Source organism: Rhopalosiphum padi, chromosome 2 (assembly GCF_020882245.1).
Source record: "Rhopalosiphum padi isolate XX-2018 chromosome 2, ASM2088224v1, whole genome shotgun sequence".
NCBI lineage: Eukaryota > Metazoa > Arthropoda > Insecta > Hemiptera > Aphididae > Rhopalosiphum > Rhopalosiphum padi.
Window position 1 is genome coordinate 4,483,342 of NC_083598.1, and position 241,924 is coordinate 4,725,265.

The window sequence follows — 241,924 nt, forward strand, 5'->3', positions numbered from 1 at the left end:
TACAAATATTGAAACACGAATTTTTTTTTTTATCATAGTCGATAATAACTTATCATATTTTTCGAGACCGTTAAGAAAACCGCATCGGAGGTTATCATCACTTCAGCGGAGAATTACTTTGGTATAACTATTAATTATGGTTTAAACGTATGGCGGCCTCAGTCATGCACTGCACACATTATTATTATTATTGGACTGCACTAGGTCAACGCAAAGTGGACCGTTATTATTATTGTTTTGTGTGTTTTTCGTGTCTGAAAAATGCTTGCAGATGTAATTTGCGATCTAGTCAGTGCCCTGAACCGAACACGTCGTCGTTATTATCGTCACCTTGATAAAATCAAGGTCGAAAAACGCAAAATATGTTTTATGGATATCTCATGAGACGGCTCGAACTTTAAAATGTCTTGAATATTATTTAGTGATCAAAAAAAAAGAAGAACATTTTCGTTTCTTCTTTTTTTTTTTCTAAGGTTTAAATATAAATATTTTTATAATTGAAGTATAATTTTAAATTTAATTTTAAAAACAGATAAATTTTAAATTTTAGAAGAATAAATCAATATAGTAAGTATATATTGATGTTTCTTTACTTAGCATATATTATATACAAAACAATAACAATAGATACCATTGTTTCAGATATAATATATTGGTCAGCCATTGACTTCTGAGACGGTGACACATAAAACTACTATTCCTTTAGCAAAAACTGATGTGTAGCGCTCCAAACGGTAATATCATGATGAACCATAAACCAACGATTATAATTTGCATTTATGTATTTGTATATAAACTATAAAGTCAATTATAAATGCCGACAACGTTAGAACGCAAGTAGTTATTTTTCACAGCCGTCTTATAAAGTCATTTTGTCGATCAATTTGAAAGCATTTTATCATATTTCAGAACGACGAACTACTAAGCGTATCTTAAGAATCGTAAAAGATACCTTACAAACGCGGCATTGTAAAATAAATCATGCTTTGACGCAAAAAATGTAGGTATGGCTATTTGAATGATACAATTAAAAAGCATTTTAAGTTTTAACATTAATTAGTTAACATTTTAGGAGACTCCGCATTTATAATGTTGTATAGAATCGCTGCAGATAAATCCTTTCGATCAGTTTTTTCTGCATTGTCGTACACAATATTAAATATGATGTACATATAATACTGAGTTTATGGTGTCGTATATATATGTATGTGTGTGTGTGTGTGTGTGTGTATGAAGATCAAATACTGAGCGAAAGCGTTACATTTTTTCTACTCTCCTTATCTAATATACTGTATTTGACTAAGTCACCTTAAATTCCAAAACTTATCTGACCATTATTTTTTTCTATCTTTTTTTTTTTTGTACGAGCTGCGTCAGGAGAAGTGCGTTTTGTTGGTCGGTATCTGTTTAGTCTATAATACAAAATATGTGTGTGTGAAGCAATCTCTTATTTGTTCATCGTGTGTGTACGAGTTTTTGTCCTTAGGAAATATATGTATTATTTGTATAATATGTATATAATATATATTATATATACATATATTATACTCGTACTCGAACGCCACAATCTCACACAAAGGTTTATTTGCTACAATATAATATAACTTACGAAATCCTTTAAGACCGCGAGTTATCAAGAATATAATAAACATATTATAATATATTATAACATATTATTTCATAAAGATTTCACTAATTTATAATTAATTTATATTTGTTGTGAACTTAAGAAGTAATGTTACTTACGTATGTAAATACATTATACCAGTCGTTCATTAATAAAATTTCGTTTCTGTTTATTATTAATTTTTATACGCTGTGAGAGTCTTATATTATATATATTACTTTATATAGACATTTCAAATTTAATTCAGCCCAGTAAAAGTGAACGAATTTATAATATATTGGTTTTCTATCAGTTTTATATTATTAAACAATTGTAATAGTACTCGTAATTTTTTGTTAGTATAATAAATAATAACAATATGATCTTGTGGAGGCTCAACGGCGTATCCTTAATATCAGTTGTGATAGGATTTTCTAATGTATACATACTATATAATATCTATGTAGGTACAGTGTACACATAATATTCTTATGCATCGCTATTTACTACAGTGGAATACCCCGTTTTATCTTAAACCATTTTGAATTTTCATAACTCGTTAACCGAGTACGCAAACATGTTAAGAATTCCTTTAGGTGCCTAGTTAGACAATAGTTTAGGGTAAATAAGTTTCTTTATGGTTTACACACGCCACAGCCATCCACCACCACCTACCACCAAACATTTAAATAGTTCATAATATTATGGTCCGCGGACATTCTATACCTATACAATATCTGTAGACTGTAGAGCATATAATTTAATAATGCAAGGTAAATTCATAACATTTTAAATTTAATTCAAATGTATTAATCGAAATAAAAAGTGAAATATTTAACATGTTTAATTAAATTAATTAATTAATATTTATTTATTTATATAGTATACCTATTACATACATAAAAATCGTGACTTCAATAAAAGTTTAACTTATCATTTAACATTATCGTGTGTACACAAAATGTATCTGAATCGGAATGTCTTTAACAATTTAAATAAAGTCTGCAATGTTGCATATTTGCAATTAGATGCAGTAGTAATTTCAAATATGTGTTTTCAAACAAACATGAATTCAGAAACAGTACTACATAAACAGTAAGTCAACAATTTGTGTTTAAACATCATAATATTTAATTAAATTAATTATAATAATAATAATAATATATTATTATATATTTTAATACTTAATATTGTGTTTAAAATATGTTTATAAAATGAATGTAGTTATAATAAACCTATTTAATAACGAGACGTGTTAATTTTATCAGATAATTATAGATATCATTTTATTTTAAAGAATCCTTCCAAAATATTGCAGTATTCTACGAGCTAAACGGCGGGCTTAACTCTGATGGTTATCGCGGTTTTCCTTACCGACACAACGCAGACGTAAAATATTTTATTTAACTCTTTGCTCATGAAATAAAACGCGTTCGTGTTATTAGTTGTCTGATTAGGTATTATGTATATTATATTAGGTACATTGTTTTAAACAGTATAGTACTTAAGACAGTTAACAACATTGAATTACATCTTTATAATATATTTTATGTGTCCTACGTACGCGAGTAACGATCAAAGATCTTTGGACAGTAAACCACAACTAATTGAACGGTCCAGCAACCATCGTGCTACAACTCTTTAATTTATATTATTTTATTATAAACTCACCATCTATAACACATACGCTTTTTATCGGCGAAACATCTCGCTGGACGGGCGTACGGTAGTGGCTAGAAAATAAGTAAATTATTATAATTATTATTATTATTATTTTATTACGTAATAAAAGGTACTATAGGTACTGCCTAAACTGCAAGGGGGAGTAAATAAATTATTCGAATAGTCAGTCAGTAGTCTGTGAGCTACGGTTTGATCTATGAATCCACGTCAAACGGTATAATAAAATTATATCTACACGATTAACGACCGCAGATTTGGAATGTACCCGTTTAGACAGTGGAATTTTGGATTTTCAAATCATTTAACGTGTACAGTTCAATATTTAAAGGGAGACCTCGAGGCTAGTATTGCATAGTTTTTACTGTTTTTGTGCAGTTTATACGTCATATATGTTGTTGTCCTAAAATTTTAAGATAGGTAACAAAAAAAACAGATTAAATACTTGAATTTGTGGGTCACTCTTCTTCTCAACAAATCAATGTCTATAATATGTCGTCAAAATAATAAAAATTTAAATTTTTCAAATGTTTTTTTTTTTTTTTTAGAAAATCAATCTTAATTTATGGCGCAATATGCTTTAATTTTAACAAAATGTTAACTAAAAATTAGTAAATCATACTATGAAATTGTAATATATTTACAATATTGTCTGAAGGTTATATTAATACTACCTAGTTACCACCACATGCATAGTATCAACTACATACCTGGTATTAATTACATATCTTGTTAGAATTGCATACCTGGTCACAACCACAAACCGATAACAACCACATACCTATAGTTACTACTTACAACCAGGTTGATTCTTCAAAACAATAAAAACATCATAAAATAATATTTGTGTAAAAAATTTAAAATGTGTACACTCTATTGTCCTAACAAGTGCTTCAAAAAAACTGATTATTATTATAAAATTTCAAAGTAGAGTGTACGAATTTTTTTTTATAAAATCACATAATATAATAATTGCATGTTTTAAAGACAACAATTTTAATTATTTACCTTTTTTCCCCTCTTGACTATACCTACTTTATTTTTCAAGTTCAGAAATTAACTCGCAAATCCTTGTATTTATTAACTTGCTTAATATTGGTGAAGATAATGAGTCGCTACGCCAAAGTGGGTGGGTCAGCTTCACGTACTTTCTGTTTGTCATATTATTAAAAATATCATCTTGTAGACGTACAAATAAATCATTTTATTTTTAGTTTTTAATGTTATTATTGTGTCATATTTATAACTTTAATAAATTAATTTTCATTGTTTTATTTTTTAATTTATTCCATAATTAGTAAAAAAAAAAAACAAGGTCAATAAAATGTAACCAATTTAAATCATATTTATTTATCGTTTTAAACACAGTAAGTTTACTAATGTCCCTCGTAATTTGTAGCAGCAAACCCTCGTATAATAATATATCCAATCGAGAGAAAAAAATATAATGTGTATTATTATATAGCTAGTATAAGAACTGTTAAACTTTATATTGCATAGGCCACGGATGAGAGACAGAGAGAGTACTGTTCGCGATGGCCTCGCCGCGATGTGACGTAACAACCCTCTCAACAATACGTTGCGGCAACATAGACAAAACGACAACATTTTCTTTCATTTCGAAGTCTCTTATGTATTTTATCGTTTTAAATTCGTTGCTCTGGTCGCCCATCTGTCTACACTCATGAAACGAGTATTATAAATATTTTTATATATACTATATTTGTATGTTATAAGTTATAACATTATTGTATTCACGATAGGCACGCAGACCCTCCGGGTATGCGAATGCTTTGCAATTATATATTAGATAAATGGAAGATTAGAGAGCCATCCTAATCGGTTTTCCGGTTGTAGAATTATTGTTTAAAATATTTTATAGCTTAAACCTATTAAAATGGTAAAATTATTGTTGCCTAACACAAATAAAATATTATATTTGGTATTTGATTCAGTTAACGTTCAAAATTGTATTTTAATACAAATACAAATACTTTCATTCAGTAATTATTTAAAATGCATTTAAAATACCTTTAACGAAATGTGTTTAAGAACAAATACGAGTAATTTGAATGTATTTCAATACTTTTAAGATGGCTGTTATGTACAATTTTAATTTTACCTACCTATTAAAAAGTACACGTTATAAATGTATAAGATTGTAGGTGAATAAATTTATTTTGGAATTATTACTAATTACTAATTTAAAACTATAATATCACATTTAAACATGGTTATAGTTTAGAACACTGATCTACCTAATAAAAATAAATAAAAAAATTGGCAAATAATTCTTTAGAATTTTGAAAAATATTTATGTATAAGTATTTGATTTTCAAATACAAACAATATGTCCAGGACAATATTTAAAATGTTTTATGAATATTTAATATAAAAAGTACTGTTCAAACTATAAAAGTATCAATTTAAATAATTTTACACAAATACTTTACATGGCTAAGTATTAGGTACCTAACCTTACCTAATCTATACATATACAATCACATACTTATATTATTATACTTTAAACTATTAAAAAATATGTACTGTTAAATTTGTTTTTCATTAATTGTGAGTATATACTATATATACTTCATGTTTATTTTGGATGTATTACGTGCCGGGTCATGGTAACATGTTTTAATTGTTAAAAAAACATAATATGAACCTTATCCTAAAATTTATCCGAATTGTATACTTATTTAGGTATATATATATTATGTTTTGTATACAGCAGCAAAATTACAAAAATTTCGTATGTACAAGACGTAATTCCGTCGTCAGTGCCCAGAAAGAAGAACGAACGGGTAAACATCCGTTTTTTAGTTATACAGGTCAGACGATCACGTCCGTGGTTTACACATGTATATAATACAGTACACATATGTATAATATACGACGGGACACACTTCTATAAACGGCCTCGACGAACAATGTAATTCATACTCGAAATACACGAAATATTACACGTAGGCCTCGTTGTTGATGACACGTACAGATACACGAGTTTGGCTAAATTTCTTACACGAGTTATAAAACATTATATTATTATGTATAAATAAGGATAAGTAGTACACTAAAAAGTAATAAATAATATATAATAATAATAATAATATTATATCAAATATAAATCATAATACTTTATACTCTTAAAATTACCATCATATGTATTATCCGCGAGTATTGTCAATAATCCTTAGTACATTAAGGTCATAGAGCTTATTAACATGGTCATTTTAGTTCATATCTTATATGTTAATAATTTAAAAAATATATAGATAGTTCTCATTTGCATAACAAAAGTTTGTGTCGCCTCGGGACAATAAAATGATATTCAAAATCTAAGTCATTAAAAAATACACATAATAAGTCTTCGTGTATAGTCAAAAAATCTAAAAACTAGAAATTAAATTAAATTAATTAATATTATTAAAGGAAAAATATCGATAATAAAATCCGTGGATGGTTGATATGATAACAATTTAATAATTTTTAAATAGTATATCAAAATGATATTCATTTAAATTCTAAATTATACATACATTTTTATTGCAATTATTGTTATCGACTAGACGCGTTCGACGTATTGTTCGTACTTTGATCGTATAATAATAATAATAATATCATTAACGGTGACGTACATCCACCTACATATTTATTAAAATCAATTGATGATTTACATAATATAATATTTGATGAAAGTCTTTCGAACAGGGGAGTCGATAGGTGTAAACTGTTTGTAACATTGAAACGACGAAATATGTCGTGGACCTGCGTTTTTGATTTCCGGCCCCACTGAGTTCAACCCTCCCCCCCAACACCCGTTTGTAGTGTCTAGACCGTCACAACAATACTGTATAATTACTACGTATTACAAATCACGATATTTTAATATATACCGACCAAACGGTGTCCGGTCGAGGTCGGTGGCGGCGGCGGTGACGACACACATTTCGCGAGTTCCGCCTTGAACTCGCAACGACGGCGACGGCTGAACAGCGGCCGGTGACCTTGAACGTTATTTTTTTTCATATTTTATTATACACTAGAAAAATATTTTATACCAAATAATGCAGATGATGATAGTAATAATAATAATATATCACATCGCAGTGTCGCATAATTGTATCATATCATATGCAACATATTAAGCAGTATTTAATAATATTTAATAATAAAATACGCTTCGTCCTAAAAAAGGGTCAATTTAAAAAAAAAATATTTCAGCCGATTTGAGGTAGCCAGTTCCTACGTCAGAAATACACGATCACAATAATATTCACATAGCTATTATAGCTGTACAAGCCGGCCGTATCACCATCATACAAAGAAAGATTAAATATAAACTGATGCGCATTAGGTGTATTTCGGTTTTGGCGTAGTTTGCCTAAGTTTGCGGTAAAATCGGCATCGATACACCTCGCTTTTTGAACTAATTCGACCGAGAGAAGAAATTCGTCTATCTCTAAAAAATAATATCTGAAATATTCGTAAAAGTCGGTAATATAATATAGTTTTTGATTATATAAAATTCAAACACATTTTCATTTAAATACGTATATTATATTATATAGATTAAAAAGTCCCTTTTTATTGTTACCAATATATAAATCAAATGTTATACAAACAAAAGTATTCAATTATCGTGAATAAAAACTAAATTTTTGAGTGAGTCGTAGTCCTATAGTAATTTATATAAAATATAATAATACATATGATTCGAAAAACAAATCTATAAACACTCCTCGAATTTCAAGGAATATTTGAGCAAAGTGTAGTGCCAATTGGTTTAATAGTATCTGAGATTACCGCACAATAATCATATTTTAGGTTTCTCACATAAGTTTAGCACACCATACAACCCATTGTGCCGTCCGTCCGTCCGTCTTTCCGTTAGTTACCTACCGGCACGTACGATATTCGTATTTGCGATTGTTTGTATTAAGATTTATAATGGTTCTATTCAAAGTAATTTCATATTTCATACTAACCTGCAGTATTAAAACAAGAGGGTACCGCTTTGCTGTACAATGGTGCGGGTTTCGTGTGGGTTACTGCAGTAGTCTTAATGGATGTGTTAAATTTGAATTCAATGATAGTAAATGATTTATATTACATTATATTAAAAGCAATATTCTGAGTAGAGACTGTAGGCTGAGGCTGACAGATTGTTTCCGTTATAAGCACATTTCATGATATTATGTGTTTTGGCAATATTATTGAAGTATATAATTTGCTTTACTATTAGTATATTGTGGTAGGTTGATTTAATTGCTGCCTAAAATATTACATTATGTATTATAATAATATTAATATTGAATTATTATAATAGTATAACATATATATATATATATATATACGTTGTACTATATTATAATATTGGTTTATTATTAACTTATGATTTAATACCGCGCTTTAATGTATAATATGAATAGGTTCATGGTTTAAATAGGTAATAGAAATTCATAAGTTTAAGTACAAATAATGTTTTTGAATTATAACAAAATAACAAACATCGTTATTCTTCGTTAAAATATACTAAATTTGAACTGAAAATGTCTAAAAAAAAATATCTTACCTTATTGTTTAATATGGAGTTATAAATAAAATATATAATATTGGATTTATTGTTTATTATACTTATTTGACCATTATAAAAATTATAATATTAATAACTAACATTTTAAACTCACCAAAACCTCTTTATCTTCCAAATTATTCTGGACTAATTATCCTTAATATACACACTACGAATAATTAAATAAATCAATAACTATTTGTTCGAATTTTTATTTTGATACTTCAAAAGTTTTAGAAAATTACTAGCTAAACGGTTTACTGTAGAAAAAAAAGGAGGTTTCTCATTTGAAAAATAGAAGTTTGAATCTCCATATGTTACTCTTTATAGACGAATTATCGTGAATTTTAAAATACGGCCTTTAAGTATATTTAAAAATTCCAGTTAGCAGATTTCGAATAACTGTATTATTAATGAAACAAGAGGGCAGTATGCTTTGTGAATCATTCTGTATATAAAGGTATAACATATTAACCATATTATACCCATACAATATCGTGCGACGCCATGACCGCTGACGATTTAAATAAACGAATGGTAGGTCGCGACGCCGACTGCGAAATTTTGGCGGGAACGTTCTCGCTCCCTCCCTCCTTCCTGCAGGTCGTTTGCACTCGCCGACGCTCACGTGGTAATATTTTCCCGCGCAATAGTTCATAATAATAAAATTATACGCAATACTCCGCCGGTTTTTTTGTCATTTACTAGCACAATATAATACATATACATACTGTTTTCATAATATTGTGCATTTATTACGGTTATTCGCTTGAGCGACGGTCAGTCAGGTTAATTTTTTTTTTACGTGTCTAGACAAAATTAGACGATATAAATAAAATAATAATCAACTTTTGGATGAACAGTTTTACTGAAACACACAGTTATCGTTCGATCGTTCGCGTAGGTAGATGTTGATGAGTGTTGACACCACAATTATTATACATAATATCATATCTGTCCATTGTGATTTATTATTTTATAATATCACGTTGTCACGGTATATACCTATTAGTATATTGCTTACGAACAAAATATTAAGCATTTCTTGTTGGCAGAAACTGCTTTTTCGTGCGAATAACCTCATTCCGGTGCAGTATTAATATTAGTATTCGATTTAAAATTTTTTGCACTGTATTAAAATACTACCTACTATTATTGTAGAACATTTGTTACTGCGTTTTGATAGATAGTGATCATTTCGTTTAAAACGCCGAGCGCAGACATTAGATTAGATTTAAGTGTTGAACCCGCTCCTGCATGTATACAAGAGGAAGTTCTGCAGCGTATATGGTTTGGAGATTTCTGCTGTAAGTTTTCTGCTATAGAGTGATATTATACGTTGGCATAGTTATAGAAGTCTGTACTTTAACGGAAGTATCGAAATAGGATTCAAATGTATTTTGAATTTAAAATAATTAACAAATAGGCTGGAGTATCGAACCGATGACTGTACAATGTAAACGTTTATCGGTATTAACATTTTTTTATTTTATTTTTCACATACATTTAGAGGCCATCGTGAAATAGATATTCCAAACTAATATTCAACAATTAACGATAATTATGATCGTTTAGAATACATGACTACAGTAGTATTCTTAAAAAATGTTTAACGATTGTACGTATATATATGCAAAGTATTTAAGTATATTCTTTGGTTTCCGCGAGAACTGTGGTGTTGTTTGAATGGAATTTGTTTGTATGTGCGCGGTGGCAGTGTGAACAATTAGTAATTATATTATTATTCCTGAGTATAATCGATTGGTATAGTATTCTTCTGAATATTTTAACTAGAAACGATTTGTTTATACTCTAAAACCAATCATGTGTTATGTATAATATGTACAATTAAAGCGATAAAACAAATTTTTTCGTTTTTTTTTTTTTTTCAAAGAAAACCGTAAGAATTCCGTTGCCTGCAGTGAGTTGAATATTATTGTTTAGCAAACCGAATAACAATGAAAAACTCTGTACATAATATTATTATTATTATTATAATGTTATAGATGCATCAATATCTTCGTGAAAGCTACGGTCCTCAGTGTTCAATAACCGTTTTATACCGTATTGTTTACATTTGTTCGTCATATTATTCCCGCTCAAAAACTCTTGCCGTTAAATTATTAATTACATTTAATATTGTATTCTACTCAAACATTTTTGTCGAATTTTTGATTGAAATTCACATAATTTTCGGACGATGCAGCCGTATAATTAATAAAGCATTACAATTATGTTTTGATGTTTTTGAAAATTACACGCACGTAGTATTATGTACTACTATATTTGATTAATAGGGTGGATACTCCGCAATCGATCAATAAATTAAAATTCAAAACGATAATAAAAAAGGATAAAAATTATATATTTCATGTTCTTACAATAATTTAAAAAACATATTTTGAAATCCTATCCGATTTTGATGCGAATTCATTCGGGTTTACCAAATTATCATCGTTTATTTTAAATCAACGAAGTAGGTATAATACAAACATTACAAACCAACGATAAAACACTTCATCCCATCGTGGCACTGTGCTAAGTTTTCGGTAAATTTGAAAATATTATATAAATATTGTAATTCAATGCTAAAAAATAAAATGTATTAATACAAAAAATCACCACCGCAGAGCGTATTAAACTAATGTTAAAATGTCATATGCAACGAAACGACTGAGAATTAAAATATTTTTATATATTATAATGTTATGCTTATCGTCTATCGATATCGGTATATTATTCTAAATTGTCTGAAACGTATTAATGTTTTTTTATAAAATATTATATAATAAATATATATATATTATAGCCTTTGATTCTACACGTATAAAATACCATATAATTTTCGGGTTGACAGCAATACAGATAGACAGACAATATATTTTAAATACTTATTCGCGACTACTACTTCTTACTCTTTCTCTACTACTTATTCTTAGTTATATAGACGTCGCATATCTACATTAATACGAGAACACGTTTGACAAATCAAAAAATCAATTTATAGCCCGATATAGGTATTGATATTAAATTTAAACAAATATAAAATCGGAAAACCGTGTACTTATAAAACAATCCGATGTAGATAATCCTCGATGTAAAATGCAGTAAAAATCGATTTCTGAAAATGTTAGCTATATATAGGCTATTTTATAAACCATATATTATAATAATATTATAAACACAAATACGTCTTCACAAAAGAGTTCCGCGCTCACTCTATATAGCTACTATAATATTATATAGGTATAGTCTCCCCGAACACACTACATATCTTAAAGAGTTGTTATCCGTGTAAGACATACCCAAGTGCGACGGACGCGTGCGGTCGAGTGTCTTCAAACACGGTATTCCAGCGGTAGAATAAACTGCGATATCATTATAATATTATAATAAACTCATCGGCTCGCACTTGGAATATTCGACTTATACCGACGTGCAATAACGTATAGGGTACAACGCGCGATGTCGGATTTTGAAGTATGCTGTATATGCACAAAAACCCAATAATAATAATAATAACGTTATGATACCCATGCCGATGTGCGGGTACAGCTCAAGAGAGGAATCAACTACTATCACTGCAAGGTTATAATGATAAAATTCGCACGGCCGTCGGTATTTCAATAATTTTACAATATATAGCAGAACGGTAGGTATATCGACGTTTAATTTATCAAATAATTAATTATATAAACGTAAACTCTGTTTGAACGCACAATCAGTACACATTGATGGCTGCGGCTAAAGTGTGTGCATGTCTGTAGGCTGTGCGAGTAATAATAATACGATATTGTACTATAAATATTTGGTTATTATACAGTGACTATTATACGAGCGATACACAACGCTATTATACTATTATAGCTACCCATTTTTCTGTTAGGCCTCTCTTTAAGGTCATCCGCCGAATAGAAGTGCTCTATTGTGCGTTCTATCTTGAATCGATACATTCGACTATTCGAGTATTACACGTGAACAGATTGAAATAAACTTTTCGTGAATAGACGTGATGGACAAAAAATAACAAAACGCCTTGTCGTTGTAGTATTATAATTGTTCCGGCATAACGTCCAGCGCGCTGTGATATAAATAAAATAAAAATATAGTCGATATATTATTATTATTATTATATGTAGTTATTATAACACCGCAGTTATACTGACATTCAAACAGTTTTCTTTCAACAAAAAGATCACTTATCCTTTCATTTAAACCTATTTTCACTACCAGAGGATTCACAATTTCTTTCCAATATTATAGTAGGTACTTATAATACATTGATTAATGGTTTTTATAAATAACAATTTGAGCCTCAAATTCTTATTCTTATTCGTGATTATTATTATTCGAAAAATTTACTTTGTATCAATCATCTTATATTTGTAAAAAAATCATTAAAGTAAAATAGTGTTATTAAAAAATGTGCATTCTATTATATTTTATTTACGTGTTCTCTACACATATTGTATTTAATGTAAAACAATGACATTTTAAGAGCACATGCAGTTAATAAAAATATTATACCAGTCAAAAATTGTGATCTTAAAAGTGATCTTGTTCCCGTCATAAAGCAATTATGCTCATAAAATAGTTTTTTATTAAATATTAATATATTTTATAACAGCATAGATCTTAGTGTTTTAGTGGTTAAAATATATATGATTTAATATATCAGTAAACCGTTTTAGTGCACTCGCTACTTTAATAATTATTATACCTAGTTCATAAAAGCTTATTATACCTCTGTGATACCGGTAATTTAAACCCACCCTTTTCGAGAGTACATATTAATATAGTTGCAGTATATAATATAGTACGAAACTTGGTGACCCGTCTGAATGTCATTGATAATACTATGTGACTTGTGTATTGCGTGTACGATAATATTATAATACTAGAATTAAAACATTATGTGCGTGTGGTTGCATCGAACGCTTTAAATTTTATTTTAATAATGACGTTTAAGTAGGATACGTAATTAAAACAAAAATATTTAATGGATAGGTTGTGTTTTTTAACTCATCGTATAGTAGCGATGATCGTGCACACCACTAGGTATTATTTATTATAATATCTATAGCGTACCTATATAACACCAGTCGTATAACAGTCCGTCGATATGGTTTTGTACGAGAACAATATATACCTATGAGATAATATAATTTTTAAATTTCCGATATATTATTATATTATAATAATCCGCGTAGAGCCATCGTTGCCGGTTCGGCGGCAATAAGTGACTTCCTATAGTTGTTCGGATGCGGGGTGTGAGGTGTACATATTATAAGTATTGTGACCGTAAAAAACTCGCGGACGAAACTTTTCTCCGTCGTTACAGTGATATGGGTATAATATTATATCATTGGACTTAAATTAGAAACGTATAATATACAATAATGAATATTATATCATACAACCTTGGACCCGGAGACCGACCCGCCCCGCGTCGCCGTTATACTATTTCATTTATACTATTATAATACACTGATAGGAATTCGCTTTTTGTGCATCGTAAATCTTCGCAGTAGATTATTCTGAAACATTAGCGTTTTAAATTATTATACATACACACACACACACACACACACACACACACATAACGCGCCATATTTATTACGTGGGTAAAAAACACACAGTGATGTTATAGTGGCAATAATCATAAGGTTTTCAATTATTTAACGAACACGCACTCGTAATAAACATACCTACATATTAAGCACTTTGAGGTACTCTATAATCCCAGTGGGTTTTTTTTTTCGGTAATATTGTAATATTAAATTAAAAAGAACCGAAACAAATTATTTAAACGCGTTGTTTTAAAATAATTAAAGCTTTGTAGTCCGCGATAAAACCACACAGTTTGTTTATGATAAAACTCTATATTATACGCGCAGTGTTATAGTATTATTATTATTATTATATAGTGCGGGAAAATAATGAAATTCACTTGCGCTCACAGACGGGGAACAATCCGCGCGCGTATTAACCATACATATTATTATTATTATTATTATTATACTTAGGTATACATGATGATATTTAAGACGCGTAGAAAGGTATCCGATTTCTCGCGGCCCAAACCATTATAATAATATATTATACGATTAATCGAATTAACGCGGCGTATCGCTTTGAAGTGTTTTTTCTTCGTTAACCGTATTATATTGTCTCTGTAATAATATACCGATCGAAGAATCGTATAAACGCGACGGCGCAGTGTCGTCGGACTGGACGATATAGTCTATAGAGTCGGTAGACACCAATATATAATATAATAATAATATATGATACAATATACTTACATGTGATATGCATATTATTATATGTGAGTCACGGACTAAGATATAATAATATACATATATATATATATATATTATTGTTAATCCGTGATGTGATGTGAAATCGTGTCATACAGATAATATATATATACACGGATAGGACACATCTCTATATCCAATATACTTGAAATACTGTGATCGAAGAGTTCCCTATAATAGTCGTCTTACCCAACCATAATGGTTATAATATGCGGTCATGGATACGGTTTGTGATTAACGCGGACTAAGATAAAGACAACGATTTCAATATAATTAAATAAATTTCAATATCATTATTTTTTTTTTTTAATATATATAGTTATTGTAATACTAATATTATCAGTGTCGAGGATACCATATATAACCTTAATTGCATGTAACCATTTTGGTAACTTTAGTATGTCTTTTGATCTTAATTGAATACAATGAATATCTTATCCACACATTGTATAGTATATTTTTATATAGAGAATATACTAGTTAATGATAATTTATGATATTTAAAACAATGTATTTTTCAAAAATATAATAAATAATAGATCCATGTCCGTACGTTGGTTTAAACATTATTTAATAACATTTACCCAGGTTTGTATGTTTAAGTAAATGTCGAATGTATTTCACATCTAAAAGAAAAAATCGGTGTATCGTCTTAAGATTTTTTTTTTCAAGTATCTTGCCCATCCCTGGCCGTTCTGACTGTGCTCATGTATATAATATACACTATACATATATACTATATATATGTAAATTGCTTTTGATTTTTGCGGAACTTCTGTTGCAGCAGTGGTCCATTGAAATAATGTCTACCTACGTCGGCTTGCAGATAATACATAATAATGATCCGAGGCGTTCCTTAATAATATGGTAATTATTAATTATAATATTATAATATATTAAATAGTCATAATATAGGTAATTTTTGCATTTATGTCTGTTGTATTTGTCCTCACAACGTCAGCCGTTAACAGTTATGCGTGACTCCAAAATGATTTTTTAATACTTATAATTATTATTATTTGTATCGATATCTGAAAATATTGTATCCTAGAATTAATCGTCAGCGCTTTGTACTCGTATGTCCTGCAGCAGTGCGCCAGTGCCGCATTAACAAATATTATGCTCGTCGCACCTTTACCACCTACTTATCGTAAATTAAATTTAAAAAATATTAAGCGATATTACAATCGAGCAGCACTTTTAAGAATTTATTTGCTTTATAGCCCATAAAATATAATTATTGTAGTTTAAAACTTTTTATTAGAAATCCTGTTTTCTTATAGTTTTGTAAGACGAATTATGCTATTATATTGCCTTGAAAACATTTTGGCAACGCCAAAAATGTTGGCCTGGGGCAACCACTACCCTGCCCCCTCCCATCAATCTTAACACAGCACCGATACCTAATATCTATATATATATATATGTGCACACCGAGGGATAGAATAAAACGTTTAAAACGCTATAGTACAATTATTATTACTCTTGAAATATGCTATAATATGGCCGCAATAATACGATACGACGTTTTAATAGTATTATAGGTATAATATAAGCAAATTATAATTCGTATGTATAGGTACTTAAAAAGGTTTTTTTTTTATAATTATGACTCCTAAACACCTCAACGGTTACGGTGGCCTTGACTGATATTATTATATTTTATGAATCTCAACTACATGCACACACACATACACACACACACAATAACCTACTAGTATGTGTGGTGTGAATTCACTACTAGTCCTATCGTAATTTCAATGGCGGTGGATCGTCATTGTTGTACCGATAATATTTCGGGCTTAACAATAATTTTATACAGTGTGATTTTTTTTTACCATCAGTTTTTCTTTACCAATAACTGCAGTTTCTTTTTTGTAATTTTCTCGATAAATGTATGTGTTTTGAAAATAATTTTTATTTTTTTTTTTTGAAACCATTACTAAACAATATTAAATGACAAAGAATTAAAATTTTAAAGTTGAATTTTAGTCGAGCGGCGAGTGGAATAGACCGCAAATTGCTGGTGAATTGTTTCACCAGTTGTCTAAATATACTATAATGTTCATTACTAAATAACTACTGTTCCAAAATTCATATCGAAATACTCAGAAAAATATTATCTTTTGGAAAATAAAATCGAATGACGATGTTTTCGTTTGCAAAATAAAAGTAATAAACTAACAATATAAAATAAATATTACGGGTTTTCTTTTGAAAAATTTTGTTTATTTTTATTTAAAATAAAAACAAATATTTTAAAATCAAATACACCATACACCGATAAAATGGTCGTTTAATGACAAAACAATCACCTTATAAATAACAATAAATATTGTACGATGTGCAGCAACTATATTATTATATCGTATGCACATTCGAGCGAGGGACGTCGTTCGTCATTATAAACGGCCGGGTGAATAACAATGCGCGCGGATAGTTTCTTAATAATATAATATGTAACCCGAGTGTTGTTGTTATTATTACTATTTTGTTTTTATACGCATGCATTGCTCCGCGAGTATATGTATACCCACTGCGGCTAATTACGACGACGACGAGATCCTGTGCGGTGGGGCCGGAAGTTTATGTTGTAATTGGTGCCGATAACATTGGTTCGGACCGCAAAATGAAATATATATATAGGCACGTACAGCGCAGGTACTACACACAATAATATTACGTGACTATAACATACGCGTGCAGGACGATAATAATCATATCACATAAGCTCTGGTCACCGATACGCGGACTTGCAGTGACGACGAGTTGAATTTTCACTAAAACAGCAGATATTCGTTAAAATTGGCTCGACAAAAATAGGGTGTCCTCTTGTAAAAATAGCTCAAGATTAAGTTTTGCACCAGAGGTCTGTTTGTCAAAAAGACGTTCTTCAAAACGCCAATATCCTGTTGTTTCGACCGTTTTGTTATAGCTGATGACAGGAGAGGCGCTGTGCGTTATGGGGGTTTGGTAAGTGATTAATATTAGTTGAACTCTTTACTTTTTTTTTTAATGACAAAAACGTGTGTAAATACCGATAATTTTTTATATTCGTCGTATACCAGTAAAACAGTAGATGTCGGGGTTAAACAATCGTGTGAGGTGTGAAATTAAATTCGCAATAATACAATATCATCGCAACTGCAGGCGAGCAGTAAAAAAAGGCGAATCCCGAAAGTGCAAAATTATCGTATACGACGACCATTTATCTGGTGGAATTCGCAAGAGAGTCGACTTTTTTTTGTTGATAACTACTGCACTCGGCCGAAATTATATATTCGTTTTCCGTTCGAAAATATTGTTCGTTTGCAGACTCGTCGAAAACGCGCGGTTCGGTACATATTGTATGGTGACGCGCGTCTTACGTGTACAGCACACCATAGTCGTGTAACTTTTATCGAGATATAATAAGTCTCAGCCTGTGTCTGTGTCTGTCTGTCTCTCTTTACCTCTATATCTTTGCGTTTTCTCCGCGAGGGAATAAATTATTAAATAAATACGGGCGCGGCCGTGTACACAAGATACCGTATCCGTACATATATATATATACATATATACAAGCCCTATCGGATATACTTAAAAAATCACTTATGTATTACATTCACCGTCGTATATCGTGTGTGAACAGAAAACTATTATCTCCTCGGAGAAACGGCACGGACTATAACGTATATAGAAAAAAAAAAAAAAACGGGCGGCGCGGTGTTTGGATATATTTTATCGCGATGGGTTTTATGTTCGTTGTTTCCCATTCTCGCTCAGTGGAGCCGAACATTATACATTTTAATAAGCCCTATTATAACACCGTAAGGCGTAGGTACTATTATTTAAAAATACGCGTATATTATAATATAATTTGGCCGAATAATTATAATTATCACGTTGTGATATACGACGGCGGCATGCGCCTACACGCTGCAGCTACACATGCACATCGTTACGTAGTGTTTACCGATTTTTTGATTGTTTTCGATTTGATTGATGACAATTTTCCGCGATAGGAGATGGATTTCATTATTCATTATATACTATTTGCCGAAACGGTTTTATATTTGCTAAGATTTGAGTACTTGACTAAATAATTAAATCATACGTATATTTATCTTGAAAAACGAGTACCCAAAGTAATTAATAATATTAACAAGTGCAGTCAAAAACGTTTTTCTTTTTTTTCAGTGCTAAAATACTACTGTTGTAGTATTATGTGATAGTATTTTTGAATATTATTAAAGTATAAGTACAAATTCTACTGATAGAGAGGTATTTGTGTATATTGTTCAGATAGTATAATAGTTTGTAGTTAGTATTGGTATCAATGACGCACAATGTACGTCTAAGAAAGTTACGCGTTGATATAATCATAATAATTGACACATTATTGATATACAATATGTAGGATTATAGTTTAAAAAACACGAGTTTATGTCTCTATACGAAATTCCTTAATTATTAAGATAATAATATTATAAAGTTTAAAAATAATTGAATAAGTATATATAAAAATCAAAAATATAAAATCAATACTCAAATTTAAAAAAAAAGTAAATTACCTATTAAACTAATTCTTTTTATATATTTATTTTAATTGACGTATCACTGAGAAGTTTTTAATTGTTTCAAAGATAAATAATGAAACCGTTGAGATTACACAATGGCTTGTAAAACGTTGTCGGGTATAGTGTTTATTTTGTTGTGCAAGATAAACGAGTAAATGACTCTGTCGGAGTTCGCTTAAGAGGGTAATAATAACTTACTAATAATGATTACAGTTTTAACGTGTCGTTTTACTTATTTTTTGTTGTTTCGAAATATCGTTGCTCCATTATAATAAGCTTGTCAAATCCTTCAAGTTTAAAGTTAACAGTTAATGATCGTTAATGGTAATGCGGACTAAAGTTTGTGTTTTAAGCATTAAGGTTTTCTGGAAAATAAAAAACTTTTATTTGGAACCCTAAAGAAATGTATTATACCTAGTATTTAAAAACTTATTTATCAGAATTCAAAAACAAAAGTGATTAGTCCTGGTTATCGAGAATTATATATACTTATATAAATCATAATTATAATATTTTATAATTTATGGGTAGGTATTATTAAAAATGAATAAGCTTAAAATAAGCTCAAAATGTTTTAATTTATTCAACTTTAATTAAATTACATAAGAATAAGCAGTTTTACACGTTATCGCATTAAAATGTGATAAGAACTAGAAGATGAAGATGTGTGATAACGTGTTGGAGAAATAGAAAACGAATGATTGAAATCACCATGTAACTGTATAATAATAAATTGTAGTTAATAATTAACCGATAACTCGTTTTCGTGTGGTATAGTATAATATTGCAACCAATATATTTATTGAAATATTATATCATTATTGCCGCCATCGTTACATATCATTATTAATAAAGTACAAAAACGGTCGACATTCTAAATACTTTTCGTCGCACGCCGCGTGACGTTACAGCATCGCCATAATATATATATATTGCTTCATAATAGCATAATATAATATCACGTGCCTACGAATAAAATAATTTGCCAATACACGGTTTCGAGGTGTAATGTTTGGCCGTTAATTTACGAGCAGCCGAACGAAATTATTAGAACTGTCGAAGGTTGACTGGCCGCATTGTGACAGCTTATAATATAAACAATATTATAGTTTAATATTATTTAGTACGACCGACTTTCGGCGGGTAAAAAACTAAATTATAGTAGACGATTGCTGCAGAGCAGGCGGGTCTACGGGGCAGTATAGATATCGCACTACTGGAGAGTACTGTTCGTACGCGTAAAAATCGGTAAATAATATTGCAAATCGTTTCGCGTTGAAAAAAATAATAATAAGTAATAACGATAAAATACATAACCTACACGGTGTCTATATATATATATTATATGCACGTACCTATTATAGGAGCGAAAGACTTTACCTTGGAAACAGGAAAGGTTCCCAGAATTTTACTCTCGATGGACATACAGGTTTTCTGAGTCACCGACGCCGCCGTCACCGCGTCCACGACGGTGTACGTATCGATTGCCGACCGACCGTCCGCGAACCGAGATTCCAACGATATACGTCTTGTGCGTTGTATGTCACAGACCGACCGCGTACGTATAATAATATGTACCTCATAACATAATATAATATTATTGTACGGCGAAAATCGTCGTCGTGCACACGCATCATCTCATATCATCGGCAGTGCATTAAACGCCTGACCTACACACTGCGCCGCGGGGCGAATCGAACATGTCTCGGGTCGGGCTGTGGTGACGGGCTGTTCCGCGCGTCGTCGGCCCGCGGAACAATATCATAATAAAATACACCGGTGTAAAACGAATTAGCTCGGAATGTAAAATTAAAAATATGGCACTTGCAACACGGTTACGCGATCGACTGGAAGACTAGGTGTATGTCAGTGGTTCGGCGACACGCGTCGTTGACCAACGTCATCTTCTTTCGAGGATTTGTTATCACTTATTACGAGCACTAAATAAATTGCCAATCGCGAGCACGCGACGGTTTAATTCAGATTTACAATTGCATAATTTTTTTTTTTATTTCGTTTTAGCGTTTTAATAATAAAATACTTATCCATTTAATTATATTTCAAATTTGTAATTAGTGCTTACAAAGTAATTATATATACAGGCACAAACTCATTTTAAACATCTGAAAACGTATTCATAAACGAATAATGTTGTATAGTTAGATAAAAAGTAAAAAATGATCAGTAGTTTTTTTATTTTGCTGTAATTCAAAAACGAATCATTGTAAATACTTAAAATTTTCAAAAAATGTTCATATTAGCGTTATCTGTTTACGATTAAATTTTCAAAATATTTTGACTTATTTAAGTCATTAAACTGTTAAAAAATTGAAATTTATGATATTTCTAAGGTTTTTTTAAGGTTTATTATAAGTTATACTTATCCTAGTAAAAAAAAAAACAATAATTGTTAGTCACAATTTTGATTTATAAGCATTTAATAAAGTTCAAATGTTTACGAAATATGTCAACATCGAAAAAATTTGCAAGGAATTTTGAAGTTGAAAATTCATAACATTTTTGTGATTTATACCTAAGGTTAAAAATACAAAGTTATAAATACCTAATACAAGGTTCTCCATAACGTTTTCTTCAAATAACAGTAAAAAGAAATTGAAGCATCAATATAGAAAACAATTTATGAGCGTATGAAATTTAATTTTTTATGTAATGGCGTGAAATAACTATATGTTACAATTTATAGGTAATAATATAATATAATATAATTATTAATTATTCTAGACAGACAAATCATCTCCGTCCAAGTTCGTTTTTCGTATACAATGGTACCTGTCGTTGTATTCAAATTTAACATATCCATTATACCTAATAGTGACCTACTCACCATCTCTACTATACAGCAGAGCAATACCCACTTGCCCACCCTGTTTAAATATATAAATTTAAATTATCTACTGAGATTAGTAAATTAATCTCTATGATATATTGGTAGGTGTCTATGTATAAAAAAAACAAATGTCTTTTATTATTGTTTATTTAAAAGTTCATTTCAGGTTATTCAGTTAGTTTTCACCTTTCAAGCATTTCCAGATTCTGAGTGATTCAGCAAACATCGTGTATTTTTTATGCGTTGGAATTGGAATTGTACTTGGCATTGTTTTCTCGTACATAAAATAATTGAAAGGATATATTATCTACAAATAATATAGTATCATATTTCGCCGCGACCTTTTCTTCGCCGCTGGACCTTTCACCGCCGGGCCATTAGAAGTCCGTGAACACCGTGACGAGGACGGCTGGCTGGACTTACCTGACGTGTGGTCAGGGGTAAGGACACCGCCGGAGGAGAAGAGGAGGGAGGTGCGGCTAGCGAGGAACTTCCTGAAGAGTAAGAAAAAGGCTATGGCGCTTGTTCGCCAACAATATCGGCTAGCGAAGCTCCATAAGCAGACTTGGAACCCGGAAGCTGCCAGCACAACCGGCCTTCAAGAGGAACTAACTCGCATTGCGGTACATATTATATTGACTAATTTCGTTTGTTTTCCCATCAATTAGTTTAAATTGTGTACGTTACATCGTCCTATAAAAGTTGTATGCGTGTTTACAAAAAATATGATAATTTTTTCCTTCGCCACTTTATTATTATATAATGTTGTACACAACTCAAGAAATAGAATATATCATATATTAATGAATGCGTTTTATACAAAAAAAAGAATAATATACTTATAGATATGTTTTATATTGTATTATATATATATATACGTATTATGTTTATATAATTTATCCATCCTACTCTTGTTATTGTCATCATGCAAAGGCTGAGTGTACGTTTATTTATAATATGTATAGTATACCGTACATTCATATGTATTCAGAGGCGGAACTTAGATTTTTTACTTCCGGGGAAAATATTAAAATTACGCCCAAACATAGGATCAAGACTGAAATACCCTTCCCTACAATTGTTTTTTTAATAATTGGAATTCAAATGACAAAAATACTACATACTTATTGACACACATAATAATATAATGTTAACTAACAGAGTTAAAAACGTCAAGCTAGTTCATACTCATAAATCGTATTATACCTACTTATGTTACAATAATATTAAACTAAATAAAAGTTATTTTGGTTTTTACACAACTATTTGCTAACTATTAAAATTAGTAATAACAAACGTATTTAATTAAATGAAAGAACCTTTTTATTGAAAGAAAAAATGTTTATATAGAAATCTGATATTTAAATATGCACGATAGTTGTACAGTATATACACTTGAAAAAAAAAATGTATATCAAAATAATATTATTTTTATATTTTTATTCTCTTGTGAAATTTGGAATTTAATATAAAATATAGATTATTACATATTATTGCTTAGACTAGGGCCCCTATCGTGAGTTGTGGGCCCGTGGCGGTTGCCCACCTTGCCCACCCGGTATTTACGCCACTGAGCATCAATACATGCCTAGTTTCGCTCAGAACCTGAATTAGGTATTATAGTTTATACCAGTATTATACTACAACGTATAAACTTAAACGAATCTAATCATAATCTTACCGTTAACTAGGATGATGTCCAGAACGATGACCAAAATGGCGAATCCCGAATTGTATTACAAAAAGACCACAACGCAATACAATGACCATGACGAAATAAAATGATAATTTATTATGTCATCACAGCGACATGAGTATTAAATAATATAAATTAGATTAATTTTGTACTATAATCTCGATTACAATATATATTTATTTTGTTATATTTATATTTTTTATTCATAATATGCGTTTTTTTTTAATTTGTATTATTAGTCTGTCTGTATATTATGTAAATATGTAATAATATGCACTGTCGTCTGTCGATCGTCGACGTACGGTGTATTATATTATTGTAATAATAATTATCGAGAAATTAAAAATTATAAAGCACCAAGAAGGTGAGCGATAGAATTGAGTTGGAAAAATATAAATAGTCGTTCAATACGCGATGTTGGGAAATAGTCTACAGTCAAAAACTAAAAAGTATATAATATATTAACGAAACAAATTTATATTTTTGATATGATTATAATTTTTTTTTAATTGGAAATTATATATACACACAAATTCCGAATAATAATAAATAAAAAGTAGGTATACAATACAATTATTAACATCATTGTTATTGTTGTATTATATAATACTTGGTAAATAATTATTATATTTCAGTTTATTAAAAAAAAGCTATTTTTATATGTATATATAATATGTCCCTCAACGTTGAAATAAATTAATTTTTAGAAGTAATGGGCTTCTGGAGACAGATACATTTTTAATAAGAATAATAAACTTATAATATAATTTTATTTCATTTATATATTTTTAAAGACATAATTTCATTATATTGCACATTTATATGTATTTTTAAAAAGTAGAAAAAAATCAGTGCTAGTCCAGATGTAATCTCGGATAAAGAACGCGGGACAAAGAGTCGGATAACAAATAGTCTAAATTAAAAAATGTTTAACTTTTTTTTTACTGTAAAACAAAGTCTGAAAATTAATTATTCAATTCATCAAATTTATATTTACCATTTTATGTTATTAAAATGTAAAGTTGTATTTAATTTTCTTTTGCAATATTTTATTCGATTTATGTTCTGTATTAAAGCTATAGTTTATATAAATAATTTATTGTTTAAAAAAATACTTATACACGTTTAAAATACATATATATATATATCGATATATGTGATTCTATCGGTAATAAAATCTTATTTTTTAATAAATAAATAACAGTAAATAAAGACTACCGACTATCAGATTGATTTACCTAGTGGATTTCTGTTTTAAAATTTAAAACATTATTTAAATAATTGACTATACTTTTTGATCAAAAACAGTCCAAAGGATATTCTTACATAAGAATGTCTGGTATCGGCACTGATGCCGCCGGGACATTTGCGGTCGGTACCTTTTTCGTGCCGTTTGTGGTCAGTTTATTTCTATCTATCTGAATATCAAATTGAAGGTATATAGATAATTAATTAATTCTATACAGTATAGAATATATTTGTTATAAAAATGTGTTGCCATATACTTGAGAGCTTTAAAGCGTATTGTTTATTGGATATACCGATTTGTTTCTAATTGGTTGTGTATGGGTATCGTTATAGATGAAGTTTAATATAAGAAGAAAAAAAAATTTAATACATATGGAAGTATTAAATCAAAATTGTGTTATGTCAATTACATAGTTATAACTTATAAGTATCATCGAAATCCATCGATAACATTTACTTTCAGAAAACATTATCTTCTGCAGTATATAGTATACACATTTTTAGAGTTCGTTGCATTATTTTAAAATGAATGATTTTTTCGAAGTGTTGGAAATTACTAAAGGCAATGCTTTAGCAGTGCACGGTGGTTAGTAATATAGAAAGTATCGAACCAATAATGCATAATACATAACAGCCTGGTTATGTTTGAATGAAAAAAAAAAAAAGAAAAATGCACAGAAATATTAAAAGCAAGAGGTAATAGAATTTTAAATGTTTCAAACATTTGAAAAAATACTTGAACATCGTAGCCAATATTCAAAAGTTAGAATAAGTAATGTAATGTAATAATAATAATAATAATAATTAGTAAAAATGTCTGCCAGTCCTAAGCCTGGGAAAGTGTGAATGGAAGTTTAAATATATTCCATACTGTATAGTGTACAGAATCGCTTTAGTATATACTATGTAATATTATATAATTTGATATTTAGTTAAATAGAAATAAACTTACCGGAAACGGCACGGAAAAGGAGCCGACCGCAAATGTTTCGACCGAAAATGCCCCGGAACCAGAATGTCTATATAATATGTCTAACACCAATATCGTCGTGCTATAGTAAAATTGGTATTCAATCTATGCACGACACTGCTAGTTCGCGGCGAATATAATATAATATCATAAGTACCATACAACGATCGCGGTACAAATGTGTACAATAATTGTCGATTATACATGTGGGTTTCCGTGGCCGGAGGGCGTATTTAAGGGAGAAATAGGCCCGTGCCTTCTGCGCGACCGTTTGCCGTATTTGTATAAATAATATTACGCGCTGTATAATTAAACGATTAATATTAATCAACGATGGTGTATTCTGTTTTTTTGTGAACGTCGTTGTAGGAATTGTAATTATTGTTTTTCCGAGCTTAACCCCGACGACGACGTGTCATCATGACTGTAGTTTCTATATAACTCACGTTTAAATGTCGTCAGTTTCTGCCCTCGCTCACCATTAAGCATTTTTAAATACTCCCCCTGTTCGTCGTTTTAAAAAAAATACACCGCATTCGGCTCATCACGACACGATTACACAGCCGTTATTTGTATTGCTTTCGTATACCTACTACTGCTTACGTATAATATTATGACGCACCTCCGTGGACGTTATCGCGGGGTTTTCGGTAGATATTTATCGAGAGCTGCGTCGCGTCGGCGGTCTAGCGCAATAAACTCGGTCGTTTGATGTCAAGAGTCAACAGGAGAAAAAAATCGCGACAAAAAAAAAAACCGTTTGTGAATAAATTAGCGTCTATAATATAGTGGCTACAGCAGTGGATTCCTGGCGACTCGTGTAAATAACATATTGTATATAATATGTGCGCGTGCGTGTTGTAGATTCGCACGCGGGCGAATCGGTTTTCATTTTACGTATACACAATGTATATTATCGTTATTTTACGTGCGAATTCCACTTCGGCTGGAATGTACAATTATTTATATCAAGCGCCGCGGCGGGCGGCACTGCGGATGCGCGACGTACCTCTTGTCCTGATAGCAGAAAATACTTTGAATTTAAAAAAAAAAAAAAAAAAAAAACACGATCACAAACTCGCACAGCACCGCGAATCCAATAATATAACAGCGGGTGAAAATATAGTTTCGATATGGGTATATCATATCGGTTACACGTCAGAGCTGCGTGTGGGTTGCGACGTTACCGGTCATTTATTTATTATGATAATATTATGCTCTCGTAGTTTTTATAAAAAAATTTAAGCTCGCTAGAATTCACTATGACGATTTAAGTTTTTTATACGTGTAATTAACACAACTCTATGTTGGCTAATAATCCTGCATAATATTTATAGCGGTGCATCACCACGGTAGTCGGATATTGTCGTTTGGTAAAAAAAAAAAAGAAGAAAAATCTTCAACGTATCTGTTTGTTATAATCTATCTATTGTGAAATTTTATGTATTCGTTGAGATCGAGAATAGGACATGATGGGAATCTCTCTCGATATGAGTTATGACCGACAGCTGTACGAAGTATATACGTACAAAGTAGCCACTACATAATACAAGTATTGAGGTATGTATTCAAGACCATATAACATTCTTATTGCAGTTTTATAACTGACGATTTACAACATTGTATGAAACAATATTTATGATAAAAAAGTGTGTGTGTGTGTGTGTGTATGTGTGTAGTATGTTTTTTATATGAAACAACAGTATGCGTGTTCATTGCATTATACTTACTGTAACTGTATTTATATCGCATACATACACGATATATTATATTATTAAAGACGAACGAACTACGGTTATGTTTGCGTTTTTCCAATGACAGAAGCTGAGTTCATCGTCAACAACTTTCGTGGCGGTGGAATTACTCAATAAAACCGAATTTACCATAATAATAATCGTCGCGTCAAAAAGCCAGCACTCTCGTTGTTATACAGTTATGATTCGCTGTTATTTTCTATATTCGATTAGAAAACGGAACTACCGACAAAATAACGATAGTCGACAGCTGTCGTTGCATTGTACACGATTAGCGCGCTAAACTTTTATGTATACGTGATAAACTACAATATTATTCTAATACAGCGTTAAAATAATATGATGTTAAAATGAAAAACTATAAGTAGAACAGTTGATTTGAAACCCGATTGTTTCAACAAGAATATATACCAAAGCAATAATCGAAAGACCAACCGTCGTCGGTTACACACGTTGCATGTTTTACCGCGGTTTGTCTCGTACAAACTATATTACGCACACACGTATCGTAAAATACGACGTACAATATGACAAAAATATTACAATTTGAACAAACCCAGTGGACAATTTTACGTTGGGTTTTATATATATTTACATATAAACCAATGAACTGTATGACGATTGTCCTTAGTTACGCAAAACAGGGGTCTTATTAAAAAAAAAAAAAAAAAACAGTAAGTATACTTTGTTGTACAAAAAATCTCAAAAATTAAATATACGATGGTCTTTTTTAAGTATATTTAGAAATTTAAAAAAGTAGAATTTGAATAAATTATTATTCATTATCTAAATGAAAACACTGCGGTGAGTATATGCTTGGTGAATCGTACTGTGTATTATGCACGACCACCAAATTATAATATGATGGTCGCTTATACAAGTGAAAAACAATCCGAAATATAAATATCAATATCAATATAATTACCAAGCGTACGATATACCTAAGTAAGTCATAAAATAATATTACGTATATTAATCGCGGTCCGGTCGTGCGTTTGCCCTTCTCACTATCCGGGCAATACACAATATTATATTGTAGCACAAATCGAACGATTAAATTTGCATTTTATTAACGATAATTGTAAACTCTGTAGAAATCATGTCTGCTTTTTGTAAACGACATCGTGACGATCTTCGTACAATCGACGATCGCCGCACGACCACCCTTTTAATAATTTACAAATCAGATTCGAATTGTATGAGGCTGATCGATAATATAATAATATATGATATAATGTGTGTAGATACATAACACTGGTACTTATTACGTTTTGATTGCCATACGGTGAGAATATAGATATTACTTAAATTATCTAATTAATTAACTGTAATGTATTTAATCCGGTTTGTTTACTTTTACAGTGCTAAATTTAATTTTGAATTGTTTATAAACGCTTCTACGTGTATTGGATTATTATATTATACTGAAAATATTTAATACAATTTTGTAAATTCTATAAACAATATTATGTGTCTGTATATTGGATGTAACACGAAACAAAAAAATATACAGAATAAATTAATATAAAAAATGCGGGCAAAATGGGTACCGATCTGCTGTACAGGTGTCGAGTGGCCAGTTGGTCACTGTAATTGACGTGTTAAATTTTAAATTAATGATATATTATTATAATTGTATATAAACAAAAATTCTGAGCGGATAATGCAGGCTGACAGATCGTGTCTGATAAGTGCCTTCGTGAAATTATGTTTTTTGGTATCACTATCAAAGTAGTTTATTTTACATTTTTACTATTGATATTACGGTGGGTTGAATTAATTTTTGCAAAAAAAAATTACATTCACCATATTATTAATATTTTATTATTGTTATTAGTTTTTAACTTTTAACTGAATACCACCTTACCGTAAAGGCTGTAAAACAGTGTCAAAAAGTTCATGTTATAAATAAGTAATAGATTAACATTAATCTACATAATTTTAAAATTTCATTGTGTATAGTAAAATTTATTATATATGTAAAAGTTTTAAGTTTTCAGGAATAATGTTTTTTTAAATTATAACAAAATAATCAACATCGTTATTCATCGTTTAAATATGTAATTTCATCAAAATGTTAACATTAAAAGTCTATAAAAGTAACTATGATTAATTTAAGAATTTAGTTATAGTGTAAAATATTTATTAAGATTTATATTCAACACTATTGTATTAAATGTTCAAATATTATAGCTATAAAAATTGAAGACTTTTTACTACTACATGCAGTTGCAACTTCTCGTGATTTTCACGGGAAAAAAAAACAATTTTATTTTCAAACATATGCATTTTTAATATGCCAAAATTTTATGAAAAATATATTGTATGTATAAAAAAGTATTATATTAAATAATATACTGTATTTGGTGACAATATTTCAAGAATCTACAGTTTGTCGTTTTACAAAATAAACCCAATCGATTTTTTCAAATTCTGGTTTTGCTTAAAATTTCATGTTTTTTTCAGATTATCAAGAAAAACTTTTGACCCTCAAAAAGCACCAATTGGATCCAATTTAAAACGACTCTCGGAGGTAAAAATTGAAGTATTTTTACCGAGTCAAAAAGTGATGACAGACGCAAAAAAAAACACACACACACGCAGACATTATATTATAGGTATTATAAAATCAATACATCCATATATTGCTCTGTTCAGAATCCAAAAAATTTACGCATTTTATAAAAATATCATTTGAAAATATTAATCGAACGGACTAAAATTTCCTAGTGGAGCTGAATACGAGTTATTACTTGTACAGTTCCCACTTCACCACGGTTGTAGTTCACGACGCTCAACGCGAGCACGCCGCACGCCTCATATATTATGTGGCACTTGAAGGGATTTGGTATATTATGGTTAACGTGTGTTATATAACATGTGTACGCGGGCTTAGGTAGGTATACCTATTATTGTGCGTTTTATATTTTTATACTCTGTAAAATAGTGCGCGAACCGTCGTATACAGTCGAGTGATTTTCGTTTTTCGATAACTATTACAGTTCGCCGACCACAGCCGGAAATCCGTTGATATACTTTTTAGAGTGACCAATAAATGCGGGAACGCGGGGGAAGGACCTCGCTTGAAATTTGTCTACTGCGTATCAAAAACGATATTGAGATAGTCTCGAGTAACAATAATCAACGGTTTCATTAGTCGACGAACTTGATGCGCATTGAATTTAAAAAAAATATAATAATAATGAATTGGTTTTAAAGTTATTTATTGAACGACGTTTATATATAATTGACCAGTGATGTACACCGTTTAAAAATAATTAATCGTGCCTTTCGCGATTATAAATCAAACACTTATTTGTAAATCGATGAAAAAAAATCACTTTAAATACGTATTTTTACGCCAAAGACTAACAATTATATGTAAGCATATAATTCAGGGTGATTCGCCTAGCATGCTCCTCCCCCCATTTTTATTTCCCCCCTTATAAATAGATTTATTAAAATGTTGAAAATTTAAGTATATTTAAAATACATTTTTCTTAATAATTATTAATCATACAATTATTTAAAAAAGTTATTGTACCTAAATCAAAATTATAACCAGCAGTTTTAAGTCACTTAAGTTTATGTATCAAGCATAATTTTAATATGTACGTAAATGATAATCGATTCGAGATAACCCGGGTGGAAGGGGAAGGGCTGATGACGATAAGCAAATTATAGTGATTCGAAGTTTAGTTTTAAATACATCACTATTCATAGTGAAAAGGTTAATTTTCATTTGAAAAAAAAGTCTGGAACACCATTGGAACTTCTTAAATTATATATAAATCTAGTTATTTGAAAATTTGATCCATAAATATATTTAAAAATATCAAAAATCAGAATTGGAATGAATTATTTATCAAAGGTAGAAAAATGGGAGTGAGCATGCTTGATGAATTACCCTGTAAATATGCTAGTGGACGGGGAATTAATTGTACAATTTGGAATCGGGTATATACTGGAAACCGTCTGTGAATCCGAGGTGCAGGCGGGTTAAATCTTCTTCATCCTTGTCATCATTCGCAGAAGCTTTTAAAATCAATAAATTACTTATTCATCATGTCCGATAAAAATTTTTCAAAATAAATCATACGGTGATCGGAAAAAATTATCAAATCATTTTACACATTATGGTATACGGTATTTTTTTATGGTTTTTATTTTAGAAAAGTACTCCAAAAGTTTTATTTATATAATATACTCACACGGCCACACGACCACACAGTATGTATAGACAGTTTAGATTGATTGGTACCACTTTTCGAATAAAAACTGAAGATATTTTTTTTTGACCAGACATATTATTATAGTTATTGTTGTTGTTATTATATTATTATTATTATTGTTTCGACATGAAACCATTTTGGAGCACGTGCGGCACGCTTTGTTTTTCAGAACGTTTTATAACTACGATATAATATTATATTAATTTGTTATTAAATTATAAGGTACTAGGCAGGTATAGTTACCACAACTCTGTATCAGAAACGCACCGAAAACGTACACTATAATTGAGCTACCGTGAATTATTATTATTATTATTATTATTATTATTATTATTATATAACAAATCAATGTTTACATTGATAAATTTACATAAAATTATGGTTTCGGGGCAACACAAAAGTTTACACGAAAATCAGGTTTTCTAATAAGTATCCCTCTTGTAGATAATTGGCCTTCGGGGGTTTGTATTATAATAATATGATTTTTGATTTAATTTTAGTATTGATATATCATAATATAATATTTATGTATATATATGTAATATATATTATTATATTTATATAATATATAATATCGTTTACGTTTACGATAACTTGATTTTTACAAAACGACGTCCGTGTTCATATTTTATAGACGAAATTGTTTTATAAATTTATATCTATCGTAAAGTAATTACTTCCGTATTGAGTCAAAAAATATTATTGTTTGTTTTATATAGACTTTTGTACATTTACTTTATTACAGAAAAAGAACAACTATTGCATTATAATAATACTATGTAAAATCTTATATATTATTATTGATTTATATAATTTCCAAGATCTCAAACTCGGGACCTTCGAAAAAAAATTCCAAATTACGAATGATGATCGATTACATTTAGATTTTAAAATATGAAAACGTTATTGCTTTACTGCTTTACAGTTAATTAGCTTCTTACCTATATTGATAATATTATTATTTAAACATAATATTTTATTAATTATACATCCTATACAAACCTGATATTTGATACGTTAGAACGAAAGATGGATTTTATTAATAATTTTAGCAACTCAATTACTTTTTTCCCATTGAAGTCAACTCGCATTAAGCTGATTGCTATTTTTTTTTTTTTGTTCTTATAGCACTCGTCATAAGGATGTCTGCAATGTAATAGAGGCAAAAACAGTTAATACGATTTTAATAAGAACACATAGAATCGACGACAACAAGTCTTCATCGAATACGTTTTCCGGTCAGAAATTTGCATTATACTATAGCGATATTATATTGTTATATACGAGAAGCCGATTGTAATAATAATATGTGAGTAGGTACCTACTGCGGCGTAGTAATCCAGCCGCGAAGCTATTAAAATTTATAAATTGAATGTACCGCCATAGCTATATAGGTAGGCTGCAGGTCTCGACGATTGCGCCTCGGGAAATTATTAGGCGATCGAAATTTTCTTTTAAAAAAAATCGCGCGGTCTACACCACACAGATTGATCGTCTATCGCTTTCGAAACACACGGGCCGTCGAAAACACGCTCTGCGTTAGACGGTTTACGCATAGTACGGCGTAATATACGCGTATACAGCCCCGCTGCGGCGCACCCCTTTGCAGACTTGCTCGCGATAACAAAAAAAAACTATATATATATACACACAGGGATGGAACCGCCACTATATATATATACTCTCCCCGAGGCCGAGTGCGCGCATATGTATATACGAAATAATATCGATCTGTCTAGACGGCCAGACACTCTACTCCGCTACTGCTGCTGGCTGTTGTTGCGCGCGAAGGGGCGGGTTGTGTGTGTGTGTGAGACGGCGGGAGGGCGAGTGGACGAGAGGGGCTCGAGCTAGCGGAGGGGTGGGAGACGTCGCCGGGTGACCTTTTCTCCGGCGCGGCCCTCTTTAAGCCGGTGCGAATTATTGGCAAACGAAAAAAAAAAAAAAATTGTTTAAAAAACCCAAACGAAACACGAAAGAGTTAAACTGCCGCGCAGTGCGCGACCAGTGTGTGTGTGTGTGCGTGTGTGTGTGGCAACCGGAAAGAACCGGTCCCGCGTGCGCAACACAGACGTATAATAATATATATATATATATATAATATAATAGTACATAATAATGTAAGCGCATAGACGTGTCGAAATTATTTTACGGAGGAATTATTACCATTATTATATTGTTAATCATCACCGGTGGCAATTCGCTACCATCACCCCGAGGTCGGCGCGTCGGAGGTGGGCACCGATAATATTTATATCATATATACATATATATATGTATATATACGCAGAGGTACGTATTTTTATTTTTCGATCCGCGAGAAATAATTATCGAATAAGCCGCTTAGACGCGTATCCCACACTATATATATATATATGTATACGCATACGACGATGACCACCGCCAGATTATCGTATGTGTGTTTTATATTTTTTACGTGTCGAAATCCTACGACGGGACCCGTAACATAATATCATAATAAAACACCGCGGTCCGCGTGTGATCGTCGTGTTGCGCAAGATCAAGTCCAATTTTCATTCATTCATTATCGTTTACCGTCATTATTATTATAGTGTTCTATGTCGTCGGTATATTATATTATAATATAATATATGTCATCGAATTTTGACGCACAATCTATAAGTCGACTACGATTTGCGGGCGAGAATGGACGTAGTTGCGGCGCTACGACCCAATCGTGATTTCGTATGACAATAACTATACAATATATTTGTATTATCTTTCTGCGTTTTCGAATTCGTAAAAGTTAAAATATCCGTTCAAACATATTTTTTAGCGGTACTATTCGAGACTGACTTATGTCTAAAAATCTTAATTTGCTTCGATCTATCTAATAAAAAAAGTACGTTTATCAATCATTTGTCCGTAGTACATTAACAACGGCACTTTCACGAAGACCTTAAAAGTTAACATTACTATTTGCTCCGTACGTTTGCACTCGTTCAATAATATACCAACAAATCCATATTATAATATATTTTAATCTTTTTTTCTGTTTTTTCGCCGGTGGAATAACTCTCCTGGTCACTCAAAATAAAACAATTAAAAATATATACACAGAAATAAAATCTAATTGAAGTTACTGTCACTGCTTTCCATCATGTTATTCGGTTTTTATTGTAATTTCACGCCAAATTTACCCATTGTTGTTAATCTTATAAATTGCTTACTTTCTCATTGAATTATTCATTTTTAATATGCAGTTAACAACAAAAAAAAAAAAATCAAAATGCAGAATAAGAAATCAACTTCGAAAACTTTAAAACGATACACTGGAGTGTGAATAGTTGTAAAAATGGAGTTACGACTTTTTTCGTCGATTTAATGTGTTTGGAAATTAATGAAATAATGGACAGACGAAATAATATGGCCGTGAGGCCTACTACAAGATTTTGAGTAATGAAAGATAGGGGACCGTCTGAAACGGATGATATTAGACTGAGAATATATTATTTAATATAAGGGGAGAGAAACAATTTATCAATGTCCAGCGCGCCACTCAGAATCGGATGTCGACTGAACATAAGAGGATTAAGAATACTTAAAACGGCGTCAAGTTTCCCTTCATTATGATTACGATTGCAAAAAAAAAAAAAAAAATAAGAAAACCTTTTGAGCGTTTATTAGCTCTATGGAGGATTTTTTTGCAATTGTCTTGAGTATGTTTTTTCCCGGACAACTCGCTTTTTCCCATCGCTATTATTAGATAACAAAAATAAATTCACTTAAAAAAAAAGTTACAGTATCACATCGACGTAGGACATAATATTGTGTGTGTGTGTGTGTGTGTGTGTGTGTGTGTGTGTGTTTGTTACTTTTGTTTTAATCTATAACCGAGTTGGAATCGAGATGTTATATAAGTAATGTAACTGATTTTAATTCACATTCCTTTTGATAAGAAAACTATACGGGATAAAAAAAAAAAGTATGCTACGACTGTAAATAATATAATTTATGCAATTTATCGATTAAATTATTTTTCCGAGTAATCGTTTTCTATTTTAATTATTCATCGGACAATCTTCAAGTTATCAGTATCATTCCAAACGCAGTAATTACGAATCATATTACGGAATCTCAAGAATTTTTCGTAAATAAGTCAAATTCCATTTCAAGGGTTGATGGGTTGGATACGTTTTAATTTTAACTTTATTTGCGGACCTTGAAAGTTTGTACAGTATAAAAATATAATAATGTTCCGTACATAAAACGATGTACGAAAGTGTTCAGAGTTTGTAGTAAAAGCGTTAAAATATTTCGTATCGTGTTTCGTCGAATACTCAATACGCGTATTCTTATTTCGAAATACCGACCCTGTCACCAGAATGCATATTATACACAAACTCCGCTAAATGTCGAGAAAAAATCGAGAATACTCATACAGAATAATATTATTCAACGATATTTCTATCGTTTTAAAAAACGAGTCTTGTATACACAAGACAAACAATTAGGTTATGGTTATGGTTTTATGGTTTTCATTTTGGTGAATAAATTATTTCCCCTTCTCCCCAGTTTTTACCCGGCAACGCCACTGCTTATATACCTATAATATTCGTTGTACACGACGTTAAACTTTTAAACACGAGTAACCAGATTGAATTTCGGCGTATTATTTTGAACAGCACATTTACTTCGAACACAATATTACACATAGGTATTGCACATCTATAATAATATGTCATGGCGTAGTTTTTAATCAATCACGTACGTGCAACGGTATATATATTATTCTTGAATGTTTGACGGACGATTATTCATCGCCTTTTCCGGAATATTGCACTTAGGAATATATGGAAATAGGTGTATAGTGCGAACGATCCTCTTTCGTCAAAGCTCGTACTATTATGTGTATACATATACTGTATAGGTATAATAATATAATATGTAATAGGCGGTTTGTAAACGATGTCTTCCGCTCAAACGCGTTCTAAATCGACCGAAAATACTCGCGTGTATTTTAAGTCGAAAAATTCCATAAACAGGCGTCTTCAGACGAACCATAATGCGGTTTTATTAAATAGAAAAAATATTTATTAATATCGGAATGAAAAATTCTTTATTTTTTAATATTTAAATTGCTATGCAGCTAATAATGCATTCGAAAGACGTGCCGTTTAATTATTATTTCTCACAACTTATTGTGTTGGTTAGGTTTTTATTGTTTTATTCTGAGAATCTGATTATATATTTATAGTAATCATCTAAATATAATAATAATAATAATATAATGTACTCGGAAACGCGTTTTACGTCAACTACGGGAACGATGAAGTTCTTTTTATGGTATTGATTTGACCTGTCGCGGTGTGTTCGATGAAAAGACAAACTGCATATAACCAAAAAAAGTTTTCATTTTTTTTTTATTATAAATTCATATTTCTTACCACTTGTAATGGAACAATATTGTAAAATGAAAATTATTCTGTCACATTGATGAAAGTAAAAATATTTAAAAAACCAATACACGTAAATAATGTGTATATTTAAAATAACAGACGTAAAAAAAATCTTAAAAGTTGAAAAAAACAGTTAAAAAATATGATTTCAAATTATTTTTTGCTAAATTGATTAAAGTGGTGAAGAAAGCGTAAAATATAATTTTGCATAAATCATTTCTTAAAAAATGTTCACACAATGTCAAATATTTTTATATCGTGTTAAAAATAGAATAAATGCAAGTCTTATCATTTAGAAAAATTGATTTTTGTATTATATTTTAAAATATTATAAACTGTTGAAATACATAATATTATGCAGTTAAAACTAAAAAATAGGTTTGTTATAAACGAATATAATAATTATAAATTGAATTCATCGTGGATTTCCAATGGCGCTGAATTAATGCAAGTGTATTTTCCAAAACATTGATTGCGAAAATTTGTAGTAACCGGTTGGCGATCGCTCACAAAGCTTAAGAACAGTATTAAATTATCAAGTAAAAAATATTTAAAGCGGATTACCAGCTGTATTATAATATATTTTGTATTGATTGGGAGTTATCGGGTCCTATAGATTGATATATTAGTAATAAAACAGTTTTATATTATGTGGTCTTGATTTGTAATGCACAGTTTAGAACCTAGAACCGGAATCTTTTAAACGATATTAAAATAGGAACCTAATCGGATAACCCTAGGTATTTATTTCTGCTCTAAAATTACCATTACCTATAAGTAATTTTAGCTCGTCACCCCCCCCCCCCCCAATTATAACTTACAATGTAAAAAAAACTGTGCATAGGCATTTTTAATATTTTAATAAAATTATAAAAATAACTCATGTGAGCCTGTAGGTATTAAATTTCTAAGAATTTCGTCCTGCCAAATAATTCTCTACCGATATATTTTATAGAAAAACAATCAAAATAAATTAAAAATCTGCCATGCCTATAAATAGCTCAAAAAGAATTAATATATTTTAAAAATGTTATCATATAATGAAAATGATAATTTAATCATTCGATGAAATTTTCAAGGTTCTGCAGTTATTCGTTTTTGAATTACTCGTATAAAAAAACAAAGAAATCAATATAGTCAAAAACTGGTTAGCGTAAAAATGTTCGTTTCCTAATTTTTGTTTGTTTTTCCTGACTATAAAAAAGAGTACGAGAATTATTAATTTTGACCTTTTATTAGTACAAACTAGATGCACTTTTTTATACAAAACTATCCGTAATATTGAAAATCGAAGCTTTTTATTGACTACTGAACGTGTACACATAAATAAAAAACAAACATCATTGTAAAATCAATACATGTATTGCTTTACTCAAAATGTAAAATACTTAATATTTTATATCAGTTTGGTAGATTAATACACTGTAATCATAATATAATATTTAAACATTTTAGTATAAATTTCAGTTGAAAATTCTACGATGACTATAAAAGGTTTTAGTTGTAGTGAATACCTGTACAAAGTGGTTTTTAAAGCGTAAATAAGATAAACAACGTTAAGTGACAAAAAGCAAACACTTACGTTGCTTATCTTGTTTGCGTATTTAAAAAACCATTTACTACCTTTGAATGCTATCACGGCATTCACTGAGACTAAGGCCAGAAACCGTATTCTGTAGTCTTATGAACCAAAACTGAACACAACAATTTATATATTGAAAAGCTGAAACGATGAACTATAGTCGACGTATAATATTATTAGAAGCACTGCACACAGTTATATTATAATATAGCTAGTTGCATCACTCACGCCATATAGACTACATTTGGTGAAGTCAGAAAATTAGGCTCTGTCGATAAGTTAAACATTGAAATCATAAAAAAGAATTTTTTATGGATAATATTGTTGATTTTACACTAAAAATGTATTAAATTTTTTTTGTGTTTCTCTTAGGACCACCAAGCCAAAAATACAACAACAAAAAATGCAGGCGAACAATAGTGTATAGCGTGACGCCGCGGCACAAAGTTTGAGAAACATTGACGCTATACCGCAGTGTACGAGTATAATATAGCGACTGAACTTAACTTAGCTCGGTACAATATGTTGTGTAAGTGCAAACTTCGAAGGCCGTACGGTACAGCTAAAACGCGTTACCAGAAACTTTCCGTTCGACGCTGATACCTCGCACACAACGTATATAACAATAATATATAGCACGTGTACCTCTGTATATATACCTATAATAATTGTGCACTAATCGACATCTGTACAGCGTAGGTAATGTATTTATGGCTATTTCGGGTTCTGCTATTGACGTAACGTTATTAATGTTATATATTATATAGGTACTATACTTACGCGGTTCCGAGTTCAGTGTTAACGATTTAAGGAATCTTAAACTATCGAAATACTTGCGTACCCATACTACATATTTTTACAGGATTGTGTGGTGCTCGTTTTTACACACGAATTCATCACAGACTCACCGTAGACAACAGACTGCCATCGGTCGTGGTTTATTATTTAACGACGAAAAAATTTCACTTTAAGATGATCATGAAATAACCTTATAGCTGGGTAAACTGTTCATCGGTTTTATTTTTCTAATAGATACGCAACATTATTGCTAATGCCTAAACAATCCGTTTATCGAACGAGCGCTAATAATACGTAATAAAGTCTATAAACACTTTAAATGAAAGCGCAATAATTATTTTGCCAATTCTTATGAGCGAGATATTAATTGTCATTATGATATCATATATCTATGGCATTGGATGAATACAATTCTACGACTAACTGGCGATGATTAAAGTCATAAGTGTTGAATTTAAATTCATCGACACTATACACAATAAAGCAAGCAATAGGTATAATGTGACTTATTATTAAAAATTGATAAAAATTTGTACATGAAAAATACTGACAATGAAAACTGAAACTAAACCCCCAATACTCAATACAAAATGAGTAATTTTGTTTAGTTTTCTTTTTATTGATTACACTATTTTTTTAATTTTAAATCATTATTACAATTATATTGACCCATATTATAGAACGTATATTATGGAAAAATTCGACGAACTATATCTATACAATTTATGAATTTTAAACTATAGATGATGATAATATAATCCTTATAAACTTTAATTATTGGTACTGATAGTTGATTACCTTACACAACACTGATAAAGTGATTTAGTAATACTTATTATGTGTGTATATGGGAAGAGAAAAACATAAAATTTAAAATATCATAATATCAGTATATTATATACAAGCATAATACGCTATAATAATGATATCATATAATAATATAAAATAAGGTTTTTGGATTCTTGTGGCGTTCAACTGCGTCCCGGAAGAATATCGATTCATTATATACGAAGGAAGAGGAAATTTTTTCTGTCCGTCGGAAATTGAACCCTCGTCGTTAGCCGAAAAGCAAACTGCCGTCAACACACATATTATTATGGCCGATACCTACACGGCGTACATTAACTGGCCGCAGGATATATAATGTGCGTTATAATTATAACTAATAAGATATAGTTCTCCGGCGATGGTCATCGGAGGTCGACATATTTTGGATTCTTCGTTAAATCCGCGAGCGCATGTTCGCGCTCGTACAAGACGCGCGGGTGGTGGGCGAGGGTGAAGCGAATAGACGGCGAAGGTTGAATTTATACAATTTTTTTTTTTTGTCGCTTTTTTTTTCCTACGGCGAAGCAGTTCTTCTTTGTGCCGTGTGTCTCCGGTCGCGTTCCCTCTCTGCCCGTCATCGTAGTGCCGTCGTTGTCGTCGACGTAGTCGTCTGCGGAATGCGGTCCTCCGAAAATGGTCAACCCGTGTGCGTATATTATATTATATTATACGTCATCTGCTACCACACTCGGATGCTGCAGTAGCGTAAAGGATATTCGCGAGCGCACCAAACGGATGGCGAAGGAGTGTTGCGGGGGGGGGGGGAGGAAGAAATCGAGTACAAAATAAAAATTCATATAACTAGCGCGAGTAGAGTGTATAACTCTCGCGACGGCGATAGCGGCCAAGACGGGCGATAATATGGCCGCGCGGGCGGTGGGGACCAAAATCTAGAATAAAAAAAAAAAAAAACGGTTCACGCGCGTAGATAGATACCTACAACGTTATATTATTGTCTTTTGCATTTTTACGCGCAGACAACCTCGGACCGATCACGGAAAATATTAGCGAGTCGTCCGCTGCAGGCCTGTTATTAGCCGCGCGGCAATAAGGTCGTATACCGCGCGCCATATTACCTAACCTCCTGACCATGTTTTATGGGCAAACAATTTTCGGCTTCACATCAATCGTTTCGACTGTCGATATTCTGATCGCATTCGTTATAATAATTCTGTTATATAACTACATAACTAGCCTGCCACGGTAACTGCATTGGCGGGGTCAGCACTCGCAGCAGCTTCCTCGATGACGCAAGCGCATATATAATATTATTATGTACAGTACTATTATTATACTATTGTTATACGTCATTGTGGCCGCTATAGTGTGGTATCGAACGTTCGATCGCGATACGCGCGGTACGTACTCGGTTAGGCGTCACAAACGTTAGGGTATTATTGCCCGGAGCACCGAATACTATCATATATATTATTTTTATAGATAGTATAATTATAGGTAACGTAAACTGCAGGTGTGTCGTATTATTATACATCGTTATGTAAGACTGTGATGGATGGGCGTCGGTGTACTATATGCATGTGCACGCACATACCTACGAGTTAGAAAACAAATAAGGAATATCGGGATCCGGTAACCGGGCACAGATAGTACGATATCGTTGATTTTAGGCGCATCTCTGCTTAATCCGTCCCCAGGAATCCGAGTGCAGTCTGAACGAAACACTCCGCTGTTTGGATTACCGAACCTATAGTCGAGGAGATATCTACGAAATGTTCGAATTGCACTCGATCCGAGAATTCCGTTGTGTGACATAAAACTGTATTTGTTTTAGTTGACACTTGGAAATCGTTTTCACGTACGCGTCGAACCGTTTCGTATTATATTATTGATTAATAACGTATTATCAAAAACACTACAGGAACTCTCACCTCGTGCACGACGACCATTACCTTAGGAGGTGATCCGACGTCATTATTTTTGATATATTTTATTATTTCTACGGATATTGTATTATCCTATAACAGTATTGTAATCTATTATATCGAAACAATACGTTATTACACGACATATAACTAATTTAGAAATAATTATATACGTAAATACATATCTTTATAGTTTGTGTTGTTGGCGTGTTGAAATTGTAGCGATAATACATGTAATATTGTAATACTAAGTATTATAATACAGTAAAAGCGATAAATTTTAAAAGTTAATTAAGTAGGTACAAAATATCGTTGTTGCGGCGACGGTCGGCTGTTATTCGTCGGCAAATAGGTTTTATATGCAAACGGCCGAGACGAGTGCAATTCGAACTTATACGACGTTACCTTTTTCCGTCCCAAGTGCAGTTCGACAGAAATAAGTGCGATCTGACATTATACACTCACTGCTATTAATATACGCGGATCGGACCGCCGTCGGCCGACTTTGCCGCGTCACAACCATACGAGTGTAACGATATAATAGTTATTATATAGCGCCTCATCTGCGATTAGAACGGAAGCGTAATCGATCTTTTTACGACGCACCACCACGCTTCCGCCGACGCGTACAAAAAAATAATAATACATATTATAATCACATATAACACAACAACAATACGCGTATAATAATATATATATATAATGTATTATAATGCGCCGTGCTGTATACCCCCGCGGGACCCTCGCGTACTGCCTCGCCGATTTCACAGCCACTGGAGCCACCCACGACATTAATATTATATTCGATTTTCTATAGGCGCGTAAACCGGATCCCCGTAGTCGGGCAAATAAAAGAATAATAATATTGTATACGAACAATACGCCACCGGCTTTTTTTCGCGTCTCGTATATTATAATAGTGTATATAAATAATAGTAATACAAGATTATTTACCTACCTATATAATATATTATGTTATACAAAAATATTATACTCGCGCACGGCGGCGGTTATTTACGAGTTCTTTGAGATATTTTCCCCTACGCCGCGTGTGAAAAACAATAGAATTTAACTATTTAACTCGCGCGATACCACTGACGCGCGAATAGTAGCGCAATTATTAAACATTTTGTTTTCCTATTTTAATAATATAAAAAAGCGCTACGTTACACAATATTTTAATCGAGATTTGTGCCGAAAACCGTTTTTGGGTAAGTATACGTACCTACTAAATATTATAATTTTTTATAATATCAAGGACGATTCATCGAGCACGCTCATCACGATAATTTCTTCGACGACATAGTTATTAAAAATGGGATTTTTGAAATTTTAAAATATACCATGTTTTCAAATGCTTGAGATTTATTTTTATTATTTAAGGAATGTCCTGGGAATATACAAACTTGTATTATTCAAGTTATAACCCCCTTATACTCTGTAGATTAGTTTCAAAAAACTTAATTTAAATTTTTTAACCTATTTTTTTGAAAATGTTGAAGTATCTAACAAAATCAAAATTCAAGTGCATTTTTTTCGTGTTATTGTTTAACTGTGTATATTAAAAATAAATAGACCCATGATCATGGGTTTGAAAGATATGGGGTTTATGGCTTAATTAATATTAAATATTAATCAAACAGTAATTATAATTCGTAAAAATGACTCAAGTATAATAAATACTTGTTCCAATATAACATATACTTTATACTTTTTAAAACTTTTTTTAAGGACTATATTATTTTCCTGAGTAGACCCATTTAAATAAATAAGATACTAGTCATCGTTTGAATTTTAAACTAGTTACATCAAAACTTTCAAAAAATCTACTAAATAATTAACAGTAAAAAAGGGTTGTTCTTACTTGACAAACAGAAGTTTGAATTACCACACAACATTCCTTAAATCCAAAAAAATATCAAAAACTTAAAAATATGATCTTTTTTTAGTATATTTAAAAATTCCGAAATTCATAATTTGAATAAATTTATTATTAATAAAAATAAAATGGTGATAATCAGCTTGTTGAATGAGCCCTATAGATACTGTCACCGACTCCACCTCGCAGGATAAAATTATTAAAATTATCTATATCGTAACTCGGAATCATACGTCGCCGCTTCGCCACTCGTATTCGAGTTCAATACGGTTTTAAGCTATAATATTTTATATTCTTACAATTTTTGTCGTTTAAATACGTGTTTGTTTGCGGCGCGCTTGTGCACCTATAATATAACACGAATAGTTACGTATCTCGACTTATTCGCCTATACTTGTCGAATAGTTAAAAAAAAAATATACTATATATTATTATTTTAGACGAGAAAAAATGTCAGAATTAACCTGTAGTTGGTATTCGGTATACAGACAAAAGAACGTTAAAAGTGTTCCGCTTTTTGGGATTCTGTTAAAAATGAATTTAAATACAATGCAGTTGGTAAAAAAAAAACCGAACAAATTGTGTGTAAGAACAATAGAAATAATATCATATTATTTGTTATATCTTATAATATATAGTTATTAACATAATGTTTAAATATTACTTTTGAAACTTAAAACACAATATTAAGACGAGAAGATTTTTTAAAGATTTATGTAGGTACTTCAGTTGTTGTATGTATAGTCGTGTTTTATGTTAATTTTTGCGGAAATACCGAGTCGGTGTAAAAATCGAGACTATTTAATTGTCTTACGTATAAAAATTCGATTTTGAAGTCGTACTGGTTTTTAGTTGGTTTTGCTCTCGGGCGTTATATTCTAATCACATCCGAAACGTAGCTGAGAAAAACGCACACTCGCCTAGTCACCTATAATATATATATATATATGTGTGTGTGTGTGTGTGTGTGTATACTGTATACGGCGTACCTACTTGCATATATATGTGCAGTGATGCATTTACCTATGCACGTCATCCCACGTACGAACCCCCAGACCGGCGAACGTGACTACCGACTATATAGTTTATATATATTACCGGGACATAAACATATGATATACAGGGTTATTATTTTATCACGGACCGGGCAATATCTTTTAGGTAAAACACGGCATTTAACGACGTTGTTAAGATAATTTTTTTCAGACGTTCAACGTCGTACGCTCTTTATTGTACATAACAATATCTCTGTGTTATAATATTATGATTATCGACATTATTTGGTCGGTGACTTAAAAACTAGTTTTTTTTTCTTCTAAAACGTCTTGTATTTTCTGAGATATCCCACCGAAACGCTCGATAAAAATATAATCGCCCTGTACATAATATTATTATGGGCAATATACCGTCTATAGTGTGTATTATATAATATAGACTCGCGTATAGTGTATATATTATATAAAAAATGTATAAGCTTGCGTGTTACTATTATATAGTGTATAGGTATTATATAAATATAATATGTTTTATCGTCGTATGTATTATAGCGATATAATATAAATCATCGTAGAAGTCGACCTATACGAAACACTGGAACTATACCAAAGGATTAATATTATAGGTAGGTAGTAATATATTCGACTAAACGTCGTTTGGTCGTTTGAGCGGTTCGAATCTGCAACGGCATATTTTCTTGAAAAAATACGTTATATTGCAAGTAAATACATTGAGTTTACGAAGATTAATCTTCTCGTTGTATGATTTTTACTTATTTATTATAATTTATTATAATTTATTTTAGTTTAGGTAGGCACTATAATGTAACGGAAAAGTAAAAGCCAACTAAAAAATTTTAAATAGATTTATTGTCGTATCGCTATAATTCACTTAGGTTGAACGATTCGAATTTTCAATTCATTTGATCTGATGTCAGTCAGTTATGTATTCATTTTTTATAGAGTTTACTAAATTAATTTAATATACTACATTAGCTCGAATAAAATTCTCTTTAAAATCAAAGTTTAGAGACAAAATGTTCAATTCGTAAAACTTCAAGTCTGCAAGATTCAATCAGTTTTTGAATAAATAATTTATTTTTGATATCGTCGACCATTACTTCTTGGCTACAAAAATATAATATGTTAGTACCTATCAATAATAATAATTAGGCGTTGTCTAGAATGACTAAGCATTAAGCAATAACGAAATAATCTATTTTTTGTAGAAATTTACATCATTTCCAAAACATATTTGACAATACCAAGTCAAGTGTAGAAAATAATTGTAATATATGCATGATTTTCAAAAGTATCAATATTAATAAGGAATTATGATCAAATGGCTGATATTTTTTACAAACAAAACTACAGAAAGTGGTAATCATTTTTTTTTTTTTTGTACAACTAAATTAATTGCGGTCCTATTCTCACACGACAAAATATTAAGTCATTTTGAATTACGTTTTCTATTACTATAAGACGACACGCACATTTATTAATCTTATATTTCATTTTAAAGTTAAATTTTTTAATCCCCTATGGTCTGATGATAATATTAAGACTTTCGCTTCCGAAAGAGTTATCTTATTTTGTTAGGTGGTAAGGCCTATTTTAAAGCTGATCGAAGTTCAAAAGTGAACACGTGCAAATCTAAAAAGTAATAACGAATTTTACAACAAGTGTAAACGTATTATTATAGGCGTGTTCAGTCGATACCATAAACTCTTTCTCTTCGAAGATTATAATAATTTTTTAAAAATTGCACAGAAACTTTCATATAGCTATTACTATATAACATGACATTTCCTACGATAGTTTAGACAATTTATATAATTCCTAGGCATTAATGTTTATAGTTATAAGAATTACCAATTAACTACAGTGATGCTGTAATAGACGATAAACTCGTTTTTCAGTAATTTGTTACAAACAACTCTAGTCGTTCTAAACTTTTCGCAAGAAATTTTGTTGTTTTCTAAACTATCAACATAATATTATTATATAAAATAGGCGCGCTTTGGAAAATCTTCGGAGATCGCTACGCTATACCATAGCTATACTATTACACTGCTGTGTTGTTGCGTCGGTGAAATTTATTTTTAAATCTACTCGGAAGCTGTTTAATGTCTAAAGTTAGGTATATGTATATATGGCAAGAAACAGATGATTCGGAGTTTAATGTTTCGAGTTTTGTTCGGTCGGTGTCGCGCAGTCGTTAAATAAAGTCGATGTAGGTACTCATCGTAGCTGTATCCACTTTGTACATATTATAAAGAAAGAGTGTTGATAAATATAATATTGTATAATAATTTATAATTAAGTCATAGCACATTTAGATTATTAGCCCTTATTAATTCGAATAGGTCTACTATATGCGCCCATCAGTGGCGTATCTAGGATTTTCTTAAGGGGGTTGTTAATTTAAACAATAAATATTATATATAATACGCGAAAACTATAACTTTAATTTTAATTAATTAATATCAATACATTATGTCGATATATTATGGTCAATTTTTATTGTTAGTGTTTTGAATATGTAATAATATTATAATAATGTATATTGTATAATATTGCAATATATATGTAATAATAAAGTAATATATGATGCGACTCAAGGGGGGTGTCATAACCCCAAAACACCCCCCTTGTATACACCACTGAGTCGCCCAAATACGCTTCACACGATATAACTATACACTACAAGACATTCTGTCTCCGGACTGCGTTCGCACACGTAGACCAACTAATGTTTGTCTAATAATATACTAATGTATATATGGGTAACTACATCATAATGAAGTACGAGGACTACTGCACGAGAGTCATACAAAAATATTGTAATAGTATTTACCAAAAATGAAAATAAAAGAAAACCACTTTAACGAATAGTTCTTGTCAAAAAAAAAAAAACACGTTATCAAAACTCCTAACCTTTTACTAAACGCGCATATTATTCTAATGTCGTTTCCGGTTTGATTGAATAGACGTCGCATCGTCTAATTAGTATATATACCTACTACAATATATATTATAATATATTAATGATGTATAGGTATAATATTTGTACGACGCGATAGCACGACATCGTTTCGTTGAATGATATAATAATAATAATAATAATAATAATATGAGGCGTGTGCTGACCACACGCCTTTCTCTTACAAACCGACTTATAAGTCGAGAACGCCGCGGAAATAGTTTGCCTCGATATTATATTATAGTTTCATATATATATATAACTACGACTACTATTATAGGGTGCGTTTCCTTCACTACGCCATAGCCTCGTCTATATTATATCGACAATACATGCAGGAACACGCATATAAGTCATTCCATACGTCATTTAATGTTATGTTTTAGAGGGTTCGAGATACGCGTTTTCGAAATAATATACCTTACCTATACCACCACACTCGTACAAAACAAATCGACATTATCGATAATATACGCGGTCACGTCGCTATAATGACTGTCACTGCCGTAACCAAGTAGTAAGGGACCTAAGGGCACGTGTCCTCCCACACCTATCAAAAAAAAATGATTTTTATTTTTTGTGTGCTGTATACCTACAACTATAATACATTATTTGTAATTTGCGTTTCATCTTTAAGTCATTAGCAATACATAACAAATAATACGATTCGTAAACATATCGAATAGCTTAATGATAAGCACGGACTTAGGTCTTAGATAAGAAATACTTGTATATTTTCCTACAGTGCAACAAAATTATATTTTGTCATGTATTTAAAAATTATTTTAATACATTTTTTTATTAGTTTCATTATATTATTTTTTTTTTGTTTTTGGCAATGCCACTTGTGTATAGTAACTATTTATGGCTTGTTTTATTTTATATGTATTTGATAAAAGTTATAAGTCATGATTTTATCACTGATAATAATTGAATTAAAAATTAATCGCAAACTTTACAATAACATTGCTATGTTAAATAAGTTGTAAACAATTAGTAGTCATTGCTAACAGAGCTATATATTATCGAAATATATAAATACATGTACGTTTGCTGTTCATGAACATGGTGGTCTTAAAGTGATAAGCGATAAGTAGGTATTCTAAAACAACAATAACTAGAGGAAAAAATGTGTCCCCCTAAAAAGGGAAGGTATGTGAAATATTTGAAACTCCAAATGTTTAATTTACCTATCATAAGTCGTACACCTAACAGCCTTTAGTTGATTTATCGTGAAATTCTTTCCCTTTTCCCTTGTGTATAATATCCCATTTATATATTATGTATGCTTCCATATTTAAATACATTTTATTGCAATTATTATTATCATCATTAATTCATATAGTTGCAAAAACTTTTCACGGCTTCATAATATATTTATTTTCGCGGTGGAAGAACAAACCAGTTTAGTAACTTTTTTGCGTTTCTCCGAAATGCTCTCCGGACCCTACCACTCGAAAAACTCCGAATTTTGAAACGTTCTGCATAGAAACCTATACATTATTAAACAAGAATAGACGCCTGTAAAAACGGAACGAGTACGTGGAAGAGAGGCGATGACGCTGTAACTTGTAATAATATATTACTGCACCTGGAAATAATATTATATGCGTTTAATATGTAACATTATGTTGCAATTATCTGTTCTGTAAATAAATATGACGAAAAAAAGAACAAATTGAAAGAGCTTCAATAAAAAAAAAATTACCAAATCGTTATACGGGTTAACTGCGTTTCAGCAGTTTTAGCTGCTCGTTAATTAAATTCAGCTTGCGTTTAATCGGTTTAAGGACAGGGAAACATTTATTTCGTCTTTTGTTTCTCTTCAATTAGTTACCCTTTTACGGTTCGTTAATACCTATATTTGAAAAAACCGTCATTATTAATTTGTCTAGTATAATTAATACGCTACTATTTTTAATTCCATTTAATATTATTATAATAAGACACTTTAGTTTTCTTTATAAGCCGTAATAAAAATAAAACGAAAACATAATAATAATAATAATAATAATAATAATAATAATTAAACTAAAATAAAATTACGGAATGCAAATAATAACGTTATTTAACAATGCTGTGGGCCAACCATATCATAATATTCTAATTTAAACACGTCAAAAATGATCGTCATAAACCGGTGCTGTAGATTTATTTCCGTATTAAGGTTATTTCGTTTTTCCGGTTTGAATAATGGTATAGTTATAATCTATAAGGACCATGTTTTCAAAACAATTCTTACTTCGTCGGTGGCGAATAATTATTCGATGTTGATAAGTGAAAAACAAAAATAAACGAACGTAATAAAATAATACTACGAAATTAAGAGAAAACCCACTGACGGTAGCTTAATGTATAATTATAGTAATAATGATATTATTATTATTATTGCTATATTTCTAAGGAATATATTTTAACGCATACCACATTGTCATCTGCTATCTTCACCACCCGATACGATTTGATTGGACAGGTGCTACAAATCCCAACAAGTGCCACTGACTCTCTTTTTATACTCTCGAAAAACCGGGAATAACTCAAAAGTTTACAGTATTCGAAGAGATTCGAAACGATCATATTAAAATCAAAACCATTTTTAGAATTTATTAGATATTTTTATTATAATGTCTCACAATGTGATCTATAGGGTTGGGATCTACAAATTATGTGTTATATTCGTAGTAGATTTTATGGTATATGGTATACATGGTTTAATTTTAAATTAACTTTGACGGGTAATTTATATTTATTTGTCAATAACTAAAAGAGTTATTGAATTTTTTTAAATTTCAACAATACATAATAATAATACGTTAGCATTAACGTTGCACATTAATGTATTTTTGTACAACCTTAATAATTGTTGTGCTATTTGGCTAAAAAATGTATTATAGTAACATTACGCGTATAATGTTTGGTTACTTGATTTCATTTAATATTATCAAATTAAATTATATTATTTTATTGATAAAATAACCAATGCGTTATGCAATGTACGTTGATTAAAAACATTACTACTTCTATACATTTGTGTTATTACTTAAATACACAACGTAAGTGTTGCAGCACAACGCAAAAAAAGTATTTATTCGTATAATTATTATTAAATTTGTATTATATTATATTATTATGTAGTGTGTGTGTAACGTGTTCGTTTACTTGCATTTGTTATCGAAGTCGTAGTGGTCAAGTTGGTAATGAAATATAATTTTGCCCTAAGCATTTAGCGTTCACACTATAGTTTGATGACGACGGCTCGGCGTTTTTAAATGCAAACCACACGCACTAACGTTATAGGATCCAGATCCGTTACGTCAAAATTTTCACAAAAACGACGTAGGTAGGTATCTGCAATTTTCCGTTTATTTTTGTATGTTAGTCTGGATTAAATTATGAAAAGATTTAGTGAATAATCCTGGTATTTTCATGGAAACATACTTTGACAGAACTTTATCTCAGGAAACCAGATAATCCTTATAAAAAAACAGACTTATCTTTTTATTTAACTCCACTCAGGCTAAATCTCAATTAACAGCTCCAACTGGATATCCAATCATACAAGGGGTAACAAGCCTGCCATAAAATTTAAATGAATATCACGCGAGATATTGATGTTATAATCTTTTGTACACGCATTTTTTTATAATATGGTTGAGGCGCTGTGTGTTGTGTGTGGTGACACCGTAATTTTAATAACATTTAGAATATGGCCATAATTTGTCAAATCACGTGTAATAGGTAAATAAAACGTACAAATAATACATAGATACATAATATTACGATCGCACTTTATTAATTTTAGTGTTGCTGCCTGAAATAAAAAAAAAATACGACCGGGTTTGATGGTCTATAATATGGTTTGTTGTAACGATACGTTGTTTATTATCCGACAGTAGGTTGTGTGAAAAAAAGGCGGTGCTCGTAAAAAATAAATAATTGTTTATATAATAATATGACCGCCGACGTAGACGAAGATGACGACATGAAATCGGACTCGATGACGACCGGCTCCGCCTTCTCTACCTAAAGTCTAAACGAATCGTATCGTCGATCAGTGGCCCACGCACGTCCGGCGACAGTGTCTAACTGTTAATTCGCCACTTACGCCACTGGGGAATAATCTACGACGAATCTAACTTAATTATATACAAAAAGCGACAAATTAATAGACGGAATAATAGCCGATGATTCAAGCTAAGGGAGAGTCCATGACGTGATGATGGCGAGCGAAAAAAACACAGCCGCGTGACGAGGAGTATCAATCCCAGTGGCGCCATTTCAGTTATTTAATAGGGGTGCTTAAATTTAAGCACGCCACTTTTTCTTCGATATAAAGCAAAAACATGTATTTTTATATAATATATGCATATATAGCACATAGTATGAGGTTGAAGGGTTATATAATATTTTATATTTAATGAATTAAAAATATTGTAAAGTTGGAAGTTGGAATTAGCATTATTGCCATGCATACAAATAACATACACCAATAATCAATAATTAATATACACTACTTGATTAATACATATTATGTATCGGCCATTTGGCATATTTGTAAATTTTATGGTAATAAACCAATTTATTATAAGACACAGAAAAAACAACGATGCCAAAATACATACTGCCACTCTTAAAGCGGTACCCCTGACCTATCATTGGGGATACCAGTATAATCGTGCTAGGCCTAGGTTTCTGAATTTAATATATTTTACAATTGAAAATTTCACTATTCGTGAAATTTTGAAAAATAATTTTTTCTTTTTTATTAATATGTTCGATGATTAGAAATAATATATTTATTCCATACAAACAATATTGATAATGAATAACTTATCAGTGTACGAATAACTATACAATTTTAATGGATACAAATTAGGTCTGTTAATTGTCACAAATTGTTTAAAATAATATGGTATATAGTACTATAAAGTTATAACACTGTACTACCTACTATAATGTATAAATTATAATTGTTAAATGTAATATAGTTTTAAATAATTGTGAACAAATTTACAATATTAAGTACCTAAATTATTAATAAGTAGTAAATAAAAAATATTAAACATTTTTTAGAATGATTTTTAAAATATGAATTATAATATTATGTTGAGTTGGCTTATGAGTTTGAAACTTGAGAGTTAAAAGGGCTATGTTTAAATTTTGTGTTGTATAGATTTGTAAAATAATTTTTACATTATATTTTCTTTGTTTCATACAATAATAAACCAACTTTTAAAAATGTTCACTTACAAGTTACTTGTAACATTTAGATATAATATTTATATATGTATATTATATCTACCTGTATACTTATATATATATATATATTATATTATATATTTTCATTGAAATAAAGTATTTCGTGAAATTTTAAAACCCTGCGTAGCTTAGCGGCATTTACCGATTTCATTCCACTTGCGTCACAGTCTAATCTCTAATCATGGACGTTAAGCTGACAGGAGTCGCGTTATCTAAGCGGGTACGATGTATATTTTATTTTTAAAACTCGTTTAATCGTAAGCTAATATCTAAGAAAATACCTAATGGCTAATTGTATGTATAATTCTCACGCTGGAATTTTACATGGTACTAATAATTAGGGCGCGGATTTTGTAACGAAATAAATCGTTGAAAAGCCAAAAAACAATATTTTTTTCCTTTTCTAAAAGTCAAAATGGTTGCTGATACATCTGTATACCATGATTAGTTTATCAGTCAATTATTAGTTATTATGTTACTTCGGTAAATAACGGAAAAAATTCGTTGATGAAACACAAACCTCGCTTATTTCTGGATATAATTGAATAGGTATCTATGTTAATATTATACAATTAAAGAAATATAATGATGTTTTAGATAAAAGTCTCCAAAAATGATGCAGAGATTATCAAAAAGTATAATTGTGGGAAAATTAAAAAAAGAAATAGTTTTAATGAGACAGTTAACGGTATAGACATTTTTTAGAAAATAACTTTCCAAAATGCCCAACGATGTACATAATATGGGTGCAAATAGGATCAGGATTTTAGGTGAATTATTTTTAAGAAATCTAGAAATATATTATTTTTTATGTTTATTATGTAATGTATACATATTACGTACCAGGTAGGTACCAGGTATAATGCACTATTATCTTCGGATAATTATACCTATATTATATTTAACAGAGACAACATTTCCACAGCACACGGACACCCGTTGGAATGATAGCAAATTTAATATTTATATCATTATGTCACATCATTACGTGTTCAAAATGTTGACATCTACAAATTCTAGTGCAGCGTTTTCATAGTGTTATTTTACAAGAGTCATAATTACACAATTATTTACAGATCCGTCTTAGCTTCGTCGTACGAAGAACTTTCCGATAACATTTAATATAATTAATAACATCAATGTAACGTTTTATTATATCAGTTCAAAATTTCAAAATTTCTACGCGCGATATTCTAAAATCTGATCGGTCCTATTCATCATAATGTAACGTTATATATAAGGTATACAATTATTATTATTATATCAGTCGTTAAATATACGTTTAAAATGTTCGCTCGAACGATGACATGTTGTGACTTTTATAAAATATATCTATAAGTTATGTGCGGCGGATTTAGCCAGTGACCGTTCGTTACATGGCCCATACACGTATATGTTATTTTATCACATAGTTGTATTTTATTATTATTTTATACGCTGCGGGAACGAATAACCTTTCAGCCTTTCACATGTGATAAGTGTCCAAACAAGATATGTTAGTGATTCTGTATTATATTATTTTCATAGTTTATGATTTTCGAGCTGAGGTCAAATTCCGAGGGTCCGGTCCATTAAAATCCGTTCACTAATAGCATGCATAATTTAATAAATTATCGATATTAATGACGTGGGAGCGTGTAATTAGAACCAAATGTGTCTGTTAGGTTAGGTCTATTAAAATCTCTTTATAACAGCCATATTATATGATGATAATATATTATTTCGATTAAAAACGTTACTTTTATATTTAATGTTAAATTGTTAATTAATTATTTTTACGTTAGAATTGAGCAATCATTTTTTTAAACAATTTTTTGAAAAATTATTGTTTTTATTTTTCATCTTATATTACGTACATTAATGACATGTTATGATTAGTATAATTATGTATAATTTTTCATAAATAATTTAACTGATTTTATATTTTGAGTGGTATAAATGCAATGGTCTTACAGAGATATTTGTTATATATTTATGTATGATATACCAATATATATATATATTTTTTTGTAACTGATGACACTTTTTCTAATAGAAAAATTTACCCACCATTAACTTCAATTGAAATTCCTGGTAGAAAATTGGATTTAGTTAAACGAGAAAATCTTAATATAATAGTTTGATAACCATGGGATAACTAAAAAAGTTACACCACTTCCACTCAGAATAGTGTTTCGTCGTATATCTACAATTATTTTTCGTTGAATTGAAATTAATTCATCCATTACAAGCTATAGCGACGAGGTATGCTCGACACCTACTTTATGGATATTTAATCAATAATTATTTCATAGTATAAAAGTCATCAAAATAGAAAATATCAAGCTATTCAATTATTTGTTCATAGGTAAATAAGAAAAAAGAAAGTAAATAAGAAGGTTTAACATTACATTTTATGTTTTATAATGAATCACCCAAAGTCGCGTGTAAGTAATGTATTCTGTGAACATCATTAACTTGTTTGACGTTCATTAAAATATGCTATTAATAATAATGAATTGTTTTTTTGTTTTTAACATACACATTCATGTACTCATTAAACTATTAAAGTATATGAACAAATGCAAATCCTATCATATTTTTCCAAATATGTTTTTTAATTTTTAATTAAAATTAATTTATTGGTTCAATGAAAATAATGAGTATAATGTATTATAGTAGTATGCATGCAGACTAATGAATACTTATCAGTTATCAATAATAATTGTTTTCATTCCAATACAGTATATTTCCATAAAACATTTAGAACATACACCATGATAATACGATAAAAAAACCAATAACCTTTTTTTTTATATATATTATAATACATAGATCTGATATCACTTTCTATTTTAATATTTAATTAGTACTTATTTTACTCTAATTAAATTTGTTTGGAATATTTTAAACGAATTAATAAATATTTTTTTTCCGCCAGAATATAATGACCATATACCTATTATAATATTATAATAAATGTATTACACGTTTTAATGTACGAGAATGTACCTATTTATTATACGAATGATATAGGTTTACGATAGCTATTCAAAAACATAATTTATAATTAAAACCATCGACGGATGTAAATTTTAATTTGGTACACGATTGTAGAACATCGAATCATAATTTTATAAACATTCCGTGAGAATCTCAAATAAAATAAACATCGAATCGTATTCGAGGAGGATTAATTGAATATTTTATATTTGTGTTTGTTCTGCTATTTTTGACTTTGATGTTATTCGTATTATATATTATTATTTTGTCTACATACACATTTTTAGTGACTCCAGTTGCTATATTATTGTTATGATATAAAATCTTCGAGAACTTTCAAGACCTAACTTTTGGTCATAAATTTAATTGAACTCCACACCGGAGGTCAATGAACCTGATCATCGTGAGCAACTATATAGATTGTAGATAGATAAAAAAAAAACCCCATAGTGAGCTTAATATGACAAGGAAAAAAAATTCAAAACAAACAGCGGTGGCGATCCACCTGTCCGAATATAAATACACGAATTTCGGTCCGCGACCAACTGTTGCAACGGAACCAGTGGTTACTACCCCTCTCGCGGTATAATACGTGCATTTTATTGCGGTCGCTGCGACTTGCGATCCAGAAAAGGCGATTACGTTGTCGCCTTCCTTATTATTGTTATTATTATTATTATTATCATTATTATTTTTTTGCCGCCTTCGTGCACAGTGCTTACGTAAGCCATATGGAGGCGCTCATCGGCGAGTGCAGTGTGTGCATCTTAGTGATAATCCTTTTGCCGGTTTCAGCGTTTTTTGTTTTTTTTTTTTTTTTCCCCAGTCATTATTGTGTTGTGTTCTTCGGACAGACTCAGTTGTCGCTACAGATGTCGGAGGCGGCGCTTCGTTTGCAGGTCTCATTATATATCATCATAGTCATCACCGTCATCATCATCATCATCGTCATCGTCGTCATCATCGTCATCGTCATCATTATTATTATTGTTATTGTGCTCTGTATAATATTATGTGCGTGCGCCGTTTACCGCGCACACCGAGCCGGCAGCAACAGGTGTCGGTGGCATCCGGCAGACAGACGAAAGAAGAAAAAAAACACACACATGTATAGTACCATTAACATATCGCGTGTTTTAACGAAATGTGATTGTTTTTTACACGCGAACGGGATAGGGGAGGTGGTGGTTAAAGTAATAATAACGATACCGCGGGTTTACGACGCAATAATATAATAAATAATAAATTAGTTACACTACATTTTACGACTTTTTGCGGTTTTTTTTTTTTTTTTTTCTTAGACGACCCCGCACACGCTGCAATCGTAGTACGCCATGAATTATAATAATAATATTATAAACGCGATTCCGCGGCCAAGTCACACGCTATATGTAGTACGCGATATTATAATAGGTTTTAAATATTATAGGCGCGACTCACCCGGAAAACGGATGATTTTTTTTAATTTTATTTTTTATTTTTTAGGCGACGTGATCGTAAAACAATAATAATATATTAAAACTCTCCGTATGGGTACGTGCGCTGAACACGATCGGTGGCGTACGTACGCGCGCAGTTTCTCGGAACCCACAGCCGGAGTCAAAACATTATTATCGTTTGGACAAACGAAACGGATTCTCTACGGACGTTTCCAATGCCGGTGTGCATTTTTTTTTTTTTTTTTATTACTACCGGCGTTATTTATCGCGTATTTTACCGAGAACTATACCGTATTCAAGCAAATCGACCGCGGCGGCGTTTTCGCGGTCGATATTTTATAATATTCACGTAATACACCTTTAGCACCCATAAATATATATCATTGTGTTTTTATGCGCATGTGACCTATATATCCGCCGCGGTACCCGCGACTCGACAATAATTAGTATATAAACAACGCGCACTTTATCGTTAACCCGCCGAATTTGTGTTTTGCTATTACATAGATATTATGCAGCTGCAACTCGGGACTGCAGCGTAATGTATTATTATTGTTTGTACATAATAGGTATGCGTGTGACGGTAAAATATGACGTTTAACGAAAAATAACGTTATTCACCGGTCATTATACGCACAGGTTATCGTTGTATAAAATATGAACTTGGTACTTACGACGTCCGTCGTGAAGTTTTCTCACTCCTTAATCGATATATTTCAAAATTACGTTGTATCGTGTGAAAGTGAAGTACAAGTATGTAAAAAAAAAAAAATCTACTAATAAATATTATATAGACCAACCCAGTATAATGTCCAATAAATAGTGTTCAAAATTTGTACTCGAGATTTTTTCAACACCAAAAATTTAAATAGTTTCATAAGAAAAAAATTCTATCAACGAAAATTAAATCCAACAAAGTTGGGCAGTGCTCAAACAATTTCCAATATACCGGAACATTATCTAATTTGAATTTAATGCGCTAGCTGTCAGCTATATAAATACCTTCTCCGTCATCACCATTTTTGTTTGTCTATTTTTGATCTATATTATTTATTGGGTTTGTCTGAACCTGTCTCGTTCAGTCGTGTAAACATACAGCTAAATCATAATTAATAAATATCCAGTAAGTATCTGATTATTATTGACATTTTGCATTTTACACGGTTTTGAACGAGATTCGTCTGAAAATCACGATAATCCTAATATTTGTTGGCAAATAACGATAATGGCCTGCGAAAGACATCAAAATCCAATATCACGTAATTTACGGTAACATAATAATATATTATATGCATTGATTATAATATGCGCGTATATATATGCCTATAGAAATATTGTGCCTTCGAAATGTCGATTTTGATTATATTATTTACGTCATCATCGTTTACAATATTATTACCATAACATTATGGACCACCAAGAGATTTGTTTATGTCATTAGAATGACAAACATTATTAAATCGTATCTCAACGCTGCAAGTGGGTAGGCAAATATGTGGGATGATAATCTAAAACGTAATTATTTACATTTAATAGTAATTTTTGACATAATACGTTAATATTGATAAGTGAAAATATTAAAAAAAAAAAAAGTAAATTATTCAAAGATATTATAAAACTAAGATTTTTACACATCAAAATCACAGTGAAATGCAAAATTTACTTTTGTTAGTCTATTGTTAATCACGAACTTTGACCGTAATTTTGACTCAGTTCGTTATTAATATTAACAAAGTAAGATACAAATATACATACATATAATATACAATATATAATTAATACACCGAATCCACACAATTTTTATATTGTTTGTATGTTTGCTTTAAACAGTTACTTATGTATATTTTAATCGAATTTCATTATCCCTATCTTTTCTATGGAGTATTACAGTGCACAATAGCCTACTTGAGAAAAAGTATGTTTCATAAAAATGTTTGATATTGTACGTTTTGCTCCATTTTTTCAAACCAATCAACTATTAGACATTAAACAATTTGATATTGGCATCAACAATGAAACTAATACGTTTAAACAAAATACGATGGCCAAAAATCGATTAAGTACCCGCATTTCCATCCATAAGAATTCATTTTGGATCGTCTCCTCGCGTATTACACATCGTCGATTTGAAAAATCCGTAAGAAATTATTAATCACATACGTAAGTAGATAATCATACGATAAATAGTGAGTCGTGGACAGACGTCGCCGGGACGATAATCGACGTGTATATACTGCACAACTGCAGAATCGACAATACCTAAATATTATATATATTGTATACGTTGCCGCAGTTATTATTGCGTACTCCGACTGGTTGTCCTCTGTTAAGCCCAAACGAATAAATGCGTCTTCATAATATTATTATTATTGTGACGGACAAATCGATAACTATAATATTGTGTACAACACACGTATTACTGCAACGTCACCCTTGATCTTTACCATATAATTCCAGATCGAGTTATTTCTGGTCGTCGGAAAAACAACAACGCACGAATCGCGATCTATACCACACACGTGCGTTGACTTTTTTGCGGATTTTATAATATTAACGTGTATAATACATTAAATTATAGTTTAATGACGCAATACAATAGTCGTATTCGCTTATTATACTCGTGATAGTATACGAGCACACACAAATTTATATATATATATATATATTATATTTATAGGTATGCAGCGACGAAATGATATCGTTTTGAGCGTCGAACCGTTGATTGTTTGATACAGAATCGTTTTTTTATTTTTTATTTTTTTTTTTGAAGACTTTTGGCTATCAGTATTTTACTGTTTTCCAAGGTCGATAATATCCGGTGATTCGTCATCAGTACTGAATTTTTTTTTTCATATAACCACATTATTATCAGTATATACGCACACCACTACGGAAATATACGATTCATCTTCCTGTTTACTGACATGACACAAACTATGTTTTATATCTTATCTCCTTTTATTCACGGCGGTCCAGATGAACCGTACACAATATTTTGGCGTTCAGCAAAATAATAGTTTTAAAGATCACGGTCTCCATTTCACGTGCATTTCCTATAATCTCATACTCCACCTGTATGGCTATAATGATATTATTATGAACGTATTTTTTAAATTTACGTTAAACACTGCTCTTTAGCTAATTCAGACTATTGTAAAAACCACTTATACTATAATTATTTATATAATGGTATAGGGTGACGAACTGACGATATTATTATTTATATTATTCATTCGTATATACATATTATTATGTTGTGATAGGTACTCGGAGACAGGTTAATGCGTGTGCCGCCTTTGACAATATTCTTCCATTGTCAATGTATGGCATGACGCATAATAATAATATAATAATAATATCTACTGCAGCAGTGCGACTGCTAAATGCCAATCATGTTACAGACATTTATTATAATGTACTATAATAATGGAGGAATAACGTAGTTGAATTTCGTCTACTTTAGAATCGTTAACATTCAATTACCTATGAGATAAATAAAAGGAAGCGGAAGGAATCATCAAAAACATTAAAAAAACGTCGACGCGTGCGTATACAAATTAAAAATATACCTTCACTATATATGAACCGTCCAACTTACTGCTTTGCGCCCAATTATTATTATGAAATAATTGTATTATACGAACGACGTCTTTAAAACTATCGTAAAAAGAAACTGAAACATACGCGAGTAAGTACTACTGGCACTGCGTAGTTAGACACATATAAATACGTTAATGATATCGTATAGTTTTATTACATATTAGGTAATAGGAAAAACAGGAAATGAAAGAAAGGCGTATTATGGAAAAAAAGCAGTACAATTATTTACTTAAATATTTAAATTGAAACAATATTTTTGTTTTCTTTGAATAGAATTTGAACCTTAGCTCATCTAAGATTCGAAAACGCACAATAAACAAACATAATAATTATCTAGTTTTTATTAGCTATATACATATATATATATACTGCTTTTTTATTTATTCATACCTATACAGTATATATTTTTTTCTCTTTGCTTTTCTTAATTGCCTTTTTTTTCCAGATTCATGAACTATCAATATTTACTGCTAAGAGCCTAATAAATAATAATATTATCATTAGATAAATATATTATATATACGAACGATATCCTTTTAAAATTATTGTAAAAATGAGACTAAAACGTACGTGTATGTAATTACTGATACAACTGCGTAGTTAGACATATATGTGTATTTAAAGACGCACTGTCTTAATATAATACAAATGATACAATTGTACTTAGTGTATTTTTATATTATAATGAATATGAGTGCTATTAAAATACGGAATTGCGATTTAATTTTGTATCGGAGAAAAGGCAATTTTCAACTAAGTCACGAGAAACATTTATTTGCAGTGACATCCGAAACAAGGGAAAATAACCTAACCTAACAGTGCGTGGCTCTGTCGCAATCGTAATGTCAAGTATATATTATTATGAATTGCTGAAAACCAAAAGGTCCATCGGTGTCGTTATTGCGCAGTTTAGAGAGATATTTATCATGTATATTATAATAATAATGGGCGTGCGCGATGGTCGGGAAACGCTATATCGACAAAATTTATGATCGGCATCGCGATCGGCGCGTGTGTCCCGGCGGCGGCGGCGGCGGTATAAACGAGCCGACGAAGGATTTTTATATAATTGGTGAAAATTCGGGATGTTTCGAGGAATCGGGGGAGTCGATATGAATCATGGCAGCTAATTGACGTGATGGCAGAATCAGCTGCGGTCTAAACGAATTCACGAGGCGCGTTTATAACACAATAATAATAAATTTTATGATATATACTTATGTTTTATTATGTGTGTGTGTGTGTGTGTGTGTAATGAAATTCGCGCACAAGAGAAATTTTAACGAGAAAACCCACTTCCGCCGTCCGACCCGGGTTATTATATTTATATAGTTTATTTCAAAGACCCTCTGCCGCCGCCGGTATGGTAAATAATAATAATTGAATCGCCCCGGACGCGCCCCGCAGCGTGGTAACTACGATATAATATTATTATCACACACATGTGATATAATGTCCGGTTTTAAAAGTCCCTGTAATTCGGATCAAATCGGCTTGCGGCCGCGTCATCGTTGGTCGACCGCTCGTACGTGGGACTGTTGTACACGATGACGTCGTCCGGCCGGGTCGGCATATAATCACAATATTATGTTATTTACAAAAAACGATATCGTACGCGTTATCAACGTTTATCGGCATGGGACCCGCGTGTTTTGTCGAGTTGAGGAGGCGGAGTTTAAAATTTACACCATAAAGATAATATTATATAATATAAAGATAATATGTGTATAATTTTCATCTCTGCAGATAGCATGGTGAAAAGTTGTAATTTGCAGGGTATTTGAACTCCTCCCTCGTTTTAACTATTTTTTTTTCTTTTACAGTATTAGCAATACGGCTGCATAAAAATTGATTCCCGTGGACTTGTTTTCCTTAATCGAGGCCGGTTAATTAACTCCGATGAAATCAAGAGGTTTGTACGAATTGATTTTCTTTTTATCGTACATATGATTCGAAAATATAGAAAAATAACCTATATAAGTAGTACACATAAAGTAAGTCTTGGAAATCGAGAATTTTTAATTTTTAATTTTTAATTCTATTGGCCGATGCACAAGTGTATTATAACGATATTCGGCTAATGCTTTGCAATTTATAATTTTATAATTATTACAACGCTATAATGCACCATAGCATATTGTGTATAATATATATAGTTTAAAATATTAAATAAAAACATATTCACAGTGGTTGAAACGATGACAATGTATAAAACTACTTAATGAAACTAAAAACAAAAATGTATTTATAATCTTGTTAAATATTATAAATATAAATTTTTCATAGAAGTAATTATATAAAATGTATGTGTCTAGAATAAAATATTCATATATAATACATATATAGGTATAAGAAGTGATTTGTCTTAATAAAAATCATAAAACCATGATTATTTAGTTAATATTATATTCTTTATAAACAATATACTTGATAAATTATTAAGCGCTGTCCGATATGAAGTGGTATGTCCGTGAACCCCTCCTGGCTGCGCCACTGTGTCTATAATATATAATAATATATACGTGTATACAGTTAAGTACGCCGCGAGTCGTACATAACATATAATTATATGGTAAAAAGGTGTCACTGTGCCGATATCTCAGTGGTGAACACGCCACTGCATTGGATAGAAGCTGAATATCAGCAGAGACTATACATATATTATTATTAAACAGCAGCTGTTGCTGTCTCTAATATTATTGCCCGTCGCGCTGCACGTGTTTCGTCGCCGTCCGCGAGTCGTCGTACACAGTCGCCACTGTCGGAAAACCATTAAAAAAAAATATAATACACTTAACAAACGTGTCATGTGAGGTACGCTCGTATTATTGGTATTGTACATTTATGCATATTCATAGAAAAAAAAAAAATATGTAAATTTTATAGCGACGATATTATAACCCACAAAATGGGTACACCGCGGAGAGAGCGAAGCGAACGTAAAATCGTCGCGAGTAAAAGATACATATTATTTTATGTACACAGTAATATTATTATGTATGTAACCGCGATGGCATGCGTGTGTACAAACTTTGGCCCAATTACGGGAAAAAAATATAACAGTTTTACATCGCAGTTGGTGCATTGTGTACGGTATTTACACTCGTAATACCCAAAGCCATATGGGATTTGCATACTATAATATTAATATATTACAATAGGTACATATTACGGGCATTAATGGAAATTAAGTGAAATCATTCAGCAACTTAAAATATCCAATCACGATAGAAAAATCTTCTCACTTTGTTCAAATTACGATTATTAACATTGCATAATACACAACAATATATACAAAATCTTTTAATTTGTTTTGTATTTGGCGAATAGGTATTTCAAATTGCGAACATTTTCAAGTCATTTTGTACCCAATTATACGTTAAATATTCAATATAAATACCCAAGTCGTTTATATTTAAATATAACCGTTTTTCAATTGGATGAATATCGAGAAGTTTAAACACTCCGACGGGTAGTCTAATTACAACTCCCACGCAAGTAATCATGGCGATTAAATGATGGATTTCAATACTTATTTTGATTTATTTTCGTGGGTAGTATTAAAACAAAAACTGTTTGTGGAAAATATGAACTTAAATATTCATCCTTATTATATTTTATACATAAATCTATCTGATTATCACTATTTTCTACGGACAAAAATACAAAATTCGTAAATCTGAAATATTAAAATTATTTTCAAATCTTAAACTAATAAGGAACTAAGCCCGATTTCCACCAACGTGTTTAAACACTGTGGTTTTAATAACCGTATAATCCGAATGATAATTAATAAATCAATATTATGTAGTACGCGACTATGATGTTGCTGAAACACAAACTTGGTTAAGCGGGCAGAATATATCGTTATAATAGGTCTCCGTCATCAGCTATTGTTGACGGGCGTTTACCACAATACGACTGTCGATTACATTAAAATATGCAGCCTACGTGCTATAATGAGCATACATCATCACATTGTACAGGGTGTGTGCCAATGAGTGTTTGATTCTGTCCACAAATTTCCTTCTCATTAGCATTATTAGGTACTGTAAAATTGTGCGAAAATACATTATTTTTAACTTAATGTAACTTATTCCAGAGCAATTTTGGTCAACTAAAACTTTTTACATAGATTTAATGAACTATTTTTTTTTTTGATTTTCGACTAATACGTTTTTGTCAACTAATAAAATCATTAAAAATATAGATTTTTATTTTCGACAGTCTTATATTTTGATGTTGATACTTCTTAAATTATTAAGTTTAGGAACTATTATGCATTTATGCACTTACTGCACTTTTTACGATTTTATTCTGGTTTAAATAATATACTGCGTTGTTTAATACCCTGTAGAACTCTATCTATAGTTAAAATCAATAAAATCTATAAGAATCGTTTGGAATAATAACAATATTTCGGTTTATCCGAAATCGCATTAAAAAAAGTAATAAATATAATGTACAATATTAATCGTTATTTTTATGTTTGTATTATTTTGATGTATATCTAATTATTAGAGATGACCACCGATTTATGTAAACTTTTAAAAAGTTGAATTAACAGTAATTATTTTTATTGAGTATAACACTAATATTCGATCGGGTCTGTAACTACATTACCAACAAAAAAAAAGGTGAGCTGACAGTTTAGAATCCCAACCTTTTTGAGACTATTACCCATAAGTCAGGTTAGATATTAACAAAATATCCCTCCCTCCCAAAAAAAAGTCGAGTAAAAAAATAACGGAAACAAAATATTATATATTATGATTATAGTTATAACTTATTTTAATTTTTCAGACCAAGAAAACAAGAGTTATTACAATTACATTTATAGTCATAGTACACATGACTAAATAGATAATAAGTACTTAAAATTAAAATAAATAGTTTAACGGTTTAACCTTTACCTCTCAAAAATCGTGTTTTTACCCCCACGGGGGTAATTATCCCTGGGTTGGGAACCACTGAGTTTAGATAGTGAGCCACTGTACGTACATGTGCCATAATACTTATGAAATATCGTAAATTGACTTGTTGAGTTGATTTGGCGTGAAAATTATAAATTTATTTTCTGCATTAATGGTTGTCTAAATATCGATCTCATATTGAAACGTTGATCGTGATTTAAATTATGTAGGTACTTTTATTTATCAATTAGGGTAACTGATGATCATTTTCATTGAAAAAACAATATATATTTTTATATATATACTTACCTACATATATTTAAAATTAACATTATAATATTTATAAAATACAGTAATGGTCTTAATATGAAGGTATTTTTTGAAAATATTTCATGTCCAAAGTTTATTACATACAAATGAACTAATATGCGTATGTTGACGTTAAGAGTTTTTGACAGGTATCGGGTTTCCGTTAAATGTTTTAACACGGAATTAACTACCGAACAACTCTGGAATTTATTCTTTCAAAACTCGTTTGTAACGAGATCGGAGTGTTTCATTTCTTTGATATCGTAAAACCATAATACAGGCAAGGCATTAAGCCATTAACCGAAAAATATCTATTTTACATTTTAGCCATTCATGAATGGCTTTTAATGATATATCAGATTATATTAATATAATATATATAATACGTTAACAATTATTATCCGAAATGATCTATAATATATCACTGATCATAAAAAACCATGTATAACAAAATGGTCACGCGTCATGATATCTGAAAATTAAATTTATCAAATCTACAGCTATATTTTTTTCGTTATATCTGTGTAATTTTATTTTTGACCTATATATGTAATGTTAAAAATTAATATCTTAAAAACGCAATTTATTTCAATTTTTAGGGATCCCAAAGCTGAAAATAATGTAGGTATAAACCAACTGGTACGTATAAATTGAAGGCCATTGCTAATACAAAAATAGTATGCTAAACGATTCAAATAATGCAATATGTATTTATCTGATTTTTCTTTTTCAACTTGAAAATTTCGTAATCAGCATTTTTTTATTTGTACACTTAAAACCCGACCATTAAGATAAACAATATGACGTTATAATATGTTTAATAATCCGTTAAAACCGGATCTGTATGATATCGCCTCGGTCACATATATACGTAAAATAACAAAAGTATATTATGACAAACCACATAGTAGGTACATGATATTATGTTTTTCTAAACTCAAGTGTATAAGACATTACCTATAATATATTATAGTAAATACATTCGCTTTGAGAAATTTCATTCACACGGACATTCGAAATTATTGTCGAATTCGAGTTTTACTGCTTTTAATTCGGGTTTGGTACCCAACTCGGGGCTGTACGTAATTATCATTACCGTGAATTTATAGTGGTTTTTAGTTTTTACATATTATTACGACCTAAAACTTAAAATATATTTATTTGATTTTATCGATTTCCAACTACAGTGGGTCGATTGTTTCGAAATCGAAAAATCGAATTAATTTCATCGCATCGGTCCGGTATATTAACAAGGAACTCATCCTTGTACATAATATAATATTATAGTATCACGGTAAGAGGGAGATGGTAATAGTACATTCTTTCGAGTGGTATATAGTGTACTGAAGATATTTGACTAACCGTAATTTGGTTACCGGCTACGTTTACGATTACGGCTTTTTAGTTTTTAACCGTGAATTATAAATTATTACATAATACCTACCTATATAGGTACCACTATGTGAACTCACATCAGAAATATGTAATAACTTACAACACTCTCTCAAATTAACGTTTATTTTATGCACCTACAATAATACACAACTACGTACGCGGCTCGTACGACACGCGTTGTAAATTAATATTCCGAACGACGTGTATCAAAAAATATTTTCGAACCCAACCCCTTTAAATTATAAGACTGCGGTATTGTTACACGCGTTTGTTTTATTCAAATGATAACCGTGCAGGAACAATAAACGGCTTTGGTATTTATATGTACTTATTGTCGATCGTCCGAGACTCCGTGCCGTATACCATAGGTCAGGTTAGGTTATATAGGTACAGCGCGTGACGATTATAATATTTTAGGTGTCGCTATACGGAGATAATATAAATTATAATATTCAGCATTCAATATTTTCGCTCCCCCGTGATAATTATTTTAACGCCCGCTCTCTCCGTGTATAAACGTCACATTTTTTCCGAATAAATTAAAAACTTTAATGGTTTTATAAAGAAAAAAAATATTTCGAAAAAATTAAAAGAAACAACCATCATCATTAAGCAGATTTTGTCGAGGAATTTTGACAATAAATTGGAAAGTAAAAATAATTAAAGAACACATAAAAAAAAAAATGTTTTGAGATAAGTAAAAATTATCGCTATGGATGTTATATTATATAAATGTGTATAATAATTGTACATCTTTAGTCCGCCGTATTGTTCACGTCAAAAAAAAAGTATGATTTTTGTATGTATCATTATAAATTACGTATTTTTCGATTTGTTATCTTTTAATAACCTTATACATTAATTTTAATATTATTTTTACCATACATCATACATAGGTTCATATCAGTTTCAAACGGAAATAAAAAGATTCCTTAATTTATTTAAGTTTATATGTTTTAGTCAATAACAACACGTCATTATAATACACCGTTTACTATAATATATCGTACTAACATATTTCATATCGTCTAGCCGTTTAAATATTATAATCACAATTAATGTGTAACACACCGTAACACGTGCATATAATGTAGTTAAATATCGTGTATATTTTCTTCACGTAATCCTTCACGTCCTCTGTCGTTTGTGTGCAGCGTATACATAATAATAGTAATGTTATTATGCTTATTTTTAATTTCGAATCTGCCGCGCGTCCCGCCGGCAACGGGCATCGCTCCTCGAGACTTTGACGGCCGCCGTTTTCGTATATGATTATTTCTATTTTGTCGACCGCTCGGAGGGATCCTCGTCGCCTGCGATGACGCTAAAAATAGTCGCCAGATGATTACATTATCGTACGTTATAATACTATTTACGGGGCCGAAATGTCATAATATACACACGGTCGTCGTCGTCCTTTGAAGTGGATAATTATCACGCGTCACACAATAGCGTTAACGCCGCTGCTACTGCTATAAAATAATAACTCACTAATAATAATAATAATAATACAACTCTCGGGGTCGCAGTGCGCTTTTGTCTGTCCTCGTCGATAATAATTGAAAACTCCCTATAATTTATTGGTTTTTATTTTCCAATAAAAGCGAGTGTACACGTCCCTTCGTACGCACTATATAAATATATATTATACATTATACTCGTACATAATATAATAGTCGTATGTACACACGCGATGTCCGAAAGTATCATTGTCGCGGCTTCCGAGAGTCGTAACCGTACGCACGAACGGGCCGAGGTCAATCTATATGTGTGTGTGTGTGTGTGTGTGTGTGTGTGTGTGCGACTGCTGCGTTACAATATTATACGTAGACAGGTGCTCCTTTCGTTTCAAGTCGTAATCTAACATCTGCTGTTGTGTGCGTTGTGTTCCTTTCTTTAATATTATTCAAGAGCTGTACATTTTTTATTATTATTATTTTTTATATAATTTAATATCGTATTTTTTTTTCTTTATCTATAAGGGTTGAGTGTAATAATAATAATAATATTGTGGACACCACCGATGTTAAATGTTCAGATTTCAGACGACGCTGCACACTCGGAACATTATTATAATACGTTATTTGGGCTCGAACGGTTTTTATTTTTATTCTCGTTCTCACCAAAAATTTATGTCCATAAACAATTAATTTAAAATACGAGAAATATCATTGTGTAGCGCAAGCAACTACCCTTGAATTATAATGGTTTTATTATCAAGATAATATTATTATTGTACGATTTCCAGTCCCGTTGTACGGTTTTTTTTATCTCGTGTGACAATAGTTACGGCGATCGTACGAAATATAATATAATAAATTAAACATGCCAAGATTATAATTTCTTTTAAAAAATATTGTAATATTACAAACCTGTACGTACTGTATGTGAAAGATTGAAAAATTGATAGTTAACGTAATGTTTAATTTTTGCGCTGTGTTCAGAAATAATGTTTTATAAATTAATAACGACAATCCATAACCATAAACCATAATCAAAATAATCAAATTTACATTTGTGTTTTTAAACGGTTTGGGACTTATATAGTAGCCGCCAGTCGATATTAAACACGTTTATTACGATTTAATTTATAAATTTAAAAGTGTAAATATAAATTTTACAAAGTTTTAAGTGTTAGAACAACGATATTAGCGTTCACAATTCAAATTTTCCAATCTAACGTCACAGGCTTCTATATTACTATTAAACGGTTAACTTTAATTTACTACAATCTGCAGTACACATAACGTTTATTTATTTACAATCGATTCTAAGTAACAATTAATTAAAATATTATAATTACTCGTGTTTTAACAGGAATGAAAACTTAATACGTATTTATAATTAATTAGTTTCGAAATTGTATTCACATATTAATATTATATAATGTCTACTGCTATATATATTATTATTTATGATTACAGAATAGTCAGACGAGATTGAATTTTGTTACAGATCAGAGCAATTTCGATGGGTAACACTCAAAAATAAAAATAAAAAGATTACACCAAAAACGTACTCGCAATCTATTTACGAGAGGTGAATCATGTTTGGGACGATTCGTCACTCGATGAACTACACTTCGTGTATTTATATATATATGTCATATTATATTACGCGGGTCCGTGGGGATTTCTCTTTCGAAAAGACTTACACAGACCTTTTTAAACGAACGTGGAAAGTGATTTGAAAATGTGGTAGAACGGTACACCACATTTTCAAATCACTTTACGCGTGGTGGTTAAGGTTGCGTGTCTAAACTATTAGACAAACCATACTTCGTTCACAGTTTATTTATGGTAGTACGTTACGTTTATTGCGTAGTTTTTATTATTATTTTCGTCCGTAATAAGTAATAACGAAAGGTAGGTATGAATTAATTAGAAAAATATTCAAATATAAATAAATATGATTTTGAAATACGTTTGTATAATATATATTATTAACACAACTCGAATACAATTATGGCATTATCAGTGTCTGCAACTTAGCACAACTGACTACGTCGCGATTTATCATTCAAATTTATTAGACTTATATTATACGAATTAAAAAGTGTCACCGTCGAGTAGGATATTTCTATATTTCAAAATCAGCGAAAAAACATAAAAACCTACACTAAAAAACGCCTACTTCAAAATATTTTCTTAGAAGACTACATAGACCAGTCAAATAATTTATAAACAATAGATATTTTTTTTCTTTTATTATCTAATAGAATATATTAAATATAATATCCATACCTATATTTGTAACATTATAATATTTATTAATGTTGATATAATAAATTTGATTTATTAAAAAAGAAGTTATATTTCCATCTATTTAAGCGGAGCGATGAATTTATTGATTTTACAATGATGATGTGTATTTTTCATTTTTGTGTCTACATACACGATAAGTAGATGAGAAAATACATCGAACTTCAACTTTGAACGTGATTTCAGATAGAAAATTGGATTAAGTTTATAAAAATTCCCAGTATTTCACAAAATAAACAACAAAAACAAACAAAAATTAGAGAAAATGTATTCGTTTTCGACAACATTTGGTTTTCTGGTATAACTCGAAAACAAATAACCTTCAGTAATTGAAGTGTTCACCAAACGTTTATATCAGCATTTTATAAACATAATAAAACTTGAGGTATTTATAATAATAATAAATTATAAATAATTAGATTCGGGATATTATTTAGACTCGGGTCTGTCTGATAAAATATCCCAAATATTAGGTATATATTTCTAAATATTTGAATAAACGGTCGATTATAAAATAGATTCCGTTGGTGACTGGTGTCGAACTTATTTGACAATCCGATTCTCATGTTATTAACTTCGATTTGGAATAATAAACGCAGTGTAATGTGCCACGAAACAACGAAATAAAATTACATTTCCATTATCCTGACATATATCCATTATACGTATATACCTTTACATATTATATTAAACAAAACGTGAGCAACCTCAACCGATTCAACCCACGAATTTTCGTTTATGAAGACGCGTGCCATTAACTGTCCGTATTCAAATGTACACACACATAACATTGTAATATTGTAAGAACAAAAATATTCGTAACAATGGTTTTTTTTTTCGTATTTGTCAAAACCTGTCGCGCGTAAATATAACAGCAATAATAATAATAATTATAATAATACTAAAAAAACTAAACATGCAACAAATTATTACCTACACTTTTTAGCGGAAAACGCGTAGACGTATATTTATCATAAGTATATGTAGGTACTATGCCAGCGGACCAAAAACGTCGCGTCCTTGGCGGCAGGATAAACTTAGATTTTTTTTTTATCAAATACCGTGCTTAACGCGTGGTAGATACATTAATGTCTGATTTCGGACTTTGTTGACAATATTATTATTACTACGTATTATTATATACTAAATAATTCGATTAATACAATGACGATTATAACGTCGTGTGCATCTTTTGTCCTTGAAAACAAATGTTTACAACGATGAACACCCGCGTTTTCGAAATTTAATACTATACGTTTCTAGCGTAGACTTAATACTTTTCCGGCGCGACAGACGGGAAATCCGTTGTTGTTATTGTTATTAAGTATTGTAAGGCAAGTGAACGTGTGCACTGTATAAGCCAAATAACAACTTACAAAACCGCGGAATTTTAACTTAAACTTTTAATTAATTATCGCAATGAACATCGTAAACACAATTCGGTTGGAGTTAACAAAAAAGATCAATTTCAATGCAGCATCCACGTTTATTATTTTATTCGATTAAAACCCCCTCGCGCAACTTCAAAACTTCCTGCTTTTAATGTCAATAGTGACATAGGTATACCGTAGCCGACTATTAGCTGTCATCCATATCCGGTCTTACGGATGATTTAAGTCATCCAAAATTGGAATTATCGTATATATCGTGTGTGATTTTCCTATGGCGGATGGTTTAAAAAACACGTTCGTCGTAGGTCAACAGATGGCTTGTGGAGGAATCAATCAACGCACTTGTCTCAAGGAAACCGTTAATATTATAGTTAAAATATTTTTTATCTAATACTCAAACAATTAGGTAATTGTTATTTTGTTGTAAAACACTCGTCAAAGTCAGGACTAAATATTTTAATTTTCCGAAATAAATAAAATAAATTTAGATAAATTACGAAACATTTATTTTTAAATAGAAGTATTTAAACATTTTTTTAATCAGAACAAAATACAATCAGTAACTCACCTTAATCGAGGTAATACGCGCGGTAAATACCATTCCTCTACTATATAATTTCTTTGATATACCGTTCCATGAAAATACCGCGACCCCAGATTTTTTTCCTTCTGCATATTTTCCTGATTCATATAGCCCTCCGTATATTTGTATGGATAATATTATTAATTAACCCATAAGTTAGGACTGAAAAATATTTAAACAGATAGACGACTAAAAAAAACTATTTAATTATTTTTTACACTAGTATCACTTATGTTTTTAGTTAAAACACAATTTTAATTTAATACACAATCTTGGACTAAATAGTAGATTTTTCCTAAAATATTAAGTTAACACAAATAAGTAGATTTAAAGACTAAATTATGATTAAAAAATCATTCTTGTACCTATATGAGTCCTTTAGATGTATTAATAAAAACAATAATAGAGAATTATCAAATAAATAATTCAATAAGTATATTATTATTAAGTTTATATAAAAATTAAAAATAGTTTTTAGAAGAAAAAATTAATTTTTTTACTCAAAAAAATAAAATAAATTAAACATGTATTACATGGATTAATAATATATTATAATAATTTATTAGTTATTACATACTATATAGTATATATAGTATTACCAATGTTGGTGTTGGAATAGTTTTGATCAAAAGATCTTTCATTGTAATACAATTTTTCTTGAGTCTTTTTAAAGGCTATTTATAAACTATAAATCACTTTTTTTTAAAAGCCGCTCTTTAGTTTAACTTGTAAGAAAAAGTAGTAAATTGATTTTTTCCTAATTTCGATCTATCTTCCCTGTCAGAATTAGTTATGAAATTTTTCAATAAAATCTACTCACCAACCTAACCTAACCATTTAGATACATCCACCGAGTTTTATTGGAGCGTAAAACGTAACATACTCATATGTGTATTAATTGTAGGTGAGCAATTTGCACATTTAGCACAGACCGAATTCGATATGCCATGTTTGGTTTTATAATATATCAGCGGCGTAACATCATATTTTTTGAGTTTTCCCCATCAATGAGAATTAAACTTTTGTTTAACATCGGAAGAAACAACTCAATAAACATAATAATAATATGGTATGTTTGGATTCTACTGGATACTCGTATTTAATGAATTATTATTTGAACGAACAGATAGCAATATACTCAGGCATATGGCATACGATGTACACTGGCCATAATATACAGCATTTATGTTTAAATCCAATCTGGTTTTTAAATTATACGGTTCGCGTCTAAATGGACGTACATAATTATATATTATTATAATATATCATTTCTTTATCTGTGTGAAACGAACCTGTGATTTCGATTCGAAAATGTTTAATGTTAATAATTTTTTTATGTTTTATGTTCTTTTAAGTACACGAACGTTTGATTAGATTATAATTGAATGATAATAATATGAACCGCAGCCGTGCGCATTTAATCATACTGTCGGTTTTTTCGAAGAGAAATACGTCAATTTACGACACTGACCGCACCGAATTTACGAGATACATATTATTATATCGACGAAGACGACGACAAACGTGTCGAGACCACATACGGACAAAACGTCGATGAACGAAATATTTATCAATCAAAGATTATATTGTTTATGTGCCTAATATATATAATTAATAATTTATCGACATCGTACCATTTGTTATATAACAAATGGTACGATGTCCATAAATATTTTTATTGACTATTAAGGTATACGATCATTTTTCGTTGGAAGCGCAATGATAAATTACGACCCAGTAGAGCGTTACTCTGATAAGTAGATTATCCCTAAAGACACGTTGAACACTGTTCATCCGCAGTGAATCTATAAGGTGGCCCAAATCGCAACCCGTAACAGATTAAAAATAAAATTGTCGAACTCGGCACTCTGCTTTGCTATCGCAGTCACGATATTTAAATTCATATTATTATGAGTAATCAAGTTAACACAACTCATAATATGCTCAACCAAATTGTCCACGAATCACAGTGAAATATTAATATAATGACCACTGTCCGCTCGCCAATATAATATATACAAATACAATAAAATTTGCCATGGACTACCAATGTACCAAATCGATTTGTAAATATTAATAATTTTCTAACATTTGTAAAATGATAAGTTGTGATAATAATAACCACGTTAAATTCTACAAACATCAAATTTTATGGTAGAGCTCATCACTATTTAGATGATAGTATAATATAATATACTCCTGTTTTTTTTATTGATCAGAAAACTTACAATCTATATGTGTTATTAGTACTTGTTACATAACGTAATAAATAAATCTAAAGACATGAACATATAATATATATATATGATTTCGATTAATCTGATAAGGGTGTCCATTGATAGAGCCCTACAGAACACGATTTTATTTAATTCAACTTAATAAATCACAGCATCGGCATCTTTTGAAACGACTAGAGAGGTTGTCGAAGAGCGTGTGTGAGGATAAGTGGAAAACGAGAGGACTTGGGCCGTGTAAAAGTTTTGAGTAAAACGTTGTGTAGTATTTTTAGCAGCCAATTGATTGACTGTATCAACTTTTAAGTCATTTTGTAATAGGTACTTTGTTTATTTCATACCGCGGGACTGGGGCTATGACACGGAGAGAAATATTTTGAAAAATTTGAATGATGCGAGTTTGAGACGGTTTGGCGCAGCTTCAGATTTGCATACAATAAGCTCAGATGGGCCTTAATAATGATTTGTATACTTTACTCGTGTTAATTTTTTAGGTACTACAGATCAGTAAATAACAAGTCCGGACACTATTTATATATGTGTGTATATACGCATTACTCATGCTTTCCATGTTAAGTAAATACTATTAAAACGTGTACGTACCCAAAGTACGGTGAACTGTATGTGCTGCGTGTTATTTGATAAAAATGTAGTGTTATATTTCCAAAAATACACGATTATATTGGAATAGACTAACATTTAGAAAACGATGGTTGCGAATTGATGTATCTACAATAGGCTACAAACGATTTTTTTTTTTTCTAACAGACATACAAATTTACTTGTCCATTATAATTATTTTTCTTCGCGATATAAAAGCACTGCTTGCTGAGTGGAAAATCGCTGTTGTCGTGCGAATACATCACGTTTTTTTTTTCAATTATTAAATTATTTAAGTATATTTTTCCGCTCGAAGGATTCGGTCTTCTCCAAACGTCGATTAAACGTAAGAACAATCGGCTGACGACAAGTCGGTTCGTTCGCATATATTTACATAATACTCCGATCGCGGTGTAATGTTTCATATAGTGTCACGAATATCATTTTTGGCCTCATCGCTTATTTTTTTTTTTTTTGGCGAGAGACGTTGCGAAAATGATGTCCCCCGATGGAATGTTATCGTAATACGCGTATTATACCATTGTTGTACCATAACACGGCTATAACAATATTCGTTGTCTCGTTAAACTTTCATTCGCTCGTGCAATTTCGACAGTTACAGTGTGCTCACCATTTTATTTTCGGTAATATTTTTTTCGGAACACTATAATATACAAACGCGCACATAACGGGGACGGGGCAGGTGACGTTTTTATATTTTGTATTTCGAAATACAATAATAGTTGCATAAAGACAGTCGCACTGCATATTATGCTTCATATATATATATATAATATATATATAGCACATATACACGGACCGGGGAGTATATATTATTGTTGAACGTGTTCCGTATCATTATTTATGGATAAACGAACCGGCGCGGACTCGTCGTCATATTATGTAGCAATTTATTTCATTATTTGGTTTGTTTATAAATATTTATAGTCGTCGTTTTTATAATTAAGGTTTCGACGGGAACCACTTATTATATATATTATATATCACCTATTCATGTATATATATATATACAATTTTTCAAGTACGACACCGCTGTCGCTGCTACCGCGTATATAATATAATTTGTAACGACCGTATATACTTAAATAGTATATAACCGTATATATATATATATATAGATAGATAGATACCAAGATATATAATACCGTATAAAAAGCTATACATAAAACACATCGCATTTCCTGTGCACTTCGGTGTGAAATAAGGTACATAATAATATAATATATACCTTAGCGCATTAATGATATATTTTTATAATAAATGAGTGTATGCTATGCCTACGCGTATAATATTGTAATGCGTACTAAGGGGAGACTCGTCAAAACGTTAAAATCGAATTCGTGTTAAACCAGCTATTCCGCTGTTGTCGTCGTATAAACATTGTGTTCTGTAGTATATAGCCTGCAGTGCGTCTGTTAATCTGACAACGTTATTATTGTTAACAACGCGAGTTTTCGCACCAAAAACGGATAGAGACAAATTATATGATATCTACAACGGACGAGTGTGTTTCGAATTAAGAGATGCTGAACAGCCAAATTTCCGTGAAACCGGTATTGCGACAAATAGTACACCGTCGGCTTTGTAAAAAAACTATATTAACGATATTTCACAACTTACAAGCCTATACGGTAATATCTCAGTTTTCCCGTGTAATAGGTCGGGATTTCGATCTTGTTTGATTGTGCTATAATTTAGCAGTTTTTCTTTTTTAAAAATATTTTATCTTCATCGCGGCCTGTGGCTTGTCTGCTGTTTTTCACGACCACTCCTTAGGTTAGGTTAGTTTTTTTTAATGATTTTTAGTCTCATAAAAGTTAAAATAGTGTATGAAACTTAAAGTCACTTTTTAAATCAAATTTATCATAAATTCATAACACTCCGAATACTTGAAAGTACATTTTTGATCGTAAATTAAGGTTTATTTATGTTTATTTTGGGATCAAAAAATTAATATTGAGCCGTAATGCTTATAGCTACAAAGTACAAATGGTCATATATCTTTTGATCCCGGGGTTTGGCGTAGTGTTATAATTTTTAAACCATAAAGAATTAACCAGTCAAATGGTTTTTATTCCAGTATGCATTACGTTTTAAAATCTTCGTATGAAGAACTGAATTTAACAAAACTAGATCGATTTTGTACGTTGTTGGTATACCTAAATTTGATAAATTTGACGATAAGCAATTTTTTATTATTTTTTATTGTTTTTGGTCATTTGATCGGTATGCATAATTTGTATTCAGCATACTGTTCGAATGTGGCCAAAAAAATTAAAAAAAAGTGCTCTTTTAAACCAAAAATAATCAAATTTATCGCTTGAACAGCCTTGTATATGGTAAGTGGTATGTTTTGGAGGTGTCTGAAAAAACTATTACCTATATTTAGTGTTTTAAAACCAAATGTTAGTTGTTTGCATTTCGTTACTTATTTTTCATGACTATTACGTGATAATATAAATGATCAATACTAAAAATTTGATATTATTTTAACAATTATGAAAGTGTAAACATTTTATTAGCCAAACATTGTATAAAAAGTACTTGCGTCACTGCCACAGTGTTTGTTATGAATTATTATATTATTATAGACAAATATTGTTTTTATGATATTTAGTCGCGTAGGTATGCCGAAAATTCTGGGATTGGCTTGAAATGTAATTATTACATTCGTATATTATTATTATCTATAATTATATGCAAATAGCACGGAAAATATAAAACCCCGCGAAAACAGTGTTTATTTTTTACAACGCGATTCGAGTATAAATATATCAAAACACGAGACATTGTTAACGATTAAACCGCGGAGTACATTTTATGTTGTGTGTTATGCGTATTAACATTAAAATCTTGTTATTATTATTATTATTATTTTAAACCTCGCACAATAGATATTTACGCGAACTGGATTTGTGAAATACCGTGCCTCGGTTTTTAGTTCGCGGTGTACATTATTCACCTCTTGCAAATCGATTTTTGGGAGCGCCTAAGCTCCCCTCGTCCCTACACGAAAGAACGTCTGATTTTCAAAAAGAAACTTGCACCTGGTGTCTCCCTTTTCTAGACTGTTGATTTAGAACATATATCCATTTATCTCCCTATTCAGCTGCAATACTGCGCTAACGCGCGTGTAACGAAAAAGTTTTCAAAAACAGTACTTATTATAGCTGATATAATATGTACCAAATATACAGGGTAAAAATATTAGACGGATATATTCGATATCTATGGCATGCAACTATTATACTATTTATTCAATACCTAAAGTATTCTTTAAAAAACATAAATAAATACGTCTTATTATAATAATATATTGCCATGTAGTACTGCATGAGTAAAGTAAAAACATTACAATACCAATATAACGTGTAACACACTGCCGCGTGAAAAAAATCAAAAGAAAAATAATAATTTAAAATCAAATCCTCGAAACTCGTGTGAACACGAAGTGTTTGAGAGATGTAAGCGATAAACCCTAAATTTTACTCACAATGGTATATATATAATACAACGCCACTTCGCTGTATTAGAAATTAATTCATTGGTTATTCGTATATTTCATGTATACAAATCGTGTACCATTTAATCATCGTTGTACTTCATATTATAATATAATATTAAATTATATTCTTTGTTTTTGAATTTTAATAAACATTATTTTGTAATAAATGTTAAGCCTTACGCAGTAAACAATGTGTCTTAAACTCTTAAAGATTAATAACAATTTTATCGACATTTTAATCAAAAAAAAAAAGATTAAAACGAGACTTGAAAACTAGCCATTATGACGTTTTCGAATTAAAAGATACATCGATCCGGAACAGTTAATGCGGAAGAGAGATAGGAAATTTCTCAGATCTGTAAAGGTTAGTTTTTCCCGTGAAAAAAAGTATTGGTAATATAATTGTACAAACATCCATAAATATTAAACAATAATAATTACTAAAATTCATTACTAATTTAAATAACAAATTATTTAAAATTCTTAAAAAGATAATAATAGTGTTATTATAGCAATTGGTTAACGTAATATTCGCGTAATATAAAAATATATGTTTACGTCATTAGTTATGTATATGATGTCATACTTCTAACTTTTTTTTTTTAATTTCGTGTGAATGTGTTTCTCATTTCAAATGTTGTTTTGTACTGATAAAAACCTTAAAGAATGTCAAATTCTATCAGTTGATTCGTATCTTCAAAACACAATTATTTCGAAATAATTAATCGTTTACTAAACCATACAACAGTTAACAGGAATTCATATAAACTCAATAATTTGATAATGCTATTTTTATATTATCTATCTACTTTCTATATTTTTAAAATCTAAACAGTAACATAATATGCTGTATTATGTAATATAATTTTATTTTATCAAATGTAACATAAAGTCGCGGTGGAAGTTTACGATTTCCATTCGTAATAACAATATTATTATATTATAATAATCACATGGTCTTGTGATAGCGGAATAGAACAATGGCAAATAAACATTTAAACATTGTTAACAAAAATTATGCGGGTTCATATGCCTATGTAATTTTCATTGTTCTTGACTGTACGTAATTATTTACTCACGATGATATCGGATAACACAACATAGCTTTATAATAATATCATTCTCCGGTGATATATCAAAGTCAATCCTAAATATTTAAATTTGTTTGCTTGCATGACGTGTACGAGTATGTCTCGAATTAAGTTGAGCTAACATAGTATCAAGTTCTTAAACGCTTAACTCGCGCGGTGAATTAATTGTAGCAAATGAATGATATGCAACCCTCCGTAATATTGTTTCCGTCAACTTAGGAGAATTTATTAGAGTCCTTGAAATACGCGCAAATTTGTTGAAAACACCTCAATATTATTATGTTGTATAAGCATTCAACGATTTGTTAATAAATTATTATCCATTTAAATATATTTGTACAAAGTCTTACAAGCGATTTCCCCAAACTTAGTGTTTTCGAAAATTCATAACTTTATATCTACACGAATGTGTATTAAAATAAATATTTAATATCATTATACCCTATGTGTAGATATTATTATCAAACCTATAAAGCAGCGGTTCTCAATTTTTTTTTGCGTACCACTTAGGTATATTATCAATCAGTCGCGTACCACTAATGCTTAAAAATAAAACGATCCAAAATCCAAATTGTACAGTTAAATACATTTCTTTTAAATAATAAGGCATTAAAATGAGATATAAATTCAACAATTAAATGGATTTATTATCCAAAAACGGCCCTCCGCGTACCACAGTTTGAAAACCGTTGCTATAAAAGTATAAAGTAATAATAATAATTTATTCATTAAAACAAAAAGGCATTAAAATTTAATAATATTTTCAAAAATTTAAACAAGAAATGAATCTCTTCAAAAGCCAATGGCTGTACAAGAAGAGTGATAAAACCAAGTTGTACGACCCTATAGGAACATAATATCAGTTGTGTTCCCGAGACGACTAAAAGGGTTGGGTTATTTTGTATTACCGGAAGCTGAAAGATATATAATACAATATAAGGTATTATAAATTGAAATTATACTCGAAGTTTTGTTTGTGAAAGAGAAACGTATCAATTTAGCTATTTTAGTATGATAAAATACATTGTATTATAAAATGGTTTACTAGTATAAGTGTGTACTTGAAACTGGATTGGCGACGATTTCATATCAATAAAAATTCCGATGTAAATAGTGATCTATTAAAATTAATTATAGATCAAAGCGATGGAATGGTTTAACTATAAATCGATCAGTAACGTTATTATTTAGCAGTTAAACAAAAATATCATGTTAACGAAAATTCGAAAATATATTTAATACATAATTATATATTATCATACACTAACATAAAAAGAACATAAAGTATGTCCCAAAAAATACAAAGTGAATTCATTAATAGTCATTTCGTCCTCGATTTGTTATAAAAAAAAACTACATTCTAAAATTATTTTAAATAGTAAATATTTCTGGTACGTTATAGGTACCCACTTAGTAAATAATTTATAATGTGCATACTAATGTTTTTTTTTTTTTTAAATTAAATAAAACTTATTTACTATAAAAACTTCACAAATTAATTTAAATAAATGATAAAAACGTTAACAATTTATGAGATTTGTACATGCAAAACAAAACTATTACTTTGATATAATATGCATGTTTGTGTTTTCGTCTATCGACTGGTATATATTAAGTATACATTAAACATATACACATTATAATTTACAAACCTTGTTATACTCATAGGTTTATAGTCGGAAACTATATGTGATGATGATATTATGTTTATAAAGTTCATATCAGGTACCTATCTAATGAGGTAGAATAGACGCATACATACCAATGTTGCGCAACATTCATTAGCATCTCGATTTATGATTGAGACATAGCGTTGGCGTTTTGACAAGTTTCCAAAGGATTTTTCGGAATCGTCAATACAAAAATACAAAGCAAGCCAACGAAATAGAGTTTTATAGTCTCAATAATAAAGTAAACTAACGTGTCTTCAATATTGTATTATGCGTACATATATAATATTGTTGACATTACGTAGTACAATATAATGGGCCTAAATTATAATTTATTTTATTGTGTGTTTATGGTTTTCGCTGCACAATTTAAATGTTTACTCTTTTTTTACTGCCGTTTGAATTATTCGATTGATAGCTGCTGTTGTCCTGAAAATAAAACGCACGATATTGGCTCGAACACAATTTGATGATTTCACGTGTTTACACTTTTGCATGTACTCCAGAAATCAATATTCCTAATAGAATTTCACGCTAGTGGCTAGTCACTCGAGGTTGTGGAAATAAAACATGATAATATTATATCGATAGGTACCTTGTGTTATTATGAACTTGTCAAACTATCTTGAAACAGTCGAAACGAATCAAATAAATGTATGCGATAGAAACTATTATATTTTACCGGGATATTGAATTATTTTTTATTTTATTGCAATAATTAGTAGTGAGGTTAATATAGGCACTGAGGTTGTAATCGAACTTTTCAGTTAAAATACAATATATTTAAACACTTGATTGAATAACTGCAGTCGTCGTGATTGCTGTCTACGAGTTACAACGGTTTTGAGAAAAAAATTAAACAATTATTTTAAAGATTCAAAATAGGTTTGTTGAATAATATTGATTTGGCGGTAATTTTTAACACTAAAAATAATTGAATTGTGCATTTTATATAAATATTAATATACATGATCGTTTTATACGCAAGATTTTCACTTTCGCGCTTAAGTCTTCAAAATGTTGTTAAAATCGTGTATATTAGTCATTTCGTATAGTTTTAGCAAAACAAAAAGAAAGGTAGCTATAAAATAAAGATTCCATCAAAAATATCTTTTGGTTCAAAAAATTAGTTTTCGTTTTAGTGTATAGCTATAATGTAGACATTTCGTATTATCACTTTATAAACTTCGTTAGTATTAATATTGTAGTTATTGTTTACTTACAGTCTTATATCAACATTTCTGCAGTAAGTATTTCTCATTGCGTTTACATTGGTATATATTATGTATATTATGCAGTTAAATTGAGTAAATTTCACGTCGTGAAATCCATATAACATAATAATATTATGTTTTCGGCGGTTTAGTGGTACGTGCGACGAGCGACTTTTGTTCGACAAGGGTGACACGGCCGCCGAGGGTGGGTTTTCTAGAAAGGCGTCGGCGGCGTCAGAGATACTCTTTTCGTCGTTAAACGATAAACGCGAAAAAAAAAATACAATAACGTAATAATACACATAAACACGGTGGCGTATATATTTTTATTTATAAAATATAATATTATGTGTAACAACAGTAATACATATATATATACAGCACATAAACCGCACCGCCACACATCGTTTTTTAATAGGCTTTTAAGGGGTGTCGCCTCGTATATTATATATTATCATTATGTATATACACGTGTGTATTATAATAATATATAATGCGTAAAGTAGTAGTCGCCGTCGTCGCGGGATCCGTCGTCGGGAGGCGCGACACAAGATTTCCGTCGTCAAGACAATCGCGACGGGGGACGCGGTTTACGAGGGACTTCAACAGTGGCGTGCTCGTGCTCGGCCGTACGAGTCGCGGATTTATTTGACGTTTTTACGGTTCTGTGGCTCGCGCCCGTCTTAAATCTTTGCCTCGTATCAAACGTAATAATAATAATAATAATAATAATAATATATAACAACAATATTAGGCAGATGCATATTGCACGCAGGTTATATAATACCTAATACGCGTAGTGCGACGTAGCTGTCGTATATTATACTACGTACGTATATGGGTATAGTACGCGCGACCCTCTGCCGTCGCCACCGTCGTCGTAAAAGAGAAATTGCCAAGACACCGGGCACAAGACCGTCGCCGCTGCAGCAGAGTGAAATGAATAAGTAGAAAAAAAAAATTTACAGAAAAAGCAGATGGTCTTGGCGAATATATAATATAATAAGAGTGGTGCGGGCCAGGTGAGAGGGCCGCCGCCGCCGCCGCGCACGAGAACCCCGCTGTATATATTATATACCTATGGGGTACGGTATTGTACGGTTTTTATATATACATATAACATCGTGTTGTATTGTCGGCCCAGATTTCGAAGAACCCTCCTCCTCCTTTTCGGTCCCTCGCCGTCGTCGCCGCCGCCGCCCCTCGATCCCCCTGCTTTCACGTGATCACCCTCCTTTCCACACACCGCCACGAATCTTTGGCTGGGGGTTTTCTTTGTGCGAAGCCAACCGTCTACAGAAACTTCACTATAACATAAATATATATATATATATATATATATATATATAACATGTAGGTATACGTATGAAATGGTCCTCTCACTCGCTCACCCCCAAAACCAAGGTTGCCCCCATTCCACCGAAGTATGCTAAAACACACCGGTCCGGTGGGGAGGGGGAGCACCGTGTATCGGGGGTAGGCTACCCCGACTACGTGTTATATATATATATGCCATACATATAGTTATGACGCACACTTTATTACAATAGTATTATTATTATTATTATTGTTGATATTGTGCACGCGCGATTGCGAAACGCTTAAAGTCTGCATCATATAAGCGCTCCACCGCCCGTGGCTTAAAAGTTCTGGGAAATCACGATCAGTCATTGCGGTGTTTCGACATAAAACGTGAACATTTCGTATTTATATTCTTTAATTTAACACCTCTGAAATGTCACTATATTCTAGTGAAGAAACCGATTTCATTACAAGCAGTGAGAGAAAGACGTTTCGGAAAACATAATAAAGGTACCTCCTGACTCTTATATTTATATTCCTTTGAATACTATGAATAAAAGTAATATATATATATAAAAAAAAATGAAAATTATTCGCACTAATCGTTATTATCGAAATTCAGAATTCTCAACACTTTGAAATTGACTCGAATATTGTATTTTTTGAGTTGTGTCGCCTATTTTTGTATTGAAGCCTATTCGTTCGTGGCCCGTTTTTCGTAAACAAAATACTTATAAGAGTATTGAACATTTAACGCCATTTCCAAAAAATCACAGATAACCACGCACATAAAAAAATGTTTAGTTCGTAATATAATAATATTGAACCAAGCAAAGTACATGTTTATCGCACTTAGTCGACGATCTTGTATAGTGTATGCGATATCTGCTTCGCATTAGTCGCAGAATCAGATTAGAATACATTAAAATCGTGCAGTACGCATGGACGGTCAACACCTCACACGCACTGTCGTGTACTGAATATTTATTTTTTAGATACATATTTTGTATTTATTTTTGCGTCTTTAAGTGTATTTTTAATAGACGTGGAATCTGGGTCAAATGATTCGATCAGGATAAAGGGATTCTGAAAATCTGTCACGATAATATTAGGTATATTAATGTTGAACGGTGACAGTAAATTATCATTAAACGCAAATATCGATGTACGTGTAATCCGTTTTGGTGTACCGGCATGATTGTTTCAATGATCTGGATTTCTGTCAAAAATATAAATATTTTCAAAACTTGTATCGTTATACCAGGTATGTTTTATAATTTATAAGTATAGTTAGGTACATAACTTACTATAATAGCTATACTGAGTTGAATAAATTAAGGTGTTGTAACAATTTTTCGCTTACTAAATTTATAATCATTTAAAACAATTTTATTCTGTACAGTACCTATCTAAAATCTAATACCTCGCAGTTTGGATCTAGAAGTTTCATACTAATAATATGTATTATAGTATCGTATAATATAATATTCTACAGTGTCTTGTAAGATATAATATTTTCAAGTACCTGCAGAGTATCCGAGTATCTCGCTCTCGCCTATCTCTGGATGCTCGGTAAATCACCTCTCATATCGTGCCAATCTGTTCGTTTCGTTCTTATTCGCATCACGTCAACGGTTTTCTATTTTTCCGCAAAAATCGTCGGTATACGATATACGGCGATATATTAGAATAATACAATATGACATCGCGACGGGCCGGACAGGTATAAAGAGGTCTCATCACGGTCCGTCGTATCAAGTCGCTAATTTATTATTCATAAATCATCATAATAATTATATACATCACAATATGTTATAAACGTTTTAACAGGTTTCGTTGTTCTCTGTCATTGCTAACTCGTAATAATATCGTAATTATCATTTATGAGATGAATGGCCTTATATATACCGGACGGACGACGATGAATAAGTCACCGGGTCCATTCATTCCCCCGTGAGCTGCAGCGGTAGGTGTTATTATACGAACGTTTTTAATGTAAGCACCTCAATTGGTTTTACAATAATAATGGGTAATAACAATATTTAATATACACGTTGCAGTAAACACCACCGCCGTACGTTTTATGAACGGAATGAATGTGTTCAAACGTTTTAATTTTTTTTTTTTTTTCCATTCGACTTTTATGAAATCGTAAAACGACGTGTTATTTTTCGTGATTACATAATAGTAATAATAATATAATATGACCCGGTGCCCATCAGCCATCAGATGTCCGAGCCATTTTAATATTTTATATCTACGCGGAAAGAAAATAAGACGTAATAACGATTTACACACATATACTACGCTGTCAAACGTTATTAATTCGACATATTAATAATAACATTATAATATTATTATGTAACACGCGTAGTGTTTACCGTCCATCGGCGTCCTTTATAATACATAATATAATTTAGTATATTATACTATCCCTATCGTCAGCAGCTACGGTGGCCTTTGGGAAGACTATACGTAATACCGTTACTGTAAGCGAGGTCTTGGTATAAGGTTAATGTTCTCGCCGACCTTGCCCTTAGTCTATTATTACGTTGTATAACACGATTATGGTCCAAAACATTTTTGTCACTTCTAGAGGAGAGCTCGCCACGGGTGTCACGCGCTACAATATCATCGTATATTGAAAATGTCTGTTAGGCGCACTACTTACGGCTTATGGCATTATCTGCGTGTATAGTATCAAATATAATAATATGTATTACGCAGCAAAATATCTTTTATACACAACAATAATAGACAGATATATCGATCCATTCATTTTAGCTAACACTAACGATTTGAGACTGCAGTTTTTGTATTTTTTTTTTTTTGGAAAAAAGATTTTTCTATAATGATATAGGTATTGGTTTATTTTATTCATAAGCTGTGACAGTATACATACAATTGTACATCGGGCATTTGATAAATAGTCGATTATTAAGAAAATTATTTTTGAGTTTAAACCTATTTCCCGTTTAAATTTTATGATTTATTTAATATTAAAAATTATATTCATCGATTTGTTTTCGCAATTATAAAAAATTATAAGAATTATATACATTTTTTTACTCAATTATACGATAATATTTATCAAGCTACAAAAACAGTGTTTTTGCAAAAATACGAAAATGACGTGAAAACGTAAGCTACGCGAAGACAAAAAAAAAAGTCTTCGTTTCGTCCACATCGGTATACGAAATTCGCCAAGTGGCGGCGGCAGTAACACGATGACGACTACATAATATATTATTATTATTATTATTACTATTATAAATACTACACAACATTTGTGATTCGTGTGAACGTGTCGGACGGATGGCCAAGGGGGGAAAAACTAATCTCGTCCAAAACTAGTTATGAAGACTGTACCGCGGAATGAGAATATTATTATTACTATATTGGCCACTATTATAATATTTATGTCCGTCGTACGTCGTATTTCTCGTTTATTATTATTATTATTATTACAATCATTTGTTTACTATTATCGCGTTGTTTTATTTCTTCCTCGCGGATTTCGACACGACCGACCGATCCAGACCTATGGCGTGTAAGTTTATTGCCCAATATCGACAGTCAAAATATAATAGAATAATAGAACGCCGCCGTTTCGACTCGCGCGTGTGGTCGATTTCTTTAGCTCTCGGATGCAATCAGTATATTTTAAATTTTAATAATATAATAATGATAATATTAAACGTGTATAGTTGTTAGAATATATCACGTACGTGACGATGTTTTGTTGTACTTTTGATGATAATAATAATGTACTGTTGAAATTTTAAACTGATTATTTTTAATAAAAATAATATTATGATAAAAATACGTCTAATGTAATAAGTACTTACCTAGTAGTGAGTTTCAAAAAATAAATAGTTTTTTAGGTACATCGACCATATTATAGTTCGATTGAAAAATACACGTAAAACATTATCTATAACGTTAGACTATAGTTTATTACCTTTATTGATTATTATTGACAAATTATTTTTATTTTATTATTTATAAATTATAACGTGTAACACTAATGTCATTAAAAAAAAAACCCATTAAAATTTGTCGGACGCAACATTCAGGTGACACGAAATAACGGAAGCTTAAAATGGCACAAAATGAAAAATAGTACTGTTATATCAGTTATATTAATTATACTGTTTCCCATGCGTGTAAATATAAATAATTCTTATTAATTATTTATTAAAAATCGTAATTTGATATCGTTGCGGCAACTGATGTCGGGAAGGCATCCTTACCCACTACTTGTATTCATTAATACTTCTATAGTTCTATTTCTAAATGAGCATTACTTATTGTTACTTTAATATAAGTACTCATATGTAAAGTTTTAATTTTTTACAACAAATTTAAATTTTAGTTTTAACACATTTTATTTATTCATTATATTATACATAATATTAAAAATAGGTTTTTAAAATAAAACAATATAAATATATTAATAACAATAATTATATTTTCTTTTCTTTTCTTTTAAACGTAAAAGTACGCATTACATATATTAATTTTCTCAACACCTATGCGCGATATAATAGTATACATGATATATAAATATTTAATAGGATAAAATGAAAATAATATTATTTTATTAAATATTATAAAAGAATACTAATATTATATATTGAATACATTATTGGAATAGTGAGATGATAAAATAAATTGAACTTAGTACCTATGCCTACTCTGCATATATATTTATTTTATCAAACTAAATTTTTTTTAATAAAATAGTTTAATGAGATTCAATTACATTTCGATTATAAATAGTTATGTTTATTGAAAAAAATAATTTTAATTCAAATTGAATGCTTTAGCTTCTGAGGTGCGGTCAGCTGTCCCCTTATTGTCTTCCCCCAACTCTAACTCTGCAACTTATTTACCAAAAGGTATTAGAATGTGTTAGTTAAAGGTTGGGGTAGACGATAGTATAAATATATATATACTTAAAAAAGTGTTTAAAACTTTCCTGACCTCCGATTATATCTCTTTACAGAAATAAGATATTTTTGGAATATTAAAACGATACAATAATATTAAGCGCATAATTTATAATGTAAACTAAAATTATTACTATTGTATGTGAAGTATGTTAAAATCCTATACGTTCATAAATCTACAAAATTTATCACGAACATCTGAAATCTGAAGTATCTTTTTATTCTGTCAGATCATAGTGATACGGCCTGTATACGGCATAAAAAATAGTGTTCTCTCATACGTAAGATATTTTATAAAATGATGACTATGTATGTCTATTACATATTCACAATAATAATATTATATTATACGTAATTGCCAAATTTCGACTGTGATTAATTCTGTTTGAAAGGCTTTATAGGTATATACACAGTTAATTGAAAAATATCGATTTGCATTCTTAGGTCACTAACCTAACCGTACGACTGTCGACTGAGCTCGCGGCGTTTCCATTTTTTTTTCACTTAAAATATTGGCTAAATTACGTGCACATAGCATTCAACAGTTCGTACGAAATTACAATATTAATCTTTTCGCAATAAATTATGTTAATTATTAGCGAAATGTTTAAAATAATTTATATTATATAAGTATTCGTGTACTACGTTTGTTGATTGTTTGTGAACGGCTTAAATTAAAACATGTACACATTCGAATGAGATAATAAATATTTAATTGTTTTATTCCACAAAGCACAATATGCTTTGACGTTTTATATTGATTAATTAAAAAAATAATAATAACCTGGGAAATGCAATGTTTACAGGTGTCTACGCCTAAGTGTTAGTTATACTGATACGCAATTATATTGGAAAAATAATCACGAGTCCATCATGAGGCGTTTACGGTAAATTCATTATACTTCTATTACCTTAAAATATTGTATGCAACATGTAAATAAGATATATATATATATATATATATATATAGGTAATAACTAATAAGCGTGAGTATTAGGCGTATTGTGCAACTAATTCACTTTTGCAGAAATTCTAATTGAATATTAATTTATGTAAAAGGTCTTATAGTAGACAGTGTATAGTGCGGTCCGCGGGCTTGTTAATCTTGGTTTAGTTTTTTATATTATTATTATGATAATATTTTAATCTATGTAGGTCTCTAATCGAGTTATTCTCGCGTAAAAATAACTCTGAAAACTCAATATAATCTGTACTCTGAATCCAATGACGTGCATCATTACGTTTTATTTATTTTGTTTTGACTTTTCGCTGTTCAATTAAAATTAATTTAAGGCGATATCATAACACTATTAATAATTATTATTAATCAAATTCACATAATATCTTTCTATACAGGCGCAAAGCCGCAGGTAAACGTTTTCGCACAATTAATTGAAATTTGCCTATCTTATGAATATACAATATTCATTACCTATACAAACATAATATGCATATTATATCGTATATTTATGGAGATATATATATTTATATATATATTATAATAGATTATATAATGATGTTTATTTTTCTAGAGCGATTTTTATAATATTATAATAAATAATATACATAAGTATGGGTACCTATAGGTAGGTTACATGCATAATAGATTATCGTCAACAATATCAATCCGATTTTGTGAAAACCCGTGAATGTTAAAATAAGCACAAATAAATTGCACACGCCATACTACCTTATAATTTATTACTCAAACAAATTTTAGTAAAATTTCATTTCGGTTGGAAGATTATTATAAACTATTGAGTTTGGTATGGATTATAATATTATTATACGTATGTTATATTTTATAGACATTATTTTAAATAGTTTCCCACAATAAATGATCATTATTACGACGGACGACGTGTTTAGTTAAACTAATTCTTTAAATTTATTAATGTGGTATTTTTTCATCACTATTGAGACCAACTCTAATATCTACTTTTACAACTAAAATCATAAAAACTGCTCGCACTTGGACACACTCCACGTTATACGCACAAACTTATTTCACGAGTAAAAATTAACGGAAATGGTATTTCAAAAAAAAAAAATTCTACTTAAGTCAGTGGGCTATTGCTGCCATTCAAGAAAAGATTAGCGTTCGCTGTTATCACCCATTAATTACCGTGTGTGAAAAACCCGGTAGTTTGTAGACGACACTTTTGAACAGAAAAAAATAAAATAAAACGTACACACACACATTATATGGCATATATAGTGTACCTATATTAAGAATATTCAACGTAAAACGCGTTGAATTTAAGTTCTATAGAACCAATTTTATGTTATTAGGTTTATAGATAAGCCTATGATTAGGTTAAAGTGTAAAGAACTACTATCATACTTAGGTAAATGTAAAAACATTTTATGTGCCAAGTATCGGTTTTGTATGCGATATTTAAATTTGCTTATAATATCAAAAAATAACAGAGGCTGTTCTTGCAATTATGTTTAAAAATTGGTCAATTCACTATCATATTTAAGCTAACAATATAATATTTTATTGGTTCTGCTGAACTCAAATTTTATGTCTTACGTTTGTAAGACAGATAACACATGCATGAGTATGCGTCTTGTTGAGGAGATTGCAAATGTTCACTTTTTTAGAGTCTAGTATAGGCAATTTTCTATGTGCTTGCGTGTGGGTCTTGTAAATGTGTGCGTTGTAACTAATAAGTACATGTAATCATTAGTTTGTGTGATTCTATTGTTGTAATTTTAGTATATATACTGCCGAAGCAGTAAGTATTAAATAGTGTAAAAGAATCATGAGAGTGCACCCATAAGCGCATGAACAAGTCGCCACCACAACGTTGGGCGAACGAACGGTAAGATGGCCTATTTCTTAGACTTAACTATTTATACAAAGACCGTTTATACATAAATAATAACTATACTAGTACTAAAATTTTAGAATTATTATTTTAAAAATTAAAACACATTCTATGATAACTCTGATAAGCATTAGAAAAGGAAATCCTGAAGAGGTAACTAAAAATAAATTGAAAAAAGGTGATGACGTATGGAATATATAAAAAACAAAATTTATATATCAAAATAGAACTATAAACCTGACGTCACTACTATCACTATATAATATCCTTCACAAATTGTCAAATCAACCAACTAAATATGAGCAACAAAAGTCAAAACATATTCAAATCGTAAAATGTAATGAGAGAATTATTATTGAAGTTTATAGATGGTTAGTTATAACAGTGCATATTATATTGCTGTACGGGAAACTTAATATATTTAAATATGTTAAAAAAAATTAGAGCTGGAAACATCCAAGCATTTCTGAGACATTTTCATTTAAGATATTTTAATCTCTCAGCTTTCAAAGGTTACAAATTACGAAATTTCCATAGCATATTAAAATCAAAAAGGAAGAAAAAACCTGAATATTTACCAGGGAGGTCTTATTTTCAAGAAATTAAACCCATTCTACCGGGTTGCAAAAGCAAAATATATTACAAAAAATGTCTACATTACTACAGTCTGTGGACATCAAGCGCAAAACATAAACATGACTTCGATGTAAAATTTGTGCTATCTCTTTATGCGCAGGAAAATATTTTGAAGAGTACCATAAATAAAAATAATAATTAAATATTTTTATATTTTATTTATATTACAATTCTTGTATTTGAAACTGCTAAACCAGAATGTAATAGTTATTTTGTTAAGTTAAATTTAATGTTGAAAAATAACGTTATTTTTTAAATCAACAATGTATTTGATTATGTAATTGATATATGTGTTAACAAAAATAAAAGGGTTGGAATTAAAATAAGTATAAAAAATGTTAATACTGCTATAAAATTAAATTGATGATTTCGACAAAATATGTATATTAAAAATGTTTATGTATAGAGACATTAATGAAATAGCAGTAATGAAAAAGTGACACTTTATAACATACTTGTGAAACTAATTGGTATTTATAACTGTTTTGATAACGTGTTAAATAACTAACCATTTGCAATATTTCTTTAATTATGCGCTTATTAATATTCTCGTTTTTGAAATTGTATGTAATTATTATAATATTATATTTATAAATACCGTATTTTCAAATACTTTTATCTTTTTATGACATTGAAGTAATGCAAAATTAAATATATTTTTCTTTCAAATGAAGACTTCTCTTTCTCACTGTAAATTGTCTTTCGAAACTTGAATGTCCGAATGACTTGTTTCCGAGTTATTAAACTTTATTTGTACAGTGTACGTAATATAGACTGTATTATATTATAATAAATTTAAAATGTATGGGAGCTACGGTAGTTATACTGCATGAATCACAAAATGGGTGTAATGCATTAATACGTTTCAAATAGGTATATTATTCGAGAACGTTTAAAAAAGTGTAAGTATAGTTAAATAATTTTGAAAAACTATTGAAATAACTATAACCTTTAAAGTTTGATAACGTTACGTTTAAGTTGACTATGCTTGAAAATTTCAAAAATCAGAATTTGCATAACATAAAAAATAATATAATCAATGGATGAAATAGTGGGAGGGGGTGCTCGGTGATTCAGATTGTACCTGTATTCGAAATATTTACGTATATTATAATATATCAAATAAATAAATCATACAATCATACATATAAGCACTTTGGTACTAGGCGTACCCCAAGTGAACATATTGCGGCGAGCGTTCGCGTTCCGCTCGATGGTAAATTTTTTTTGGTCCCCTCACCGCTGACCGGTATTATAAAATAGACACACGTGCATGCTCGTATATACATACCTATATATAATATATAGTATATAATATTATAGACACACATCGGCGGTGGTTTTAAGATAAAGCTATGGGAACTTGGGGCATTAAAAACGCGTTGTCAAATGTATTTATACGGCAACAATATTGTTGCGTAAGCGACGTAGGTATATGCATAGTTTTTCCCCACCGAAGGCGGTTTTTTCTTCTGTATTTTGCATATACACGCACATAAACACACGATATATATATATATATATATATAAAAGTATAAATAGATATATGAAAATACTCGCACACGTCGTTAGACAATAGAGTTATGCATATATATATATATATACATTATATACCAGAGACCTTTATATATGTGTAAAACAAGTTTTTTGTTTGGCATATTCGGGGGTTTCGTCACTCATCGTCGGCACTCGACAGCGTATACATTATAATATAGTCGTCTCTCATCGGCAATATATAGCCAGGTATATAGCTAGGTACATAAAATATATCGTGTATGTACATAGATATACACACGATGTGTATATTATATTGCATTACATGTATTGGCGCAATTAGGGGGGGTGCTTGGGGGTCGCTAGTTCAGTTTAAGCGCCCGCGGCAACCGGCTTGTTCCCAAAATGTTTAGTAATCTTTTTTTAAAGATACTAAGTATATAGTCACGGATCCCATCTCCCTATACCCGCCCCAAAAAAAGATAAAATAAAAAAACTTATAAACTCGAACTCACTAATATATGTATATACTGATGGTTGGAACCAAAAAATTACATAACCCAGTATAGGTACAGATTGCGGATGCCAATGCAAGTTCATTTAATGGGATTATAAATAACTAAAATTGCAAATCTTTGTACACTATTTATTTTGATCTTAAATCAATATTATTAAATATTATTATCGTTAATATTGCTGTGTTAGGGCAAGTCCACGACGAAGGCATAAAATACGTAGGTATTAATTGAACTCGGATACTTAATACAGAGAAGTCGAAGTAACAAAAGAAACAAAAGAGAATTAAGTAGTTGAATTCGAGTTACGACGATGTGAACCGAGTCATTGTGTGGACCGATTAAATTATTCAAAAAACAAATGCTTTATAGGTTATAGCTATTTGTAAAAATCCAAAACCTGCACTCGGCGAGCCCCCTGGGGTTGCACGGACGACCAGTTAAAAAACCTCCGGACTAATACCGATTATTATTGGATCGTCGTTTGCCGGTTACGTAAATAAAAACCTCAGTCGATTGTATTTATCGGTTTTCCCCTAAAATCGTTTACCCATTGTTATACGCGAACGGTTTCGGTGGCGCGCGAGTAATCTCTACGGAAAATATAATAATAATAATAATATGATCTATATAATATTTCGACACGTGTCACGTGTACAGTCAAAAGGATTTGACGGTTTTGCTGAGCACCGGCGACGTTTATTACGCCTCACGATAATATTATTAAATAGCTGCCGATGCCCGACGAGCACTGCGCGTAGTATATGTATATCTGTATCCTGCACAATACGCACATTAACATATATATATATATATATATACATTATTATTATATAATTTTAATTTATGACGTGTTTATAGCGTTCGCGGGGTTCGGAAATAATAATTTTATCTATTACATTTCCTATTCGTATAATATTAAGTATGCACCTGCGCGGCCTACAGAAACGACGTTATATTATATTCGCACCAGTGGCAGTTAAATACGACTTCACAGATATATATGCCTCACCGTACGTCATAAAACGTCTTATTCTCGCCGTCGACAATTATTTATCGTGCGATTATAATACATCAGGTATATAGGTTGGTCGCTGTTTTGCACTATCCGCCGGCGTATCGTTGGGGGTAATAATAACGACACCGAAATAACGCCATTACTGCAGGAGTGAACACTTTACGTTTTGTATTTCATCGGACGTTAATAACAGGATTAGGCTCTAACCTTACGTCACGACCGTGGTTATCTAATGGAATAGACAACCGTGGTCACGATGTATCCATGTGGCCGTGCACATAGGTATAAACGTATCGATATTTAGATACCTACAGCGGATAGGTACGTATATTGTCGAATTCACTAAAAAAAAAAATATCTCCGCGTTTTTCCTAAACGGTTTCGTTGTGCAACCGAAAGATCATGATCACATACGGCCGTCCGGTTTGCGGTGCAGATAATGCGTATAATATTAATAATATAATAGAATAATATGTACGATGTATTATTATCGCGATAATATGTATAATAACACGACGATAGGCTGCTAAGTATATGGCTTAATAATAAAATATAAAATGTTTCATTGATTAAAAAACAATATTATATAATCGACCGTAACGTGGTGGCCGGTCGAGTCATGTACGAAACAATATTATGTGTGTAGAGGATTCGCCTGAATGGAAATTAGTCGCGGGACAAGCGTTTAAAAACGAGAAAACTAATTTCACTTGTGCAATTAGCAATAACTTTTGAGACGTGCAATAAACGTCCCGTGAAAGATACGAACGTTACCGTTTCTCGGAAAAGTGATCGACAACGAGTCGAAACCGGCCGTAGTAATACGCGGTACCTAAAAATATATCGTTCTGTTGTAAGGATTATGACGAGCATTGCACTAGTCAGGTGTTGGTTAACAGCGCTCAAAACCAAATCGATATTTTTTTTATTTTTTTTTGTAAGTTTTAGGTGTCAGGTACGTTTATTAATTTCATATAATCATATAATATATATATATATGTGTGTGTGTGTGTATTGTGTACATGTATATTATCTCGCCACACCCCACACATGCGTCGTCTTCGTCTTAGAACGTACAACATAGACAATTTGTGTTCGACAGCACCAATTTAGTGTACCTAGTAAGCTTCGATAATGGAGTGAATTGATTTGTTATCAGATTTAAAGGTCAGAAAACAATATTTCAAGCGTCGGCTTTATTTTTAATCATAAGTGTGTATATTGTATAATATCACAAATTAAAAATGGCATACCTCGCTTAAGAATTAAAATATTGAAAAAAAAAACAGTATAAATCAACGCTAAAATTCAAATGTCTTAAACAGATGATTGTCTTTAGATTAAAAATACCATATAATAGTGCTGTCAGTCATTTAAGAGACGGTATAAAACCTGTGTAGACATATTAATTTCCTGCGCAAGTTTTTACACGTTTTTGGTTTAATTTTTAAAATTATTATATCTTACCACTTTAATTTCAAAACAACTAAAATTTTGAAATGTCACGAACATATTTACGTGATTGTCTACACGTTCAATACACAAATATATAAATATTACCTAAGTTATTTGGTCTTAGACGTTTACTGTGTTAGTTGAATGTTATATATTGTATATATCATAATTATTGTATACTGATGGTCATAGTATAACATAATTCGTCTGTATCAAAAACTAAATAAACTCGGGTTATCAAAAACCATTCTTATAGCCATCATTCGTCTCCTCGCGCTTGCCTTGTATAACCTATAGCAGGGGTGTTCAACTTTAATAGACTTGCGATCGACCTCCGAGATTTTCTAAGTTGTCGCGATCGACCAAAAAAAAAAAAAGGTTGTCAATGTGTGTTACAGTTCTTTTATTCGATATCTGTGTATAATCTCGTTTTATTTATTGCTTTTTTCTAAATATGATTTTTATATTCCTGGGATATACAAAAATATACAATTTTACAAAAAAAAAATAATATTTTAATTGTTTTCTGAAAAAAATTCAAAATTTTATGAAAATGGGAAAAGGTGTCGCGATCGACTCAAATTCATCTCGTGATCGACCGGTCGATCGCGATCGACTGGTTGGCCACCCCTGACCTATAGTATCAGCTTATCTACCATATATATATATATAACAGAATATTCTGCGACAAGATTTCAGGCTTTAATTATCACGTCATCGACTATTGCCTTACGCAACACAAAAATACACAGAACGTTCTATTCTGGTAAATAAATATATCGAAATTGATCGAAATTTTTTTCGGGCGATGTGTGAATTTGCTAAAATTGTTTTACAGTCGTCTTTGTATTATTTCATTTTATTATATCAAACCAAATAATAATCTCGTCGCTTTTGATGACAGTGTACTACTGCGATTGGCCACTTAAAAGTTGAAACAATAGCCCATCAAACCTAATCTAACCTGTCCTTGGCAATGGGACATTTTATTTATCTGTGCAATATACATATTAATATTCTGTGAAAATACAAAATCTATTTTCAATTGGTGTCCTATTATAATATACATTTATATCTATAATCCATACCTGCTGCAAACTGTTATCGATACGCGTAGGTAGAAGCGGTTATACACGCATATCGGTTATAATACTTATAATTGTACCGTCGAGAATCAAGATGTGTGTGCGGGGGTGGTATTGATTTATCCTCCCGTGATAGATAAATCCATTCATCTTAAAATATATTATATACCATACATATAATCTATTATTTATATTGGCTTGTCAAAATACTATAAACTAAAAAAAAAGTTGTAAAATAATTGTAACCGTCGCCCACACATTACACATTCGAGTAAAATACAAACAATATTGTTATTGGGTTTGAAAAATATTTTAATAAAGTATCGTATAATAAAAACAATGTTTTGGTAATAGAGATCGATATAGGAACATTTGAAATAAATATCATGATATTATTATTTCGTTCACCTTCGATTAACTTTCTATTTGTTAAACATCTAAAAGCGACTGTCAGCTTTATGCGGTGGGTGTTAGTGAGTATGGCTGGAGTAGAAATCTCTAAAGATAAATGAGTTTGAGAGACAAAAAAAATATATATTACTAAAATAATAATCTATCGCATTTATAAATAATTGCGTCTTTTTGGTTTGTGTTTAACGTAGAATATCGGCAAAATTTGGTTAAAAAAGTAAAAACATTTTACAGAGTACGACATGCAGCTAGCACCAAACAAACTTGGCTGCATACGATTTCGATTTTCGAGTGGCTGACACAGAAATTCCGTTTTCAAAATAAAAAATAACATTATCGGTTTCGAAATCTTTATAATCCAACAACAATACAATTCTGTGCGGGTCGAATTTCGAGGAAATCACTAACGTATTCATATGAATAAGGTAAAAAAAAACTCCGTTCATTAAGAAAAAAAAGGACAATTAGACGATTGTAGAAGAAGACGAAGAAAAAACCGTTTATTTCATTATTAAAAGCAGTAGGATAGTTTTCGAAGCAATAACAATAATAATAGGTAATAATAATAAAAAAAATAATAATAAATTCCCCGCCGCCGATAACGGATGGTTCCCACGCGGGTGTTTGTGTAAATACTAAAAAGCGTTTTTTTCAGCAATTATCCGACACTTTGACAGACTTTTGAGCTGTAATAATACATTACTTTATATTGTATTACTATCGACGCACATGAAATCCATTCCATCGTATACATACATTTGTGTGTGTGTGTGTGTGTGTGTGTGTGTGTGGATGTGTGTAATAAGTAAACGTAGGTACATCATTTATTGATTAACCTTACTCACTACTACAATATTATGTACGATTTACAGAGATAACAAATGTAAATCTGTTATTCTTATAGTTCAAAGTACCATATCCGTTTCGTCTTATCATAACGTTCCAAAATGTAGAACTAAATATATACGGTGATACTTACCGTATGTATTTATTAATCAGACTATTTACACCGACTGTGAATTTTTTTTTACTTGTAATAAAGTATAAACAACAACAAAGAAGAAATTTAAAATTATTATTGTTATTATTGTTGTTGAGTCGATTATTAAATAAAATATTATGTAAAATAGTATATTTAACATACAAGCATCATACAGCAATCATAACATATACACAGAGAAATAGGTATGAGACTGAAATTATTTTTATTGATCATTTATTTTAACGACATTCTGACGACGCACAACACTTTGTAACTATTTATTAATTACTAATAAGTTATATTGCTAAATAGTAAAACTGTTAGGTATCTAAAAAATATTGTTGCATTTTATCTACACCACTCTACGATCTTATAATATTATGGTAGCGGTAGCCTGGTAAATTATCAATATACCTTAGTAGTCCATATGTGTGTGATAGGTATGTTTCAAACGGTTAAAAATCAATTTATGTGAGATTTTAGTTTTTACCACTCACATATACATATATATATATATATGTATATATTATGCAATAACTGGTAGTTTAATAAATGAATAATAATAGGCGTTGTTAACCAAGTCGTTTTTCCCGTATTAAAAATCATAATCGACGGCGATTTAAATATAATAAAAAAACACTCGTATTATAAAGTACAAAAAACGATAAATAAGACTTAAAAACTATATTATATAGTATTGCGTTCTAAGTTTTAGTCCGTTTCAAAACCAATTATGTGAAAAACTGTGTTGCACTGGGGTAAACGGTTTCAAATTAACACAGACGTCACGCAATATAATACTAATATAATAAAATGACAAAATTAAATAGGTAATGTTCAACACACGCATCGTTTAATAGGTATACACACCTACGTGTAAGTGTAATACTGTTACGCGCCGTCTCGAGCAATATAGTAATTATATTATCTCTGGTGACAATAATAATAATAATAATAAGTATTCATTCAAAACCCAATTTTATTTTCGCACGTTTAATGCTCAACAATAATAACAATATTATGTAACTCGAGCCGCGAGGGCGTAATCGTTTGTGTTGGAGTGCATTTTTTTTCTCCGCCGACCGAACTCGGTGTAACGTGTTATTATGATTTGATTTTTTGATTTTGATTCACACTAACAATTTAATTATATTGCGCGGTAATTGTATGTCCATTATAAAAAAAATATAATATTATTACTTACGATGTAAATACGCGTTGTACAACGACTATAATATTATTATTATACATAGCCACAACTCGCAATTGCATAGCGCACTCTAGCGAACAAATGTTGGAAGTTGCTACGTAAAAAATATCAAAATGTAGATAGTACTCCACTCTCTGATCTTAAATAGTATTATAATAATATCGTGATAATAATAATTATTATTTTTGTTATTAGTAAATTAATGTAAATCATTTTTTTTTACACTTCGGCTTTGAACCGTTATTCCAATAAAAACGGCACGACCTTTATCTGTGAAAAAATGATGAATAGTAATTTCACATATCAATATATTACATATACCTATAGTACAGTACACTATCGTATATGTAAAATAGTTAACATTAAACTTGAAAATCATAACGATTAATTAAAATAATATATTCACCGGATATATCACCCATGACCTTTATTTCGATATCACGTATAGTAGGTATCTAAATAGTAATATAGTATTATATATTATTACTTTTTTTTTTTTTATATTATATAATATATGATCTAAAAAATATAACAAACAATCTATTCGATTTGCATTTTTGATATCAAAGTTATTTATAGAATGTGTTTCAGGCTAAAATAAAATATTTAAATAAATAAAATTGGTAAATATTAAATTTACAATTAAATAGATTTTTAGGATTTTTTCATTGCTTGTATAGTTAAATTTTATGAATCATATAAAATGTTAATATAAACCTTTAAAATACATAAGCTGTGTAGTGTCAATGGGTTGTAGTAACAATAATAATATTACACAGAGTGAAGTATTAGATAAACTGGCATAATATACAATTTTAAATTTATGTTTATCAATTGATCTATAATCCTTAAATAGTTAAATATTATATTTTATGCACGTTAAAAATCAGCCTCATCTATTTTAATGATAATATAATATTTGACGGCCACTGTTGTAATGCTACTGCAAATGCTGACAATCATCAGTAAATGATAACACTCATAACCTAAATAAATGTACGAATGTTGGCGAATTAAAAAAATGTGGACATTAATTATGTAATATTAAAATGTAAATAAAAAATTTTGCGAGAAAAACAGGTTTGGTTTTAACTTTGAACATGGTTGATATACGTATTTATTTAACAAAATATATTGATAATACACGAATAGTTATGTGTTTAATTGAACGATTAAATTTTATCTTATTATTAAAATCTTCAATTAAATTCATAATATGTATTCATTTGTAAAAAAAATATATTATTAAAAAGAAAAAAACGAAAATGGTAAAATAAATAAGTTTTAGTATTAGTATTATAAGTAACTTTATTTATTAGAATAAGATAATAATGTTTTGAATCGCATAAAATTTCGATAGTTTTACGATGCACTTCGTTTTGCCATTTGCAGAGTATACCCGAGTATACTCTACCGCTCCCCCCCCCGACCATATTTTTAATTAGAATAATATGCAATTATGAACTTAATATAATATATAAATGAGAATATTAAATTATTCATCAACATTTTAAACGACATGTCAAGACATTAGACAGTCCTATGGTATTGGTGTTTTAACCATAGTTGGGTGGCGGGTATGATACAGTAATGATTATAATATTAATATGACGGATGGTACTATCAATTATTATAATTCGAAATTAAAATTAAAATGACTGATGTATATCATAAAAATTTACTACCACATAAAAATTTAAGATACCAGAATTTATTCTGCACAATGTTTGAGGACAGTATGTTGTATGTCAAACGTTATATTATTGCATTTCATCAAAACGTAAACATGTTAGAACGGCGGATTGGATAGGCAATATAGAGGCAATCTTGTGTAGAATTCATAAGATGTATACACACATATTTTATTGTAAAATACAAGTAGAGCCGATGTAGTTGCAGGATTACTCAACTAATAATTACCCGAAGATAAATAATATATACCCAAAGTTAAAAATATAAATTACAATAAGATATATGCAGTCGATGCATCTATAATACTTCATTGCATTTTTCAATATACTATAAATGTATTATTTTTGTTAACTATTAACACAATTACAGTAACTATTACTAGTTTGTAACAAACATTAAATCAAACTCTATATTACTAATGATTAAAATGCCCAATACATACTTTTTGACGTTTGTTTTCTTTGTTGTAAAAAAAAAAAAAATGGTTTAGTTACTATTTCATTATTATATTGTTCCCTATTGTTCACGGTAAAAAAGCTAATTCGTTTATTTCTAAGACTATTTAATTTGATTTAATTTTTGTTCAAATTACTAAAATAAAATACAAACATCATTAATAATACAGGTGATTAAGTAATAAATTATTCACAGCGTGCTGTATACTTCTGTAGTATTGAACAGTAGCGTTATTTTTTTTTTTTTGGGGGTGGAGGGATAATAGGGTGGTGTCGTGTGATAGCTCCCTTTACATCTAAAATAGCCACAGCGACTAGCCCGACAAAATTAAGTCTGAGTAATACGTTAAAAAATACGAATAAGGCATTAATGTACATATTTTATAAAATATTTGATTCGTTTAATTAGTTTAAGTGTATTTTTATATTTATTATGTATTATAATATTCAGTTGTAAACGGCAGGCTTAGTGAGATTTCTGTTTTTAAAGTAAAAAAACGTAAAGTTGGAGTTTATCAGTCATAACACTTATGTTTTTGGAATATATTTTTAACAATGTTGGAGTTTTAAGTCAAACGTAATAGGTGCCGATTATCGTCACGCATTATGAAGTTAACGTTAGTACGACGTGTTGTGTAAGCAACAATTTAGGGACAATCGTTTTAAGAATTCAAAGAAGTATATTGAATATTATACAGCGTTGATGGAGGCAAATAATCTATAAAAGTAAAAAATAATTATTTTATTATGATAAAAAATGTATTGTAGAATGTTTCAAAATTGTTGTAAGTGATTATTTTATGTACCATACGTATACAGTGGTTATACAATTACAAAGGTCGAGTATTGCTTACGTATTTCAGGTGTGATCGAAATTTATACTATTTATTTTGTATTTGGATATATTATGTTTTTAAATTAATAATATGCTGATTATAACTAAAATCGAGTTATATTACGAAAGACGATTTGAGTGGAGATAAATAAATTAAACATCTGAAGGTTCTGAGTATTATTGTTGAGTGTTGAGTGACTTTTATATTCATGTTTTTTCATGTTATTACTACATTACGCCCATATGATTATTATAAACTTCAATACAGATTGTATATTATATTCAAATAAATGCTAAAAAAGAAACATCTGAAGTTAGACTAATCTATCAAAAATCGGCTTGATTAATTTAATAAATCGACAAAATATAAATGGATCTTTAATGAATTTAAATTTTTAATAATCAACGAAAACTTATCGCTATATAGAATTAATAATTCAAATGTTCACGCATAAACAACTTGACTATTCAAAATTATGATTTTGAACGATTCGGCCAAATAAAATATGCATTTTTTTAATAATCTAGTATTCTAGTTGAATTGGTAACGAATTCTGCTAAGCGTGTTTTATGCATATTTTTTAATTAACAGGAATCGTGGAAACCACAAATCAAATAATAATATGTCAAACAAGTAACAATTATTCTGTCATTTAACTTTGAGTTATTGTTTTACCATACCGATGGATATTATTTTCCATGCCCGAGCAACCGTTATGGTACCTTAACACATGTTCGCATCACAAACATTAGAACGAAAAACGTCATCGTACTGTGAACATGACAACATCTTTTATAGTGGGCTTAAGGTCAATTTTAGTGTTATCGAAAACGTTTGGAATCATAAGCATAACGTATACATTTGAATCCGGATTACTGATCAAAACATCGAGTATTATGGTTTACAACTGCCTAGAAATAACGCGAATGATCGTATTGATATGGTTTACGTACATTTTCCACTTAAATAATACGTTTTTACTCCGAGACTTGGTGTTGCTCAATTTTTGGTCTTCAGTTGTCATGGCGAGAGTTAACGAACTTTGTATCATCAAGTATTATCATACATTATTTATTATTATTATTATTATTATTATTATGATATGTTACAAATAAGACGTTCATAGCTATTAATTATTGCTATATACATACCTATTATTCTATGGGTAAGTTAAATTGTACTGTTTAAATTTTTATAAAACAAAAATCATAGTAATTTAATAGTATTAAACCGTACGTATAAAAATTAAAAATATATAAAATTAATCATTTAAAAATGACCAATAATTATGATATATTATAATAAATATGAAATCAATTGGTAGGTACAATCTTATATACGAACGTGTTTTAAAGTATTTTGGAGTGGTGCGAGTTCTTTTAACTAAAATAGTGAACTATGCAGCTATGCAGAGCATTTTTCAGTAACTTGAGTGGTAATACATTTTAATATTTTGGAGGATTTAGTGTAAATTTTCATTTCGTATCACCCATGCAAATAATTTGCTGATATTCTTAGTACTTTATTTTGAACGGAAATATAATAATCATGATTTAACAATACGTCGTGTTAAACTTATTTAAATCACCTATTTGAAAATCATAATATACCGTATGACTTACTCATCACACCATCGTTTACAAAACGAATAATATTTTAAACGTACAGTGTGATACATTATAAAATTGTTATATCACGAAATTGAGTGTACTATTTTTATGATAGGCTAACATATCATAATTATATACCAGATTAAATAGGTCGAGTTTTCGTATGCATGTTATAATATGCGTTGTATGGTCAATTTGAATAAAAAATCTTTTATCAGTGATGAAAGGAATGATTCACATTGACAACGGAGCACAAAACGTGTGTTTTTCGCGTGTGCCATCAGAGAAAATGGACGAATTAGGGTCTTTGCCGCCAAAGATAAAGTTAGTTCCTTGGAAACGCAGAGGTATTTTATGAAGTCGTCAGCCACTCTCTGGTCGTCGCCATGGACATGTCGTCTATTTCACCAGTGCACGAGCACCAGTCACATAAACTACACCTCTCAACACCGGATATTGCGAGTGACAACTTCACCTCTTTAAAATAATGTCGCGTTTATTTGGATTCACGTGTTTAGCAAGTGCACTTAACTATATTATTTAATAACTTAATACTATAGCTGCGAATCAGGTAAGGTGCATGATTAGGTTTAATATAATTTATTTTATTATTATAATTTATTTATAAATTCTATACACGGCGTACTTGATCATATTCTCGAATACACGACCCAACAGCCTTCCAAACATCAGGAAGAAGGTATTTACGTAAATTTGATATTAATACTTGGTAGGTGGTTTTATTCTCCAGCACAGGAAAAGTTGGAAATGATTCCCAGACCCGGGCCCATTACCAAGGCTGAGACCTACTTTTAACCTTTTTATATTTTAGTATTTATTTTCTTTCTACTGTTACGTTATTAGAATTTTATTAACTGTCTTAGAATGATCAACGGAATAATCGAATTCGATAGAAAAGTCGATGGACTTCCACTGACGGTAATGGGAGAACTAACTTGTCCGACGACGAAATACAATTGGAATACATTTTTGGCCGCGATTTTCATGTTGTACATCAGCATCCAAATATGTTCATTGTGGCTGTGGCCGCCGGCAAAATATGACCTCAGCACCGTCGTTAAATATTTTTTTGAGATGCCGTGCATCATGGAGTTCGTGATCTTTGCCACGTCGTACTTTTATCTCCACAATTTGGGATCTAGATTCGACACGTTGAATAGTCTCTGTAAGCGGTTACCCGACGGACTCGTAACCAATGCCGACACACCGACACAATCCGAAATCGCCAAGTTCATAGAAAATATACGGTTGTTACACGCCGAACTGTGTGAATTGTTGCGTACGTTTAGTTCGGGCTACGGCGTGGTGTTGTTGTTTTACTTTGTGTCCAATTGTTTGGATCTCTTGCGGTATTTATACTATTTGTTACACATGTCCAGATATTTATCGTCCAAAAATAGTGTTTACTTTAGCACTTTAAACATCTTATTGACCGTTGTGATTTGTTTACAAAACGTCATCTTCGTTATGATTTTACTAATGATTGTATCTTGGATAAATAAAAAGGTAATATAATAAAATCAAAAATATAATAATATTTTCCTGTCTTTTTTTTTATTTTCAGAAAATGGAAATAGTTTCATTTATAAGATTAATACATATTTCAAAACTACCACTTGTTACTAAGTTGCAAGTAATTATAATTGTTGTCCAGTTGATAACAATGAAAATAATATACTCACCTTAATAATAATTGTTTTAAAATTACCCACATGAACTCTTTGTTTTAAATGTAACTTATTTATAAATATTTCTTCTAGATCAAAATGTTCATGAATCAATTATCAGCTTATGAAAGTGATCAAATTACAGCTTATGGTATTTTTCCTATGGATTTGCGATTTTTATTATCAGTAAGTGCCTATAAATTTTGTATTAGCATTTGAGGTTCTGCCTTAATGTAGAGTAACATATGTAGTAATAATCTTATTGAAAGATATGTTTATGTATATACTTCTTGAACTAGATCTTCTAATAAATAAACAAATATAGTGGTTTTAAAATAGAGTATTACAGTGGTCGCCGCTTATTGTAATCACGGTTAATGTTATCAATCGTTTATTGTTATCTAAAACTATAAGTACGGGTCGGATGTACACGTATATGCGTAAATTATGTCGGTTATTATAATCAATACGCCTCATAATGTTATCAGTTTGAGGTCATAAAGTCAACATTATGCACGAGAGATTGTTTTAAACATGGAGGTTTTGCAGAAAATATCGAGTAGGAGGAAGAAGAAGAATATGAAGAAATAGACTTAGATTTTAAAAATTGGTTCAAAATGGTTCAAAATGAAAATATACCTTCACTCCTTCACATCAAATTTTACCGAAGAAGTTATTTTACATGCTATATTAGAGACATATAAACTTGAAGAAATTGAGCTTTAGCCACAAACGTATACCTACTGAAAAACATACACGTTCATTTGGAATGAGAGAGCCCCTACGAGTATTACAAAGAGAAATGCAACATCACTTGTCAAATTTTGAATTACATTATAAATATGAACATTTTATTAATAATCATTTAACGATACGAAAAAAATAAACATTACTACATTTTTTTAACAATTTTAAATTTTGTATATCTACCCACAAACTTTAAAATTTAAATAGCAATAAATTATAATTATTTATAAATAATAATTTTTGTTAATAACTATGTGTGTATTAAATTTGATACAACATTACATATTTATTTTTTTTTTATTTTTTTTTTTCAACTTTCGTTTAGTGTTATTAATCGGATTATATCATCAATTATGTCCCTTACCAAAGTGATTACATTAAGCGGCGACCACTGTATTTGAATAAGTACCAGTTATATCATTGGTTAATGATGTTTTAAATTAATTTTTTTAAAACACCCTCAGAAACTATTTGAAAATCCAAACAAGTATAATATCTTTAAAATACAAATGCTAACAAAATCTAATCGGAAAATAGTGTGATACAGAGTGTCTCGTGAAGATTTAGCCATTGTAAATTATCTTGAAATAATTGAGATATAATAACTCTGGGTTTTTAATAAGATACACAGGGACAAGAACTACAAATGTTTTATTATTTATTCATTTTAGTTTTGGTAAAAAAGTTAAAAAATATATTTTTTTATCTCATTATTTTCTAAAATTAAAGATAGCCATTTTGTAGAGTTCGTTTTTCTGAAAATATTGACTTTTTAACATTTTAATTTCATTAATCTCCCGATTTTTAATATTTTCTTTTAGTTTTGTAAAAAACTGTGAATTATTTAATACGTTAGTACTATCATTGTGTCGAACATGTGGCCCGCGCGCTAGTTCGGCTGGCGAACGGTTTCAGTTTGAAACTAGAAAAAACATTTAAAATCAGGAGATTAATGAAATTCAAATGTTGAAACGTCAATATTTTCAGAAAAATGAACCCTAAAACATCGCCATCTTCAATTTTTTGAAAATCATTAAGTAAAAAATGTGAACTTTAATTTTTTTTACCTAAACATAAAAATAAATTTTAACATGAAATATTTGTAGATTTTGTCCCTGCAAATCTAAGCCCAGAATTATGAATATCTTCATTATTTCAGGATATATTGTAATGTGTAAATCCTCCCTGGACATTCTGTTTTATTACAGTGTTCATCGATTGGTAAACTAGTCAAAAACAAGACACATTATTCTAAATGTAATTTATTATTATTTTATAACTGTATGTATACAATATTATGTAACGGATCAAATCAGGCACAAATAATACATAATATTATGTTTTAAGTTAACAATTTACGTAAGAAAGGTCTATACAATTTATATAATTTTGTTATTGCAGTTCCTCTTATTACTCACGACAACTTTGGCCACATCGCTACAAATGAAAGAACATCCATATTTGATTAAATTTAACAACGCGTACCATTCATATTTAAAGTTCGAGTACTCAAATTTGCACGAATAAGTATATAACGTCTCACTTAATCACGTATATTATTTAATTTATTACAGTTTAATGTTTATACTGTTTACAGCATCAAATTATTCTTACCCGGATATTTTAATTATTATATTTGTTTACACGTATATATTTGATTATACGTACTTGTGTTTGAAATTTTGCTTTCGACAGGTATCTTAACGTATTGGATTATATTACGTCATGTCATATCATACAGATTAATTTATTATTGTGAGTTATACTTTAAGGCTTAAGCACCTACGTAAGTGTGTTTTTAGTATTATATAATTTTTTTGTAAATAAATAGCATTTGTTATAAATAATATTAAATGGACATTCTTATTATGGTAATTTATAAAATATATTCAACGTTCTAAGGAACACTCAAGAAATTATAAATTTAATGATGACTATACATTTGAATTATAAAATATTTAACGGTAACACTCGTTACCGCTGTGTAAATATTTTTCAACCGAAAGTCGTGTATGTGTCTTTTGAAAAGTAACATCGATCGCACGACAGTCAGTTTTTATTTTTGTGTTTGAAACGGAATGTTAAGTTCTCATCGCCATTATACACTTAACGCGTGTTCTATAACTTGATGGTGGAAATCGGATGTACCGCCGTCGCGCTCGACGGTCTCTTTTTCGGCTCTTCCATCCGCTTCCTTCCTTCGACACTGTGCTTCATACCGTACAATACGTATATAAACAATCCTATCATCAGCCAAATTCCGAAATGGATCCAAGTGTGTATGTCGAGTTTCATCATCAAGTAAACGTTCAACAGGATGCTCATGCACGGTATCAGCGGAACTAGTGTGACCTGTGGGCTTAGACCACGGGACAACAGACTTTTTCCAATTGTACGTATCTGCATAATAATCGATATCGATAATCGGTAAGTTATCGATGTCCATGCATGATTATTGAATAAATCGTTTTTTTTTTTTTTTTTTTTTTTTTTTTTTTTTAATCGAATAATAGAAGCATTATTAAAAATTAAAAATTATAATATTGTTCACTTTAAACGTAGTAAATTGTATGTTCCCCTCATAAGTCGTGGTCATCTACTACGTGCATTTGAAGTTTCAGATTTCACATTGATCTATTTACAACCAATAAATATTTAAAATATTTCGTATTCACTATCAAATTTTAATGGTTGATTTTTACTGGCCATCGTTTAGATAGAAAATAGTTAAATAAATAATAATTTATTTTTGTAAAAAATAAAATATAATATGTTATTATTACTATATGAAAGAGATCAATAATAATTTGCACCTAAAGCAAAAGTTCTTTGGTCAATTTTGGCTGACTGGCAAGTTATAGCGACTAACATGTGTCTGTAAGTTGCATTTTATTTAATTTTAATTAGCTGTGTTTTTAGAATGTTTTTAAATACATTTATTTTATTTTGAAAAGTATTTGTGGGAGTGGATGGAATTCTAAAATTTAGAATTTGTAAATAAAGATTGTTTTTTATCAAATCATTATTCATTACCTGCTGGTAAGTATATGGTAAAGTTTTTCACAAGAATAATATGTCAAAATTTGATTTAAAGTTGTCAAATAAATATGTACTAATTATTTGAAAATACATATTTTATACGTATTTAATAATCCATTACATAATACAGAGAACAATTCTTAGTAAACTTGATATTTATTAAATTTATAATATATTTATATTTATTTAATTATTTATTAAGATAACTAAATATAATTTGTCCATGATTATAATTTTAAAATTTTACATTTAATTATTTGAAGTACAAAATACAATTTTAATTACTAACAAATACTTAATTCTAGGTATGTTAATTTAGTATAATATTTTTTACCACCAAGTTTTTTTTTATTCACCTAGCATGTATATTGTATATATATATTCCAGTAACATTGTCATTAAATGTATTGAAAAGTAAACATTACGTAATTATAAAATTCATATAAAATATATGTATAAATACAAGTGTACGTTTATACTTACATAAGTATTCAACAGATTATTCACTATTTATATACATGTCGTGTAATTTATATTGAATTCCAACTTAAAAAATAGGTGGGCAAGTGAGTATCACTCTGATGTATTGTAGAGATGGAGATTGGAAAGTAGGTCACTATAATGGATGTGTTAAATTTGAATGCAATGACAGGTATCATTGTATAAGAAAAACGATTCTGAACGGAGATGATTTGTCAGTATAGAATAATTAGTAGGATATATTATATTATTACCTATATTTAAATTTTAATATATCGTAATTTTAAGTGATTTCGTAAAAAAATAAATTACGCTCATAACATTTTTTCTATATTAACGCTGAAGTTTCTTTTTACAGTTATTTGAAGAAAAAATTATGGAGAACCTTGTGTTGGATTTTTCAACCTTAGATATAAATTAAAAAAAATTTTATGAATTTTCAACTACAAAATAATTCCTTGCACATTTTCGCGATTTTGACATATTTTGTTAACATTTGAACTTTTAATGCTTATAAACAAAAATTGTGACTAACGATTTTTGATTTTTTTTTTAATTTCAATGGTCTATAAATAGTTTAAAAAAAAATTCTAACTAATTTTAAAATTTAATCGTTAATAGATAACGCCAATATAAACATTTTGTGAAAATTTCAAGTACTTACAATGATTTGTTTTTGAGTTACAGCAAAATCAAAAAATCGATTATGTTGAAAGTGGTGATGCATAAAAATTCCGTTTTTCCGTTACTTTTTCAGAGTTTATCCTGACGCTTTTGAAAACAACTGGAAATTTTAAACCACCAAAGTACCAACTAGATTCAATTTCCTTTTCAAAGAGGGTGTGAAGTCAGAAATTAAAGCATTATTAATACTCCAAAACGTGATGACAGACACAAAAATAAAAAAAAAAACACACACATAATTGTAAAATCAATACATTCATTATTCCGTTCAGAATCTTAAATATAAGTCTATCGTATTTTTTCGATTATTAGAAACATCTATGCCTATATTTTAAAATATTTTTATGAGTAAATAATTATTTTGTTTTATGAAAATTATATTTTCAGTTAATAATTATGTATATGTACATGCATTTTGATTTAGACACACAATACCGTGTATACATCATACACTTGTTTTATTTGTTTTCTAAGTTTAGATATAAATTATTTTCACAAACTGACTTTTTATAAATTATGCTATTTCATTTTAAAGGTAAATACTAAAAATACATAAAGTAGTTTCTATATCTTTATAGATTTTTTCTTTTAAAAAGAAATATATTTTTTTGTATCATTATCTAAAATATTTTAACAATACTCAAAACAATATTACAAATTACAACAATTCTTTATTAAATTGTATCTTAAATTTAAAATGAGTAATTTAATCAGTGTTGAATGTTGAATGTTTTACATATTTATTATTTTCATGTCATTAATAATGATATATTATCTACTTACTTGAATACCTGACCGATATATTCATGTTTAGAATGGAAGTGGACTATAGATATAAACATGATATTTCATAGTAATGATCGTGTAATATGACGTGTGGTGGTGCTAGCAATTATTATAATTCGAAATTAAAATTAAAATGACTGATGTATATTATAAAAATGTACTACCATATAAAAATTTAAGATGCCAGAATTTATTCTGCACAATGATTGAGGACAGTATGTTGTAAGTCAAACGTTATATTGCCTTTCAATTCGATTGTATTTCATCAAAACGTAAATGTTAGGCCGGCGGATTGGGTAGGCAATATAGAGGCAATCTTGTGTAGAATTCAAAAGATGTATACACAAATTGTAAAATACAAGTAGAGCCGATGTGGTAATGACAATTTATATAGTAGCAGGGTTACTCAACTAATAATTACCCGAAGATAAATAATATGATTAAATAATACACTCAAAGTTTAAAATATAAATTTCAATAAAAATGCAGTCGATACGTCTATAATACTTCATTGAATTTTTCAATATACTATAAATGTGTTATTTTTTTTAATTATTAAGGTAAACACAGTTACAGTAACTGTTACTAGTTTGTAACATTAAATCAAACTCTATTACTAATGATTAAAATGTCCAATACATACTTTTTAACGTTTGTTTTCTTTGTTGTAAAAAAAAAAAATGGTTTAGTTACTATTATATTGTTCCCTATAGTTCACGGTAAAAAATGTAATCATTCTAATAAATGAAAAATGTTTGGATTTATTTGTTTTTCACAAATACAGCTTATTATAAAGTATTAGTTTTAGAATCCTTGCATTTGATTCCATAAATTAATTTAGCTTTCGTGTTCTCTTTGGTCCTAAGAATTACATAAATAATAGTCTGATATAAGCTATACGTTCCTTAGTCTAGACTAGTAACAAACTTAAATAATTTCAATTTTATTACCAAATTAATATAATATATATATGTAATTAATCATATTTGCTATACAAAATTGTATTTACATGTTAAGTAACTAATTGTACTTTTATCCCTTGAGAGCGTTAATTATTATTGTAAATAAATAAAAGCAATTTAATTTTAGATCTAAGTTAACTTATGTCTGAAACCTCAAAATATCAATATATGAAAAGTACCATTCGCAACTATACACACCAAAGGTATATCATATACATAAACAGTTTTACTACATTTTATAACAGCAACATGTATTGCTAGTGCTCTATAATCCATTAAAATATAACGAAATTTTCGTGCATCGTTTAAATAGAATTAATATACTTATAAATAATAATATAATATAATTATTAATAATAACTTATTGAATAATTAACACAGAAACTAACTGTTAGGTAGTTAATATATTTACGATTACCACTATATAATTTATGAAAATAATAGTGATGTTGCCAGAAATAAGTAATCAAAGTATAGTATCTACAGTAATGGAAAAGAGTCAAGAAAAAAATATATTTACTATCGTACACTTATAAACACTTATTTCAAAATTGAATATGACCACCATTTTTATCTCTAAGTGAGTTGCGATCAATTTATCTATAAACATAACAGTAAATTATACTATGACGTTTTTATTTTTGGGAAACCTATATTTTATAGCCTTTAACTATCTACAAAAATACATTATATTATAAAAAATCTTACATTATTATTTTTTCAAATTGTTCGACAAATACAGATTTTTTTAACATTTAGATAAAAAAAACTAAAAATTCAAAAATTGTTATTAAATAACTTGTGAATGCCTAAATAAAAAAATTTTCTACGTGTATTCAAAATTATAATATTTAGTGTTGACTGTAAGGTATATTAACTAATTACTTCTAGTTATAACCGCATACGGTCCTCGAACACATTTTATCCGGCCCGCAGACAATAAGAGTTACAACAACATTATATTATGTGTTATTATTGTAAATTATTTTTTTTGTTAAATATTATTGGTTTTTAAACAATCTAAATATGTACTTAGAAATTGTATGGCCCTCGAAACATTTTCAGATCCTTAATGTGGCCCTTCAACAATATTAATTGGTGACCCCCGACATAAACTATATTCATTACGCAACAAAATACTACTAAGTTCCAAATCCTTGTGATAATTATTATTAAATTAGTTAATATTTTGATATTTTCATTGTGTATAGAAATTTCTAATTTATATAATTTAGGTAAATTTGAACAAAAATTGCTCATAAATAATGTACATGATTTTGTTTTTACACATTTTGAGTTGAAATATTGACAAAATCAGATATTTAAACGAAAAATAATGATTTTAGACATTTTAATGTAATTCAAAGATATCATTTATGTGTAAATTAACACTATCCAATATAGATTATAGAACGATATATCATTGAATTCAAATTTAACACACCCATATATTAGTGACACGCTTGACACTAAATATTATACAACAGAGCGGTATCCACTTGCCTATATTTTTTTCTTTTCTTTTACTAATTATATTACAGAGAAACTATCTTTATACTATTATTATAACATAATATCTGTATCTGTTTCATCACAATTACAAAAAGCATTTTAAAAATAAAGAATTTCACCAATTAAAACATAAAGTATATTTGAATGCGTTTTTATAAGATTTGGTAACGACAATAAATTAATAATTTATTAGCCTCTGTTGTATATATATATATATATATATAATATAATATATGTATATATGTTTTACATAAAACGTTTATTTAATTCGTCACCACGAGAACGAAAAAATTGTGTTTAAATACCTATAAAAATAGCTGAACCACTTGTACGTCAGTGATGGCGTCGTCGATATAAGAGATGAGAGTGTAACAGATTCACTCTAGAAAAGTAAATGCGGCTTTAGCTAACTGCAGTAGTGAAACGCATTTGCTGATCTAGTGAAGCGAGAACCGAGATATCTCTTTTTTCATTTTATTATCTATATGTTTTAGACAAATAATGGTTATTAAACCCGTTTTATGTCAAATTAGTCGATTTTAATCAACAGTTAATTTAATGTTACGGTTCGATCCTCGCCTAATGACAAAAGATTTTTTTTTTTTTTTTATAGACAAAATATTATGATAATAAAATATAATAAAATTAATTAACAGACTATTTGTCGCCCGTACAAAATGCATCCGTGTTAAGTTTGGTCGCCTATAATGCTAACATTTAGCGTAAGGATTAAAAACTATTTTTGGTTTTCTGATTTGGCGTATAGAAGATATCTCTGACATATCAATTTTACATAACTGTCCCGTTTAGAGTTGCATATTTTCAATCGATTAACCTATTATATATCATTCGTTAAAATATATAACATATTGTATATTATTCGAATAATCGATTAAATAACCACACAGCCTTTAAACATAATAAATAGGTAATATAATATTGAGCTAATCGGTGTCTTACGCCTCAGAACAAAATTCATATTTACACGCAGATAAAATATACACACAAAAAAATGGTTGGGTTGCAGGAAACCCGTGGACTGCCGTGCCGTACCGTATTTCCCGTTATCGGCCAACTGTTATTGTTATTATTATGTGAGTATCACATTTATTATAGATATACAAATTACATATGAAAATTTATTTTTACCGATTTCAACCCATTAAAATCAAAATTTTGAAAAATCCTTTCTTAGTGCGCCCCTCTATTCCTCAAGGAACCTCTGTACAAAATGTCAAGTCTCTACACCCAGCGGTTCGGTCTGGGCGTCGACGAGTGAATAGGGGCGGTATATAGAGATTAATAATTAAAATTTTAATGCATAAACTACTATTCAATATTATGATTTCGATCGATTCAACCAAATAAAATATGAACATTTTTAATAAACTAGTAGAATTGGTAATGAATAAGCTTTGCGTGTCTTATGCATTTTGCAGTTAATAGGTATTGTGGAAGTCGCAAATCAAACAACAATGTCAACCAAGTGACAATTATTCTGTCATTTAACTTCGAGTTATTATTTTACCATTCCGACGGATATTAGGTTCCATGACTAAGCAACCATAGGACCCCAAACACAAGTTCGCATAACAAACATTATAACGAAAATCTTCATCGTACTATAAACATGACATCATCTTTTATAGTGGCTTTTAGGCCATTTTTAGTGTTATCAAAAATTTTTGGAATCATAAGCATAACATATACATTTGAAAGCGGATTACTGATAAAAACATCGAATATTATGGCTTATAACTGCCTTGAAGTAACGCGAATGATCGTATTGATATGGTTTACGTACATTTTCCATTTAAATAATAAGTTTATTTTCCGAGACCTTGTGTTGCTCAAATTTTGGTCTATAATTGTCATGGCGAGGTTTTCCGAAATATGGATCATCAAGTACGAGTATTATTACAAATTATTTATTTATTATTCTAAGTTATAAGTAAGGAACAGATTTGAATTTTGAATACAAATTGCATTTTTTTCTGAAAATATTGCACGTCAAACACAAAATGAATTTCACACATCAAGGAATTAAAAAATGTAACTTTTATATTACATTTTTTTTTAACATTTTTAGTGTATTTTTATATTTTATTTTATATTTTAGTAATTAATTATTATTATATTTTATATACGAATGGATAAAATTTTATAAAAATGTACTTAAAATTCATTCTAAAAGAATAAAATTAAATATTATTTATTTTGCCTTGTCACGCTTCTATTTTTATTATTTGTTATAAATTATAATATATACAAGGAAGAAGGTATTTACATAAATTTTATATTAGTATCTCATAAGTGGTTTAATTTCCCGCACAAAAAAAATTGGAAAGAATCCTCAGACCCATTACCAAAGCCGTGACCTACTTTTAATCTTTTTAAATTTTAGTACTTTTCTTATTTCTATTGTTACGTCATTACAATCGTATAAAATGTTTTAGGATGATCAACGGCATAATCGAATTTGATGGAAAAGTCAACGGACTTCCACTGACCGTATTAGGAGAACTAACATGTTCGATGACAAAATACAATTGGAAAAAATTTTTGGCCGCGGTGCTCATGTCTTACATCAGTCTTCAAATATGTTCATTGTTGACGTGGCCGCCGGCAAGATTTGACTTCAGCATCGTCGTTAAATATTTTTTCGAAATACCGTGCGTAACGGAGTTCGTGATTTTCGCCACGGCGTACTTCTATTTCCACAATTTGGGATTTTGATTCGACATGTTGAATAGTCTCTGTAAGCGATTGCCCGACGGACTTGTTACCGCTGCCGACACACCGACACAATCCGAAATCACTCAGTTGATAGAAAGTATACGGTTATTACACGCCGAACTGTGCGATTTGTTGCGTACCTTTAGTCTGGGCTACGGCGTGGTGATGTTGTTCTACTTTGTGTTCAATTTTTTGGATCTTTTGCGGAATATTTACTATTTGTTACACATGTCCAGATATTCATCGTCCAAAAATAGTGTTAACTTTAGCGCTTTAAACATCTTAATGGTCGTTGTGTTTTGCTCACAACACGTCATCTTCGTTTTGATTTTACTAATCACTGTATCTTGGATAAATACAAAGGTAATGCAATAATAATAAAATATATATAATAATATGTTCCTATGATTTTTAATTTCAGAAAATGGAAATAGTTTCGTTTCTAAGATTAATACATATTTCAAAACTACCACTTGATACTAAGTTACAAGTAATTATAATTTTTGGTCCAGATTATAACATTGGAAATAATATACTTACAACAATAATACATTTTTAATATTACCTACATGAATTCTTTGTTTTTAATATATAATATATTTATATTTACTCAACTACTTAGATTAAAATGTTTATGAATCAATTACCAACTTTTGAATGGGATCAAATTACAGTTTATGGATTTTTTCAAATGGATTTGAGATTTGTACTATCAGTAAGTACTTATAACTAATGTATTAGTATATGAGGTTCCGCCTCAGTAGATATATAATTATTTCTAGTAAAAATACGTTTATTGTATATAAATCATGAATTAGAATTTTTAATAAATAAAGAAAATGAATATAGATGTTTTAAAATAGGACATACGTTGAATAAACATTAGTTTTTCATTGGTTTACGATGTTTTAAACGTATATTTTCGACATATTATCGGAAATTATTTTGTCTATTTTGGAAACAATTTTAATCAAAAAAAGTTTAAAATCTTTAAAATAAAAAACGTTTACAAAATCTAATCGGAAAACAGTATAATATACAAATATTATTTTCGTCTATTGATAGAATAGTCGAAAAATATACGTTATTGTATGTGACGGATAAATTCTAGACGTGTTTTAAGTTAACAATTTACGTAAAATAGGTCTAAAGAATTTATGTAATTTTATTGTTGCAGTTTCTCTTATTACTTACGACAACATTGGCCACATCGGTACAAATGAAAGAACATCCATACGTGATTAAATTTAACAACGCGTATCATTCATATTTAAAGTTCGAGTACTTAAACTTGCATGAATAAGTATATAACTTCTCACTTAATCACGTATATTATATATTAATTTATTACTGTTTATAGCATTATATTATTATTCTTACTCAGATATTTTAAATATTATATTTTTTTAAACGTTTATACGTACATTTGTTTGAAATTTTGTTTTCAATGGGTATTGGATTATTTGGATTATATTACGTGATATCATATCATACAGATTAATTTATTATTATGAGTAATACTTTAAGGCTTTAGCACCTACGTAAGTGTGTTTTAGTATTATGTTATTTTTTGTAAAGAAATCGCATTTGTCATAAGCAAGGCTGGGCAAGTTAACGATTTTTTTTTACTCCTTAAGTTTAGTTATTTTAAAAAGAATCAAGTTAAATCATGTTAAAAGTTACTCATATTTTTTTCGTTAACTCATTAAGTTAAAAATTAACTTGATATTAATTTAGTTTAAAGTTAAAATTTTCTATTTTTCAAAAATAAAAAATTCCAGACACATAATCTTGTTTATTAGATAGTTTTTCTTTACGCTCAAGAAAATTACCAGGAAAATTAAAAATGATAAATCTATGTACCAATTAGCTATCAAAAAACCTAATTTTCTAAAATAAATTTTAAGGTTTTGAATTATTCTTGCATTATTCTTCAGACGAAAATTAACTTATTTTAAATACTTTTGAATAAACTCGACGTTAACACATTAATCTCAAAAAAAAAGTAACATATTAAGTTAAAAGTTAATTTCAAAAAAAAGTAACGAGATTAACTTCATTAAAATTAACTTAACGTATTAACTTAATTTTAACTTTTAATTCGTTAATGCCCAGCCTTAGTTATAAGTTGTATTAAATGGATATTCTTATTATTATAATTTATAAATATTCAATGTTTAAAATAACTCGCAAGAAAATATAAATGTATTGATGATTATACGTCTTAATTGATAAGTATTTAAATGTGTTAAACAACGCCCAACGATGTTATTTATATAATTATATTACGTATAATTAAAGGAAAATGGCATTTAATAAGTTTTCCAATATCAAAATATAGATGTGGAGATAGGTCTCTAGGTAAACTTATTTTTTTCTAAAAACCTCAATAAACGTTGATATTACGAGTAATATTATATTATAAATTACATTATAATATATTTTATTTTTTACAAATCATTCATAAAATATTCACGAATATAATATTATATACATATAAATAAACAAAAATACTATTCTTATTAGACGTATTATATTGGGTTTGTAATTAACGCTTGCTTAGTACTAAAATTTTAACATAATATACATAATATTAAAATAGCAATAATAAAATAATATTATTGATGATAATTTAAATAAAATTGTTCATGTAAAATGTATTGTTTTATGTTTTTTATAAACTATATAATTATATAAATAGAACCATGAAGATTTTTTAATGTCTATTTCTATTTATATATATGTTACCGGAAATGTTGACATTTAGGAAATGATGACAATTCCTAGTAAATGTTGACAATTCCTAAAATCGGAAGGAAATGATATCATCGCCTAGTATATGTTATCATTTCCTAACGATAGTAGGCAAAGATGCCAGATTTTTTAAATTTAATCTGACTTATTTAAATATTACTTTTATCAAACATAATTATTAATTAATCTAGTATCACCTTAATAAATAATCAATAAATAAACAAGAATTTTTTTAACATTTTAATTTATGTAATTTAAACTTTTTAAAATTTTTTTATGATTTGCAACGTAGTTACTCATTTTTATTTTCACATGGCAAACTTCCATGGCATTTAGAATTACAAATTCTAGATGCCGATCTGCAAGCACACCTGTTCGTCTTGCATTTTGTCTTACATTGACATCGGGTATATCCTTGTGCCCCTGAAATACTATTTACAGTAGCTGCCTCCCGAAGTGATAATGGTTTTTCTGTTTGACCTGCCGATTTTAAAACAGTACTTAGATCCAATAAATTTGCTTTACAAGGATTTATTTCTGATCTTGTGTACATATGTTTTAGAAATCCACTTTCAGTGCCTACAATTTAAAAAAAATAATAATAAATTTTTATAACGCATGAGTTTGTTTACGAAGATGATTAAAACGTTAATAAGAATACTAGTGTACTTCTTAAATAGCTTGTATAAATCGTCCTTAACTTCTGTTACAACCGCTAATACATTTCTTGGTGATCCACGAGCACGATCTACATCTGGAATATTCAGACGTACTGTAGTTCCAACACACATTTGTATCGAAACAATATTTATTAATTTTTACAGTAAAATATACATTTTTAATATCATTTTATAAAAAAGATAAATTAATAAATGTCATTTTATGCATTTTTTTATATATATTTTTAGATCATCAAATTTCGGGCCCTAATGATAACATTGCCTAATAAACTACGGAAATGATGACAATTCCTAGGCGGTGATATCATTTCCTTCCGCTTTTAGGAATTGTCAACATTTACTAGGAATTGTCGTCATTTCCTAAATTGTCAACATTTTCGGTAACATATATATATAATTATTACCTATATGTATACGAAAAAACTAATATAAATATATTATTCTATAAATGGAGATCACAACACAAAAAAAAAAAATTAGGACATTAATTATTATACGTATTATAAGTCTTGTTAACAATATTATTTAATGATTTTGTATAGAACCACCTAGTTTTGTATAATAATAATAAACAAAATATAAAACATAAACATAACACATTTTTAATAATCTAATTGAATTGGTAATGAATTATGCACAGCGTGTTCTATACATTTGGATTTAATAGACATTGTGATAAGTGCAAATCAAATAACTATGTCAAACAAGTGACAATTATTCTGTCATTTAACTGCGAGTTATTTTTTTACCACCCCGCCGGATATTAGTTTCCTTGTCCAAGAAACCATAGATCCCCACACACAAGTTCACATAACAAACATTACAACGAAAAACTTCATCGTACTGTGAACATGACAACATCTTTTATAGTGGCCTTAAGGTCAGTTTTAGTGTTATCGAAAACGTTTGGAATCATAAGCATTAAGTATACATTTGAATCCGGATTATTGACTAAAACATCGAGTTTTATGGTTTGTAACTGCCTAGAACTAACGCGAACGATCGTATTGATATGCTTTACGTACATTTTCCACGTAAATAATACGTTTTTATTCCGAGACCTGGTGTTGCTCAAATTTTGGTCTACAATTGTCATGGCGAGGTTTTCCGAAATTTGGATCATCAAGTATTATTAAACATTATTTATTATTATTATATGTTACAAATAAGACGTCCCTATCTATTAATTATTGCTACCTATCTATCTATTATTCTATTGGTAAGTTGTTAAATTATACTGTTTAATTTTTTTATAAAACGAAAAAAATAGTAATATAATAGTATTAAAAGATAAATATATGAAATTAACTATTTAAAACTTACCAATAATTACGATATATCATAATAAATAATAAATCAATTGATACGATCGTGTTTTAAATTAATAGTATGTTGGAAATGTGCGTGTGTGAGTAAGTTTAAGTGAATCAAATCTGCTAACTAAAGCAGTAAACTATGTAGCCAACTATGGAGTGGTATATTAAAACATAATAATTTGGAGGGTTCAGTGAAAGTTTTCATCTCGTATCACCCATACATTAGATTTGCGGATATTTTTAGTACATTATTTTGATTAGCAGTATAATAGTTATTATTATTTAACAACACGTCACCTATTCGGAAATCATTATTCAAAATTCATGTTTGATTTTCATAAGCAAATCGTGGATAGACTATTTACACAAGAAAAAATCATAATAATATGACCTACTCAACACATCATCGTTTACAAAACGAATAATAGTTTAAACGTACCGATTGTGAAACATAATATTATAATATAATACAACATAAAAACATTTTATTTTCATCACTGAAATTGTGTAGAATATTTCAACGATATACTAATATATTATCATATAGTTATATAGCAGTTTAAATAATATTTATATATCATATGAATAAAATTTAATAACGGTCGAGTCTTCTCGCGCAGATAACGGTTAATTTCAATATAAGTCGTTCATCTCCAACGAAAGAAACTTTTACAAAGAAACATGTACATTGTACGGTTATTAAATTTTAGTACATTTCTTCTATCTATGTTTACCTCATTACAGTATTGTACACTGTTTTAGATTGATCAACGGCATCATCGAGTTCGACAGAATGGTCAACGGACTTCCACTGACGATTTTGGGGGAACTCACTTGTTCGACAGCGAAATACAGTTGGAATACATTTTTAGCCAAGTTGCTCGTGTCTTACATCAGTCTTCAAATATTTTCAATGTGGCTATGGCCGCCGGCAAGATTTGACTTCAGCATCGTCGTTAAATATTTTTTCGAGATGCCGTGCGTAACGGAGTTCGTGATTTTCGCCACGGCGTACTTCTATTTCCACAATTTGGGATCTAGATTCGACATGTTGAATAGTCTCTGTAAGCGGTTACCCGACGGTCTTGTTACCGCTGCCGACACACCGACACAATCCGAAATCACTCAGTTGATAGAAAATATACGGTTATTACACGCCGAACTGTGCGAGTTGTTGCGTACCTTTAGTCTTGGCTACGGCTTGGTGATGTTGTTTTACTTAGTGTTCAACTTTTTGGATGTCTTGCGGAATTTTTACTATTTGTTACACGTGTCCAGACATTCATCGTCAAATACGAATGATAACTTTAAAAGTTTGAACGTGTTACTGGTGGTTTTGTTTTGCTCACAAAACGTCATCTTCGTTTTGATTTTACTAAATACTGTATCTCGGATAAACAAAAAGGTAATGTAATCCATACCCAAAGGAAGTTGTTTTCATGATAGTTATGATAAATGTAATTCCTTTAACGATTAAACGGTTTAATTGAACAATTCTTTATCGGATTTTTTAACGCATTATATATATACATATAACATGATACCCAAATAAATACAACCAGTGGCGTCTATCCTTAAAAATATAGGCGTAGTGAAATATAAGAAGTAATCACTCACCCTCAATAATAATCATTCATATAACATATTATACTATCTACACATCTACTGAATATAGTTTATTCAACATATTAAAAAAAAAAATAGTTTCTATCAAATCAGTATTATACTATTAAAATATTCTTAAGTATTATTTTGTATTAATCGTGTACGAAAAATTGCATAGACAACCCACCCCACCCACCTCGAATTAAAGGTGTAGTACAACTTCTACTGTACTACTATAGGATAGCCGCCACTGAATACAACGAAACACACTTAATCTACCTGTCAGATGTACAGAGTCTATATTAAATAACATGTACATGTAGTATGTTTGTACCTATACAATTAATAATACAAATTCGTTTATCCTTCATAAGATTACCTCAATATATTTTTTCATTTATCGCGATCCTCGACATTATTTAAACACACTAACTGACTTTAAGATTGTAAGCCCTGAAAAAACACTAAGTACGGTAATATGAAATAGTATGTGAAAATCTAAAATATTTTATATTTTATTAATCAACTATATTGCACTAAATTTATCACAATTATAATTAGATTTTTTTTTTAATTGAATAAATTATATTTTTGCATTTAGAAAATGTTATTGTTATTATAAGAACATGTCAATAAAAATAATTACATTATAAATGAACATTTCTTAACGTTTACCATAATGTTATAACCTCCTGTATATAATTCCATGATGATTTGTTCATGTTTAATATATTTACTCTTAAAATATTCATTTAATATCTATAGGTATCTGGAATAACATTTCAAGTTATCGAATAAAGTAATTTACCTTTCTTTTTTATTTTCAGAAAATGGAAATAGTGTCGTTTCTAAGATTAATACATATTTCAAAACTACCATTTGATACTAAGTTACAAGTAATTATAATTGTTGTCCAGATTATAACATTGGAAATATTATGCTTACAACAATAATACATTTTTAATATTACCTACATGAATTCTTTGTTTTTAATATATAATATATTTATATTTACTTCAACTAGATTAAAATGTTTATGAATCAATTATCAACTTTTGAATGGGATCAGATTACAGCTTATGGATTTTTTCCTATAGATTTAAGATTTGTAATATCAGTAAGTACCTATTAATTTATAAGTATATAGAGGTTTTAAAACAAGACAACATTTGAATAAATTACCAGTTATTTAATTGGTTTATGATGTTTTAAATTTATTTTTTCGAAATTATCTCGAAAACTATGTGAAAATTGAAACAAGTTTAATATCTTTAAAATACAAACGTTAATAAAATCTAATCGGAAAATAGTATAATATATAAATACAATTGTCTATTGATAAAGTAGTTGAAAACAAGACTCATTATTTTCAATGGAATTCATTATTATATTTTTCTAACTGTATACATTATTTCTTAAGTTAATAATTTACGCACAAAAGGTCTAACGAATTTATGTAATTTTGTCGTTGCAGTTTCTCTTATTACTCACGACAACATTGGCCACATCGGTACAAATGAAAGAACATCCATACGTAGTCAAATTTAACAACGCGTACAATTCATATTTGAAGTTCGAGTACTCAAACATGCACGAATAAGTACACGTTTATTACAATTTATATCATCAAATTATTCTTATTCACGTAATTGAATTAATATATTTTTTTAAACGTTTTTACTTACCTATTTGTGTTTGAACTTTTGTTTTCGATATGTATCACAATGTATTTGATTATATTATTACGTCAAATCATATCATACAGATTAATTTATTATTATGAGTTATACTTTAAGGCTTAAGCACCTAAGTAAGTGCGCTTTTAGTATTATATTATTTTTTGTAAAGGAATCGCATTTGTTATAAGTAGTATTGAACGGACGTTCTTATAATTGTAATTTATAAATATTCAATGTTCTAAATACACGCACAAGAAATTATAAATGTATTGATGACTATATAGTTTTGAATTATAAAATATTTAACTGTGTTACTCGACGGTGTTATTTATATTATAATGTAATGATAACGGCGTTAAAAAAGTCTTTCGATATCAAAACATAGATGGGGGGAGTAGGTCTCTAAGGTAAAATTATTTTTTGTCTAGAAACTCCAATAAACGTTAATATTGCGAGTAATATATAAATTACATTTATAATATATTTTATTTTTTTACAAATCATTCATAAAATATACACGAATATATATATATACATAAATAAACATAAATACTATACTAATTAAGCGTATTAATATTGTGTTTGTAATAAACGCTTGCTAAGTACTATAAAAATAAATATTTTAACATAATATACTTATTAAATAGCAATAATAAAATAATATTGCTGATGATAATTAAAAAAAAAATTGTTCTTGTACATTCAATTTATTGTTTAATGTTTTTTTTTTTTTTTATAATATGCTATATAATTATATAAATAGAAACACAAAGATTTTTGAATTTACTCAATAAACATTTAAGTGTAAAACTTCGTTATTTTAATTTGCTGTACTATAAATTATATATATATATATACGAAAAAACTAGCATAAATATTATTCTATAAATAAATATCACAACATAAAAAAAATATTTAAGGACATTAATTATTATACGTATTATATAGGTCCTGTTAACAATATCATAATATAATAATTTTGTATAGGACGACCTAGTTTTGTATAGTAAGTTATAATATACATGTTATATAGCCCTTCGTTCAATATATTATTATTGTATAATATATCGTTTGTTTATAAGACGTATATTTTATCATAATACTGGTATGTGTAAATATTTTTACGAACGATAGTCGCCCTGCGCGGTGCGTTTTGAAAAGTGACATCGTCCGCACGACAGTCGGTTTTTATTTTTGTGTTTGAAACGGAATGTTAATGTTCTGATCGATATCTCATCGCCATTGTACACTTAACGCGTGTTCTATAACTTGATGGTGGATATCGGATGTACCGCCGCCGCGCTCGACGGTCTCTTTTTCGGCTCTTCCATCTGCTTCCGTCCCTCGACACTGTGCTTCATACCGTACAACACGTATATGAACAGTCCGATCATCAGCCAAATTCCGAAACGGATCCAAGTGTGTATGTCGAGTTTCATCATCAAGTAAACGTTCAACAGGATGCTCATGCACGGTATCAGCGGGACCAGCGGGACCTGTGACAATGGGACAACAGACTTTTTCAAATTTTTGAGTACACGAAAATACGTTTATACGTAGGTATGCATAATAATGGCCGAGAAACACTACAAGTTTACTATAAATATCGTAAGGCTTCTTTTAAATTATTTTTCTTTCATATTCCTACATTTTATATTTTATTTTTTTTAGATTAAGTACTTATATCAATGCCCATGCATAAATTTTGAAAACTGAATGCATAGCTTTTTAATCGAATATCAGAAGGATCAGTAAACATTTAAAATTATATTTTAGTTTACTCTCAAAGTAGCAAATTATATGTACGCATCATAAGTTGTGGCTAAATACTACGTGCATTTGAACTTTTAGATTTCGAATTGACCAATTTAAAATTAAATATTTAAAAAAAAACTAAAGGCATACTCCTGAATTCACCATAAAATTTAAATGGTTTACATTGTCTATGCAGAAACCAGTTAAAGAATGAGATATTTTTATAAAAACATAGATCACTTTCAATGGCTAAATCGCGTTATTATTATTATTATTATTATTATTATGTGAATAGAGACCGATAATAATTCTCACCTTAAACGAAAGTTCTTTGGTCGACTGGGGTTGTCTGGCAAGTAATAGCAATAAAAACAAAAGCACAATGGCTAAAATAGCGCTCGTGTAGGCCGCGACGTCGCTGTTGCTTGCTACACCCTCTTGTTGGACGGTGATGAAGCAAAACAGCGCTGACGTACAGACTGTAAAGTAAAAAAAAAACGACGTATTAATAAAATGTTATAAAACGACAGACCGTTTGGCGGGCTATTCCGTCTGAACACGTACTGAACAACATCGTGATGATCGTGGCCACACTCTCGGTTTCTTCGTTGGCGTACTTGATGTTGGACAGGTTAAAGTACTTTACCACAGTCTTGACGATCGTCTCCGTGAAACTGCTGGTCTCCGACTCGTCGTTACCTTTGATTACGAACTCCACGTCCGAGTCGTTCCTGTACCTCAACACTAACACGCAAATGCACACGATCGAGTACGCCAATAGCGTGCCGATCGACATCATATCGATCAGCTGTTCCAGATTGAAAATCGCCGACATAATTCCTGCGGACAGCGATGAATTTATTGCATTGGATCAGTGTCGAACACGCCGATTATATTATATTTTATTAAATGGCAATAATTTTATAATTACCCGCGAGCAAACCCGACAGCAGAGTGGCCAATAGAGGTGTCTGATATTTTGGGTGAATGTCGGAGAACATGCTGAACAGGAGACCGTCGCAGGACATAGCGTATAGAATCCTCGGCAACGGGAACATGGTACCAATGAGACTGTGAAAATTCGTTTATTTGATTGCTTTTTCGGTATTAAAAAAAAATATCCTTGACAAACGCATATGCCTACCTGGTGAATAGAGCGAAAATAGCGCCGGAAGAAACAATCCATTTTATTGTCGTCCAGCCGAGATGATCGTAGACGTATGGGAACGGTGCGTCAGCGTCCTATAATGTGCCGAGTGTCAAGTTATAGATAGTTCGAAATTATAATATGCGAACTATTTGTTCGTTAAATCGTTAAAAACTAAAACATTGATAAACATATTATGTACTGTTACCTTAACCTGGGTAAGCTCTATAACATTATTTTTTAATTTTACGTTTTAACGTAACTTCTCATAAGAGGATAAAATTGTTAAATATATATATATGTAGTCAAGCTTGAAAATAAAAATAAAATTAAGAAAATGGGCATTTAATAATGTAAATAAATGAATATATCCACTACCAATAATATCCAATTAATTAAAAATTAATGGTAATACCATTATAAATAACGACGATTTATTGTAAGTATATAGGTACATAATTTACGGTTTATAACGCAAAAACATTAAACTTATATATATATGAATATAACCATTACATAATATTAAAACGATATGTGCATTTGACATTTCTTTCATGAAATCTCATGCGATTATGTCGTAATAATATTGTTCTTAAAGACTAAGCAAAAATAATTTTGGTTAAACCGCATACCACAAACGAAGGGAAAATGTTGTTTTCCGAAAATCGATAGACATACCTGTTTATAGTACGGCCACATCAGAGTCAACACCGAACTGATACAGCAGTACGCAAACGTTATAATGGACAACGACAGTATGATGGCCAACGGGATGTCACGTTTCGGTTTTTTCGCCTCTTCTCCTGTACACGGACAATATATTTTAATCGTTGTTATAGCTCAGAGAATAAATAATAGATTATTGATCATGATGTGTTCCCGTCGGAGACGCTCACCCGTTGTGGCTACCGTGTCGAAACCGATGAACCCGTAAAAACATTTGGCAGCCCCCGCAGTCACTCCGGCCCACCCGAAAGGCATGAAACCGCCTTCGCCGCCTTTCACGTTCTTCGGGATGTCTTGTTTCGGTATATTCCAGTTGTACAGATTAACTATAACGGACGACAACAAAATATTATATCGACACGTATTATTATACAGCATTGACGCGTAGGTGTATCTAAAATATTATCCGATGGCACTGGCGGGTTGCATGATTTACATTCAATTAGAATACATTATAATACCTTTGAATAATCCGGTGATAACGACGGTGGCCACTGTCAATAAATTGACGACTGTAAATACGTTGTTGATCATTGTAGATTCGCGAACTCCCCACGACAGTAAGACTGTAATGTTAAATATCGGTTAAACGATGTGTTAACGGACCTAATAATAATAAATGTTATAATACGGAACGTTCTTCGACTCACTCGATAACAGTAACACAACGCTAAACGACAAAAAGTCTGGAAACTCGGACAAAAAACTGACATTCATAGGGAAGAGTTCGGTCATTGTTCTTTTCATGGGATACTCTAGCAGAGCGTCAATGTAGTTACTCAGACCTTTGGCCACACTTGCAGTACCTGTAACAAAACGAATTGATTAATCGCTAAACTTTAGATTTCTAACACATTTCAATAGATTTCTTCGATATTCTAACCTTAACGTTCACATTGTGCGCGCTGTAATGCGATTTTGTTAGATTTGTAAATTCTAAGACATTCTAATTTAGAAATTACGTATCATAAAATGTTTATAGACTTTTTAAACGTATATTGGTGTGTATTATAATTATACGAGTTTGTTATTATAATTGATTTAAGTTTTTTATCATAATTATTTAAGCATACTTTTTTATTGTTATGCGTATTGCTCAACGTTTCTGGTAGAATATTTTCAACGATTGTATAAATCAAATCATTATAGCGGATAAAAAAAAATGTATATGAATATAATATTGTTATATTTATTACAGTAGTTATTGTCATTATTAATAATAATAAATTACAAATATGTAAACTTATCACATCTAAACTTTAATTACTTATAACTCATAAACTACTCGCTCTCAATTTGATTTTCATGTATCAAAATACTCAGAAAATTATTCTGCTTTGGAATATGAAATTAAAACTAATGTTGTCATTCAAAAAAGTAAAAAACTTAAAAAAATATAAGGATAAAAAATATTTGAAAATATAATTTTTTTAATAAAAACGTTGTTTTTTTAACAACTCTAAACTATATAAAAAAGTGTTTTCAAAAACATGAATACTTTTTGAAATAACGAGTGTTTTATGATAAAAGAATCACCCTATATGTTAGATTAGCGTGTGACGCGGATACAATTTCTAAGGCTTTATACTCTCGTTTCAGTTAGCGTCCAACAACATATAGTAGGTAAGTAGGTAATAGTTGGCAATTGCGTATAACGATGTACAGGATGGTTATTGTATTAGTTGTACTGGCGACATTTCAGGTAATATACATTCATCATTCGTGTTTCAAATTATTATTATGCTAAACGTTTAAGAAGACATTTGTCTATGATGATGTTTTTCACTACTACCTAATAACTGCTCTGGGAACGTTTAAGGTTAAAATTATTTTTAATAATATGCCTAGGAATTTATGAAATATTGTTATCAGTTCCCGATCAACTGCATTTTACCCTGTATATAAGCTCGATGGGCCTAAAAACTTCACTTACCGATGACGTATTCGAGTATCAGATTCCATCCGATCACGAACGCGACGAATTCGCCAACGCCGACGTAACTGTAAACGTAAGCCGACCCGGCTTTTGGCACTCGCGCTGCGAATTCAGCGTAACACAGACCTGCGGACATAATAAGATGATTACATAATAATATAGTATTAAGCTGTTGAGTAGTTAATAATAATATTGGCGTTATTTCCGGTTTAGACTGGCTAGGGTGCTCAGACGTCCCGCGATATAATACAGTTGTTTTCGATACGACGGTATTATATTATTATTATATACGATTTCAAGTACCTATTGAAAAATCATTTAAGACCGGAGAAAAATCGTTGATTGATTTTCAACATTTTTTTCAATTTTTCACTTCGATTTTATTATAAAATCTGATTTGTTTGCTTATACTATTCTATTGTGACGTGTATCGTAATTTCGATGTATATAATTTTTTATAAGGTATAACGTTGGTGAAGTTGAGTATATTTCACTATAATATCACGGATATGTTCCAAATAAGTACGATTAAATTTGTTTTTATTGTATGGATAAGTGTTTTAGAATCCAACCAGTATGCCTTATTCGAATATAAAGTCCTCGATTATTTGATAAATTTTTATTTTTTATCAGTATTTATCATTTTTATTTTCTCACCTGCAAAAGCTGACGCAAAGGCGGCCAAAATGAACGATAGCACGACCGCCGGACCCGCGTCCGTTTTAGCTACGGCTCCGGCGAGCACGTACACACCCACACCCAATGTTGACCCTACGCCAAGTGCCGTCAGGTCTACTAGGTTGAGGACCCTGGCTAATTTTTCTTTGCCCGGTTGGTCAATCAGTACGTCGTCGTCACTTTTACGTCTAGACATCACCTGTATCAGTTTTTCTCGCTGCAAAAAAAAATATTAAAAATCAATCACCTATTGTACAATAGAATTATTATTTTTGTTTGTCATTTCACAATATAATTAACAGATTAATTCACAACACGTCAATATGACTCGTCGAGTTTTGTCGAACTCGGTTTATACCAATATTCAACAGGTAATAATATACAAGTGTAATAAATTTAAAAATTAAAAAGTTTTTATTATCTGATCGAAACAAGAAACAAACACGTATATTATAAACATAATGACTCATTACATCGAAAGTAAAAAATATTATAAATAAATAATAATAAATAATATAGTATGAGGATTTTCATTAAAACACTTGTAGCAAGAACTTCCATTATTTATGAGTCTTCCTAATAAAAAAACGGTAACATTTTAAATATTTAATTTTTTTTTTTAAATATAACTATTTTTTTTAACTCTATAGCAAGAGTGAATTGTGTTCATATGTGTGTTATATCTACCTATAATTAACTATTTTCAATCACAGGCAACTTCAATGAAGTATAATGATATAGGTAATAATTATTTAAAATAAGTTAATTCGAAAAAAATGACATTAAAATATGTATTACTTCTTTCAATTTTTAAAATTCAATTTAAAATGTATTTAAGATTATGTATTGAACTATTGAAATTCCTAATTTTAATTTTTGTTTTATAGCATATAATGTAATCATTTTGTCACAAGTCATCCAAAAATACTGTTATAAAAGTACCAGACATTATCCTTTATATAAAATGTTATCAAGTTTTTATAAATTACTAAAATTGTTACGAATACGGAATAGGGTTGTCGTTAAAATTGAAACACATAATAAGTACCTATTAAATCGCTGAAAATTTAATTTTAAATAAACTATTTTTTAAATAAGCATTTTCTTGAGACATTTTACTGTGAATTTCTCGATATATTCACAGAATTAATACAACAGAAAATTTAAGTCATTTCATTTTATTCTTTTTTTTTTGGAATATTTTGGATTGCTGTATATTGAGTATTTATTATTTCCAAGAAAAAATAACAATAAAACTAATGCAAATATTAAATTCATTGGCATTCACCATATTATAATAATATATAAAGTATTATCATTATTTAAATACGAAACAAATTAAATTAAATTAAATTAATTTTACAGTATTATTACATTTTATTCATACTATACATATTTTTATTATTATATATAATATACATAATATATGTAATGATTTAACATCCATAAATAACTAAATAAACAATTTGAAATTTGATATATTTTATTATATTTATACAAAAAAAAAATTTCAAAATGTATTTTAGTAAAATATATTTCAAAAATTGCACACAAAGTTTGTTAATCGTTTTTAAATAATAAATGATAAGTCGTTTTATTATAAAAAAAGTGCACTAGCATCGGTTTCACCGTTAAAGTAATATAATATAAACCTATTTTAAAATATAAATATATAATGTACAATATATACTCACTGAATGGAGTTATCTAAAAAATAAACAACCATTTATAGGTTAAACAATTACATATTGTAATTATACAAATAATTACAATGTTGTGTATATTGTAGTAAATATCACAATTCATTATCGATGAGCTTTGATTGTGAATAGGAATACATACATAATACTACAATGTTCTACTATAATAATACGGTTAAACGGCCTAATATTATTCAATAGGAATTTAGCTAAAACGATTTAAATAATTTGCAACTTTAATACTTTATAATATATAGATATATGTAGATTATAATACACGTAGTTCTGTAAATAATTAAAATACTATTATAATGATCGCAACACGGATTAATTACGTTTAAAATTAAAATGCAAACGTTGCAATAATAAATTTAAAATTTTAATAACGCACTTTATTATAGCCGTTATATTTTGTAATCAAGATTTTATTATAGTAATTATTTCCATATACAAGATAACACGATGTATGAGACTGTTCAGTTAAAAACAAATTGTACCTGTTAAAACGCAACTATAAGGACGACGTACTAATTAAAAAAAAGCGTATTCAAATAATATTGTGCTGTCTCAATATCGCATAGTGTATCTAGAAACCTGTATATCAACCATACGAAGTTCACAAAAATGTTCATCCTAATCAATATAGTATAATATAATATAATGTGTTTGGTTTCGATTTAAAATAAGACATATATTTCATTATTTAGGTTAAAATATACCCGAGTTTCAAGACTTAATGGTTCTACACCGTTTCGTATTATAACTGCTAATATTTGCCACTTAATGTGTACACATCCGCGCGCATAAAACAATATGTTTAATACTGTATAATGTACTACTACTAATTAGTAATGGTTTAACAAGGGTTTGTTCTATCGAAACTTTAATCACTCATAAGTGCACGATTATGCAAGAGAAGAGTTCACGTGTTTAGCACAAGATGTTACATTAATTATTATTAATAATACATTTTCTCTATTTAATTATTCAGTAATAGATAGTAATATTATATCCATCAGATTAAAATTTAAAACTAGCTAAATTTATTATACGGATAATATTGTAATACATTTTATCAATCTGCATGTGAATATTATTCACAGACTATTAGTGTCGTTAACGATAAAAATAGCGGTACTTGTTTAGTGTTCAATGTAATTTAATAAACCGAACTGAAGTCAGTACAACATCAGTTCTACATTCCATGATTTAAACGTTTTACTGTTGTGACGACTCTTTTGGATAACTTTGAGAACAGGCGGCCATAATATATCACTAAATGTAGGTATATACATTAGGTATGTTTGTGCACGTGCGTGTAAAAATGCATAGGTACTACAAAATGTGGCTTCGAGTATAAAATACGATAATATATATACATTAGCTTATATGTGTAACAAATATATTTTCTAAGGTTTCTAGTATATTTTACTTTCCAGTAACACGTGTTTTGATTTAATAGTCTATGCAAAATAATATAACATTAAAAAATATAATAATATGCACAATGTTTATTTTGATCCATAGCCATTAACCTTTTCTTTTTTCAAGTTAAATGTATTTAAATTATTATTATATTGGTAACGATACGTAGGTACGGTTGTATCATATTATGTTAACATTGACAACGTATTGTGACTAATTTTATGACTGTTACATTAGACAATTGAAAAATGTTTTAAACAATGTTTTATTAATATGTTTTATATTGTGATTTATTATATAGGTAGGTTGCCTTATGGTTAATACATTAAACTTTTAAAATGTGTTAATTGTATTATAATAATTGAATAATTACAAACATATTTTATTTATCAATGTAGCTTTTAACTTTAAATATAACTTGTAACCAGTTACAATAAATAAAATAACTTGCCCAACCCTGGTTACCAGTTATATGAATTATATGATAATTTTCTGTTATTCGAACATTTTAAAAACTAAATGTCATACTTATTTACAACCTAAAAAAAAATGTATTTTGAAAAAAAACAAATTAAAATTAAAATCCATAAAAATATAATAATATCCTTTACGATTAAAGTGTTTAAAAAACTTGTATTTACCAATATAACTAATCATATTAAACGTATATAGACAACATATATATATTAGGGTATTATATATATATATTGTAATATATGTATTTTTAAGCTATTTTTACTAATTCTGTACATTTAAAACATGTTGATTTGTTTATATATTTTAAACTTGATAAAAAAGTCAAAAGCTGAGATTACATTATTACTACACATGATCAATTAATTAAACTCCGATCTATACACTGTAAACATAGATTTTTCCTTATTAAATATTTATGCCGTACAAAGTACACCATATGATATAATATCGTTTGTGGGCCAATAAATAAAGATTCCTAAAACAAAAACGTTGCAATAATAATATTGTACAAGTAATAGTTACACTATTCGTTGTATAATATTGTATTCCATAATATAAGCGTGAAATATCACTGTCGAGTTTAACCACAACAATGGTGGACTTGTTATAGTGTCGTAAATATAGTATACATTTTGAAAATATTTGCATAAATACACCACGCATTTATGAAATATGGTATGTGTATCAATGCAAAATGTATATGCTTATCTATATAAGTAATAAATGATTAGCGTTTAAAAGTATATCTTTATGAGATAATCAGTTTATCTAAATAAAATATAATATTATAAATTATAATTATATAACCTAAATTGTGTAAGGTATTTAAGAATTACAATTAATAAACAGCCGTTTTGTTGAATAAAAACCTATGTTTATATACGTTACTTATATGTTTCAATGATTTATATTTTAATATTAATATAGGTACATAGAAAATTTCAGTTTGTAAATGTATACTATTGTACATAGGATTTTTAATATTTTCCTGAGCGATTCTGAAAAATATACATAAAAAATATTTGTTCATCAATAGTAATATTTGCGTAATTATTTCGGAAAATTTACAGGAAAAAAATTTAACCAAGCACGCGTCATTTAAACGACTACATTATAGTGTTATAAAACATATGACCATAAATAAAATAAAATAAAAATAAATACATGACGCAAATATTTCCTTGTACGAGTTTCGTGACGATCACAACTTAATTTTATCTTTACAAAATCAAATACACTATATGATTGCCATTTTTGGTATTTTTAGTGTTTTCAGAAATATGTTACACTGTGTATCAAAATACTGCGAAAACCACAACACTTATATGATCATTATAATGTTTTAAAATTGTTCCTGAATCGTTGTCCGTGTATAAATAGTCATAATATATTATTATAAATTTCTTACGACACAATATGGAAGTGCTATTGATGATATTATTAGTATACCGAATGGCTATAGGCTACGTGATATTGACGAATCTCCAAAAATGACTCGCTACAATAGGACCGAGACCGTCATCATAGGTATCGAGTTAAACATTCGTCTGGTCTTCGTCTATTTTTATTTATGGCCGCACCGCCGCAGACGTAGTGCACTCAGACGACCGGCGGCGACGGCTGATGCAATGATAATGACACGCGAGAACGTCAGCCAAAAAACGTCCGAACTGTGTCGATCTCGGTACGGGCGGCTTTGCTGTTATACGGTTGAGCAACGATGAATTATTATAATTAATACGATATGTATACGAACAAAAATAAACAACGAAACCGGAAGCGGCGATCACGTGCTGTCCGGTCGATCAAAAACCGTGTAATAATGATTTAGATAATTATATTTAGAATTTTAGTATAAAATATATATTTTGATGATCTTAAAACTTTGCTCGTATCCGAGAAGTAGGAATAAACCCTTAGGGCATTTCCTTAAAAATGCTATGATTTTTGATTTAGTATAATATATTATGATCGCTTCAACTACGCTGCTTTATAATAATAATATTATGAATCCTTGAACTTTGCGTTCCCGATCGTGTGCACACGTTAGCGTTTACGTATAATAATTTACAATAATATTACGTTTTGTGTATTTGTGTGTATTATATTTCGGCCACGTTTTACATTTCGATCTCACGACGAATCCGGCAGATACGTCCGTCGCCGCCGCCGTCTGGAGCCAGACGAATTGATTATTAATTGTCGCGTTACGCCAAGTCATTTAAAAAAAAAGTTACATGTGAGTATATAAATGAATTAAAGGTCGGCGGGGTGGCGCCTATACGATTTCTGACGCTTTAATTGTATAGAACGACTGAACTCGGCCGATGGTTAATAATAATATTATATATACACGCTAAATGTGCAGGACATGATGTAAATTATTATTATTATCATTATTATTATTATTATTGTGCTTGTTGGTGTTTAGTTTATTTATTTACTTTATTTTTTTGTCGAGTAGTAAAACCGTACGCGCAGCTAATATCATACACGTGTTTTCTGTGCACGGCTATATCGTAATACGACCGCGATGTTCCGGTTTTTTATTTCGTATTATATCGATCGATCGATCAGCCGATGTAGTATTCACCAACACAACGATACAATATTATTACGTCAAGACATTACGATCGTTCTTATCCGCAAAACTGAGAAACGCAAAGTAGGTCAAAAAATGGTTTATTTTTTTTTGCGCGTTGTCTTTTGGTATGCGGTTTACTCTAAACACTATATAGGTATATTGATATACTATTTTGTAAGAATACATGGATTACTCTGCTAACCGCGCAGTAGGTACCTATATATTATAATAACCACGTGTAACTGTAATAAAGATTTATCGACATCGTTGGTGATGATGATAATAATAATAATAATAATAACATAATATCAGTATTTACCTAAATTACAAGATATATAATTACATTTCTACGGTATACCACGCGGTATAAGATCATCAAAGAACCTATATCACTTGTACAAATAGGTATCGTTATAGTTATCTCAACATGTTTAAAATAATAAATTTTAGAAACCTATAATGTTATAATAGGTGGTACATTTTATAGATTTACTTCTTCAGTCTTATAACATGATGTTATGCATATGCGCAGGTACCTACACCTCGCTTAAAGGACAGCAATTTTTTAAGCGATTGCCTAACGATATTTACAATAAGTATATCTACGGCACCGTCTAATTTTCTTTTCACTAAACATAAATAAATACCTATACCTATACTATTTACGACGACGCAATTATTTTGACGCGCAATAATAAGCTTTTTGTCTTTTGTTATTATGATAAAACGCACATACTACAGAATAATAAAACCGTATGAATAGTTTGTAAATAATATCATATCATTGTGTGAAATCGTGAAAGTATACGAAAAATACGCGAATTATTGTCTCGAAGCGAGAACTGTTATTTCATGAATAACATTATCATTATCACGATATCAGCTATATGGATAAGTACACGTTTAAGCTATCTACAGCTAATTATATTGTTGTCATCGATAACCTATTTTAAATGCATAATAATTAATATTCAAACGATTAGGATATCAAAACAACGCGAACAACAGGAATGACAGTTTGATAAGCGCTTGTGTTGTCACATATACGTGAAATCGTCAATCGAAAATCCATAACATTATATTATTATTTACCGACAAAATACGATTCAAACAATTGCGTAACGAATTATCGTCGAAGACTCTTTGAAGTGAAATAAGCACGTAATGTTATTTGTTCAAATGATTAATGTAAATAACAATATAAATTCGTTAACTTTGGAAAAAAAAAGTTCCGACTTATAAATTGTTAAAAATGAATTAAAATATAACCATAAACATAAAGTTCAATAACTGCGCGTCTATTGATCTTGGATTGGAGTCGGGAATTATATCAGTTTCTTAGTATAGAGAACGAGATTGTTCTAATTCTTAAGAAAAAAAAAAAAAAGCTGTGAAATCATTTAAATATATGTACCTAATATTTATTGTTAGATGGGTAAAATAATTCTATCTGTAGAAATGTTAGAAGTTTATTTTCAAGTTATCTTTTTTAAATTATGTTACTTAGTTTCAATTATGGTTTTAATTAGTGAATTGTATAACGAACTGTATCGGACGATATTTAGCTAATATATATATATATAAAAAAAAATGTGTAGGTTTTTGAATCTTGAAAAAAAAAAAGTCAAAAATGATAAAACTTTTTCATGCCGAGCCGACGTATTTGTTAAACTGGACGAGTAAAAGATTACGTTTTCTACGGTTTTATCCTACACGCGATTGCTCGAAAAACAACACAGACGCGTATGATACGTACCTAATTATCTATAATATATACTCTACTGCGCGTCATAATCCGTAAAATATGTACAAATGTCTGGTCGGATCGGAACAGTGTACAGTACGTCCTGTGGATGTATAGATGAGCAAATAAAATTACATACGTACATAGATACACACATGACCGGTTTTGTGGTGCGTAGCAGCAGGCTGATTAGCGAATACCAAGAAATTTATACATAGTGAAAAAAATTCTCTAACCATAAACGTATAATTATTTTATGCTTTCAGTCACACATACCAATTTATTTATTATTATTATTATTATTATTTTTCTTTTTTGGAACATTTTTTACTGCGCAGTTGTACAACACAGGCAGTCGGTAAGCACTTGGTATTGGTAAGACGTAGTTTTGCACTCGAAACGAAGACAGCTTTTTCGGTCGGCCCCAACGCGATAACCATCACCGCGGTGACCGGTGTATGCGTGTTGGATTTTCGCAATTTAATGTTGTGTTGTTAAGACCAATCAACGCAATGCGCGTCGTGATGGCTTAACGTAACGTCGTACCGTATACGCGTATAGTGTAATAATTATAATAATTACGTTTATCGCGTTTATACGGGTATAGGTATTATAAGTACCTACAACTGATATTGTAACGATATTTTGACACTGTAATTTTATTAGTTGTATGAATATATTATAATGTTAATCGTAATGGGTACACGTAATAATAAAACGAGATTACACGCGGAATACGTAATTATTTTGTTGATATTATAAGATATTTCAGTTTTGCTATTTTCGCGATCGATGTGAATCCAATTCCGAAAATTTTATTTTTTTATTTTTTTTTTTATTTCAAAACATAATATTTGTCGCGTTAAATGGGTTAGGTCGATATTTTATCAATAATATTGTGTGGCTATATTATATTCGTATTTACTTGGTAGATTACTGACGGTACATGGACATCGATGCAATTTTCAGCAAAACGTATATAATCTCACATCATATAATTGCAAATCAGAACAATTATATCAGACACACGTGCGTATCTATTATATGCATTTAGGTTATTAAACAATATTTGCGCGTATGTACGGTTTACTTCACCTCCACACTCGTTACGGACATTGATCTGCCCACGTTAAACCGCGTTGAGATAATCTACATATTTATAATAGATTAATGGATCGCAATGAATTTTTCGTCTTAACGTGTTATTGTGAAATAAAATTCCTTAGCTCCCTTTGAAAATTCCTAAGCTTATATACATACGCTGCTCGCTGTATGTAGGTAACTCGTATCCAAGTTTTGTTGTCTCTGGTTGAAGGCCATTAGAATATGTACTGAATATAGAGATGTCCTTGAGTCTTGACGAATTCAACCTATTTATTTCATACGATCGACTAATACAAGTATGAGATCTTGATATACACGAGTTTGGTGTAGGTAAACATATTTATAAGTGCACACACTACATTATATTATAAATTATTTTATCGACAGCCATGCAAATACTGAACGACGTCGTTAAAAGTTGAAGCGATATAAAAATTATTATTTCACATCGAAATTTGAATAACTAGACGATATAGTTTTTTGACACTCAATTAAAATAAAGCTCATTATAACATTATGTAAGTAATATCTATCGTTCAAACAATTCCATACAAATATTATAAACGAAAATTTATTATTTAACTGCTATTCATCTATTTTACCACTGATGGAATGCATTATTGTAATAATCTCAATCGTAAATTCGTAAAAGTTGTTCGTCGAGTTCCAACTTCCAACGTCTCAGTTCACCTGATCTAATACTTAGTGGTTCTTATTCAAATTCTAATTGTTTATTTTTCAACATCAGCTTTTACTTTTAGACAATATGTTATAATCTCGTAATAATACAGTGAATAACATCGATTTATACATTCAAATATTATGTACAAATAGGTAACAACAAACAATTTGAGAATGTTGTTGACGCGAGATCGACGGTCATCATTGGATGCACGAAGACATCCTAAATAATGGTGATGTACTGCAATATTGTGCATACAACGAGAAACAAAAAAAAAAAAAAAAATACTCAAATTTAATGTGTCGATAACTTGAACGATACAATAATATGCGTGTGTTGTCATTTTTCGAGACCTTGAGCTCCTACTATTACAAGCCGTACCTATAATGGTATTGCGATTTGCGACAAACAATTTATCACGTCTAGTCAATATAATGTATAATATGTCAAAAATATAAACAACACCGACCATGCGCAAACAGCAGAAGACTATATTATTATAATAATATGATATAATATATGGACCGGGCGAAGATTATCGTCGTAAAACAAATCGAACTATTTTGCCGGTACTGCAGTGTTCCGTCAAAAAATATACGTACAAAAACAATGCGATGCATTAGAAACAGTTAGAGTACCTGAATATGAAATTTATAAAAAAAAATTGAAAAAAACGGTGTTTGGTGATGCACTGCATACGCGATAAGATGAAAAAATATTACAAACTATTATTCAAACTATAAAGACGAACGAATTTACAGAAATTAATTATGTGTTACGTATAATATGATTACAACTAGTACAATGAACTGTTTTCTAAAACAATATATCTCTCTACCGTTGTTGACTGGCACAACTACATTCACCAATGCCGCAATTTAGGGACATTAAACAATGTTTCTTACAGTGTCAAGTCGCTGTACCAGTACAATGTACATGTACGAAATTTATCTATGGTGATAATAACTGTAGATACGTTAAATTGCAAATGATCCTATTGATTTGATCATTTTACTCGTAATTATAAACGATAATATTATACATATAAAATAATGTACGTTAACTATTAAGCAAATTGGTACCAAATTAGAGTGTGTAATAACTTCGTTATTCGACTCTCTTTTTATAGGGTGACTTATACGTGAATTTCGTTTTAGCACACAAAAATTTAATTTTTTTGCTTATTATAATATAGGGTTGCCATTGGTTGCAAAAATAGAATTCAGTTAATATTTTATGCTCAACCGGTTTTAAATTAAAATTGCAGAGATTGCTGAAAATATATCATAAAAGTTTAATTACCTAGTCGTTGAGCTATTTTCAAAAATATATCAACTGCTAAATCCAATACGCTAAATGCAAATAAAGCAACTCGATCAAATCATTCGAGTCATTGTTATTGACTATTGTATAATATGTACATTATAATTTTGGACTGCATAATATTATTATAATCTTTATTATAACTGAATGTGGTTATCTATCGTGTTATATAAACATTACAAACACATTGATTGTGTAAATTAAAAACGATTAAATAAAATATCGTAACGTTATAAAATTCGTATTAAAAAGTTCTATATATTATAATATTATATATATATCATATATAATTTATATTTCTGCGATAATCAATTACGATGTCGTGTTTATTATACCGAATGTGCAGTATTCGCGGAAATATATTTTTAAATATTTTTAAAGAGATCATTGATATTTCTTAGATGATCAATAACGCGCACGTATAATACAAAATCCAGTCTGATAGTCAATGTACAATATATTATACACAATATTTGAATAACATTGTGTTCATATTAACAATGAACTGATTCCACGAATCGCTATGATAATGACAAAATTTTAACTTTCAGCTGACCAACAACAACTTGAACAAATATAACTACAATTATTTAAGATTTATTGCAATCAACGCAATCACAGAATCCTAACGCTATATCATAAATTGTAAGTTGTAAATAATTTTAAGTTTATTGTCTGGTACATTTGGATCAAAGTGGATGTGCAAACGTGAAGTAGTCCCACATCATTTACTTTGGCCATATCTTATTCGAATCGATGAATTTACTAATTCAAAAAATCAACCTACAAATTGAGTTTCTACTATATTACCCGGTGTGTTTGGACATATAGTCGGGAAGAGACGTCTAACTTTTCACACACGTCATAGAATAAACATATCAAGTCATTAAATTTTGCTCAGACTATACCAAAAACTTAAATTCGAAATTGAATGTTTACATATAAAATAATTAATTTATTATTTACTCTTGGTTTATCTTTCCTACTCGTAGAAAAATATATAATATGTGATGATGATTAATAAATAATGAGATTTTGTAATCGATATTGTTGTTTTATGGATTTTATTAAATCTGAAAAAGTTGGCTTAAATTATCCTACAAAAAACAATCGGACACTGGAATTATAATATGTTGAAATTAAACGGTGCGATTTTTAATATTTTCGATTAATGCGGTTTCATTTCATATAAATATATCAGCAAATATAGTCTGGTGATCTTTACACTTTACCGTACTGTTATACACTCGTTTATCATGATACCTGTATGGCTGTATGTTATTCAGGTAGATATAACAACGTTACGTGAATTCTTAACAATGATCAAATAATTTTGCGCATAATATTTAATAATAATATAAACCAGGCTACATATTATTATATTATAACAATAATAATTATTACTATATTATTATATATTACCACGGCGCACAATAAAATACAGTTAGCCGACAAATTGAATCTCAAAACATTATTTTTATCTAAGTCATGATGACTAGAGTTACACGTTTGGCAAGCATGCGCTATCGCATTCCAAAAAGTTCATGTTATTATAATATATTATTATCATTTGGCGCCCGAGTGATTGACCCTGGCCCGAAACTTTTCTGGTCCTGAGCGGATATAGCGATATAGACTCGATATTATAATATGCTAACACTACTACCTGTTCGATTATCACGTTTACACTGAATGTCCTAAACACATAATAATATGTTTTTATATTGAGCAGTATACGTCGTCATTATGGATTCTAAAAAACTTCCGCCCGATCACCTGTTGCCGTTATGCCGCGGAGGAAAAAGTCAGTGCACTGGCTGCAGTCCCTGCTCACGTCCGACAATTCTTGGCTAGAGAAAACTAGTAAGGCGATGGTAATATTATTGTAAGCTGTGCTACAACTATTAAACAATAACATGAGCTAAAATGTTTACATTTTTCACAAAAGCCAATCAAATACTTCAATGTGGATTAAACCGGTCTTGTTTATGATATACGTACGTAATTATGTCGAGTTGCTTGTTGTTCGTTTAAAGAAGTATTAAACCTAATTAGTCGATTATACAATGCGACATACTCTCATAGTTGTGTCCGCCACAATTTATAACATTATTGTGTACAATATGAGTAAGTGGGTGGCGTGAATAGATAGGTGGTGAAGGGGCAATTATTTGATTTCATAACAAATAGGTACCTGCGCAATTGCGACGCGCGAACGATAACGGGCGTATTTAATTATCGGTGATAACAATAATAATAATAATAATAATAATAATAATATACTACACGTCTACACAAACGTGTTATCTCGTAAAAAAAAAACGTGTATATTGTGTACAGATAAAAACATCAATATTCGAGATTAATCACCAACAGTGGTTAGCGGGCGAGCTATGAGTAGGCGAAGACAACCGCGATTTTAACCGCCGGCGACGGAAACTGTATGGAAAACGCGTTTCGCATTATTTACCTGCCGTTATATTTAACCGATTGTGGTTTAGGGTTGTTTTTTCTGTTATCGTCTTAACACTAAGCGTAATGGTGATTTCCTGTACAATATGTTGTTGGCTGGTATTTAAGCACTGCCTTTTTTCACTTGTGCCTATACATAAAATAAAATCGTAAAGTTTATCGTTTTTAATTGCTAATCATTCTTTTGAGGTCAGGCGATGACCTGCCGCATAGCGGACTTGCTGTGGTAATGTTTATTTATTTACGTTGATAGAAATACAAATAACAGATGAAGCGATAAAAATACGAATACATTATCATGTACAACTATTGACTATTATTTTAAAATTTAAAATTAATACTAACTCGATTAGAATTGGCTTTCATCCGGTATTTTTCATATAAAATTTTGTACATGCACAAGGCTATATTATTTTTTAAAAATGCGATTGAATTATGATAATCTACACAATATTTTTATACTCAAATATAGAAATTTACTTGTTTTTTTTTTTTAATACAACATTTATTTCTATTAACAATCTTACATATTATATGATAACGTTGAATTATGAATATCTAGGTCAAAATAAAATACAATACCGCTGTCAAAAGTATTAACGATCGAACCCATAATACATACGTACATACGTTAATAACAAATTACCTTATAATAATTTTTATTACTTACATATTACTAACTGTTGTCTATTAAGTCATAAAAAAATGTTAAGCTAAATAATAATTGCATTCGTTTATTAATTATTCTGTAATTAATTATATTTAAAAAATAAGAAAACAAATTTTTGCTTCTAATAAACTGTAATTATATAATAATTTGGTTTATATTTTTAAACATAACTTATAGTAAATTAATGACTAACATCGTATAATAATTTTTCTTTTTTAATGTATTACATTTTATTATTAGATTTAAAATACCTGTTTTTTTTTTTAAGAGTGTCGACAGTATAATATGTATTATAACTTATAATGGCTATAAGTCTATAACTATTAACTGTTAAGTATTTAATAATTGCACCGAATAAAAGAAAACCGTACAAGTATATTTTTAGACAATAATTATTCATATTATAATTATTATTATGCAGGTAGTTGTTACAAATAACTAGAATGGAACTAGATTTTTCACCTACATAATCGTTTGAAAAGTTGAACAAACCTTAATTTTGTGTTATGGCTTTTTTTTATGTAACAACATTCTGTTATATATTTAAGCGTTAATGTTGCGACTATATGATCATGGTAAAATAAATACCTTAGAATATTAGCAACAATACGAATTTTGGTCTGATTGATGTATTTCAGTCTTCTTAGTGTAATAGTAATTAACCTCATTGAATTGGCCGTGCATTAAATTTATTGCCCAAATATAATATTTTATTATTTATATTAAATATATAATAAAAATCGCATTGACCGATAGATTGTAAAAAAACATATGCATAATATGTACACATGTGTGTGTGTGTAAAAGAGTTAAATTATTTAAAAATATTCATTATAAATTAAATTGAAAATAATACACAAATACATTTTACATTTCGTTAAAAAATTAATAATTCTATGGTTTTTTATTTTTTTATACATAAAATATATTAATTTTCTATTTTATTTTTAACTTGATATAACATGTTTTTCATCATACCACGAATAGAATAATTATTATACAAGTAAAGTTAAAAATATTCTTGTTAATAGTCACATTGACAGATATCAACTCTTATTAATAAATACGTATTGATTAATTTTATTATACTACAAAATGTCATATTAAATAGTTATATTTACAAATAATTAATGTATTTGGAAATTTAGTGAAGACTTAAGATTTTGTTCATATTAACCAATCACGTACTAACGGCTTCTACTAGGTATATTGTATAATGTGTATATATTTAATATTATCATATTATATTCTACCAATGAAAAGAAGCATACCACTATACGATCTATACGGTACTTATCGAAAAAAATGCTGATACACTTATCTGTTTTGTTATGAAATGGAAATAAATAAATTGTGGTCAGCATTTTAAGATTATATTCAATCTGTTGCTACCATTCTACCAAATAGGTAACCGAGAGAAAATTAACGGTCAAACTGCAGCGACGTAAACGCGCATCAATCATTCGTTGTCGTTCTATCAAACACTGGCGGCTGACCTACGTGTTTTGGTGCGTGAACAACAATTATAACAGTCAACATAATCACATAATATAATGTACCATATTATATGGTAAAACATTGGTAACTATAACTTCGACGATATATACGCGAACTTTGTAGCGTTTTTCGCAGGGAGTCTAACGGCTAAAGGCTAAAGATAATGAATTTAATTATAATTTATATAAACACATTTGATAAAAATTGCTTATTAGCCATTAGTTAATTTCTCGTTAGTCCTTTTATTTCACATATTTATATTTGGTCGTGTAACAAATATCTTTATTCCTAGTTTCTTCAAATTTTGGTTTAAAATTTTTTACGGTTTACGGGTTTTGTGCAAAAAACGGAAAATTGTTTACGGGTTAATCGGTTTTACAACGCGACCTCTCTAACTCGTTTTGACTCTTTGGTGTTTTGTATCATATCTGATATCTGTCACGATAAGCTATTTACTATTTAGTACGAGAAACAGGAAATAATCAGATCACGCGTTCGACAATGCTCATACGACAACGACATACTGTTTTTGGCAATCACACAAGCGCCGCAGTTGGTATACATATATTTATATTTATACAAGAACCGGCTGTGGCAATATACGATAGTATACGAACTTTCAAGACCATTCGCGCATATAAATATTATATGATATTTTGTAAAGTAAAGTCACTGACGGCGGTACGTCTTTAGTGGTTATATTTAAATCTCGAATGATAACGATGAGGTTGTATTATTATTGCGTATACTATCGCCATCATCGTTGTATGGTTTATGCATCGGCGAAAACAGGAGAATGGAGGAACTGGAATGTTTCGATTTCGAAATGTACAAAAATTAGGAAAACAATTTATTTTATCTGTTATTATTACTACCTATATACTTTGACGGCAGTGAGAAAATCTGTAACGCTATAATAATGACTATATTAATAAATAACGATAATGGCATTTTATAAAGAAGAAATAACACACGATGTTTTCATTAGCTCAGCGTCCCAGTTTATTCTCTAAATAAGTACGTATAATACAATCAGTAAACCGTTGGCAGATATGAGATTATGCTGGTTATTTTTTCTCCCACATAATATTATATTTTAAAAAGTGAATGAAAACTATGTTTAGTCTAAAAAAAATCGTAGTTTATGAAAAATATCTTGGCAATCTATTTTATTTGCTTCGAGTATCACTTAGAATACTAACATATTATTATTATTAAGTTTAAAACATATTTATACTGGTGACATAAAATCTGAACAGTGAACATATTGTTTTGAATAACCAGTATATTGTTATATAAGATTGACGGCGACGATCGATATGATATTGTTATGCAATATTACAGTAGAACATTTTGACGAGATAGGTATAAGATTGACTATGGCGAAAATTGAATAAATACGCAAATACGGCAATACGCTAAAGTTTAAGAGGAATTAGTGTCAATTTCGGCTGTCGCATCATGCGTAATCGTTCAAAGTGCATCAATAGTTATTGAGACGGAAGAAACGAAATTTTGTCCAAAAATAATTTCCATAACTCAACCTAATAAACGAGTTACACGATATTTTGGTATGTTTTTCTTTTTCGAATAATGTACATTGCGTACACAAAACACGATACATATTTAAAAATATTATTATGTTTAAAAATTAAAAATTCAACGTTTAGTAAATTTAAAATCCCAACAAAAAGTTTACCTTCGAAACATACGCTATTAAATTACGCTCAAGTAATACGTGAGTATTTGGACAAGTATTCAAGTACAATAATATATCCAGTAGTGACTAATTGGATAATTGGATACACCCCATGACACAACGTTTTAATTTTCTTTCGGAGAAACGCATACAGTCAATATTCTAAGGGAACTGAATATCAGAATGAAAATAAATTACGCGAAAACGAGAAAATACGAATAAATTACGTGACTAATATTTTTATGATAAAACGATTGACGAGGAAAAGGTTTATTGTGGATCCTTATTCCGTGACTGCTCTCGTATCTATCACTTGAGTCATTTCGTTTTTTTTTTTTTTTTAATTATCTCCATAAAAATATGCAAACCGCGGATTCGCTTTTAAATTTATCAAATTTTCTGTCTGGTGGCCAATTTAAGAAACGCTCTAAATCACAATAATATTGGATTTTAAATACGTGAATTTTGACCTTTCCAAATAACGCCACTATGTGAGACGTATGTAAGACGCACGCGTTTAATTTTCTATAGGTTTTCGTTACCTACCATTGTCACGGTCTTCAACGAATACCTACTATTTGTTATAACTGAACGTGTATAGATACACTATTACTACGTGAATATAATAATATTATATGATATCGTTCATATTTATCACCGTACCGTTAAAAAAAAAAAAATTATTGCAATCGTTTGTCGTAATACCGGTTTCCAACGTCCAGAATCATACTTGGCCACTTGGGTTACCCGTAAAATTATATAATAAAAATATTATAATTTATTGAGGTTTACTCGTCGGCCTAGGGCGAGGTTTTTCAAATGACTGAATATTATTGTGTCGTGCACATCGTGATTTTATATTATTATGGTCAATGTAATCGCTTTGGTTTTTTTCCATTATCGCCAAATCACAGTTTTTTTTTTTTTTTTTTTGTGAAAAGTGACGCGAATAACGCTCGTATTATACTATATTATTATAATACTACTCAGTCATTAAAATGTATACTATACACAATAGCTGCCGTCGCAGGTCGTAATTTCATTAATAATGACATACAAAACGATACGCACTAAAAAAAAAATATATATATATATATAAAACAAACACCCGACGTCTGATATAGTATAATAGTCGACTGGAGTGTTTTACTGAAATCCCACATACTATGATATTATTCTATTACGCGTTAGAGATTCGATTTTTTTCCCCTAAACGAATAACGTCGAGTCGCCAGATAATCATTGCCCTTAATAGATATATTCACGTATTGTGATTCGCAGATGCTGTGTTTTTATATTTTGTGTTTATCATAGTCGTGTGTTATTGTTTGTTACGGTGAATTATAGTACGTATAATATCTATATAGTGGCTATACTGCTCAAAAAAAAAAAAATTATAGCGATTAGCGACACAATATTTTATATTATTTCAGCTTTTAAACACTATATGTTCTGAAAATTAAATGTTTCTTAGCAGTTTTGATTAAAATATTAAAATGAATTGTTATTTTAATATATTATTTTACACGTCTTATCAAATGGTTACATCAAATTATTGTTTTTAATTGTTTTGTAAAAGCTAAATGTGTGATGTAAATATTAATATGAACACAGTTATATGAGGTCTGCAGCCCCGTCCCTCCCAAAAGATTTCATTAAGATTTACAAGATCTTATTGAGCATTCTCAAGTTGATTCTCTCCAATATTATATTAAACATATTATAAACAATTATCAGCTTACCCCTTCCCCGCCAAAAGCATAATTTTAAAGTACGTCGCTGTAGTGTTATTCAATGATGAACGTTTTTAAATAAAAATATTTTACATACTCACAACTTGCTTAAAAATTAAAATATCGTAAAAAACGAACGAGGGAACATAGATTATATTTTCACCTTTAAGTTTGATAATAGGTCATTTTACTCTAATATTTAAGCTGAACACACAAATTTGGTCCTACTGAACGAAAATTTGCCATGGTATACGTTCGTAAGACGGAGACAACACACGAGGGTGTGGCGTCCTCTTAGAGGTGAATAGTATAGCATCGGACAGGTTTCTGAATTCGTAGTATCGTCTGATTTCGATCGTCCGTCCGTCCGTTTATTAATTCAACAAACTTCGTCTGTTTACTGATCAATTAACCTACAGTATAAGTATCTACATAATTACTAGTCTTGCTGTAGCAGAGTAGCGTAGGTACTGCTCAAGGTGATTTCGCCCGTCCTTGCAGACTTTACGCGTTATAAATAGTAACGTTTAATGCCAAGAAAACGAATAAAATTCCGTTTTTATTCACGGCCATTCAAATAGTTTTACCTTAAAGAATAGTATAATATTATGTAAAAGTAAACGAATATAATGAACACATAATAATAACTTAATATCATATCTACTTATTCGATTGCTGTATTAAAAGAAGATGACGGCCAAGTTCTGTTTGATGTTTGGTTTCTCTGCGCAGATTTGTCTCCGAGAAAATATAAATTAAACAAGCGTCTAATTGATCCAGTAACTATATAGACAGCTGCATGCATCCGACTACCATAATATAATATCAATTATCGACATCGATTGTGTATCAAACGTCGAAAATCGTGTTGTACTTAATGAAAATTTAATCGCGGTTAATATTATTATTCATTTCAAAAGTCATTATAATAATATATTAAATATATAAATATTTAAGTTTTAGTTAAAACGCTTGGTGTTATTGTTATTTTTAAATAAAAAATACACTCAACTGTAATAATGACCATGTGCCGTTGAATCGACCAAATCGCATTTTACTTTAAAATAGAGAGAAATATTTTATAACCCTCATTGATCTCAGTTATTTAATATTTTACTTTAGAACAAAACCGCGTGTATTCTAAAAAGACAAGTTTAAGCTGTTTATACAAATATTACTGAATAATGTTATTTTTCTTTCATATAAAAAAAAAAAAGTTAATTAGCAATATCCGACAATTATACGAGGCTTGGGAATTTTTTCTGTTAAGTGGTTTTTGTTAAAACACCTAATACCATCATTGTAAAACTCCTCTCTCCCTAAATAGGTATCGGATAGCAAATAAGTGGTAAGTGATAACTTGTGTCTATCTACACAGAATTATAACAATTTATTTAATCGTAGTTAACTTATCCTGATGATTTTGAGTGATTTTTGTACAATTATTATTGCAGTATATATTATTGAAAATAATAATTAATTAATATATTATTCTGTTTGTCGAATGTATTTATATCGATGGCCATCGAAAATTAACTTTGACTAATTCTGAATTAGTTCTATTTGGATACAACCTACTTGCTCTACTGTAGATTATAATTTCAGACGCAAACATTACATGTAACGATATATGGACGTGGGTTGGGGTAGGTATAAGTAGGTTATACGTGTTTACTGTCCGACGCGTCGTATTATATAGCTTCGGAGTGTAAATGTGTATTCGATGAAAACGCTAATCATATACACTTACAAGATTTATTGTGCAAAAATTATCCAGCTTTAAATATAATATTATACATACTTTCACGGGTATAAAAAAATACTATTAAACTCTGTATAATTTTGTTTTGGATAAAACCCATACAGATGACGACAACGTAAATTCTAACGATTGATCGAATAATTTGTCCTTATGTTACTATGTGTGCTATAGGAGACGCTTATTCGCTTGAAAAAATATGTTAATTAAAATAAATTAGTGAACGTGTTTCACTTTATGCTGTGAATATTTGACGTAAAAAAAAATACGGCTTTGATCTCTTGTACATATCATATAGACAATCAAAACGAAACATTCGCGAATACTATCACTGACGTTTCAATAATATAGTTACCCGTTTTTGGCAACAAAATAATTTTGAAATTGTGCACGAGTAGTGAAATTTAAGTGAATTGTTTCACAATTTACTTTGAAATGATAAATGTTATTTTTCGATAAATTAGAAACGTATTTTTTGTTTACGAACAAATAACCATGTTTTCGCTAAAACTGAACATACCTGAATCCGTTAATCTGTCGAGAATGTATCGCCAAAACATATTTCAGTAGATTTTTATAATATATTTTAATCAAACATATTATTTCTATCTGATACGATATGTACAAAATATTGTGTAACAAAATATGTCTACAAATATTCCGTACGAAAATGTATATTATAGAGAATTATCTCGTTAAAAACGTTTTTAATTTTACGCGCAATATTCACGAAATCGCAATTATTTAAAAAAAAAAAACTTCATCACATATATATGATTATTACGTATGCATAGTAATTTACTCTGGACCACTAAAGAACACAACTTGGCCGAGCATCCTCTTCAAATAATGCTTATGAAGCTTAAGGGGTATTAAAATAATTATTATCTATACTATTCTGGTATATATTATATTACAATATACATAATATACAGACATATGTAGCGATTAAAAAGCAAAATAATGTATTTAACAATTCGAATGAATTGGAAAATAAATATTATCCTTAATTTCTGTCAAATAATCATTTATTAAATATTGAAAATACTACTGGTGTTTTTTACATAACAGTTTTATCGGAAAATATAAGTGTTTTTTGTCGAATCATTATCTAAATATTATACAATATTATATTATATTTATATTGTAAATAATTTTGTTACGCATTCGCCATATTATGACTTTAATGCTAAGTAATTCATATTTATTTAACCATTGAAGATTAAAATATATTGCAAACAACACTCCTGTATGTCAGAATCAATGGTTCATTAAACTGAGTACTACTATAATACGACGGTGTATAATTTGTTTATCGTGTTTCGTATGTGTTTCTGACCAGTAACAATAATATTAAGCACACTGTAATAAGCAACTTATGCTCACAAATGTATCTATATCTAATCTGTACATAATCCTACATCTTGACTTGTACGATATAAAATATAAGAAATGTAGTAATTTTTTTTTTTTTGTAATACACGAATCGACGCTTACAATTATTATACTATGTGACGTATGAAATAACAACTCGATCAAGTCGTACGAAAATGTTTTGTTTAATACCAATCACGATTAGCGTAAAAACAAATTTCTAAACTTGAAAACTCAAAAGCTTTTACGTTTTCCTTGATTACAAACTTAATCTTATAATACGTCTATGTCATCATATTCTACTCCTAATACAAAACGTCTGAAATAATAAGATAATTTTATTTTTTATTTTTCAAAAATAGTCCTATTATACATAAAAACAAGGTATGAAATACTTTATAAAAATAATTGATCTGTCAATTATTATATAAACTTTTTAAAATAATACTTTAGTATACATTCTAGCACGAACATATATAAGTTTGTTTGCATAAAAAAAAAATAATTGATTTAAGCCGTCGTTATTTTTACTATGAACACAAAGTATAAAATAAAACAAACACAATCAAAAGAAAAAATAATTAATACGTTACAAAAAAATGTAGACTGATATATATATATATAAAATTAAACATTTTATAAATTAATTAAAAAAATTAAATGACCAATAGAGTAATCGGATTTATCGATTTTTACGGTGATCTATATTATAATATTGCAAACAACGTTTTTAAATATTTAAAATATTGTTTACTTAACATTAACGTTGGCGATACTTGTAATTTTATTGAAAATTCGTACTTGACTCTTATCGGTAATGTATGTAGTCGAAAAAAAATACAGTTAATCTTTAATACTTGATGTATTATATAAAATACACACACACACACACACACACACACACACACACACACACACACACACACACACATGCATACATATATATATATATAAAGAGAGAGAAATACATGGCATATTTACACACAACTCACTCACGAGTAAATAATACGTCAACAGTTTAATAATTCGTTCAATATATTATTAATATTAAAAAAGAAAAAAGGCTGTTTATATACTTTTTATAAGATTATATTGTAATGTATAGTGTATAAGTTAAGAATATAATATCAAAGTAGTGATCAGGCATGGATCCAGAAATCTGAAATAGTTCCCCCCGGCTAAACTTTTTTTCAGAAAAAATTATAATTTTAGCACATAATATACGTAGATTATAATTCACATAATATTAGAGATACCGTTTGATAACAATATTATTTATATTTTAATTCATGGATTTTACAACTTATATACTATTTATTATATAAATAAATATATTATATATACAATTTATAAGGGTGGGGGGATTTAATTCCTATTAGTTTGCGGTTAAAAGTGAGCGAATTATCTATTTTGTATTCAATTTTTTTCAAACAAAATCTCTACCATGCGGCGAAGTCATACGATTTACGGTACATCCTTAGTTCCCTGATTAATTTCTTATCGGTGACTTTTCTCAAGGATTTTCTTCAAGGAGAATCGTGGACTTTTTTTTTATTAACTTAACCCTCTGAATAATATCGGACAAGATATCAACACAGCCGAGAGTGTTCGGTACTTGGACGTTTTACTGTGCACGCGACTCCGAAATCGTGTTTCTTGATATTCGGTTGTAATAAAATTTACGTTTATCATATCATATCAATATCTAATTGTATATACATACCGAGTTCCACCAAGAGCCGTCCATGACGTCGTCGTCGTCGATCCGGCGCGTAGATCACAATTGGTCGGATTTACCGTTTTCACGGTCAGATGTTATGACGACGGACTGAAGACGGCGAGACGACTTCCTGCCGGTCGATTCGCGAGAACCAGTGGCGCTAATGTAATCGGCGGGGTCTTGCGGCACTCGACGGACGGCTATTTTTTTATTTATTTTTTTTTTTTGATTCCAAAACGAATTTATATTAGTTAAATTTTTTGCGGTGTTCGACAATCGACGATCGATCACAGCAGACGTCGGCGCGCGATGTATCGTTATATCGCCGTGTTTGTTGTATAGTTTTAGATTCGGATGTTGGACAGCCCGTGGTTTAAATAATAATTATTATTTGATTATGATTATTCGTTTAGGGGTTTTGGGATTTATTTTTCCTGTAATGACGTCCGTGATCGTCGTCGTTAACCGCGGGTAGACCGCGCGCGCGTCCGTAAACGAATAATTATGAGCCGCGTGCACGCGAACTCGTCGTTTTTATTATCCCGCCTAGCTAGCCGTCTGTCTATTATAGCGCTCCAGGTGAGCAAAGGACTCACCGAAATTGTTGCGCCGCACGTGCATTGCGTTCACGTCCGTTCTACTATGAATGCAGATATTATTATTATTATTATTATTATTATTATTTTAGTGCTGGCGTGCAGAGAAACGTTTTTTTTTTTAATTTTTTCCTATTATTATTTGTTTATATTATAAAAAATAAGAAACTGACCGTTAATACGTATCGAATTATGGAAGCACGCGTTATTATTATTATATTTTATAGTACAAATGTTTTTATAAATTTTTTGCGCGAACCCCGACTTTTTAATGTGATGTTAAATTGTTGAGAATTGGGTCACGTCGTATACAAACCATGTTTATTGTACATGGATTGGACTTTTACTGTGAATTCATTATTGATATATTTATAATTTTAATTACAAAAAAACAAAAACATATGATTATGTATTACCACATGAAATATTATATTTACGCCAACCCGAATTGTCTACATTATTATTAAATTAGCAATGACTGAATTACTATGTGCTATATTTAAATAATTTTAAAAATTAAGAATGAACAAATATTACTTGAAAAAATTGTTTATCTAAATGTCTGGAAAATTTAAAAAATATAAATTAAAAATAAAATAATTATTAATTAGACATCTATCTTACACACACGGGAACTTAATAAAAATATTTTAATTTATGTAAATTGAGTAGGTACAATTAATACTGTAGTGGTATATTGTGCCATAACTCTTAAATAATATTTATAAGCTTAACATTTTTTGGACGTTTCTAGTTTGGAGTTTTTTTGTTTTTAGTTTTTACTCCAACTGAAGTGTTTACAAGAAAATTAAAAGTTATCTTTGTAAAGCTATGATATCTCATTGTTTTCTAAAATCTATTATTATATTATACATTTAACAAAATCACAGACGAAATAAATAATTGTTGTATTATTTTAAGATTTAATATTTTTTATAGGAATTAATATAATAATATATTAATTGTACAAAAAGAAAAATCCGAGAAATTATATAATCATAATATTGTGATAATATTAAGACATCTTTTATTTTTAATTAGTATACTGAAATATTCCAAATATACTAAATTATAATTTGTTTTAATTTATAAAAATTACAATGAAAACAAATAATTTTACCATTTTACATAGACGAACACCGTTGAAAAATGTAAGATACAATATGTAACAACAGTCGAATAAATTATTTATAAATAAATAACACTTTTATCCAAGTTATAACTAATTAACTAACGAAAGTATAGATATAACTTGAAATAGACAAAGAAACCAACAAAATGTTTGAATATGATTCCAACTTATGCATAATTTTAAATATTTAACATTCAAACAACAGGATAGGTAGTGAAAAGGTTTCTATTTAATTTGAATTGTAACTTTCTGATTTTTTATACTAATTGCTTTCCTTATTGTGACCGATGCCATGTAACAAAATATTTCTATTTATAATCGTATAAATATTAAAACCATAAATTAATAAAACAACTAAAAAGGAATCAAAAAGTTAAGAGAATGTACATTTTAGTCCAACGTTTATAACTATAATAAACATATAGATATATAAATTTAATACCTAGGAAGTTTTAAAATTCAAAATATTTCTATTGCAATCATTATAATATTAACTCCAATATCTGAAATTAAGAATTGAACACTTTGGTTATTCGTTTCTGCCAATCACATAAATGCATTAATTCCCATTGTTTAACGAGTTGCAGTCATACCTAGTTTTATAATGTTCTACTTAACATAGCACATGAGACATGCACATCGACAAGTGTTTACATGTCATGAACACGTGTTTTGATCACTATAATAACGTAAATTATTAATTAAACATGCCGAGTAGATTTATTTCAATACAGAAAAAAAACGGAACACATTTTTGAAAATAATAATAACTCTATGCGAATTATGGTGTGTAATCACTGCGAAAAAATATACTACTTAACTACGTACATGAAATAAAAAAATATTAGCCACACTCGTCATGATATGCATAAGCTGATAGTTGACGTGCAATTTACTCTTTGAAAAACCCATTCGGTAGGTATTATATGTCCACGAGTTCGCGCACAAGTGTTTACGACGTATTTGGTTTAAAAATATGTAAAGTTAAAGATACTAACCGCATATGAGCCATCCGATGAACCTTATCCAAGTCTTGTACTTGAGGTTCATCGTTAGGTTATAATTTAGTATAATGTTCATACACAAAAAGTAACGAAATATATATTAAAATAAATAAAATGTAAACTTTTATTGATTAAATTTTCAATTTTAAAAAATTTAAATTCTTTAGACTAAATTATAAAACCAACGTGCAATAATTAAATCTTTTTTATCAAACTTAGAACTTGATAAGCTTTCGGAAGTCTGTCTGGCATAAGCAACGTTACAAAAGTTATATTATGACGAATTCCATACTTGCTAAAATTATTTTAAACACAAATGGATATATTTTTATTTAATTATATTAAAATTTATAACTTAAATATAATATACATATTCCATCTAACCGCATTTAAAATTGTTCTAAGGGACAAAAGCAACATCTGACCACCGTAAAAGCGAAAGCAGATGTCATGCAATTTGCTTGAATAACTAAACTATACTTAAAATTATTAACATATAATTGATAAAAGTGAAACTGATGCCTATATCATTTTTTAATTCGTTTTCAACACTTTGGACCTTTTATTTGAATAGCATATTATATTAATATAATAATATATGATCTTAATAAATTAATATCCTTATAAATTTATCGACTTCGGTGCACATAAATTACTTATATATCAGCGTTTAATATTAGATTGACAATATCGAAATAGGTACTGTTATAATATAATAATATGTATATTATATTATTACATTTGACAGGCAACTATAGGAAAAGGTAGAAGTATATACATAATATGATAAGATATAACATAATATTCATTTTAAACATTAAAATATAATTATGAACGCCCTTGAAACATATCGAGTGTCGGCGTTCGCCACTTTTGTATTTAACAAATAATAATTCAACAATATGCAAAATATCCTGATCACTTTCGATTTTTATATGCTGTCTAAGATCGACTGCATATGATTGGTGTACTTTAAGTTTTGAATATCGCTTATCAGCTTTGTAATGATTAACATTTTCCAGGTTAACAAAAATGAATAGTAAAATGATATATATTTAAATAATCGAAAAACATACTTTAAGAAAATTTTAAGCTAACCATTAAGAGTCGACGTTGAAAAAATGAAAAATAAATTTTCCACATGGGATAACGACATGAGTGAATTATTATACTCCTTTTCATTGAAGGTTCATACTTCGCTTATAAATATTGTATTCCAGACACTTTTGATGTCACTCTTATGACTATGAATTAGTGTCAATTTCGGATGTTGCATCATGCGTAATCATTCAAAGTGCATCAATAGTTATTGAGACGGAAGAAACGAAATTTTGTCCAAAAATAATATTTCGATAACTCAACCTAATAAACGAGTTACACGATATTTTGGTATGTTTTTCTTTTTCGAATAATATACATTGCGTACACAAAACACGATATTTAATAATATAATTATGTTTAAAAATTAAAAATTCAACGTTTAGCAAATTTAAAATCCCAACAAAAAGTTTACCTTCGAAACATACGCTATTAAATTACGCTCAAGTAATACGTGAGTATTTGGACAAGTATTCAAGTACAATAATATATCCAGTAGTGACTAATTGGATAATTGGATATACCCCATGACACAACGTTTTAATTTTCTTTCGGAGAAACGCATACAGTCAATATTCTAAGGAAACTGAATATCAGAATGAAAATAAATTACACGAAAACGAGAAAATACGAATAAATTACGTGACTAATATTTTTATAATAAAACGATTTGCGAGGAAAAGGTTTACTGTGGATCCTTATCCTGTGACTGCTCTTGTATCTATCACTTGAGTTATTTCATTTTTTTTTTTCATAAAATATGCAGACCACGGATTCGCTTTAAAATTTATCAAATTTTCTGGCTGGTGGCCAATTTAAGAAGCGCTCTAAATCACAATAATATTGGATTTCAAATACGCGAATTTCGACTTTTCCAAATAACGTCGTCACTATTGAATACGTATGTGAGACACGCACGTTTAATTTTCTACAGGATTTCGTTACCTACCATTGTCACGGTCTTCAACGATTACCTTCTATTTGTTTTTATCATTGTTATAAATATTATCCCTATAATTTTATCGACTTCGGTCCACATAAATTACTTATATATCAACGTTTAAGATTATATATTGACAATATCGAAATAAGTACTGTTATAATATAATATGTATATTATATTATTAAATTTGACAGGCAACTATAGGAAAAGGTAGAAGTTTATACATAATAATTAATAATAATATGATAAGATATAATATAATATTCATTCCAAACATTAAAACATAATCATGAACGCGCTTGAAACATATCGAGTGTCGGCGTTCGCCACTTTTGTATTCAACAAATAATAGTTCAACAATATGCAAAATATCCTGATCACTTTCGATTTTTATATGCTGTCTAAGATCGACGGCCTATGATTGGTGTACCTTAAGTTTTGAATATCGCTTATCAGTTTTGTAATGATTAAAATTTTCCAGGTTAACAAAAATTAATAGTAAAATTTAATTTAATGTAAATCGAATATAAATATCAACACATATATTTAAATAATCGAAGAGCACTCTTTAAGAAATTTTAAGCTAACCATGTAGTTGATGTTGAAAAAATAAATTTTCCAGAGACCACAGGGGATAATGACATGAGTGAATTATTATACTCCTTTTCATTGAAAGTTCATACTTCGCGTATAACTATTGTATTTCAGAGACTTATGATGTCACTCTTATGACTATATGAAAAAATAAAAAATAAATTAGTTTAAAAAATTTTCTGTAGTTACTCATTTGATCATCTTCGTTGTTTTTGTTATAAAAATATTTTCTATGTTTTAGTCCAAATATTATTTACTATAACACTTTCTATTGTAAAATCGTTTAAAATGTTGGTGGAAGAAGACGGAATCATGTTCACTGTAAACCACTAATACAATAAAAAACAATGTAAAACAAATCCAATCAGTATTGTTAAAAAACACATTTTGTTTGTTTAAAAAGAACTGATAATTAATAGTTGATTATCAATTCAACAAAATAATGCATTATTAAAATATGTAAGGAAATATTTTCTTGTGTAATGTTTTTGATAACCATTTGATCTAGAATGTAATTTAAATTGATTGCTAAATTGACAACTTATTCACTAAGGTTTTATATATAGTAAAATAACTTTGAATAATATTGCAATAAATAGGTAAAAATTAGTTTACGGTAATTGATATATTATTAACGGCTATTATAACATATGTACCTATTATTACATTATGTATTGAAAACAATTAGTTAAGTTTATCTTATCAGTAAAAATTACTATAATTTTCATTAAGTGGTTATTATTTATAGCAAACTAAATTAGCTATAGATTATGTGTATGTGTTATACACAACTATTTTGTACACTTGGGATGAAGATATATCATTTAGATATTTATAGATAAATAATAATTTGAATGTTTTTATCGATATCGAATGTATTAGATATTCTGATTTATATATTGTATTATTTTTATTTGTACACTATACATTTTTTGAGTAAAATGTCTTTTTTAAATAAAAATAAAAAAATAAAAAAAAAATAGCTACGTAAATAAAAAAGAACTTTTCAATATTATCAACTGTTATAAAATATGAAGAAGTGTCAAAAACATAGTATTATGTAGGTATTACATAAATTGTTATGTGTCACAAATGTATCTTTATATTTACGGGGGCTGTGTTTGGTCGTAGAACAGGACAGCAGCTTTATAACTTTGTACCCTTGACATGTATTTTGTTTTGAATACAAATATTACCGTACATTAGAAGTTTGTGTTTAAAATAATATCTATATGTAATTATAAAAGTATATTTATTGTATCTAAATCGTTGTATGATATCGATATTAAAGTTGACGATAAACCAATTTTTTTCTCGGTATAGTCTAAAACTTAATTTTCATTATGACGTTATAGCTTATTTACTGTTACACGTCCTGTATTTTGCATACATAATATTATTATTTGCATACAGTTTTCCAGTCTTTTCGGATAAACTTTAAAATTGGTTATTTCGTCAGTGTAGAACCCACAAAATCTTTTAACGTTTAATTGTTTCAATAATATTGACAGCGTTGTCTTCCGACCGCATGTCGATATTGGACAATAATTATTAACCGCCATCGAGTGCGAACAGTGCGATAAGTTTACATTCGGAAATTTAACTCGTCATATTACATACACGCCGTTCAATTAAATACAGTTTAATTGCTTTTATAGTAGTTGTTACACACAAGATTATCATGCAGACGCACTTCAGCAGACGAAAAAATTGATAAATATATTATATTGTGTATATTGCGTCCCCACCAACCGTTCAAACGGTCGTCTTATTGCCAAACATAACACAGCAGTGTTCATAACCGTAGACGAACAAAACTTTATTAGTTACTACGAGTCTAACTGCAGATTATACGCGCGGTGGTTTCGGTATTCGAACTGTACCTGTTGTATGACGCCCCCGCTAAGTCCACTCAAATATGCAATTTACGATCGCCTTTATATACGTATACCTACTGCAGTTACACAACACTATAATAATAGCCTAGTTATAAGAGATCAGGAGAACATCACCGGCGCGGATTTCGCCACATAAAATATATTTTATTACATATCTCGGTAACCCGTAATTATTATTTTCAATACTTATTACAATATCGGGTTTTTTTTTCTCTTTAATTTCATTATTTGTTGTGTAATCGTTTTTATTTTGCACATGACGGACGTACAAATAGTTGCAATACCGTTGTAATTTTTTTTTATACCGATACGTACCCGTGTGCTATGTATAATAGGTGCGAAAACACTTATTTTCGATCGCGACGATAATGATGCAAAGTCAAAATAATCGAGCAATGAGTCAATGTGTATTTACTTACTGGAAAGCATTTGAACGTTCTGTGTTTCTTCTTCGGGCTGTCCAGTTTTTTGATTTTTTTCGTTGTTTTGTTTTACAATAGATAAATACAAATTACGCACAATGAAATGAATTACATATTATATAAATTGTATTGACTAATTTTACTCTGTTAAGCTAAGTTTATACAATTAGTCAATATTACAGTGTTGTTATATTCTATCAATCGGATTGGGATTAACGAGGTAAATTTGTTTATGAGCCCTACATTCTTGTATGTCGTATGAGTTACATACCTATCTCCCCGTGAGAAACTCGCAATGATAATCAATAATAATTTTAGTTATTTTTGGTCTAATTACCATTATAATCATTATTATTATTATTATTTTATTTTCTGTCGATATACGTAATTATAAGATATCAATATTACACTAAAGTTACGATCAAAAAAACAGATGAGATATTAGATAAGTAGATTTCAACGAATATGAACGCGGTAAACTCACCGATTTGGTATTTAACTCCCGAAAAACCAGCTTTTGGCACTAGGCCGCTGAACGTTGCATAACAAAATATCTATATAAATGTATACAATTTTTTTTTTAACCAGAAAGTCATTTAACGTTTTTACGGTAAATGATGGTATTAACATTTTTTTTTTTAAGTTTGAAGACACAAAATGTATTTTTAATTTTATTCGTATGTATACACAAATATGTTACAATGATATTTACATATTATTATAATGTCATAAAATAGATAATTTTAACTTTTTAGTTAACAACTTTAATAAAATATTATTAATTATAAATATAATAAAATGTGATATATTCAAGTGTTGTCACTTTGGAATCACATGGATCGCCTTGCACAAACAAATATTATATACCTAATAAATAATATTATAATAATATAATAAATATGTATAAAGAATAAAATAGTTTTTGCCAATTCATATGATTTAACTATTTCTGTTATGTCTTTGTTAGCTATAGGAAAGAAATAATAATATATTTTTACATAAAAAATAAAAATACTATACTTAATAATTACATTATATTGTGCTGGTAACAAATGCGTATTCTAGATACAAAAATAAATATTTTTATATAATACATTCATATCAATAAGAAATTACAACAAATTCTAAATAATGATAACTTTTAAAAAAAACTCTGGAAACGAATTATTTTACTAGTGAAATATTATTTTCGTTTATGATTTTTAAAAAGTTATTCGAAAACGGTTGAAACGTATAAAATATACAAAAAATTACGTTAATATTTTATTTGTAAAAGTATATACAAAATATTATGATAAAATAAAAACATGGGAATTCGCACTTCTGATATCGTTTTTGAGTATATTATTGTAACTGGCGCGTTAAATTAAAATTCAATGATTTTATCAACATGATTTTACAAAAAACGATTTTCAGCAGGGATACAGTTTTGCCAATATTTCTAAAGGTATTTCATATTTATATTATTATTATTATTATTAATTATTAATGTTTGCGCCTATTAGTAATATAATAAGACATAAGTTGAACAAATATTTGTTAGAATACTACATGTCTACATATCATATAATGTTGGATTGTATTGAAACATACAGTCATAATATTATGTAGAATCAACACACGTAAATATGTTTTTCATCATAAATGAGGCGATTGAAATGTAGAAGAGTAGAAGGGGTAGAATTTACAAAAAACGTAAATAGTGAATGTGATGAAATTTTTCTTTTAGAAACACTGGGGTAGAACAAAAAACTGTGCGAAAGAGCATCAAAAATAGAAATATAATGGTGACGATAAATAAGAAAAAAATGTAACCAATACAAGAGGGTGATATATTTTCAAGAGATCGAGATTTACCAGTTAAACACGATCCACTCGGTCACATCGGAAAAATCCGTTAACACCAAATTCGCCTAGGAATACAGGTCAGGAAGATTGAAAAATGTCAGAGAGGATAAATATATTGTAAGTAGTGGTTCCAGACTCGAAGCCGCGTTACACTTTTACTAGAATATGATTGAGGGGTTGCTAAATTTACTGGAGCGCAGCCAAGTCCAGAAGACGTATAGAAATAGGATAGAAGGGTTGCAATGGGACGATAGGTAGTCATAAACACGAAAGCAAGAATATCGGATTATAATATTATATAGCCGTTCAACATACACGTATATATAAAATATTTATTTGTAAGACGTAGTTACAAAACGTAATACTGGTAGGTATAAGTAAATATTTTATGAACGACAATATTACCCTGTGCAGTGCGTCAGAAAAGATACGTTTTTTTCACATAACGGTTGGTTTGAATTTGGGTTTAAAATAGATTTTAGTCTATATACCTTATCACCACAATGCGTGTGCCGTAACGCGTGTTTATAAATTCATGGCAGAATTCTGATTATGTACCGGCTCGGCAGAACTCAACTGACTTTTTTTCGTCTCCCCTCTCTGTTTCAAGCCTTCAGCACTGTTTTTCATGCCGTATAGTCCATACACGCATAGTCCGATCAGTAACCAAATAATAAAACGAATCCAGGTGATCACGTCGAGTTTCATCATCAAATAAACGTTCATCAAGATGCTAATGCATGGTATGAGCGGAACCAGCGGGACCTGCGAAAACGGAACATATTAAAAAAATTTTGCTTTTTTATGAAATAAATGCTTACGATGTATTATATAAATAAATTTACATATATTGTAATTATTATATTATTATAATATATATGTATATTACATTGATTGTATTTACTATACATTTACGAAAATGTGTACATTTTCTGTGTTATTTCAGAGTGGACTAATGAATGTTTTGGTTTAATAGTAATATTTATCCTGTCTGTGTTATAACTTTTTGCAAAAAAAAAAAAAAATTTTTTTGAAAACGCAGTACTTTTCAAAATACCTAACCGGAAGTAAAAAAATAGAAAATATTTACGAAACACAAGTTTTTGATAAAAAAAAAATATATGATTTGGTTGTAATTTAAAATTAATGACCATAAATACTTGAAACTTTTAACATTTATTTGTATACTATCATTTTTGCTATTCTAGGGCTATATATAGACATTTTTTTTGGCTTTTTGTCCATTAATTTTAATTTTTTTTTTTATTAATGACGTATGGCATTGTTTATTAATATACCATTGTTTAACCGTGTCAGTATTTAGTTACATACAATTTATAATGACAACTAACAGTTCAATAACGATTTGTACCTTGAAAGAAAGTTTTTTATTCGATTGGGGCTGTCTAGTCAGTAACAGCAACAAAATCAACAACCCGATTGCTAAAGCGATGCTAGTGTACTTAGCGATGCTGTGTTCAACACACTCTTGTTCAAAAGGTTTGTCGTTGCTGGTGTTTTTTACGCAATCCGGTTGAAAAGTCGTACTGTTGCCGTCGCTTTCGTTGCACCACTGATGGACGGTCGTGACACACTGTTGTTGTACAGTTATGAAGCTAAACAGCGCCGACGTGCAAACTGTCAGAGTACAAACGACGTGTTAAATAATATTTTATTATAAAAAAATATTGTTTATCGGCTTTCGACGGACTATGCCATTTCAAAACGTACTGTACAATATGATAATGGTCGTGGCCACGAACTGAGTGTCTTTGTTGGCGTTTTTGACGTTGGACAGATTAAAGTACTTTCCAACCGCGTTTACAAATCCGCTGGACTCCGGTTCGTCGTTTCCCTGCTTGTCCGCAGACTCGTCGACGTCCGAATCGTTTTTGTACCGTAACACCAGCACACAGATGCACACTATCGTGTACGCCAATAACGTGCCGATCGACATCATGTTCATCAGCTGATCGAGGTTCAAGAGCGCCGTCACAATACCTGAAGAGGTGGTTTATCGATTGCACAACAGGGTTAATATTTCACGTGCCGATCGTATAAATATAATATTATTGTGCTTACCAGCGAATAAACCGGACAACAGAGTGGCCAACAGAGGTGTCTTAAACTTCGGGTGAATGATCGAGAACATGCTGAACATGAGACCGTCTTCTGCCATGGTCATCAGAATCCTCGGCATCGAGAACATACTTGCTAAGAGACTGTAAATTTCGTAGTATTCGCGATTAAGTCATCACTCTGAGATTCTTGACGAACGTGTTCTTACCTGGCAAACATAGCAAATATAGCGCCGGATGAAACAATCAATTTCAACGTCGTCCAACCAAGATGATCGTAGACGTACGGGAACGGCGCGTCGATGTCCTATAACGTGTGATAAGTGAAAATATTTATAGTTCGAAGTAAAATATTAGAGATCCGTTAGTAATTTTGTTACAAATCAGAAGAATATTTTAAAGCGACAAGAACAATATATGAAGCGCTGTCCTTAAGTATGCGGTCTAACAACATTGTTTTTAAATTAAATTTAATAACTTTTTTATTATATTCGTATAGGAAAATACACGTAATAAAAAAAAAGCAACGATGCTATACTATATCATTTTTGAAACACAATCATAATGAAAGCTCAGGTCGTGGAATCAAAATCGAAGTCAATATGGACTAAAGTATTTTAATAAAAGACAAAATATTTTTCAGGTTTAAAATAAGTAAAAATTAAGAAATTAATTGTATAATATTATAATAATATGGAATATAGGATTATTATATTATATTTAAACACCTAATAATTTTTAAAATATTAGGAAAACTAATATTCATTGTTAATTTCTACTAATTAGCTTGTACGGTACAATCAGGAAAAAAATACAAAATACACTTACATGCATTTCAAATACATTTAATTGAAATACTGCCCATCTCTGCTTGTAACTACCTAATTTACCGTATGAAATGCAATAATATTGACATGAAAAATAGCTAAAGAACTTTAATATTTACAATATTACTACCTCTTATAGGTAAGTACATTTTTATATTGATATTTAGGTGTACAAAAAAAAAGTTAAACCGCAAAGGTATACTATAAACAAAAGGTGAGTTTGGTTTTGAAATATTGATCATTACCTGATCATAATACGGCCACATTAGAGTTAAAACTGAACTGATACAGCAATATGCAAAAGTTATGATGGTCAACGACAATATGATGGCCAATGGGATGTCACGTTTTGGGTTTTTTGCTTCTTCTCCTGTGAACAGAAAATAATTATTTAATATTATAAATAGACATTATTGCTTAAAGAATAAAATATATCATGTCATCGATACTTAAACAATATAATGATTAGATTTAATTAAGATTTACTTTAAAATATAGTAATTATTTGAATAGTATCTTAAATATAGCAACATTTATAAGGTGATAAAAATAAAAAATACTAGAAAAAGATATGAAAAACTATTAAAGAAACCATCTTATAGGGCCAATTAAATAATAAAAATAAAAAAGAAACACATTCTTTTAACGGAATACTAATCAATATTTTTCCAAAATAACCTAAAAAAAAAAAACAACACAAAAGTTATAATTATTTGTCACAGAAAATCCTATTCGATAAAGATTTGCCAATAATACTCTAATTACTATATATTATGTTATATTATTTATAATTAGGTAATCACATTATTATTATTATATAATATAATATTATTGTTATTATTTAAAGACTCTCGTCTATCAAAACAAGGATTTTATCCGTAGTGGTAGACGATACAATGCAATAATATTAATACATACTAATCTATTCCTGTTGATTGTATATAGTTTTTTATTGCTCAATAAATAAACATCATCATTATTATTATTATTTATTTATTATAATATTTGACGTTCACCTGTAGTAGCTACACTGTCGAAACCGATGAACCCGTAAAAACATTTTGCCGCCCCCGCGGTCACTCCGGCCCATCCGAAAGGCATGAAACCACCTTCGCCGCCCTTCGCGCTCTTCGGGATGTCTTGTTTCGGTATACTCCAATTGTGCAAATTAACTACCATAACGATAAAAAAAAAAAAAAACATTATATTAATGTACAGTATATTATTATTAATATTATCATCACGTGCGTTTAACATAAAAATACAATATATTTTGTTACCTTTAAACAATCCGGTTGCGACAACCGTGACCACAGTCAATAAATTAACGACTGTAAACACGTTGTTGATCATCGTAGATTCTCGGACTCCCCACGACAGTATAACTGTAAATGAAATATCAATTAAATAACAATTCAACGCAAATACACAGCGCGGCTGTCGTGTTCCGCGTTTAAAACAACACTGTACTAACTCGATAATAGTATCACGAGACTGAACGACAAAACGTCTGGGTAGTCGGCCAAAAAGCTGACGTTCATGGGGAAGAGATAGGTCATCGTGGTTTTCACGGGATAGTCCAGCAGCGCATCGATGTAATTGCTGAAAGCTTTGGCGACGCTTGCAGTACCTGTGTAACGTGCAGTAACATCAAATTAATATTAAAACTTTAACTCATATTTTTAGCGGGCACTGACATTTTCGAACTAAACCTAAACTTTTCATAATGTGATCTTAATTTTTTTTAATTTCTAGACGTACTAATAATATTTAAGATACAAATATAATAAAATACTTTTTTTTATAAACTTTTAAAACCAATACTGCAGTTTGCCGTGGTGTTCTACATTCGGTGTGCAGGCGCAGACCAATTTTGGGTCTCGCGAGCTTTAGAAACGGTTTGTGATAGTGATATACTTTAAATTATTTAAAAGAAGAAATGTAGTAAAATGTATTTCATTCAGTTGAATCTCGAATGAAGCAAATAAAATAAATATATTAATTATACTTACTACATCAATTAAAAATTGGTTTATTTGTACAGACTACAGATATTACGAGTATAAATCAATATTAATGATCGGCTTTTTACAAAAAAAAAAAGAATACTCACGGTTCACAAAACATAAACAATAACGAAAATAGGTCTTGAAACAGTCGAAACCGATAAGGCTGAAAACCATTCTTGTCTACTGTATGAATTTGTTGTATTTAACCTGCCTCGCTGTGCCGCGTAAGTGCGTATCGTTAAGCCGCCGGAGTACACCCGCAGTGCATTCCGGTAATAAGCCTAAGATATCGTATTTTCCCGCAATCTCACACATCAATATATTATGTATTACTTAGTTTACGATAAAACAATTATACCGTATAAGCTCGATAGAAGACCTAAACGTTAATATCACTCACCGATGACGTATTCGAGTATCAGATTCCACCCGATCACGAACGCGACGAATTCGCCAACTCCGACGTAACTGTAAACGTAGGCCGACCCGGCTCTTGGCACTCGCGCTGCGAATTCGGCGTAACACAGGCCTGTAAATAATATTTATAATACATACGTTATTAAGCTGTTGAGTCGTTTAATAATAATATTGGTATGTTATTTCTAGTATGGAATTTCTGGAGTGCTCGCTGCTCATAATAGTGTCAATAATATTTCCCAAAGGGACGATTAAAAATCTAATAACAGGCACTTTCGAATGGTAAGTCCTAAGGTAATTATATTTAAAATGTTTAAGGTTTTCGTTAAATCTAGATGAATAAGCTATTTTTATCCAGGAGTTCATCTCCCGTAGGATAGCTCAAACATATAAATGTTGACCTTTGATTACGAAAGATGAAATATATTTATTTTTATTTTCCAGTTCCGACAGCTGGTTCCGCGGAAAATATTTCTCAAGTGTTTATTGATAATTTATTAGAAAATCAACTCAAAATTACATAAATTATATTTAGATTGTATAACAGTTATAAGGTATACAATTTAATTCGTTTCAACAAAAATAAACTTGGAAATGTATGTTGTTTACATGAATTGTTTTTATTTTTTCATTGTCTAACCTGCGAAAGCTGATGCAAAGGCAGCCAAAACGAACGACAGCACAACGGCTGGCCCGGCTTCTATTCTGGCGACATTTCCGGCTAGCACGTAAACACCCACGCCCAACGTAGACCCAACGCCAAGTGCCGTCAGGTCCATTAGATTGAGGACCCTGGCCAATTTCTTCTTGTTTGGTTGGTCGACAAGTATTTCATCCTCCTTTTTCCGCCTGGACAACACCTGGTATAGAGTTTCTCGCTGGACAAAAAAAAACATCCATCTCGATATTATTATTGTCATTCGCAATCACATAAAATCGTTTACGGGAAAAAATCGTAGCAAATTTAAATCGAAATACAGATATTGACATTTAAACGAGCAATTCACTTAATATTATTTCAATTTTGATAGCGCCGTTTTCTACTGATTGAAAAAAGAAACTATTATATTTAAAACATGCCGATACTTGTTTCAGTTGTTTTAATATGTTGTAAATATACATTTTTATCAATTTTTTTTCTAAATTGTAATTATATTTAAAATAAATTATTTAAAAATATAATTTTTAATTAAGCTTATCATTACGGATTCAACTAAATAATAATTTATCATACGGAAGTAATACTTTTTCAGTTTATTTAATTCTTTTCTAGACCTTTTGAAATCACGCATTCAAAACACCCAATTTTATTATATGTCATGTAATAATTTTGTTTATTTCCAATTTTACAAGCTATAATACATTTATAATATAACTTTGGTATACATACAAGACCTTTCAATTCTTTCAATTACTATAGAATGATTAATACTAGACTAATTTTTAGCTAATATTTTGATAATTTGAGCTATTTAATATTCATAGAAATTTGAAATTATTTACTTATTTTAAGCGTTTGCAGTTCAAGTATTGACAATATTTAATGTTAAAAATAAAATATTTTTTTTCATTACATAAACGATTTATGGTATTTTTTTATAATTTAAAAACAATAATAGCATCCACTTAAAACATTTCAACACGTATTAATACAATTAGGGAATGAAATCGATTTCTAAATTAATTTAATGCATCGAAAAAAAATGTTAAAAACCTTAAAAATATTCAAAAGTAATATAAAATTTGATATATTTATTTAATGATATTATTCAAAATTATGTTGTGATCGAAAAAACCTATATCATTAATAAAAAAAAAATAATAAGAGTTTTTATATTAAATTTTCATATGAAAATTAAAAATATATATGTATATAAATATACAATTTAATAATAGCCTACAGATTCATAATATTGTTTACCGGCAGGTAATAACTACTTAAAATTATTATTTTTTTCTCGTACCGTTTTACAACCACTCGAAAAAACGCATAACGAAAGTGTAAACAATGATCCTACATTTAAGGCATATATAATATAAAAATTAGAAATCAAAAATACGATCGTAAATATGTAAAGATTAAATTTTAAATCTAAAAATAAATCATGTTAATAACTTATTAATAAATCCGAAAAAAATCTTATATTGATAAGTAAAAAAAATAATTTATTCGAATTCTAAAATACAGAATGAAGATTTTAAAATAATTTTAGTAAATTTAAGTTATTTTATTATTTATACTGTATACCTATAATATTAATATTTTTGTATAATATGTGCATTATTTTTGGCAATAATTAGTGTAACAGGTAGGTTATTTTATTATGTTAGATAAATAAATTATTAATATTAAATACAAATTATAAAATTTCGTTATAATTAGAGCGTGTTCACGCAGTCATCATTGAATTCAAATGACGAGCTACGCTCAAATAATGTACTATTATAGAGTGACTTGCTCGGTTGTTTTAAAAATTTATATTATAATAGTCTGCTAGTATATATGTATATAAGTCGAAAGAACGTGTTACCCGTTATACTATAATACATTACACCTATTATTGTCCGGTTTGGATACAACGGTAGCTGTTAGAATAAATGCAGCTGACTCTTAAATCTACAATAATTTATTTGTACAGACAACGGCGTATTATTATTTTCAAAATATTATGTCAATATAAAATATACGATTTTGCGACGATACCGTCGAATCACTAAAGTATCTCACGGTTATTCACACTAATAATATTTAGATACATACCAACTTGATCATGATGTCGCTGTCGATCCGGCGCGCGAAGATCACGATCGGACAAATACCGTTTTTACGATAATAATATACGAACTCTTGACTAGGTCGGGAGACCGGCCGGCGCAAAGGTCTTGCAGCGTTTTATCGTATAGGGCGTTGCAGTTATTTCGATTCGCCCGGCGTGAACACCACGTGGTTTAAATTGTTATTATTTTTATTTTCTTATATTACGCGTTTACTCAAAACCGAAATCACTGTATTATTTTACTGTTGGGCGCGCAAGCCTGTATATCTCATATAAATAATATATAAATAAATGAACTGTTACAACTATTATTTTACTACCACTGTTCTTTTAAGGAGTTTTCTTTTCTGATAACGTCCCGTTGACCGTTTATCGCCGCCGCCGCCGTCGTCGTCGTCGATTGCGCCGGAGGACCGCGCGTGCGTCCGTTTACGAACAATATTGAGCCACAAACACGCGGCGCTCGTGATTTTATTATCCCTCTCGGTAGTCAGTCTAGCGCTCCTAGTGATCGTGGGGGGGTTATTCGCCGACTTTTTTGCTGCCGAATTGCGTGACCGCTTCTTGTCGTACTATGCCGAAATTATCACTAAAAAGAGACTCGATATTTTCCACTTCGAGGAAAATCTATGAATCGTAATAATATATTATTATATTGAGGTTTTGTCATTATTTTGCAATTCAAGTTCCTATAGGTTATATTGGATACCTTAAATCTTAAGTTAAATCAAAAATATAATGTATCGTTGTTTATTATGAAGTGCCTATTACTACATTAAATGTGAAATAATAATGGGTAAAATAACAAAATAAAAATCAGTAAAATTATTTAGCGTTGCCCAAATCGGTTAGAGTCAGAAAATCAAAATATCTACAACCATCTTAAATATATATATATATTATGTTAAAATAGTATTTGCGCCGCACGGACGAATTTTTTTTTTATTATTATTAAAATAATAAAATGTAATAAACGAATTTATCGAATATTGAATAATCTCATATTTTGAATAATTACCATTGACCATAATATTTTAATGTTTTGAGTACAAAACACAAAATTGTCATGTTATTTTTTTCAATAGGTTGGATCATGTCATAAAACAATTATTATTTATTTTTTTACGGATTTTAATTACTGAGAATAAAACGTTATCATTAAACCTTTTTAATTACAAAAAAAAACAACATTATATTATTGTGTATTACATTATTATTATAATACAAATCATGCTAACAGGCTAATTTCATAAAAATTAAAAAAAAAAATGCCTTATACCTATATTGAATATAATAATACAGTGTTTCATAATATAATATATCATAATAACTATAATATCATTTTGATAAAATAAAATCAATGATAATATATACGAGTAGATACAGATACATAGGCAAAGCATTCTAAAAGTTTTTACTGTTTACCAAAAACTATTGTAATAAAGGCACACCTTATTATTATAAATCCAATATATATATATATATATATACATATATATCACTGAGCTATAAACTCCAACAATACATTTAATAAAATCACAGACAACAGACAAGATGTATAATTTGTATATTATATTATATATTTTTAACAGGTAAAATGTATAATAATAAAATGTACAAAAAATAATACGTAAAACAATACAAGTTAATCATATCATAATAATATTACATTAGTTGTTCGTTATAATATTAATATAAGATAAATTCGATCTCCGTAAACATAGTTTAATAGTCAATTACCTATCACGAAATCATTTTAATATAATAATACCTTCAGATTCAATATTATACAATTGTAAATAAAGCAAATTATATCATTTATAGGTAGTCATAATAAGCATACACATTACACATTAATAAGGTTTTGAATGTTAATTATACATGTGTATGTATACGTATTTTATATGTATGTTCCATTATTTCTATTTACTTCACTTAGGATTATGAATCGGTAATTAATATTATATTATAATATCCTATAAAGATATGGGAATATGATTTTTTTTATAATTAATATATATTAAAATTTATATTTTTAAATATTTAATTTTAAGTTAAGTTGAAGATAAATAATATTACCTTTTACATTAACGATCACAGTTGAAAAATCACATTCATAATAATATATTATTAATATAATATTATGAATTTATGAATTATAAAATACCTAGTCAAATATATTTAATATTATTGTGTTAAGTATTATCGAAAAATATGAAGTACTTCCGTGTATACTTTTAAAATTGTATTCAGTTTATTTTCACTCCATTTTGACATTTAAGAATTTTAAACAAACAAATAATTCAAATATCATAATATATCTAAAAATATATTAACTTAAGATTTATGCTCAAAACTGAATATTAACACAAGATAGTATAAATAATAATAATAATAATAATATTATAATAGTGGTACTTATGTATATAGTTCGGATGTTATAGACTACAATAGCTCTATATAACATTAAATAAAATACATAAAATAAAGCAAAAAGTATTAAATATCCTAAAACTAAGATAAGTACCAAATAATATAATCAACTAATAAAAGTATACATATATTTTTCGAAATAGACGAGGAATCACACGATATATTTGAATATGATTCCACCGTATTGGTAATTTAATAAATATCCATATAATTAACTAGATAGCTTCGGTTTGATTTGAATTGTGTTTAGCTGAATTTTTTGCTTATTGCCTTCCAAACTGTGACCAATTCCGTAGAACAGATATATCAATAATCCTGTAAACAATAAAAGAATGTAAAATGTTAAGTAAATATTTAAAATAAAGAAGAATTTAATAAGTACTTTTGAAAAATTATATATCAATTATAATCATTATATCGATAGTAAGAAGTATCTAAAATTACGAAATAAATACCTACTAAGGTTATCCGTTTTTGCCAATTATATAATTTACTATAATAAATGCTATATAATATATGTTTTTATAATTTTCTACTTGAGATTTAATATGTGACATCAATGAAGTGTTCGCATGTTATAAACACGTGTATTTAATGCTATAGTATTCGTGTATAATAATTTATATTATAAAATTATAGCAAATGTTTAGTTACTAAACAATAACGATACGCATTTTTGAAAATAATAATAACTCAATGTATATATATGAAATATATATATGAAATAATCGTGTATAGAATTGTTAATTGAAAATTAAAAAAAAAAACGTGAAGTTGCTCTGCTTTTGTCATTAAATAAATTACTGTAATGGATTTGTTGAATATGAGTTAATTGCATACGAAAAACTATTCTGAATGGGGGACGGTCTATGATCCTACATTACTATATGTATAATGTTTACACGATACATTTATATGAAATTATTAAACAATTTTAATTATGGCTGTCACTTTTGTAAATAAATTGTCAGTGAGGTCCATAGCAACTAATTCGATTATGGACTTAAGAAGATACAAAATACAAAAAAAAAAATCATAATCTAAAACTATAGTCACCAGTTCGTTATTTTCTGGTAATTAAAAAATTGTGTGTTCACGCCATATTTGGTTAAACATAATATATAGTAATGTATAAATAATAACAAATAAGTATCTAAACTAACCACATATAAGCCATACGATGAACCTTATCCAAGTCTTGTACTCTAATTCCATCATCAGATAAACATTTAAAACAATGCTCAAGCACGGTATGATGGGAACCAAAGGCACCTAAAAAAAATAAATTAGATTATTTTTATTTCTTCTCATTTCAAACATTTTCGATCGATTATAATTTGTATATGTGTTAAAAGCACGATGTTCTAGAAAACAGTGTTCTTCAAAACTAAATTTGAAAACCCACCTACAATTTTTGTATTTTCTTTAGCAAACATACTCATACCTTAAAGGATAAATCTTCTTGAGCTGTCGGAAGTCTGCCCAACATAAACAACGTAACCAACAAAACCATAAGTGATATTACATTTATAATCATGAGGACGTTTTTCGTATTTCCATGATGTGATTCCATGTTCGATAAGCTTATTCCAAACACAAACGTACATACACCTATAATACAGTTTTTAAATATAAATTTAGAGTAACCATATTTTCCGTCGAAGTGAATAAACTGTTTTAAAAATATTTCAAAATTACTGATACATAATATTATATTATTATACTGTTATAGAATACTATTATTACTTAATTAATATGCTAACTAGCTAATATTACTTTTAATAATATTATTATTATTTCATATCAAAGTAACATTTGAATATTGTTTTTAAAAAAAATTATTACAAACGTATATTATATTTAATATATAATTACTATAGTTTGTAATTGTTGATTGAATACCACGCGACGCCGTGACTTACGATTATATTTATAGCGAGTACCGTATTATCGTACCTATCTACTTTAAAGCAGTACGATATTTCCTGCCAATTTAGTGCACACTGACTTAAGTATTTTTACAAAAATTATTATTCTACCTATCGTTAATAATATAAAAATACCGTTAACTTTTTCTGTATGTATTTAAAATACATGTATATATACCTATATTATCAACATTTCAAGACTATTTCATCTAAAAATTATTTTTTAGTACCTATATAGGTTAACGACTTATCGAAATAATATCATTACTAAATAATATTTAATTATCGGTAAATCAGTTTCAACTTTTATGATATTGTAGCTATTATATATTATTTTTAATTTAAGATATTGTGCAATTAAATCATTACAATCGTATACATTCTTTCGTACTATATTATGCGAGTTATTAATTGTTAGTACGATGTCACGTAGACGTGCAGTGGTTAAATTCAATTAAAATGGAAGGGCAACATTAAAAATTAAAAACGATACAACTTAATTCAAAAGAAAAATATTCTTAGTACATATTATTTGACATACACTAAGAATTATAAATAAATATAAAATATCAATTGTAAAACAAAAAGCCATTATAATTTACATTTTCGGAGCTCAACTGGGCAATTATATAGTAGTACGGCAATCGGCAGTACCATATAATGTATTTTAGACCACTTAACATACTCATTGTATTAATTCCTATACATATATTGTAGTAGTACAAGTTTGTTATCTACATTGTCCCAATATAATTTACAGTGAGACTTCCATTAAATGACATTTTTTTTATTTAACGAAATATTATTGTGAGCCCACCAAATTACAACCAAATTTATTTAATACTATTATTGCTGTTAAGCATTCCTCTTTAATATGATTTTATTTATTTTTTTGCTCGTGAGACTAAATAGTATGAATGTTTACATACTATACATATTGTTTAATGATTTATGATTTCGTGTGGTATATAGATATATGAATGTTAACATTACAGCTATATTATATTATTATCTTTTTTACAGCTTTGACCATAATCTAACATAGTATTTTGAATAATTATCATATCACTAGAGTAATTTTATTTTTTCCCAAAATACCTAAAGGTTTTTCATAATTGTTACCATCCTTTTATGATCCTTTTAGTATCAATATCAACCGTGGTTGATTAATAACGACAACAATATAACTAATAATTTATCATGGACTATAGTATCATAATTATTGTGTTGATAACATATATGTAAATTACAAATAATAATATGATCATTAACGATTTGATAATTATATATAATATATTTTATTTAAAAAAATTTAAAACTGAAAATGAAAGCAGTTTTGTTAGAAAAAATGTATACATTGGTGGCAAAATTGCATCACCCCCTTTTGGTCGATCGATGGTGTATGAATGAGATGATGCAATTGCAACGGTCGGTATCGTCAGACAAGCAGTACTAAGGGGCACAGCTGTAGTGCATACCCAACCACGTAACGCTGTATACTATAATATTATGCTCACATTTTACGAGACCTATACGAAATCGGTAAGGACTATTTTTAACTTGTCATAATTTTGGTTACATAATAAAAAAATATCCTGTTCATTAACACTAAATTATTCAATTATTATGTTTTATAACATTTTGTAAATAGTTACATTTTTTAAATCTAATTTCTTTCTAAAACAATACTTGATATTTGATAATAATTAATTATTAATTTATAGAATCATGATACTATATAGTTAAAATATTTGTGATGTTGAAAATATTTTTTATTTTTAGTTTAGATAATCATAAAATCTGTACATACGTAGTATATAAATAGTATATAGCATAAGCATAAAGAAATAATATTATATACAATAGCTTGGTATACGTGGAGGAAGAATCTCTATAGTTATGGCCACATCGGAAAATGTAACAAATGTATTTTAACACTTTAAGGACTTCTCAAATTGTATTTAAGTTATTAATAATGTCATTTTTCAATTAGATAGTAAATTCTTTATGTATATATATATATATATATATATATATATATATATATATATATATATATAATATTTATATGTATATTATATTGATCTAATTTGTTACCTAAAACCATATACATCAGCGTTTCCCAAAGCGAGTTCCGCGGAACCTAAGGGTTCCGCCAGATGTATATGATTATTGAGAAAAATTATTTTATATTATATTTGGATTATTTATATTATTAAAAATTATTATATTAAATTATTTAAACAAAAAGGGATTCCCACAAATTATTTCTCAAGAGTTTCGTGGTCGTAAAAGTTTGGGAACCGCTGATCTACATAGTCATATATTGAAGTATTTTTAGTTTTTACTGCTTTTAAATAAGACAACATTAAAAAATAATAATAATAAATACAAATAAAACACATATAATTGTAAAACCAACATCGTTTAGATTTGATATCGAAAAAAATAAACTATTGGTCACAGACAAATTATTAAAATTTATGAAACTCGATTAGAATTAAATGATAATAAATTTAATATGCGTAACTTGACCTTACACTTAAGGATACATTATTTTTTTCAAGATTATAATGCTTCGTGTGTATTGATATATGAGTATAATTTACTACACAGATTGTTATAATGTACAATATATGATTATTATTATTAAAGATAGTATGTAGTTATATACTACTTGTCTACTTATATTATGTTATTATATATTGTACATAATTATAATTCATAGAAAATAATCTTTTTGGCAATCACATAATTCATCTATTTCTACATACCATTTAGTATGATAATATTTTAAAAATTATTTTTGTATTAGTTTGAAATTTATTTAAGTTGTAGTATTAACATGTTCACGGAATAATACACATTCATATATAGAAATAGTGGCCCGTAGCATGGTGCACCGAAAATAGTGTAAAAAATTAGACGTATTATTATACAGGTTATTTAAAAATATAATTATATACATGTAAGCAGCAGAAGAATATAATTTAGAAAATATTCATTCTGAAAGTTAACGGGCAAATAAAAATAAAAATAATAAGTAATACATGCACCTAATAATTATCAATAATCGTCACTTGATATTATAAGCTGATGCTATTTTTATCTTTTCTAGATCTAAACACAACGGTCGTTACATAAAAAATGCGGACTGACTGACAAATGTATTATTTTAATTATCTCTATTTACTAAATATTTATTGGTGTTTAAATTCAATGAGTTATTATTTAAAAGTTCAAAATGTAATTCGTTAAAAATTATAACAAAACAATTAATGTTTATTATTTTTTAGTACACTACACAATGTGTAAACATTATGTAGTATAATCTTTATAACAATTATTTATTATATTATTATTCTAATATATTAAGATCTTAAAGGTCCCTGAAATTACACAGATGACAATGTCGTCTGTATATATTTCACAAAATCTGACTTCCTATTTATTTTTTAGGGTTTACGCGTCGATGACATAATTTTTATACACATATTTTTGACATACCAATATAGTTAACCCAAATATTTTATTTTTACCCTTGCATGATCATGCCATTAATTTAGTCTTTAGGTGTTATAAAAATATAGTACCTTTAATAGTTTTAAATAATAATATTAGTTATTTATACGAACATGTTCAGTGAGGCCCATTATCTTCTTGAAGAATAATAAAAAAAAATTATAGTACATACATAAACGTCTCATGTTCATTATCTCAGAATATAAAAATTGGACATTTAACCATAAGTTATTATTGTAATATTTGACATTTGTTGTCAAAACGTTTAAAAACCAACTACTGAAGACCCGTTAATATTTTGCATTATTAAAATACTCATTTAAAGACAATTATTTTTTTTTTGAAAAACAAAAAATTATTAAAATGCCAAGGTGTCCTCCTCTCCCATAAAAGCGCCGGTAGATAAAAATAATGAATAAGCCACATTAATAGCTATAAAAATTATATTGAAATATAAAATAATATTATAATTGTTATATAAAATTATATTTTTTAGAAAAAAAGCACTTGCTTTAATCATTCAGAGACGGATGGTAATTAGGTCGATGGTCTATTCATTATTTATTATTTACAAATAATCGGTTAATATGCAATTCATAGTATTGTATACCGATGATAATGCACATAGACAAGCTGGTAGATACGGTAAAAGATAGATTGACTTATTCTAATAAGATATAACAATATTATTATACGGATATAATATTATACATACTAAATATTAATATCAACGCCCTTGAAACGTATTGAGTGTCGGAGTTTGGCACTTTAGCGTTCGACAAATTCAACCACGTGTAAACCGTAATCCCTTTCGACTTGGATATGTTGTCTTGGATGGACGGACTGTTGTCGGTGTACCTGTTAAACAACAATTCGATAATGCGTTAATTCGTTTCGCTCTTAAAACACTACCCGCAGTATTCCGACTAACCGCAGTATTAACACGCATATGCACACGATCGTATAGGCCTGGAGTGTGCCGATGGACGCCATATCGATGAGCTGCTCGAGATTGAACACGGTGGCCAAAGTTCCTGTTGACAACAAAATAATATATTATAAGTATCGTATAGGTAATAATATGAAAATACGATTATTGGCAGGTCAATCGACGACGACGAGTGTTCGCGACTCGGGAATATTACCGGCGAAAACTCCGCAGATGACCGTCGATATCAGAGGAGTTTTGGTCCTGGAGTTTATGTTCGACAAGAACTTGAAAAGTAAACCGTCGCTGGCCATCGCGTACAAGATGCGAGGCAGTGGAAATATTGCACCCAAAAGACTGTAAAATATTATGACATAAAGAATATACAAAATAATAATAATAAAAAAAAAAATAATAAGCTGATAACGACAACGTTATATTATAATATAATGTATATTATGCATCGTGTAGGCAAGTACCTCGTGCACAAGGCAAATATCGCGCCGCCCGAGACTATAATCTTTATCACCGGCATTCCCAAATTTTCATAGAGTGCTGGAAGTGGTGCATCTGGATCCTGAAATGGTACATTTGTATCAAAACCACGTGTATACTGTGTGTATACGTTTCTCACATCATCTTTTTTTTTTTTACGAATATTTAGTACGTAATTAATTTAAATTTATTCACCTTACAATTGATTTACTCGGTAGTTTTTGAAATTAAAAAGTAAATTTTTTGGTCAAATTTCAAAAGATGTCAAACAAAATGTTGAGTAAAGACAACCAAATAAAAATTAATTACATACGTAATATTTGAAACGAAAATAATTACGAAAAGTCTATGGTGGGAGGCTGGCCAAATGTACGTGTGTACTGTTTGTGGGCGGTATATATTTCAAAATTAAAAATCACTAAAATATAAATGTGTCGAAAGCGTACCTGCGAATAGTAAGGCCACATGAGTGTTAAAACAGTGGCCACTCCACAATAAGCGATCGTGCTGAGAAACAGAGACGCGACAATTGCCAACGGTATATCTCTTTTGGGATTTTTCGTTTCTTCGCCTTTCGGTGAAAACAAAATAAAACATATTAGACATTATTTAGTTGTGATGGAATAAAAGATGACACTCACCAGTCGTGGCAATCGAATCGAAACCGATGAATCCGTAGAAACATTTCGCGGCTCCGGCTGCTACGCCGACCCATCCGAATGGTAAGAAACCGCCTTCGCCGCCCTTTGCTTCCGGCGGAATTTCGCTTTTCGGAATGGACCAGTTTGAATAGTTGGCTGAAATTATGCGTTTCGTCGTTTTTGTTATTGTTATTATAAAATATAAGCGTTCTAAGTTCGGGTTAGAACTTTGAAACCTTATTGTTTGTGAAAGTTGTGAACACTCACCTTTATAAAATCCGGTCACGATCACGGTGCAAACGGTTATCAAATTCAGTGCGGTAAATATGTTGTTGGTAAATGACGATTCACGAACGCCCCAAGCTACCAGTACTATGTAAATAATGTATAAAAAATCAAATAAATAAGATATTCTAGAAAAAAAATACAAATTTATAATAAACAATTACATTAATGTACGTAATTAGTTATTAAAAAAATGTATCGATTTTCATTATGAAAACGCTTGTACACATTTTGAAATCGTATTTTGATCTATAATGTTACTATTAATGCCAATACGACAATCGGTTATTAAAATAAAAATGTATTCAATACGATTTTATAACTATTCAAATAACGTTGTATGTAATATTGTAAAAATAAATAAAAGTTACTGTACAATAATGATTAGTATATTATTGACTTGTAATAGTGTAATATAACATACATTAATAAGTATCTCATTGGTAAAAGTTATTATACTTTTTAGTTAAGTATCTACTATTAATAGAAAACTAAATTACGCATAGATTATTTATGTTCAACATAATTATCAGTACTTATAAAATAATAATATATCGTTTATAGGTGGTAATCATAAATAAATAGTAAGTACTTTGAATGTTTTTATAATATAATATATTGTAAGTATTTAATATGTCATTATGTTTAACATGTTATATTTACACTGTATACTTTGAGAAAAATTGTATTATTTAAATGTAATAGCTAAAAAGCTATAATTTTCGTTTAAATATTTTTAAAAAGTTTTATAAGAACAATATTATTCGTTATCTTGGATTTTTAATGATATATTATTGATAAGCTCTACTATTAAAACAATTTTTAGCTGCTTCTCGCTTATCGATAATCAAATAATTTATTTTCGTTATGTCTTATTTATCGTTATATCTGTACACACTAAGACATATAATTCTAATAAATTGTTCAAACTATTTCGAGTAATCTATCATTACGATGAAAACGCAGTACTTACAAAATAATTTTACATTTTTAACTGTGTAAATATCATCAGAGTAGTATATCCCAATTAAACGTCGATATATCAGACAATTATTATTATTAACTGTCATTGGATGTGAACAGATTACATTCGGGCATTTAACTCGTTATATTGCATTCATAACATTCAATTAAAGACCGTGTAATTGCTTTATTAATTATTATATGCACAATAATCATCTAGGCGCACTTCAGTTGACGAACAAATTAATAATATTGCTGCGTCCTTGTTCCAATGTAACCGTTAAATTAAAATGCATCTATGCAACGTCTCGTTGTCGCAGAATAAATCGATGCTCTTTAAATGACTTTATTCGTTGTACAACTACCCCCCCGATAGAAATAACGACGGTTCATCAATATTATATCATTCGTTATCACGTGGTTCTACTTCACGATAATGTGTATAATGATATGATCTATAGAGATACAGCGGATTAGCTGATACAAACTATCACTGTATAATATAAAGACGATCGCGGTAAAGACGACGTAATCCTCCCACGATTTTACGGCCTATTACCGATCCAAACACCGTACAATTAATAATTATTAAACTATAATCAAAACACTGTCACGTCAATTACATTTTCTTTCCGTAGACTACATATAATGTCCTTTCTAGTTACTGCGACCGCACGATCTCGACTGGAAATATATAATTAACCGTGTACGGAGGGTAGGTGGTTAGCAACACGTCTTTATTTTACCATATCTTTCGTCACCGAAATGGATTCCGCAACATAATTATACCGACTTTCTGGTAACTCAATATTATTGGGTACCTGTTTTTTGCGCACTTAAAAATACATTTTTGGCATAATCATTTTTTTTTTTTTTTTTTTTTTTAATATTAATTTTAAACACTTCCCCACACTGATCGGTGCGTATACATATATACAATATCGTTGTAATTATATAAACATTTACTAATACGTACATATTATTATTATGCAAATATTAACACTTACGTGCGATGACGACGATCACGACAAATGACGCAATGTCGGGATAATCGGCCAAAAAACCGATGTGTATGGGAAAATGTTCGGTCATGTACCTTCTTTGTGGACTACCCAACAGAGAATCGCAGTAATTGCTCATGGCCTTGGCTACAGACGCGGTACCTGCGAATAACCAATAAAATTGAATTAATAATAAAAAGGGTGGCGTGGTAGAAAACCGATATGATAGTATTGTGCTAGTTTTAAAACGACTGAAAATCACAAAATTTCAAACATTTCCCGAGAGTAAGAATAATATTATTATAAACGAGGAACGTAACATTGTTGAAAATAAATATTGTTGTCGACCACAAAATCAGCAGTACAGTCAGTAATATTTTTTACTAAGTGACAAGCGGTGCACGCTCGGGTGTCGTATGAGTTGCATAATTGTTACCCCGTGCCAAGCGTGTGACAATAATATTGACAATATTATTATAGTTATTAAATGTAAAGTCTACGAAATGTTTGTTTTTTTCTCTCAGACCCACGTGCAACATAGATAAAACGCACTTGTGTAAACTCGTTTTTTTATGATTTTTTATATTTTTAGAATATAATTACCAGTTTTACAAATCTATAACACATAATATTTTTGAGGGTTTGACACAACGGTTATGTAATTGATTATCGTTTAACTTTAAAAATACTCTTTGCAAATTTAAATGAGTATTAAATTATTTTGAAGTAATATTTTCACAAATACCTATTATATGTAATTTCATTAAACATTTTATTCTCTATAACTATTATTGTAATGGCTGATTAGGACGATTAGGTGATATTATGTTAAGATTACCTGCTAAAAAACAAAAACAAAAAATGATTTTACATGAGTGAATTTTCTCTAAATTGTACGTGACCTTGTGAGCTATAGAAAGAAAACAAACAGAGCAATGGCATCCTCTTAAAAGTACATAATAATATGGCCATAACACGCTCGTATTGTTTTTTCCTGTCTTATTATTAACGTACGACATAGCAAATGTTACGTTCACAATACTCTATTTTACTCTATTGATTTTGAAATTAAAGTGAATTGGTCTATTATAAAACTTAAAGGTATAGTTATTATCTGGGGTACTCGGAGGTTTTTATTAATATTTTAGTTTTAAAATGCTTATAATTTACTTTGTGATAATTACACACATACATTTTAACCATTAAAATATTAATATAAGGCTCAGAAATTTTCCGCAGGATGATAATGCTTTAAATTTTAAAAATATCAATTTACTCTTAGTTTAAAAATAAAAGAGTAAAATAGATTATTATATATGTACACGTAAAATGTGCGTGTGTTGTATGCTTATAAGACAGAATCAACGCAAAACCTAACCGAACCTGCGGATGTGGCGTCCTTGTTGCCATCGTTAATCGTAATTATTTTATTTTCTGTGTTGGGGTATAAGATATCGGAGAGAGTCTAAGACATTTTGCTTTATTGACGATAAATATATTTACCAATGAGATGCTCAATAAGTAGATTCCAGCCGATAACGAACGCAGTGAACTCGCCAACCGCCACGTAACTGTAGATATATGCAGATCCAGCTTTGGGTACTCTACCGGCAAACTCGGCGTAACATAATCCTGGAAATGTTCATGTCAATATAATACTATATTATCAGCTATTTATTTTTATTTTTCTTATCATAAAACAATTAATGCACGCAATCATAAAGTACACAGAGATAAATTTAAAATGAAAAAAAAAACTATATTTTTGTCCTTATCATTTTTTTTTAAAATTTGTTTAACTCGCTGAAACTTAACATCTTAAGTAATTTTAACAATTATTATTATTAGATATTAATTTATATTACAAAATAATTACAATAATTACATTTTCACATTAATAGCAAGATATTAGTTTAATTTCGAAAAAAATAAATGTATCTAGTTTATATAGCTGAATTATCGTATTCTAATAATAGCTAAATAGCCCGCTAAAATAAAAAAATAATTATACTTCAAACAAAATTAAAATTAATTAATTTAATTTTTACAAAATATTCAACTTCTTTGCAATTACCTATATAAATAATATGAATAGCTTATACATCTATTTTTATTCCAATACGAAAAAAGAAAATAAGTACAGAATTTACACACTATGAAACGTTGACATTCTATTTAATCTGTATAATATTTGTTCTAAGTTAAAATATGTTGAAGAATATACATTTTAGTATTCATATACATATTATTCAACCCGTGATCATCAAATAATAGGCACCCGCCTATTATATAGGTAGTAGAAGTGTAACAAGCAATATACCTCGGAACATACTAAACAGTATAAATCACAGAGCATCATCGCCCATATTTTTTCTTCAATAATATTGCAGTTACTCGAAACCTGATTTTTGAAATTTTTTATTTAAAACATGACATTACATAAGTAGGTAATTCAAAAAATTTAAAGGATTTGAAAATATACCTAGTTTTTAATTATATTTGAAATTTTAAAAATCATAATCATAATTTTAATAAATTCGTTATTAAACAAAAATATGGCGATGAGCATATTTATTGATTCACCATGTATACAGAAGGTACCCCCTCCCGGTATAATATAGGGTGTTTTTAAGGCCGGAAGTAATTTATCATCCTGGAAGAATCGCATTCTCTTCTCTAAAATTATACTAGGCTAAGATTTAAATTATCCGATGCCCTATGATAATATTTGACTCTCCATCACCGGTTTTACAGATGTAATTCTACAGAAATTGGATATGTCCTTACCGGAAAACGCAGATACCACAGCGGCTATGGCGAAAGACAGGACTACGGCTGGACCGGCGATTGATTTAGCCACTGCACCAGCTAACACGTACACACCACATCCTAATGTGGAGCCGGTGCCCAACGCGGTCAAGTCGAAGAAAGTCAACACCCGGTTGAGTTTTTCTTTACCCGGTTCATCCGAATCGGTCTTTTTCCTCGTCAACGCCCATGTCAACGAATCTGTCTGTTAACACATAATATCAAAACGGTATCAGATCTGTTATAATGATATCTTATATATATATTATATAAATACAATATGTTATCAGGTGATTTGATTTTGAAAAAAACAAGATTAAAACATGACAATACACATTCTTCAACATCATCACATAATAACAATTAAAATATAATGGACTACAAAATGGGGGTGTTGAGAGGGGGTGACATGTTTTAAAGTTTAGCACTGGTTCTTATATTTTTCGTATTTATTATTGTAATAATATATTCAAATTTACTTTAAATAAAATTGGTAATTTTTTAATGACAAACAATTCTGGTTCTTAGTTTATTTATTTATTGTTATTAGTTTTTAGTTTGAGACTATTATAGAAAATATTATTATAATTATTTATACTTAAATATTAGAATGGTATTTTGTATTTTGAATGTTAATCATGGTTAGGTTAGGTTAGAATGGCTAGAACTTACTACAAATTATAACAAGCTATGGGTTATACTTATTCGCGTTGTACCAACCAACCTAAAGAGTATACATCGCGATTATAGTGCATTATAATTAATATATGACTATTGTATACAATTAGATATTATTTTAAAAAGTAATTCATATAATATTAAATATACTATAGTATGATAATAACGTATAATTGTACAGCAAGGAATATTAAATTTTTTTGCTCAATTTGAATTACCCATAATAATAATAATAACAGTGAAAAAAAAACACAAAATGGTAGACGCACCGAGGACATAACAATAATTAAGTACCGGAATGGTAGTAATGATGGAATTTAGAAGTTAAGTATAAATACATGGTACATAGTAAGTAATAACTGATATAAATGCGATTATATACGCATCGTTGATAGGCGTAAAAGTAACGAAATTCTAAAGAAAACATAACATCATTATGTCCGTAAACCTGTTTACAGTATAAAAACGAATATTATTATTGTTATCAAAAATAACTGAAAGCCACTAAACGTCAACGACTTTAATTTGTATAATAAGCAATTATTTCATCTAAATGTACAATAGGTACATGATATTTAAAAGTTATGACATTTTTAAAATGTTTAGTGTAAAACATAAATCATGTATTATTTATATTTACTGATATATGACATTAAATACCTACTACTCATCGAGTATATTTTATAAAAAAAAAATAATATTTACAATTTTTGAGACAGCTGGTATTATTATAATACTTAGTAGTTATACGAATATTATAATAATACGTGTGTTAAATATACAAATTATTGATACTTAAATGGGAAAATGTATCGTCATTTTTTTAAGTGTGCTAAAGCGCATTGATGTAGTGTTATTTTATTTTTTCATATTTCATCTCGGTTTTTACACCAACGTATATACATGAAATAAATGATAAATGATACACGAAAGTTATACTGAAATGACAATAATACAAAGAGAAAATTATAATTCTATTTTATTATTTTTGGGTAATCACAAATTGTATATTAATAGTAGCATAGCTTCTTGAATGATTTTTAGTGTTTTACTGTTATAATTCCAATGTCTATTTATCCCTAAAGCTTATCTAACATTATAGAGTAATACATTTATAGAGTTATTTAGTATTGGTGTTATTATTATTATAGTGTGTGGTAATTTACGATATTTAGCAATAATTGTAACACGTGATAGAAGTATTTTGCTTAAATGTATGTATTTTACAACCTGACATATACAATTTTGAACGATAATAATTTTTAAGTAATATGTATTTAAGTTTAGTGAATTAGAATGATAAATTAAGTAATTTTATAACTAATTTGAAATTCCTAAAAGATATAGGTATGTAAAATTAGGTGGACCATAAACTACAGATTTCGTATAATATACAATATATTATATATCATAAACTAAATATTAAGTATTATTCACTCGATTTGGTTTCCTTAAATTCTACTGTTTTTTTTTTAAATTTAAATTGCATCTATAAAAAAACTTCAAGTAGTTATCCACTTTGCAATATAATCATTGAATAGGGACTGTATTTAATGTGTTTTTTTAAATTTAATCTATGTTTGACAATTAAAATATTGAGTTAAAAGTAATTATTTAAAAATTAAAAATTATTTATTATAAGATAAAAAATAAAATGATATAGCTTGTATATGATTAAAAAAAAAAGGTAAAATGAAAAATATAATATTCTTTTCTTGTTGATACAAGAGTATAGTTTGAATATAGTTTGGACGTTGAATGAAATGTTGGAGAATTTAGATGAACGCGTTGTGGTAATAGTATTTAGGGTAGTTGAAGATAATTTAAATAATGTCATAATAGTATTAGGTTAGGTTCGGTTAGGGTAATATAAAGGGTTTTTGTGGAATATACAAATCAAGGAGTCATTCAATGAATGTTAAAAGGAAGGATAAGTTAAATTTGAATTTAATCATAAATCATTGTTTACGGTAAAAATAAAACGATTCTGAACAAGATGGTTTATAAGTCATAACTTTTTAGTAACGAAGGTTAGAAACAATTATTTTCATTATAATATTAAAATTGTAATAAATGTACATACTGCATTTTGGATTTTTATTATTAGACTAATAGTGCAATAAAAATCGTTAAAAAAAAACAAGTTTGACTAACGATAAGCCTATTAAAGTGTACTTAATATAATTTTACACTGTTTAATCATATTATATATACAATAAATTATCTTAAATTGTACAATATTTTCAGGTTTATGGTTTTATTGTTCAAATTTCATTATCCATCATCACTGTTCATAATAAAATTTGTTAAAATCTATAAGAACTATATATGATAGTATTTCTGTAATATTATCAGGGTTATAAAAACGACCAAATGCATAACACGCAATAATAATCATAGTTATATTTATGTTTCACGTGCGATATAAAAGCGCAATTTCATAATCACACTAAAAATAATAATAATATCAATTAAAATTATAGTAATAAATAAATATTAATATGGATTTGTTGTCGCCGATAAATTATACTTCGATTTGGTATAATATTTTATTATCAAACGTTATTGCCTACAAGAAATAAAACACAGCTCAGGTTTAAAGGGGTAAATTTGGTTGAGTTAAACAAGTAGCACATGCTTTTTTCTCATTATAATGTATCTGCAGGTTGTGTAAAATGTATGATCGTTCAGCACTGCCAAAACATATATAAAAATACGACAATAGATTGTGTTCATAACACGTACATAATATTATAGCATAATAATTTACTTATTATACTTTTAATAAATGATGACAATTTTATAGTTAACATAATAATATTATCACTGAAATCGAGCTAAAAATATGTTGAAGTGATTTATACCATTCGTTACTATCAACTGCGTTCGACTCAAAATAGTGTATCGACAATAAGGGCATACGTAAACTGCGCCCAAATGATCTTTTTTTTTGTAAACTGCGCCCGAAATTTTATCTACGTTAAAAAGGTATAGTGTAAACTGCGCCCGAATTTTTATCTATGTTAAAAAGGTATAGTGTAAACTGCGCCCGACTTATAAACTTATTAAATTTTGACTTATTAAGGCTTTATGTTTGACGATTGTGTACTTTTACAAGTATATTATAGAAATTTTATTTTCGTCAAGAAATACCAACACGTTATCGAATATCTATATTGCAGTAACACTAAAACTGACAACTGATGGTTATCACTACTTCCGGTATAGTTCTGCTAGTTACTGTACCTATCGTATTCATTTTAATCAGTAAAGTCACGATGGCTGAACAATTCATGTCGCAGCGCGAAAAATGCTTAAAAATTATTTCTAATTTTAAATTTCGTAAAATTAATCGGCCTCTAAGTTTGGGTGAGGTTAAGTGGCGATGTACGGTCCAAAAAACCAAAAAAAAACGTGAAAATTTAGAAAAATTAATCAATAAATATAATAGTAATTAAATTTCAATTGATAAATATGTATCCACCATATGTTATTGTTTGTAATATTTATAATTATTTTAATTTTTTAAATTATATTTCATTTTTTATTATTCATATTATAAATTTGTGACGAATTAAATATTTTACCTGTAATTTTACCCGGGCGCAGTTTACATGTCACCTTTTTACACTTGATAAAAACTCGGGCGCAGTTTACATGGGTGATTTTGTGTTTACCTGTATCTTGGGCGCAGTTTACAATCGCCGGACAATAATTAATCAGTTAATAACAAAAGATCTTATTAATATGTAATTCATTGATAAAATCTACTTTTTTTACTCGTCCATCATTTATGGATTTATGATTTCGTTATCATTTATGGTTATTAATCACATTATTGCATTACTTTTATAAATTAAATCGGTATGAGAATTATATATCTTTATCACAATACAGACGAAGTATAAAATATATATGAATAAGGATGACAGATTTAAAAATGCTCTCTTTGTATGATCGTGTATTATTTCAAATTTCAACAAAAGCGTGTATTGTTCTTTGGGGATCTGATAATTGATGATTGTATAAAAAAAAAAAAAAAAAAACAGAAAGAAAGTTATGTAAACATCGTTCCTCCGTATCATCGCGAATTAAGGCCAATTCACGCCACTGGGCACAACAACAGAAAAGCTCTCAAATAAAAATCACATCCCGCAGCGTTATAATAATATAATATTATAAATAATACTATATATTTTATTGTACCTACAATCACTATAATATTATATAAGAACCATCGGTCTGTAATATTAAAGTTTATTACTTGTGATTTACGAAAAGTGACATGCGCGTTTGTTTAATATAATAATATAATGTGCATTTGCGTATGTTATTACGTGGCTGGTCCTTTTTTCTTAACACTATGCACTTAATTATTATATCATTACGAGTGAATCGTGTCCGATCATCGGTTATGAGCGTAGTAAACAGTGTTGCAGAGTTCTCGTATTACCTGCCCATAAGAAATGCGACTAAACAATAATACAACACAATAATATTATCGTGCATAATGATTTGTTGCACTCTTTGAAAGCGAACTGAGATCGACGTTGGCGATTATATTATTATTATTATTATAATTATCATTTAAACGATTTACAGATTATTACAACGTAATCGTTGCGCGGCCTAAATTATGTTGTGTAATTACACGTCATTATCAATTTCCGATAGGCGCAAACAAAGTAATATGATATAATATAAATATGATTTTGTCGCGTGCGCTACAGGTATTGTTCTCGCGCCGTGTCCCGCGTAGTACCCACAACAGTCCTATTCATTATTATTTTGTAAAAGAAACGACAGCACTGCTGCTGCGGACATTATTGAATTGTAATTTGTTTTTTATGTGGTCCCGTCGACTTTTACTTTTTCTAAAATGGCAATGCGAGTTTTTAAAACTTCTATCTCAAAAATAAATATTATTGACTATATTCTGGTACAATTGTTATCCAAACGTTTCCCAACGGTTTATTTTGTAATATTTATATTTTGCTATTAGCTTATCGTTTGGATATTTTAGATTTAATAATATTCTAATCGTTTAAGAAACAGAAAGAGTAAAAACATCATTTGATAAATAAATTGTCAATTTTACATTACGAAACCCTCAACGTGATATGATATTTAACAAGTGCAAATGCATTAGTATTTAGTACAATGAGAAAAAGATATTTTAATCGTGTAGCACGTTACATTTAAGTTCAATAGATATTTTTTGAAATTTTTATCATGCTTGTTTATGACCAACTACGCAATTAAGATAATATTTAAAATAGATTTCTTGCTATGTGTGAACACTGTATAACCCCGAACATAATATCAGTAGGGTAATGTGACTAGTTAAATCATTCCACGCAGCCAAACAAATTATTAACGTATAACATAACAATTAAAAATAAATTAAAACTCCAAGAATTTTTAAAAATAATCATCCAATAAAATGTTTTTGTTTTGTTACCAAATAATATAATGTTTAAAATATATTTATTAAATACTTTATTATTTAATATATATTATAAAATATAATGTACATGTATTATCATACTAATAAGATCGTTTAACGTTCACGGCCGAAGGGTAAATTTGGTAGGTCTTTAGATAAACCAAAGCAAAATATTAAAAATATCGTAACAAATAAAAAATAAGATTAATAACTCTATCTATCGGCCAAAATTTAAACCTGCTATACAAATCAAACGTATAAATAAACCACAATAAAATAAAATTTGTTAAAATAAACCGGAGTAAATGAATTCCGTTTAAACATTATATTGACCGAGTCACACATATTATGTGACACGCGACCGTGAACGTGTTTAAAAAAAATTATAGGTATTCATTTTTTTTTTCAATTATAACCTATAATAAATTTAGAATTGTATAAAATATATTATATGCATATGTTGGATGTCAATAATAAAATATTTATTTACACAAAATGCTAATGAATTAAATATAAGTACTAGTAGTTTAATAAGTTAAATAAAGTAATAATGTTAAATGTTTAAACTTGTAAAGGACCTAGTAACGTTTTTAGTACTTACAAATATAAATCTTTTTGTGTATTATATTATGTAATTTATTGCTTTCTTAATAATATTTAAAATATAATTAAATATTAAAATGTTTTTTTTATTAATTTGTTGAGTAAGTTTAAAAAATATTGTATACGTAGTAAAAGTATAAAATATACAATGTATAACATGTTATGTTTATGTACCAAGGTGCTTAATTAATATCTAATCATTTAATGAATCAAAAGTGAGCTTAATTATCCCTTAAACATAATTTATTGGACCATTACATTTTAGTGAACCATTTAATTAACCAATTTTTATTATGCATTAACACTTTTAACCATAATAATAACTGAATGACTTAATACATTTATTAATTCCATTTTTTTTTTAATTTGAAGTTTTTTATTGCACAATTTATATAAAAATTTAAACAATAAATGAATATAGTTAAATAAATGAATAAAAACTTCATAGAATAAAAAAGATTCAATTTGAAGAATTTTGGAAAAAGTATGATACACGTAAATACATATAATTTAAAATAATTTAAACAACAAAAATTGAAAAAAAATGTATTTTCATTAGCAAACTATTATGGTTGACTTTGCATTTTGATCACAAAAATTATATTTTTCACTAAAAAAAATTAAAAACAACTAATTATTAATAAAGTGACTTATATCCAACCCTTAATGGCCATATTATAATAATTATTAAAGTTGTTTATTTATTTATAATTTTCGTTATAATAAGAATCTTATTATGATAAAAATGTAATTTTTATTGAGTTCGTAAAAGTAAATTGTTCAGAAATTTGAGCAGTTTTCTTTATTCTTTCATTGGCAAAAATATTCCATGAACTTGAAGTTTCGTTAACATGAATTATTTAAGAATTTCAAAGTAATTTAAATAACAAATTTAGCAAATACGCGTATTGTTTGTGAATATTTTTTTTTTGTGTTTAGTACTTACAGAGTACGTAATATATTATGTTTTTAGCTTTCAAGATTATTTGTCTTGAAATTTAAAACTCTGGTCATTATATTAGTGTCGCTTGTCAAAAATTTAAATCGATTATTTTCGGATGAATTTCGTCACGAAAAACGTATGACTTACCGATTTGTACCACGGATCGTCCATCGTAATTTTAATGATATCAGTATACTATTTGTGTGATTGTGATCGTCGTATCTGGTGACGGCCAAGACACAAAAAAATCGGGTAAAGCTGATTGAAGTATTATTGGATACGTATATTAGACGGCATCTATGTATTGAAATAGGGAAAAAACCGAAAAACTATTTACACACAGTATCGGTCACACCGCGATACGCAATTTTAAACGTGTCGATCGCGGAGGTGCCTACGTTGTATTAATACGAAAGCACACAAATAAATTTAAAAACGTCGACAGCAGTAGCAGCAGCAGCAGCAGCAGCAGCAGCAGCAACGCTTTAAAATAATATTAATAATACTACGACGATATCACATGCGGACTGTTCGATATTTCAATATTATAATCGTTATTATACGCGAACTGCAGTTGTGGTACGAATAAAAAAATATTTGATGCAGCGCGCGCGTACTCGCGGTGTGTTGCCGGCGAAATTCGAGCAGTGTCTGCGTTCGCTCTTCGACTGGACAGTACTCTTTAAGCGGTAGGTGCACCGGCAAAAGAGGGAAAATAATACTACAATAATTACAACAATAACAACCGTGGTGTAGGTAATAGTTATGGAAGAAGGTATCGGCGGCGGCCGCGCGATTCGGCGAAGAACGTTCGGTAATTTTCGTATTGTTCAATTGCCGCCGTCGCCTGTGGCCTCGGAAACTTCCGTTTTTTATGTTTTTACACACCTAAAAACTTATATTCGATAATGCGATACACATGTGTGTACAGTATAGACGAGTGTTCGTGGATATGGCGTGTCTGATTTGATAGATTAGAAAAAAAAAAAATTATAATAACAAACAAAATAATTTTACAAAAAAATAATGTTAAATTCATACTTTGAAAAATTACGGTTTTTAATAACACTACGGTATTGTTATACTATTATAATTTATAATAATAATAATATTATTATTATTGTTGTTGAATTCTGTGAGGTACCTAGTAGGTATATTTATATTCATAGAATTTCATTATTTGTGTAAAACATATTATATAAAATAATATAAGTTCATATTATTATAGATATTAGAAATCTGCCAGATCAATTAATCAGCGATTGATTTAAATCGTATTAATTTATTTTTCATATTTAAATATGGATCGGACTCAATTTAATCGCAAATGAAGTTCTACTACGTTATAAATAACATTATATAGAAATATGGAGTATAAAAATTTAACATTTTTATGAAAAATGTACGATAATTAATAATTCAATGCGTAGGATATTTTACTATTATTACTTAAAAAATGTAATTATTTAAGTTAGAATGAATCATAATATTTAGAATCATATATCTGTATATACTATTATGAATTTATATTCATACTACAATACAAATTTTAATTATTTACAATATAATAACTATTTTTAATATAATATAATAAAATCTTATTATTCTGTTTGTGAACCATCCGATCATATTGTCACCGTACTAGTCGTACTACTTATTATATAATGATATATTTTTAAAAATAAATCTTTATTAAACAATCTGTTACAATATAAAAAATAAACTTAAGTAATAATTTGATACAATAATATATAAACAGGAATAACAGAATAACGGATTGAAGAAAACTTTCAGTGGATATACTTCGTTAAAAGATAGAAATTATAGTAGTTATACTTTATTTAAACACTTTTACTTTTTTTTTCAATTTAACTAAGCCGGTCACAACACCACCGCTGTCTTTTTATTTTATTTTAAAAATTGTGTGAAATGGTTGCGAATGAGAGTTAGGTAATAAAATTAGTGTTCCATAATATAAAAAGAGAGATTTGGAGGTATTTGATTCATTAATCATTTTTATCAATTGACAGTTAAAAACGACTGTGATCAGAAGAATGAGTAAAGAATTAGTCGTAGACTTAAAATCAACTAAGAACTATAAAAATAATACTTTAACAGTAGGGCGATTCGGTTCCATAATATTACGATTATTGAGAAGGATATACGGAACCGAAAAAGATTTTTGGAACAGAAAGTGACAATTTTCACTTTAGGTTTTGCGCTTACATATTTGATGCTGATACGAATTTAACGTATCCAAAATCTCTGCAGAATATGCTACAACAGCTTATAAATAAGATGCTTAATATACAGTATGCCAAATTACGCTTTTCTACGTGTCATATGTACTAGTGTAATTATACACCGTCGAATACGTAATTTTTCGTGTTTGTAATAAAACCGATTCACCCGTTAATCTATTTACGGTTTTTATTCCATATACTGTACACGAATGCTATGGACGATATTGTAGATGTTTATTGCTCTTTAATATGATTTAATAATATTAACACCTTCGTTGGTGACAATAGTTTACGTGGGTAATACATTATAATAACAGGAAGAATTAGATGTCAAAAAAAGATCGCTCGACCGTACGTGTTGTTATATTATGAGTTTTTATTATAATATTATTTTGTATTAAATTATTCATTTATTGTCAAACTAATTTGTTTTTTTTTCTTTTTATTATTTTAAACGTTTTATTAGTTTGTAACACTTGTAAAAGTTAAATGTAATTATACGGTACAGAGTATATCACCTTAAACATTATAATTTAACCATTTTAATAGTATATTTGTTGATTGTGATGTGTAATTGTATATTACATTTTTGTAATTAAATTAGGACATTTTCTTATTTGTATTTACATTTATGATTGTTCTGTTTATACATATATTTACATAATTCTCAAACAATATATAACGGAAACATCTTTTCACAGAAATATTTTATGTCGGAAATAAGAATTAATATTTTACGTGTTTGTTGAAAACCGACCATGAAAAACTATAAAACGGGAACAGGAATTTTTAGTTGAAAAAGGTATATTATATGTACATGGCCACATAGAATAATATGCCTAACCTAATCTAACTAATAAGGATCCATGTCAAATCATCACTGATAAAATTATATTGATGATAATATTGCAAGTAATATCGTACAGCGTTTTTAGTAAATCCATATAATAAATGTAATTAATAATTAATTACGAAATATACGCTTATTAGTACCTTATTTTGTTATTAATTGTAAGCAGAATATGTGCAGTTGGTCCAACACTTGAACAACTCACTCCGCTTATTGGATACAGTAAGATTATTAAATAAATATTAGTTGAACATGAAAATGTTCCATTTCTAACCAATTTTCACATTTTCCCATTAAATTTAAATGACCTTTAGTTTTAAAAGTTAAAAACTGATCATTATTGGATTAATGTTGTCATATTTACAATCTTACTACTTGTAATGCTAGAATATTATTTTAAAAATAAAAGGAGATTTTTGGATCAGGTGAAACACATAATATTTTTATTTTATTGTTTTCATTGAATTGTATTCTTTAATCATTTATATTTGGTAGCTGCCTTGCTGCACTTTTTCTAATCTACAGTTGAATGTAAAATATCGTTTGAATTTTAATAACTAAAACGATAGTTATGTTATATTCATTTTTTCGAGTTTTTGTCAGATAATGTGATATTGTTAAAGCGCAATAAGATTAATTTGCAATCTAATTTCCACAGTATTTGTATCATGGTATTTGTACGTATCATAGGATACTAGGTATCACAATTGAAATTTATAGACATAATATTTTAATCTTACCAAATATATTACAATCTCCGATTAGAGTTCGTGTTTTTCCTTCTTAGCTATAATCTTTTCGAAAGTCATTTTATTTAGATAAACAAAATTAATGGTATTTTAATATCAATTGTATGCTAATATAAATATTACGAATCATGGTGAAATAATAAATTCAAATAATTTTTTATTGATTTATGTTGTTATAATTAAATTCATCCATACGACGTTTCTCTGCAGATATTAGATCTAACCAGCTATCTCATTACTTAAAGCAAAATTTAATAGTCTAGTCTAGAATAAGTCATAATATAATGAACCTATACCTATTATTTTTTAATTTAGCTTATTAGAAAAATTATAATAATATAAAGTTTTTACTTATGTGCGAAATGGCTATTTGTTTTATTTTGAAAATCTACAGGTTAGGTTACTCTTAATTTATTTTATAATCGGTTTTTAGTTGTTATGTTTACTTAAGACAGATTGTGTAAGCATCTTATATAATGATTGATTATTTTTGATTCACTAAAATTTAATTGTTTTATCATGAGCTGCTAAATCGTTTTCAACGATCCATTAGCAGTTACCACTATTGTTTCATATTAAATGTTCGATGATTGTTTATGTAACAATAACTTAATAACTAACCTAAATTATAAAAATATAAGTAATTTTCTTTTATTTAGTTATTTAAAATTATATAGATAAAAACTATTTAATTTTTGATTATAGGATACGAATAAATTAATACCAAACCGTATTGTTTTAAATATTATGGATACATTTAGTATTCATAATACTCTAACTATTGCTGTCCGACAAAACATTTAAAACGCTTGGGCTTGTTTCATTATTCATTTACTATCGTCAAAATGCATTTCTCCCGATTAAATTTCTGAATGAACCCAAAATCCTTATATATAATATCAGGCTTAAAAGAAGGCGGTTCTGTTAGCGCGTACGTAATCAAATAGAATTATGTTGATGTGTAATTACTGCGTTTTGATTGGCTGTTTTCGTTAGTACTTACAATTGAAAGACCAACAACAATGAAATGAACAAAAATTATTCATACTGTTTGTTATAATACCTATTCAATAATATTGCGTCAAATCGGATATTTAACGAATATTGTGTACTATATATTGTTTATATAATTTATTTTCGATTTTCATTTACGTACCCTACACAAAAATGTCTATGTCATTTGTACAAAAAGGTAGGTATTGACTTTTCATTTATCCAACGTAAATATGTTTTTAAGTGCCTAATTAGATCATTATAGTTTTTAATACTTATTGTGTACGTATTTTGTTTGATGTAATGAATCTAAAAGAAATTGTATTTTGGCGCACTTTTATTTATTTCAATTTATAATCACTTAGTGGGTATGTGTAAAAAATGAATTGTCGCACGATAAAGATATAGCCGATATAGTGTTATATTAATGATCCATTTGTATATATGTGTGTGGTTAAATGAACTCAACGTTCGAAATACTTAAATGGTATGTTGTGTACTTGTGCCTCCCAAGTACAATGACCTAATGGTATACGTACTCACTTTAATAAATAGCATAATATGAGTACCTTTTGACTTGGATCACCATTAACAATTTTCTATAAATAGGTCGGATTTCGAGCTATTGGGTTTCTTAAAGTGAATGGCATTGGGTTTGTATACATAGTTGGCTCGCAGTAAACACGTCTTTATTGTGCTGTGCAGGGCTATAGTTCTGTACACTGAAACTCTCTCAATATTATAACTCTCGGTTGTTTTGGTATCTTTTCTATATTCAATTCTAGAGAGTTTTACAAAATGTTCTAAATTGCCAACTATATAAATTCGTTTATTTTTCTCAACACTATTCTAAGTACTGTTCCAAATGTACAAAACGATGGGCCACAAAGTAAACTTAATAATATACTGATCAGTTATTAAGTTTAATCGAGTTAGTCGGTTAGTGAATATTTAAGTATTTACGTTCCCGAGGACTTCCTAGATAAAATTAATTATCTATAACAATCAATTATAACTACTATCATTTCTATTTATTTATTTTTGAAAAATAAAACTTTATACTATTTTTCTTCGTTTTTTTACAATTTTCTGAAGACATATAGACAATTCAGAATTCGTAAAATTAATGCCATCATATATTTAAAACTTTAATGTGTGAATTAAAAAAATTGCTATTTAACAATGATATTATCTTTCATGGAAATTTTTTCCTTTATAAATGCAATATCTTTACATCAATTATTGTTCGTTTTACTTATAAGTTAAAATAACCAAATAGATACCTACGTTAAACATACATGAAAATACTATTTTTTACAACACTTAATTTGAAGGTTATATTGTACATTACTTGTGAATTGTGATTAGAACGAGGAACATCTGTAAAAAAAAATATAAATAACAAGAAGTAGTTATTAACTACTTAACTATTTTACAATTTTCGTTTGATCATAATATAATGAGTTTAATAATGTTTTTATAACTTATAGTATACTTCGCACTCATCTATAATTTGCATGAGTAATGTGGTTACGGTATAATATATTAGAATAAGCTAAACAATAAACTCAAAAAAAATCCTTTTTAATTGTACACGTACCTATTATAATTGTAGTAGTATAAAACAAGTTTTAGGTATAACAACATTCTAGCTATACGTATAGTTGCTACAATTATTAAAATTATTTTCCTTATGTCTACAACGATATTAACTTGATAATTTTTCGATTATAAGGATGCTAGAGGCTTAACATTACCATAAAGAGTTGTACCTCTGGAGACATGACAATTTACATTTGAATTTATCAGATCACTCAAATCATTGTGATACACTCTAAATTTATTTTGTCCCACTAGTATTTTCTAAGAAAAACGCCATACAAAGATTTATTAAATAGAGTAATATCACTATACTCTTTGAACAGTTTATTTGGCGGTCTATGTTGATTTTCTACGTTTACATGGTAATAAAAATATGTATTATAAATTTAGTATTAAGAGTAGATATATAACAATTATTACTTTGTTTTAGTTCGACTAACGTGAAATCTTATTTTCGAAAAAAAATTTTACTGTGCTATTAAATTATATAACGGCGTTAGCGTGCTGAAAATAATTATACTCTAATATAATCCATAGTTTCGAGCGTTCAATTCACCACGTGTAGCTCGCGTAGTGTATCACGTGTGTTTTCTCGATTTCGTGACGTAGGTACATTTTTTTATGCATATAAATTGGCGTAATTGGAAAGCCTCTTCAGCCACCCACAATCTACCCGAAATCCTTTTAGGAGCACTTGCACCTGTTGTAAATAATTATTTAAATGATTGGGTAATAAAACAATTTAAGTTAAAAAAAAACCACAAGTTATATTTAAACGGGTAGAATACGCACAAGTTGGAATTTAGTAAGATATATCTTTAACTTGAAAATGTCAGATATTTGTGTGTACATTCGATGTAATAAATCGTGTGATTTGCTGTTTTTTTATTTTTTTACCCCGCGGGTGAATAAGCAAACAAACAAACAAACATAATATAATTGGTATGGGCACGCTCGGTGAATCACCGTTGACTGTGTATAGTATACACGTTGCTGCTATTGTTAGGCATTAACTCTGCCCAAGTAATCCCGGTGCAGCGACCTGCCAATAAAATAATAATAATACCACCCTCACCCATTGTTATATACCACAACCGCGGTAGCCACCGTTGACGATAATCAAACATACCTAATATACATAATACGTATATGCCCACGCGCAATGCGCCGCTGCACGACTCTCGGCCGAAAAATCGCCAGACACGATCTCGATTTATATATTATTATTATTATTATAGCTGACGTCTGCTATATACCGCCATACGGTATAATAGTATTGTCGACGTTTCTACGCGGCTGACCTATACGGCTCTACATTATGTTATATTATACGGACGCGCACACAACGACTCTGTGCAAGTTATTTTATTGTGGGCAACCGTCGTCCCACCACCACATCCCGTATAGTGTCGATCGTCAAAAGGCCGACAGACACATATATATATACGTGTGCGCCGAAGGTGGATATATATACATCCATCGCATTCGTTCTCTCGCTCGCCCACTCTCTCTTCGGCACATAATAATAATAATAATAATATCGTACACGACGTATACCTCGACGACTTGTCTCCCATTGTTGTTATAACGATATTAACGATAATATTATATTATGTTCGCATCATTGTCGATAATTTCTACGCGTCATTTTCGAGACTTTTTCACTTCTCGATCGCCAGTGGTTTTTTTATACACATTATACGTCGCAGTTGAATATCTACACCTACCTATACTGTTACCTGCCCGCAGCCCGCTAATATTATCGTCGCGTCGCTCCACCCTTGTCCCGCTACCGGTTTTGAGATCGCCGCGACGCGCCCGAACAGCTTTGACCTCTTCAGACGTTTTATAGCTCGACGATGATTAATCGAACGTAATGCCCATGTAATACCTGTGTGTGTGTGTGTGTGTGTGTGCGCGCGCCGCACCGACCGGCCGTCGCGATCCACGTGAAAATTACCGCCGCCGCCGCCACCACTGTCGATAATATTTTTATTAATGTACTTTGCGCTTAACGACTTTTGCGTGTATCATTATCGCACGGTCGAGTACAATAATAATATAATATTATGTGCGCAACACGACAGGTGGATACTGCAGCATGCCGTGCGTGCGTATTTCGTGCACAGTTAATTATTGTTGTTTAGACGCGGCGACTCCGTTTTTTTCCGTGGCGGACTTAAGAGGACGCAGATGAGGAGCCGCATGCGTGTTGTCTCTCTGTCTTACTAATGTAGATCGTAGCAAATTTACGTTCAGCAAAACACGTTTGGTGATATTGTTACCTTTAATATTACAGTAAATGTACCTATTATATCAAATTTAAAGGTAAAAATATTATCTAGAAAACGTCATATCGATATGCTTTTATTAATATTATTAAAATTTTAAAGTGAGTTTGTATTATAGCCATGTAAAATATTACAACTTTAAAATATTCATAACTCACTTTAAAAAGAAATTAATATCAATAGAAACATATGACATTTTCTATATAATATTCTTACCTTTAAATTTGATAATAGGTAAATTTTCTCTAATATCAAAGCTAACATCACAAAATGATATAATACGTGGGTATAACGTCCTCTTAGTATTTACGCGTCTGGACGACGTGCGCTCCAAGGATTCCGCTCGAACATCACCGACGAAACCGCTTACACTACGTACCTACTAATAATATAATCAGTTACCGATTGTTCCGACTGAAAGACCGAATGCGATCATTGTTGTAATTATTTGACTGTGTATAATATGTACACAGTAAACTAATTTTGACTGAGTGGCTCAAATATTTTTCTTACTTAATTGGAAATCTTAAATTGGTCTGAGTACGGCCAAAAATTGTTTCCTTATTTTCATCTATTTTTTTTTTCAAAACGATCGAGTTCGACACTTTTTAGCGCGGTCAGCAATAACAGTATATTTTATTTTTGCAGATTGACAACGCGTACGCTCGCCATCACAATGTGCAAATAAAATGATTAATTTAAGTCGATGCTATTAGATGTGAAAGTATAGAATATATTATTCACTTACATACTATATATTGAAATGATAATAAACATATGGTTAAAAGTTCAATTACTTAACATTTAAAATAATGAATATATTATAATTATATAATGAAATAAATTCATAGTGGTATAGATGATGTATGTATATAATATAATAATACTTAATACATTTTTTTCACATTCAAAAAAAAATTTCTTTTACTTGTAACGGTTAATGAAAACATTTTATTATTATTTTAAACATTTGTAAATTAAATCAAATTTTTAAATTTAAATTTAATTTTGTGCATGTACAATGTACATATAATATACTAATTTGTAGTTTACCTCGTGGCTCATTTAGTACACAACCTTGAACATTATTTACTATAAGAAAACCATGAACTACAAGTACTCGTATATAATATACAATTATACTATATTTTTTAACCAAACATAAATATTGTTTTCGTACTATTTTTATGGATTATAAATTTATAAATATTAAAATTAAAACAAAATATTCAAGTTAAAAGAAAAAAAAATTGTATTCCAATTACGATTTTACCTCTAACAATCGTTTAATAGTTTTATAATGAGTATTCAATTACATTCCATTTATTAATACGCCACGCTCTATTTTTGTAACGTTAAAATCCGTTATTATCCTGTTTACATACGTATGTTTGAGTGAATTTATGGTAGGTGCGATAATTAAATTATAAATTTAATAATTTAATTTTTAAACAAATTCTGTTGCACGTGTAGATGATTTTAAATGATTAACCTTATAACAATATTCGTGAAAAAATAAGTACTTATATGTATATTGAAAGTGAATATCTACAAGAGCAATCATTTGATTTGACAATTTTATGGTACAACGCAATTTGTAATACTAGTTTTATTAATATCTGGTTCTTCAATGGTTGTAATACCAATAACATTTAAAAGACTATATAAACATATAATAATTTACTGTAATATAAACAAATATTATTGTTACGAATACGAATATTTCAAACTGCACGTTTGCAGCATTGAATGAGTACATGCAGAGATTATGTAAAATACCTTGTTACAAGTGTAACTTACATTGTTCAATATTCATCTAATTTACATATGATTTAAGAACATAATCATTAATTTTAAAGTTTCCAAAAATCCATACTATTTTAATTCACACGCATAATAATATATGTAAATGTATAATCGTAGCTGCATAAATGATCTAAATTTGATAGATTTATTATTTCACACGTTTTACCACCACTATACCTATATTGATTGACAGTGTTAAATTGTATTAAATTATATTACGAGCTTATTTTAACGTGTATATATATTATGTATATAATATCTGAACATTATTAAAATATAATATTATATTACCAAAGTAATGTAAAACTATGTAACTATAATACCCATAGACGCTTTCACTAAATTGTTCTGAATATTTTTTTCTCTTAATGGATTATTATCATTAATTATCGTGCAATAAAATGTGCAGTATTATAAACTGTAGATTTCCTTGAATAATCTATTTGAAACTATCAGTATAAATATTAAGAATTTTTTTTTTATTTTAAATGTTTTGACTATATACGTGTTTTGCAATTAAATATTTTAGTATTACTGAGACAATAACATATAATACGTAACTGATTAAAAAATATAAATAATAAGTATGTATAACTTTATTAGGCAATAATAATATTAATGATTTTTTTTTTTCATAAATTGTATTATTAGGCCGTCACAATTTAAAAACAATCTTAAACAGCTCTACGTCGACATTCTATAATATGTGATGTAGGTATTTGCTTTGTATAGTATATATTATTACAATAATACGTTAACAACCAAATTTAATACATTCATTTATAATTTGTGTCAATAACTGTCTGAAATAAGTTGAAACTTTAATTATTGTAAAGATAAATTAGTGTACGAATAACACAATAAAAGCTTAAAACGTATGCATTCATATTGAGAACAGTGCGCAAATTATAAGCGTTAAAAATTGTTCTCTTCAGATCCGTAGGTTATTCTACTATGCATTCCTCGTACAGTTAATTAGTGTAGCGTTTCCGTAGCACATATTGTTATTACATTACAAACGCGTTGACATAATTTGTTAGTATATTATAATATATAATTTATTTAATCAGTTGGCAAAATGTATCTCAACTCAAACCAGATGTAATATAAACTATTTGTAAAGTAGAAAATAACCAAAATAATATATTGTAAACGATATTTTTTTCCGTTTAATATTAAATTGATTATTCTTAAAAATAAAATCTAAGAAATATATAAGGAGAGAAAGAAAGAAAAGGTTAAACGTAAGTAACTGTGCTGGATTATGTGTATTAAATTTTAATTTGATGATAAACCGTTGTACACAATGACAGACCATATCACTCTAATCACCCAGTCATTTTTATGATATATTTATATTTTTTTTATATTTTTCCTATAAGTAGTAATTTATTTAACTATTAGTTATATGATATGTTGAATTAATTCTTCCCAAAAAAATTGCTTTTGACCATGGAATTAAAAATAAGTAATAGCATGAATTTAATCTAAATGGATTGAAAATGAAATTTTGCCATTGTGTATAATAAATTATATAACAATATACATATAAAAGTTTTAAATCCCTACAAAAAATATTTTTAAATCGCAAAAAATGAACAAAATAATAAAATCGTTATTTTACACATGTTTGTAACCAATCAAATTTTTTTTTTATCGATATTTATTGAATATATTAAAAAAATGAAAAAGTGAATTGTCTTTACATAACTCGAAAAGATTAAAAAAAAAAAATTAAATACGTTTATCAATGTTATCATGTATAGCAAATGTCAAATAAGCATAAGTATCTACAATTATTTGTTTTTAAATTACTAATTTCTAATTTGTCAAAAACTGTTTCGCGTACCTACCTATAAAATTCCAGTTTTTATTCGACCCCCCCCCCAAGTACCAATTAGATGTAATTTTTTACTAAAAATCAGAAACTATGTTTTTATTTATCCAAGTATATTTTTTCTGGATAAAGTGCCTCCGGGTACAGACACATAAAAAACAAACTGACACGTTATTGTATAAAATTAATAAATTTATAGCTCTGCTCAGAAATTAAAAATATTATAAAGTAGTGAATATCCACATTTTGAAATATTATATGTGGTTACCTAACCGTCCTAACCTTCCAGTTTATCTTGGCACTCGGTAAACCGTTAAAATTTGATGAAAAAAAATGGTCTAATTTCTCGGACTATAACTATATAGATATAGGGAGTTGGATTATAATATTATTTTCAATATACATATTTTTTCGGACCATTGTTTTTATTAATTTTCCCGAATTGATTATCTATGCTTACAATATATAAGATACATATAACGTTCAATCAACCGATTTATTTGTGAACTATTGGATACCTAGTAACTATTCATAAATATTTTTCAGTTAACTTAGAACTAATCATGATGGGAAATTAAAACGTTAAGGTAAGTTTACAAATAATCCGAAAAAAAAGTCATAGGACTTTCTTGCTACTATAATTATAAATTTTAAGGATGTGCATAGTTATCATTGTATATACATATATATATAATATAATATATTATTTAATATGGTATGTATAATATATACTATATGTATATATATCTATTTAGTTAATTGTTTTTTTAAATTATTCATATTTTTCTTTATTTCTCACTGTCAAGGATATTATACATGAAAATAAAAATTGTGTGTTTGCAGTAAATAAAAGATATTAAGCACAATTAGTCAGTTTCGCCGATTTGGGTGAATCATAAGTAGACTAATCACTATTCACACGCGCTACTAGATTTGGCGTGTAAGAATAATCATATTGTTGTTGTGTATATGATAAGACATGTCTAAACGAACGAAAATAAAAACATTATTCCTAGATGACTATTTCCATAGTTTTGGCCGTTTTCGGTAATATAATTATCGAAATTGGTATTGCTAAGACGTTTCTGTAATAATTCTGAGTATATAATATGTAATAATCGCGGAATAAAGTATTTACGATGTGATACGTTCCAATATATTGTTAAAGTAACATAAATTACTGCGTACTTACATCACAATCATTGTTATAGTGTCCGAACCGAAAATATATAATTCGTGTGCATCTTTGAAGGTTAAACCGTGTTAAAATTTACTTAAATATTTAAAAAAAATTCGAGTTTTACGAATATAATATTATGTATTATCTAAATATGTTTTAATGTTATTGTGGTTGTGATTATTGTTCCCAATTAATTCTATTAATTTTAAATTTAAAATAAAATATGCATAAATAATATACTAATATAAGAAATTACTAATGAAAAAAAATAATTAGACAACACAAAATCTCTAGAAAAAAATAATATGCACTGATGCGTTTTACATTCCAATCTCATGTCATTTAAAATCCTCAATTAATATTATAACACAATATTTTATTATTTTATCAATATTTTACGAATATCACGGGATTCAAGGTTTTCATATAAAATGTGAATCTAACACATTTAAATTGTTAAGTTTTACCACCACATCATCGAAAATAATTAATACGACCTAGTAAATTAATTTAAATATTTGTATTATTTTGTTTTGTACAATTTCCGTCGTGTTCCACGTAATGTTTTGCTTGACAATATTCATTGTTCGTCGGCTGACCTTCAAAATTCGTGAATATAACATAAACATAAATTCTTCGTTCGAAATAATATATAGACGCGACAAAAATCAATTTCTACTAAGTATACCTATGCCTAAAGCCAGTTGGATTAATTAATCATTTAATTTTTATTTTTTATTCTCAAGTTCATCAAACTCTGTCTGTATTGATGCATATTAAAAAAAAAAAAAAAAAAAAATTCAAAATGTCATAATCGGATACTTCATCAACTATATTTACTTATTGTTATCATATAATTGTAATTAATTATTGGCTGAAATAAATAAATAAATATTTTTTTGTATCTGGCTTACGAACGCACGACATAGGAATAGGAAACATGGGTTCGTAAAAACATTCATATAATATTATGGTTTTGATAGTTTGTACTCGTGATTTGAGTACAAAGCCACCCACCATAAAAGTCTCTCGTCGTTATATGTTTTTATATTTTAATTTTTAGTTAGTAGAGAACATACATTTTTACTGGGAATGTTTTACACACTCATAAGTTGCTTCAAAATTAAAATACAAAAACCACAGCTAATGACGAAACTGCGCATCATATTATAATATTATTTTATTATTTTTTATAACCTTTAAATTTGATGACAGGTCAATATTAATTCACACAAATATTGCAACCACAAAAAAAAAAAAAACTACAAATGAGTTTTACCGATCGTCGATTCGCTATTATATGATGGGCAACGCGTTTGTAAGACTGAGACAACAATACGAGTATTACGGGCGTGTATGTAGCGTCCTCCCGATAACCGACAGAAAACCATATTACGATATTATTATTGTACACTTGCAAATACTTCGACGATAAATCCGTGCCAATGACCGATGTTGCCGAGGCAGCAAAATGGTCAGTAAATAAATAATAAAAATCATCACGCAATAATATTTAGGTTATCATTATCGTCGCTATTAAACACGCCTATTCATACGGGTACTCTGCGAATGACTGTGCACCTCTGAACGTCGTTTGATTTTCGTTTGACGTGAATAAGTATAATAGCTGTCAGTCTCGGCGTAAGGCATCGCATTATATTGGCGAGGTTGATAGATGCCCGAGGCGGTGATACGAGAATAAATTATGTACACAAATAATGCGTACAAAGTGCCGAGGTGCAGTTAAACAGCCGCGAGAACACATCGAGCGGAATTTCCATCGTCGGCTTGTAGTCCCGTACACGCAAAAATGTAAAATGTATTAATATAATATTGTCCGACCCGTCTAATATACACAACAACAACAATAATTGTTATACTGTAATGCACGGTCGACGATAATATTATTATTACACTTCGACATATTATAATATCTGCAGCAGTTGTACCTATCTACCTACCATTAATCATGCGATAATAACTGATAACTTTAAACGGAAAAACTACGCACAGTTTTTTTTTTTTTTTTTTTTGTAGTCGACCTTGACAGCTGAGTAACAAACTCTGAGCTGAACACCCATAATGAATTCTGCTATTCATTTAGTTATACATTATAGACAATCGCGCTTGAATCGTGATGAATTCTAAATAGTTGTATTTGACGCAGAGTAGTTGAGAATAATAGTGTCCTGTCGCTTTATTTCAATAACGCATTTATACTTCATTCGTTTGGATTGCGTTTCTACTTTCTATATTAATGCATTGGTATTAAAGAAAACAATTAATATGTAACTTGTAATGGTATGTGTTAAATAAATGCACATAGTAAATCGCTAGTAGTACATTACAATATTTAAATAGTGTAATCACATCGATATTTCACTTTATTTTTTGACTTGATTGAAACTTAAAAATATAAATTAACTGCGAGTGATTTCATAACCAAGCTGAACATTCACTTTTCCTGCGATGTATTGAAAATAATTTTGTATTAAACGAAAAATAAATGTATTTAAATGCAAAATATTATACAATAAAATATACTATAATAGGTATTATGTCGATACCTATTGTATTATTTTAAATTATCTCTACGGCACAACTTTGTACCTCAATTGCCTATTCATTACGCCGTCCGAGACGTTTATATTTATTCGTTGAAACGGTTGGTCAAATACTTGAATCACTATTATCTTCACTTCCTCTGAATTTATACGTTATAATGATAAATTATTAAAAACATAATATTATATTATTCTAAATAAATAAGAGTAAACAAAGTAAAATAATTTATATAATATCATCGATGTCTTTTGTCCCGTGCTTCAGAATACGTATGAATTCAATATAATTTAACTTCCCTTCTGAAATGGGAGCTTCACGAAGTATCTCGTCGACCTGAAAAAATATATTTAAATTTCCTTTTTTTGTGAAATAATAGAATAAAAATAATAAATCGTCGATGTGCAATAATATGTTTATAAAATAAAAACATCATATAGCGTTGGACATTTTTAGATATTTGTAGATTTCAGGTACTCATCACTGTGTAACTTAAACCGTTGCGTTTATCATAACACGATACTTAAAAATAAAACAAATGGTTCGATTTTTTACTACAGTAATCAAGGCGGAAATAATTCTATGAAATACATATTATTACATACGTCTTCGTCTGTAAATCTGTCTCCCATCGTAACCAATAGCTCACGTAGCCGATCAATATCAACACTGCCTTCGCCGTTTTCATCAAAACAGCTAAAAGCATTTTTGATGACATCTTCCGGATCCGTACTACGGAGTCTTTCGCTAAACAACGTCAGAAAAATGGGAAAATTAATCGGACCGGAAGCATCATTTATCATACCCAACACATGATCGTCATTGGGATTTTTACCTAAAGAGAACATTAATAGTAAAACTATTAATAATTAACATTCATAAAACAGTTTTACGAGTACATAGTGTGTCTGTGTTCGATATGATTGTAATACAGAAATTATACGCGCACCAAGAGAGACCAGCATGTCGTTCAAATCTTTTTTATCGATAAATCCATCGTTGTTTTGGTCGATCAAGTTGAAAGCTCTCTGGAAATCTTGTATCTGTACCTGGTCGAACATGGCAAAAACATTAGAACGTTTGCAGAGCGCCCGTTTTTTGGTGACTGAACTTTTCGCTGATTTTGTTAATGACATACCTAATTACTGCGAAAATATCGAAAATTAACGAAAATAATGATAACAATAATGGTGATACAATGACGTTGGACGGACGTCAAAACTCACAATCTAATAATAATAATAATAATATTCCAACGTTTACATTTTTTTGAGAAAAAATTTAATTCAATAAAACCGATTTAAATTTGAATAAACTGAGCTAAAACCGTGAAAAACAAACAAATAAATTAATAGATAAATTATTTTATTATAATATTTTGATTAAAACCATAACATTATATTATGAAACAGACTTTTGCTTCTTAAATCGATTTAAAAAAAAAATTATTTAGTATTATTTTATTATTATAATCCGTCTTGTTTGTTTAAAATGTATCTGTTACAAGGAAAGTATTAGGTGACGCATGCTCTTGAATAATACATAACGTTGTAATAACAATATATTAATATCGTATAATACATATTAATATCTAAATAATTGTCGTACATTGTTGGCATTGAACTGGTTTTATTTTTATAACTACATAATAGTATACTGATATATTTTTATAATAGCAATAATATTATAACATAATATGAAAAAAGTAAAAAAAAAAATAAATTTATTTGACGATTAAAAATGCTATTAAATAACTTGAACTGTTAACGCCAATGGTTTGCTAAAAAATGCATTATAATATTTTGACGAAATACGCTAGCAATAATGGTTCTATCCAATGTTTTTTTTTTTTTTTTTGATATTACGAATACTATGAATACTTACGTTGAATAGAGTTAGCTAATTTTAGAACAACATTGCTCGCGGGCTGTGGCTCAATAATGAGCACTAATTAACACGTGGTATTATATTGTACGAATTATGTATGCATCTAAATCACATAATACACAATATATATATATATATATATATCTATAAATATCGTTCAATTAAACTTGAATGTTAAAATTTAACCTAATAATATATATTAATTATTGTGTTGTTTCAGAGTTTACAAGTGCCGTCGAGTAACCATAGGATACAGGCGAACGTGTTTCACACTTTTTTCCCGACATGCTATCTATTGGAATACGAAATAAACATAATATTAATATTATGTTTATATTATGCATTTACATATTTTATGCATCTGGACACACTGATGCAAATCGGATCTGAAATAAAAATAGTATATTGCACTTTTATTGTATAGCTATATGATATTCAGTACATTAAAATATATTGTTTAAATATTGCCTCCGATGGAAAAGTTTTAGGCTTGTTTAGTAGTATATTTATTATATATTTTTGAGCAACTAGAACTTTGTTAATTCGGGTTCGACTTTGTGTAAGTCTTATGGATCATTTCGGTACAAGAACAATTGTTATTTATGCATTTATTCTTTTGGATTTTCAAGTTATTGAGGTTTGACGTCTTCGTTTTTCGCGTGTGAATGTAATAACGTTAGTTTAACCGAAGTCCATTTTAAGTTATTGTTTTAGGAACCAGTTATTAATGTCTTTTAAATCATTAACTGTGTTAAAAAAGGTGGTATCCCAGTTTTTACCTGTGACTTTCTGTGCTGTTCATTAGCATATGATTTTATTGGCGTATACCAATGCCGCTGGACACTTTTTACCCCCCCCCCCCCCCTCCCCCACCCCCTTGTAAATTAATTTTAAAATTTATAGTCCTATATAATACATAGTATTTATATGGATTGGTTACAACGATGCTCGCGAGCCACATGCGGCTCTTGACGTCAAGCTAAGAGTACAATTATTAACTATTTTAATTATTTATAAACATCTCTTAACAATGTGGCTCGCTTAGAATTAGGTTCATAAATTTGCGGCTCCAAAAATTAATGTTAGTGGACACCCCTGGACTGTATATTAATAAAATGTAAAAAATTATAATAATTTTACGGGTAATTCAAAACTAAAATGTATATTCTAATTAATAGGTACGTGTAGGTGTGTGAATATACGTATATTATAACATTTATAGTCTAAGGCCCTGATTTTAGGTGTTCGTTCAATTTTATTTTACCTAGTGCTGAGATATATGTACTGTATATTGTATAATACGTTTTGTAGATAAAACTGTTCCTCGTAAAACTCCTTGGGTGGTTATTTTTTTTCGCTATAGTAGTTATTGATTTCGATTTGTTTTTTGTTCGTGGAAATAAGGTTTAAATAATTAAAATGGTTTGTCAAAATGTCAACTATTCATATTGAGAATAAAATACTAAATAGCTTTTTATAAAAAAACGTTATCAAAATCCTTGCTAAGATTCATAAATACACCGATTATTTTATTTTTATTATCTATACCTGTGGGTGTGTATAGTTATTTTATTAAGTACTTATGCTAGCGCGTCTTCAGTTTTTTTTAAATCGCCTGACTTGTGACTTCTGATAAGGAATTGTTATAACTATTTTTACAACTTTTATAATTTTTAAACAAATGGATCTTCAGTTTTAAATAAATATTATTATATATTAATATGTAAATATTAATTTTTTAAATTTCTTAAGAACAAGACTAGAAAATTTAACGACGCTAATAAACGAGTATGTATCGTAGTATCAAATTTTGTACAGCTTATTTAGTCCTAGAAGACAATTTATCAATCAACTACGTGGTAGAGGACACTTATTCATATTTCCCATTACTGTTTAACTATTTATTAGTGATGGGTCGAACTCTGATTTTTTAAATCGAACCGAACTTGAACCGAACTTTAAATTATTTTTTCGAACTCGAACCGAACCGAACCTTCATATTTTCTACCGAACCGAACCGAAACGAACCTAGAATCATTTTAAGTCGAACTCGAACTCGAACTCAATATTTTTTATCATTATTATTATAAATGATACATAAGGTGCCTGTTACAGTTTATAACTTTCTATCGCCAATAGTCTAATTATTTCTAAAAAATGATTATCAATTTTTATTTTTTTTAAATAAATTTTGAAGAATTGTACAAATATTTGGTCTCTGAACTATTGTGGTCAGTAAGTCAGGTTCGACAAATATTTTCAAGTTCGATTTTCGAACAGTCAAAGATGTTTGATAGTTCGGTTCGAATTTTTTTCGTGCCGAGTTCGAATTTCGAATCGAACCGAACATCAAGGGTTCGGTTCGGTTCGGTTCGAGATTCGAACAGTTCGACCCATCACTACTATTTATATATAATTACCATATTTTTAAAATAACTATTGCATTCCTCATTTTTATAAACATTTAGAACGTTTTATTTAGGTGTTCAAACTTATACTACTATATTATTATCATTAACTGCAGCGTATAATCTATTTTTGTTTCTTTATGAAAAAAATACAGTTATTTAGCTTTATATTTATAAATAATAAATATTTTCGATAAAAAATTTAAATACATATTTTAAAATATAACCCTTATATAATGATAATTACATACTTAAATACATAAACTTAGCACAGCATTAAACTTTTAGCTACAGTTACTATTAAAATGCACAATATAGTCATTAATCATTAGAATATACAAATGTAAAAAAAAAGTATATAAAACTTGATCATAATATATAAATAAATTATTAGGAAGAGATTCTCGGCGTGTTTTTGTTTTCTTCATTTTTTCTTGCTCGTTGTTTTCTGCCTTCTAAACTGTGATGAACACCATAAAACACATATATGATTACGCCTAAAAAAAAAAATAGGAATGTTCTAAAAATATATATAATACAGTTTAAAACTAAACTTTAGTGATTTATTGTGTTTGTTTTACGATCAAACACGATGATAATTGTGCATATTATGTAAACAACATACAAAATTAATTTTAACTTAAATGGAAAAAAAACTGTACATAACACGATATTTGTTGACTAGAATTTTATTTTGGTAGGTGTGTTTAGTAATAAAACAGTTTAAAGCCTTTCAAATCGCCTTTTTTATAATCTGTATTTATATCGTGTTTCGAAATTTATAAATTGTATGCTGTATACTACAGATTTTTGAAAAAAAAAAATTTAGATACTATTTGGTGACTGACAAACCGATTATTGACCCAATAAACGAAAATGTAATAATCGTTTTCGATCAGCACAATAATTATATATTTATGGTTTGTCATAAAATCATATTATGATCAATAAAACAACACAAAAGGTCCGTATAAAACCGTAAGTTATTTGTACGCAATACAAACCTAATACAAGCCCCACACCAAATCGTATCCACGTCTTGATACTGAGTTCCATCATAAGGTATAAGTTGAGAGTTATACTCACACACGGTATTAAAGGAACAAGTGGCACCTAAGTATAAATGAGATTTTAATACATGTCAATAACGATTAATCGTTTAAAATAAAATATAACTAAATATAAATGTACCTATATAAAATAATGTGGGTAGAACCGTAGACTGTAGAGGTGTTGTTTCGCATAGACGTCAATAATATTATTGACATTATGACAGTTAAGATAAACACTCGACCAAATACAACTGTTAGAAACTAACTAATAATAATAAGTTTTCTTACCCTAAACGCTAAGTTTTCTATTGCTTGTGGAAGTCTGTGCAACATTAGCATAGAAAGTAATGATACCGTGATCGAAACCCCGATTACAATTATTAACGGCAATTGGAACGCTCCTTCGTAACAGTCAATATTCACCATGCAAATGCAAAACACACACGCACTGAAAGCTACAACATATTAAAATAGTAAGTTCTAATATAAAGAAACTATATATTTATAATATTATAAAACAATATAAAAACAATATTATAATAAAATACAGTTTTCTCAAATTAAACAATTACAATAAAAAAATATGTATAAGGTATATTAAATTGTAATAAGTACGACATATAAATACAAATAAATTACTATTGAAATGTATTCAAACATACTGTAAACAAGTATCAATACTCTCGATATGTATTGAGTATTCGTGTTCGTTACTTTTGAGTTGAATAAACTGTACCATTTGTACATTTTATTGTCACCAGAACTACTGTCTATGTCCTGAATTGCCGTGTTATTGTCTCTGTACCTGTATTACATAAAACATTTAGCCCATGTAAAAAGTTTAAATATCATATTATCCGTTACATATTTCTAATAAAGATGAAATCATATTCAATTACAAGCATGTCAAGCAGTATATTTTTTATTCGACATATTATTAATCTAAGAACGATTTCACACTAAAATAATATAGAAATATTAGAAATTAATAATTGCACTCTTTGTTAAATAAAATATACATATCTTTATATCACAATGTTTTAAATAATATGAGTTTGATCAATAGCTATTATACGTGAAATAAAATTAAGATAAGTTCATATTATGAAAATCTGTTGTATACCAGATGTCAGATGATAATTTTAAATTTAAAACGCATAAAACCAAAATAATAATTTCGGTGTATTTTTTCTGAAAACCGCGCCAAAAATTATCGTGATTTAAAATTTAAATATGCGTAAGTCTATACTATAATCATAGCTAAAACCAGTTTATATTGTATAATACATATTTATACATGTTTATACTCAATTAAAAATGTATTAAATAAAATAAATGTATATATTATAATAGTTATAATTATAACTATGTTAATCGTGGATGTATATTTCAAAAATGTTGTTTCCTTTATTTTTCATAAGAAGCATTTTAGCTCCAGAATCACTTTTTGATGTTCACTCATTAGTGACACAACTATTGTGAAAAATATTATTATGTATATAATAATATATAAGTCATTTAAGAAATATTATTATTATTATTGTCGTACACACCTAAGGACCAGTAAACAGATACAAACGATCAAATACGATATGAGGGTGCCAATCGACGTCATGTCGACGAGCTGTTCGAGATTGAATATGGACGACAAAATGCCTAAAAAAAAAATATATATATATAAATAGTTTATCAGCTAAATTTGTGAAAGTGTTTATACGCATTGAAATATTTTACCGGCACCGATTCCACATATCATTGTGGCTATGACTGGCGTCTTGGTCTTTTCGTTAACCGTCGACAAGAATTCGAACAACAGACCGTCGCAGGACATGGCGTACAGGATTCGCGGTATTGGAAACAAACATCCCAATAAACTATACATAAGAAAACGATTATTATAAAATTACGTATTATCGAATAAAATACTAGACGATTTAATGACATTACGAGGTGAAAAGTGCAAATACTGCGCCACAAGTAACCATATACTTGATCACGGGCAAACCTAAGTTCTCGTAGATGACTGGAAACGGCGCGTTAGGGTCCTAAAACGGTTTTGACGACATACTTCAGTATTACACATATTATAAACAAATGCGGTGCATGATATATACCCAATTTGTGGATTTTAACCGTACCTGATCGTAATACGGCCACATAAGGGTCAACACTGACGCCACTACAGAGTACGCTGACGTGACAAACACCAGTGTCAAAACGATTGCCAGCGGAATCGTTTTTTTTCGGATTTTTTGTTTCTTCGCCTAAATAATGTATCCAACGATATTATTATTGATACATTTTAACGGGTTTAAAAATAATATATTTTTTGTTGAAACAAATTAATTATTACGGACCAGTTGTAGAAATAGATTCGAATCCAATGAATCCATAAAAGCATCTTGCCGCTCCTGCAATTATTCCACCCCAACCAAATGGTGCAAATCCGCCATTGCCACCGTCCACTCCTGGGGGAATTTCGCTTTTTGAAATATTCCAATTTGAAAATTTAACTGAAATCGGTTATTATTAATTGCTTTCATACTTAGGTATCAGTCGTTATAATATTATATATATTATATTGTATGTGTTACACGGACGTATACATACCAAAAAAAAGTCCACTCACGATGACTGTGCCGACGGTCAGTAAGTTAAATGTAGTGAACACTGTATTGAGAGTTGAAGACTTCCGAACTCCCCAAGCCATAACCACTGAAAATCGATATCAAACCGCATTATTATTTTATTTTATTACCCATGTATTAACTTTGTATGATTGTCAGTGAAATCATTATTAATATTTTCATAGCATTTCGTCATGACATATTACTGTGGGTAAAATAGGTATACGTTATTTTTTTGCGTCATCTGATTTATCTAATAATAAATAACTTCAAATGACTAATCTTAAGGTTTAAATTAATCTTAAAGAAAAAAATTCCCCATAGGTCAGGTAGATTATTTATATCTAGATTACTCGAATATACTAAATATTACACCATAAAATTAAGTTCTTATGAAATAAGTAGGCCACAAACGGTGTAATTATCATTTAATTTATTACAGCCGTAAATGATCAATATAATATAATATACTATAAGGTAGTCAATTGATAGTTACATGCAATAAACATGAGGAATAAAAACGACGCGACGTCTGGATATTCGCCCATAAACTGCATATGCATTGGAAAATGTGTTATCATGTACCTCTTTTGAGGATCACCGAGTAGAGAATCTAAGTAATTCGTCATGGCCTTGGCAGCGGATGCTGTACCTAAAAATGATAATCAAAGCGAGTTATTGTCAAATAGAAGTCGTAGATAATATATGTATAGTTTGTTGAATGATATTAAATAATTTTTATTTTAATGTGGCCAAAATATTATGTCATTTAAAATGTCGTTTCGACGTACCTATAGTGTGTTCAATAAACATGTTCCAACCAATAATAAAAGCGATAAATTCTCCAACAGCCACATAACTGTAAATATACGCAGATCCAGCTTTGGGTACACGACCGGCGAATTCGGCGTAACAAACTCCTAAAAGTAAATAATACAAAATCAATCGTTCGCCGTTTACTTACGATAAAACGGAATTATGCGATAAGACATAATATTATATACATTGGCCACAAAAACTGAAAAATACTAAACGCTTAAAATCGTTAAGTTGACATAACGATGTATATCATATGGCGTGACGAATGAATTAATTGTTAAGATGTCAGCGTACTGTTTGTTTTCGCTCTTTGGCTCACGTGACATGTACAATATTATAGACAAAACGCATTCACGCAAAATAATTTTATTTTCATGTGTTTGAGTTAAATTAGAGTAAAATCAGGTATTATAAAAATTAAAGAGAATAATATTTTAATAGAATCACATATTATTTTATCAATTTGTCTAGATATTGTCACAAAATAATTTAAGATCCATTTTTTAAATTTACAAAATAAAATAAAAATATAGTTTAAATAATAATAAACAATACAATCGACATGTCAAAGCTCTTGAAAATGGAATTCTTTATTATTTTTATATTAGGTGGTTTAATTCAATAGAGATCAATAATATTAACGACACAATTTCATAGCAACAAAAAGACAATGTGATTGCGATACGCACGGCAAATGACTTTTGAGACACAAGTTGGACTGGTTGTAAACTACTCAAAATTACAAATAACGATATTACGTTAATACGTTTTATCTAGGTCGTGTATGAGTCTTAAAGAGAAAACAAATATTACGCAGATAAACCTTTTAAAATATACAATTATTATATTTATAAAAACCGATAACGACACGCAATTAGATCATCGACAGATATATTGACTTAAGTACGGTACCGGCAAACGATGAGACGATCGCCGCTACGATGAAAGACAATACCACCGCTGGTCCAGCAATAGATTTGGCCACTGTCCCGGCCAACACATAGACGCCACTCCCTAACGTAGCGCCAATGCCCAAAGCAGTCAAATCGAAAATGGTCAACACCCGTTTCAGCTTGTCTTTTTCCAGTTTGGTTTCTACCGCAAATGTTTTTTTCCTACTCAATGTTTCAAAAAGCGTTTTTCCCTAAAAAAAAAAACACGGTGAACCAATAATTATAGTGCACCTATCATATTCCGTTATCGATAATAAGTCCAATAAGAAATGTATTTAAAGATTTAATGCATAATTTACCCTAAAAAATAGAAAAATATTAAGGCGGATACGAGGAAATTTTTATTGAATATTTAAATTAACAACAATAATTAATAATTATTATGGGTGCATAGGTAGGTAATAATAATTAATAATGTTCATTTTTAAAATATCTCCTCATCCTTAGTTCGCCGTTGTTACTCTCCTCGTAGTATATTCTTTTTTCGAAAACTCCATCTAATCTGGTTCTATTGGCACTCCTTTACTTATTACACCTCTAAACTTAAATTTTACAATCCAAAATACCCTTAAAAATTCATGTTTGGTCAATCCTTTTCTCGATTAACAGAATATTTAAGAAAAGCTACTCATCCAAACGACAAGAGTTGCCAACTAAAACCTGGAAATTCTCCTTTAGGAATATAATATCGTTATATAATATTATTATTACTATGCTTCTATTTATATTTGACTAACGCTCTATATATTATTATTAAATAATATAATATTATAATATTTTTTAAACGGTAAAATAAAAGATTTCATCACCCAACTTTCAGGATCACGTTTTTTTAAATATTAAAAACGGTATTATAAATATAATTTTATATTATATTGTCAAAAAACGAATACTTACCGACCACGAGTGAATCATGTTTATATAAAATATTAATTATATAATATACTGCTGTCACTCTGGATCTACAAGTCCAGAAATTGTACACGTTCACGATCCTCGTTGACATAAAAACTACGTGTGTCGTTAATAAACGGTTACAATGATGTATTGTATGATATCATTTTTTTTAGCGGCGGTTGTAAAATAAATCGATAATCGTCAACTTGGACACCGGCACTTCAGATTTGTGTAATCCTCTGTTCGGCTTTCAATTACTCATATAAAATATGTCTTAAATGTATTTCCTACCGAGTTTATAGTATAATATTACGCTGATCTGATATCTATGAGGCAAGTGGGTCGGACGGGAATAATCTTAGGTAATAATTATTTAATTTATTCTCTTCGAAAATATTAAAAATAAACAAACGAAAGTGACTTATTTCCGCGATTAAGTCCGACCAGTTTTAAAAAAAAAATGTATCGCATTTATATAATATTTATTTAATATCACAACATCTGCTGTATGATAACCGAAACCTATGTAGCTGTGGGTTAAATCTACTACTATTTAGCTTGTAATAAATTATAATGTCAATTAATTTATAGTTACATAATTTAAGTTAAAAATACGAATCTTCAAAAAACACGAGTAATAGAAATAACATATCACACCATAGACGATTGTTTACAAAATGATTCGAGTGAGCTTATCTCATCGATATTCTAGTCCAAAATTAAAATTATTCGCCTTATACTTAAAAATTACTATCTGTTTGCGATGCTATTCAAAATTATTTTCCAGCTGATTTCAAAAAAAATGTCTAAAGTACCTATAAAAAATGTGTCATTATTCATTGTTGATGCTGACAAGATGAGTTTAGAATATTTTATTTTATGTAAAGAATTTTAACAATAATATTAAAAATAGGTCGAACAATATTTTCCTTAAAGTCCTTTGTGATATATATATATATATCACAGAAATTAAATAATTTACTGGTAAGTTTCATATAGATATAATTTTAACTATAGTATGAAGATATAAAATACATAACTAATTTATATATAAACTTTATATAATTTAGTAATTATACGATAAATATTTAGTAAATAAAATTAATGTAAAACACAATTTTGTAATTTGTAATATTATGAGTATGTTATAATAATAAATAAAAATTACAAATGCGTGTAGCTGGTAAAATAAATACGAAACCAGTGAATTTATTGGAAATATATTAGTGCATTAATAACGTATTTATTAATGCACTTGAGATGTTAATATGTTAATTATAAAATACGATTGTTCTATTACAATATGCTTACGAAATATTTGTATTTATTGGTGTATATGAATGGATCAATTTAATAATAAATTACATCACACCAATACACATGTTTTTCATTAGATACGTTAACTACGATTCCGATAAAATGTATTATAGAAATATTGTCAAAGTTATTTCTGTTTTCAGTTAAATCTAGTAAATTATAGTTGCTAATACAAAATTAAAAATATAAAAATCATATTATGAGGAAAAAAGAATAAAAATTAAATGAAAACTTCTGGTGTTTCAATACTACCGTTTCCGACCAATAAGTACATCGCGTGTAAGTATTATTATAAATTATAAATTATAATATACTTTATATTCAAGTATATTATATTGTATTAATAAAAATTCATTCATTATTAATTACAATCAAGACACAAAAGAGTGAATAAGTTAGATATAAGCCAGTGAAATTAATACTTTTTTTTTTGTTTTTATTCGCATTTCATTCGTTTATAACGAGTAGATTTTGAGTTTAATATCGATTTTAAAATTAAGATAATTTAAAACTAAACATATTTTACAATAAAAATAATAATCTTTGGCTTTTATGAGATTTTTGGCCATCTATTGCCATAATCACAGGATAATATCAAAAAGAATCATAGATCATAATTTGCGGACTCTATCATTTCTAAAAAGCCACCAAAGAAATAAATTAACTGTTAATAAAATAAATTAAACCAACGATGTTTTGGTTCTGAAATGTGAAAACCTAGAAATAATTAATGCACGTGTATATTGACTTATTACTATTAATATTATAATAATTTTTCGCTGGCTTTATTCACTGCTCAAGTTTTCATATCATCAAAATTTTTTCAGTAAATCTATAAAAATTATGTTTATAATATAATCTATTGAGGAGAATTTAGATTTTAAGGAATACACACTTGCTCATAATATTACAACTGCATACAATTTATTGTTTTTATTTAATATTGAGTAATCAGTATATCTAATAGAATAAAAATGTATTTTATTAATATTATTAATAATATGAAAATATTGAAGTACCTACTATCTGCTATTAAAAAATAAAGATTTTACTACACTAATGAAATATGTAAACATAGAGTTGGAATTATTTATGCTCTCACTCAGCACTGACAATTATTGGAAATAATTTGAAAAAAAAAATGACCGTTATAGTTACTAGTTAAGTAATATACTAAACACTGAAAGTTGCATAATGCAATACAATTCTAATTCGAGCTTTTGATATCTTTATTCAATTAGTCGACTTATTAATATTCATTATTTTTCTCTTTGATTTCTTAAAAATTGGTAATTGTTGATTATAGATTATGCATTACTAATGTATTAAGCCATGGTATTGTATTTCTTCGTTCAGACAGATAATATACCATCCGCAAGTTTATCTATTATTATTATATACATAATATTGTACTGTTGATTCCATTATTAAAACATTAAATACAATATTTTATAATAATTTAACAATGCAAGATGGGTGATGTATTTATTTTTTTTTATCAAGGACGAGTTTAGGTGTTCGTTATAAGTAGGTATGAAACATTTTGTTTAAAATGATGTAATTAAGTACCACTTATACACGGTGTCATGGTGTAACTATGTAACAATGATGTACAGGATGATTCAATAAATATGCTCACCCTAATTTTTTTAATTCAATTATAGTATATAAGGGAGGTTCTCTTTTAAAAAAAAAAAGAAGTCTTATCTACCATAAAATAGTAAACATTTAATAACGCAAATTGATAGTTTAGCTATAAGTGATTATTGTTTGTTTAAATAAGTACCTGGATAAATCAATGGCGTATTTGAGGCGGTGATGGGTTATTGTCTTTTTACATTTATAATTTTTTTAGATGTTATAAATTTTATAAATTATAATTTAATTAATAATTATAGTGGACTCAATAATTTATTACAAGTCGTATACTGAAACAAAAGTAATACGGGAGAGAAAGCAATGATAACATGATCCTTAGATTTTGATTTAAAAAGAAAAAAAAATCACTCGATAATTAATGTAATTTGTATTAAATAAGCTTACATAACCCTCACGCTCCACATACACACTAAATCAGGACAAATACGCCATTGGTATACTATTAATATAATAATTAGGATTTGATTGCCCTAGAGATGGAAAATCTATACTAAGACGCAGCCACATTTAAACTGCAAGGAAAATATATATTTTTTAATTTTATTGTTAAATCGTCAATTTAATAAAATATATAAGTAAAAAATAATTTTTATTATTTATAACAATAATATAGTTACCTATTAGTCATACAATTTTAAAAACCAGAAAGTTATTTTCATATATATTTTGTATTTTTAAAGTTTATTTTTTACGTGGACGCAATCAAATCAAAACTAATGAATACATTTACGGATAAAGTAAAGTCCCTGCTTGTGTTTCATTAAAACAAATAAAATACACACCTAACATTAAAAATTATCCAATCATAAACAAAGACAAAAAACTTCAAGTTAGGTTTCAGATGCAATTAAAAAGGTGTTAATATTATGAAAATTAAAATATAGTCTAAAAAATATGCACAACTGAATATACAACTTAAAAATTTAATTCTCACTAAATTGTACAATTTTTTTTTAGCAAATTTCACCATTACACTGTCTCATAAAATTGTTTTTATAGATATATGAAAATAAATGGAACGTAACATTTTATAAAACCTTAAATTATAAACTTTGTCATGTAAGTAGGTGAATCAAAAAGGTCCCCCGCGTCTGCCCTAGAAACATATATTATTACTGCTCACAAATTAATTACTATACAAAGTATAGAACGAGATTATGTTTTCTAAGAAATATTCCACGTATCTCCTCTCCCTCGTTGATGTAAAAATCTATAAAGTGTGTTGTGTATACGATTTTTTAATTATTTACTTTGAAAAGAGTTTCAATCGGGATAAAATATGAAAATTTGGCTAGGTTGGCTCTGCAGCGAAGTTCGTGACAATGAATATTCGTATTACGTCAGATATTTTGTCTGTGAAAAACACAACAAAATAGATTTATTATATTTGTATGGCGTGTAAAATGTGTGTTTATATTATCGTCGGCTTCTTGAATGGGTATAACGTGACCCAATACAATGTAAATGTCTTATATTTTAACGAAGATTGATACACTAAAAAACTAATGGTTTAAATATATTCGTATAAAATGGTTTATGTCCAAAAATATTATTATATAATATCGTTTCAGAATTATATTGAAAGAAAGGATCCGTTTCGGGTAAAACGATTAGAAAGGAATAATAATAATACACAGAAATTATAAAAAATAACGATGAGAAAGTTATTGTAGATAATTCATAATATTAGATGGAATACATTGTGCAGGACTGCATGAATTTAAAAATTTGGTAATTTAAAATATTGGAATAAATATTATTTCAAACGAGCTGTGGCGAAAATATTAATAGTCATTACAATAGTACAACACAGCACAACATTAGGTTGTAATTTATTATATTAATTCATAAAAATACAAAATTGCAATTTTCAGGTGTAATACTGCAAATGGTCCTATATAATTATAACAATATAAAATTATAAGCTATTATAAATGCAAATATTTTATTACATTTATTTTATTATGCAAAAAATCAGTTAGGGATTTTCATTTCTTGTTTGTGTTCTTTATCATTAATTACTCGTTGTTTATATCCTTCCAAACTATTGTGAACTCCATAAAAAGCATATATCAATAATCCTATAAAATAAATAAATTCACATCAATATCATCATATTTTTATGGTTTTAAATGTTTTAATAAATAATTATTAAACTATATTTTTCTTAGTTATTGTTATTTATATTAGAAATACTGGTAGTCATCTGAGTCTCTAAGGCCATTGGCTGATTTTAATTTTTTGCATATTATTATTATTTTTTAATAATTTGTTTTTATGATAAAAATATTTCTACCAGAAAAGTGTATAAATTCATAAATCTGCTCAACTGATTATTAAATTATCAATATATTTTTCAATTGTTTTAAACCAATAATTTTGTACTCCTTTTAGCATAGGTATATTATAATTATTTAATAAATATATCATATTGTTAGTTATTAATCAAATGATGATCATTTTTTATTTGTTTGTGCAGTTAATAAAACTATTGTAGTATTGTGCCATTTTTATAGATAATAAATCAATTAAACTAAAAAGAATTAGAACAACCTAATGTAATAAATGTATGCTTACTTACAACGTTATCGTGAAATCGGGCTTTTCCAGTATTAAAATTTAAATAAACTATAAAATGTATATTGTGATCTAGCGAATTTAAAATAAATAAATTTATAACTAACTAGCCCGGGCCCCGGAAAATCAATATTTCTTTGTAAACAATATTGTTATATTTGCATGCATTTAAATAAAAGAAATTGTTGTGTATCTTACGAGTATGCACATATAATAATTAAAATATTAATATTATATAAAATTAAATAAGTTCTTTTTAGCAGTACTTAACCAATGGGATCATCAACTGAACCCAATACGTCAATATAACATTGATGGCTTGTGCATTTTCCGAAATTAACAAGTACTAACAACGCACAATTATTTGTATGCACTTAGGTGGAAATATATAAATATGCAGCTACATTTTGTTAGTCGTTGTATGCTATCAGTATATTGTGTCAAATAAATAGAAATATAATCCGTTTAGACACATCAATACATACCTACTATAATACCAACACCAAATCTCATCCAAGTCTTGACATTCAGCTCCATCATTAGATATAAATTAAGAAGTATACTCAAACATGGCACTAAAGGAACGAATGGTACCTAAAAAAAAAAAAAATTTACAAAACATGATAAAAATATTATAAATAATTATCAATTAAAATATTAATATGTTATTTATATATTTTTTTTCGAACTAGAATATTTTTCGAGTACTTAGATACATAAAAATTGAATTTTGGATGAGTAGATTAAAAGTTAGAAATATTTAAAGTTTTAATTAGTAAAATTAAGTGATACTACAGGTACTTTCTTAAAATGTTGGTCCACGCTACTCCGCTCATCTACATTTTAAATACTTATAACTATCGGAGTATACGTAGATAAGTCTTCTAAATATTAAATGCAACAATCCCATAAAAACTAGTTATATACAATAAATATATTATACTCTTTCTTACTCTAAATGATAGACTTTCGACAGCTTGTGGTAGTCTACATAACATTAACAAGGAAATCAATAAGAATGCGATCGAAATTCCGATTACGATAGTCAGCAATAAATGCAAAGGGCCTTCGCAACCATCAACGTTCGTCATACAAATGCAAAACACAAACGCGGCAAACGCTGTGACAATAGGACATAATAAAAACAGAATATTATAAAATGTTCAAAAGATAAAATATCACTGGCAATAATAACGTACTGTAAACAAGTATCAGAACTCTCGACACGTATTGAGAATCCGAGTTGATCAGTCCTGTGTTCGATGCATTCCACCACTTGTAAAGTATATGAACTTCGGAGTTGTCCAAGTCCTGACCGTCCGTATTGTTGTTTTTATACCTTGACGACAAACAAAGCGAGTAAAATAAGACAAACTAAAAATCATAAACGTTTGTAAATTATATAAATAAACTGTGATATACGAATCCATAAACATATTATATTTTTTGTATGTAAACAATAATAAACGCCCGTCTACGACTACGTCGGTATTCGTCTGAATAAATACTCACAGTATACCGGTCTGGAATATCGATCAAGGAATAATCTAATTCTACCTCAACACTTCAATAAATATTGTACGCGTTAGTATATTGTAGGCAGCAACTTATTTGCGCACAATCTATAATCTTTACCCGAAAAATCGGAACTCGTTTGCGCGCACGAAAATAATTATATTTCATCTCGGTGACAGATGGGCACTGATAATCGTCGATAAAGAGTACGGAAATGTTATTAAATTCCTTACAAACAGTAAGGAGTCAATAGAACCAGTTGAACATCGCATAAACTTATGGTCAAAATATACATCTGGCGAAATAGACCAAATTAAATACATACAAATAATGGGAAACTCTTAAAACAACGGGAAAAGTCTAAAAGGTAAATGTGCGCAAACCATGTGTATGGTTAGGGCTCAACTGTTCCCAAACGAGTGGCAGTTTTATGCCCAAACAAGTTGTCTTTTTGGCACGTGTGCGCAAACCAGTAACGCTACCGCCCATATTGTACACACCTGAGTATCAATATGCACACGCAGACCATCAGATACGACATGAGCGTGCCGATAGACGTCATCTCGACGAGTTGTTCGAGATTGAACATGGACGACAACAAGCCTGGAAAAACCGTTTTGACGATAAATATTCAAAGGTCATTATAACATCGCAGAACTATTGTGCGTTTAACCCTTCTTACCGGTGCCGACTCCGCAAATCATTGTCGCTAAAACAGGAGTTTTGGTTTTTTCGTTGACCCTTGACAAACACTTGAACAAAAGACCGTCGCTGGACATGGCGTATAAGATTCGCGGTATAGGAAACAAACAACCCAACAAGCTTCGAGTGCGATAAAATCATAACAATAACGTAGTGTTAGAAAAAAATTGGCAAGAAAAACAATAATCATGATGTTACAAAAAAAAAAAAAAAAAATACAACGATTAATATTATTACGTTGTCATCAGAGCGAACACTGCACCGCAGGTAACCATGTATTTGATGATTGGCATTCCCATGTTCGCATAAATGACCGGCAGAGGTGCGTCCGGGTCCTAAGACAATAATGATGACTAATTATTACATCCTAGTGACCTCGCGGAGAACCGAGGGTCGGAAACCTTTTTTTCGAATAAAGGCTAAAAACGCATATAAATTCGATCAGAGGTTACAAAAAAATATAACTTTTTTTAAGCACACAAGTGGTGATTATTTATTAATTATTATGATTTATTTTTTAGTTAAACGGACATGATATACCTACTGCAGTTTTAAAAACTTTACAACGATTACACTGTACAATTTATATTGTACATCATTGCTCAATGTTCTGCATTTCTGCATAAAAGTAAAAAAAATGATTTGACAAAAAAACACCGATTTCACATCCCCAAAGACACTAAGTCTAATAACGATCTCGTTATGGATTGTATTGCTTATTTTTATATAAATCTTATGAATTCGTCTATAAGCGGCAAATACGACTTGCGGACCGCGGCCTGCGGGTCGCCGACCTCGATAGACTTAGACCATAATATCAATGTTTTAATATTACTATACCTGATCATAATAAGGCCACATCAAAGTTAACACCGACGCTACGCTAGAGTATGCCAACGTGACGAAGAACAACGATAATACGATCGCTAAAGGAATGGTTCTTTTTGGATCTTTGGTCTCTTCGCCTAAAAATATACAATTTATAACAGTTAATATGTATTAAAAAATAACTGTAATAAACACGCGTCAATGTATTAATATTGCAGTTATGTAAACATATTTTATATGAGTGTGTGTGTGTAAAAAAGAGAGAGTGTGCGTGTGAATAATTTGTATATATAATATGTATTTATCGTACAGGTGGCTACAAATCCATACTTGTTGATGGTTCTGAAATTATTGTTTAAAAAAAATAATAATAATAAAGTCATACCTGTAGTTGCGATAGAATCGAATCCAATAAACCCGTAAAAACATCTAGCAGCGCCTGCGATTATTCCCTTCCAACCGAATGGTGAAAATCCTCCGTTGCCGCCATCCACTCCAGGTGGAATTTCACTTTTTGGAATATTCCAATTGGATAGTTTACCTGAAATCAGTAAAGTACTCACTTGTTTTACTGTCACAACTATAGGTGATAAATGTTGAAAAGAAATTACTTACCCAAAAAAAAACCACTAGCGACTACTGTAGCCAAAGTCAATAAGTTCAACGCGGTAAACACTTTATTGAGGGTCGAAGATTTCTTGACACCCCAAGCCACAATTACTGAAAAATTATATACATGCATAGATATTATTATTATAATCAGTACATAATAATTTCTTACCTACTATGAAACTACCATGAGATTAGATTTTTGTTTATTAATTTATTAATTTATTATTCTTTAATATTATAATCTATTTGAATAACCCGTTTTAAGAAATATTCAAATATGTATTACTGTTTAAGTATTTAACTTATTGTCTTATTGCACAAATGAACGAAATAACAAATATTAACATTAAGTTTCATGAAAACAACAATCACTTGAAAATATTAATAAAATCATTACACGCAATAAATATGACGAAAAAAAATGATGCGAAATCTGGATATTCGCCCAAAAAATCCACATGCATTGGAAGATGTTTTTTAAAATATCTTTTTTGAGGATCTCCAAGTAACGCATCTAAATAATTAGTCATTGCTTTGGCGACAGAAGCTGTACCTATAAAACAAAAAAATATTAAAGTAGCAATTTACTTAGAAAACTATACATATTTTATACATTGTAAAATTATTCATTTTAAATGTCATTCGAATTGATTATTTTTTATTCGACAACTCACCAATAGTGTGTTCGATGTACAAAGTCCAACCAATAAAAAACGCAATAAATTCTCCAACAGTCACATAACTATAAATATATGCGGATCCAGCTTTGGGTACACGGCCAGCGAATTCGGCGTAACAAACTCCTAAAAAACAAAATAAATCGATTTTCAGTGAATTATTATCAAAACCAGCATGTAAAAAAAAAATACATTTTACTAATAAAATTTGCTTTGTACTCTGTGGTACAGTGATATTTTATTTTGAATAAAATTAACCAACTTGATTAATTACTTAAATAATAATTTGTTAAAATTGTTAAAATAAATCAATTAAACACAATTTTATAGCATATAGCTGTAGGATGATTACTTAAACAGCGAACAATATCGAGACTTTGAACATTCTAAACCAAATTATTGCTACAATAGCCAGAAAAGAGAACGGACACTTTTAACATATTTTATATTATATTATTGTGGTATAGAAAATCGTCATTGGTATAAATGTATAATATTGATTGGTACGGATACGTTGACTCGAACAGTGCAGTACGATAGCCAAAAGGTACCTGAAAACGATGAGACGATCGCCGCTACAATGAAAGATAATACTACCGCTGGTCCAGCGATAGATTTGGCTACCGTCCCGGCCAACACGTATACGCCACATCCCAACGTGGCACCAATGCCCAGAGCGGTCAAGTCAAAGATATTCAACACTCGTTTCAACTTTTCTTTTCCTGGTTCGACTTCATCAGTGAACGTTTTCTTTCTGCACAGCGATTGATACAGCTTGTGGTTCTGTATCGAATAGTAAACAACACACTTGATGAAGAAAATTAATCGATTAAAAAAATGTCAACATACAATTATTTTAAAACGATTTTTTTTGGTCGTAATAACGTGAAGAATAAATATTAATCGAATCTGATTAAATATTTTTAGGATCCTATATCACATTATAATCATTATATTATATTATAGTGAACAAACATATTTTTTTCCCGTTGTCCTATAATGGCTTTAACAATAACGTAAAGCAATGGTTCCCAATATTAGCATTAAAAATGTTTTCGTTAGTAAAGAGTGTATCAAAAAGAACGGTAGATTTAAAACTGCTATAGATCAAATTTATTTATATAAAAATATCAAAAAAAAACATCATTCTCTTCAGATGAGGTTTAGATTTAAAGATGAAAAAAAATATTGGGCATACGGCTCGCTACTAGCCCTAACACGACTCGGTTCATGAAATCACTCGATCATGTGATCATTGATCTTTAAGATCCAACAAATTGCGCGGTTTTTTTCTGGTAAACTTGTGACTTAGTGTATCCTCATAGAAAAATCACACGGTGTTAAATCGCAAGATCGAAATGGGCAGGTTTGGTGTTTGGACATGTTCTCTAATAACTTAATGGGGTAATATTTGATTGGGTGATGAAGTATTCATGAACGAAGTGATCGTGTGTAGGGCATGTAAGGGGGGGAGGTTATATTATGCACAATATTATTTTTTCATGTTTAAACCTCAACCTCTTCTGAAGAGAATTATGTTTTTTTTTTTGGTATTTTTATATAAATAAATTTGATCTATCCTGCGTTCTTTTTGAGACACTCTATATTTAAAGAAATGTCTCACTTTCTGAGCAAGTATATGTTTCAATTTTATTTAACATTAAACTAAGAAAAAATGTTTAATCTATAATCGCCTGTGTCGTGAACGAGTACTCTCGGTTTAGTCCTTCGCTTAAGCACGATCATTGACTACTTCTCTGATACAAATCCACCGCGAATTATTCGCGGACAACCTATTAGAAAGAAATAACCTATCCTAACCTGGGAATCACTGGGGAAAAGTACACGGAATTGAATTTTTTTTTCATGTCGCAGAACTAAAACTATTATTTTTCATACTTTAATTATTAACTTATATTTTATGCATTTTGCATATATTTGTACACTAGTACCACATACAGTTTTTTCATTATTTTATGAATATAGATAACAACACAAAAATTGTCCATTATACTTGTATAAATTAATAAATAACTTATTTTTTATGATATAGAAGGTATAAATATTAATATGTATTTATTTTAAATTTGTATTTTTGTTCAGTCGAAAAATTTTAAAAATAGTAAGTAACATAACCTAACCTGATTCTCTAATTAGTTAATAACTATAATAACTCTTTACACAAATAATTTTTTTTTTTTTTTTATAATATTATAATTATTTTTTACCAAACGCAGTTAGTATATTTCTTGTTAGTAAATTATTAAAAACGTGTATAATACTATATTTTTACACGGTTACATATATGATGTTAAACAAATACACAACTTACAGACCACGAGTTTCTCATGTTGAATTATGCGCAAAATGGAATCCGTCCAAAGTGAACTCGTTATAACATTAATTTCGAATATTGTGCGATACTAGGCATTTAGGCATATATCCGGCAATCGGTCGAAGTCGGTTGCAAAACTATCCCCTGAAAATACCTACCTTAAATAATACTAACGTCAATCAATGATACAATTTAAAAAACAACTTATCAGTAATTTACACAACAGTACTTCACATTTACATAATTCGTCGTTCAACTGACAGCAATAGAGTTCAATTATATACGCTCAAGATCGAAAAATATAGGAATTAATGTGCTGATACCATTATGATTAGTGAGCTTTAATAGAGAATAATCTTCAACTGCTTAGTGGTATTGTTATTTGTTGGCCTCAACAATATGAAAAAAACAAAACGAAATCGATTACTCATTTCTGTAAATTAACTAGTCGACCGGATTTTTAAACTTTTATTTATTAGGTAGGTAATCATTTTTCAATAATATATTTATATTCGAATGTATTATAATTTCCTTTTTATAAAAAGAATAATATAATGTTATAATACGACTATTTCCATATACCAAACACCACCAATAAATCTATAGTCACTATATATTATAAGTGAGATATGTTATTAGTTAACTGTTATGCCCAATAAACGCAAACTTTATTCAATTCTCAATCTAAAGTTAGGGATACTTAAGTCTTAAGTACAATGATTTCTGCACCCCTCCCCCCGAAAATGTCGTCCATATAACAGGGTCACCTATTGCAGATTTACTCAGAATCTGAAATGGCTCTATTTTGCATTAAGTATAATTTTATAAAAAATAAATTGCGACATGATTAAACACATAATTTTTCCTTAATAAATATAGATAAAGTTGAACAATATTTAACAAACACGCCTAAAAATACAAAAAAAAAAAAAATTATAAACTCGCTTATTTAGCCACTTAGGCATTAAAACGTACTTGACTTGTTAATCTCGTGACTCTATACAATAATACACATCGTCATAACTATTATATTGTTATTTGCTTTCGCAATAATATATATTATATTATATAAATTTGTATTGGAATGTAAGATTATTATATTATGCACTATTCGTTAATAAATATCAGTAAATCAGAAAAAAAATCTACAATTAAGGTACCAGAATACGACTATATATAAATAAGATTACAAATAAATAACGAAACAAACATACACGTAGATAACCGTTCCATTGTATATTAGACACAAAGTCAAGTGTATCTCGTTTTTAAATAGGTCGCTGTAATATATTTGTTAAAAAAATATATTTATGAATTAACGCTATTTTGACAAAATTTGAAATAAATAAAATTAAGACTTTACGTATTTTCGACGTTTTTTAATTGAAATTTGAGAACAATTTGTGAAAAATCACATAATACATATTTAAATTTTTTTACAGAGAAACATAATATTTTCAAATATAAGTCTAAAACAACTAAAAAAAAAGTCATGGATTACAAATGTTTATAAAAAGATCAAAATATTTTGAAAATTTCATCATATCTTTAAAATTAAATGCTTAGAAATACATTTGAGAGCTTAAGTTATTACGGTTTTTTGTATATGAATTACTATGAAAAAAATAAGAATACATTTTTAAACTAATTTTGTTTAAAACTGTTCATAACATTATACTTTTTTTTCTTGATTATTTTGTAAGGTACTAGGAAATTTCTATTTTTGACCTCTTAATAAAACACAAACAAAATCCAATTTGTTACCAGAAATTGTTCTCAAAGTTTATGATCGGAACATTTTGCTACTAGAAAAAGGTGTATTCTTTTATAAAAAATACATCATTGTAACACCAATACATTTAAAGCACCACTCACAATCTAAAATAACACAATCAACAAAAACAATAAATTACTTACGAAAAATAACGTACATCATGATATTAATATAATATTATATTATAATATTTCATCTCACTAAATAATTATTATAAAAAATAAATATATCTCATATTTTTTTTGTCGATTACTGTAACTTCGTTCGATATAACATACCAAATCGAAAACATTATAAATATTTCCAATAATTTTTCTTTAAGCCAATAGTACAACAATTACGTAATTTTACGAATTTTTCAATATCACTCTGAAGTAGCTAACAAAAAATATACCATTTAAACTTTAAACCAAAGTAACAATGAGTTCTTTATCTCGTCAATATGCGAGACATACGGGTGATCTTGAAATATCTTTAGAAATTATTATGTAATCGTTGCAATCGTTCTAGGTTCTTAGTTTCTTACGGATAGAAAATATATAAACGTTTTTATGAATGAACGCACTAAATAAATTAGATAATAATATTGTATTAATAGGTTAATTAATCGATTACCAAACATGTATTTGCTCATCTGCACTTGTTTTAAATTTTAATATAATAGATACTGCAGCACGCATTTTTGTTCGTTTCTGTCTATCTTAGATTTTTTTTTAATAATTCATTTTTCACAATATTAATCATTAATATTAAAAAATATATTTATATTGATGACTTTACTTTTCAGCATTAGATACGTTAACTTAAAATAATCTTTAATAATATATAATATATTTTTGATAACTATATAAAGGCTATGTGTACTATATGCCTATGTGTAAACTACTACAGCATACAGAAACTTAAATTTTATCAAACGAACATGTGGAATTATGTATACGGAGTGTCAACACATTTTATTTTTTACCTCAGTTCGTTTACGTTCCATCATAGAATTTGATTATGTCTTATGGAATACCATTGAATTAGATCTAATCAATAAAAACGATTTCTGCGTATGGCAGTTTTAAATTAAATTCATCGGGTCAATCATTATCCGAAATGGAAAAAAAATACAAATTCTATATCTGACTATCTATATTTTATATAGGTACATATCAATTTATTATTTCTATTATAAATGACTTGAAATGGACCGTGGGCCTAGATAGATAACTTCAACTTAAAAATAGACACATCGGGCGCGGATTCAGTGATGGCGATAGCCCCCCCCCCCCGTTGGCTGTATCAAAATGTGTTACTTAAATTTAATATTTTGTGTTATCCTATGTAAACAAAAGATTAGACTTTGTTATATGATTTGTAACTACTACATGTTTTGATATCGAAATTTGTATATAATATTTTATTGTGAAATGTTAAAAAAGATATTTGATAATAAAAGGGTAATTTTAAGTTGTAAATAATTCAATAAAGACATTCAATTCAGCTAATGAAAAAAAGTATTCATTATAATTAATAAGAAATCATTGTATTAAGTACTATTTCATATATATATTATACATATTATATACTCGTATTTAACAGTAGGTAAATATACTAAATATGTATAGATATTTGTAATTCGCCCCTTCCGTTTATGTAGGCTAGATCCGCGCCTGAGGCACATCATCATATAACAACTATATTAAATTATGTTTTAAAATTATTATACAAGGCACTTAAAATTAAATGGAATTTTGTATTTTTGTACTACAATCTCAACCACGACGGGACATTCGACACATGTATACACGTGCCATCGATATAATATGTAATATTAGCTTTACGTCATACGTGGGAAGATATCCGCAGACCATAAATGATAGTTTAAGTAAATATATAATAATAGACGTTCTCTTTTTAGAGAGCTGAACCTCAAATTGACAAGATATTGTCAGATGCGGTATCGCAGATCTTGTAGCAACTCTCTTACTACATCACTATAAATCGTTGTTCTTATTGACGTTTGGACTTAGAGTATTTTGAATTGAATAAATACTTAGAATATTCGTCAAACTGTGTTGAAATTATTTCAAACTTCATTCACTGACCTGTACTACTGGGTACACGCAAAATATTATTCAATACAAAAGCAATTAATACACATTCATTACAGTGACTCAGTCGGCACCTAATATATACAGCAAAGTGATACCCACTAGCTGGCCCACTTTTTTATTAATTTAATATTTTAATGGGCATAGATATATAAATTACCTAAAATATACTGCAATCTGCTCATGATAATAACTTATAAGAAATTGTAATATACATTTATATAAAAGGAAAAAAAAATAGTTAAAAATAGTTACTTTGTTTAAAACTTATTGAATGTTACACAGTCATTATTGTTAGGTATTTAAACTTTTAGAGCTAATTCAATTTTCTAGTAATTTTAAATTTATAAAAAAATTCTGAACGTTAATAAACTTAATTGACTTGCGGTAATTTGTTTTTATTTCATTATTCGTGTGAAAATAGTATGCGCTACTATCGTTTATCCGTTAGATTCTACTGTGTATCAACAGACCATGTTTTTGACTAATGCATGTTTTTAAAATATTTATTATATTTTCCCCGCGGAAGATGACGAGTTAATAATTTCTATTATATAAAATATTTTTATA

At 29.1% G+C, this 241,924-nt stretch overlaps 7 protein-coding genes, 1 long non-coding RNA gene and 2 pseudogenes across 9 annotated transcripts; 4 read left to right on the forward strand and 6 right to left on the reverse strand.

Moving 5' to 3' along the window:
• Positions 1-22,267: 22,267 nt before the first annotated feature.
• Positions 22,268-24,480, forward strand: LOC132922039 (uncharacterized). The gene is made up of 2 exons (XR_009660981.1): positions 22,268-23,214; positions 24,283-24,480. It is a non-coding gene; the product is annotated as an uncharacterized LOC132922039 (long non-coding RNA).
• An 83,733-nt stretch (positions 24,481-108,213) lies between these two features.
• LOC132923457 (uncharacterized) lies at positions 108,214-111,356 on the forward strand. The gene is made up of 4 exons (XM_060987455.1): positions 108,214-108,840; positions 108,899-108,967; positions 109,095-109,187; positions 111,150-111,356. Exons 1-4 carry the CDS (start codon positions 108,256-108,258, stop codon positions 111,273-111,275), a joined length of 873 nt encoding a protein of 290 aa, XP_060843438.1. The 5' UTR covers positions 108,214-108,255; the 3' UTR covers positions 111,276-111,356.
• Positions 111,357-119,668: 8,312 nt separating this feature from the next.
• On the forward strand, positions 119,669-121,250 carry LOC132922684 (uncharacterized; annotated as a pseudogene).
• Positions 121,251-125,465: 4,215 nt separating this feature from the next.
• Positions 125,466-127,980, forward strand: LOC132920612 (uncharacterized). The gene is made up of 4 exons (XM_060983116.1): positions 125,466-126,102; positions 127,130-127,198; positions 127,327-127,419; positions 127,777-127,980. Exons 1-4 carry the CDS (start codon positions 125,491-125,493, stop codon positions 127,900-127,902), a joined length of 900 nt encoding a protein of 299 aa, XP_060839099.1. The 5' UTR covers positions 125,466-125,490; the 3' UTR covers positions 127,903-127,980.
• A 448-nt stretch (positions 127,981-128,428) lies between these two features.
• LOC132920611 (cationic amino acid transporter 3-like) lies at positions 128,429-158,699 on the reverse strand. The gene is made up of 12 exons (XM_060983115.1): positions 158,190-158,699; positions 134,203-134,440; positions 133,543-133,671; positions 132,260-132,415; positions 132,071-132,175; positions 131,780-131,935; positions 131,562-131,686; positions 130,881-130,978; positions 130,668-130,807; positions 130,301-130,576; positions 130,052-130,215; positions 128,429-129,477 (listed from the first exon to the last, which is right to left on the reverse strand). Exons 1-12 carry the CDS (start codon positions 158,211-158,213, stop codon positions 129,244-129,246), a joined length of 1,845 nt encoding a protein of 614 aa, XP_060839098.1. The 5' UTR covers positions 158,214-158,699; the 3' UTR covers positions 128,429-129,243.
• A 7,834-nt stretch (positions 158,700-166,533) lies between these two features.
• LOC132920638 (cationic amino acid transporter 2-like) lies at positions 166,534-176,276 on the reverse strand. Of its 2 annotated transcripts, XM_060983172.1 has the most exons (13): positions 175,814-176,276; positions 173,693-173,930; positions 173,036-173,164; positions 172,101-172,256; positions 171,907-172,011; positions 171,643-171,798; positions 170,872-170,996; positions 170,009-170,106; positions 169,804-169,943; positions 169,453-169,722; positions 169,094-169,359; positions 168,213-168,486; positions 166,534-166,740 (listed from the first exon to the last, which is right to left on the reverse strand). In XM_060983172.1, the coding sequence occupies exons 1-12, from the start codon at positions 175,823-175,825 to the stop codon at positions 168,247-168,249; spliced, it is 1,935 nt and encodes a 644-aa protein (XP_060839155.1). In that variant the 5' UTR covers positions 175,826-176,276; the 3' UTR covers positions 166,534-166,740; positions 168,213-168,246. The 2 variants fall into 2 exon arrangements, with proteins under 2 accessions (XP_060839155.1, XP_060839154.1); XM_060983171.1 differs by lacking the exon at positions 166,534-166,740 and having other exon boundaries at positions 168,003-168,486.
• Positions 176,277-177,377: 1,101 nt separating this feature from the next.
• LOC132921617 (high affinity cationic amino acid transporter 1-like) lies at positions 177,378-199,182 on the reverse strand. The gene is made up of 14 exons (XM_060984739.1): positions 198,651-199,182; positions 190,813-191,038; positions 189,529-189,657; positions 188,032-188,187; positions 186,044-186,148; positions 185,777-185,932; positions 185,582-185,706; positions 185,120-185,217; positions 184,858-184,997; positions 184,644-184,746; positions 184,428-184,570; positions 179,707-179,873; positions 179,426-179,534; positions 177,378-178,577 (listed from the first exon to the last, which is right to left on the reverse strand). Exons 1-14 carry the CDS (start codon positions 198,672-198,674, stop codon positions 178,474-178,476), a joined length of 1,785 nt encoding a protein of 594 aa, XP_060840722.1. The 5' UTR covers positions 198,675-199,182; the 3' UTR covers positions 177,378-178,473.
• Positions 199,183-214,844: 15,662 nt separating this feature from the next.
• On the reverse strand, positions 214,845-215,752 carry LOC132922704 (myosin regulatory light chain sqh-like). Its single transcript, XM_060986352.1, has 3 exons — positions 215,566-215,752; positions 215,222-215,451; positions 214,845-214,952 (listed from the first exon to the last, which is right to left on the reverse strand). Exons 1-3 carry the CDS (start codon positions 215,750-215,752, stop codon positions 214,845-214,847), a joined length of 525 nt encoding a protein of 174 aa, XP_060842335.1.
• Positions 215,753-219,124: 3,372 nt separating this feature from the next.
• Positions 219,125-225,494, reverse strand: LOC132922243 (cationic amino acid transporter 2-like; annotated as a pseudogene).
• Positions 225,495-230,035: 4,541 nt separating this feature from the next.
• On the reverse strand, positions 230,036-237,753 carry LOC132922072 (cationic amino acid transporter 2-like). The gene is made up of 14 exons (XM_060985393.1): positions 237,479-237,753; positions 235,698-235,929; positions 235,144-235,272; positions 234,867-235,022; positions 234,473-234,577; positions 234,243-234,398; positions 233,870-233,994; positions 233,267-233,364; positions 233,010-233,149; positions 232,828-232,930; positions 232,012-232,151; positions 231,766-231,932; positions 231,298-231,406; positions 230,036-230,316 (listed from the first exon to the last, which is right to left on the reverse strand). The coding sequence occupies exons 1-14, from the start codon at positions 237,494-237,496 to the stop codon at positions 230,210-230,212; spliced, it is 1,785 nt and encodes a 594-aa protein (XP_060841376.1). The 5' UTR covers positions 237,497-237,753; the 3' UTR covers positions 230,036-230,209.
• Positions 237,754-241,924: the final 4,171 nt, after the last annotated feature.

Bases quoted from the DNA above. Each gene is read 5' to 3' on its own strand.
- LOC132923457 (XM_060987455.1), top strand. From the start codon at position 108,256: ATGGGAGAACTAACTTGTCCGACGACGAAATACAATTGGAATACATTT. The intron at 108,968-109,094 runs GTAATTATAATT...TATTTCTTCTAG, and splicing joins CACTTGTTACTAAGTTGCAA to ATCAAAATGTTCATGAATCA. The intron at 109,188-111,149 runs GTAAGTGCCTAT...TTGTTATTGCAG, and splicing joins ATTTGCGATTTTTATTATCA to TTCCTCTTATTACTCACGAC.
- LOC132920612 (XM_060983116.1), top strand. From the start codon at position 125,491: ATGGTCAACGGACTTCCACTGACGATTTTGGGGGAACTCACTTGTTCG. The intron at 126,103-127,129 runs GTAATGTAATCC...TTTTATTTTCAG, and splicing joins TATCTCGGATAAACAAAAAG to AAAATGGAAATAGTGTCGTT. The intron at 127,199-127,326 runs GTAATTATAATT...TACTTCAACTAG, and splicing joins CATTTGATACTAAGTTACAA to ATTAAAATGTTTATGAATCA.
- LOC132920611 (XM_060983115.1), bottom strand. From the start codon at position 158,213: ATGGACGGCTCTTGGTGGAACTCG. The intron at 132,176-132,259 runs GTGAGTCGAAGA...TTAACATTACAG, and splicing joins CGTTGTGTTACTGTTATCGA to TCTTACTGTCGTGGGGAGTT. The intron at 130,216-130,300 runs GTACGTGTTCAG...TTTACTTTACAG, and splicing joins GATCATCACGATGTTGTTCA to TCTGTACGTCAGCGCTGTTT.
- LOC132920638 (XM_060983172.1), bottom strand. The intron at 172,012-172,100 runs GTTAGTACAGTG...TTTCATTTACAG, and splicing joins TCTCGTGATACTATTATCGA to TTATACTGTCGTGGGGAGTC. The intron at 168,487-169,093 runs GTACAAATCGTT...CCGTTTTCGCAG, and splicing joins ATAAAAAACTTTCTTTCAAG to GTCCCGCTGGTTCCGCTCAT.
- LOC132921617 (XM_060984739.1), bottom strand. From the start codon at position 198,674: ATGGACGATCCGTGGTACAAATCG. The intron at 191,039-198,650 runs GTAAGTCATACG...ATGTGTTAACAG, and splicing joins ACGATCCGTGGTACAAATCG to ACAGATTCGTTGACATGGGC. The intron at 184,998-185,119 runs GTACTTGCCTAC...AATATTTTACAG, and splicing joins ATATTTGCCTTGTGCACGAG to TCTTTTGGGTGCAATATTTC.
- LOC132922704 (XM_060986352.1), bottom strand. From the start codon at position 215,752: ATGTCATTAACAAAATCAGCGAAAAGTTCAGTCACCAAAAAACGGGCG. The intron at 215,452-215,565 runs GTGCGCGTATAA...TGTTCTCTTTAG, and splicing joins CGACATGCTGGTCTCTCTTG to GTAAAAATCCCAATGACGAT. The intron at 214,953-215,221 runs GTATGTAATAAT...ATATTTTTTCAG, and splicing joins ACAGATTTACAGACGAAGAC to GTCGACGAGATACTTCGTGA.
- LOC132922072 (XM_060985393.1), bottom strand. The intron at 232,152-232,827 runs GTGTGTACAATA...TTTGTCGTCAAG, and splicing joins GTGTGCATATTGATACTCAG to GTATAAAAACAACAATACGG. The intron at 230,317-231,297 runs GTATGTATTGAT...TTTATTTTATAG, and splicing joins TGGTGTTGGTATTATAGTAG to GATTATTGATATATGCTTTT.